General features: G+C 35.1%; 15 protein-coding genes and 3 long non-coding RNA genes across 31 annotated transcripts; 5 read left to right on the top strand and 13 right to left on the bottom strand.

The window, feature by feature from the left end:
- Positions 1–14,935: 14,935 nt before the first annotated feature.
- Positions 14,936–17,471, bottom strand: LOC113741132 (premnaspirodiene oxygenase). Its single transcript, XM_027268611.2, has 2 exons — positions 15,766–17,471; positions 14,936–15,677 (listed from the first exon to the last, which is right to left on the bottom strand). The coding sequence occupies exons 1-2, from the start codon at positions 15,997–15,999 to the stop codon at positions 15,057–15,059; spliced, it is 855 nt and encodes a 284-aa protein (XP_027124412.2). The 5' UTR covers positions 16,000–17,471; the 3' UTR covers positions 14,936–15,056.
- Positions 17,472–23,538: 6,067 nt separating this feature from the next.
- On the bottom strand, positions 23,539–33,467 carry LOC113741131 (4-hydroxybenzoate geranyltransferase 2-like). Its single transcript, XM_027268610.2, has 8 exons — positions 32,916–33,467; positions 28,729–28,850; positions 27,603–27,672; positions 26,063–26,212; positions 25,800–25,935; positions 25,206–25,302; positions 24,315–24,386; positions 23,539–23,804 (listed from the first exon to the last, which is right to left on the bottom strand). The coding sequence occupies exons 1-7, from the start codon at positions 33,462–33,464 to the stop codon at positions 24,317–24,319; spliced, it is 1,194 nt and encodes a 397-aa protein (XP_027124411.1). The 5' UTR covers positions 33,465–33,467; the 3' UTR covers positions 23,539–23,804; positions 24,315–24,316.
- A 2,644-nt stretch (positions 33,468–36,111) lies between these two features.
- Positions 36,112–36,798, top strand: LOC140005680 (secreted RxLR effector protein 161-like). Its single transcript, XM_072046705.1, has one exon. The coding sequence runs from the start codon at positions 36,112–36,114 to the stop codon at positions 36,796–36,798; it is 687 nt and encodes a 228-aa protein (XP_071902806.1).
- Positions 36,799–43,397: 6,599 nt separating this feature from the next.
- Positions 43,398–46,143, top strand: LOC113741130 (monomethylxanthine methyltransferase 2-like). Its single transcript, XM_027268609.1, has 4 exons — positions 43,398–43,472; positions 44,272–44,676; positions 44,823–45,083; positions 45,781–46,143. The coding sequence occupies exons 1-4, from the start codon at positions 43,398–43,400 to the stop codon at positions 46,141–46,143; spliced, it is 1,104 nt and encodes a 367-aa protein (XP_027124410.1).
- Positions 46,144–49,289: 3,146 nt separating this feature from the next.
- LOC140005809 (uncharacterized) lies at positions 49,290–53,736 on the bottom strand. Of its 2 annotated transcripts, XR_011813376.1 has the most exons (3): positions 53,364–53,728; positions 49,704–49,799; positions 49,290–49,630 (listed from the first exon to the last, which is right to left on the bottom strand). It is a non-coding gene; the product is annotated as an uncharacterized lncRNA (long non-coding RNA). The 2 variants fall into 2 exon arrangements; XR_011813375.1 differs by lacking the exon at positions 49,704–49,799 and having other exon boundaries at positions 53,364–53,736.
- Positions 53,737–56,642: 2,906 nt separating this feature from the next.
- Positions 56,643–58,630, bottom strand: LOC140006151 (uncharacterized). Its single transcript, XR_011813793.1, has 2 exons — positions 57,080–58,630; positions 56,643–56,955 (listed from the first exon to the last, which is right to left on the bottom strand). It is a non-coding gene; the product is annotated as an uncharacterized lncRNA (long non-coding RNA).
- Positions 58,631–59,547: 917 nt separating this feature from the next.
- Positions 59,548–92,216, bottom strand: LOC113740566 (uncharacterized). Of its 9 annotated transcripts, none has more exons than XR_011813787.1 (4): positions 91,937–92,216; positions 81,602–90,157; positions 61,163–61,270; positions 59,548–60,075 (listed from the first exon to the last, which is right to left on the bottom strand). XR_011813787.1 is itself a non-coding variant. In XM_027268111.2 (3 exons), the coding sequence occupies exons 1-3, from the start codon at positions 91,970–91,972 to the stop codon at positions 67,715–67,717; spliced, it is 558 nt and encodes a 185-aa protein (XP_027123912.2). In that variant the 5' UTR covers positions 91,973–92,216; the 3' UTR covers positions 65,071–67,714. The 9 variants fall into 9 exon arrangements, 1 of the variants encoding a protein (XP_027123912.2); XR_011813788.1 differs by having other exon boundaries at positions 81,602–81,676; XR_011813789.1 differs by having other exon boundaries at positions 81,602–81,671.
- Positions 92,217–93,285: 1,069 nt separating this feature from the next.
- On the top strand, positions 93,286–99,256 carry LOC113741388 (uncharacterized). The gene is made up of 2 exons (XM_027268906.2): positions 93,286–94,170; positions 98,403–99,256. The coding sequence occupies exons 1-2, from the start codon at positions 93,506–93,508 to the stop codon at positions 98,845–98,847; spliced, it is 1,110 nt and encodes a 369-aa protein (XP_027124707.1). The 5' UTR covers positions 93,286–93,505; the 3' UTR covers positions 98,848–99,256.
- On the bottom strand, positions 96,809–100,032 carry LOC113741390 (uncharacterized). Its single transcript, XR_003460615.2, has 2 exons — positions 99,311–100,032; positions 96,809–97,936 (listed from the first exon to the last, which is right to left on the bottom strand). It is a non-coding gene; the product is annotated as an uncharacterized lncRNA (long non-coding RNA).
- Positions 100,033–115,665: 15,633 nt separating this feature from the next.
- Positions 115,666–122,946, top strand: LOC113742206 (plasma membrane ATPase 1-like). Its single transcript, XM_027269976.2, has 21 exons — positions 115,666–116,089; positions 116,214–116,333; positions 116,561–116,659; positions 116,746–116,883; positions 116,973–117,107; positions 117,202–117,381; positions 117,483–117,689; positions 117,776–117,895; positions 117,993–118,112; positions 118,195–118,317; positions 118,397–118,501; positions 118,654–118,798; positions 119,310–119,474; positions 119,591–119,829; positions 119,970–120,002; positions 120,180–120,261; positions 120,657–120,817; positions 121,428–121,613; positions 121,701–121,883; positions 121,976–122,154; positions 122,589–122,946. Exons 1-21 carry the CDS (start codon positions 116,036–116,038, stop codon positions 122,683–122,685), a joined length of 2,871 nt encoding a protein of 956 aa, XP_027125777.1. The 5' UTR covers positions 115,666–116,035; the 3' UTR covers positions 122,686–122,946.
- Positions 122,947–123,440: 494 nt separating this feature from the next.
- On the bottom strand, positions 123,441–126,371 carry LOC113742207 (protein NRT1/ PTR FAMILY 2.11-like). Its single transcript, XM_027269977.2, has 4 exons — positions 126,161–126,371; positions 125,783–126,000; positions 124,969–125,525; positions 123,441–124,451 (listed from the first exon to the last, which is right to left on the bottom strand). Exons 1-4 carry the CDS (start codon positions 126,288–126,290, stop codon positions 123,551–123,553), a joined length of 1,806 nt encoding a protein of 601 aa, XP_027125778.1. The 5' UTR covers positions 126,291–126,371; the 3' UTR covers positions 123,441–123,550.
- A 5,580-nt stretch (positions 126,372–131,951) lies between these two features.
- LOC113741855 (protein NRT1/ PTR FAMILY 2.11-like) lies at positions 131,952–135,881 on the bottom strand. Its single transcript, XM_027269503.2, has 4 exons — positions 135,688–135,881; positions 135,369–135,586; positions 134,659–135,215; positions 131,952–133,193 (listed from the first exon to the last, which is right to left on the bottom strand). The coding sequence occupies exons 1-4, from the start codon at positions 135,761–135,763 to the stop codon at positions 132,290–132,292; spliced, it is 1,755 nt and encodes a 584-aa protein (XP_027125304.1). The 5' UTR covers positions 135,764–135,881; the 3' UTR covers positions 131,952–132,289.
- Positions 135,882–141,186: 5,305 nt separating this feature from the next.
- LOC113741760 (protein NRT1/ PTR FAMILY 2.10-like) lies at positions 141,187–144,075 on the bottom strand. 2 transcript variants are annotated; one of them, XM_027269380.2, is made up of 4 exons: positions 143,601–144,075; positions 143,289–143,506; positions 142,421–142,977; positions 141,187–142,295 (listed from the first exon to the last, which is right to left on the bottom strand). In XM_027269380.2, exons 1-4 carry the CDS (start codon positions 143,680–143,682, stop codon positions 141,395–141,397), a joined length of 1,758 nt encoding a protein of 585 aa, XP_027125181.1. In that variant the 5' UTR covers positions 143,683–144,075; the 3' UTR covers positions 141,187–141,394. The 2 variants fall into 2 exon arrangements, with proteins under 2 accessions (XP_027125181.1, XP_027125182.1); XM_027269381.2 differs by lacking the exon at positions 143,601–144,075 and having other exon boundaries at positions 143,227–143,431.
- A 4,084-nt stretch (positions 144,076–148,159) lies between these two features.
- On the bottom strand, positions 148,160–150,931 carry LOC113741378 (protein NRT1/ PTR FAMILY 2.11-like). Its single transcript, XM_072048034.1, has 4 exons — positions 150,782–150,931; positions 150,038–150,255; positions 149,347–149,912; positions 148,160–149,245 (listed from the first exon to the last, which is right to left on the bottom strand). The coding sequence occupies exons 1-4, from the start codon at positions 150,855–150,857 to the stop codon at positions 148,351–148,353; spliced, it is 1,755 nt and encodes a 584-aa protein (XP_071904135.1). The 5' UTR covers positions 150,858–150,931; the 3' UTR covers positions 148,160–148,350.
- A 17,336-nt stretch (positions 150,932–168,267) lies between these two features.
- LOC113742769 (protein NRT1/ PTR FAMILY 2.11-like) lies at positions 168,268–170,743 on the bottom strand. The gene is made up of 4 exons (XM_072048033.1): positions 170,492–170,743; positions 170,195–170,412; positions 169,463–170,019; positions 168,268–169,362 (listed from the first exon to the last, which is right to left on the bottom strand). The coding sequence occupies exons 1-4, from the start codon at positions 170,598–170,600 to the stop codon at positions 168,456–168,458; spliced, it is 1,791 nt and encodes a 596-aa protein (XP_071904134.1). The 5' UTR covers positions 170,601–170,743; the 3' UTR covers positions 168,268–168,455.
- Positions 170,744–173,736: 2,993 nt separating this feature from the next.
- On the bottom strand, positions 173,737–175,248 carry LOC113741135 (monodehydroascorbate reductase 4, peroxisomal-like). Its single transcript, XM_072046704.1, has 2 exons — positions 174,625–175,248; positions 173,737–173,895 (listed from the first exon to the last, which is right to left on the bottom strand). The coding sequence occupies exons 1-2, from the start codon at positions 175,246–175,248 to the stop codon at positions 173,737–173,739; spliced, it is 783 nt and encodes a 260-aa protein (XP_071902805.1).
- Positions 175,249–180,784: 5,536 nt separating this feature from the next.
- On the top strand, positions 180,785–187,292 carry LOC140006150 (uncharacterized). 3 transcript variants are annotated; one of them, XM_072048031.1, is made up of 4 exons: positions 180,785–182,176; positions 183,110–183,195; positions 184,046–186,199; positions 186,292–187,292. In XM_072048031.1, the coding sequence occupies exons 3-4, from the start codon at positions 184,061–184,063 to the stop codon at positions 187,180–187,182; spliced, it is 3,030 nt and encodes a 1,009-aa protein (XP_071904132.1). In that variant the 5' UTR covers positions 180,785–182,176; positions 183,110–183,195; positions 184,046–184,060; the 3' UTR covers positions 187,183–187,292. The 3 variants fall into 3 exon arrangements, with proteins under 3 accessions (XP_071904132.1, XP_071904133.1, XP_071904131.1); XM_072048032.1 differs by having other exon boundaries at positions 183,107–183,195; positions 184,046–186,100; XM_072048030.1 differs by having other exon boundaries at positions 183,107–183,195.
- Positions 187,293–197,448: 10,156 nt separating this feature from the next.
- LOC113741204 (ent-kaurenoic acid oxidase 1) lies at positions 197,449–202,767 on the bottom strand. Of its 2 annotated transcripts, XM_027268695.2 has the most exons (9): positions 202,479–202,767; positions 200,290–200,614; positions 200,000–200,149; positions 199,600–199,857; positions 199,405–199,482; positions 198,731–198,809; positions 198,510–198,616; positions 198,304–198,422; positions 197,449–197,939 (listed from the first exon to the last, which is right to left on the bottom strand). In XM_027268695.2, exons 1-9 carry the CDS (start codon positions 202,727–202,729, stop codon positions 197,849–197,851), a joined length of 1,458 nt encoding a protein of 485 aa, XP_027124496.1. In that variant the 5' UTR covers positions 202,730–202,767; the 3' UTR covers positions 197,449–197,848. The 2 variants fall into 2 exon arrangements, with proteins under 2 accessions (XP_027124496.1, XP_071904130.1); XM_072048029.1 differs by lacking the exon at positions 198,510–198,616.
- Between the last annotated feature and the right edge of the window lie 35,637 nt (positions 202,768–238,404).

Here is a 238,404-nt window from a genome sequence, read left to right as displayed (position 1 = left end):
TACTAAACCGGCTAGTAATTAACAGTCAAAACTTGCATTATTTGCATCTAAGGCCCAAGTTTTGACCAAACCTTATTATAAATGTTCAATACATTTAATTAATCACTTTTGTAATGTAATGCACAACCATTGATCTTCTCAGTCTTGACCTATCTCAAATTCCAAATTTACCGTCATTTACAGGGTAAATTCTAAGATGTTACTTAATCATTAAGTAAAAAAATTTGATTCCTTGCCTCGCATTATGTTTTGGTAAGGAGCTGGGGGAAAAAAAAAAGGGAAGAAAAAAGAAAAAGAAGATGTCTCAATCAGTGGAGGGCTACATGTAAGCAAGTGGGGTCAATTGACCCCACTTAACTATGGAAAAATTGGTTTTTAGGCTTGGAAAATTTAGAAAGTTTTAAAATTGTATTTTATTTGGCCCACTAAATTTTAACAAATTCTTTAAATAATTGAAAATGGATCCCTTAACAATTGAAAATTCATAATTGTTACCATCATAAGAATTTTGAATTTATATCAAGTTATTTATGGAAGTTATTTCAAGAATAATTCTTCCTAGATTTCCAAAAATAAGGGAAGGGCTTTATTGAGTGGAGTGAAAAACCAATTCTTCAAACCAATTTTTTCAAACTTTAAAGTTTCCAAAAACAAGATTTTTTCAAGTGAATGGTAAATTTTTTTTATCTATAATACGAAATTAAGTTATTATGATTTTTTATTTATGATAGGCTATAGACAAATTTCTTAAAAAAATCCATAGAAGATCAAGTTAACAGTAATTCACAAAATATTTTTTTTAAAAAAATCAAGAGCTTTAGAAATTAGTTTTTAGGCTTGAAAAATTTAGAAAATTTTAAAGTTGTATCTTATTTGACCCCACTAAATTTTAACAAATTCTCTAAACAATTGAAAATTCATAAATGTTACCAGCACAAGAATTTTGAATTTATTTCAAGTTATTTATGGAAGTTATTTCAAGAATAATTCTTCCTAGATTATCAAAAATAAGGGATGGGCTTTATTGAGTGGAGTGAAAAACCAATTCTTCAAACCAATTTCTTAAAAAAAAAAATCTATAGAAGATAAAGTTAACAGTAATTCGTAAAATATTTTTAAAAAAAATCAAGAGCTTTAGTTCCTTATATTGAAAAGATCTATTTATCCAAATTGATAATAAATTAATTTTGCAACATTTTCAGAAGATGAATACTCATATGATACAACTATAATTTGTATGTAATGTTAGTAATTTTTACTTTTATATTTTAATTTTTGCTTTGTAAAAGTTTTAATGTACTGCCAAAAAAATAAGTTTTACTTGACCCCACTTACTCTGTGGTCTTGAATCCGCCCTTGGTCTCAATGATAATTCCCAGCGTTACAAAAGAAAACACACGACTTGTAATTCTTTCCCTTGATCACAGATACTGTTAAAAAACTTTTTAACTTGAGAATTGTTGGGTGGTGATCCTCATATGGAGTCGTACTTACAGTCCTTTTGAGTAGAGGTTTGTTCAGCTTGTTTGTAGACTTCTAAATCTTCTAATCTATTTACATGGTTGGCAAACCAAAACATTTGTATACAGTTTTAGGTAAACATGCGACCTCAGGAATGTTTTCCTGTGGATTAATGTGTTTCAGTGAAGGAATATTTTTCCTGCATCAAATCGGATGTCTTGTATTTGGACTGTTTAGTTATGTGGCAATACAAATATCCACAGTTTGACTGATGGAACATTTGAAACTCAAAATCTTTTTATCTATAAGCAAAAAAATTCTCAAAATTGAAATTCCAAAAGAATTCAAGAAATGACGAAAGAAGAGAAGTATGAATTAGAAGAAAAAAAAAAAAGTTTACTCCCTGTCTTAGTTAGTTGACGCTGGTAAGGCTAAAGCAGGCCGCAGCAGTCCGTAACTCACTCTCCATCTCTGATTCCTGTTCTACCGGTTGTGGAAAATCCCGGAACGATGATTCCACGGAGCTGGACATAAATTGAAATTTTTGGAAATGAGTAGCTAGTATTTTACAGGAGAGATGTCAAGTGCTAATCAAGAAGAATTCAAGTGTGTGTGTGTATATATATATACCTGGATTCACAGGCCTCCTTGGTTTCAACATATGATTGTCTGTCGTCCACCACTGCATTGAAGGGCGGCATGTCTTCATAGTCCGGATCAAAAACTTTGATCTCTGGTTGAATCCCAAAAACCTGATTTGAATTGGCAATAACTTCAGGTTGATTACCTACTACTGAATTAACGTTATTTCTTATCAAATCACAATAAGGGTCGGGGGGGCGTATTGGTATAGACGGGCTCCGATCCAAGTAAAGGTTTAGCCACATGATCATTGGAGTCACGGTGTCGAACACCCTCGTCATCATCAGCATAATTTTCATTTGCCAGAAAATAATCCATCGTAAAAGGCATTTCATAATCATGCATACTGCCAGCAGAATGGTGCTGGAAAAACGGCAGAGCATCGATAGATTGAGTGGTGCTGCAACTGTTATTGATCATGCCGCCCGAGTGGAGTAACTGAGGCTGATGAGAAGAAGAATAATCCGAAGAAGAACAGCCCAACTGTTGTTGATTATTGGGAATCTGTTCGCGATAGGCAGCAAGTTGTGCATAAACATAGTGAAGTTCTTCCGTGGCTAATCGTAATTGTTCACGAAGGTGGTGGACGATCCCTGCACAGCCGTGAACAGGGTATCTTTCCCTCATATCTGACTCGTATTTAATAGATTTCATGGCTTCTTCCTGCTGTTCAAGAGTGCTTAACTGCTCGAGTATCTTCACAATCTTGGACACCCCAAAGAGCCGATGCGCATTTTGAAAGGACTTGTGTTGATTGGCAGGAAAATATGGAGCAAGAACGCAGTCTGATGAGCACTTTCTCCTCTGATATTTGCATGCAGCGCAGGCAGGGCTGGTGCCACCTTTTACGGTCATCTTGGTAGTAGTAGGTACTGATCAGAAAACTTGATTATATTATGTGGCCAATTTTGACGAGAGAATGGTAGCAGTGGTGGACTGGAAAGAGACGGGCTGGTTCCCTTATTAGTTCTTGAACGGTTGCAACTGCAAAACACGTGTAAATTTGTGAATTCAGAAGACGACCAAGTAAACTCTTTGATTCCGATACTGAAGGAAGAGTATTTGTTTGAACTTAGGGTCTGACTTGAATCTCTTCTGAATCTTTTCAGAGATTTGGTTGTTAATAAACAAAAACCTATCTGCCGAAAATTGTTGCAATTTACTTAATTTTAATCAGCGGATTTACTACAGCTGGATGTTAATTAATCACTTCAGGTGTTGCCACTCGAAGTATATATATTCATCTTGACAAGATATATAAATATCATTTTTACCATCTATACTTACTATATATATATACACACATAATGCCCGAGGAAGGGATTTGGGGTTAATATTGGGGTTAATACTTTATGAACTTTCTTTTTTGTCCTTATAAAAAATTACTTTTACTTTAACTGCCTATAACTACTCATAACTATTTTTACCATTTATAAGTATATATTTTCAACATAACTAACCCTAAATATTACAAAACTACTAATATAAAATTATTTTATAAAAAGTATTTAAAAGATTAAAGTTTGCTTCAGTAATAAAACTTTTATTTAATAAATATGATCATAAATATTATGTATTTTTTGATTGCGCACAAATTGGATGGGCATTGAGCACTAGTCTGTATAAATTATCAATAAAAATTTAGATTAATCTTATATAAATTGTCAGTGTGTACACTATTACCATCAGATATATGATACACGTGTAAAATTAAATTTGAAATTCAAAATTTACTCATGTGCCATCTATCCAACCATGATAGCGTATATTATATTTTGACCGTATATATAAAATTTACTCTAAAAAATTTATTAAGAGATAAGAATCAAGCGTTAAAATCCAGTTTTCTCAAACTTCAAGAAAGTTTAAAGATGTGAACTCTTTTTTTTTTTGGGTAATTACAAACAATCATTTTTGACTTTTTTTTGGGGTCAAATTTGATGTTAGATGAATTATTGGATAGTAATTATTTTTTTAATGTTTTCCATAATACATTTCATCTTTTATGTTCATTTGATTTAAAAAAAAATTATTGTCTTTTTCATACTTGACAATTTCAAGCTAATTAAATCATAGGTTCTATTTTTTTTTTTTTTATGAAAAGATAGATTGGAAAAATTGTACAATTTAGCTCATTAATCATTTAGTTTTAGATATTTATCAAACATTATAGATAGGTACAATATTCGTATTCAACCATTCATATATTTTTTTGGCACTTAAAATTCAACGGATCAATTATTTCAATATTCAGATGTCAGAATATAGATTCAGTTTTATCAAACAACACCTCATTTAGATTTGGGAATATATTGATACAATATTTCGAGTGTACAAGATAATGCCCCGAGCCCACAGGCTCGCATAAATAACTTTTGAGCGAAGCCATGAGTTTAAAATGATTAACTCAATTTATTAAATAATCGGAGCTAGATTCCTGTATCATTCATTTCCTTTGGAATCTCACATATATCCAACCTCATTTAAGGACTCTGCAATTAGTTCCACAGGTTTTAGAGGTAGGCCTCATCGAATGTAACATTTAATCCCACACATAGTATTTAATTCTTTATACTCTCTTGCGTAGTCAGAACCATAACACCACTTGACCCTAACCTCATTTGCATAAAGACCTTTTGCCTTGATACCAATGATAATGCTCCGAGTCTACGGGTTGCTTTGAACGAAATCACAAGTTGAAATGGTTAATCCAAATTGCTAAGTAAATCGCAAGCCTAGATTCTTATATAGTAGTAGGTTTCAAAAGTTCACAACATCCAACAACGCTGTAAACAACTTTGGAACTATATTATCTCATCCCACAATACTGGTAGTGGGGCGGTAAGGTAACTGAAAGCGATTAGGACAGTTAAGATTGAGGCTCTTGAATCCTAACTTATTTGATCTATGGAAGACCATGCCACGACTGCGTGGTAATTGAAGATTTCAGACGTGAGTTTTGGTATATTTATTCGTAATCTTCAAAACTTTTTATCCACAATTTTTGGAACGTTGGCTTTGTTGCATCATTACGATTTTTGTATTCCACAAAAAGTTTTGGTTCTCATTGGACTCTTTTCAAAGCTAAAACCAAAGCATTTGGCTGAAGTTTGGTTGGGTTTCCTAAATTTGATCTCTCTCAAGTTAATAGCATTTGTAATCCATCCTCGCTAGGCATCCATCAGACAAGGGTTGATTGCGACGAGCCTTTGTTACCGTACCACCATTTTGTATTTTGCCCTCTAAATTATCCACTTTAGCACTTTGTTACGTTATCTCATCATTAATTTTTGGCACAATTTTTTAAAATCAATTGAAACGCAATGAACTTTTTATACTCTTTTTGAATATTTGTTTGAACTTTGGTTCTGAACTGAATCTTTCCAGAGATTTTGGTTGTTAATAAACAAAATCTTAATTTTCTGAAAATTGTTACACGTAATTAGCGGATTTACTCCAACTATTTTATCTTATTTGTCAAATCTACCTTTATTTGTTAACTCCAATTAAACTACAATCAAATGATTTTTTATTTCTCCTCTTTACTCTCTCCATTTAATGACTTTAATCCTTCTGCTCTATACTCTTCACATATTTTCTTCTTCTAACTACCATCTTTCTACTTCGTCCTAATTTTGTCATTTACTCCTCAACATTGCTTCTATTTTTTTTTCTTCCTCTCACTTGGTACCCCTTTTTTTTTTCCTGTTTAGTAAGGTAAATCATATTGATTATTTATTCCTTTGCTTCAATGTTTTTTCTTGAACTGAAAAAACATTGTAAGAGTTGCCCTATATCCGATTGTATGGATATGATCCATACTAACTGCACCTCACAAGTAATATTGTGGAATAACATGTAATATTGCGGGAATAATTTCAGATTGTTATATTGTGTAATATTGTGGAAGACTTGTCATGACCAGCTTAGGAGTCAAAATACATTATAATTAACATTTGTAGGATGTTAATCACTACAGGTGGTTTGCTATTGTTTTTTGTTCACGGCCATGTGAATATCAGTTGCTTATTAGAGCAAATGATACAAGTGGAGCATTACCAAATTTGGTGGGTTCCGTAAGGAAGCACTTAATGCTGTTACTATATTATAGTTTATTTTATCAGTAGGCAGATTTTTATTTTTTTTTGAAAGAAAAAAAATCCAACTTCTCTTGAAGTTTCATCTTTTAATTGTGAGCCTCTTGAACAACTTTTGGATCCTAAATGTAGTCAATTTTAGGTTCTTGTTTCCCTTTCTCGAAAGAAAACCAAAAAATAAATGAAGACTTGTTATGATGACATTTCTCCTATTGAGTCTCGTGTTTCTATGAAATAGATAATATGCCAAGTTTTACCTTAACTGAAGTCCTACTTTAATAAATCGAGTAAAGAACAAAATCATGTGACCTTCTTTGGTTGAATACTTTGATCTCTGGTTGAATCCCAAAAGCCTGATTTGAATGGGCAATAACTTTAGGTTGATTACCTACTACTGAATTAACGTTATTTCTTATAAAATCACAATAAGGGTCGGGCGTATTGGTATAGACGGGCTCCAATCCAAGTAAAGGTTTAGCCACATGATCATTGGAGTTGCGGTGTCAAACACCCTCATCATCATCAGCATCAGCATCATCACCATAATTTTCATTTGCCAGAAAATAATCCATCGTAAAAGGCATTTCATAATCATGCATACTGCCAGCAGAATGTTGTTGGAAAAAAGGCAGAACATCGATAGATTGAGTGGTGCTGCAACTGTTATTGATCATGCCACGCGAATGGAGTAACTGAGGCTGATGAGAAGAAGAATAATGCGAAGTCTTTCTTCCTAATCTTTTTGTTCTTGGGATAAATTAAAAAGATTCCAATTTGGTACTAACTAATCCACCCAAACAAAAGGAAACTTCCTCAGGCCTTTGTAGACTAGAAAAAGGTAGGGTAGCCACAGTTCAAGTTTAAATTAGAATCGGACTAGCAATTTGTTGAATTGAATCTAGAACTGGATTTTGGAAACCAGAATTGGAACCATAACCAAAACCAAAGATTCAGGTTCAGGTTTACCAAAAACTTGAATTGAAATTGGAACCAATGGTTTAGAACTATTTCAAACCATCTTAAAAAGTACTTGATATCTAAATCTATTTCGCCAGTTCAGAGTTTAATATTAATAATTAGCACCTAACACTAGTAGCCTTAATCCTAATCCAACAAGTCATTGTTCCATCCCATTGGTAAGCATAGACCTCATAACTGATCCAAGTTTAAGATCAATCTAATCTAATAAAAAATGAGGCATTTTTTTAAAATAAAATTTACATTCTTTTTTTTCCTTGCACATGATAATATGATAAGGTTCTTTCTTTTCTACATTCATTGTCATATTTTCTTAGAATCAATTTCATAAAAAAAAGTGTTTAAACATAATTGAAAGAATCGGAACCGTAATCGGAAGAAACCGGAATAAAATTAGAACCGAAACCGAACCAGAACTAGAGGTTCAAGTATCGCAACTCTAACTATAACCATTCCTATAAAGGCTAGTTTAGGTTCTGCCTTTAGGAAGAACTGGAATCATTAGTTTTTAAATCGGAACTGGCAGTTTTGGATCCGTGGCCATATCTAGAAATAGGTGCTTTAGGTGTGGAGTTAGGATCTTTTCATAGAATTTCTCTCTATTATTCCCTCCATTTATTTATGTCTAATATTTTATAACTCTATAAAATTATTTGATCGTGTTATTATTTTTCTTTTAATCTTTATATCAACATACTAAAAAATAATATTCTTTTGAGAATACTTTGACATTTAATTTACACGAAAAATTTAAATAGTGAAAAATGAGTAAAAATTATACAAAATTTGTAATGATTAATCAAAGAGTAAAACTTAGTCAATTTAATACAAAGTTTTATTCATAGCTAACACAAAGGATGAAATGTATTTTCAAAAAAAAATTTTAAATTAATTTTATTGAAGTGGAATGGAGAGAAATTCTCTCCAATACAATAGAGAGGAGTCTAGAACGTAGATGTGACTTAGCACTCTTTTCCATAGCAGCTAGTGATAATACCACAGCATCTATTTTAATTACCCATGAAATTATTCATGGAACGTGTCATTTCAACCTTTTCAAAATGATCTTAATATTTGATCAGTGAAATGCATAGTTGTCATTTCACAGAGAATCTACTGTAGACCTAAAATTTATGCTGTGCAATACTATTTGCCCTTTAATATAGTTTAGGGACTCTGTGTCGCCTGAAAACTGTTGGGTTTTAGGGACACTACGCAGCGGAAAAATAAAAATTTTTCCCTAAAACCATCCAGGAATCACCCTAGATTTTACGTATGATGTACTAAAGGTAGGGTTTTAGGATTACCTTAATCCAAGCGGCGTCTCCCTGCAGCGTTGTTTGAGGATGGTCAGCCCCTGAGCAGTCCAGTCGTCCTGCCTCTACTGATATCCACGCTAGAGCAACCCTGGATCGTCTCACGAACTATGTACTGAAGAGAAAAAGGTGCTAGCCTTTTTACACTTTTCAATTCTCTCTTTTGTGTGTGTGACAATCACAAAGCCTCGGTTTTTAGTTTCTGTATCTCAGTCCCCAAAAACCCATAGGAAAAAACCTAGAGAGCACTTCATAAGAGAGATATATGATGATGTATATTGATAAGTCTTCTTGTCTGATTCAAAATCAAAACCATCAGACTTCTCATCACACCAGACTCTATCTATCATTATCTGATAGATAAGAGATAACCATTTACTCTTATCTGCTCAAAAAGGTCTGGAATTAATTTTCTTTTAAAATTAAACCCCTATAATACACATAGTTTCAATCCAGGATTAAATCTCTATTGCGTGTGACCCAATAGGTCCCGAATACATTGGTAATAATTATGGTTTAATAATTAGATAAAATAAACGACTTCATTTTATCATAACTTATAATAAATAATTAATCCATAATTATAAATCACGAGCGGTGTCTAGCAACACATCGTGATTGCCCAATTATTCGGAATTAGTCAAGGGAATTTGACCTAACCTTTCCGTGAAAAATTACCGTGTAATTATTATCCTTTCACCAAAGATATCCAATTAGTCAGGAATAAGGAATAAGTGCCAATTCCCTGATGACTAATTAAATTTTCTAGTTCCCGAAATTTACCCTTAATTAGGTTAAATTGAAGACATTCTTCAATTTACCTAATAGTCGACTTTAGCGTTAATTTCTCACTAGTGGCCATCCGGATATCAACTCCTTCTATCAGAGTGGTAAATCCTATCTTGATCACCCATTTTCTTTACGTGCTTCACACTACATCCAACTTCTACACTTTAAGGTACTCACGAAGAGTAACAAGTAAATAGAGTCAAAATGTAGCTATTCACACTCAAGATACTATGGTGATATCAAGTCGTAGGATCACTTACACAATTTTTCACTAGAGATTCACTATTGGCACTAGATAGATATCCTAACGGGATCTCTAAACGGATCACTCCAATGCATTTGTACTTTTCAAATCATCTACACATTAGCCTAAGTATCTTCATACCATAGTTGATGAGAACAACCACTAATTACATTAATTAGAGGCTAACTGTGTACTAGTTTTACCGTACTAAAAATGTCCTATTTCATTAGTACAAAAACTAGGGAATTTTAATAATATTACTATAAATGTGATTGATATCTCATAGTCACCAACTCTTGTGACTATCATCACATTAGTAATATTATAAGGACTTTATCGGTTGTATCTAATATTTAACAGATAAATAAGAAGTTATTAAAATACAAAACATATATTAAGGAATGTATAAAATAAAAACAAATACATTGTTTTAGGGCATACATTCCAACAAAAACATCAAAATAATGCTTTATTTCTCAACAATCTTGATAGCTTTAAGCAAGAAAGAGGCTCAGAATTTGGATAATTGCAGGAAAATTTTGAGATAGAAGTCTCGTGGACAAAAGGGACAAAAAATTGGAAAACCTCCTTCTAAGGTAAAGTTTTGGTGCTAAACTGAGGGTGTTTTTAAACAACAAAGCAAAGAATTGCCAGTATTTAACTAGCAAAGCTTTGTTTTACTTGCATCTAAGACTTCAAGTTTTGGCCAAACTATAATATATGTTCAATGCATTTAATTAATTGCTTTTATGACTAGTTTGGGATTTTAGGAAAGAAAAGAAAAGAACAAAAATCTTAAAGTTAGAAAAGAATAGGAAAGATTGTAATATCTTCCCATGTTATATGGGAGTTTTGGAGAAGAAAGGAAATGAGGTAACTTTCCTTTGTTTGGAAATGGAGAAAGTGAAAAGAAAAGATTCAATTTTACATAAAGGTCCTTAAATCTTAAGATTACCTGAAAATTCTATTAGGTTATATAGTTATATTGTAATCTTTTACGGGTAAAAGTGGTATATGATATAATTCATTTAACCCACTTCATTTTCTCACGTTTTCCACCCGATTTTGGGCAGAAAGTTTTTCTGACTTGGAAGGGATTTGATATCCTTTCGTTTCTTTTCAATTCTTTCTTATCCAAAGTCACAAACGTGAAAAAGATCAACTTTCCTTCGTAATCTTTTCCTTTCTCACCAAATCTGCTCTTCCAAATGAGCTATTAGGGAAATGGTTGGGTTGAATGATAAGATAAGAGGGATTGTAAATAAGAGTTCATGGGTTCAATTCCTCTTATTTATCCAAAAAAAAAAAAATTTTGTTATGTGGTACACAACGATCGATCTTTCAGTCTTGACGTAAGCGTACCTGGATAAAACTACGGAAGCATACCTGGATTCATATTGACAAACTGATATTTTAATTTTTAAAGATATTGGGGTGGCCTTACAGGTCAACATGTATTTGCCAATCCTTGAGAGAACTCTTTAGTATTTCTCTGATATCTTTTCAGACGATGAGATATCAAGGAAAAGCTATTTTGTGGTACTAGAAAATACGACAAATAGACTGATACGTGTGACTTGGGGACCATAACTCTATTTATAGTTAACATTCTTGTTACCCTTTGGAACCCTATTTCAGCCCATCATAGAAATAGGATCTCTTAAATCTCTACACATTAAAAGTCTACACCCTATTAGATACATTAATCCCAAACCATATTTGATCACTTTAATTGGGCTTAATCTTATTTGACAGTTTTCAACCCATAATTATTCACATATAAGTCCAACGTTGAATTAAGAGTCCAACGTTGGATTAGTCCCTTAAGTACTTTTGCTTAGCCTGTTCTAGATTTCTAAAGCATAATAATGTATTTTCGTGTGGATTTTGTCTGTTCTTTGGTTGCTTATATATATACACACACACAGAGATACAGTTTTATGTAAACATGCTATCTTAGGAATATTTTTTTTCCAGGGGATTAATGTAGTTAAAGAATAGTTTTCACGCATGAAATGGAAGTACTGTTGATTTTGTCACCTCGTATTTGGTCTATTTAGTTATATGGAGGGGTTGGATTTTGCTTTTTCTGGGTGTTGTGTGGAGGGAAGGATCCGTCGGCTACCCTATGCAACCATTTGGTACTCCTGTAGACGGGCACTTCGGAGTTCTGATACAATAGTTTGAGGTAGCATATAATAGTGCAATTTGCTAAGAACCAAGAAAGGACATTTTCCAGCAATACAAATGTACGGAATGACAAAAGATCTAGCAGTATCAGCAGCTAATCCTATACAGACTCTAACATATGAAACTCTCTCAGTTTGCTTGTTAGTGTAAAGTGGTTTCCCAAGAAAACTCGCAAGTTTGCTCAATCCTCCTTCCATATAATAGTGCAATTTAAGATGAAGAAATGTCACCCACAGAGGAACCCTAGCCAAATCCTCTTTGTATAAATCCATCACCAGACTCTAGGGTTTAAGGAACAACATCTTAGTAGCTATTGACCATGGAGATTGCTCCAGAGCCTTAATTAATTTTGCTATCTCCATCCTTAAAGTTGAACACATAAACACCATTCTTCAACAAATGTACATCACCCCTCCAAATTCACTCCATCTTGAATCCACAAATTTGTGTATTACAGAAAAAGGAAGAGTATCCAACTATGAACCCTACTATGGCATTCTTCCACTTCTCCACTGTAGATGCCACATTATTCGATTTCACCGGCATCGGGCAATTGTCCCGAGGAGGTAGAAATTTCAGACCCATACAGCCATATGTAGCTCGAGTAACCTATGCCTAGGATTTTACCCGCAATTCTGCTCGATTACTACCCTCAGCCATAGATGAACTAGCACCTTCAGATAAGAGGTAAAAATTCCAACTCATTGACCGTAATTGACTCGTGACATTATTAATACGTCATAAATACTTTTATATTTATTAATTATCTAAAATATTAAAAATTTGTAAATAATTCACTCTCATGCTATAAATGTTCACTTCAATATCTTTTAACCATTTGAAATTCAAAAGTAGCTTTCATTAAATAAAAAGTAAAGAAGTTATACAAAGCATTTTTTCTAAAATTTTAACTCATTATATACATATTAGTTTATAAAAAAAGGAATTAAAGAAATTAAAGGTAATTAAAAAACATAAGATACATTAAAGAGTTACTAATAACCGAGCTTACTATTACTTTATGCATACCAAATTTTAGTAACTCATTTATTGTTAATATTGTTATCATCATCATCATTGTCATTCAATTTAAACTCTAATAGACTATATATAAAAATAAATCTTAATCCAACATGAATTGGATTCTAAGGAGAAATAAACGGCAGTCTATTTCAATTTTGTCAATATAATATTCTACCTCCAATAGTATTGTAGAGTGAATGATATATTTGACAATAAAGGGATGACTATAAGATAAAACAAATAGGTATTTTTATATTTTGTGCCATAAAAAGATGAACAAACAAAATATGGCATACCTTTTTTTAATCTTTTTTGTTCTTTTTATCAATAAAATTTATCATCTTGAGTATACAAATGTATTTAAGTGATCAAGCAAAAAGAAAAAGAAACTTTCTTTTGTTTATTTTGGTTAAAATTTTTTTTATTCTTGTTGGATTATTGTTTATTTTTATATACTAGTATTTTTTATTTATTTCATTTTAGATTGAATCATAATAATGAGGACAGTAATAATAACAATAAGTGAAGCTAATAAAATTTTGTCAATATAAGATAATATTAAGCTTCTTATTTTATGGATAGTAGCTCTTCATTCTTTTTAGTTTAGGTAAACTGTTTGAGTGATATGTTGTTATTGTTTGTTAGTTAAATTATTAAACTGTTGTATAATTGAAAAAACTATTAAAAGGGACTAATAAACCACATTTTTTAATCTAAATGATGAAAATAGACATCAATTTAGATATTTTTGTCGAATGAATTTCAAATCCATCATAATCTTAGATATTTCTCGATCAATTTACCTATTGCAGTAAGAACTGCCTTGATGGGGAATAGATAGGTTGGATGGTACGAAAAAAAGAAGAGATAGTGTAATTAAGAGATCTCGAATTATACTTTAAAAAATGTTATAAAAAAACTGCTTTGGTCTATTTATTAATGTGCCAGTTGGAAGTCAATTAGCTACAAGTTTTAGCTTGTTTGGTGACTCTGCAGTCGTTTTGTGTTCAATGTTCAAGCTGTAATGCAATTGTGGTTTTGTGTAAATTACACATAACTCCCTATAGTTTTACCTATTGGCACATGTCTTCTCTAATGTTTCAAAATATCCATTTTATGCTCATATAGTTTCAAGAAGAGTGAAAATTTGATGAAAAATAGCCTATGTAACTTCGTTCATTGAAATATCAGTACTACCCTTACTTAAATACTAAATCGAACAATGACCTAACCATCATGTATTAAAAATAGGAAGATTATGTGGATAAAAACGAAAATTACAGGGGGTGATCATAGGGATTAAATAGATATTATAATTCCATCACATGTACTTTTGAAGCTCTTCTAGTTCAATCAAAGTAACCAATGGTACATTTCGTTTATTTGTTACTTTACATAAACTACAGGAAAGTTATATAGTTATTTTGAAACCTTAAAAGGATCATCTGGCATTGTATAAAATCACATGTGGATTTATATGTAATTTACCCTTAAATTTATCATATTCCAGTAGATGTTTACAACCACCCTCAAATGCATAGTAGAGGTGATTTTGATCTTTAGCAATAACATTGGAACAAATTGTTAGAATTATTTTCAGATTTGGGTTTCCACTGATTATATTTGTTTTGTTAAAATGGGTTAAATGAAAACCAATAAAACTCTCTAATAGCATGATCCACTACATATGGGGCCTAGTCATATCTTAGTCATATATTTGATGTGATAGTAAAGTATAGAACCTGTAATTCATATTAGGATTATTTAAATGAGAGGTCCTACCATAGTTATAAAAGGTTAGGTCTCTCTCAACAATAGCATCATTTTGTTAGACCAGTTTACCCTATCATATAGAACTTGGAGAGAGACGAAGTCACCTATGTCAGACACACATCACAATGTGTCAACCAAGCTTCTTGTGCATCTCTCAATCTCTTGTTTAATCTTTGAAGAATGATAAGCATTTTATCTTATAATTGTATTCAAATATCTAATATTGAGTTATTGGAAAATCCTACACAAATCTCCAAGCAATTTGGACAAACAAAATAACTTTTAAAGGAGTTTTGAATTTTGATACCGAGGAGGTTCTGAGTTCAAATTTTCCTTATCTCTCTTTACTTCTCAATTTTCCTTTCTCTCTCATCATTTCTTAAGCCCCATCATTCTTTTATTTTAAAAATTAAAATAAAAAGTACCCACTAAGTAGCTTATCCATCTGAATCATTTTTCTCGATAAGGTTGGTCAGCAAGGTACAACATTTAGAAACCTAGTACTCCTTCGAGACTGCAGCTTATTGTTGGTACTGATTAGTGTCATCGGTCACTGGAAGGACCATATGGTGTTGCAATCAAGAATAAATTATTTTTCCTTTGAACGGTTAATCTCTCGGATTCTTCCATGTCTAGATCAGCCGGCTCCATTCCATCAGGTAACTTCCAGTCAAAATGGTAAAGCAAATGGGCTAATGGAAGCTCCATATTGGCTAGACCAAATGTTATCCCGGGGCACATTCTCCTTCCTAACCCGAACAGGAAATATCCATGTTGAGATCCAAAGTAATCAATTGATTTATGATCGAACCGCTCTGGTTTAAAGTTCTCAGCATCATCCCAGTATTCAGGGTCTCTCCCAATTGCCCAAGCATTAACTATTATTTGGGTATTGTCGGGTATTGTATATCCACTGGCCACTAGATTTTCCATGCTTAATCTTGGGATTATAGGAGTAGGTGGGTGAAGCCTTAAAGTTTCATGTATGACCATTTTGAGGTACTTCAACTTTTCCATATCGGCCTTCTCGATTGTCCTTTTTCCCTCACAGATTTGTCTTACTTCGTCTTGTGCCTTTGCCATTAGGTTTGGTTGCCTCATCAATTCTGACATGGCCCACTGGACTATTACTGATGAATTATCAGTTCCGGCATTGAAAATATCCTGGAGCAGATAATTTAACAAGTGCTTCGAACTTAGCCAAAAACGGAGTTACATAAGCAAAAGATGATGATCTATTCATTATACTTACTAGAAGGAGAGCTTTGATGTTTCTAGTTGTGATTGGAACTTGGAAGTTGCCACTTTCCTGCAGTCGAAGCAGAACATCAATAATATCTTCATCTCCCGACTCAGCATTCCCCACTTTCCCATTTTCGCGGTTGGCTTGATGCTGTTTGATGACGTCGTCCAGAATATCATCCATTTCATGGTGCATCATTTTCCATTTCCGTTTCTTGTGCATCCCTGATAGGCCCAGAAACATGGTACGATTTTGGCCTACCCCTGTCTTGGGCTCGGGTACTTTGTGTCTTACAATCTACCTTTCTTTTTCTCTGTTTCGCAAGCATCCAAGGCCCGTATGGTCTGGCCTCTGGCACCGCCCACACCTCCTTCCGGTGATCTCCCCCAGCCTCAGGGCCCTTCTCTGTTCCCTTCACACCGCCCACATAGGAATTCATGTGGTAGGCGGCAGCAATATGACCATGGTGGCTACAATCGAAGCAGATCTCATCCAAGCCTTTATATTCTATAGCTTGTAAATCTTTATTCACCCAGATGAAAGGTATTAGTAGTTTTTTCAGATCCACTTCCACACAAATCCTTGCATATTTGTCTCTAGCTACCTCCAACGTCTGGCAGTCCACTTTGACTGCCTTGCCCCAACACATTACCAATTTTCATAAGGAAATCTTCAACATAATATTCAATCGGTAACCCCGGCAACCTGACCCAAGCTAGAGTAGTCTTTATGTTTGTTTCTGCTGGTCGAAAATCTGGCTTCCATTTGCTTACGGTTACATAGTTCCCCTGGAACATCCATGGTCCTCTCTCCAAAACCTTATGATAGTCCTCTTTCTTCAAGAACTTGGAGAGGAAGCAACCATTTTCCAGATCTATTATCTCAAAATGCTGATCTAGGCTCCATATCTCTCTCAACTTCGTTTCTAGAACTCGTAATTGACTTTCCATCCTAGCATTTTGACCACCAGGCTCTTCCTCCAAGGTTTCCAAAAATCAGAGATCTCCTCCTTCCTGGGCTTCACTCTAGGGAAATTCGAGGCTGCAATTTCTGCCTCCTTTGCTAGATCCTCTTCTTCCTCCAGACTTTCATCAGCAGCTTCCATGTCCTCTTCAGAACCATCATAAAAATCATTCTTACTTGGTTTCTCCTTGAGGGCTTATGCGAATGACTTTCCTGACTAGGGCAATATAGGAGGAAAGGGAGATGGGATGTGACGGCCTTCCCCCTTTTTCTAATCTAGGGCTCGAATTGGGAATAAATTCCTCAGAAGATTGATGCTTGAACTTCTTTGGTTCACATCGGACGCTGCCTTCAATAAGCCTCGTGGCGGGTTCTCTTGACTAATCTGGGTTGCTCAACTCTTCGATCCATCGATTTCCAAGGTTGTTTTCATCGGAAACTAGTTGGGAACGTTGCTGGCATTAGACGGCACTCATTCTCTTCTAGTGTTACTTTTACCGCTCTGAGAAACCAAATCCGTATTAAAAGCCAGCATGATGTGGCTTCAAAAAATCTTTCTTGGATAACGATTACTCAAAATCATGCCAATAGATAATTAATACTAGCAAGTATGTATTGGTTATCTTTCTTGAAGATTCTATCGTCCCTGTGAGTAAAAATGGAATCATTGTAAAAATTTTAGTCTAGCCCCAAAATTCAAGTGAAGAAACAGAGGATATTTTTTTAGAAAATTTTTGTTTTGAGTCACATATGACTTGTACGACAGATACAAATTAAACAATAGTTCTTCTATAATTAAATGATGGTCCACCTCCTAAATGAGTAACGGGGTTTCCAAGAAAAAAGTCGAACCAAATTTTCTATGGAAAAAGGTTTTTCCAATTCAAAAGATTCATGCCAAACATAAGAATGAAATTAACAAGTCGGAAAGGTCTTCCATTTGAATCGGTTCTTTGTGTAATGTTTTCAAATATTGAGACGCTGGGAGAGGCGTTTTTCATCTTACTAGACAAGGCGAAGGCCCCGAGAAATTAGGCTTAAGCCTCACGAATTTTGAAAATTTTAATTAATAAAAACACATAATATAGTGATTTTATATCTAAATATTGCACCAGTTATAAAATTTATATTATAAGGTGAATTATTTAATTAATTTAATAATCACTTTAATAATTTAATGAGTTATTGTACATGTTTTGCAGTAGATACAGTCTTATTAAGTAGACATAATTTGGTTGCAACTGTAGGCTGCATGTATTATAATGAGCTCGAATAATAGTTTTCCTCATTCAGCTTTCAGAAACCGAAGGTCATTGCAATGGTTTGATAGCATGTAAACTTGAGAAGTCACTTCTATTAACTAATAAGTGTGCCTGTGCCTGACGTTCTAGGACACTCAACTAATGTCTTTTGCATGGATGTCTAGTTGTGGATTGATCTCTTCAAGGTCTAGATATTAGATAAGACCTCAGATTTATTTTTTGACAAGTGCCTTTGTCTATTGTAATATAGAAGAAGTGAGAGCTAAGAGTCGTCTAGGGAGAGTTTAAGTTGGGGAGTGAGCAGATGGTATGATCACTTTAGGTAGCTCAAAGCTCTGGTTGGTTTTGTTGCTTATTAATATTTGAATTTTATATCCTTAGCTACTTTGCTTGTTTGTTGCCCTATGAACTTACATATTACCATCCTATGGGTTGGAATTTTGCTTGCTTTGTACTAGTTAGTTTCTCATAATTCCTCATTTGAAACAAGCTTAATTCTATTCTTCTTTAGTTAAAGAAAATAATATCAAAATGGAGATAAAGTTTTTCGACCTGATAAAATGGATACTACATATGAATAGTAGTGTTCTGACATTTATTAAAGCTATAGCTTGAAGGTCTCAATGGTGTGCCCTGGAAATATCTGACTAAGGCTTCCAAAGAAGGAATCTAGGGATGGGTTGAGTTGAATGAGCTGTTTTGTGTAGCAAGATAAAGCAAAAGAGGGAGAAAAGGGATTTGTTTTTAAGTACTTCAAGCAATTTGACCCATGGAAACTCTTTGTGGTATCACTTAAGGGAAATTGCAGAGCCACTCACCGCTAGACAATTACAAGCCTCCAAGATTTAGGGGTTTAAGTCATTAATAGTGATGTTAAGGACCTGTGAATGGAATTTTAGTAAATATTTGGCTGAATAGAATTTATTTTGTAATATCATGAATTGGACCAGGTGGCTTGTTATTGATTCTCTCATGCTTATTTATTCTCCTGACTCCTCATGTTCTTATTTGCTGGTGGAATGTGTGTGTCTATTTACGTAGAACATAAGTGTAGTGGAACGAGGTTCCAATTAGGGATGGCAATGGGGGCGGGTGCCCGCGGGTGCCCGCCCCGCGGGGGGCTCACGGGGCGAGGGTTGGGGCGGGGGGTGGGGCGGGGGCGGGGGGGAATTTTTTCCCCCCGCTTAGAAACGGGGCGGGGGGCGGGGGTATACTCCCCCGCCCCATCCCCCGCCCCGCCACCCGCAAAAAAAAAAAAAAAAAAATAAAAAAAATATATATATATATATATATATATATATATATATATATATATATATATATATATATATATAAATGACTTTATATTATATGTAAGTTAATTAGTTACAACTCTTGAGATTACTCTCACACTCTCCATGCTAGCTATTTTAGAGATTAAATGGTCGGGCATTGAGTTACAGGACTGGTGGAGGAATGAACAATTTTGGTTGATTGGAGGGACTAGTGCCCACTTGGCTGCCGTGCTCCAGGGACTACTAAAAGTGATTGCCGGATATGAAATTTCCTTCACTTTAACTTCAAAGTCAGCTGGTGATGACGAGGAGGATGAGTTTGCAGATCTCTACATTGTTAAGTGGACGTCTCTCATGATTCCGCCGATAACGATTATGATGGTCAACTTCATTGCAATAGCAGTTGGAATTAGCCGGACAATATATAGTGTTATACCTCAATGGAGCCGCCTGTTAGGGGGAGTTTTCTTCAGTTTCTGGGTTCTAGCACATCTGTACCCTTTTGCCAAGGGGCTCATGGGCAGAAGAGGAAGGACGCCTACTATTGTTTTTGTTTGGTCAGGACTCGTAGCCATAATCATATCTCTTCTTTGGGTTTCAATTAATCCTCCAGATGCCACCAACCAGATAGGAGGTTCATTTCAGTTCGCCTGAGTAGTGATTTTAGTTTTGTGGTCAAATTGAGTCCCAAACTTGATAGGAGAATTTTTTTTTATTCTTTAGATTAATCTCCCTATGCAGCAATCTCAAGAGTTGTTACCCTTATTATATATAAATTTTATTAACCCCGCGGGTGCCCCCGCGGGGGAAGCGGGGCAAGGCGGGGCGGGGCGGGGCGGGGCGGGGGGAGCGGGAGGCGGGGGACGGGGGGAACTAATAGGCAACGGGGCGGGGGACGGGGGAGGGGTCCCCCGCCCCAACCCCGCCCCGTTGCCATCCCTAGTTCCAATAGGACCTATTCATGGAATTTATTTATAAGTGTACTAGAACTTGAGTTTCTAAGAGATAGACCTAGTTTCTTTTGCATGGATGCCCGGGCGTCAGATTTATATTTTAAGGATTGGATGAAATTTCAATCTTTATTTTTGATTAGTACCTTTGTTTAAAGGAATAGTGAACTACTGAATCCTGGTGAGAGCAAAGAAGGCATTCAATTTTCTTCCAAGGATGGGTTAGGTAGGCCCATGAAAAACTGGTACAATTGCTGTAGGTGTAGGACTGAATCTTGACTTAATCTTGTTAGGATCCAGGTGCAGAATAAACAACTATTGAGATATCAAGTGCACAATAATTTAATGGTAAACAAACCACAAACATGAAAGATAAATGACATACAATATTTAATGTGGTTTGGTTCCACCATTGAGCTTACGTCCATGGAGAGAAACCCGTTCTTTATTATGAGAGGAAAATCCTATACAAGAATATAACTTGAACCCAAACTTAACTCTTGTATACTATTTCTCATTTCCCAAGAATCCTCTCTCACTACCCCATGTATAAGGTTACATGTCACCTTTAGTGTGCCTTTGTGTGTCACCTGTGTAGTATGCCAATCTATCTATTTATAGGGAACATTATAAGGCCAAAACCTAAATAACAATAGAAAACCAATTCTAATTTCTAAACTTGTACAAAATAGGAAATAACTTCTAATTCTAAACTAAATAGAATATTTCTTGACTATTATTTCAAGTAACTAAAACTAATTAGAAAATTAGTTACTTCCATATAAAACAAGAAACCTATATAAAAGAAATTAAACTAATTTCCTAACAAATCTCTACCTTGGCGAAAATTTCTTTCATCAACTATTTGTTTTCAACTACCAAATAATATGGTACCGAACTATACACCTGAATCAATACAGTCTTGACACTAAATTGATTCAATCGGCAAATGAACATGTGTAGTTACCCCGAGTCCAACCTCCAGTTGACTTGCGAGAAGGTGTCTCGATTCACCATCTCCTTTTGCAGGATTTCTTCTCACTACCACTTTCAATCGGGAATCTCCTTCTGTGAGATCTAACTCTAACCATTTAGGCAACCAAATGGTAAAATTACCATACTTCTTCCCATCCTCAGGACTGTCTCGTCATGTGTGATTTTCAAGACTCCACCTAAAATGAAAAATACGTAATTGTCAAAGTCTTCTAGCGCATGGAAATTAGATCTCTTTGTTTCTTTGGGACACGTGTCACACCACCAAAAGAATATAACCAAAATCTAAAATTCACCGGGATGAAATATCAACCGTTAGAGGTGTGAGAAAGTCTCCACCAATTCATGTCCAAAATCAACATTGGACTCCACCTTTTCTTGACCCTTAAATCACCTGACTAGATTCACCATTAAATATCTTCATACTTTTCGCGTACCCATCCTTTACCATCAATACTTTTTGTCAACCCATTGAAAATAAGGATATCACTCATTAAATTGTTCAATTGGTAACAACCACCAACCCACTTAATTTCAATAGTTAACCAAGATCTAACCATGAACAACAAATCTCTTGATCCAACCATTCAGTTTGTTGGGATCTAAGTGCTTGTGAGCAGTCCAGTCTCGCAACCAAACTATGATACCACTTGTTAGGATTCAGGCGCAGAATAAACAACTATTGAGATATCAAGTGCACAACAATGTAATGGTAAACAAACTACAAGCATGAAAGATAAATGACACACAATATTTAACATGATTCGACTCTACTATTGAGCCTACGTCCACAGAGAGAAATCCCTTCTTTATTATGAGAGGAAATCTCTATATAAGAATACAATTTGAATTCAAACCCAACCCTTGTATACCATCTTTTATCTCCCAAGGAGAAACATTTCGAGAGAGTCTACCAAAAAACTTAATATATAAATCAGGAACCCAATTCTGATCCAAAAACTTAAGCTATTAGGTCTTAGTCCCTTACTTACATATTAACCGTTCTTTCTCCATCTCTCGAACCAATGTAGAGTACAACCCTTTACTCATGAATCTAACAAATCTTTTCCTTCATGAGTAACCCCTACATTAAATCCAAATTTACAAACCTTTTTTCGAGCCCACTTTAATACTCAATGCAAGCCTACCTTTATCACCAATGTCACCTCTTCTCCCAAACATGAACCCACTCTTTTTCAACATCCAAACTGTGTTCTGGACCCCTGCCAACTCTTGGCTCTATCTTCCACCAACTGGACCCCCTGCCAAACCGATGACACACTTGGTCCAACCGGAGCCAAACTCTTTAGCACTTTGGTCCACTACTAAGAAGAGAATTTTCATCGGTTCAATTCCAAGAAGAATTCACTTGCTCATGAGTAATCCAGTCTCACAACCTGAAGTTCTGATACCAATTTGATAGGGGAGAAACACTTCGAAAGAGTCCACTAAAGAACCAATATGTAAGTTAGGAACACAACTCTGACCCAAAAGCTTAAGCTATTAGGTCTTAGATCCTTACCTACATATTAACCGCTCTTTTTCTATCTCCCGGATCAATGTGGGATACAATCCTTTACTCATGTACCTAACAAATCTTGGGAAAAAAGACATTTCACACTGATCTAGATTCTGAAATATGGATAACCTACACCTGGAATTGACCGGCCTGAGTTGTGGATTGACTTTATTTTGGTTCCGTAAACTAGGTTGCCATATGATTGTCGAAGAGAATTTTGAGTGAGACCTTTAGATTTGGCACTAATAAGGTGATAATCTAGAATCTGAAGTGATTTGGGTCAACTTGAGTATTGTCACATTGTCACAAGGGTTGACATATGCAGATTGAATTGATTTTAGACTGTAGTGATAGGATTCATCAATGCGAGGTATGTGTTTTGAAATGGATCAATGTTGCTTAGTAAGCTTTTAATTTCCTTCCATTATTTGGGGCACTTCATGTAGCAATTTTTAAATTGTGTTAGTAACTACCATATAAATAAATAAATACAAAAAAAACCTCACCAAATAATTTCTAGTGCATGTTTAACCTGCTATTAAGGTAGTGATTTAATTTCAAATGCACGTTTAACATACCATTAGATTATAGATGTGTAATTTCTAGTTCATGTTAACCTGCTATTAGGATAGTAATGTAAATCAAATCGTATAACCCCAACCCCTTAGGTGAATTTTAGGTGATATTTTTGTATTTTTGGATAAGTAAGAAGATTTAAACTCAAGACCTCTTACTTATGACCCCTCTCATCTTACGACCCAATCTAACCCTCTCCGGATTTTAAGTGAATTTGTTTTGTTACATTAATGTAAACATCTATCAAAAAATAATCTCACTTTGACTTTATTTGATGGCAAACAATGTCAACGGAAAATTATCAGATAATGGGAAAGCAAATCTCTTAAGAAAATCCGCTAAGAGTAATTGATATACAAAAATATCAAACAATTATGCCATAAATTATTCTAGGTACAAAGACGCTATGGTGCATTACTTGAGGTTTCACCAGCCTTCTCCCTCGGACTACTGGGCACCAATTAGTCATTTCCAATTCTCCCGATATTAATTAGTTTCAATTGTTATTTGCCTGCAAAATCAAATGGTGCCACAAAAAAAATTAGTGAAATTCAAAAAGCTAGCCATTGTCACTTCTGCCGTCCCTAGAGTAAGATTAAACCTTGTAAATCTCCCTTGTGCTATGGTAAATTTGTATTTTCTCTGCCCGCAAAATCAAATAGTGCATAGGAAAAATTAGTGAAATTTAAGGGCTAGACATTGTCAGATTTGCCGTGCAAAAAGTTAGATAAAATAAACCTTGTGAAAAGGAAACCAACAGAAAAAGAAGTTCAAACCAAAAAAAAAAAAAAAAAAACAGAGAGAGAGAGAGAGAGAGAGAGAGAGAGAGAGAGAGAAGAAGTTCAACACGTTTGGAAACCATTATTTGAAAAAAAAAACTCCTCCTTATTTGTTGAATACATTTTTCAACCATCTTTTTATTCGATATAAATCACATCGATCAGCAAAAATGTTATTGTGAATAAAAGATAAAAAAAAAGCAGAGAATAATTGCAATAATGTATTTGATGGTTGTACGTACCTCTATGAGAAGAGTCTTCCACATAAGATCGCACCAAAGACAATAGCACCAAACCATATATTTGATACAAATCTGTAGAGTGCCAAGAAACATATTATAAAGATACATTTGATGGAGTGTGGCGTGTCTCTAGCACTTGTTTCTGGAAATGATTAAGGTTCCATTTGGTTGGAAGCAATACATTTATACCAAAAAGTACTTTAGATGAAGAATCAGAGTTGTTCAAAGGATTTTGTAATTATTTCCTTTGTTTATTTTTATTTCAACAATTATAAGATCTATGATTAACATATGATAATAGGGAAATCAAATGATATACCTAAATCAATACACAAGCCTTGGTCTAATGGAATGAAACGAGTGCATTGGTCAGATAATAGCATCATAGTTGAAACACTAATTGTAAAAATGCAAACAATTATGCTTCTATATATGTACAATGCTATGGGCAGCAAGCCTGCCAAACTAGAACTCCAACACTTCCATATACAATGGTAGGAAAGCACTTATACCTTTTTTCTCATATGCTGGGGAATTCCAGTTTTTAAAACAAAATGTTCCATGCCAAGGGATATTTGAGCATATGTCTATAATCCATAAGCACTACCAAGAATAGGTTAAAGGATATTGAAATTAATACAACTAAATTTCCTGCCCCTCCAAAAGTACAAACTTATCCTCCTTGAACCTTAGTAAAACTAACGTTGCTGCTTATCAACAACAACACTGTGTTGATATGTTCTATGCAGCCGAAAGAGAGAATAATGTGTTGAAGATGCATATTCCTTTGCCAAGGAGGATGAGCCCAGTATAATTTGCTGAGGGCAATAATTACGCAAAAAACAAATAAGCAGAGAATTCGAACTTTATTTTCATGACATAAATACTCACTTTCTGGAGCAATCAGCAGGATTTGATAAGTCAACATCCCAAATTTGCCAAGCAAGATGACCAGAAGCAGCGGCCAACAATCCATAGAATGGCCATCCTGCCACACTTGAAATTAAATAGGGAAATGGAACAGAAAAATATGAATGAAGAAAAATGGAGAATTCGAGTAATTCTATCTAATGTTGTCTTTGGGATACCATCTGTGATCTAATAACATCAAGGTTAGCAATTATAATATGTATTATGCAGGAAATAGTGGAATTCTCAGAGACAAAAATAGCTTGTGAAAACAGGGAGAGATGTTTAAGGCTAGTTTTTGTATTGTACAAGTAGTTTAGGCAAACGACGGCGAGAATGAACACCATGTGCATAAACAAGTCAGGGTTACATCCATTGCTTCGCTTTATTGATCCATCAATCAGAATCTCCCAAAAAAAAACAAACAAAACAAAAAAGAAACAGGTGTCATTTGAGCTAATCTAGGTAATTATGCTTATAGAGAGTTTTCTTGAAATATTAATTATAGTTATAAATTTGAAGAACGGTTATATTAAAGAATTCTCGGGTAAAGACAGAATAAGTAGAAGTAAATACCAATATTAGCATTAAATCCCGTTAGAGCAAGACTAGCAATGGATGCCGCTGCAAAACCAGAAATCCATAGTTTTGTTGAATCACCAAATAGCAAAGCTGTAGACTTGATGCCCACCTTCACATCATCTTCTTTGTCCTGCAGCAATCATGTTGGAGAATCCCTCTTATTTGGTTAGCGAAAGCAGAAAAAAGTTCCACGTTAATTTTTCTTCTCATAGTTCGTAAATGGATAGAATACCAAATTAGAAGAAGAATCCCTCTACCTGATGTGCATATATTGTATCAAATCCCAGAGTCCAAAAGAAGAAGGCAAGGACGAGTGGGAAGACAATAGTAGGATCAAGACTTCCTTTAACAGCAGCCCATGAGTATGCTGCGCCCCAACTGATCGTCAGACCCAGGTAGGCTTGAGGCTGCAGCAAAATATTTGCATGTTGGAAATGAGGCTAAGTATGAATTTAGACTTGCATGTTGGAATTAAGGCTAAGTATGACAAAAGTTCATCGGGATGAGGTTAGAAAGTCATGGGAATAGTATATGATAAAGAGTTAATTACAAAATGCTCCCATGAAGGTTGGACTTACTTGCACTTTGCCCCCCGAAATCCTAATAATTTGCGCTTTCCACAGAGAAGAATATTCCATTTTGACTGTTAAAATGTTTGGACAATCCTACCCTTCGAATAACCTCAACTTCTTTTGCTTCCATAAATATTAAGAACCTTTTTATTTTTATTAATTATTTATATATTTTTTCTATTTTTAGCTATAAAAATTTTTCCTCTCTCTTATAGGGCAAATATTTTATTTTATTTTCAATTTTTATGTATATATTAACTTTTTTTTCTCATCAAATTGTTTTCCTAGAATTTATTCTATCACTATTTGAAATTTATCAATTCTTTACTTAGACATGAAATTTTTTACTTATCAAATTTTGGTCTCTCTCTCTCTCAATACCACAAGTCTTTTCATTTTTTTATTTATTTGGATATTAAGTTTTTCTCTCCTAAAAAACTTCCTTCCTTTTAGACTGAGCACTTTTAAGTTTCATGAATTTCATTTATATAACAAAATTCTCTCATCAATTTTTTTCCTCATAGTTTTACTATGACTATGTTTAATTTTCGTAACTTTTATTTAGCTATTAAAAATTTCTCTTATCAAATTTTTTTCTTCCTTTCAAACTATAAATGTTTGTATTTTTCATTATCTTTATTTACATATTAATCTTTTACTTGCATTTTGTACCTAATTCTTTTTTTTACAAAGTTTTTCACTCGGAAAGTTCTTTCCATCCTTTATATATAGAAGTCTTTTCATTTTTCTTGAACATTACATATATATTAGGTTTGTCAATTGTCAATATATTTCTCATTCATTTTCTACTTTAAGTCTTTTCAATTTTCATAATTTTATTTTTATTTCATCTATCTATGCTACTATATGTCTTTCATTCATCATGCAATTAGGATTGTCAATGGCATGGGGTTGACTCAAGTTCAGCCTGTTTGACCCGAATTGAGCTTTATGTATTGTTAGGATGAACAAAGTTTGGACCTAAATATTAGACTTAATTTAATTGTGAACTGAGTTTGGATTTTAGTAGGCTCTAGGCCAGGGTAATTACTTATATAAATATGTGTTTTATATACAAATTAATGTGAAAAATTTAATAGTTGTATACTATAATGTACACAAATTATATGTGAACTATCACATATAACTAGAACTTAAGATAATAAAAGTGTACAGGATTACAAGGCAGCAAAAGTGTAGGAGCCATAGATTATAGATATCATACCCAATATGTTATTCTCTTCATGAGCGGGTAAGTAAAGATCCACGGCAAAGATGAAACCCATAATAGACGGCTGCATATAAATAAAAGAGACAAATTTAAAACTAAAATTTGAAGATGCATCACCAAACTGAAAATAAATAAATGAAGGAAAAAAAAAAGACTTAAATACTTAGAGAAGCATCGTGTACACTTCGATTTAGTATTTTAGCAACAACAAACTAAAATTCTGACTTATGAAATACTAAATTTGGAAAAGGATATAATTATTAACTCAATAAGGTTCAGACACATTCCATTTGCTATGGTTATTCACAGCACAGCCCAGTTTATGTTTTTTCCCCATCTAAACACAAAAGATAAAGATATGAGAAAAACTTTGTCGAATTCCTCTCATATATGGAGAGGTTATTTAGTAGTCCAAATATCAAACCTGATTAGGGTGTGGTTGCAAATATAATTAACCTAACACGATAAGTATTAGACAGCTGTTATTGCTGAAGGTGGCGATTTGCACATTTATAAGTTGATACCTGCAAATATCCTATGAACTTGACGAATGGTTCAATTGAGAATGTTAATAGAAATGTGCAAGTAATAAGGAGGCTTATTAAGCATGAAGAATGAAAAATGAATTAAGCAAAATTTGTGTTTACGAGTTCATTGTACTGAAATTAAAATTTGAATGAGACTCATTGAACGTATTAACAATTGTTTTTCACAGTTTGAAAAGAATATATTATTTAGAAGATAAACTCAACTGGACTTAGTTGGAGAATTCATGACAGCTTAGATGAACGCAAGTTCGATGTCGAGTGAACATTTGGCAAAGCAAAGCAGTAATTAGCTTCTGAGTTAAATGTTATGAGGTGATTTTGCACTCCTTTGAATGCCTAAAAGCCTCCATATTCCCTTTTTTATTTGAAGTTTTTGAGCTATCTGTGTCTATCAAAAACTTTCAAAGTCTACTATTTTTGAGCCTCACCTGATCTTAGTTCAATTCATTTAACCTTTAGAGCTTCGGTAAATTCACATTATATATTGAGGATGTTTGTGATCTATGATTGTACATCCACATCCACAAATTAATGTGACTAGGATAGGAGAGCAAAGCAAAGGTGGCACAAACCTTAGTTTGTTTACTGCGAAAAGAACACCATAACCGAGTAGCAATTGAATGGCAAGGAAAAGAAGTGCTTGAAATCCCGCTATTGCGCCAGAGGCAAGCGGCCTTCCTTTGGTTCGCTCAACCTGGTGGAACAAATACTAGTCTTTATCATATTACAAAATACAAATAACTACACCCCTTACTCAGCTCTATGTTTCTTTTGGGGAGGGGGCGACAAAGTTAATAAATGTAAGGTATTTAAAAGGCTTACAAAGTGTTTTCACTATAAAACCTTGGCCATGATACAATTTTTCACTAAACCTTGTGAGAGAATCATGAGTTCGGATCTGGTCTATTTTATGTGATCCATGCTCAAATATATATCCAAATCAAAATCCTAATCAAACCTATATCCTTTTTTAAACCTATATCTATATATGAGAAACTTTGGAGGAGGTTTAAACACATGCAAACTTAAATGTTAAATATAAATAAAAAGTTAAAAGCAAATACAGTTATTTGACAATAGTTCATGCTTTGAGTTTATAATAAGGGTGGGACTAAATCCATATCTCTTCAGTCTAAATCTGCACCCCTAACATTAAGATGACAATAAAGTCCATAGGAGTTTGATTAAAAAAAATTTTCAATATAAAAACTTGTCTTTCATATAACAAGATATGTTTAAAAAATTAATTATAAATTTTAATTAATTGAAATTGTTTGATACCATCATCCTAATTATTGATCCTCTAGTGTTTTCTAAAATTATACTTCAATCAACTTTGAAATGCAACGTGCCAAAAAGGTAAAAATATTTCATTAACACAATTAAGAAAAATCTCGCATCTCCTCTTGCATGATAAAAAAGAGATAAAAGCATTCTCTCCACCAAATAAGAGAGGAAAACAAATAAATGCCATCAAAGTGAATAAAAAAATGTCAGAAATTTTAAGACCATTCATAATGATGTAAAATTTAAATCCAAATTAGCAGCATCTATTTTCACAAAGAAAAGGTTAGTTTTTTTTTTTTATTGAAAAAGTATCTACCAAGTCCCATAAATGCTATGGACTTTTTGGTCAACTCGATTAGAAGGGTGTGAATTTAGATTGTGAAGGTGTGGATTATAATTATTGCACTCAACAATCTTGGATGGTGATTGTGTTGTTTGGCAATGGTAATTGGACTGTATTTTTGTTACGTTTGTCTTTATAGTTATTAAATTTAACTTTTAATTGCATATTAAGAAATACTCATATGTACTCATTAAGTATCTAAATCCATGAGGGTCCGATTCTGAATTTTTTTTTTTGGTCCGAAACCATCAAAGTCTGAATTTTGGTACAAGCAGTGATAAATTTAGTGGGTCATTGGCATGCCTAGGCAAGGGGTCTCCCTTGGGCAATGACCAAAGGGAAAATATTGAAATTAAATATCCTTTACAATAAAGTTAAGGATAAACAGCCATTACTCCTTTTTCTTTTGTGCTTCTAACTTTATTGACTAATCTATTAACCAAAAAAAATATATATATATATTAACCAAATAGTGCCAAGTGCTGACTTAAGTTCTGAATTTGTCTAAGTTTAATTCCTCGATGGTGCATTAGCTAGGGGTGGGCGCAGGTCGAGTACTCATCCACCATTTGGCTGATCCGACTCATATCTTGCGGGTTAATTATTTTCTGATTCTTACCGGCCCCACATATCAGTGAGTACTCGATTATAAGGTATCCGCTGAGATAGGGTCGGGTCAATGGGTACCCGTTCCGCTCCACTTATCATTTAATTTTTTTAAAAAGTGATTTATACTAATTTAATTTTATATTTTGTACATTTATTTAAGATTTAATAAAGATTTTTGTCTCAAAAAAAGTCTCCCACCAAGAAACAAGCATGTGAAGAGAATACAATATAAAGAAAAAAATTAAAAGAATTCAAAATCAATAAAAATTTGAAATATATGTTCCACATTAATTAAAATCTTTTCTATAATAAACTATAGTTTCTCATATTTATAATACAATTTGTTCAATGAAATTACTTATTTATCTCTAAATTATTATTTTGTAGTATTATATATAAAAATTAAATAAAAAATATATATTTATATGCGGGGGTATCGGGTACCCTCGGATTTTTAATTATGTGATTCTAACTTGCTTCGCATTTTAACAGGTACCCGACCTTCTTTTGATTCGATCAAATAATACAAATCGGGTATTCTAATTTTTGGATCGGATCGGATCAGATCGGATATGATTGGTTTTCGAGTTAGCGGATAATTTTGTCCAACCCTAGCATTAGTTGCCCCTGCACTTCGAGATTGATGTAGTCAGAAGACAAGGATATTTAATTCTAGTGAAAAATGTATACCACTTGCATCCACCATGGTGGACTAGGTTTAATATTTTTTCTTAGGAATACTTTCAGAAACCTGAAAATTACACATACCTCCCCTAGAACATAGGTTTGGATTTCACCTTGATGATGTAAGACCAAAAAAGTATATGAATGCCCAAAATTGCCCTCATCTAAATTTCTTTAATATGAATAATCATTCAAAATTTTTAAAAGTCAAGAATACACTTGTATACTACCAAAATTTTGAGTTTTATTGCTTAGCCAATGTCTTGATGTTTTTCAGCCACATGGTTTTCTACATCCACCTAAGTTTTCAAACTCTTATCACATTTTCTTCTTCTAAACAAACTCTTTGTTTTGGATGCCAAAATCCACCGTCGTAATTCTTACCTTCATAATCTTTATCTCTCTATAGGTTTCTTTCATATATTGCCAACCAAACCGTTAGTAATAAAACTCACAATCCTTACCTTTTTCCCACTCAAACAGCCAAGTTCTCAGTCACCAAAATTCTTCTAACCTCTACTCTCAACATTTGGGTTGGTTATCCTAAATTAGCCCACATTTTTTCCTCTAAATTGACACGATTTTGTTGAGAACAAGTTTGATGTCTATTAAGAGAAACCAAGTAAAACATCCACAAAGTGCAAGTTTGGGGTAGTAATTTTAGTACAGTCTATCAAATTATACTTTCCCGTAATCCAGTAGCTTTTTTATACTCAATGACATGAACAATTGGGTTGTTGGCAGTGATGATTGCTTTGATCATCAACAACAACAATAGCATGACAATAGGATTAGAGAGATAAAGGCTTTTCATGGGTTTTCTATGTGAAAATTTTAGATTTCCACTTTTAATGGGTTTTTTGTTTGAAACTTTTAGATTTTCATTCTATTTCAATTCATGGATAGAATTACCAATGTTGTAATGAATAGGGTAGCAAAATAGAAAAGAGTTACAAGTTTAGGATTAGCATTTAGGAGATTGGGAATTCAAGAGACACTTTGAGAAGGGTGGTGGAGATGGTGATGGCAGGTTGACGATAAAGAAGGAGACATCTACCTTGATTAGCATATCTGAGTAATAGAAGGTTACAATTTAATGATCATAGTTGAAACGGTTTGGCCACAATATATGGCTTGGTCAAGAAGAATTATTTTTTTTTTCATTTCCCTTTTTTTTGTTATCATTTCCCTTTTTTTATCAATGGCTTATCTTTTAAAAAATTATGAAGGTTATTATAGTCATTGTCTATCATCAAAGAATATAAGTGTAATATTAAAAATCTCAAGGGAACTCAGTAAAATCGTCAGAAACCTTAGGGGAGATTTTTGAAATTATCCTTTTTTCTTACCCAACTTATTACCCCAAATATTACATTAAGAAAAATTAATAATAAATAAATGAACTGTTATCTTTATTAATTAATGAAAATTCCCTTATCTTTTACAGATCCCAGTCATAACTCCCCATCTAATTGAAGTGTCGTGTAAGGCACATGATTAAAAACGTTCAAGGTAACCCATATTTAGGCTATCAATTTTGAATTGAATAAAAAAAAAAAGAAAAGCTTGAAAGAAATTTTCAATTGAACGATTTAGATCTAGACGAGCTGAAGTGCGTAGATTTGAAACATGAATTGTGCTTTGCGAAAATGAGAGATCCTCAGTTAGAACTTAGAACCCTTCTACTTATGCTAAAAAAAAAGATGCCTTATGGCCCTTGATTCGTTTGACAACGTCAACTTTACACATATCCCAACCCAAAAAAAAAAAAAAGAACAAAACAAAGTACAAACAAATAAAATAGAGTCAAGTAATCAAATGAAAAGAAATCATCACCTGCGAATCGAAATCCTTATCAAAGTAATCGTTGATGTTGCATGCAATATTTCTTGACATGAAAGAGACCAAGAAAAAGAATGCTAACATCTTCAGATCAGGAAGCGTGCCGGCATTCGCCGTGAATGCAAGCGACCACATACATGGCCATGCAAATAAAAACGTCCCAGCTGGCTTGTCCAAGCGGACTAGGTAGGCGTAAGGCCGAGCTTGTTCAGGAAAAATTGCTTCAATCCAAGAAGAAGGAACGGGTTGTCCTCCTTCGCCTCGCTCTAATGACTTCGCTGAGGCTGAAAAATGCGGGTCTCGGATAGGTAAGTTGGAGCAGCCTCTGCCAAGGAATTTTATATGTTTAACAACCGAACAACGGCGGAAGGTGGCTGAGCTGTTTTCCAGTACTGTGTAAGGGCTGATTTTGGAGTTTGATTTGACTGGTTTCAGGGAGGATTTGGGGAGATCAGCTAAGGAGGGGCGACGTTGATGGTTCAAGCCGGAGATGAAATGAACACCACTGTGAGAGGAAGCCATAAGCTTGGATGCTTGGGCCATTTTCTTCCCGCTTGGAGTCGAGCTTGTGTTGTGACTGCTTACCATATATACTGTCATCAAATAAATATATAAATAAATACGAATAATCTAGCTACATAAAAGTTGGCTACCTGTGAACTTACATGGACTAACAGTCTGTAATTTTTTTATTATTGTTATTATTTTTGAAACAGTTAGATAGACTCGGCCAACGATGAATCAACACATTAAGGTCTTGTTCTCAATTGGTTTTCAAGGCTTGATTTTAAAATTATTTTTATTTTATTGGCCATAAATTGAACCAAATTGATGAGAATTGGTCATCACATACCGCCGCCCCCCCCCCCCACCCCATCTCATCATTCAATAAAAAAGAAGGATAAGTTGGAGTATTCCATTAGCACGCACACACAAGACTGAGAGGAAGTCAACTTGCAAAGAGATGAATGTGTTTTCTCCAAGAACAGAGGCTAAGAGGGACAGGAGAAGATGCACTGAGAGAGCAACCAGAGATGAAGACTGTTTTGCCGACGTCAGGCCGTGAACAAGTAGGCTGCCAAAACCCAATTTTATTTTATTTTTAGACGATAACTATTGTATAACCTATTTATCCTAAATTAGAGGGGAGAGGAGCCTAAAGAGGCTTTTTGTGGTAGGAACTAATAGGTGCACAGACCTACTATTGCTATAATTTTAAACTTTACTATTACGACAAATTGACTCTCCTAAGTTTAGAGTCCTGAGTCCGTCACTGCTTAATTAAGGGATGAATATCATGGCTACTCCTCTTTCATCTAACTCAAATACCAACTAAATTTCACAAATTTGTTAGAAATTATCTTGAGAAATACTTGAACACTACAATCTAACAAATCCGCACAAACAATACAAATATATGCATGAATTAAAGGTCACAACCCGAACGTACATGAGGCCCTTTTTTTCAAATGATAGGGTGTTAATTGTTAGCAATTTTATTGTTAATTTTTTCCTTTTTTCATGCCAAATATTATTTTAATTGTTAACATATACTTATATTTGGCATCTGGACTCAATTTCAGGAAGTGGAGCAGAAAAGAGAGATCTTCTTACAACAAATAATCCACACGTGGGAAGTTTCTAAAGAAAATACAAGCTAGGTTCCACGGGTGTATTTGTACTGAAATTGATGATTATAGTGGACTCCTCTGTTTTGATAATTGCAGAGGAATTGATGATTGTGCTGGAATTAATTGGGATGATGTTTTCTTTCATTATCTAACGGGGACCACGTAGAAAGTTTGTCCTTATTGTGGGAGATATACTCATTAACCAAGATGTTGGCTTTGATGATTGTAACTATTCCATTTGCATTTGCTTCCTACGTAACTAGTTCTCATATAGAACTAGTGCAGAGGACATTAGATGATGTTTAGCTCTCTACGGGAGAGAATAGAGGAGTTCTTCCTTTCCTTGTTTGTAGTGTGCAACTTTGGTTCAAAGAGTCTACGGAGACTCAAGTTTCTTTCTAAATTCTTAGTTAGTTATTTATGTCTTTGATTCCAACTAAATTACGTGGGAATTTTCTTATGAGGCGTGGCTAATTTTCTCCTCTAGTCAAGGATCAACGTGAAGACGCAGTCCCAAATATCTGTGAGATCTAATTAATTTTACGTGTTCCTTAATTTGTTAATATTTGCATGTTTTCTATTTTAATTTCCATGGGATTATTTTGTTAATTGGATATCAAGGGCCCGATGTGCAATTTGACTTATTAATTTCCTGTCAAATTAATCAATTAAATCCGTAATTGTTTAATTGGTTAATATAAGTGGCAACTAGTATTTGCACATACTAGGGGAACATGCAATCTGATTTAAATAACCCTCGTAGCGTGTTATTAATTTGGGTTAGGCTTTTCTAGTTTTTAAAGCAATTAGGAAATTAATTCCTATGGTCGTACCTAGGAGTATTTCCTGGTTAGGGGTAATCAACGGTCGTACCTTGGTTATCAATAAATTAAGGAAAAGCTGATCGTTAGAGATTATCGGCGACTATAACTAGCCTATTAATTAAATTAAATGAACCCCTGTGGATCAATGATCGGATGAATGGACTGTGTCTGCGTAGTTGTATCCTTAGCTAGAATTTATTTATCATTTATTTAATTGCTATTTACAATTGTATTAATTAATTAATTATTTTTGGTTAAATTATTTAATTATTTTTAGTTAAATTGTTTAATTATTTTTAGTTTATTTCTGATAAAAATCCCCCGTATCCCGAACTTGAAAAGAATCGAATTTTTCCCAATCCCTGTGGATTTGACCATACTCACTACTATACACAGAAAATTTATTTTTCTCGAGTAGGTATTTATTATTGCACAGGCTCGACACCTGTCATCAAACTAAAAAAGGAACATGGTAGTGCTCAAACAAAGGATTGTACCAGGCAACTAATCTTAGATCCAAAAACAGATTTGTACTTGCATGCACTCTAAATCTTAGATCTAGTTTTTGACGTATCTATGACGTCATTTCTGATTTGACCCGAATCGGTTGGACCCATTGACCTCTAATTCTGAGCTTCACCGACTCGCTTCTCGGTTCGAGTTTCAAAGCATAATAGGGACTCGGTACTGAGTACCTTGTGAATTCGGAGATTCTTTATTGAGCAACGACAAGAGATGGATAGCATTCCGTATGCTTCACTTGTTGGAAGCCTTATGTATGCTCAGGTCTGTACCAGACCTGATATTGCTTTCATAGTTGGAATGCTAGGTAGGTATCAAAGTAATCCTGGAAAGGATCACTGGAAAGCTGCCAAAAGAGTTTTGAGATATCTGCAAGGGACCAAGGACTACAGACTTACATACAAACAGTCTGATTATTTAGAGGTAGTTGGATATTCTGATTCGGATTTTGCTGGATCTGTGGACTCAAGCAAATCTACTTCGGGGTACATTTTCCTTCTTGCTGGAGGAGCAGCATCTTGGAGAAGTATAAAACAAACAATTGTTGCATCATCCACAATGGAAGCAGAATTCATTGCTTGCTATGAGACTACATCACAGGCTTTATGGTTGAAGAACTTCATATCTGGCCTAAAAGTGATAGATTCAATAAGTAGGCTACTGAAGATCTTTTGTGACAACTCTGCTGCTGTGTTCTTTGCTAAGAACAACAAGAGTGGAAGTCGAAGTAAGCATATCGACATCAAGTTCTTAATGGTCAGAGATCATGTTAAAAAACAAGAAGTAATCATTGAGCACATTAATACTGAATTAATAATTGCTGATCCTATGACTAAAGGACTGTCAGCAAAAGTCTTTCAGGATCATGCAACTCATATGGGACTCAGTAGCTCGTGCTAGATTATTTCTATTTTCTTGACTATTTGTGTCTAGACATTTGTTATTAATGTTTGCACGCATTAAAATTGATACATGTATAAAGAAGTGATCTTTTGATCCATAAAGTTGGACCCTGAGTAACTTATATGAAGTTATTCATAAAGTTCTTTTAAAGCACTTAATTAGGAAGTATAATATATTGTAATACATGGAAGGAAGTGTTCGCAATAAGAACATAACCGCCATGATTCGAATATTATCATTTCCTAATTAAGCAACTGCTCATAACTGTCGAGCCTATTGAGTGACAATAAAGACTTATGGCCACTTAAGCATCTAGTCACTCAAGGTTATCTGACTATGGCATGTGGGTCAAGTGGGAGAATGTAAGACTTACCTCCTTTAGAGGCAAATTATGACCCACATGATTGATTGATATTCTAATTAATTGATTGACAATTAATTGGTATCTCCCATTAGGCAATGATTGGTGATTGGTATCCTAATTAATTGATTGACATCTTGTCAATAATTAATTAGTATATTCCATTTGTTAGTGATTGATTGATATCTATTATTAATTGATAACTTATTCAATCAGTTAATCAATCAAATCAATCAATTAGTCAGAAAATATTAATTTCAGTTATGGATTTTGGCAAGAGTTCCTTGATGGAAGGAAATCCTAGGGATTTTTGTATTTGCTAGTAAGGGTCCCTAGCCTAGCCTATAAATAGCCTGTGGCATTCCATCAATTATACACTTTTTGGTTAGGCATAGGCTAGAAGATCCCTACTCTAAATTCTCCTTCTACTTTTCTCTTCTTCTACACATCTACATAGTCTCTTTGTCTACACAGACAAGAACAAAGTAAGAAGACAAGAAGTTGCAAAGATCAATCTCTGTTCAACAACAATGGCTGGAGGTAAATCATTTAAATTTCCGCTGCCTAGTACAAGTTATTTGTACTTATTTGAATTAACAGATAATTCATCAGTAACAGTCCAATGGGCCATGTCAGAATCGATGAGGCAACCAAACCTAATGGCAAAGGCACAAGACGAAGTAAGACAAATCTGTGAGGGAAAAAAGACAATCGAGGAGGCCGATGTGGTAGGACCTCTCATTTAAATAATCTTAATATGAATTACAGGTTCTATACTTTACATATCACACCATAGATGACTAAGATATAACTAAGCCCCATATGTAGTGGATCATACTATTGGAGAGTTTTATTGGTTTTCATTTAACCCATTTTAACAAAACAAATATAATCAGTGGAAACCCAAATTTGAAAATAATTCTAACAATTTGTTCCAATGTTATCGTTAAAGATCAAAATCTCCTCTACTATGCATTCGAGGGTGGTTGTAAACATCTATTGGAGTATGATAAATTTAAGGATAAATTACATATAACTCCACATGTGATTTTGCACAATGCTGGATGATCCTTTTAAGGTTTCAAAATAACTATATAACTTTCCTATTATTTGTGTAAAGTAGCAAATAGACGGAATGTGCCATTGGTTACTGCAATTGAACTAGAAGGGCTTCAAAAGTACGTGTGATGGAGTTATAATATCTATTTAATCCCTTTGATCACCATGTGTAATTTTCGTATTTATCCACATAATCTTCCTATTTTTAATGCATGATGGTTAGGTCGTTGTTCGATTTAGTATTTTAAATAAGGACAATACTGATATTTCAATGAACGGAGTTACATAGGCTATTTTTCATCAAATTTTCACTCTACTTGAAACTATAGGAGCATAAAATGAATATTTTGAGACATTAAGGAAGACATGTGCTAATAGGTAAAACTATAGGGAGTTATGTGTAATTTACCTAAAGCCACAGTTGCATTACAGCCTCTACATTGAACACAAAATGACTGCAGAGTCACCAAACAAGCTAAAACTTGTAGCTGATCGGCCACCACAGATCCAATACAAGGTAATTGACTTCCAACTAGGGGTGGCATAGGCGGGGGATCCTTCCCCCATCCCTCGCCCCGTTGTCAAATAACTCCCCCCATCCCCCGCCCCATCCCCTGTCCCTTGCCCCCCACCCCGCCCCGGCCCCGTTTCTCCCGCGGTCCCCCGCGGGGGAAGAAATCAACTTATCATAAATGTTCATTTACAATAATACAATTGTAAACACTGTTAAATAAGATTAAAAAGCTGTCAAGATGGAAATAAAGTATAACAAGTCAAGTTACATTCTGTGCGGAGGAAGGGAACCGATCGAAATAAAAAAGGGTTAGGAGCAAAACAGGTTGGAATTGGATAGCTTAGTCTTGGGAGGGTGGCGTTAGAAACAAATCAACAATAGTTCAAGAAATTTCTTCAGTTGTTGCGGCGGCCGTTGACACTGATTAGCGTCGTACTTGTAAGTAAGGATGCAACTTTGAAAAATTTAGGATTGTATTATTTATATATATATATTATTGTATATAGGGGACGGGCCAAGGGATGGGGCGGGTGTATGTTTCCCCACCCCCCGCCCCGTTTTAAGGTGGGGGGAAATATTTTGCCCCCGCCCCATTTCTACCCCTGCGGTGCAGGTGCCCGCACCCCCATTGCCATCCTTACTTCCAACTGGCACATTAATAAATAGACCAAAGTAGTTTTTTTTTATAACATTTTTTAAAGTATAAGTGGGAGGTCTCAGATTCAAAACCTCTTACTTACACTTTCCCTTCTTCTTCCATACCATCCAATCTATCTATTTCCCACCAAAAAATATCTAAGATTATGATGGATTTGAAATTCATTTGACAGAAATATCTAAATTGATGTCTATTTTCATCATTCAGATTAAAAATGTGGTTTATTAGTCCCTTTTAATATTTTTTTCAATTATACAATAGTTTAAAATTTTAACTAACAAAGAATAACAACATATCGTTCTAACAGTTTACCTAAACTAAGAAAAATGAAGAGTTACTATCCATAAAATAAGAAGCTTATTATTATCTTATATTAACAAAAATTTTTTAGCATCACTTATTGTTGTTATTACTTATTACTGTCCTCATTATTATGATTCAATCTAAAATGAAATAAATAAAAAATAGAATATACAAACAAACAATAATCCAACAGGAATAAGAAAAATTTTTAACCAAAATAAACAAAAGAAAGTTTCTTTTTCTTTTTGCTTGATCACTTAAATACATTTGTATACTCAAGATGAAAAATTTTATTGATAAAAAGATGAAAAAAGATTTTAAAAAAAAGTATCCCATATTTTGTTTGTTCATCTTTTTATGGCACAAAATATAAAAATACCTATTTATTTTATCTTATTGTCATCTCTTTATTGTCAAATATATCCTTTACTCTACAATACTATTGGAGGTAGAATATTATATTGACAAAATCGAAACAGACTGTTATTTTTTTTTTCCTTAGAATCCAATTCGTGTTGCATTAAGATTTATTTTTATATATAGTCTATTAGAGTTTAAATTGAATGACAATGATGATGATGATGACAATATTAACAATAAATAAGTTACTAAAATTTGGTAAGCATAAAGTAATATTAAGCTCGGTTATTTGTGACTCTTTAATGTATCTTATGTTTTTTAATTACCTTTAATTTCTTTAATACCTTTTTTATAAACTAATATGTATATAATTAGTTAAAATTTTAGAAAAAATGCTTTGTATAACTCCTTTACTTTTTATTTAATGAAGGTTAGTTTTGAATTTCAAATGGTTAAAAGATATTGAAGTGAACATTTATAGCATGAGAGTGAATTATTTACAATTTTTTTAATATTTTAGATAATTAATAAATATAAAAGTATTTATGACGTATTAATATTGTCATGAGTTAATTATGATCAGCCCAACGGTTAGACTAGTGACTTTTGACTTAGTCATTTTTTTGGGTCAAGGAACGATTTGAGTTTCAAAACCTTGGTTCATTGTCTACATGACTTCCTATTTTTAAGACTTCGGTAAATGTATTTGGTTAGCAAAATTGTAAACTATCTACTTTATTTGGAATGATGTCTTTTAAGCGATATTCTTTTTGACAAGCAGACAAAATGCAAGTAATACCTAGGACAACTCCTTGTCAAAGTCAATTGTGGGCTTGGAAGCCAATCTCCGAAATGAAGGCTTCGTAACATATAAAATTTGTTAGTTGAAGTGGTAAGGTAAAGTCTCAACTTTAAAAAGACCTCAAAAGCTTGGACTGATTTTAAAATTTCTACTTAAAATTGGATTATATATGTCATTGACCCGTGATTCAAGTCATCTTCTTTCACGTAATAGGCCTCGGTAGCGGCTTCAAATCCTCTATTCCCAAAGTAGTATCTGTTTCCTTTGTCCCTTATTTATACAGCTGTCACGTGTCTTTAATCTTTTGTTAACCCAAACTCAAATAAATTTTAGATTAAATAACTATTTCTTGCAAACAAGTGAATTTTGGAATAACTAAAATTTAATTATAAACAAGAAAATATTACCTGTGACAATTGCGTTGAGCACAACATACATTGGCTATTTGGTTCCCATATGTTTAAACCATCTCTACTACCAGTAGGACCTTCATGCACATGCTTAAAAATAAAAAATATAAATGAATAATTATATCATCAAGACTCAAAAAAAATTATATCAGCATAATATCTAATTAAAAGCTTGCTTTTCATGCAAACAAACCCATGGTTTATTTGAGTTTGGGTTAACAAAAGATTAGAAACACGTGACAGCTGTATAAATAAGGGACAGAGGGGACAGAGACTACTTTGGGGACAGAGGATTTGAAGCCGACTTCTCCAAACTTGTAGGCTACCTTTAGGCGCGGCCACGAGGAACTGGCTAAAAATTTTCATTAAAATACTTTTTACTCTTTTGCTAGCCAAATTCCTATAATTAGTACCAATTGTCAAATTTAAATAAAATCCATCAAATAATGTAATATTTGACAAATATCAAGGGAAAATATTCACAAATTTAATATCAATTACACACCCTATCAGTGAAGGATGAAAAAATTTATTCAGCAAAATGTGATAAATATTTTGAACGCATTTCCGTATAAAATTTGTCCCAAATATAATATTTTTCTCAATTTAGTGCCTAACATATAAAATATGTTCCACTTTAGTCCCTAGAACCTGAATTTGTCTAACTTAGTATAATATTGTATCACTTTCATCAATGAGTATACTTAAATGAGATAAAATTTATATTTTAAGAATTAAAGTTTTTATGTAAAATGTAGGGACCAAAGTGAAAATTCAAATATAGTTAAAAGGTGCAAAGAGAAAATTCAAATATAGTTGAAAGATGTAAAGTGAAATTAACCCCTTGGGTTTGAGTATGCTAGATATTGTGCTTTCAATAAATCTTTAATAATTTAAAAATACTCAAGTAAAATATTACTCCCTCCGTCCCAATATTAGAGACGTTTATAGGGAATGCAACTTTTTATGTACAGTGGTATCATTATTGACAGCCAAGCCTTTGTTCCAAATTTACCCCGTCGCAAGTACAATGGTCAGCTGCACTTTGTGTTTTCATGGAGTAATGATTTCGTGGGTCCCATCTTAACCAAAAGCATCCCTTTGTATGTTAGAGACACGCACTATTATTGGCCTTATAAAGTGAGAGTTAGTCTCACGTACTCCTCTAGCTTCTCCAAATGGATAATAAATAGCAAGTCCCACCAAATTTATTTGGATTTTCTAGCACATGCACTATGAGGGCAAGGACGGAATGTTAGAAGGAAAATAGTGTAGCGTGACTCTAATTTTGGGACAATGAAAAAGGTGAAACATGACATTAACAATGGGACGGAGGGAGTACTATTTTTTCATAATTAGTTTGTCTCAATTTAGTCCCTAACATATAAAATATGTTCCACTTTAGTCCCTAGAATATGAATTTGTCTAACTTAGTTTAATATTTTATCACTTTCATCAATGAGTGTACTTAAATGAGATAAAATTTATATTTTAGGAATTAAAGTTTTTATGTAAAATGTAGGGGCCAAAGTGAAAATTCAAATATAGTTAAAAGGTGCAAAGCGGAAATTCAAATATAGTTGTCAAATGCAAAGTGAAATTAACCCCTTGGAGTTGAGTATGCTAGATATTGTGGTTTCAATAAATCTTTAATAATTTAAAAATACTCAAGTAAAATATTACTACTTTTTTCATTATTGGTTTGTTGTCATCAATATTTAGAAGACAACATTAGTAGTAGAGTTTTCAATCTCATATATTTGTTCTCTTTTGTGTACTTGGAATCTCTTTTGTAGTTGTGGAGTTTAAGGAACTGTGGTATATCGGCGATTAAGTAGTTATGCTTTCATGATATATATGTTTATTAATTAATAGTTAATTTGAAGGGTAAAATTGAAATCACAAAAAGTGACGCTAAATTGTTTACACTAAACCATACTTCTACTATTATTGTAGGGATACTACTAAACAAGGGCCTAGAGAATTCCAAACCAAAATTGCCAACTGGTAAAATATTAATCGAAAAGTCGGTTTTGACTTCTACAATGAATATATGAATATAAATATACAAATAACTACATCAGATGTACGTACATTTTCATTGAAACTAGACGTTCTACTCAGGAGCAATGGAAGTGCAACGTGTTCTGCACATGAACAAAGGGGACGACGATGCAAGCTATGCCAAAAATTCATCAGGGCAAGTAAGTAACCACCATCTGTTGTCCATTTATATAGATTTCTCTCTATAATTCCAAGGCTTAATTAATGGGTTCTTTTGGATAAGGGCATATGGGTGGATATGGATCCCAAGCCTGTTTGCACAAGTTTTTGATAGCAAATTGACTGAACTTTTACTGATCCATCTAGTGGAAATTCTAGAATTGTAATAGATATGTAGAATTGTAATAGATATGTAAATCGTTCTGCAAAACGATTGATTCGGGGGCAGGCTTCTGAAACCAAGGTCTTTGCGTTTGCAGAATGTAAGCTTATTGTGCTTACATTCTAAATTGCGCGGACATCCGAGTTCACTGAGATCTTGGATTCTTCGGCAATAAGAACATTATACTATTTGTGCTTGGTGTTGCGGGGGCACATGCAGTTTCGCCTCACACCATTGGCATTTCTTGGATATATGATTCTAGGATATTGCTAAAGGAATCAGCAAGTGCCAAAGTTTAACTAAGAAAATTAGCATAAGTTTTGCCAGCTATGGTTCTGCCTGCAAAAGAGTTAAATGATCGGCTTTCTTTTCCTGGCATTTGTCCAGCTCGCATTCACAATGCTAGATGCCTCTACCACAGACGACGCTTTTGCAGAATGCACATCAAATCCATCATAATATCAGATAATCATGTTTACCTTGCTTCAATGATATTGTTTTCTCATTCAGATTTTTTTCTATTACTAATGGACTTCAAATTCTTTCCTCAAATCTGCTTTGTTTTCATACTATATGTTTTGCTTCTTTTTTTCCCCCTCTTATCATTTTCTTTCCAGAAGTTGGTGATAATGAAGGTGAAGCATTTTCTTGTACAAAGCATAGAGAAGTTGTTTCACTCTTACCCAAGTGCAAAGTGCATAAGAATAGCAGATCTGGGATGCTCTTCGGGACCTAACGCCTTGGTGCCAGCGGAGAATATGATAGAAAGTATTCACAAAGTTTATCATAAATTGGGACATAAACCGCCTTCAATTGAAGTTTTCTTGAATGACCTCGAGGGCAATGATTTTAACAACGTTTTCAGGTCATTAAGCAAGTTTTATGATAAACTTGAAAAAAATGGAAGCAAACGCGGATCATGTTTTGTTGCAGCTACGCCTGGTTCTTTCTACGGCAGACTTTTCCCAGATCATTCCACCCATTTTATACACTCTTCTTATTCAATCCATTGGTTGTCTCAGGTTAGTAATTCTGTAATCTTTTTGCCCACATTAGGTACATTCAATACCTATGTGATTCAAAAGGGCTTCATTTTTGAGGAAGCTTAAAACCAAGAAAACAAGAAAAACAAGAAATAGCATATTAAACAGACAGATATTGGCTGCAGGTTCCTAGGGAATTGGAAGTTGAATCAGGAAGGGGATCGAACAAACGCAATATTTGCTATACTGTCACAAGTCCGCCCGGTGTGCACGAGGCATTCTTGGATCAATTTAGAAAAGATTTTACATTGTTTTTGAGGATGCGCTCTACGGAGATGGTTCCTCAGGGACATTTATTTTTCACTCTTCAAGGAAAGATGGATGAGAATGACAGTTTTGATCACTGGGTGTCCGTTGGGATGACTCTGAACGACATGGTAATGCAGGTAGGTGTTTCTCTTCGTGTTACCACTGGAGTAAACTATCAAGAGTTTTGGGATGAAGTATTTTGCAAAAAATAAATAAAATAAAATACACCACTATTCTATTTAGAAGACTTTATGAATAATCTAATCCCCCAACAGTATGGAGAAATGGGTGAAAGGGATGCCTTTCTGAGTAATTAATAAAAATTTGAGTTATTAATGGTAAATGACAAATTTTTCCTTCATGTACAATGTATAAAGACATAACTCATATGCATAATTTTAATTTGAATTCTAAATTTTGTAAATGTGACATGCATCTAAACTGTTTTAATATATATATATTGTAGGTGTAGAAAAATTTCTAGATTACACAAAGTTAATTGTTTGCTTTCAATAGGGAAAAAAAAAAAAAAAACCTCTTTCACAAAATTTCCTCAAAAGTAGCAAGTTGCAAAGTTCCTATCAATCTAAAGCAAACATCATGCCAAGTGTGCAAAACTCAATCACCTCAAATGACAATGGAAATTATTGTCACTAGTTGATGTGTTAAAAAGTTTTCCAACCCCAATTAGTTTCATATTAGATTTTTAACTGATATGCCAGTGCTCAATTAATTTAACTAGCTCTGGCTCTATGAATAATGGAATTGTGACAGGAGCCTTAAATTCTTCTTTCGCACCACTTCTTTTCTTTTTTCTTTCGTTGTCTGATCCAGGGAATGATAGAAGAAGCAAATTTAGATGCGTTCAACATTCCATTTTACGGACCATCAATGGAGGAACTAAGGAGCATAATTGAGAATGAAAATAGCTTCAACATTTTGAGTCTTGAGACATTTAAGTTGCACTGGGACGATTTCTACATGGAGGTTTTTAAGAAGAAACCGGAAGATAATTACATCAGGGGGGAGTATGTGGCTGCGAGCTTAAGAGCCATACTGGAACCTATCCTAACCAGTCACTTCGGCGACGCTATCATGGATGAATTTTTTCGCAGGTTAGCAAAGAAATTATCTGAACATCTGGAGGTAGGAAAGGGTTATGTTGATAATTTGGTCGTTTCCCTTGGAAAAAAGTGATACGATCGTTAAACTACAGAAAGTGATACCGGAACCCATGGCTCCTCAAATGTCTTCATGAATCAGACAGATGAATTGAAACGAGAATTCGTCTTCATGTGGATTTTTATAGCTTCGTCTCGAACCTTTTATTTTATGGGTCTCCACTCCCGGGCTTGTTATTTTGTTTTATCAACTTCTTGTAAGACTTGCCTCCTTTAGAGACACTTGTGGCTCACATCATTATTTCTAATTGGGTAAAATATAGTAAACCCTCCTGTGGTTACGGAAATGGATATGAAACCTCTTCATTGTTTAGAAACACCCACTTAACCCCCTTGTACTTTGAATTTATTTAGATTTTACCTGCTAACCGGCTGAGAAGCTAGCGAGTGACACTGACGTGACCTAATGGTCGCTGGTGATTGAAAGAGACTTATTTATGAAATAAGATACTAGTTTTCATTCTAATTTTGCCCTCCATGTCCTTTACAAATGAAACCCACCATAGTTGTAGTTTTGCAAATGAAAAAATTGGGCAGAGAGATGCAAAACTAAGACAAAAATTTGTAAGAGTGTAGCACAACTTTGGAGGGGGAAAAAAAAGCTTTATTCAAGGGAGAAGCCGAAAATGTCAAGCTCCCAAAACTTTGGCAGTGGATCGAGGGACCTAAGTTACCAGAACCAATGATGTTTCTGCAAGAATAAAGCAAAGATCAAGGTAGTGGAATCTGAGAACCATCAAAATGTATGTTGTATTTTATATGTGAAAATGGTGCTTGTTCATTTTGGGCATGGTGCAGCCCAATTAGTAGAGAGGAAGGCACTAATGAATCATCCTGCCAAAGTCCATACGTGGAAAAGGTTTCACCAACTGGACCTGCAACGGTGGAAAGATTTTTCACATCTAAGCAAGGAATGGAAAGTAACAACTATAACATCATTATGAGGTTACAGTTGAAAATTCATAATGTCAAAGCAATGATGGGGCTGATGAAGATGATGATGATGGTGTATGTAGTTGTATCTCTTTTGTCACTAATTGTTATATGTATGAGATGAATGTTGGGGACAAATTGTAGTGTAAAAGTATTGTAGCAGAATCTGGAGTTGGGACAAATTGTAGTGTAAAAAATGTGTAGAAAATGAGGGAGTTGGGCACGATAGAAGATTTTGTCATGTCCAATATGTTGCCACATATTGCATGTAATGAAGTACACATTCAGGTTTCAATTAAGAAGAACGAATGAAGCTGCTTTTGTTGCAGGACATTGAAAAAATACATCACAAAAAACTTAAAAGACCCGAGATTTCACTGCAATGAACTTGTTAAATTAAGACATCTTCAGCAAAGATATGACCAGCAATACTGCCATCCACAACCATAAAAACATGGCATATTGCCACAACCATACCACAGTGGTATCAGTATGCCATAACATGGCAAAAAAAATTTAATTTTCTAATTTCAATAAATATTACAATCCAATCCCAAAAAGGTTCACCAGTAATACTGCCACAAATGCCACAACAAGGCAGCATCTTGCCACATCCATACCATAATGGTATCAGTCAACAAAAGCATAGCAAAAAATCTGAGTTTTCTAATTAACATAAGCAGTATATTCAACCAACAAAGGGGAGATAACTGCAGTTCATTTTCCTGGTCTCTTAGAACCACAATGTCGCAGGCTTGACATCCTTGCAACTGGTTGCTTCCTCTTTGAGGATCTATTTTGCTGGCTTTCTTGGTTGGTACCACTTATAGGCTGAATTCATTCCTGCATTTAAGTCCTCATGGTTAGTATGTAAGTAGAGCACAACACCCAAAAATAGGCAATTAAGAACTAGTACTTGTGAAAGAGTAGTAGCAGTAGTACTTGAGACACTAGCATGAGCTACAAAAGCTACGGATGTTGCATTTGAAACTGCTGGACCAACTTTAGATGCCTATAGTTCAAATCGAAATGAATGAGTGTATAAGTAGCAACAAAACAAACTAAAGAATTGATTTGGTTTTGAAATGTTACATTACTTCGTAAAGTTTGGACTTAGCGTGAATTGTTGATTTGCAGATTCTTATGTTATGTCCAGATTTCAAACACCTTCACCAGTTAACTGCAAGACCCTTCCTACTTGCTTTCTACTAATTTGTAGACTCATTTGGACCCTTATTCCTCTGCTTCTTTGGCCTACCAGTCTGTTTTTTCATCAATGGTGGGTTCAAATATTGCATTTTGCTATCCACCCAAGACTGTTTCGAAGAAATAGGACCAATTGTGAAGTTGTAGGCCGTAAATATGCTTCAGCATGTCCTCTCGTTTGGTTACCAATCTTTATATTAATCTCCTCCAAATCCACTACAGCATTGTTATTATTGGCTCATTGACGAGCGCGGGATACACATATACAATTTGTTCATCCACAATCAAGTTTTACATTTATAAATTCTAAATATCCCACACGCGATTTTTCGTAAGTATACTAGTCGAGAGCGAGTATAGGGTATTCAGAGTCGATCCCACAGAGAAGATTTTCAATTACCGGTGATTTTCGAACTCCTTTATTATCTAAACTATCATAAACATAAAAATAATGAAAATAACACTAGAAAACTCCTAGAGATATGAAATTTCTTACTACTCTTGCAAATGAGATTACCGGTTAAGTGAATGCTATTATCTTGACTAGTTATGGCGTAATTTCCTAATGTATGTGAAATCTACTCTCGTAATGAATCAACTATACTTGTAACTAAACCATACCTACTCTCGGGATTATGAAATTAACTACAACTTCATTTCTTCTATAAAATTACATGAAACAAATCACTAAACCCACAAAGGTGCTCATCTACTCTCGTGAGTGAACTCCCTAGGTTTATCACTTCTTTGAACTAGTGCTAAATTTCAATTCTTATTGCAAACTTAACACCTTAAAATTATCACAATTAATGGCCGGTTAATCATGATTAGAAAAGCAAAAGTGATAAATAATTTGGTCAAAATAATATCATCAAATCACCAAATAAAGATCACAAACAAGATATAGAACTTGTCAAATTAAGTCATCTTCAGCAAAGATATGACCCTCAATACTGCTATCCACGACCATTAAAACGTGGCATATTGCCACAACCATACCACAATGGTATCAATTTGTCATAACATGGCCAAAAAATTTAGTTTTCTAATTTTAATAAATATTACAATCCAATCTCAAAAAGATTCACTAGTAATACTGTCACAAAAGCCACAACAAGGCAGCATATTGCCACATCCATACCATAATTGTATCAATCAACAAAAACATAGCCAAAAATCTGAGTTTTCTAGTTAACATAAGCAGTATATTCAACCAACAAAAGGGAAATAACTGCAGTTCATTTTCTTGGTCTCTTGGAACCACAATGTCGCAGCCTTGACATCCTTGCAGATGGTTGCTTCCTCTTTAAGGATCTACTTTGCTAGCTTTCATGGTTGGTACCACTTATAGACTGAATTGGTTCCTGCATATAAGCCCTCATGATTAGTATGTAAGTAGATCGTAGCATCTAAAAATAGACAATTAAGAACTAATACCTGCGAAAGAGTAGTATTAGTAGTACTGGAGACACTAGCTTGAGTTATAGAAGCTATGGATTTTGCATTTGAAACTATTGGACCGACTTCAGGTGCCTAAAGTTCAAATCGAAATGAATGAGTGTATAAGTAGCAACAAAACAAACTAAAGAATTGATTTGGTTTTAGAATGTTACATTCCTTTGTAAAGTTTGGACTTAGGGTGAATTGCTGATTTGCAGGTTCTTATGTTATGTCCAGATTTCAAACACCTCCGGCAGTAAACTGCAAGACCCTTCCTACTTGTTTTTTGCTGATTTGCAAACTTTTTTGGACTCTTCTTTCTCTGTTTCTTTGGCCTTCTAGGCTGTTTTTTCTCAATGGTGGGTTCAAATATTGCATTTTGTTATCCATCCAAGACTGTTTCGAAGGAGTAGGATTAATTGTGAAGTTGTAGGGCTTTAAATATGCTTCCCTATGATAACAAACATCAATATATTGCTCGAATTCAAACTTTCTACTCTGAATGCAGGCAACCGCATGCATGCATGGAATGCCACTAAGTTGAAAATGACCACAGGTACATGTTTTCATCTTCAAATTGACAACATTTGTCCTTCCATAACCATCAACTTCCAAATTCCCATTTCCTCCATAAACCGCAATACAATTTCTTGCCTTTATCTTTAGTTTCTCTAACTTCTCATGAATTTTTGGATATAAAGTGCCACCATGTTTCAGCATGCCCTCTTGTTTGGTTACCAACCTTTGCATTAATCTCTTTCGAATCCACTCCAACATTATTATTATTGGCTCACCTCTGGCTTTTAGAATGTAATTATTTCATGATTCGCTCATGTTGCATGTGTCACTCCTACAAGCTATACTAAAGTGGGCTCTGAACCATAGTTTTGGAGGCAACTGTTTGAACCATCCTATAGCTGTTAGCTTGTCACCTTCCTGTGGGTCAGTCCTTTCAAGATTTGCTCGGGCAGTTTCATACTCCGACATACTTGCTGCTACAGCAACTTCCCAAAACATGTCTCTAAGGTCATCATTCTTGAATCTTTGTTTGAAGTTGTCGAACATATGTTTCAGGCAGAATATGTGCTCTGATTCAGGGAACAACTCAATTGCATGGACAAGACCCTTTTGCCTATCCGAAATGAAAGTGTAAGCCACTCCTTTATTTCCTCTTCCAATTTGGGTGATTAATTCCCGCAAAAATCAACTCTAGTTGTCGTAGTTCTCTACCTCCGCAACATCAAAAGAAATAGGGAACATATTTTCATTGGCATCCATACCCAGGGCTGTAAGTAACTGAACTCCAAAGGAATTCTTCAGGAAGCAACCATCTAGTCCTATTATAGGTCTGCATCCTTCTAGGAAACCATTTTTTAGAGCACCTAATTCATAATATATCCTCTAAAATGTAACCCTTTCCTCAATATTTCACCTATCAATTTGTAATGAAATATCACTCTTAGGATTGGATTTTTTTACAATAGCTACATAATTCTAAAGTCTGTGGTATTGCTCCATGTCATTTCCCCTCAGTGCCTTTAATGCTTTCTGCTTTGTCCTGGCAGCTTTTTTCTGACTAATATCTATCATAAACAGTTTTCTTGTCTCATTCACTATGCCAGGAATATTGCACCCAAGATCATCCCTCACCTTGACTTGAAATTTATTACTTAGATATGTTGAAGTGACATATCTATTGCTGTAATCCCTACCACAATGGTCTCTCCCTTAAGAGTTTTGATCATAAATATCTTTGTTCTCTAGATTCTACTTGCATAAATTCTCCAACTGCACCCCTTTGCACATTTAGTTGTGATTCGAGAGCCTTCATTTTTGATGTGTTTGTGCTCATATCCTTCCCTAATTTCTTATTCCAACAAAGCCTCTCTAAATTTATAGAAACTAGTAAATTTATGGCCAACCTTTAGTTCAAAGTGCTCTTTCTTAAACTCTTCCTCCGTATTGAAGTAATTGTAACCAGAGATGATTTCATCATCAGATCTTATCCCTTTGTCAAACATGTTTTCATCATCCTCTATTGGCTCATTCCAGTCCTCTTCCTGCTCATTGGCACGGCAGCTATCATCCACACTTGATGTTGGTTGACTCCCCAGTTCATGGGTCTGTTTCTTTGCTTTTTTTTTTATTGCGATTGCTAAAGTTTGTTTTTTGGATTGGGCCTGCTGATTTTCTTCTTGTTGATCTAAATCAGCTTGTTTTCTAGCTTTTGCTTGCTAATTTTCTTGTTGCTACTCTGAACCAACTCCAACAGAATTTGCAGATCCTAGATTTATAGATGCCTGTGTTGATCCTTGATCATTTAAACCTACAAATATGTCATCATCTTCAGGCCGTTCTAGTGCTTCTCTTAGCTAGTCAAGGAAGATCTGAATAATCTGGTTTGACATCATCTTCTTCTCCACCTTCATGAACTATTTTTTCTCCCTAAAATTAGTTGTTTCTTCTGTTAGATCTCTCTCAGCTGTTGTTTCTTCTGCTGAATTCCTTGTGGGAGACTACTGGACCTATGTGGATGTATCAACTTTTTCTTTCTCTTTAAATAACCGTCTGACTGACTTTCTTGCACTTAACTTTACTCTTTGCCACTTAGCTTATTTATCATTTGTTGTCTTCTTTTTCTTGGACTTGTTAGTTGCATCATATATCTCTTCTCTATGTGGTCCCACAAAAGTTAGATCCGACTCCATTTGTGATGACCCTTCATCACGAATTCCCTTTCCTGTAGAGTGAGTGTGTGGAATGTCATTATTGTTCTCATTCCCAATTACTAAAAGGTCAATGTTTTCACTGCCTTTAACAGCTGAGGATGAACTAATTTCAGCATGCCAATTGTCATGATATGGAAGTGCAAGTAGGCCATCACAAGCCATTCTCTTGTATAGTAATTTTTCATCCGGAGACACAACTTCAATGGGATTAGGCCCCTTCTCAGCATATATGTGCATTTCTGGAAGCCCCTCATAACATGTTGTCAATAACTCGATGTCGACATCATCCTCAATGCTAACAACACCAACATCAAGGTCATGAAAGAGGATAGAGTACCAAAAATTCATATTTGTTATGCCGCGCTCCATTGTGTCATAAATTTTTTGAAACTCAAATGGAGATAATTCATCATGGCACCATTAACAAAATACCCTCATATGTTCGCCAGTGTATCTAATTCTCGGTTTTCATTTGAAATATTCACCATAATGCATGTGTATGTCTATGGTCTTAAATGGATTATCTCCCATTCTTATACACCTAAACCAAAGTAATAGAGATTAATTTATTAATTTCATTTTCAGATGTATCGAAAAGGACATGCAATATTTCATACACTTTCGGTTTCAAAAAAATACAGTCAACATTAACACACTTATCTAGAAGGATAAAAAACATAATCAATACCAGTATAGATCACAATAGTCCTGATTACTTCAAAAAGACCCATTCTTTTCTATTTTTTTTTGCGTATTTAGCAATTTTTAAAAAAAATTTCCAACAAAGATTGTCAGAAAAACTTCTAACTAAGCCAAAATTGACACTTCTTTTACCAAGTTTCAAAATATCCCCAACAATTTACTACGAAAACACCTGCCATCAAACCAATCAACTTCTTTGAAATTTAGGATTCAAATTTGAGATTACCTCGTTAATCGTTATGTTCGATGCGTAGCAACCCTCGACCGATCTGCACAGAAACGTCTTTTTCATCTGCGAGCTACACACGAAAATCCCGTTGTTTATCTGTGCCATGGAAGGCGATGCTGATTGCAGCGAAACTTGACTGTAGGTTTAGGGTTTCTCTCTCTACACATAAAGTGCCGCTCAAGATCTGCTAATTGCATCTATATCTTTTCAGATATTATAAATGAGGGTATTTTTAGTACTTTATATTGTTACTGGCTTCCCTATTGGTTAGCAGGTAAAATTCAAACAAGTCCAAAGCACAATGGGGTTAAGTGGGTATTTCTAAACAATGAGGGGGTTTCGTGTCAATTTTTCTAACCAGAATGGGGGTTTTTTGTATTTCACCCTTTCTAATTTATTGGTATTCTAGTTAACCAGCAGAAATGAAACTATACCTGAATTAGAAAATATGATACACAATAATCAATTGGATTATATGAAATAAGAGATAATTAATCATTGAGGTGAAGAATAAAAAATTTGCTTAATCAAACTTTTCAGCTGCATGATTAAGAAAGAAAGTATTATTAGTCAACATAAAACAAATCATTCAAATAGATAAGCAATTCACTTATTGATGTTAATTGTGCATTAAAAACATCAAACATCAGTTATTGATGGAAGTCTCTTCTGAGACAGACGTCATACAAACTTCCAAGACTCTGAAATATGAAACATTTAAAACGGAATGGCGTCATAAAGCTATCCAAAACAGCTAGAACAGAGTAAAGGACCATAAAGCCAATTGTATTCGTCGCGGCCAGTTAGTCCATCAAGGACAAAAGTGAAATCCAGAGGTCATATGGGAGTAAATTCCCACAAAGAGGTATTTTTTAATTTAACTTCCCAAAGGGTGGTGATTTTTTAGCTTCTTCCCAAAGGATGAAAAACGTATCCAAGAAATGCGTTTTTTCACATAAAAACGCATTCTTCAAATGCGTTATTTTAACAAAAAAATAAACCAAGTAGTTGAAAAAAAATAACGCATTTGAAGAATGCGTTTTTATGTGAAAAAACGCATTTCTTGGATACGTTTTTCATCCTTTGGGAAGAAGTTAAAAAATCACCACCCTTTGAGAAGTTAAATTAAAAAGTCCCTCTTTTTGGGAATTTACTCGGTCATATGGTCAACGAAAAAGGCGGCAGCCAATTCCAGCCAAACATATGTGCCAGTGCAGCAACCCATGAGCATAAAATGCGTGCGAAATGACGAAGATATCCACAAACAATTGCTGTTGATAGGGGACGAAATTCACTGTTCATTCTTACGATTCGCACACTTGTGTATACTAGTTAATTTGGGTCTCGCGTGAGGCGCGAGGTTGCCCAGATATAATAATTGGTATGTTTTCAAAAGGGTCATGATAAATTGAAAATACAGTATTGCTGCAGTTGAACACATCAAAGTTAAAAAAAAATAGTGATTATCTAGGCTAATAGTAAACTGTTATATTTACATATATAAGAATCTTTCTACATATGTTTTCACACTAAAACTTTATGATTCAACAATATTAATCATCGTAGTTTTTCATGATATTTGTTATTAGCGTTGAGCTAATAAGCAAAAAAAAATTTTATAAGGGAAAAAAATTGATACAAAACAGGCTTAAAAATCGAAATTTTTATAAGCAAAAAAGACAAAAATATGAAATCATAATTCATCTTCTTTTGAATATTCAGTTTAACAATATATGGGAAAATAAAGAAAATTCAAAAAATAAATCATAAAAGTCTGTGATAGTGGAGGAGGTTCTATTTGGGAAGTGACATTGGTAACAAGGTTGTAGATAGCAAGCAGTCATCACTTACCGTCAGTGTTTGAGTTGCACCCCCAATTTTTTTTTGTTTCCTTTTGTTATTGTATGGAGAAGACAATTCAGACTGTTTAAACAAAAATAATTTAACCTTATAGATAACTATATGGAAAAGATTCAGATATCTTGGAAGCAGAAATTGTGCAGAAATAATCTATCCATTGTAGCAGGAACACAAAAAGATATGCTAAGTAGTATAAACTCACTCATTTGAAGGCAGGCTCCATAGCACCGCTAAATTGGAAGTCAAACTATTTCATAAATGATAATACAGCAGGTGTGTCTACAAGAGTTAGACCGAACCAAAAGACCATAAAGCCAACTCTATTTCTTTTGGCTAATTACTCCCTATGTTTTCAGAACCGGACCGGATATCGACTCGGCCGAGGTCAGGGGTCAGGGGTCGATAGGGGTCGAACCGGATGACGTCATAAATAAAAATTATTTAAAAATTAAATTATTGTATGCTCCCTCCGTCCCGAAATAATTGTCGCACTTCGGGAGTTGTGTTTATTTTCAACAGTGTCTGGATTTCAAACGATTTTGGTGTAACTTCCAGCAATGCCCCTATCCGGTTTCTATGGAGCAGCGTAACTTATTGACTATTAGAATGATAATGGAGTGCTGACAGACCTGTGGGACCCATGTTTCAAACAATGTCTCAGCCGCTTTTTTGGAATGTTCTTTGCACGACCATTGTTTCCATTTGCTGTGAAACTCACGCATATCAAGTGCAATCCTTGTAATTTTTTGGGGCCCATCAAAATCTTAAAAGAATCTGGTATATTTAAGGGCATGAGATGGAAATGGGGGAAAGTTTTTATTGCCAATTGTGGTAAGTGACATTAATTTTGGGACAGACCAAAAAGGAAAGTATGACACTATCAATGGGACGGAGGGAGTATAAAATATCCAATAACATATTGATATTAATAAAGGTATATTTATATATATTTGATGTTTCAAATATATTTAACAAGAAAATACAAAGAAATTAGAACAATCAAGTAACAATTTATATTATTTAATAAACATTAACAAGTTTAGAATTAAAATTATGGATTTAATTGAAAAATAACATCAAATTTTAGGACAATATTTATAAAGTATGAAATATTTGAGTATATTAATAAGTTTTCACAATTTAGGGGGTCAAAACATAATATTTAAAAAGTTTGAACTTTTTTTACAAAATCTCCTGTTGGACCGGTTTTTCCAGTTCTGTACCGGTCAAACCCGATTTTTGACCGGAGTTGACCGGGTTTTAAATCTCCCGGTTCTGATGACCAACTCGGACCGGACACTTGGCCGGTTCCCGGTCGGACCGGCCGGTCCGGTCCGAGTTTGAAAACACAGATTACTCCATCGAGGGTAAAAGTGAAATCCAAGGGTAGCATGGTCAGGAAAAAAAATCAACGTATTGCAGCCAGAAATACGTGCAACCCATTAGGGGACGAAATGACCAAACAATCCACACACTAATGGTGTTGATAGGGGACGAAAGTACTGTTCCTAACTCCATTCCCTCTTTTATTCTCTTAGGATTGGTAAGGTAAGATTTGATGGGAGTATATATACATATGGTAAGCAGTCACAAGACAAGCTCGACTCCAAACCGGAAGAAAATGGCCCAAGCTTCCAAGCTTATGGCTTCCTCTCACAGTAGTGTTCATTTCATCTCCAGCTTGAACCATCAACGTCGCCCCTCCTTAGCTGATCTCCCCAAATCCTTCCTGAAACCAGTCAAATCAAACTCCAAAATCAGCCCTTGCACAATACTGGAAAATAGCTCAGCCAGCTTCCGCCGTTCTTCGGTTGAACATATCAAATTCCTTGGCAGAGGCTGCTGCCACTTACCTATCCGAGATCCACATTTTTCAGCCTCAGCAAAGTCCTTAGAGCGAGGCGAAGGAGGACAACCCGTTCCTCCTTGGATTGAAGCAATTTTTCCTGAACAAGCTCGGCCTTACGCCCACCTAGTCCGCTTGGACAAGCCAGTTGGGACGTTTTTATTTGCATGGCCATGTATTTGGTCGCTTGCATTCACGGCGAATGCCGGCACGCTTCCTGATCTGAAGATGTTAGCATTTTTTTTCTTCGTCTCTTTCATGTCAAGAAATATTGCATGCACCATCAACGATTACTTTGATAAGGATTTCGATTCGCAGGTGATGATTTCTTTTCATTTGATTATTTGTCTTTTTTCTTTCTTTTTTTTTTTGGGGGTTGGGATATGTGTAATATTGACGTTCTTAAACGGATCAAGGGACACAGGTATTTTCTTTTAGCATAAGTAGAAGGATTCTAATTCAAGATCTCTTATTTTCACAAATCACAATTTATATTTGAAATCTGTGCACTTCAGCTCGTCTAGATCTGATCAAAGTCATTCAATTGAAAATTTCTTTCAAGCTTTCTTTCTTCTTTTTTTTTTCCAATTCAAAATTGACGTTTCTAATCATGTGCCCTACATGACACTCCAATTACATGGGGAGTTAAGATTGGGATCTGTAAAAGATAAAGGAATTGTCATTAATAAATATAGAGTGCCGATAATGTACAGTTCATTTATTTATTATTACTTTTTCTTAACGTAATATTTGGGATAATAAGCATGGGTAAGAAAAAATTGCGGTTGTTAGCTTTTTCCTTGTTATTCTTTTTTGGGGTCTTAATCTATCTTTTATGGATTAATAAAGAAAAAACCCCTTTAGATTTGACAAAGCAAATGAGCTTTAACTGCTAGACTGACAAAAGGCCAAAATTAATATCGCACTCTAAATGTTCAAATGTTAGCTGCATAGATATACAAATTGTATCATGGTCAAGATAAATTTTAAAGTAAATCTTATATAGACTGACAGTATTATTCCATTAGGTTGAGCGAACCAAGGGAAGGCCGCTTGCCTCCGGCGCAATAGCGGGATTTCAAGCACTTCTTTTCCTTGCCATTCAATTGCTACTCGGTTATGGTGTTCTTTTCGCAGTAAACAAACTAAGGTTTGTGCCACCTTTACCTTGCTCTCCTATCCTAATCACATTAATTTGTGTCCCTTACTACCTACCTTCGTTCCACACCAAAATTGCAATTTTGAGTTCGTCCCAAACTTAACTCTTTAGGATTTATTACATTTACCTCCTCTAAAGTCTGACTAAATTATCCCTATCTGACGAAATTAGAGTGATGGCATCCAAATTGACCTAACAGGAGTAGTAAAATGATGAAACTATCCTCTGAAAAAACATATTAATTTACCACCCTTTAAGATTTGTAAAAATTACAAAAAGGACCGTGTAATTTGACCAGAATTCAATTTAAACCTTTTGAATAGACAACTATCTATAAGAAAAGCCCTTAATGTCATACAAGAAAATATGACAACCGAATGAAAAGAAAACAATCAGTTGCTAACTATTGAGGAATGATATATAAAAAGAGAATTTTTTTTTTTAAAAAAAAACCTCATTTTCTTTCTCTTTTCCTGTTTACTGCTAATTTCGATCGCTAACGCACTCTCCTAGATCACTTCCTCCACACAATAATCATCTGTTACATTCAAATCTATAATTCAGTATGAGACCAAAAAAAAAAAAATTAGCTAGACTTTATGATTTATTATCCATATATTTTCTTGATAAAAGCATTAATGCTTCTAACACAAATTAACACTAGCAAGGCATTTGATAAACATTTTGCCATTCAAGAGATTTAACTGTAATTTGGTAAAACCACAAGCTAAACTTTGTAATTTGACTGTATGTTAGTGGAGGTAAATATAATTAATCCAAAACTCTATGTCAAATTAGCCAACTTCACTTGAGTCAAGGTTTTACACTCTCACAAGCCTCACTTTCGCACATTGTTTGGTTGAATATAAGAAAATGATGGTACTCTGGAAGTGTGGTGTACAATCATAGATCACAAACATCCTCAATAATGCTAATTTACAACCGCAGCTCTAAAGATTCAATGAATGAAAATAAGATTGGATGAGGCTCAAAGAGAGAGGACTTTGAAGGTTTTTGACATACACCAGATAGCTCAAAAACTTCAAATCAAAAAATATGGAGGCTTTTAGGCATTCGAAGGAGTGGAAAATCACCTCATAGCATTCAACTCAAAAGCTAAGTACTGTTACAAACAGAAAAACAGCAAAGAGTAGGAGTGCTTTGCTTTGCCAAGTGTTCACTCAACATCGACCTTGCGTTCATCTAAGCAGTCATGAATTCTCCGCCTTAAGTCCAGTTGAGTTTATCTTCTAAATAATATATTCTTTTCAAACGACTTCAACTGTGAAAAACAATTGTTAAGTATTTATGTCATTTTTCCCTTCATTTATTTATTTTCAGTTTGCCGTGGAATAGGGAATGGGGGGAAGTTGATTTTTCCCTTCAATTGATTTTTAAATTTGTCTCTTTTATTTATATGCAGCCGTCTATTATGGGTTTCATCTTTGCCGTGGATCTTTACTTACCCGCTCATGAAGAGAATAACATATTGGGTATGATATCTATAATCTATGGCTCCTACACTTTTGCTGCCTTGTAATCATGTACACTTTTATTATCTTAAGTTCTAGTTATATGAGATAGTTCACATATAATTTGTGTGCATTATAGTATACTACTACTAAATTATACACATTAATTTGTATATAAAACACATATTTATATAAATAATTACCCTGGACTAGGCTCTAACTGGGTTGAGCCTACTGAAATCCAAACTCAGTTCACAATTAAATTAAGTCTAATATTTAGGTCCAAACTTTGTCCATCTTAATAATACATAAAGCTCAATTCGGGTCAAATGGGCTGAACATGACTCAACCCCGTTCCATTGACAATCCTATCTGCATGATGAATGAAAGACATATAGTGGTACAGATAGATGAAATAAAAAATAAAATCAGGAAAATTGAAAAGACTTAAAGTATAAAATGAATGAGAAATATATTGACGACCTTGGTTGGAAGTCAAGTATTGGGCTGAACATGAGTCAAGTATTATATCTATATATAAAGGATGGAAAGAATTTTATGAGTGAAAAACTTAGTAAAAACAAATTAAAAAAAGAAATAGGTACAAAATGCAAGTAAAAGATTAATATGTAAATAAAGGTAATGAAAATTACTGACACTTATAATTTGAAAGGAAGAAAAAAATTTTGATGAGAGAAAGTTTTAATATCTAAATAAAAGCTACGAAAATTAAACATACTCATAGTAAAACTATGAGGAAAAAAATTAATGAGAGAAATTTGTTATGTAAATGAAATTCATGAAAATTGAAAGTACTCAGTCTAAAAGGAAGGAAAATTTTTTAGGAGAGAAAACTTAATATCCAAATAAATAAAAAATGAAAAGACTTGTGGTATTGAGAGAAAAGACCAAAATTTGATAAGTAAAAAATTTCATATCTAAATAAATAATTGATAAAATTCAAATAGTGACAGTATAAATTCTAGGAAAAAAATTTGATGAGAAAAAATAGTTAATATATATATATATATATATATAAATTGAAAACAATAAAATATTTGTCCTATACAAGAGAGGAAAAATTTTGATAGTTAAAAATAGAAAAAAAATATAAAAAATTAATAAAAATAAAAAGGCTCTTAATATTTATAGAAGCAAAAGAATTTGAGATTATTCGAAGGGTAGGATTGTCCAAAACTTTTAACAGTCAAAATGGAATATTCATCTAGGTGGAAAGTGCATATTATTCGGATTTAGGGGGGCAAAGTGCAAGTAAGTCCAACCTTCATTGGGGCATCTTGTAATTAACTCTTTATCAGATACTATTCCCATGAATTTCTAACCTCATCCCGATGAACTTTTTTCATACTTAATTAGCCTTAATTCCAACATGCAAATCTAAATTCATACTTAGCCTCATTTCCAACATGCAACTATATTACTGCAGCCTCAAGCCTACCTGGGTCTGACAGTCAGTTGGGGAGCAGTATACTCATGGGCTGCTGTTAAAGGAAGTCTTGATCCTGCTATCGTCTTCCCACTCGTCCTTGCCTTCATCTTTTGGACTCTGGAAGTTGATACAATATATGCACATCAGGTAGAGCGATTCTTCTGCTAATTTGGTATTCTATCCATTTTACGAACTATGAAAAAAACTGTGGATTTCTGGTTTTGCAGCGGCATCCATTGCTAGTTTTGCTCTAACCGGATTTAATGCTAACATTGGTATTTACTTCTACTTATTCCGTCTTTACCCGAGAATTCTTTAATATAACCGTTCTTAAATTTATAACTATAATTAATACTTCAAGAAAACTCTCTATAAACTTAATTACCCAGATTAGCTCAATGACACCTTTCTGTTTTTGGGAGATTCTGATTTATGGACCAATAAAGCGAAGCAATGGATGTAACCCTGACTTGTTTATGCACATGGTGTTCATTCTCGCCGTCGTTTGCCTAAACTACTTGTACCATACAAAAACTAGCCTTAAACATTTCTCTCCCTGTTTTCACAAGCTATTTTTGTCTCTGAGAATTCCACTATTTCCTGCATAATACATATTATAATTGTTAACCTTGATACTATTAGATCACAGATGGTATCCCAAAGACAACATAAAGATGGAATTACTCGAATTCTCCAGTTTTCTTCATTCATATTTTTCTGTTCCATTTCCCTATTTAATTTCAAGTGTGACAGGATTGCCATTCTATGGATTACTGGCAGCTGCTTCTGGTCATCTTGCTTGGCAAATTTGGGATGTTGACTTATCAAATCCTGCTGATTGCTCCAGGAAGTGAGTACTATTTATGTCATGAAAATAAAGTTTGAATTCTCTGCTTATTTGTTTTTTTGCGTAATTATTGCCCTCAGCAAATTATACTGGGCTCATCCTCCTTGGCAAAGGAATATGCATCTTCAACACATTATTCTATCTTTCGGCTGCATAGAACATATCAACACAGTGTTTTTGTTGATAAGCAGCAACGTTAGTTTTACTAAGGTTCAAGGAGGATAAGTTTGTACTTTTGGAGGGGCAGGAAATTTAGTTGTATTAATTTCAATATCCTTTAACCTATTCTTGGTAGTGCTTATGGATTAGGGCTTGAAGGTGAATCCAACAAGTTTCCTGCAAAAGACATATGCTCAAATATCCCTTGGCATGGAACATTTTGTTTTAAAAACTGAAATTCCCCACCATTGTTCTAGCATTGTATATAGAACCATTGTTTGCATTTTTACAGTTAATGTTTCAACTATGATGCTATTATCTGACCAATGCACTCGTTCATTCCATTAGACCAAGGCTTGTGTGTTTATTTAGGTATATCATTTGATTTCCCTATTATCATATGTTAATCATAGATCTTAGGATTGTTGAAATAAAAATAAACAAGGAAATAATTACAAAATCCTTTGAACAACTCTGATTCTTCACCTAAAGTACTTTTTGGTATAAATGTATTGCTTCCAACCAAATGAAACCTTAATCATTTCCAGAAACAAGTGCTAGAGACACGCCACACTCCATCAAAAGTCTACGCTTGCCACATATATGTGATAAATAAATAAAATGTATCTTTATAATATGTTAATTAAGTTTGTTATTCTTTTGGCACTCTACAGATTTGTATCAAATATATGGTTTGGTGCTATTGTCTTTGGTGCGATCTTATGTGGAAGACTCTTCTCATAGAGGTACGTACAACCATCAAATACATTATTGCAATTATTCTCTGCTTTTTTTTTTTTGTTGTTTTATTCACAATAGCATTTTTGGTGATCGATGTGTAATAAAAAGATAGTTGAAAAATGTATTTAACAAATAAGGAGTTTTTTTTTTCAAATAATGGTTTCCAAACATGTTGAACTTCTTCTCTCTCTCTCCCTCTCTCTGTTTTTTTTTTTTTTTTTTGGTTTGAACTTCTTTTTCTGTTGGTTTTCCTTTTCACAAGGTTTATTTTATCTAACTTTTTGCACGGCAAATCTGACAATGTCTAGCCCTTAAATTTCACTAATTTTTCCTATGCACTATTTGATTTTGCAGGCAGAGAAAATACAAATTTACCATAGCACAAGGGAGATTTACAAGGTTTAATCTTACTCTTGGGACGGCAGAAGTGACAATGGCTAGCTTTTTGAATTTCACTAATTTTTTTTGTGGCACCATTTGATTTTGCAGGCAAATAACAATTGAAACTAATTAATATCGGGAGAATTGGAAATGATTAATTGGTGCCCAGTAGTCCGAGGGAGAAGGCTGGTGAAACCTCAAGCAATGCACCATAGCGTCTTTGTACCTAGAATAATTTATGGCATAATTGTTTGATATTTTTGTATATCAATTACTCTTAGCGGATTTTCTTAAGAGATTTGCTTTCCCATTATCTGATAATTTTCCGTTGACATTGTTTGCCATCAAATAAAGTCAAAGTGAGATTATCTTTTGATAGATGTTTACATTAATGTAACAAAACAAATTCACTTAAAATCCGGGGAGGGTTAGATTGGGTCACAAGGTAAGAGGGGTCATAAGTAAGAGGTTTTGAGTTTAAATCTTCTCACTTATCAAAAAAAACGAAAATATCACCTAAAATTCACCTAAGGGGTTGGGGTTGTACGATTTGATTTACATCACTATCCTAATAGCAGGTTAAACATGAACTAGAAATTACACATCTATAATCTAATGGTATGTTAAACGTGCATTTGAAATTATATCACTACCTTAATAGCAGGATAAACATGTACTAGAAATTATAGATCTACAATTTGGCAGATCTATAATTTGGCGGGTTAAATATCCACTAGCAATTACATCACTGTCCTAATGACAGATTAAACATGCACTCGAAATTACAGATGTACAATGTATTTGTTAACAAGAAATTTATAGAAATTTCATAATTATCTTCTAATAGATAAATCACTACAGCTCCCTTCTATGTGTATGTTGCAATCGCTAGATATTGTATGTAAAAAATTATTAACAAATTTGAAAAATATAAAAAATTTCATAATGGTCTTCTATAGATAAATCACTGAAGCTTCCTCTCGTGCATGTTGTAATCGCCAAATCTGCTAATCAACGGTTTTAAGTTATAATAATAATGATGAAGTTTGATACGAGTGTTTCATGTGTATGCCCAATCTTTGGACTAATCGTATGTTGCCTAAAACTTTTTTTCAATCTGATGCCACTGAATACCTAAATCACACTAAAAAAAAAAAAGAAAAATCTTAGAAAGGTGAAAGTCTCAATCCTTTTTTTATTTTAATTTTATTTGGGTAAGAAAATACTCAATCCCTGGAATCATTATAACACCAAAACGTAGAACATAGAAAAGGTGGCTTTGAGATTTAGTCGGCGAGTTCCAAATGTAACAAGCATCCTCTCGGAGTTAGCAAAGTACATATCATTCGCCTGTTGATCCCTAATGAAGTTATACACGACACAACAAACAATAACTACATTTATCTGTGTTGTCATCATGTAGTTCGGAACGACTCTCCTTAAAATGGCAAATCTCCTTTTAAGGACACCGAAACTTCGCTCTAAGACATTCCGTAGTGCAGAGTGTCGGTAATTAAAAAGTTCTTTCGTAATTGCAAATCTCCCTCTCCTACGACCACTAACATCTGCTTGGCGTTCCCTATATGGTGGGTAAGAAATTGGGCAAATTTCGATACGCGGAGTCAACCAAATAATATTTTCCTATGACAATTAAAAGATACAATCGAATTATTTGCATTTTGTACTTTTTTACTATTTTTCAAATTATTCAATGTCCGTACGATTTGATAAACAATAAAAGATGATTTTGGCCCAGATTTTTCAATTGAAAAAGGCAAAACAAATAATATAAGGGTTAAATCAAATCACTGCCAAAAAGAAAGTGAAAAAATAAATAATTAGATTTCCTAAGGATTGGGATAAAAGTATACAATTGAGGTCTTAATTTACGTGAAGTGAGGGATTACAAATTATACATATAGGAGGCACGGGGAAGTGATTTGGGCCTGTCAAAGCCCCATCCAAGACTCGGGCATCATGTGCACTTCCTTCCCATCCGGCATACACATATACAAATCGCATATCATTTTTGCATACAGTTAAAACATTTTACGATTGTACACCGTGGCTATTAGTGTATGCCACTTGCTGTCCTCTTGGGACAGAAACAGGTATATGTGTCCCATCAATAGCCCCGACGCAGTCCTTCAAAAAGAAACTATTAAATGGATGAGGTATAAACCAATATATGAATGATACGTGCTCTAAGTACACTATTAATATGGCTTAAAAATAATCCACTAATTTCATATACTAACGCCAAACAAGGAAAAACTAAAAATCTACCACCATATTTTCCTATGTACAACACTTTTTGCCACTTTTGATAGCCCTGGTATGAATTCTTATGGTGAAGTGTGCTCTTGTTGGAAGGCGGGACAACACCTGCATTCACGTTAATTAGATGAAATTTGAAAAGAAAAAGATTTATATCCTAAAGCAATTTTGATATCACTGTACTTCAAACCAAGGATAAAACCTCCTGTCGTTCAGAATTTTCAGATGAATTTCGTCCTGCCATCTTGGAGTAATGATGAATTGTGCGAATGTGTATAGGCCCCGAATAATTTCGTGAATATTGCGATGCACTGTCTCCGTCGAATGGTTAAATCGATCAGCAATCATGTGCATTCTCATGTTGTGGCTCATCATGACCAATGTCATCGCAAGTGCCTCCTGTATTGTAACCCGTTTCTGATGATTTTGGGGAACAAATCCACATTCGGCCAAAAGCTGGCACAATCTCATGAAAGAATCAACATTTAACCTTGTTGCATCCATAATTCGGGTATGGTGGCCTGACATCAATTCTTCAACCCAGTGTCGTCCTGATAATGTCGACGTCCTGCATGGTACCTTATAGATTGGACCTCCGTATGGTTCTGCATGTGGTCCAAATAATAGCGCACCACCAGCAGCAAATACAAGATCAGCTTCGTCCGAAAACGAGCTCGTCCCCTAGACATCACCAAATGCGTTCATTTGGATTTTTTCCACCAAAACAGAGTTAGAATGGTGCTTTCTCCGACTAGATTTGCTAAATGAGAGTTGTATGGTTAAATGCGATCACATGCTCTCTTTCCTTTTATACTATCTATATGTCCGTGTGAAATCTACAAATTTTTTGCATCCTTTTAAAGACCATGACCCTTCGCAAGACAACTTTACTTTTTCATGGGTCCTTGGAAGTGTTCACGTGAATAATAGTATGCAGTTATTACCATTATTACTAGCTAGCATGAGTCGTCTTTGGATTCCATTACGAATGACCTGTAAGCAGTTTTTGCCTCTCCATGTGCGCTTCCATTCATTCCCATTTTATTTGTATGCTTACGATAACGTCCATTGAGAAGGCTGTATGAGAGGTAAAATCTCATAAAAAGAAATATGGAGGGAGCGATATTTTTCCGAATCACGCGGTACGTGTCTGAGCACGCCAATACTTGCCAATTTGAAAGATTACGAATATAGGGTGCATGTGCATAAAGGTGTTATGAGGTCTGTATAGCATCAGGTTACTGCTTTTGCTGTATACTATAGTTGTATATCTAACACTTTTTAAGGGAATGCACTTTTGTAAGGGAAACCCACTTTGCCGCAATCAATCTACTTTCTACTGAATTTTTTTTTACTTTTATGTAGAAACTACTTGGCATAATAAATAGAAAGTTTGGATGTGTAGAAAATTACTATATTACTTTCTACTACTTCCTAATCCAAGGATCGCTGGATTTTTTACTATTTCTACTAAGCAATCAATCTATTAATTGGAACTATTTCTTATTCTTTGTATCTAGACTTTTGTCAACTCAATTTCCTAATTTTTAGAGGTCTGGACCGTCCTGTCCTTCACTAGACCTGCATCATGTAAAATAAGGCCACAACAACAAAAGAATGCAAATCAAATCTCGTGGCATCCATATAGTCCTTCAAAAAAAATTGCAACTAAAAGAATGCAATTAAAAACCTGCAAGTTTAACCATAATATAGATATCTATTAGAATCAATTCCTCCAAACAAGTGAATCTTCAAGCCAAACCAAACAGGGCTGTCCAAATAACTGCGGAATAAGAAACTCAACATCGACAAATTATCCAAACACGTTTATGCAAAGCAGTAGATTTATAATCACATTCAAGGAACTAAAAGTCCCAACTCAAATCCCAACTGCATGGTACTTGCACTCAAATAACTGCATAAGCCGAGCAGTCTATCGTCCCAAAGTAGTTGCCCCGAAACTCCCATTAAAATCCCAAGTCTCGACTACTTTCCATCGAGTCCCCTCTGAGGGGCAATCTCCAAAGAGGGTTCAACCAATACTCTTGAAGATCGTGACTGAGACTCAGGAAAGTCTTCCGCCACTTGTCGTCTTGGAGTGCCAAAACTGCAGCGAGCTTCCTCCCTTTGTCCAGCAATTTGAACAATTCCACGACCTAGGCTGCCATATCCACATCAAATTTCTCCTTTTCAGATTCTCGGCAACCCTTGATATGTAGTTCAGAATTCGCTAGGGTGGAGAGCAAGTTGGCACACTCGACGATTGGATTGTCCGTACTTCTACTTGACTTGTTTCCCCGGAATCTAGTTGGGAGCGAGGTCGTGGCCCCCTGACTGCTCGAACCTCGCTTCACTCCTACAATTGGAGCTTCTTCGTTGAAACCGGCATCCTGGCCGGCGTTGTACATTTCATCACCAAAGGGCGAAGAGAAAATCTGCTTACGACTGTGCCCAACTCGCTTGCGTGGATTGTAAATTAAGGGCGGTACTGAAGAGGCTGGAGCTTGACTTCCTGTGGCGGTTTCTCCTTCTAAGACCTTGGACAGGTTTGCATATTTGTCGACGCATTGGCAATATCTGAAGTGTCTATAATCCTGGTTCTCCTGTTTGAAAGGCAAAACAAGAAAGGTGAAACATGAAAGTATTCACATCTGATGTAAAGGGTTTGTGCAAGGACAAAGGTAAAAAAAGAGACAGCAAGGTTCCCTTGTTGGACAATAGATTAACATTTATGCACTTCCCTTCTCCGGAGGACAGAATGTCAATTGCACCTAAAAAATCCAGCCCCCCCCCAATGTGCACGCATACAGCTAACCACTAATATATAGTAAATGGAGCAGAAATTAAGAACAATTGGCAGATTAGGTGACCATCTGTATGTCAAAGACGCATGGACAGGACTTATTTTGACTACTGTTCGGATAACAATCTGTTAAGGTTTTATACGAATAAACAATTAATCGTATATGCAGTCTTACATATACTGCACAACATCAAGGAACAGGAAAAGGATATCACCAAGTAGTGAATGATGTCAATCAGATATAGCAAAGTTAAATGGCTGGAACTGAATTAAAGTTAATGGAAAAAATACCATTTGTAAATTGTTCCATTGAGACTCTTTAGCCAAGAAGCACCTCTTATTCTCGTCCCAACCAAACGTCGAGTGGAAAAGGAGTGGGGAGTGAAATCCAAACATTGCATCAGATGCCAATTGGTGCTGCGCACTTGAATTCGACTTAGGGGAAGTAGTATGCATGGACTATGTACCATTCTAAATATGCGCGGTTGAAGAAGATTTAGCGTGCCTTTGCCAAGTTAAAGGGTATGCGACAAACTTTCGAAACTGGTATTGGTTGGGACGAGAATAGGAGGTGCTTCTTCACTGAAGAGTCTCAATAGAACAATTTGCAAATGGTATTTTTTCCATTAACTTTAATTTAGTTCTAGCCATTTAACTTTGCTATATCTGATTGCCATCATTCACTACTTGATGATGTCCTTTTCCTGTTTCTTGAGGCTGTACAGTATATGGAAGACTGCATGTACGATTAATTATTTATTCGTATAAAGACTTAATAGATTGTTATCCGAACAGTAGTCAAAATAAGTCCTGTCCATGCGTCTTTGACATACAGATAGTCATCTAACCTGCCAATTGTTCTTAATTTCTGTTCCATTTACTATATGCTGGTGGTTAGCTGTATGTGTGCACATTGGGGGGCTGAATTTTTTAGGTGCAATTGACATTTTGTCTTCCGGGGAAGGGAAGTGCATAAATGTTAATCTATTGTCCAACAAGGGAACCTTGCTGTCTCTTTTTTTAACTTTGTCTTTGCATAAACCTTTTACATCAGATGTGAATACTCTCATGTTTCACCTTCCTTGTTTTGCCTTTCAAACAGGAGAACCAGGATTATAGGCACTTCAGATATTGCCAATGCGTTGACAAATATGCAATCCTGTCCGAACTCTTAGAAGGAGAAACCGCCACAGGGAGTCAAGCTCAAGCCTCTTCAGTACCGCCCTCAATTTACATCCACGCAAGCGAGCTGGGCACAATCGTGGGCATATTTTCTCTTCACCCTTTGGTGATGAAATATACAACGCCTGCCAGGATGCCAGTTTCAACGAAGAAGCTTCAATTGTAGGAGTGAAGCGAGGTTCGAGCAGTCAGGAGGCCATGATCTCACTCCCAACTGGATCCCGGGGAAGCAAGTCAAGTAGAAGTACGGACAATCCATTCGTTGAGTGTGCCAACTCGCTCTCTACCCTAACGAATTCTGAACTACATATCAAGGGTCGCCGAGAATCTGAAAAGGAAAAATTTGATGTGGATATGGCAGCTCAGGTCGTGGAATCGTTCGAATCGCTGGACAAAAGGAGGAAGTTCGCTGCAGTTTTGGCACTCCAGGACGACAAGTGGCCGAAGACTTTCCTGAGTCTCAGTCGCGATCTTCAAGAGTATTGGTTGAACCCTCTTTGGAGATTGCCCCTCAGAGGACACCCGATGGAAAGTAGTCGAAACTTGGAATTTTAATGGGAGTTTCAAGGCAACTACTTTGGGACTATAGACTGCTCGGCCTATGCAATTATTTGAGTGAAAATACCATGCAATTGGGATTTGAGTTGGGACTTTTAGTTCCTTGAATGTGATTTTAAATCTACTGCCTTGCATAAACTTGTTTGGATAATTTGTCGATGTTGAGTTTCTTATTCTGCAGTTATTTGGACAGCCCTGTTTGGTTTAAAACTTTGGCTTGGAGATTCACTTGTTTGGAGGAATTGATTCTAATAGATATATATTATGGTTAAACTTGCAGATTTTTAATTGCATTCTTTTAGTTGCAATTTTTTTTGAAGGACTATACGGATGCCACGAGATTTGATTTGCATTCTTTTATTGTTGTGGCCTTATTTTATATGATGCAGGTCTAATGAAGGACAGGACGGTCCAGACATAAATTGAGTTGACAAAAGTCTAGATACAAATAATAAGAAATAGTTCCAATTAGTAGATTGATTGCTTAGTAGAAATAGTAGAAAGTCCAGCGATGGATACTTAAATTAGGAAGTAGTACAAATACTAGAAATTAGTAGAAAGTAATATAGTAGCTTTCTACACATCCAGATTTTCTAGTTATTATGTCAAGTAGTTTCTACACAAAAGTCAAAAAAAATCTAGTAGAAAGTAGATTGACTGCGGCAAAGTGAGTTTCCCTTACAAAAGTGCATTTCCTTAATAAGTGTTAGATATACAACTATAATAGACAGCAAAAGCAATAACCTGATGCTATATAGACCTCAAAACACCTTTATGCACATGCACCCTATATTCATAATCTTTCAAATTGGCAAAGTATTGACGTGCTCAAACACGTACCGCGTGATTTGAAAAAATATCGCTCCCTCCATATTTCTTTTTATGAGATTTGACGTCTCATACAGTCTTCTCAATGGACGTTATCGTAAGCATACAAATAAAATGGGAATGAATGGAAGCGCGCATGGAGAGACAAAAGCTGCTTACAGGTCATTCGTAATGGAATCCAAAGACGACTCATGTGAGCTAGTAATAATGGAAATAACTGCACACTATTATTCACGCGAACACCTCCAAGGACATATGAAAAAGTAAAATCTTGCGAAGGGTCATGGCCTTTAAAAGGATGCAAAAAATTTGTAGATTTTCCAGGGACATACAGATAGCATAAAAGGAAAGAGAGCATGTGAGCGCATTTAACCATACAGCTCTCATTTAGCAAATCTAGTCGAAGAAAGCACCATTCTAACTCTGTTTTGGTGAAAAAAATCCAAATGAGCGCATTTGGTGATGTGCAGGGAACAAACTCGTCTTCAGACGAATATGATCTTCTATTTGCTGCTGGTGGTGCGCTATTATTTGGATCACATGCAGAACCATACAAAAGCTCAATCCAGAAGGTACCATGCAGGACGTCGACATTATCAGGACGACACTGGATTGAAGAATTGAAGTCAGGCCACCATACCCGAATTATGAATGCAACAAGGTTAAATGTTGATTCTTTCATGAGATTGTGCCAACTTTTGACCGAACGTGGATTTGTTCCCCAAAATCATCAGAAATGTGTTACAATACAGGAGGCACTTGCGATGACATTAGTCATGATGAGCCACAACATGAGAATGCACATGATTGCTGATCGATTTAACCATTCGACGGAGACAGTGCATCACAATATTCATGAAGTTATTCGGAGCCTATGCACATTCGCGCAATTCATCATTACTCCAAGACGGCAGGACGAAATTCATTCGAAAATTATGAACGATAGGAGGTTTTATCCTTGGTTTGAAGTACGGTGATATCAAAATTGCTTTCGAATATAAATCTTTTTCTTTTCAAATTTCATCTAATTAACGTGAATACAGGTGTTGTCTCGCCTTCCAACAAGAGCACACTTCACCATAGGAATTCATACAGGGCTATTAAAAGTGGCAAAAAGCGTTGTGCATAGGAAAATATGGTGACAGATTTTTAGTTTTTCCTTTTTTGGCGTTAGTATATGAAATTAGTGGATTATTTTTAGGCCATATTAATAGTGTACTTAGAACACGTGTCATTCATATACTAGTTTATACCTCATCCATTTAATAGTTTCTTTTTGAAGGACTGCGTCGAGGTTATTGATAGGACACATATACCTGCTTTTGTCCCAAGAGAACAGCAAGTGGCATGCACTAATAGACGCGGTGTACAATCGCAAAATATTTTAGTTGTATGCAACAATGATATGCGATTTGTATATATGTATGCCGGATGGGAGCGAAGTGCACATGATGCTCGAGTCTTGGATGGAATTTTGACCAGCCCAAATCACTTCCCCGTGCCTCCTACAAGTATAATTTGTAATTCACCCCTTCACGTAAATTAAGGCCTCAATTGTATATTTTTATCCCAATCCTTAGAAAATCTAATTATTTATCTTTTCACTTTCTTTTCCACAGTGATTTGATTTAGCCCTTATATTATTTGTTTTGTCTTTTCCAATTGAAAAATCTGGGACATTGAATAATTTGAAAAATAGTAAAAAAGTACAAAATGCAACTAATTCGATCGTATCTTCTAATTGTCATAGAAAAATATTATTTAGTTGACTCCGCGTATCGAAACTTGCCCAATTTCTTACCACTATATAGGGGACGCCAAGTGGATGTTAGTGGTCGCAGGAGAGGGAGATTTGCAATTGCGAAATAACTTTTTAATTACCGACACTCTGTACTACGGAATGTCACAGAGCGAAATTTCGATGTCCTTAAAAGGATATTTGGCATTTTAAGGGAAGCCGCTCTGAACTACATGATGACAACACAGATAAATGTAGTTATTTCTTGTTGTGTCGTGCATAACTTCATTAGGGATCAACAACCAAATGATATGTACTTTGCTAACCCGTACGAGGGGGATCCAGATATTCATGGTGCAATTCCTCCATATCCCGAGATACAGCTATTGCATTCTCCTCCTGAAGCTGTTCAGCAATGGATTGCCATGAAAGATACAATGGTGACACATATTTTCAATACCTATAGAAATACGCGAAATCGTGCACGAAGCAGTGATTTGCTATTCGCTAGAGGCTCGAAGAGTTACAAGAATCACTGTCATATTTGTGATGTCCAAATATATTTCTCGTTCTTAATAATATGGTTGTTGCCTTTCGTTATAATCGAAACATTAATGTCATGTGGTATTTGTACCATAACTCTTGAGTTTTTAGTGCTAGTCACTTGACAAGCTGGAATAAAAAAACCTGGGGTTTATCCTGTCCTAAGATTTAACCGTACTTATAATTGGTTGGGTTTTTAAAAAAATCGAAACCCAAAATTTTTTTTGGGTAAAATACATTAAACCCCCTTGTGGTTTGGGTTATTGTTATAAAACCTCCTCATTGTTTAAAAACCCCCATATAAACTTCTTGTGCTTTGGACTTCTTTAGAAAATGGATGAAAATCATCCAAATTGACGAAAAAACGTAAAATTCCAATGCTGACCCCGTTTTCAAAATGTACCAATAGTTAATTTAGGATTTAGATGTTATTTTACTAAATTTCTTAATTCATTTGAGAACAAAAGGTAAATTAAGGGGCTAAATTGAAATTTTAAAAAGATTTCATCTTTTCCAAACAGTCATCTTCTCCAACTTGCCTTTCACGCTGCAAACACTGATGGCTTTTCCATTGTCATCATCTCTAGGTTCAACCATCAATCATTTATACCAGGCCTCTTTTTTTTTTTTTTTGCATTTTTCTTCCTTTTCCTTTTCTTTTCTTCCTTCATACTAAAATGGATCAGATCAAATTAATATCAACGCCAAGAATCTCAATACTAAATTAAGCAGAAACCGCTCAAATTAAAGTCAACTTGTATTAGATTTGGGCAATAAGAAATCAAAATTCAACTAAAACTCGCAAAATTTCTTCATGAAAACCCACTTCGCATGTTCATATAAACTTTGCCGGCAGTGGCTTCGCTGAAAGCTCCGGGAACACCTTGGTGGGCAATATGGAGCTTCAAGCCATGCATCGGAGTTGGAGAGACGTCTGCAATGATGAGTGGCTTGGGCAGATTGTCTATCGAAATGAGATCTAGACTGGCCTTGTGGTCGTTGACGGACTTGGCGATGCGACCCATACCAGGAAATCTAAGCAGTAGTGCCGATGGCAACAGCGGCGAAGCGAAATTGGTGGTGGCGGTGGATGAGAACGAAGGGGAAAGGGATCACCTGAAGGCTATGAGATGGTGGTGTCTCTGGCTTCAAGAATCGAGTGAATTGTATGTTTAAGGGAGATTTTGAGTTGGTGAGAGAAATTCAAGTCCGATTTGAGAGGGTTTATCAAAGGTAATGGAGCTTTGGGTTTCTACTTGTAGTTGCACCAGAAGGGAAAGGAGAAAAAATGAAAAAAAAGGAAGAAAAGAAGGAGGAAGGAAAGAAGAAAAAAAGAAAAGTAAGATTAACAAAGGTTGGTGTTGATTTTGCTTCAGTTTTTTCTTCTGTTTTTCTATTCCAGATAGTTCAGAAGAAAGAAAAAAAAAGAAAGAACAAGGAAAAAAAGAAAAGAAAAGAAAAGAAAATGTAAAATTATCACATTACCCTTGATGTATTGTTATCACACTCGCTTGTCAAGCGTGTGTAATTCACTTTCTGTCAATTTGGATGATTTCCATCCATTTTCCAAAGAAGTCCAAAGCACAAGGAGTTTATTTGAGAGTTTTTAAACAATGAGGAGGCTTTATGATAATAACCCAAATCATAAGGGGGTTTAATGTATTTTACCCAATTTTTTTTTGCAAATGTGGAAAATGTTGTCGACGCTCTCGGGCATGTTATATGGAAGGAATACCGATAACTAATTCGCTTCCCATACACCCCAATTCATCAGGTGCCAACGAGTGAATAAGAGTCCTTTTGATCAAACTGCGGGACCCGCGCACTATAATTAGCCCATACACCCCAATTCATCAAGTGTCAATGAGTGAATAAGAATCCTTTCAATCCCTGCCTCCCACAAATTTGCCACAATTTGTGAGGTCAGGGGTTCAATCCCTACCTCCCACAAATTTGCCACAATTTGTGGCGGTCTTAATTGACCTTCATCGATGGAGTCTGTACTCACATCGAACCCCCTCCCCTTCCCCTTAAACTATGCTAGATTAGATTATAGGACATCTATCGTTTCGACAAAAAAAAAAGAATAAGAATCCTTTCACTCAAACTGTGGGACCCGCGCACTATATTTAGCAAAGGAAGTGAAATCTACCACCTTCCTGACAAAAGTCACGTAATCATTCCTTTCTCATTACACCAATCCGCCAGAATTCAAATTGCAAACATCTAGCACAAAACCATATTCAGATATGGTAAATCATACAACTCAAATTTTCAATCCAAATCATCTAAACTTTTCCTATCCAAACAAACCCATTATTATTTATGCTTGATTCTGCTTCTCTTCCTTGTTTAAAAAGTGATGCAGTTATATCTCCTTCAATAGTGTTTATTCTAATTTCTTGTAATGGGGGCTGAGTAGCTGTAACTACTTGATTATCTTTCAAATTCCATTTTTTATATAAATTAGTTTGCAAATTTATTTGAGATTTTTCATATATATTCAGCCCTATTTTTGAGGTATAAAACAACAACCATGTGAAGAAAGGAAAATTAAATTTTCTTTGTTTTAATTCATTTTTCCATTCTTTTTTCAAATTTTTTCTACATAAAGGTGATAACTGAGCAAACCAAATCCTTTTATTTGTATTTTCTTCATCTTCAAAATCTTCTTGTAAATATTTATAATTAATTTTAAAATTAGCTTTATTTATAACATTTATCTCTCCTTTCATTTGTGAATGTGTTGGTGAATAATCAGACTGATTTTGATGTATTACTTCAGGTACTGGGGTTTTGAACTTAAATGTTAAATTATTTTCAATAGGGGATACAAATTCAATAGAATTAGAACAAGATTGTCTAGCTGGCATCCACGAAAAATTTGAAAAAGTTCACGGTCTTTCTCTATAAGAAGGAAATTTTATGATTACTTTTCCATCCAGCTCCTCTATTATTTGTTATGCTTATGTTCTTTCTAGGTTTCTTGGAACTTGTGGATTTTGTATTTGAAATTTAGTAGGCACTGTGATTTCATTCTATTTTAATCTTTTAGGGTTGGAGTCATTACAAATTTTGGATTTAATTGTGATAACAAAGGTCTATAATACATTCTATAAATTATAGCAAAATTTTTACTTCTTAACTAATATAAGTGACTTGTCAGGTCTACATGCAAATAAAACATTCTGCGACCTCCTGTTTCTGAACAAAACCGTTGTATGCATAGCCTACAGTTATAAAACTATTATGCCTATGTATTCAGATTGCTATATACTACGGAAAATGTACGAGGTGTCGGAATACTAGAGAAGCAACCAAAAGCTGCCATACGTAACCAAGAATATTAGAATATAAATTCTACTCGAGGTAGAAAAATTCTACGAATTTCATGAATATCTCCTTGACATCAATAATAACGACTCAACCACCTAATATGTAGACAATTTTAACTATGTTCATAAGGTGAATGGTTCTGCAATTGCCCTAAGGTGATAACCTTAAAGAAACTTTCCAGGTCAAGTTGCCAAGCTAAGTACTTGAAAACAGATTCCAAACATAGATATTAATGACTACACCAGACATTGTTAGGAGAATAAAGCTCACTAAGCAAAATTGAGCCATCCTAAACACATTTGCTATAGATCAATGCTACAACCACAGTCTAAAATCAATTCAATCTTCATATCGGACATCTTTCAATGTCAACCCTCGCGACATTGAGCCAATGCACACTAGACCATAATTACTTTGGAATCTGGATACTCATCTTAGTAGTGCCAAATCTAAACACTTCTCTCACTCAAAATTCTCTTCAACAATCATATGGTGACCCAGTCTATGGAACAAAAATAAAGTTAATCCACAACTCAGGCCGGCCACTCCCAAGTATAGATTATCTTTATTTAAGAATCCAATAAAGTGCACAATGTCTTATTCCCCAAGATTTAGTTTAGATCTACTCCTAGATGTTATGCTTCCATGGTCTGATGACACCAACTTATCACTCCCAGACATGCCTACAAAAGTAATTAGTGTCTCACAGAAGCTTTAGCGCTACTACACTTATTAGCTAATATAAGTGATTTGTCTAGTTACATGCTAATAAACCATTGCGTGATCTTCTGTTTGTGAAAGGTAAACAAGCAAAACCATTGTTAATTAATTCAAACTCACTAGATTATGCACAGACTACATTTGTAAAACTACCAAGGCTTACACATAAACACCACCATCTACTACAGAACATGTATGAGGAGTCTAAATAAGAGAGAAACATCCAAAAGCTGCCAGGTGCATCATAGAATGCTAGAATATATTCTATTCTAGGTAGCAAAATACTACAAATTTCATGGATATGTCCTTGACATCACTAATAATGACTCAACCCCCTAAAATGTAGACAATTTTAACTATGTTCTTAAGGTGAATGATTCTAAAATTGCCCCTACGTTGATAACCTTAAAGAAACTTTCCAGGTCAAACCACTTGAATTGAACAAGGAAGGCAGGGGGAGGGGGGGTTGGAGCCCGACAACCTTCAAGAAACTTTCCAGGTCAAACCACTAAGCTAAGTACTTGAAAGAAAATTCTTATAAATATTAATGACTACAGCAGACATTGTTAGGAAAATAACCCTTACTAAGCAAAATTGATCCATCCTAAAACACATCTACCAAAGATCAGCTCCACAACCATATTCTAAAATCAACTCAAGCTTCATGTCGGACATCTTTTATACGTCAAACCCTTGCGACAATGCGAAAATACACAGTAGACCATAATTACTTCAGAATCTGGATATTCATCTTAGTAGTGCCAAATCTATACACCTCTCTCACTCAAAAATTTCTTCAACAATCACATGGAGACCCACTCTATGGAACCAAAATAAAGTTAGGAAAATTCTTAGGCCGGCCGCTCCCAGGTGTAGATTATCCTTATCTTAGAATCCAACACAGTGCACAATGTCTCATATCCCAAGATTCAGTCAAGATCCAGTCCTCAATGTCATGCTTTTCATATTCTGAGACTAATCCTAGCTTGAGCTACCTAAAGTAATTATACCAATTTCTCATGTCCCCAACCTAACCTGTCCTTGGACGACAAATGAAATGCCTTCTTTGCTCTCACTAGGACTCAGTAGTTCAGTATTCCTCTAAAGATTGAAACGTACTTGTCAAAAATAAAGATTGAAATTTTATCCAATCATCAAAAGATCAACCTAATACCCAGGCATCCATGCAAAAGAAACTACGTGTGTCTCTTAGAAGGTCAAGTTCTACTACTCTTATAAACTAACTAATAAAAGTGACTAGTTAAGTTTGCCTGCAAATAAAACCTGTGTTTCTGAAAGGCAAATGAGCAAAACCTTTAATAGACTTGATAAAGTTATTGACAGCCTTCAATTTCAACTACTTAATAAAACTGATATCTGCTACAAAATATGCAGGAGGCTTAATTCAACATTTCATACAAACACACATGGGATAAGAAAGATTTTGTAAATCTCACCTTCCTTGAACTTTCCCTAGCTCTACGACCTCCCCCTTCAATCTGTCCATCTCTCTCTCACACACACATACACAAACACAAACACACACACTGACACACTCCACCAGCAAACACGAACATTAGACTGGAGAACAAATAAGCATGACAGAAGCAATGAAAAGCTGCTAGGTTCAATCCATAACCTTAAAAACTAAATTCTTTCAAAGCAAAAGAATCTCTAAAAATTCCATGGATAGGTCCTTAAAATCATTAATAATGAGGTTACTGCTAAATCTTCAAAGTTTACGACCATGATTTTCATGTAAGTGGTTCTACAATTTCCCTTAGACTGATTTTGTGAATCTCACCTTCCTTGAACTTTCCCTAGCTCTAGGACCTCCCCCCTCAAGCTGTCCATATCTCTCTCTCACACACATACACAAACGCAAACACACACACTAACACACACTCCACCAGCAAACAAGAATATTAGACTGGAAAAACAAATAAGCATGACAGAAGCAATGAAAAGCTGCTAGGTTCAATCCATAACATTAAAAACTAAATTCTTTATAAAGCAAAAGAATTTCTAAAAAATCCATGGATAGGTCCTTAAAATCATTAATAATGAGGTTACTTCTAAATCTTCAAAGTTTACGACCATGATTTTCAGGTAAGTGGTTCTACAATTTCCCTTAAACTGATACCTTAAAGACTTCCAGGTCAACTGCTTAGTGAAGTACTTGAAAGTAAATCCCTTGTCTCCCTCTTTTACTTTTGTCTTTCCACACAACACAGCTCACTCAACTCACCCTATGCCTGGATTCCTACTTCAGAAGCCTCACTCAAATCATCCAGGGCACTCCATCGAGATCTTCAAGTTATAGCTTAAATAAATATCAGAAAACCAGTATTTGTTCGTAGAATCCATTTTATCAGGTCAAAAACCTTAACTCCTTTTTTCTAGTATTTTCTTTAACTAAAGAAGACAAAACTAGGTTTGTGTCAAATGGGAAGGAAACACAAGAAACTAATTAGTACAAAGCATGGATGATTCCCACTCATGGCATAGTATTTTGTAAGTCCAAAGGAAACACCAAAAAAAAAAAAGCACAGTAGTTTAAAATATAAGATTCAAATATTAATAATCAACAAAGCGGACGATAGAACTCTACACTTCTACAACACTTTTATACAATATGTCATCAAAAGTATAGCAACAAATGGAGAAATAAAAAAATTCAAAAACAAAAATGTAATGCATAAACAGATTACACATTTGAACTAGTACTTCAATCTTAAAGAAACTATAAAGCTTTAACAACAAACAAACAAAAAAAAAAGCACTTAAGAGGAGTAAATTGGTTCATCATACATCAAATCCTTTTTTCGGTGATAAAATTAGTTCAAAACTCACAAACGTCATATTGTTTGATAAATAGACCTTTTACCCTTTGAGACTTACAAAAAAAACACTCATAAGAGTAGATAAAATAAGCCATCCAAGAGTAAATGGTATATCCTTCAAACAATTCGTGTGAAAAAAATACTTGATGTATGATGGACTGATTTATTCCTCTAAGTACTTTCTTTCTCTTTTTTTCTATTGGCAAGGCTTAATAGTTTTTTGAGATTGAAGTACGAATTCAGATGTGTAATCTGGTCATATATTATATTTTTGTTTTTGAATTTCATCATTTCTTTATTTCTTGCTGTAGTTTTGATGAAAGAGTGTTTAAAATTGTAATAGAAATATAGAACTGGTTTTGTGGTTTATGAGTTTTTGACTTTTCCATCCTAAGGTATTTTGCTCATTAGTTTTCATTAAGTACTTACAAAACACCGTGCCATGATTGGAAATCTTACAACGCTTTGTATAAGCTATACTTGTTTTTTCTTGTCATGCACTTCATAGTAGCTCAACATAAAAATAGCCCCTTTCTAACAGTCTGAATCTCTCCTTGCCAGATTCAGTTTTTCGTTTCCCTTTGGTAGACTGCTTAGTTATTCTTAAGAACATTGTGAGGAAAGTTACACACAATGGTAAAGTGAGTAAATGGTGTTAGCTCATTAAATAAATGAATATTAATTCCCAATGCAGCACTGTCCCTTATTCCAACATTCATTAACTTTTGGTTTGTTTTGATTTGCAAACCAAACACAGTATTATCTAGTCAATCATAATGAAATATTTTCACTTGTTATCTCACTTAGAACCTTACAGCAAAATTCTGATGACCAAGCATGAAGCTACAATCATTTTTCTAGAGTATTTTGGATGCTTCTTCAAACACACAGGCACACCTAAAAGCTCAATATCTCGGCTAAACTAAATTTCGGCCAGCCTTAGATTTTCAGCTTTTAATACCAAGCATCATGATTACAGAGTCTTATCATCAACACTGATTCTCTTGTTTATGGAGTCTTGAGTTACCAAGCATCATGACCTCTTAATAATCTGTATGAAACAACCAATCATCATCATTAACATGCTGTTCAACCTACAAGTTATTTCTTTTTTGCAACAAGGTAGAGCTTCTACCCTAAGGCCTTACTTACATCGAGGAACTATCATTCTATATCAACTTCTGCACCTTTGGTCAAGAAGACAGAAATTTCAGCAAGTAAAGTTTACAAAAGGAAAACTGGAAGAGAAAAGAGAGAGAGACATCTTTCAAACAGAAAGAATGATCACAGAGACATTTTCTCAAATAACTCACCACTAAGTCCAGAACCAACCCAGACAGCACGCGATCAAGAGCAAAAATAAAAGATTAACAACAGAAGCAAAAACAACTCAATATTCGACAATATCCAGCAAGAAATTCACCCAAAAAGAAAAAAGCAAGAAACAAATTAAAAGAAACCTTGACAAAGTAAGAGAAAAATAGAAATTAACCTGACAAAAATTGAGCTTTTTTCTTCGACTCCTCATCTCAACCACTTCTTCTTCATACGGCTCCCAAATTCTCCTCTCCCACATCAGAAAAGACAATTTTCTTTATTAGTTCATAGAAGAAAAATGAGAATAGATATGGCTGGGATGCATTTAAATAGTAGTAGTAGGAATGAGTTTAGGTGGTGGCACATAACAGATAGTTTTCATTTCTGCACACTGCTTCTCAAGAATCTTTGGAATCTTCGTCTTAAACTCCCTAGCTCTAGGACTCCCCTCTGAAATTATTCATCCCTTTCTCTCTCTCTCACCAGCAAAATGTTCTTACTTATACTAGGAACAAGGACTCTATATAAGAAATAAGTATGAGAGAAAGCAACCAAAAGCAGCCAGGTCCAACCGATAATGTCTAAAAATATATTCTATTGTAGGCACAAACTTTCTTAAAAATTCCATAAATGTCGTTAACCACCAACAACTTTGGAAGATCTCAAGTATGTTTTTGGAGCGAGTAATTATGTAATTTTCCTCAAGTTGATAGTCTCAAAGACACTTTCTAGGTCAAACAGCTCACTAAGATAGATGAAAACAAATTCCAAATACAGATTTTATTAACTTCTCAGACATTTTATATATCCTTGACATAACTAATAATGACTCAACCCCCTAAAATGTGGATGAATTCAACTATGTTCTCGAGAGAATGATTCTGCTATTGCCCTTAAGCTGATAACCTTAAAGAAACTTCCAGGCAAATATATAACCAATTATCCTTAGTACTTGAAAACAGATTCCAGGCAAAGATATCAACGACTACCCCAGTTAATGGAAGGAGAATAAAAGCTTATTAAACAACATTGATTCATCCTAAAACAAACCTACCAAAGATCAGCCGTACAACAACCACATTCTAAAATGAATTCAATCTTCATATTGGATATCCTTTCAATGTCAACCCTTGAGACAATGCACCAATACACACTAGACCAAAATTACTTCAGAATCTGGATATTTATCTTAGGAGTGCCAAATTTATACACCTCTCTCACTCAAAATTATCCTCAAAATTCATATGGTGACCCACTCTATGGAACCAAAACAAAGTTAATCCACAACTCAGGCCAGCTGATCCCAAGTATAGATTATCTTTACTTAAGTACATAAAGTCTTATTCCCCAAGATTTAGTTTAGATCCACTCCTAGATGTCATGTTTCCATAGACTGATGACACAAGCTTCTCACTCCCAATTTTACCCCTCCTTAGATGACTCTTAGCTCTCACTACTACTCAATAGTTCAATATTCCTCTATACCAATGCAATTGTCAAAAGATAAATTGAAGTCATATCTAATAAATAGACCATGAAAATATCAGTCCATGACCAGACAGCGGGGCAAAAGAAATCAGTGTTTCTCATAGAAGTTCAAATGCTACTACACTTATTAGCTAATATAAGTGACTTGTCCAGTTAATAAACCGTTCTGTGACCTTCTATCTCTGAAAGGTAAACGGGCAAAACCATTGCTAATTGATTAGAGCTCAATAGATAATGCACAGCCTACAGTTGTAAAACAACTATCTCTGTGTATTAATATTTCTTGCTATCTACTACTAAGCATGTACGAGGAGTCTGAATACAAGAGAAGCAACAAAAAGCTGCCAAGTGTAACCAAGAATGCTAGAATATAAATTCTATCCTAGGTAAAAAAATACTACTAATTAGTCTTTACATCACTAATAAAGACTCAACCACCTAAAATAATTTTAACTCTGTTCCAAAGGTGAATGATTCTGCAGTTGCCCCTAAGCTAATAACTTTCAAGAAACTTTCGATGTCAAACCACTAAGCTAATTACTTGAAAACAGATTCAAAACATAGATATTAATGGCTACACCAGGCAATAGAAGGAGCATAAAGTTTACTAAGCAAAATTGATCCATCCTAAAACACATCTACCATAGATCACTCCTACAACCACATTCTAAAATCAATTCAATCTTCATATCAAACATCTTTTTAATGTCAACCCTTGTGTTAGACCATAACTACTTTAGAATCTGGATATTCATCTTAGTATTGCCAAATCTATACATCTCTCTTACTCAAAATTCTCTTCAACAATCATATGGTGACCCAGTCTATAGAACCAAAATAAAAATAATCCACAACTGAGGCCGGCCGCTCCCAAGTATAGATTACCTTATTTAGGAATCCAACAAAGTGCACAATGTCCTGTTGCCCAAGATTTAATTCAGATCCAGTCCTAGATGTCCTGTTTCCATAGTCTGATGACACCAACTTATCACTCCCAATTTTACTCATCCTTAGACGACTCTTAGCTCTCACTACTACTCGCTAGTTTGACATTCCTCCATAAAAAGGCATAATTAGTGTCCCACAGAAGCTCAACCGGTACAAGACTTATTAGCTAATACATGTGACTAGTCAAGTTTACAAGCTAATAAACCATTCCTTGACCTTCTATTTCTGAATTGCAAACTAGCAAAACCATTGTTAATTAATTGATCATTAGGTTACATGCACAGCCTACAGTTGCAAAACCATTATGTCTACGTATAAAGACTGCAATCTATTATAGATGATGTACTGAATATGAGAGAAGCAACCAAAAGCCACCATGTTAACCAAGAATGCTAAAATATAAACTCTATCCAAGGTAGATTAGTACTACAAATTTCATGAATATATCCTTGGCATACACCAATAACAACTCAACCCCCTAAAATGTGAACAATTTTAACTACGTCCTTGAGGTGAATGATTCTGCAATTGCCCCTAAGTTGATAGCATTCAAGAAACCTTCCAGTTCAAATTGCTAAGCTGTGTACTTGAAGACAGATTCCAAACATAGATATTATAACATAGATATTATGGACTACACCAGAGAGTGGAAGGACAATAAAAGCTTACCAAGCAAAATCGATCCATCCTAAAACACATCAACCATAGATCAATCCTACAACCACATACCAAAATTAATTCAAACTTCAGATCAGATATCTTTTCAACGTCAACACTTGCGACAATGAACCAGTACACACTAAACCATAATTACTTACAAATCTGAATTTCCATCTTAGCAGTGCCAAATCCATACACCTCTCTCACTCAAAATTCCCTTCAAACATCATATGGCGACCCAGTATATGGAACCAAAATAAACTTAATTCACAACTCAAGCCGGCCACTTTCAAGTATAGATTATCTTTATTTAGGAAGCCAACAAAGTGCACAATGTCTTATTCCCCAAGATTTAATTCAGATCCAGTCCTGGATGTCATGTTTCCATAGTTTGATGACACCAGCTAATAACTCCCAATTTTACTCATCCTTAGACAGCTCTTAGCTCTCATTACTACTCACCAGTTCGATTTTCCTTTATACAAAGGCACGAATCTAATAATTAGAGCATGAAAAGATCAATCCTTAACCAGACATGTCTGCAAAAGTAATAAGTGTCTCACAGAAGCATAAGCACTACTACACTTATTACCGAATACATGGACTTGTCTAGTTACATGCTAATAAACCATTGCGTGATCTTCTGTTTGTCAAAGGTAAATGAGCAAAACCATTGTTAGTTAGTTGGAGCTCACTAGATTATGCACAGCCTACAGTTGTAAAACTATCATGTCTACATATAAACACGTATATCCACTCCAGAACTTCTACAAGTCTAAATAAGAGAGAAGCATCCAAAAACTGCCAGGTGTAACCAAGAATGCTCAAATATAAATTCCATCCTAGGTAGAAAATACTACGAATTTCATGAATATGTTCTTGACATCACCTATAATGACTTGATCCACAAAAATGAAACAATTTTAACTATGTACTTAAGGTGAATAATTCTTCAATTGCCTCTAAGCTGATAACCGTAAAGAAACTTTCCAGGTCAAACTGCTAAGCTAAGTACTTGAAAACAGATTCCAAACATAGATATTAATGACTAAACCAGACAATGGAAGGAAAATAAAGCTTACTAAGCAAAATTGATCCAACCCAAAACATATCTATCAAAGATCAGCCATACTACAACCACATTCTAAAATCAATTCAATCTTCATGTCGGACAACTTTTCAATGACCCTTGCGACAATGTGCCAATACACACTAGACCATAATTACTTCAGAATCAAGATATTCATCTTAGTAGTGCCAAATCTATACACACCTCTCACTTAAAATCTCTTCAACAATCATGTGGCAACACACTCTATGGAACCAAAATAAAGTTGATCCACGACTCAAGCCGACCGTTACCAGGTGTAGATTGTCCTTATGTTAGAATCCAACACAGTGCACTATGTCATATATCCCAACATTTAGTCAAGATCCAGCCCCCAATTTCATGCTTTCCACAGTTTGAAACCAATCCTAGCTTGAGCTACCTAAAGTAATTATACCAATTTCTCATGCCTCAAACCTAACCTGTCTTTGGATGACAAATTAAATGCTTTTGCTTTCACTAGGACTCAGTAGTTCAGTATTCCTCTTACAAAAGGCACTTGTCAAAAACAAAGATTGAAACATTATCCAATCATCAAAAGATCAACCCAACACCCAGGCATCCATGCAAAAGAAACTAGGTGCATCTCTTAGAAGGTCCAGTTCTACTACACTTATAAACTAACTAATAAAAGTGACTAGATAAGTTTACATGCAAATAAAACTTTTGTGTTTCTGAAAGGCAAATGAGCAAAACCTTTAATAGTGGTGATAGAGTTATGGACAGCCTACAATTGCAACTACTTTATTAAAAACTGATATCTGCTTCAAAATATGCAGGAGGCTTAATTCAACATTTCATACAAATACACAAGGATAAGAAAGATCTTGTGAATCTCACCTTCCTGAAACTTTCCCTAGCTCTACGACCTCCGCCCCACAATCTGCCCATCTCTCTCTCCCTCCCTCCCTCCCTCTCTCTCTCTCTCTCTCTCTCTCTCTCTCTCTCTCGCTCACATTCACAAACAGAAAGACACACACTCCACCAGCAAACAAGAACATTATACTGGAGAACAAATAAGCATGACAAAAGAAATGAAAAGCTGCCAGGTCCAATCCACTGCCCATCTCTCTCTCTCTCTCTCTCTCACACACACACACACACAAACAGAAAGACACACACTCCATCAGCAAACAAGAACATTAGACTGGAGAACAAATAAGCATGACAAAAGAAATGAAAAGCTGCCAGGTCCAATCCATAATATTAAAAACTAAATTCTCTATAAAGCAAAAAAATTTCTAAAAATTCCATGAATAGGTCCTTAACATCATTAATAATGAGGTTAACCCCTAAAGGTTCAAAGTTTTCAACCATGACTTTTTCAGGCAAGTGGTTCTACAATTTCCCTTAGACTGATACCTTAAATACTTTCCAGGTCAAATTGCTAAGCGAAGTACCTCAAAGCAAAAAATCCCTCTTCTCCTCCTTTCACTTTTATATTCCCACACAAAACAGCTCACTCAACTCACCCCATGCTTGGATTCCTACTTTGGAAGCCTCACTCAAATCATCCAGGGCACTCCATTGAGACCTTCAAGTTATAGCTTTAATAAATATCAGAAAACTAGTATTTGCTCGTAGTATCAATTTTATCAGGTCAAAACCCTTGACTCCTTTTTTTCTAGTATTTTCTTTAGCTAAAGAAAAAAAATTAGGTTTGTGCCACATGAGGAGGAAATACGAGAAACTAATGAGTACAAAGCATGGATGATTCCCACTCATGGCATGGTATTTTGTAAGTTAAAAGGGAACACAAAAAAAAAGATCACAGTAGTTTCAAATATAAATTTCAAACATTAATAATCAGCAAAGCGGAGGATAGAACTCTGCAATTCTACAACAATTTTACACAATATGAAATCAAAAGTATAGCAAGAAATGGAGAAATAAAAAAATTCAAAAACAAAAATGCAATGCAAAAACAGATTACACATTGGAATTCGCACTTCAATCTCAAAGAAACCATAAAGCTTAACAACAAAAAACAAACTACTTAAAAGCAGTAAATCAGTTCATCATGCAGTAAGTATTTTGTTCCTTGATAAAGTTGGTTCACAAACTCCCAAATATCATATTGTTTGAAAAATAGATCTTTTGCCCCTTTGAGGCTTACAAAAAAAACACTCATAAGAGTAGATAAAATAAGCCATCCAAGAGTAAATGGTATATCCTTCAAACAATACAGTGCTTGTGAGTTGTGAACCAACTTTATCAAGGAACAAAATACTTAATGCATGACGAACTGATTCTAAGTACTTTTGTTTTTAATTGGTAAGGCTTTATAGTTCCTTTAGATTGAAGTACGAATTCAGATGTGTAATTCTGGATTTATATTGTAATTTTGTTTTTGAATTTCATCATTTCTCCATTTCATGCTATAGGTTTGATGAAAGATTATTTAAAATTGTAATATAAATGTAGAATTCTGTGCCTGGTTTTCTGGTTTATGAGTATTTGACTTTTCTGTCCTAAGATACTTTGCTCATTAGTTTTCATTAAGAGCTTACCAAACACTATGCCATGATTGGAAATCTTACAATGCTTTGTATGAGCTATACTTGTTTTTTTCTTGTCATGCACTTCATAGTGCCTCAACATAAAATGTTTCTGACAATCTTAATTTCTACTAGCCAGATTTAGTTTTTTTGTTTCCCTTTAGTATACTGCTTAATTATTCTTAAAAACATTATGAGGAGTAGTTATTAGAACATAAATCAAATATCACTAGCCATCCTATGTAAAGTGAGTAAAAGTTATTAGCTTACTAAATAAATATTAATTCCCAATGCAACGCTGTCCCTTATTCCATCATTCATTAGCATTTGGTTTGTTTTGATATGCAAGCCAAAGTCAGTATTACCTAGTCAATCATAATGAAATCTTTTACTTGTTATCTCACTTAGAACCTTAGAGCAAATTCAGCATAAAAAATTCTGAAGACCCAGCAAGAAGCTACAATAATTATTCTAGTGTCTTATGGATGCTTCTTAAAACACACAGGCACACCCAAAAGCTCAATATTTCATCTAAACTAAACTTCCGCCAGCCTTAGATTTTCAGCTTTTCTAAGGTGAATGATTCTGCAATTGCCCCTAAGCTAATAACCATAAAGAAACTTTCCAGGTCAAACCGCTAAGCTAAGTACTTGAAAACAAATTCCAAGCATAGATATTAATGACTATGCCAAACAATGGAAGGAAAATAAAGCTTACTAAGCAAAAATTGATCCATCGTAAAACACATCTACCAAAGATCAGCACTACAACCACATTCTAAAATCAATTCAATCTTCATGTTGGACATCTTTTCGATATTGGCCCTTGCAACAATGCGCCAATACACACTAAACCATAATTACTTCAGAATCTGGATATTCATCTTAGTAGTGCCAAATCTATACACTTCTCTCACTCAAAGTTCTCTTCTACAATCATATGGTGACCCACTCTATGGAACCAAAATAAAGTTAATCCACAACTCAGGCCGGCCGCTCCCAGGTGTAGATTATCCTTATCTTAGAATCCAGCACAGTGCACATTGTCTTATATCCCAAGATTCAGTCAAGATCTAGTCCTCAATGTCATGCTTTCCGTAGTCTGAGACTAACCTCTCCTTGGATGACAAATTAAATGCCTTCTTTGCTTTCACTAGGATGCAGTAGTTCAGTATTCCTCTTACGAAAGGCACTTGTCCAAAATAAAGATTGAAACGTTATCCAATCATCAAAAGATCAACCCAACACCCAGGCATCCATGCAAAAGAAACTAGATGTATCCCTTAGACGGTCCAGTTCTACTACACTTACAAACTAACTAATAAAAGTGACTGGTTAAGTTTACATGCAAAAAAAAACCTTTGTGTGTCTGAAAGGCAAATGAGCAAAACCTTTAATAGAGGAGATACAGTTATGGACAGCCTACAATTGCAACTACTTATTAAAAACTGATATCTGCTATAAAATATGCAGGAGGCTTAATTCAACATTTCATACAAATACACAAGGATAAGAAAGATTTTGTGAATCTCACCTTCCTGAAACTTTCCCTAGCTCTAGGACCTCCCCCCACAATCTGCCCATCTCTCTCTCTCTCTCTCTCTCATACACAAAAAGAAAGACACACACACATAGACTCCACCAGCAAACAAGAACATTAGACTGGAGAACAAACACGCATGACAAAAGCAATGAAAAGCTGCCAGGTTCAATCCATAATATTAAAAACTAAATTCTCTATAAAGAAAAAAATTTTCTAAAAATTCCATGAATAGGTCCTTAACATCATTATTAATGAGGGTTAACCCCTAAATGTTCGAAGTTTACAACAACAATTTTTTCAGGTAGGTGGTTCTGCAATTTCCCTTAGACTGACACCTTAAAGAGTTTCCAGGTTGAACTGCTTAGCAAAGTACCAGAAAGCAAATCCCTCTTCTCCCTCTTTTACTTTTATATTCCCACACAAAACAGCTCACTTGTATTCTGACTTTTGATGCTACACTCTAATCATCCAGGCACTCCATTGAGACCTTCAAGTTATAGCTTTAATAAATATCAGAAAACTAGTATTTGTTTGTAGTATCCATTTTATCAGGTCAAAAACCTCAACTCCTTTTTTTCTATTATTTTCTTTAACTAAAGAAGACAAAACTTGGTTTGTGTCAAATGAGGAGGAAATACAAGAAAATAATTAGTACTAAGCATGAATGATTCTCACTCATGGAATAGTATTTTGTAAGTTCAAAGGAAAAAAAAAAAAGCACAGTAATTTAAAATATAAAATTCAAATATTAATAATCAACAAAGGTGAGGTTAGAACTCTACAACAATTTTACACAATATATCATCAAAAGTATAGCAAGAAATGGAGAAACAAAAAATTCAAAGACAAAAACGCAATGCATAAACAGATTACACTTTGGAATTCGAACTTCAATCTCAAAGAAACCATAAAGCTTTAACAACAAAAAACAAACTACTTAAAAGCAGTAAAGCAGTTCATCATGCATTAAGTATTTTGTTCCTTGATAAAGTTGGTTCACAACTCACAAACATCATATTGTTTGAAAAATAGATCTTTTGCCCCTTTAAGGCTTACAAAAAAAAACACTCATAAGAGCAGATAAAATAAGCCATCCAAAGAGTAAATGGTATATCCTTCAAACAACACAAGTGTTCGTGAGTTGTGAACCAACTTTGTCAACGAACAAAATACTTAATGCATGATGAACTGATTTATTCCTCTAAGTACTTTTGTTTTTAATTGGTAAGGCTTTATAGTTTCTTTCAGATTGAAGTATGAATTCAGATGTGTAATCTGGTTATATATTGTATTTTTGTTTTTGAATTTCTTTATTTCTCTATTTCTTGCTGTAATTTTGATGAAAGATTATTTAAAATTGTAATAGAAATATAGAATTCAAAGCCTGGTTTTTTGGTTTATGAGTTTTAGACTTTTCAATCCTAGGGTACTTTGCTCGTTAGTTTTCATCAGGAACTTACCAAACACTATGCTATGATTGGAAATCTTACAATGCTTTGCATGAGTTATACTTGTTTTTTCTTGTCATGTACTTCATAGTACCTCAACATAAAAGGAACCCCTTTCGGACAGTCCTAATTTGTCCTTGCCAAATTCAGTTTTTGTCTCTCTAGTATACTGCTTAATTATTTTTAAGAACATTGTGAGGCAAGTTATTAGGACATTAATCTAATATTGCTAGCCATCATATGTAAAATTAGTAAAAGGTGTTAGCTTACTAAATAAATGAATATTAATTCCCATGCAACGCTGTCCCTTATTCCAACATTCATTTATTTTTGGTTTGTTTTGATTTGCAAGCCAAAGTCTTGAGTTACTACATGGACACTTAATTCCCCTGTTCAATTAATGTGCTTTCCAACATAGAAGTTATTTCTTCTTTTTTTTTTTGGCAACAAGGGAAAGCTTCTGCACTAACATGGAGGAACTGTCTGAACTTCTGCTCCTTTGGTCAAGAAGACGGAAATTTCAGCAAGTCAAATTTACAAAAGAACGAAAACTGAAAAAAGAAGAAGAAGAAGAAGAGATAGACATCTTTCAAACAGAGGAACGATCACAGAGACATTTTCTCAAACAACTCGGCTATAAGTCTAGAACCAACACAGACAGCACATGATCGAAAGCAAAATTTGAAGATTAACAACAAAAGCAAAAATAATTCAATATTCAATAATTCCCAGCAAGAAATTCACCGAAAAAATAAAAAGCAAGAAACAAAGTGAAAGAAAGAAACGGTAACAAAGTAAGAGAAAAATAGAAAACTAACCTGACAAAAATTTAGCTTTTTTCTTATTCTCCTCATCTCAGCGGCTTCTTCTACCTAGGGCTCCCAAATTCTCCTCTCTCACATCAGAAAATACCAACTTTTTTTCGTTCACGGAAGAAAAATGGGGATAGGTATGGCTGGGATCCATTTAAATAGTAGTAGTAGGAATGAGTTCTGGCGGTGGCCCGTAACGGATGGTTTCCGAATTCCGCGCGCTCCTTCTCAAGAAGAGTGGCGGCACCAACGGTAAAAAATTTTTTTTTTTTTTTTTTAAAACCAACGGTAAAATTATATCCGAATTTAGTACTGGAATAGGAGTGAAATTTCTAAATTGTGTCCTGCTGATATTTATTATAATTTGAGGAAAATCCCTCAGGTTTGAAGAAATTATACGTACACCCCCTATTTCAAGCGTCTTGTGTACCCTGAAATAAACTCTTCTTTTTGTATAGTTTAGATGAAAAAATAAAAATTCTTTTGCCAACTAAAACAAACCAAAAAAAAGCTTAATTCTTTTACCTGCCACTATATCTCCTTTTTTTTATAGGACCTCAATTTTTTCTCCCTTTTTTGAAAAGATTAAGATTTCAACGCGATAATTTAACTCTTGATTCCTTGCACTTTCTGAATATTATTTTTTTTTTTGAATTTGATTAAGTAACTTATCTCTTTGTTATCATTTTTTCAAAAGAAAACAGGCCTAATAATAAGTCAATGCCTCTTAAATCTCCCAAATAGATTGAGAAGCAAAATTATAAAGAATTGATGACTAGACATTTAAGTAGTCACTTCTAAAGAGAAACTAAATTAATCCCATCAAAATTTTTTAATTTGATTTGGTGTCATAAGAAGTCTATTAAAATTACTCAAATATCTTAGCTAATGAAGAAAAATTTATAATCGCTAGTTTATTCTAAAAGAATGACATTGATACTCATATATTAATGATCCACTAACCAAATAAATTTTTTTGTTGTTTGTCAATCCCGAACATTAATTTATATGTAAAATAAAGTTTATCAATTTCAACGACTATCAGTCTATAACATTCGGGAGAGAATTGTATTGGGTGATAAGTTAGAAAAAATTGTAAATAAGAGATGTTGGATTTATAATCTCTTACTTTTAACCAAAAAAAAAAACTATAATGTTCAATAAAATTTTGTTCAATACTTTATATATGATGTCAATTTAACAAATATCTGTTCAAAATTTCAATTTTATGTTTAAAAAAAAAACGAATCAAATTTTGTTATAATATTCAAATTTGATTAAGAAGTTAAATCAAACTTAAATAAACAATTACGCGTACATAATAAGAAATCCAAACACTTACCAAAGTTTGCATAGAAATTCCCTAAAAACCAACCTAAAGAGACGAGAGACATTCCATTGAAATTTGCTGAAGGGTAAAAACCACCGCAAAAAAAACGGTGACATACTTCGCATCCCCGCCAAAGCCCCCACTTTCCACCGAATCCACCACCTCTTTCTCCGCCATCTTCTTCTTCTTCTTCTTCAAAGCTTCATAAAATCCCAGTAAAAAAAGAAAGGAAAGAAATCCCAGAAATGGGGGTGGATTATTACAATATATTGAAGGTAAATCGCAATGCAAGCGACGAGGATTTGAAGAAAGCGTACAGGCGATTAGCAATGATATGGCATCCCGACAAGAACCCTACCAGCAACAAGCAAGAAGCCGAGGCCAAATTCAAGCAAATTTCCGAAGCTTACGATGTTTTAAGCGACCCCCAGAAGCGGCAGATCTATGATCTTTACGGTGAAGAAGCCCTCAAATCCGGTCAAGTTCCTCCGCCGCCTCGTGGCAGTGGGCTCTATGCTAATAGGCCCCACCACCACCACCATAACCAGCAGCAGCATCCCAACCCGTCTTTCCGGTTTAATCCTCGGGATGCTGATGACATATATGCTGAACTGTTTGGGAATGAGACGAATGCTGGTGGTGGCGGTGGCGGTGGGAGTAGTAGCGGGAGGAGCGGTGGGGCTGGGAGGGAAAATGCTAGTAATAATGGGTATTTCTTTAGGAGTACTACAATGGGTGGCAGCAGCAGCAGCGGGGCTGGAAATGCTGGTGGCGGAGTGGGGACTTCTGGAGGTGGTGGGATGAGGAAGGAGGCCCCGGTGGAGACTGTTTTGATGTGTAGTTTGGAGGAGTTGTACAAAGGGTCTGTCAAAAAGCTGAAGATATCGAGGAGGATAATCGATCGGGCAGGGTACGTATACCTCAAGTTTATGTATTTTCTAGACAATACCGTGTCTCGGTTTTGCTTTGTCCAGTTGCATATTGAAAGATTCTGACTTTCTTGCATTTGACATTTTTGTGTTTTATGTATGTGGAAAGCTGAGTAAAGGTCATTTCTTGAAGATTGAAAGACAGAGTTTTAACTTAGGAATGTATATTGGCGTGATACCTGTAGTGATAGTTTTAGTGAACTTGGATTAGGAAAGAGTTTATAGATTGAAGGTTGGTTAAAAGCTTCAATTTCAAGGTATGCATGAATGAAATCATGCTATTCCACATTCTACATGTGGGTAATTGCAGAGATATTTGATGCATTAAGGATTCCTGGTTCTTTTAGTGATTCTTGATGACTAAAATAGTTGCAGAGCGTATTAAATCCTATAGTAGACTGTTAAATACCGTGAATATATCTATGACCAATTCTCTGTTTAAAGATGTTCTTAAGTTGGTGGAGTATTGTTAGAAAAAATGTGTAACCCTAAGTGCTTTTCAGATTTGTCAAGATCAGTATCTTTTCATATGTAATTGTTGTGGACTTCTTTAAATATTATGCAAATGAATGAAGTGCGTAGTGGACGTGAGATTGAAGAAATGTAGCCTATCATGATTATTTACGCTCTTATATAGGAAACCGACCGGTTAATAAAACCTTGTACCGGTTAATAAAACCCACCATCTTTCTTGTTCATTTAGTGTATAGTTGACATATTGGCTCTGTCTTAGGGACATTTATTGTCGGGCTGTTTGCTTGGATTTATGGGGGCAGCCATTTAGTACCTGCTGTAATGATTGCCATAAAAATTAGTTTAGTGAACTACACTGCCACATCTCTTGAAATCAAACAGCTCAAAGTGAAGAATGAGGAAAACCACTGTTTACATGGGCTTCTTTTCATTCCATTTTGGACTCCTATGCGTCCCCCCTCCCTTTTATTCACACATAGCTAACCTCAAAATCTAGAAGAAGAAAAAGAAAATGCTTGAACTGTATTCTAGCAAAGTTGCTTTTTTTTCACCTTTCTAATTTTTTATCTAAACCAGATTGGAGTATCCACTGATAAGACGCTAAAGAAGATCGGCAATTTTCCCTAAGTAAATGGCTGTTTCTCATGCGAATATCTTTTGCTTCTTTGTTGGCCAAACTTGTTTTCTGAAGTACCCCATCGAGGTTATATTGCATGATGTTTGTTAAAAATCTCTTTCTGGAAAATCTAGCAGCTTTTGTCGTGCTTCTGATTTGTTAATCTGGTAAATCATTTCCCCCTTCCCTTTTTTCTTGGTCTTTATCCTTCTTCATTTGCTAAACATTTTATTGGAACGTCTCCACTATCTCTTTTCTCCTTATTAGCATCTCAATATTGAATCTGATAAATCCAACAAGGTTTCTATACTAGTTCAGAATAATGACTTTTGAAGATCAGTTTGTTGTGTTTTATTCAGTGAGAATGAAAAAAGGGTAATAGAGTAATCTACCACTTGTAGCTTTTGGAGATCTCTGAAAGTGCTTCTCTAATTGGCTTCTGAACAAAGACAACTGATAAGTGCTTGAATTCTTAAAATCCAAAGAATATATGTGGAATACAGTCTTTACAACCAAGATCTCTTCTGCTTTAGCCTCTGCCCACCCCACCAGGCTTTTTGCTTTAATTATAGTTGACAGATGCAATATTTAAAGATGAAGTATGATATCAAACTGAGATTGGAGAAAAAGTTTAGGTTTTGTAATGTTTGTCTTCCATAGAAAATGTATAGCAGCTGGCCAGAATTAAGGGGTTTTTTTTTTTCCTTTGGTTGCATTCCATAGAAATTTGCATCCGTATAGCTTGCTGAAAAGTTTCTTTGCATAATCTACCTAAAATAGGTTTATGGGATGGTTTTGACATTTATTTGTGGGACAAAATGTCTTTCACAACGAAATGAAGAATAGGAAGAATCATGATTGCGGTGTATCTTCTTACTTATTCGTCATAGTTTATTTTCCTGTAAGTTGGTCAAGAGTGACCAAAGATCATGTGGTTACTATTGCGATGCTGAATAATGTCTTAATTACAAACTTAGTAGGGTGATCTTAGGTCCCTGACAAAGGAGGAGAAAGATAATACTCTTGAAACCTTTCTTTTCGAATGTCTAAGAAATGTCTAGCACAGAAGGTTTGCTAAAGATGTTATGCTTCAGATAGTTGATAACCAAATTGTGATGTGGGAGGATGGAGCTTAGGATTTATAATGATACAAATGTAAAAGATGTTAGGGTGTCTTTTCTTTTTCTAGATTTTTTTCATTCTACATGGTAGCAGCTAGTTCAGTGGCATCTATCTACCTTGAAAAGCTTCATTTCTACTGAAACTATGTTTAACCCTTACAAACGGAAGGATATACTGCATTCTTTGAATGCCATCTGAGCTTATTTCTGGTGGGATAAAAAAGCGAGAAACTGTCTGAGGATATAATGTGCATGACCCCATTGCACTATCATGCACTTGTTCACATTTAAGTTCGTACACCCAAGCTTTTTCTGGAAAGTCTGTAGAAATACCACTTAATGCAGGAATTAATTCCGGTGTATTGACTTTAGACCACATATCATTAGTTCAAGTTGGTAAAAAAAGAGTAGAACTAGTATAGTTTGTAAGTACATTGGATGACAAATGTGCGGTGGACAATGAGCTTTATTGTAAGTATCACAATTACATTAATTGTAACATCTACGACATTTGAAAATATGGAACTATAATGGGATAAGATTGAAAGTCCAGATGACCACAAGAAATAGGAGCGCCAATCAACTAATGCCACCAAAAACACAAATACAAGGGAAAACAACATTTTTCTGAGGCGTTAATGATGACACTTTACTGCTATATATTCTTTTGTAATGTAAGTTGCTAAAGAAGTAATTTCTAAATGAAAATAACTGTCAGTTGAGTTGCTTGCCTTACTGACAATGAGACATTGTAACTTCTCACACTAGTCATGCTATCAACTGAGTATCACTTGTGTCAACAAACATGTGGATGCAAGACATCTTTCTTTCCCTTGAATGATGCCCTGGAGCATGAAATTGGCTAAAGATCTTACATTTAGTTCTGTAAATATTGCTTGGAAAACTACATGATGCTGTAATTCTGTACTCCGTGATATTTGTGTTCCTTTTCATGAGCTGCCCAATGCTGTTGTTCTTTTTCCAATGCCAGATGTTGCTGCCATAGTCTCAGTTAAAATATAGTCAGTCTCCTGCCAAACAGAAAAAACAAATTCACGTAACCACCCTGGATAATAGTGGAACCTCCTATTTCACGCCTTTCTCACCTAAATTGCTCATCCCATATCAATCTCTCTGCTCAGACACCCCCTCATGGTTCACCTTTCTCCCCTGGATCAGACATTCTCATCATGCTCCCTGCCCCACTGAATCCCTCCCGCTTCCCACTTCTAAGAAGGTTCCAGCTCATTTCCTTCCTGTCTTTGCTTACTTCACCAGCTGTTCTGGTCACCTATCCATTCTTACCCTGCTCAATCTATCCCCTCACCCCCCCCCCCAACCAACAACTCCCTGCACCACTATGCTCCTGCTCTTCATGGAACTCTTTCGACAGACCACCTCCATGCGCCACTGTATCCCCTGCCTCTGTTCCTCCTCTCACTGTGCTTCTCTCAGACGTGCCATGCCCCCGCCTCAATCCTTCTCTATTCTTGCACAACTATCTTTACCTCTGGCTTCTTGCATGTTGATTAATTTCTGGAAATGGTTTCATATAACAGAATACCAAAATAAAAATATTTTGAAGGGACCACTTCTCTTAGGACCATGTATAACAGTTACCATACTAGTAAGTGACTTAAAATGGAAAAACATTGAAATCATCTTCTATTTTTGTTCTGAAGAAACAAACACAAAATGCTCATCACCAAATGCTTTTAGATATATTTCATGTAGTTAAAAGTGGCGTTGTATGTTAAATTTTCATTGTTCGGGAACTCAAACCATTATTGATGAAACAGATCAACACCACTTTACCCTTTGATGTGCCTAATCCATAGCACTACAGAGGCACATTGTTTTGGGGAAAGCTTTGTCTGCAGTTGGAATAATATTTGCCAGTCATAGCTTGTCATAATTTTGAACATCGCATTGGTTGAATTCTTTCCTGGATGATCATTGTTCTGCTTTTATGTATCTTGATATGCACATAATTTGTCTGCAGTAAGTTTCGAAATCTGGAGGAGATCTTGACTGTTGATATAAAGCCTGGTTGGAAGAAGGGAACAAAAATAACTTTCCCTGAGAAGGGTAACCAGGAACCTGGTGTCATTCCAGCAGATCTTGTTTTTGTGGTTGATGAAAAGCCTCATTCTATTTATGTGAGGGATGGTAATGATCTAGTCGTTAATCAGGAGATAACTCTTCTGGAGTCCCTCACGGGAAAGAATCTGGAATTGACAACACTGGATGGTAGGAATCTCTTGATTCCGTTAACTGAGATCGTGAAACCAGGCTATGAGGTGACTATCCCTGATGAAGGGATGCCAATCTCAAAGGATCCTAGGAAGAAGGGAAATCTGAGGATCAAGATTGATGTTAAGTATCCATCAAGACTTTCAGATGCACAGAAAGCTGAATTGAGGAGAGTTTTGGGGCCCAGCTCATGACAACCCCTTTGCTTGCAAGCTTCAGGGATGACCAGATTAACACAGGTAGATAAGACAGTTGTGGGATGTACATAGAGTACAAATATTCACTTGAGGTGTGTGAATAGTAGGAAGAAAGCCTTATAGGGTGGATGGCAGGGTTACTGCCTTTTTGGGTTGTGTCATTAGATAATCAGTATTATTTTGTTCTTTGGCTGGAGCAGAATGGGACTGCTAATGTTTTTTAAGTGGGGGTCAGATGCTCTTAGAGAGAGAGAGAGAGAGAGATAAATTTATGGTCTATGAACATATTTAGACGAAGCGATACATGCTACATTTATATAAATTGTTCTTGTATCAATTGTGAATTTTCACATTGATTGGAAGATTGATGATATTTGTATAAACATCATCTAATCCTTTTTAAGCATGCAAGGTGCAAGACATACTTCCACAGATTTTATCTTTTCAGCAAATGACTTACTGATAAGGTTGTACGACATTGTCACGCCAACATGATTCCCGGCAGTGATACAATTGTACTGGATTCAATATTTTCTGTTGGATGATTTGTCCTGTGTTGAAGCTTCTTCAGCTGCAGGCCACCCAACAATCCTGTTGGTATTATGTGGCAATGAGCTCCTCCTATGGCCTGTGATAGACTGGAGTCTGGATGTCTTTGAATTAAATTACTGGGAATGCCCTGATGTGGGGAGTAAATATATCAAGTTTAAAGAACCTCATGAGTTTTTACATCATTTGGCTTTTGTAAGCTGTTGCAGTCAGGCCATTAACAGGACCAACTCATTTGGTGCCCGGGTTTTCTTGTAGCAGTCTTGTTTTAGCAGTTTTGAAAGACAAGAAGACCATTGTCAAATTTCTCTCTTGTATGGATTGGTTACAGCTTCATCCATATCCATAAACCTTGTGACCACCCAAGTATTCAAGTCACAATGATGATTTGGGCGGCTACAAGGAGTTGGCTTCGATCGTGTAAATATGTCAAGCAACCGAGCAGATAAGGCGCCAGGCAATTCTGAGCAAGTTTTGAAAACGCTGATATTGGACTATATTTTGTGTGCCGTAAACCTTTAACCTTGGCCTAACTTTTGTTCACCCTATTTGTTTGAGTGGTCTTTACAGTTGTTAGTTAGTTCATAATCTCTTGCGTTCAGTCATCTCAGAGTTTGCCTCCACGCATGAGAGAAAGGGCAACCTGTTAGGCAAAAAAGGCTCCAACAAGTCCAAGTCAAATACCACTAACAGCGTTTGGCCACACAAGAATCCCTGCATCAGCATCCACGAACTAATTTTTGTTTGTTGCTGTCTACTTTTGCCTTCAAGAAGGATGTATGTAGCAACAGATTGAGCTTCCACTAGCAGCAGAAAAGTTGGTGTCCAACAGGTACAGAAAAAGAGCAGCTGAGTCGGGTAAGGAAAAAGAAAGTAGCACTAGTGGATTTCCGTGATCTTGTGCTACACTTCCACTATCAGCTGTGAACCTAATCCTGTTAGGCAGCAGGAATGTGGCTCAAAGGAAAAATGGGAACCAGTAATTCCTTGTAGCTCTAGAATTCCCCCTGACAATAGTAGTATCTTTGACAATTGGATCACCATGCGTAAGAAGAAAACCAAAAAAAAAAAAGGGAATCCTGAGATAAATTTTGATTTATAACAACTTCGAATATGCTCATTAGTTAATTATTGTGCGGTCGTTATTTGGATTTTTCTTACGAGTGCCTAGTGACAGTTTTTTTTTTGTTTTTTGTTTGGTACCCAGAAGATTAAAACTTCACCCATCGATGAAACGTTTAGTCCAATCATAAAAGGCTTAAGGTAAAATATATTAGAACTCGACTTCCGGGCATTTAATAGGGTTTTAAAATAATAATATGCCACTTCACATCAACCATATGCTAATTTTAGATTATTTCCGTAAAAATACTAGTGCACAGCTTCTGTAAATGGTTAGAAGTTCTATTTTTGTACAGATTAAGGAATTAATAATCTAGGGCTCCATTTGGCAAGTGAATTTTTTCAATGTTTATCTAAAACTTTACTGTAACTTACTGTTGAAATTTTTAAAAAAAAATTTTGAAGTGGGTTTTTTTTTTTGAATATTTTGAAATGTATAGTTTAAAATTTTTGAGAAGTTTTTTGAGGTTACTATATAGTTAAAGTTTTTAAAAAATTTGTAGCAGACAAACTTGGCAAAAAAACTTGTCTGCAAACAAGGCCCTAGTTCTGCCTTCAATTGAAATCTTCGTCATATGGAATGCCTTCAATTGAAAGTGATAATTAAATTCCTATATTTCCCTTTTTATAAGAAGATGCAAGATCTCTGAGAGACAGAATTAGACCATCAGAAGCTTGTACCTAAAATCTTCCTGATACTTGATTTGTTTGCTTCCTTTTGTGTAAAGATGGATGGCCAAGCTTTTGGCCACTCACTGAGATTTTATGGAATGAATTAGTAACCATCATAAATTGGAGAGAGCATTCATGAGATGGGTTGGTGACATTATCTATAGAGACATGTGGAACTCTTTGCAGGCATTCATTTCATAGTCATCCGGCCATGTGAGATCTCCCAGCCGCAGGATTGTCATCTTTTTACCCAATATTATTGGATCAGAACCCATTCAATAACACAGACAAATTAACTTTGTCCAAGCTACTTAGATTTTTTTCATGTGATGTCCCCAACAAAAGTAAAGTATTGTAAAACTGGCCTTCTGTAATTACAACAACGACAAAATGTTTTAACTCACTTTCATCCCATTACAGAGTTTATAATTGTTACTCTCAAGGGCATTAAAACCCTCGGTAAATTTTGATATCCATAAAAAGCTTGTTTGATAATCCAATTCATCACTTCAATTTAATGGATTCAGATCTTAATATATTCAAATGTGTTTGATATTCAAAAATAGAACATATGAATCAATTAAGTGGTACTGAATTTATTAAGCAAAGCTTGCTCAAAAAATGAGTGACAATGTGATATACACTCAAATATATCAAATTTAAGGTGCATTTAATAAAATTGGAGATGGGATTTAAAGCGTGAGAGGGGAGATGAGGGTAGGTGAACCCAAGTTACAAGATTGGTTGCAACATATCTAGATTCTTCTCTACTTTATTTCAATGCTTCATCGTTCAATGACGTGGAAGTTGTGGTGTCCTCCTTTTCTTTTCAATTTTTTTCTTGAAGAAAGTTCATCATGTTATTGTTACAAGTAGATTGGAGAAGTTATTCTACAATAGCAACCATAAGAGTTAAAATTTAAATTCTTAAATTTGTTGAAGACAAGACATTTAACTTCAAACTCGAGGGAGGGATGGATTGGAAGAGGGAATGCAAATGAAGGAGGTTCTGAATTCGAATTCTCTCACTTACACTTAAAAAAAAAAAAAAAAACCTTCAAACCTTATCGAAAAGATCAATTAAAAAAGAGTCCAGACATTCACTTTCGTTTTATGATTTACAACTAATATTGTTCGAGTCGAATCCATCCCTTGCCTAATTGCCTTGAATCCTTTTTCTTCATAGCAAATAGGGCTACTTGGCCCCCTGAGGCTAGAGTGGGTGGTTGTAGCCCAATTGGGTGAAAGCCTCTGCAAGCGTTCGAATCCCGGGTAAACATTGATCGGATGATGCTGGGCAGCCTCTCTCTCGATCCGCAGTGAGATTAGTTGGAGTCGTCAGGTATTACCAGTCCCAGCCCCAGATACCCAGTCTGAATACAAAAAAAAAAAAAATTGGGCTACTTGGCTTCATGACAAAACATAAGGCGTAATCTTTCCGAAAGTGTCGATTAAAAGTCAAAAAGATTTCGACATCCAAATTTCAAAAGGGCTGCAGTCACCTCCAAAACAAAAGTAAAACAGTTAACTCAAAAAAGGCTGCAGTTAAAAAAACTGCAATAATTCGATTGGTAGCATTTGATAGAAAAGCTGCACAGTTCATTTGCTTTTCAATTTTTTTTAACAATATAAGAAAAAAGGTTAATATACAAATGGTTTGTCTAGGGCATACGTTAAAATATATTTTCAGGTGTTATATTTTTACAAATATAAGATTAATTAGAAAAAGTAAATAAATATAAATGAGGGTATGTAAAATTAAATGAGAAAAGTATATAAATAAAAGAGAGAATAATAATTGTTAGTATGTATATATATATATATATATATATATATGGTAGGTTATGTAAATATTAATGGTATTACCCTTTAGAAAAACTCTAATAAAAATCCTTCCCACTAAAAATAACTCAAGGTCCTCCTTTGAATTGGATCCATTCGCTCCTATGGCATTTGATCCTTTCCGATGAGGTACAATCAATACAAAATTAAGCCCAATTTCTCTCTAAATTGTTCATGTGAGCATACATGACACTGTGTAAAAGACTAAATTAGCCCTAAAAAATTTAGATTGACTGCACTTCAACACATCCTGGAGTCTAATAAATTAATACACATACATGATACAACTTTGGATATAAATTCCAAAAATAAAAAAGAAAAGCTAGAAGATTGAATACACGCGGGTTTCCTCATCTCTTCCACCCATAGATGGAATCCCTATAATATTTTTTTTTTCCTTCAAAAGAATGAAATCCTTGAAACTATGATTTGTTCTACATATATATATATATATATATATATATATATATATATATATATATATATATTTTGTACACACAATTGTTGTTTGTAATGCATTCTTTAGACTCGAGGGTATAGTTTTTGGGGGTAATTTAGTGAGATATTTGTAAATCTTATACCAGCATTTTAGTGAGATATTGGGCTTACTATGTAAGCCGATTGTACGTGATTGGGAAAATAAGTCTAATCAAATTGAACACCCTAGTGTTCAAGATTGTTTCACTATTTTAATGAATTTAAAATTTTATTTAAATTTGACTTGTTTATTTGTTGAACCGAATTTAAACAATCTTTTTATTGAGTTTGACTATTATCAAACATAAAACATTGTTTAATCTTAACTTAACTAATTAACGAACTAAGATTGAATAAATTTTTATCAAGCTAAACTCAATTCGAGGATCAAATAAATTGACTATCTTTTAGGCCTACCAATTCCACATGATAAGTAATGTAACGATGGTTGAGACAAGTCATCCCACTTTGAGTAAGAAATGCCCCACACGATGAGAATCGCCCATCAATCTCACCATCAACATCTCTTCCTTGCAATATGATATGCCCCACAAGATGCAAATCTCTCATCAAACTTACCATCAATATGATTAATATACGGGTTTGATTTCAACAGTAATTATTTTACTCAAACAAAAGCACGTATACGGCAACCACAAGGTGATGATCCATTCATGGCACATGAGATAAACAAATAAGCCAAGTGGAATTCGGAATGAGATCCCCGGCAGTCACTGGTGCAGTTGAAGGTGGGAGATGAAGTGCTTTGAAATTGAATGGAGGAGATTAAATGTAGATACCAATTTTAATATATAAAAAATATTCATTATTTTTTTCATTTTATTGTGTTAGTGTCCATATTTTTCATATTAATGTCCATATTAGTCGTGCTATTGTCTATATTGTACCGTGCAGTTGATACTGACGATGACAGAAGCTTATATGTGGAGAATGGAGATAGTTTAGGATTACAGGTTCAACAACAAACTATCGTGATTGATATGGTTCTGTTTGGGCCTGCCGAAATGTTAGATAACAATTAAGTTGTGACCTGCCAAATTGAATCACATCAACTATAGCTCAAACACAGCAAATTAGAATTGGTAGACTCTCAAATCCCTCCAGCAAGATTCATCCCTTTAAGTAGGTCAAGTCTTATCAAAGCTGTAAGGTCGCAATGCGCATAGTTTTTGTTTTTGGACCACTCTTTAGTAGCTAGAGGATTTCGACATGAACTCTTCTGCTTTTCGGTAAGAAAAGGAGTTCACTTGCATAATACAACCTAAGGTTCAATTAAAATTGACAATGTCCACACCTATTTTTTGTTATGATTACAAACCACAGGGCAAAAGATAGTTCAACGGCCACGGTCCTTAAAATTCTTCCAAATCAGTAATGACAAAGTTAAAATCCGTCCACCCCAGTCTTTCTTAAAATTGGCTCTAATTATTCCATAGTTATTAAATCCGGCCCGACCTGGCGGTTCAACCGGTCAATCCGGCGAATCGTCCATGAAACCAGGCCGGTTTTGTAATTGAATCGTTTGTGCAAGAGAACCGTTGACTTTTCAAGGGATCGACGGTTCAACCGACCAACTCGGTTGAACCGGACGATTTTCTAAGGAACCCGATTTTGGGTAAAAAATGTTTAGCAAATGTTGCGGTGCTGATCCGAATCTCAGATGCCAAATATAAGGGTTAAGCGCGCTTACCGCTAATCCATCAGCTCATTTGGTGCTTGTTTGCCCTTCTATATTATATATTAGAGTTTTACTCTTATTTTGTTTGGAATTTTTTAATAAAATTTTATTATTCCCTAAATTCTATAAATTATGAAATGGATTTAAAAAATAACATATTACACAATTTATTTTAAAGACAAATATTATTCTTAATAACCTTTTGCACTTAAAATTTGTAAATAAACTAGATAATTACACTTCGATAAAATTTTATACTTGAAGTTTGGTGGAATACTAATTAAATTTAGGTTTTGTTAATTCTTATTAGAATTAATGATTCTATAATAAATTGGACTAATTGAGTATTTACTATAACACAGTTTATTATAGTTTCAACCATATAAAAAATTATAAAACATAATATTTAAATATATGTAGTGACCTACCGGTTGGACCACTCACCCACCAATTGAACCAGTAACCCGTCCACCTACCTCTTTCACCGGGTTCCTCTCCGGGTTGGGTTTAATAACTATGAATTATTCTCTTGCACTAGTATACGTGAGTATCAAAAAGGCATTAATTTAGTGGCTAAAATTGAGACCCCCGAATCTAAAGATCTTGAGTTTAAATCCATTTACTCTCTTTTCATTTTTTAAATCTTACCCCTCCCCCACTAAAAAATAAAAGTAAATCATTAAATTAAATATAGGGTCTGTTTAGCGAGTTCTCATAAGGCACCCGTTAAAATATATTTCAGACGTAATATTTTTAAAAATGTAAGATTAATTAAAAAAAAAGTAAATGAATACAAGAGAAGATAGGTAAGATTAAATAGAAAAATTATATAAATGCAACTGAGGGTCATAATTGCTAGTATGCGTATATATATGATAGGTTAGATGAATGTCAGATATGTTAACGAGTATCCAATGAGCACCTGTTAAAAAAACCCTTAAATATATACGTGGAAATGGTAAACTTTTATAAATGGTAAGAATCTGGGTAGAGCTACAGCAACGAAGAGACACATTTGTGCAATTACAAGCGGCAATTTAATTAGTATCTCAGGCAGGTCAATCTTATGCTCTCTTAGATTCCCTAAAACATAAGGTTAAAAAGTTACACGCATCGACCAAAAACCTGCTGGCCCTTCAATTCCGTGTAACTTATCTAGCAATAAAAGTTTTACGGCTATTAAAGTTTTACGTATCCCATCTCCCAAGTTTGTTTCGACCACATTTTGACTGCATCAAGTTCATGAAAAGAAAATGAGCACTTTTATTAGTTTTGCACAAAGTCACAAGATCATAATTGGATGATCTTGATGTTTACAACTAATAAATTCTGAATTTCCAATGTTCGCAATGACACACCTAGCAAGATTCATTGCACAAGAATCCACTAGGGAGAGTTCTCTATGCAACTACAAAACCCCATAATTTTAAAATGCTGTTGTGTTTGGATTGCATTTTTCGTCATTTTTCATGAAAAAATTACTGTAGCGATTTGATATATGTAAGGGAAAAAGGTGATAGGGAAATGTGATTACGAAAAACGATAATATTTTTCGACGGAAACAAGCAATCCAAACAAGGCGAAATTTTTTTTAGATGCTTAACATTAAAAGTAAAAGGACAACCATCCTCAATATTTCAGCGTTTTCATTATAGTTTTCTCGGTATAATGTCTAACTATTTCTGAAACGTGACAGCAAACATGTTCAAGTTCAACTTATATCTATTTATAAAGGCAGAAAGAAACAGAGATTACATTTTTCCTCTATTTAAAAAAATTAGCGATTGAAATCTCAGTTTTGCCCTTGAATTAGTAGGCATATGAAAAGGGCATGCTTTTTTTTTTTAAAAAAAAAAAAAAGAAACATCCTTTAAGAAGTAACGAAGAATGACCACAGTACAACTTCCAAATTATCAAAGATTCTTAGATAATTTCATTCAGAATATTAGCGAATGAAATGAGATAAGAAAATTTTGTTAGGGACTACTTGAGCAATTCAGGCTGCATGTGTGTTGAATAGCTAGCCCCCATAAACATGTCTTATTAGGAACGGAACGGGGTGGTGTGTTACGGCCGAAGTACGGATGGTACGTTGGATGATGTTGGGGAAAGAGACAGATGCCATGTGAAGTGATTTAAGCAAATTTGTTTGTTTGTTTGTTTGGGGGTTTCTGCTTCTGCTTTGTGGCTAAGAAGTCCGCCTCAATACCTGTGCCGGGTTTAGCTCTACCTGCCCTTCTTCCCCATATATCCTTCATTCCCCACTCTACCCCTCTACTATTTTTTTTTCACATCTAATAATTCTATTTTTTTCACATCTAATAATTCTATCCATTGAGTAAAAAAATAAAATAAAATAGGGATACATGATGCCTTATTGCTTATTGGCATATTAAACCTCTCAGTGTAAAATGTTGGTGGAGGGTGTGTATGATAGTGGCAGAGCCAGGAGCCTATGATAATGGGGGCAATAAATTAATCACTTAGATAAATAATAATACGTAGTTTAAGTTTTAATTGTTGTTATACGAAAGTAACATTAGACAGAGCTTAAATTAAGCTTGTTATCATTAGTTTCACAATTCTTTAAATTCCTATTTATTGAAATTGTATTCTTTGTTTACTTTTCAAATAGGGTACTGTAAATTGTACTTATTTTGATGCGGTCAATATGAGAGAAAATGAAAATTTCACAAATTTTAGGGTATGAAAATGCGAGACAAATTGAAAAATTGAAGAAACTCGTAAGCATAATTTTTTAAATTTTTTTATTGGTATACGGCATCAAAAATTTTACTTGGGCACTCGATAAAAACAGTGTAATATTCGAAGTCATGCTATAAATAAATAGACATTTAGCGTCTTTTTAGAGGCGTGTACAACATGTTTAAGCATATGATTGTTCTTAGCCACAACTATTTTTTTTTTTTTTAGGATAAAACGAAGTTTTCATTCATTCAAATCATAGATTACAGCTTTGATCTAGCCACAACCATTTCAAATACTTCATGTAAAACATCGTCAGTCAGCCGGCCAAAGTCCAAGTATTTGTCATTTCGTTTCGTTTCCATTTTTTTGTCTCAAGAGCTAAAATTTAAAAGGAGTTATAGTAGTAACATTTAAGCTTAAAGGATGCAACTTGTGAACCTAACTGGTTTTCAGCTGTTTACCCCCTGTCATAGTCTTCATTATGAAAGTTTAATAATTAGAGTAGTTGAGGTGGTAAATTAAGTCCTAATATATAGAAAATGGCAGTGGCTCCCTTTTTCTACACTTGTTTGTATACAACAAATCCAGGTGTGTTTGGATTGCCATATTATCCCAAATAATATTTCGCTTGCATCATAAACACATTTTTCAATTCACTTTTTTATATTTTCAATTACTTTTTATCTCACATACATCACATTACAAAAAATGCTACAGTAACTATTCCAAATAATATTTCAAATAATACTTCTATTTCAAGTAATTATTCCCAAAATTGTTTCAAGTAATTGTTGATTGTTTCAAAATTGCTATTTCTAATGAGATGAGACATTTGAATTAATGCATACATATGCAACCCTATGTTCGCATTGCATATGGGCTGCATCAGCTGAAATGCATAATGGATTGATTGATTGATTGATTTCTTTTCCATTAAGGGCCTATTCTCGTGTGCCTTTACTTTTTAAAGTAATTGAAGAAGTGATTGCAAAAGGTCTAATAAATGCAAAAGTTATTTTACCAAAAGCTCCTCGAATGTTTTTTTTTTCCTTTAAACTTTTTTTTTGGGTCTCAGTTTAACAAGAAAAACAAATTCCCACATTATAAGATAAAAGGAAACCAAAACACACAAAGAAAAGCTTTCATCTTCAAAAAAAAAAAGAAGTTAAAATTAGCTTCTTTTCAGAGATCAAAGAAAAGGGTCAAATTATTTCTTTTCAATTAATTTGTTGAACTAAAAATTAAAAAAAAACATTTTCTTGAACTACTAGGTAGGAAAAAGCTTCAGGGCTGGTAAACTAATTGTGTTTGCATATGTATTTCGTTTTCATTCAACAATTTTTGATTGTCATCAATGGAGTGATAGGTAGAGCAATATATTCATATGAGAATTACGTATTCCTAACACTTGGGAATTGAATGAGTCATAGTATTACTTTGCTGCCATCGTTAAGTCCAAAAGAGAAACAAGAAACGAAAGAAAGAAGATTCATGCATGTGCAGCATTGCCATAATCAGCAGTCCTCCTAATTAGCTTTAGACCATTTTTTAACTTGTTAAGGGAAAGATACGAGAAATTAATGGACGAAGCTGCAAATGCAAGGAAAAAAAAATAAACAGGAAAAACCAAAGAGACAGAGACCAATTAAAACCATCAAGACTATTATACACATACGCACTTGATTGACCTAACAACCAAAAAAAAGGTCCACTGATAGGTCACATCCAATTTTTTGTTGAGCACGACATCAGAAAATGTGAACGCCATCGCCTACCAACATGCATACCACTTATTTCATCAAGCAAATCACGTTCACAAACTTCAGAGAGATATTTGAAGATAATGGAAGATTGGAAGGTACGAGCAAAAAACTTGCAACCCTGGAGGAACACTCCACGTTGCCAATTGGCAGAGAATTTTCAAAACCTTTTTTTTTTCTTTTTAAATTTGGCAATCTTTTTGTAAACTTGGACAACAACCATCTCCTAACATGAAGATATTTTTTTTCTTTTTATTCTTAAATACTCAAGAACATTCCTCACATATAGAAAGGGTAAATTTTTATACATTGTTAACGTATATAGGTACATGTTACACGTGTAAATTTTGATGTTTAAACTTAAATTTAGACGATGTGGTATGCATTTGCATCTGTTAGTTAAAGTATGCACTGACAATATATAAAAAATTAATCCATATAAAAAGGCAAAAAAAGATATTAGCTTAAACTCTACCTATTTAGATTTGCAAAATCATTTACTCCATTTAATTAGTTGACCATTTTGTCAGAAAGAGATGTAATCTGTAAACATCACCTCTTTTTTTTTTAACACATTTGGTGTTTAATAAATTATATATACTATAGTGTGTATCAAAATCATGGTCTTAAATCAACCTATAAAATCTTTGTTAATTATATTTACCCGGTATTAGGTCTTAGCGTTCAGTAGATCAGGCCTCCTACGTACGTTGTGGGCAAGATATCTGCCTAAAAAATTCAATAGATTCAGAAAAAATAAAAGAATGAATCCATTGATTTTGCACGAATAACTAAATGTATACTACTATAAAGTAAGCAAAAAAAAAAATAATATATTGCCGAAGTTGGTGGCTTTGTGTGGAAAGGATAAGATATTCTCCTAATTCCTAAGCATGGTTTCTAATTCCCATGTTTGACTAGTAGTGGCAGTATTGACATTAATCGATATTTCTCGACTGTAGCAAAAGCCAGTGAGGATAAGACTTGTTGGTAAGATGATGAATATATAATGGTTTGCATGAACGCCTATTATGATAGTTCTTGAAAAAGGAGTTTAAATGAAGATCATTTATTCATTTGTATGTACCAAAGGGTCAAAGAGTGTTCGTCCTTTGTTTTCAATTAATACTTTATTTTCTTTTTTTTTTTAGGTTGAAAAAAGAAAAAAAAATTACTATTTTGAAAACAAGAGAATAACACTGACTTTTATTTTGGATGTATTCACGTTTAAAGTAATTAAGCTACAAATGCAATTACTCTATAAATTTAGGGGGACAATATAACGGAAGAAAGAAAATTTTAAAATTTTAGGGAGTGCAAGTGTAAGATAAAATTAAAAATTCTTAAAAATTCTTGCAATTTAATTCTATCTCTACTCCCTCAGCTTCTTAGAAAGGAAGATAATATGGCACAATTTAATTCTATCTCTTCTTCCCCACTCCTTTATTTTTATATTCATCTTGAAAAAATTCTAAACAAAACTCTTTACGAGAGCAAACCCTAGACTAGTATGCACGTACTCATAATAGATGAAAGTTTTTCGTTCATGATCATGCAAAATTCCATCAAACCAAGAAAAATATATTATCATGCACTTAAAACACATACGCTATGGAGTAAGAATTGTACATACTAGTTCATACAGAATCTTCTTCTTTTTCTTCTTCTTCGGCAAGTCCATCGCAAAATCTTATTCCGTGCTCATTGTTTTTTAATCACATCCACATATGTAAATGAGATGTATGCTAGTGAAACTTTTGCTTCACATTATATGGAGGGTGGCTTCTGAAATGAGACTCCTAAAATATTATTGTTGTCTCAAACAACTTAATGTGAGGCTTATTGTCCCAATAATATGGGAACGAGTAATTGAAAGTACTTTTTTTTTTTTTTTTCCGAAAATGATAATTGTAGGATATCCTAATCTATCATACACTAACTGACTGAACTACCACCGGATCAAACGAATGCACCACATACCCTCTTGAATTTTTTGAAACAAATCTACATTTTAATGTGGCAATTGAACCCTTGCCTCCCATCCCACTAAGCCTTAAAGGCTTGATGGTGGTTACCAACCCAAAGGCTGGTGGTTAGTAATTGAAGGTACTAGATCTGTAAAAATTGTACAAAAATGAAGTTTTTTTTGTCGCGCAATCTCTGTTTCTCCATTTTTTTTTTTTTGGCTAAAAAAGTTTAGATGATTTCGCCTCTCACAATTAGTGACTCATGTCCTTTCATATGCGCGGACAAATCCTAATGATTTATTCCATTACTTGACAAATAAAAACAGATGCTTATACATCAATTTCCTTTATTCCAAACTATGCCTTTCACCATAAACAAAAGGTACCAATATGCAGTCTGGAAAAGGAATCTTATAAAAGATTATGAAGGAGGGACCAAAAACAAAGGAGCCAAAAAAAAGAAAGATGATAAAGCCTAAATGTTTCTTTTAAAAGGTACGAAAGGATGGAAATCAACATCACGGAGCGACCTTAAAGATTTTGCGTTCAATTCAGAATCAGAATAATGAAAGTGTCAACAGCAGCTTTCACTTTCTTGGCCTCAGTCACCAATGGATTTCTACAACTTGGCCGAATTATATGATACTGCCACCGTTGTTTAATCATACTTGGGAAATGGAATACGTACAACAAGGCAAATATAAAAGTCCGAATTGACAAAGTAGATGGACAAAGGAAAGCTGAGTTTGAGCCTTTGAGGAAAGCAAAGTCGTTCACCCAACCCTGCAACATTTTCTTATTGTGTAAAATAAAAGTTGAATCAATTGCAAGCCAGGTGGCCAACCTCCCATGCTTTCTTTTTTTTTTTTTTTTTGGGTTGAATCAATTCAAAGGTAGCTTCGCTTGCTCAAAAGAAAAAGAATGGAAAATTGAATTTGGGATAGTGGATTATTTGAAATATTATTTGGAATAATTACTGTAACATCTATTGTAATGTGATGTATGTGAAATAAAAAGATGATTGAAAAAATAAAAAAAAAATGCATTGAAAGCAGTGTTTATTATACAAGCAAATAATTTTTGGTCAAATAGGTATTATCCAAACACATAGAAATGTTTTTCTTTAAGATAGCCCAATATTCCTTGCTTTCTCTCCTGCACATTTCTTGTCTGTCTTTCTTTTTTGTTGGCTCCTTTGTTGTAAGTGCTTTTTAACTGTTTGAAATAGCATAAGTTTTTTTTTTTTTTAAGAGCATATTTATGCGTGAATGATTATACCACGTTTGGAAAGCTTGTAGATTCCAAAAGCTAAACTTCATGTTTAACATAATAATTATTTTTTACCAAAATTTCCAATCCAATTGTTAGTAACAGAAAACTAATGAACATAAATTTTGTTAAACGTAATTCAGTAACTATTAGAATCCATGCTCTGTACCTTTTAGCCCAGCCCCCCTCCCCCCTTCTCTTATTGCAAATTACTCATAGGTGACAAGCTAATGTCTAAATTTTCCCATCTCATATCGTGGATAAAAATATTTGACATATCAAAACTAATATCCGCACTGGTGATTAAAAACTTAGAATATGAGAGGTGATGCTAATAGTAAACATTGAAGCATGAAAGCTTTTCACCTAATAAATAAAATTATTTTCCGAGGATTTGTTACATGGAAAATTAAGTGCCCCTACAGGAATTTTTTATTTGTTGGTGGTGAGAAACACCTTTTTTTTTTTAAAAAAAAAAAAAAGCCTCTCCTCAAAAACACAATCTGTTTATTTACATGTAATATTTTTGTGCAAAACTTTTAATCGTATTTAGGAAAAAATTTGATATAATATAGGTATATATTATATTTCATACTATATTCGTCCCGTATTTTACTAACTATGTCCGAAGCATAGTTAATGATCATTTTGCATTATTTTCCTAAATACCATAGTAGTCTCAATTATAAAGTCTTTAATTTTAGTAAACTACAAAGTTCAACATAGTTTAAGTTGTGAAACTTTGCCTAAAGACTAATGAACAAGTATAAAATTAATGGACAATTTCAAACAGCAAAGACACAAAAACTTTACTCAAAACTATTCAACAATCCCCACTCACACAACAAGAACTAATTAGGTTGAATAATTACCTAAACAAAGTATGGTTCTATATGGCCTCACATTTTGGTACTAGCATAGAAATTTCTCCAAGCTATTGTTGCTTGCAATGATCTTATCTAATCCATGATATCTACAAAATTATTGTTATTAGAATTTTTCTCTTTTATTAGTAGTATAATATAATTTAGGACCGATGTAAGAATAAAAAACAATAAGTTAATTGAAGAGACGAAATAGGAAGAGTTATATGTACACATTAGGACATACATAATGGGGTAGGTGTGACAATTTTGACACCACTTAATCCTAACACATCTTTTGTGGAACTTGGTCAAGATTTTACGAGTTTGAGTTTAAATAAAAAAAAAAAAATTGCATAGATTAATAATAAACAAGTCAACAGTTGACCCTTTTAACTCTTTTAACCCGATTATTATGACATCTATTAAGTGGTCATTTATTTTATAACTTTTTGGAATTTTTGGCTTGTATCTGGTTGTTTTGGATATTGGTATTTAATATTTTATAACTTAAAGCATTTTGTAAATTTGATATCTTGATTATGTCATTTATTGATGTGGTCAATCATTTAATATCTTGTTAGGATCTTTGATTTGTAATCATTTGTTTTGGAAGGTTGGTGATTAACATGCATTGTAGAATCTAAAATTATTGTTGTTTACATAGTTTTCTCAATACATGAGTGACAAAAGGAAAAGAAAAAAAAAACTTGCCTTGTTTATCAAATAAGTTAAAACAACCCGTATACATTTTGGATTGTTTTAAGATGAGCTATAAAAATTTCAAATCGATCGCGAGTCAAGATATCTGACACGAATAATTAAACAGAATGTGTTGAATTAACAGATTACCTATAGTACTTGGTCCCCGAGTCGACCTATGGACCCGTGACCTGATTTTCACTCCTATAGAGAGGTAATTTCGTACTCGACACTATTTTTAGGTGTTAATAATGTCATTTTATTAAACAGAACAGAAGAAAAGAGCGGTCTGGAGTACGGCTTGTTTACAAAAAAAAATGTATTTTTTTAACTACTAAAAGCATTTCTATGATAGTAAATAATAACTCATTTTTCGTAACTTAAGTAGTCTAATTTTGATATTTTTAAAACTTTTTTTTTAAAAGTACTTCTGTTAAATGTGCTTCTTTTTAAGCCACAATAATGCCAAACGGGACTTAACCCGGTCAATTATTTGTTTGGTAATGATTGATATGAGAAGAAAAAAGATTTACTCCTACATCAGTTGGTCTCCTTCAAGACTGCCAGTCAAACAAGTTGATAATTATCATTTGTTATTATTTTCTGCTGTAATTTGAGTCAAAGAAGCTGCAACAACAGATTGACTGCTGTGACTCTTTTCCAACCCCAAGAGATAAATTACTGCAGAAAGGAAAGATTCAGGCAATAAAATTTTTTGTGACTTTTCTTGATAATCCAATGAAACAAAATAAATTGCTCTAGGGGCCCATCTGCATTTAATGCTTCTTGGCCTTTTTGCTTCTGACATACCCCCCAAGAAAAAACAAAAATTATCTCTTCTATATCCTGCAGTAATAAAAATTCAAAGCTAAAAATTTACCAAAATTACAATTGGTTCATGCACTTTTTTCTTTTTTTTTTTTAACATTTGCCCTTTTCATTTAGCAAGTAGCTGGACTGGGTACTTTGTGGGTCCCACTTTTAAAAACAAATTTTTAATATATTTCATAAATACATCATCATCATCTCAACTCTTCTTCTGTACTGACTCCTGTTGTCTTGTGTGGTCACAGCCGTTTCAGAAATGTTATAAGATGGTCTTTTTTTTTTTTTTTTTTTTTAACTACTCCTGTAAATTACTCCTACAATTAAAAAAAAATGCTTTTTGTAAATTAAAATAAAAAGAGAGAAATGGGAAAACACGAAAGGCAATGAACTTTTTAACTGTTACAACTCCAACCTCTTTTCAGCGGTTCAAGTTCTTGTAGATTTGGTGTTGGTGGGTAGTTCTCATTTTGGCCTATAATTCCATTTCTTTCTCTTCAAAATCCGATCTTTGTCACTGGGTTCAATCTTGTTTTTCCTGTCTTAAAGTTTGTGTGCTGGCTTCACTCTCAACCATCCATCCAACCATGGTGGTTCGCTGATTACTGGGTTCTGATCTGAAGCCTGATTTCTAGAGAGAAAGAAGAAGGAAAAGAAAAAAAAGAAAAAGAAAAAGAAAGAAAGAGCTCAGGTTGATAGCAAAAGAGAAAGTGAGTTGAACTAGTGAAGATGGCTGACAAGCCTGAAGTCCTCGAAGCTGTAGTGAAGGAGACAGTTGATTTGGTAATGGATCTGCGAACTCAAGAAAGCAAGCTTTTTCCTTTTTGGTTTTTTTGTTTTGGCTGTTGCCCTGATTTTTCTCATTCGGGTTTTTGATGGGAAAATTTTTCGTATGTGGGAACTGCAGGAAAACATTCCTATCGAAGAAGTTTTTGAGAATCTGAGATGTACCAAGGAGGGTCTTACTGCTGACGGTGCTCAAGAAAGATTGGCCATTTTTGGCTACAACAAGCTAGAGGAGAAGAAGGTACTCATTTTCAAGTTACCTTCATTTTTTTTGTTCTTTACAAGTTTCTGAATTTATCCCCTTTTTAAGTAGTACCAGTACAATTTAATTCTCACTTTGTCATCTCATGTATGTTGCAGTTATTAGTATTCCGCTTTTGAATGTTGTTTGAATTGGACTTGTGTTTTGGTCTGTAATAGCTATTGATCAATGTGTCCTGATGTTGGATTGTAAAATCTGGATTGTAGGAGAGCAAATTGTTGAAGTACTTGGGTTTTATGTGGAACCCTCTTTCATGGGTCATGGAAGCTGCGGCTATTATGGCAATTGCACTTGCCAATGGAGGGGTGAGAGCTTGTCTTTTGAGGTTGGAATTGCTTGGCTTTTGTTCTGCTTCTTGAGCTCTTTTTGAGCTCCGTGTCATGTGTTGCAGGGGAAGCCTCCGGATTGGCAAGATTTTGTGGGTATTATTACTTTGCTTCTGATCAACTCCACAATCAGTTTCATTGAGGAGAACAATGCTGGCAATGCAGCAGCTGCTCTCATGGCTCGTCTTGCTCCAAAAGCCAAGGTATTTGATCTAATTTTCTGACATTAAATTCATGCACCTATGTCTAGACATTGAGTTATGTTGGTCTGAATCTCATTGTTTTTGTTAAGGTTCTTAGAGATGGAAGGTGGAGCGAGGAAGATGCTGCAGTTCTTGTGCCCGGGGATATAATCAGTATAAAACTTGGTGATATCATTCCTGCTGATTCTCGCTTGCTCGACGGAGATCCTTTGAAAATTGACCAGGTTGGTATCCTGTTTTGGTTGCTCCTTCTATTTCCAAGTCATCACTTTTGCAGCTCTGCTCGAGGTACTGAAAGTACAATTGTGGAATTTGCAGTCGGCTCTGACTGGTGAGTCACTTCCTGTAACAAAAGGACCTGGAGATGGTATATACTCTGGTTCCACGTGCAAGCAAGGAGAAATTGAAGCAGTAGTGATTGCAACTGGTGTTCACACCTTCTTTGGGAAGGCAGCTCATCTTGTAGACTCCACTAATCAAGTGGGCCACTTTCAAAAGGCAAGTATATGGGCTGTTTATATGCATTTTTGACAATGCATATCCTTTTGAATTTTGTTTGTTTCACATTTTGTCTCATTTTCCCTGGTCATCTTACTTAGGTTTTGACTGCTATTGGGAATTTTTGCATTTGTTCTATCGCCATTGGGATGATAATCGAGATTGTTGTTATGTATCCAATTCAACATCGGCGATATCGTCCTGGGATAGACAATCTTCTTGTGCTTCTCATAGGTGGAATTCCAATTGCCATGCCCACTGTTCTCTCCGTGACAATGGCTATTGGGTCTCACCGTTTAGCTCAACAGGTTTGTTTGTTGGTTTCCTTGTACTTTGTGATCAATGGTGGTTCTTAAAGTTTTGCATTTATGACAAAACATTTCTATTCTGACAGGGAGCTATAACAAAGAGAATGACAGCTATAGAAGAGATGGCTGGGATGGATGTGCTCTGCAGTGACAAGACAGGAACTTTGACATTGAACAAGCTTACTGTTGACAAGAATCTTATTGAGGTTAGTGAGGGGGAAGTAGTTCTTAAATCATACATGCTCTTTTTACACCATAGGTTTGTTCAACGTATGGTTTTCCTAATTCTGATCCTATCTTCAGGTTTTTGCCAAAGGCATTGATGCAGATACTGTTGTTCTGATGGCTGCTCGGGCATCTAGAACAGAAAATCAGGATGCGATAGATGCTGCTATAGTTGGCATGCTGGCTGATCCAAAGGAGGTATGTTGCTTTTGTAGTAGGAATGTTTATACAACTATCTTTCTTACTATTCTGAATTGGCTTTCAAAATGTCCATTAACAGGCTCGTGCTGGCATTCAAGAAATACACTTCCTTCCTTTTAATCCAACTGATAAGAGGACAGCGTTAACTTATTTTGACAGTCAAGGCAAAATGCACAGGGTCAGCAAAGGTGCACCAGAGCAGGTAACAGTCTTCTGGCTTTTCTGTTAACTAGTATTCAGTTAATAGCGTATGCTAATATGTAGTATAAAATGGATGTTAGATTCTTAATCTTTCACACAACAAGTCGGATATAGAGCGTAGGGTTCATGCGGTGATTGATAAGTTTGCAGAGCGAGGTTTGCGGTCACTTGCTGTAGCATACCAGGTAAATTGGCTCAGATATAATCCATTTTGATCACCGCATTTCTGATTTTCTGTTCATATTGCCTGTGTAGCAAAACTGATTTGTGTTGCCTCTTTAGAATCTTGTCTAAATTGTACTTTTCTTTTTTTTTTTTCCTGCTTTGCATTGTGTAGGAAGTTCCAGAGGGAAGAAAAGAGAGCCCTGGAGGCCCTTGGCAATTTATTGGTCTCATGCCTCTTTTTGACCCACCCAGACATGATAGTGCAGAAACAATAAGGAGAGCTCTGAATCTTGGAGTCAATGTTAAAATGATTACAGGTGCATTGCACAATATGCCTTTAAGCACCAATTGCTTTACATGTAATATGTTGCAAATGTTTTGGTGAATGGCATATATAGAAGTTATAGGGAGGTTTACTATGGGATCTCGCTGAAGTGAATACTGAGACTAAACTATCTTGTATGAACAATTGTATTGCTGTATGAATAGCTAGAACTTACCTGGTAAACTTTAAACAACTCCAAGAACATGATATTACAGCTTCCCCCAGCCTCTGTATTTTAGAAAGGCACCCTATGAACTGGCAAAAGTGAGTCTTTGGTGGTCATTGGTTTGAGAAGATGGAAATAATCTAAAGTTTAGGCAGCCATTGCCCTTCCAAATAATGCATTCTTACGAGAAAAAATGACATGTTGCATAAGTATCTATAACATAAGATTCTTCCTGGCTGCTTGTACATTTTTGCTTTGAACAGCCTACCATCATTGTCTGCACCAGTTTTTTTGTCGTGAAGTCCAGTGTTTAATTGGTTGACTCTTGTATTACCAGGTGATCAGCTGGCAATAGGTAAAGAAACTGGGCGACGGTTGGGAATGGGAACAAACATGTATCCTTCATCTGCTTTGTTGGGTCAGGACAAGGATGAGTCTATCGCTGCTTTACCCATTGACGAACTGATTGAAAAAGCTGATGGATTTGCTGGTGTATTCCCTGGTAGGTTCTGATGTAGTTTTTGATGGTTGGAATTGCGTATCCTGGCCTTCTAGATCTTTTATATAGTATTATATTTTCTTGCTTTCCTTGCTATATTCACCGGACATTTTGTTCAGAACACAAATACGAGATTGTAAAGCGCTTGCAAGCCAGGAAACATATTTGTGGAATGACTGGTGATGGGGTCAATGATGCTCCTGCTCTGAAGAAGGCTGACATTGGAATTGCTGTCGCCGATGCAACTGATGCAGCTCGTAGTGCTTCAGATATTGTCCTTACAGAACCTGGGCTTAGTGTTATCATTAGTGCTGTTTTGACCAGTCGGGCCATCTTTCAGAGAATGAAAAATTATACGGTACTGCACCAAAGAGGATAATTTTGATGTCTTGGTTATTGGTGTTTGGTTAACTATTGCTGTCTTGCCAGAGTTCATGTGCCCTTTCCTAAAGGCTGTTTGCATAGACTTTAACTGATTACACTGTTCAATGTTCGCAGATTTATGCAGTTTCTATCACTATACGTATTGTGGTAAGTTATAGTACTTCTTTGTTCTTGTAAGTTTGTGCTCATATTCTCGTTTTCTTTATCCTTGGCAGATGCTTGCTGATCTTTCATCTGTTAACAATTATATGTCATTGGCACTTCTGCACTTCTGCTTTTGTTTGACTTTTATTCGACAGTTTCTGATTTTCTTGAACATTGCAGCTTGGGTTTATGTTGCTGGCATTGATATGGAAGTTTGACTTTCCACCTTTCATGGTGCTTATTATTGCAATCCTTAATGATGGTTAGTTCATAAAACTGCTCTTCACCCAAACACCTCCCCTGTCTGGCTTTGTTGCTTGATGTACACACAGTAATAAGTCAACCAAAATAAATGCATCAGAGAATAGGGCAAACCTTTTTCTGTAGAAGAGAATAGGGCATACCATCTTCTGTAGTATGGTACAGAAGTATGGTACAGAAGCTTTCCAGAAATAACCTCAATATTTTACTGGATTTTAAATTGATGATATTGCCTAACCTGCAAGCATTAGTTCTTCATTTTCCTCATAGCATCTTTTAAGCAGTGTCATATATTACCAGAGGAAGGGTATTTGTGATTGATGAAGCTAAATTGTGCTAGAGGTCCCATAGGATGGCATCCGTCCTTTCTATAACGATCAACTTGTGGTATTTCAGGCACTATTATGACGATATCGAAGGATAGGGTGAAACCATCTCCACAACCAGATAGCTGGAAACTGGCTGAGATTTTTGCAACTGGAATTATTCTTGGAAGTTATTTGGCTCTGATGACAGTTATATTCTTTTGGGTGGCCTATAAAACAGATTTCTTCCCTGTAAGCAGACCTGTACTACAGAAACTGATGGTTTACATTTTTCATTGCAAAGCTACAACTTTTGGATTACTTTTCTTGTTTGAAATTTTAGTTTTGATCTACAAGTGTCAAAAGCGCTGCACTACGTGTGGATTTGCTCCTTGGATTTAAAATGTATCAATCTATGATTGAAGTGCTTGCTTTCAACAATTTTTTCCTCTGTTAAGCTGATTTCTGAAATAGCTGATTATTGAAAAGCTTTTGAAAACCCTAAAAGCATGTGTTTGTCTTGCCTGTTTTGAAAGCTAACATCTGTTTCCAAAAGTACCTCAAGCGAAAGGCTGAAGCCAAAATCTGTTTCAAACACCTGAAGAAGTTTTAGCTTAAGAGAAGCTATAATCTGTTTCCAAAAGTACCTCAAGCGAAAGGCTGAAGCCAAAATGAGTTTCAAACACCTGAAAAGGTTTTACCTTAAAAGAAGCTATAATCAGCTGTTTTAATGCGCTTGAGAACAAGCCGGGGGACTGATTTTTACTGCTAGATGTCATGACTTAGGCTTGTTACTTCCCCACCAATTATGGATTTTTGTGCTACTTTATAACTGAAGTAACTCGCATTGGTCTTTTACCAGAGAACTTTTGGGGTGTCAACACTTGAGAAAAGAGCTCATGATGACTTTCGAAAGCTTGCATCGGCAATATATCTGCAAGTAAGCACTATCAGTCAGGCGCTGATATTTGTGACAAGATCTCGAAGTTGGTCATATGTTGAACGTCCTGGTTTGTTCCTTGTGGTGGCTTTTGTGATTGCTCAGCTGGTAAGCCAGGCCTGATCTTTGTATTAGAGTTCCTTTTAGCAAGACTATTGGCTGTATTAAAATTCTTTTTCTATTTAATGCAAATAGGTTGCAACTCTCATTGCGGTATATGCAAATTGGAGCTTTGCTGCCATTGAAGGAATTGGATGGGGTTGGGCTGGAGTTATTTGGCTATACAATCTCATATTCTATATCCCACTTGACTTCATAAAGTTCTTCACCCGCTATGCCCTAAGTGGGAGGGCCTGGGATCTTGTTCTTGAACAAAGGGTACAGATAATAATGCCACAGCATATTTGATCATATCTGTCATGAATAGCTTATTTTATACATATATTTTTAATGTTTTCCCTGTTCTGCAGATTGCTTTTACAAGACAAAAAGACTTTGGAAAGGAGCAACGCGAGCTCAAGTGGGCACATGCACAGAGAACACTTCATGGGCTGCAAGTACCAGACACTAAATTGTTTAGTGAGGCTACTAATTTCACAGAACTCAATCAGCTGGCTGAGGAAGCCAAAAGGAGAGCTGAAATTGCAAGGTAGAGATTGATCATAGCAATAAGTGATATCAGTTTCGTGCTTAGAGTTGTGTTTCTCTTATTATCTTTTGGAACTCCTATGGAATAGCATAATTCTTTATAATCTATATAACGATAGATAAAAATAGTTTCTTTATATTGTGCGTTTGCATAACGATGTTCTATGGTTGACCTAGTATTAAGTCCAATACATTCTTGGAACTTTTTTACTGACTTAGTCTGTTGGTTTTGTTTCATTCATTTTATTATTGCATGAGCAAGTTTTACATCATTGGAACCTCAAATGTCCATATTGGTGTTCTTGTCGTTCTTTTCTCATAGCCTTTGTTTAATCAGGCCAAGACATCCATGGATTTAAGCTCGTGCATTTTTTGGGTGGTTGATTTTCCTAACATATATTTGTTTTCCTGATTCTTTGTTGTCTTCATTTTCAGGTTAAGAGAACTACACACCCTCAAAGGTCATGTCGAATCAGTGGTGAGATTGAAGGGTCTTGACATTGATACCATTCAACAAGCCTATACCGTCTGAGGAGATATACGACTACTGCTGCTGCTGCTGGGTGCAACGTGTGCTGAGAGTAAAAATTAACCCATAATCCACACTTAGATGTGAGTTCCCTTTGATACAGAGAGTTCAAAGTGGACTGTGATTGTTGTTTTCCAGCACATTTGCTAGAATAACATTTTTAATTTTATACCTTCCCAGGCGTTCTCTGGAACCCGAAGTGGGATAAATCAACGCTTGTTATGCCATAGCGTATTGTCTATATCCATCAAGTTTTTGTTCTCATGGTTCTGTCTCTTTTTAGCTTGACTTTTGCGTCTTGCTGTTGAGTTGTGAATTTTTTTCCGTCGAGCATAGGAAACTACTCTAAAAAATTTTTCATCTAAGTGTATTTTCCACGAAGTGATTCTCTATTTGCTGTTGTTGTCGCCGTATTCCGTATGTCACTTGGTCGTTTTGCCTTGCCGCAGGCGCAACAACTGACTAGTGACAAGCATTGCGTTTGGTCATAATTCAGGGTTTCGTAGTTTGGATGATATCTTTGAATGGATAAGTTGGCTTTTTCGCAAATGGCATAGGCGAGTTATGACTTGCGAACCTCCTTTGCTATGTAGCTGTTGAATTTCAGTAAAATTGAATTGTAAACCATAGAATGTGGAATTTGAGCTGATGCTTTCCCTTTTTTGTATCATATTATTCTCCTAATCTAAGTGTATTTATCCAAAGACAAGATCTTGCTTGACCAAGGAGACTGTATCAGGTGGTAGTGTACTCGGTGGTAGAGAAAGAAACTGGAAGTTTTAGATCTTTATGAACTTCCAATCTGTAGAGAACTGCTCTTGTTTAATGTTCAATATCAGTTTCAAGAGGACTGACTTATTGATCCATCTTAAACTACAGCTTTTTCTGACTTTTTAGTTTCCATTTCCACAGCTACAGCAGTGCTACCCTCACCCTTGTACCTATACCACTTGGCACAAGCTACAAAGTAGCAAACATTTAAGACCGCGAGAGCAGTGATGAGGAAATAGAAGTAGTCTAGTCTCCCGTTGTTTAAATCTTCTGGCAACCAATTTCCAGAGCGAGAACCTTCAGTTGTGTGATGCACTATTGATAGCAAAAAACTATTCACATAACTTGAAGCAGCCATGCCACAGAAGAAGAGTGATCCTGCAAAGCTTCTCATGTTTTCTGGGAACTGCTTGTAGTAGAATTCCACTTGGCCAATGGCAGCAAATGCGTCAGCAAGTCCTGCTAGAGAGAGCTGAGGAACCAACCACAAGGCATTCATGGAAGAAACCGCCCCCCTTGGAGAATGAACTCCTAGCGTTGGCCTTGTCAGAGCCAATGTCCTCCTCCGATCTTCAATGAAGGCAGCGATGAGTGATGAAATGACGACAAGGAAAAATCCAATGCCTATTCTTTGAAGGATTGTTATGCCCCCTTCTTTTCCTGTGAGCCTTCGGAGGAACGGGACAACGAACCGATCATATATGGGTACCCAGAGGGTGAGGCTTAACATGGAAAAGATAGTGTAGGTTGAAGCAGGGATTTGGAAGCTGCTTTTGCCTAGATGTCTATTAGATTGAAGTGCCTGGAAAACTACATATTGCTGCTGTTGAATGATTGCAACATGGTATATTATAGCTGCAGCCCATATAGGAATTACTCTGAACACACATTTTGCTTCTTCCACTTGCTGAATACTACAAAGCCTCCAAGGATTCGCAGCTGTTCCATCCGATTTGATCTCATCTTCTGGAGTTATAATTGCAGCTTTGTCAAGAAATCTGAAAACAGCAAAAGTTTATTTAGGATTATAAAAGTAATTGCAAGTGTATGGAGAATCTTGTCGGCTTTCATCCATCTAGAAAATTTGAAAATAGCTTTTAGATGCCGGAGTCCACATCCATCCATTCACTTGTTTGCCAAATACATGCTCTTGATGAAGGCTGCTTTGTCCAGGCATGTACTACTAGTTTTGCTTTAGTGACGTGCGGAATTTTTGTTCACACTCTTGATGCAGACGGTTCGGTCGAGTGCGTATTAGTATCTGGATTTTTTGTGATGTGTGAAAAATCATTCACACTCTTGATGCAGACAATTCTTTTGAGTGTGTATTTTACTAATTTGGTCTCATTGCTACGTGGAATTTTTTGCCAATAGGATTAGAAGTTAGTCCTCTAACTTCCATACAACTATCTTGGCGAACTCAAGTAAATGCAGCTGCTTTTAACTTCAATGCAAGCAGGTTAACTTGACATATACTCAAACAAAGATGCCATTAAAGATCAATCAAACTGTTACCTGAACTGGTGCGTGTACGAAAGCTTAGAGTTGATGGATTTAGGAGGTGTATAACTGAAAAGGGACACCCATGGTTGCTCCGGTAGCTTTAGCTGCCTCTTCTTGACTGCAACCACTATGACTTGGAATATACTTGTCAAGGGACTTCCCTCAGGCTTCACAATTACGTATATTTTTGTACCGACGAAGAAGAGAAAACATGACACCAACATAAAAATAGCTGGAATTGCTAATCCTATTGACCAACTCACATCAGATTGTATATAAACAACTAGCGTTACTGATACCATCTGGGCAAAGGTTATGGTGAAGAAGTACCAGTTGAAGAAACTGTTGATACCCCTTTTTCCAGATTCAGTATTAGGATTGAATTGGTCAGCTCCAAAAGCCAAATTGCATGGCCTAATGCCACCAGCCCCTATTATCATGAGGGCAAATCCACCTAGCAAAACAGCTAACTGCCCTGCAGTTGGCCCAATGCAATGGCTTTCTTCTGATCCACAGTGGGGAGGATGCAGCTTCTTCACTGCTGCTGTTAATGATATCAGAAGCAGCCCCTTGACCAAAAAATGTAGCACAATTTAGTAGATGAAACACAATAATCAGAGCATTATCTTCTCATATTCATCTCGCAATTTGAACTCAAAAAGAATAAATCATTAGCGTTATCGAATCTAGTTTGTTTCCTTGTCCAAGAACAAGGGTTCAATTCAACACTTATGTATTCCTTTAGTGCAACATTGTAAAGCTCAACAGAAGAGAACATTTATAGAGGAAGTTCATAGGAAGATTATTTGCTAGTTATTGGTAGTACCAGAAATGAGGCAATTGAAGCAAATCCCAGTGTCTTGTAACGACCGAAGTAAGTGTCACAAAGGAAAGCTCCAATTAAGGTAGCAAAGTTGGTGGTACCATTGAAAACATTGATGAGAGTTGTAGCTGTAATATGTTTCAGGTTGAAAACTGAGGTGAGATAAACCAACAGGTTGGACAAAGTTCCTATAGCTCCAAGCTTCTCAAAGGTCTCATTCCCTGAAAAAAAAAAAATCCAAATCAGTACAGAAAAAATGCAAAAGATGCTACACAATTGAAACTGCAAGTTCTTGGGATGAGCCCAAAACCCCCCCAAAAAAAAGGGGGTTCCTGGAATCATAACCAATTGATAAATTAGGTATCTTTTCTCTCATCAAACCTATGATATAGGGCATGGCCTTGATTCCTCTGTAGTTAATCTCAGGCTCATCTACTTCTTCCACAGCAGCAGTTTTCTCATTCTTTTCCATGCTCACTTTCTGGTTCCTCTCCATAATTTTCTCACTCATTCAACTAATGTGTTTGCTTACATGTTTTTATGCCTTGATGAGTGGGACATGATGACAGAATTGAGAGACTACCAGTCACATGTATTAACTACGGATGACCCAACTAAAAGTGTGTGCCACCAACTCAACTGCATTTCAAACTTTGCATCTTTTCTGCCAATCCCATACTGACACATGCTTCTTTATTTCACTATTTTGGTCCAGCCTTTTTCTGCAACTGGCTGGTATTTGTTCACACCAGCTAAATTGTGATCCTGCTGGACCACAATTTCAGTCGGTAATAATTGTCGATTCTTAATTTCTTTTTTTTTTTAATAGTCACTTGTCTATCCTATTCTTACTTTAACATATTCTGAAGGAAAGGATTCAATTGAGCTATTAAAAATTTAACCGGATTGAACCATTATCGAAACGAGCATATAATGGCAAGTGATAGAAGATAGGATTTGAATCTTAACCTCTCACCCAGCCAAACCTAGGCATTTGGACTGTTGGTTGTCGAATGTCGATTGTCGTTAATAATTGTGGTTTCTTTGGCGAGTAAGAGAAAGGTCTATGGTACAGCCCATTAGTTCACACTTCACAACCGGTCTTTAGTCTAAGAAGGTATGCTAGTTTTACACGGGGTCCCTATATTTTCCAAACGACCACTCGTACAAGTTTGTAGTAAAATCACTTGACTTTGATCTTGACGTGGAGAAGTCTAATTTCCATCCTACTTCGCAACCATTAATGCATGTTCTTGACCGTGTAGTGTCTGTGTCTTACGTGAAATTGGTATTTATGTTGTCATACTTTTATCTCTCTCTCCCTCTCTCTCTTTAATATTTTCCTAAGCCTGTAATTATGATATTGATTTTGGTAAACTAAAAACAAAAGTCAGTCATAATCAGTGTTGTTAGACTCGGATTGGACTGATTGGTTCGACCAATTCGATTGTGAATCAGCCTTTTTTTTGAGTTGGTTTGTAGCACAAAATTGCTTTGGTAAACAATCAATCAAAACCGTCAAAAACCGGCTAAACTAGTCACTCGTTTCAACTGATTGACCAGGTCCTCAAACTTTTCTTTCTTGTTTTTCTCAAATATAATTTGAATTACCTAAATTGTAACACTTTCATTTATTAATAGGAATAAGAAAACGCCACCCACTTATTCCTTCCCTGAATGATCTCTAAATCAAGATGTTTTTTACCCTATCATCTTATCAATTTAGCATCTGTGATTCCAACTTGCATTAATTTGTTTAAATTATGTTTTTCAAGTAGTTTTGGAGGACAGACATATTTTAGCCATGAATTTATATTTTTTTATATAATTATTAGATGTATATTTGATTGTAAGTCTAATATTTCTGGAACATTTTGTATGATTGGCCGAATATAACCAAATTTCAATATTTCTGAAACTTATAAAAATATAAAATAATTATGACATCATACTGATGTCAGCGAGTTTTTGAGAAATAGTCCGACTGATCCGACCAGTTGACCCCTAATCCAATAGTTTAGCTGAATCACTATCTAGTCCGAGTCTAACAACATTGGTCATGATGATGTGCATTTTAGTCTTGTTCTTGCACTTATATTTTTTCTTTAATTTTTGATAGAAAAAACAATAGTTATATTAAGGTAATTATTCGGTCACGATGACATGAGATACATTGTCTGGAAAATTAGACCACCAAATTGCAAAATCTAAAACATATTTTGCACGTTTAGCTAACTCACGTGCCACTCTAATATTACTACTTTTCCTAGTCCAAACAAACCGAGACAAATGGAACGATCTAAATGTCATTATCTAATGATGAAAACATGCTTATGAACATGTTTCGTTAGTCGCAAAACACATTGTATACCACTTTGACTGCATATTGGAGGGAAATATTTATTGTCCATTGTTTCCCCTCCAGTTGTGTGTTCATGATGAATGACATGTTAGTGTGACCTTTTGCATGGAAGGATGATAAAAAAAAAAAAAAAGATATCTAGGATTAAAGTGTGATTCGACTAATTTAAGGATCAAAATTACTTAAACAAGGGTACGTTAAAAAAAAATAACAATAATAATAACACAAGAAAAAAATCGAAGGATCATTTTTTTTTTTTGGTGCTAAAATTTGGACCATATCTAGATTTGGATCATAGCTTCTCAAACTTGAGTTGGATCTAGTGATGATTCAACCTACTTTGTCATCTATTTCTCATGTCACCAATTAGGAGTTCTACAAGAAAAAAATTGCGAGCAAGCAATTAAGTTTGTGGTTTCTGTTTGGCACTTTTCTTGATTTTTCTGTAAACTCACGTTTCCATTAGATAAACTTTTCCCTGCAAAACAACAAAATCTCCATATCTCGAGATAGCAAGTAAGACAATGAACGTAAGCATCTTAGTGTTTTAACAATTTCACCATCTCAGATATCCCTTTCACAGCTGTGCCCTTATGACTACTGATCACTCTTGACCGGTTGCCATTTTCACACAGCTATTAAAATCTGAAAATTTCTTCTGAAAGATTCATGAATGCGTCCAGATTGCCATTTTCACACAATGAAAGTAATCATCTTATATTTGCTAATACATGTTGGTTCTATCTTGTCTGAATTCTTAAATCTTGACATTTTAAATGAAATAATTTTGTCTTAAATAATTTAATTTTGTTCAATTCGAACGGAAGACTTAACCAATCTGCCTACTAATACAAGGCAAAGGGGTTAAAACCTGAATTCTGCGTCTATAACTGGAGAAAAGGGTAATGAATTTACTGGAGAATAAAGTGGGTTGGCCTTAGGCTCTTAGCTTACCCCAACAAGAAAAAAAGAAAAAGAAAAAAAAGAATTTGTGGTCTTGTGCAAAAGAATAAATAAACAGCATTATATATGCGATATAGATAGCCCAATTAGACCAATCCAAAAATGACGAAGGGCAACGAGAAGGGTTTCGTGTCGGATTGGATGTTCTTTTGTTGGGACATTTGTGGTCTTGAGATTTTTTTGGGGGTTCTATAAATGCTAGTCATGCTCAAGAAGGATACAGACAGGGGCATGGACCGCTATTAGTGATAATCGTTCAAAACAGTGTGATATTTTTTAAAGAAGTTATAACTACATTTTAACCGTTTGTATATGTTTACAAAAAAAAGGTGTAACATTCTATCATTATTCATATGGATTCTATGTATAATAATTATGTATTTATTATTAATTATGTATCTGTTATAAAGTTTTACAAAATAATTCACGTAGAGTTACAACGTATTCAAAAAGTATTATATTAGTGTTTCGGGTACGAAAATGCATCCCTCCTTGCAAGACATCAAGTATTTGAGTAGGTTTGTAAAAGAATCATGCCAACTCACAAGTTGGTCTGATGAATAGTTAGACATCATTTGATAGCGAGTCAACTTTGAGCAGCTTAACCAAACATTCAAGTTGAACTTGAGTGCAAATATTTGCTGCGCTGATAGTTATCACAGAGCACTACCTATTTTACCCATTTTTAAAATATATTGTGTATAGTACTAACTTTATGATTTGAGCTTAATAAATTTTAATCAAATTCCTAAATTAAGTTAAAACTCGATTCCACTCTGCTCGTTTGGTTGAAACTTGAATACTTATTAGTAACGCGGAAAGTATGTTAAAAAGAGTTTGAAAAATGATTATAGTCTTGATTCCACATTTGACATGAACCTACTTCCAAAAATGCTTTAGGAAACTAGAAATGTTTTGAGATGGAGTGCGACAAATTATGACATGAATAGTAGTGGAAAGTTAGCTGGCTCCATGATACATCTTCCTCCAAGACAAACCATCTGCTATTTCCCCAAGGGAAACCACGGTTTCATCATATAATTTTTGGTAAGGCTCATAGCCTCATACCATATAGGCCTAACGGACCAAGTGAATTTGGCTAACTGTATGCTATAATTTCTACCTAATCCACAGCAAATGATATGTTAACTGAGTTGTCCGCACAGATAAAGTTTTAATTTCTATTCATAAATGTCAATTTTCAAATACGCTAAACACACTTATTTACTTAAAAATTTGTGGTCGAGAGACTAAAGTAGACTACATACCATATTAGTGTTTGAATAAACAACACATATACCAAGCAAATTAACAGCCATCGATACCTTTAAACACTTAATAACAATTCTCGTCTTCTTACAAGTCACAAGGGTGACATCGATCCCGAAGTGCAAGGTTTTGATTTGCTTACTAGTGTGGTGTATAAACCAAGTTAGTGGAAGGGAGCAAATTGTAATTAAATTTGTCAATTAGGGTGTGATAGTTAATTTACAAACAAAGGACTTGCTTGTTACAATAGCATAGTTGAGAGGGCCAAATTAAATTTTTCACTAGAATATGGACGTAGATGATACTTGCATCCCATTGTTCCGACTTCAAATTATTTTTTTCGGCAACGATAACATTTGTATAACTTAATCCAGCGTAATTGTGACAATACACAAAGTATACTAGTGTGTGGATCCCTCTAAGCCTTTATTTATTTATTTATTTTTTTGCATCAATTTGGTGGCCAAACATTATGAATGCACCAACTCAGGTGAGTGTAAATGGTGGTCCTAATTTTAGTGCGGATATTGAAGTCGACTTGCAGATACATTCAATGAAGTATGAACTTTGGTGATACGCTCATTTAAGCCTGTTTGTACAAATCCAGTGGATTCATTTTTAATCTGTATCATGTACTGTACTAACCAAGTTAGGAGAATTTAATTTGGGATCAAGCTTTAGCAAGTTGAGCTTTAGCTTCGGCTTATTCACTTGATGGGAGCTTTGGCTCATTTTGTGAAGATTGCACAATTTTAGGCCGCAATGGATTTTTTGTCCCTCTCCTTGTTCTATTATCTGTCTCACTTTTTATTATATTACTATTGCTTCTTCATAAACATTATATTTTAATTTTTTTTTGTTTCCTTAAAATCCAATAACTATTACTAAATAATACACAAAATTTGACAAACTCAAAAAATCAAAATACACAAAAAATGAGGTTTTTTAAATGAATTTTCTGCTATATTTTTTGATTTTGTATTATATATTACTTTTTTGAGATGTTTATATTTATTTTTTACTGTGTTAGTAGTTATTTGATAATAAGACCAAAAATGATGTTTATAGAAGGAAAATAGCAATATAACAAAAAGTGGAGTAGAGAGTGGAAATAGGAAGTGGAACAAAAGATCTGTATTAATTTTAGGCTGCTATCGCAAATTGGCATTTGTATTCACTTTGTATGAAATATGATTTTTTTTTGTGTGCATTTACCACAACATTAAATACAAAAGTGAGTACAATTGCACTTGGAAGTATAGCTAAAACTTTCTAATTGAAGTAGATAGAGTTTAATTTTTTTTGAGCTGAATTGGAGAGCTTTAGATTTTTGTCAAGCTCAAGCTGAAGCATATTTAGATACTTAATGACTACACCAAGACATTTAATCTACAAGAAAATTCATTTCATAGATAATCCATAAAGGGGAAAAAAAACTGAAAGGACTTTTGTAGCAGAAAAACCATTCCACCATCCCCTTCACAATCTTTTAACAGAATTTATCGAACCAAAACTCAAAGAACATTTTTGCAGTAGAGAAAATCATTCAATCAACTTTACATGCGAGCAAGCCTTACCTTATTCGCCCTGTAATACAGATTTCACAGATATTGCTTCTCAAGTATAGAGACATGGAAGGTCCCAATCGATGCGGGTATTTAACAAGGCTTATTGGAATAATGAATTACTGCAACACATTCTTCTTTATTTCAGGCTGTTGAAAGTAAAACACAGCTCAAATGACATTTGAGCCAGAAAAAATGGCTCCGACTAGTTGCCTAAAAATTGCATTCCAGAAAGACCAGTACTAAAAAAATGTTGTGGCAAATGTAAAATCCCTTTCCCATTTCCCCATTACTGATCCAGGTTGGAGGTGCAAATACTTTATCATCTGCCTGCTCAAGTTCTTTAATTTCTCAAACAACAGCCTTTTCTTCAGATTGCACTACTTTCTCCATGGCCACCTCAGGGGTGGTGTCTGTTTCTTTGTATTTGTAATACTTGGCGCAGACCAGAAAGTAGATCAAATTCAGGAGCTCCAGCACAGCTATAAAGTAATAGAAGTAATCCAACTTTCCCATATTGAGATCTTCCGCTAACCAGCTTTCTCCATTGCTTCTACTTGATATGCTTTGGACTATTGATGATAATAAACTACTTAAATAACTCGATCCTGCAATCCCAACAAATACAAATGCCATGGCAATACTCCTCATGTTTTCAGGGCATTGCTGGTAGAAAAATTCATTTTCGCCAACGATCGTAAATGCCTCAGTCAGCCCTGAAAAAGCCAATTGTGGAGTTAGCCAAAAACCTGACATTGAAGAAATGGCACCTTTTCGAGGTTCAATCCCTAGTGTTGGCTTAGTAAGGGCAATCGTTCGTCGCTTATTTTCAACCAAGCCTGATACAACCATGGTTAAAATGGACAATGCCATGCCAATTCCCATTCTTTGCAGGATTGTGAGGCCACCTTCATGTCCTGTGCGTTTCCTCAGCCATGGAACCACGATTCTATCCCAAATTGGTATCCAGATTGTAAGGCTTAACATCGCGATTACGATGTAAGAAGCTGCAGGGATCTTGAACTTGCTTTTGCCAAACCGCCTGTCTGCTTGAAGGGCCTGAAATACAGCGTAGTTTTGCTGTTGGACCACAGAAACAAAGTAGATGATGCCTGCAATCCAAACTGGGATCACTCTTAACAAGCACTTCACTTCCTCAACTTGTTGAATATCGCAAAGTCTCCATGGATTGGCAGCTGATCCATCTGGGTTTATTTGATCTTCAGATGTTATGATTGCAGCTTTGTTGAGAAATCTGAATGCAAAACCATCTTGCTTGTTAATGCAAAACATTTAGCTACTGATTAAGCCAAGATATTGGTTCGTCCGTAAAGTAAATGCATAGTTGTTCTGTAAACTCTGATGTTTCACCTCGAAATGCATTAACGTTTGATAAAAAACTGAAGTTTGAAAATTGAAATCTGAAATATAAATTCATTAAATTATTGAATTGTTAAATATTAAATCAAATACATTTGGGTGTACATCACATTCAGTAATAACTGAATACCATATCACTTATTTTTTGGAACAAGTTTTGCTTAGGAAATTCAATGCCACTTAATTAATTCAGATATTCAATTTTTGGTTATCAAATGCATCTGAACATATTAAGTTATGAATCCATTAAATTTAAGTGCTGGATTGAATTATCAAACATGGCCTGAGATTATCAGGCATTAAACAAAATTTTATGAAATTCTCCAAAAGAATTTGTGAAGCAATGGACTAAACAATTGTGGGCAATCATTATTAAATTCACAATTTCAATTCAATTTAATCTGCCCAAGGAAACTTGGAAACTGCAGTATTTAGTGATTACTTTGAGAACTACCTGGCATGTTTGTGAAAGATATTAAGGGCCTTTTAGAGTGATTTGCTCGGATTTGATCATGTATCAAAAGAGATTTGAATCAGTGCTTTTTACTTTTGGTGGACAAAACTAGTAAACTTGAGCACAAGTTCAACCAAAAAAGAAAAAGGAAAAAGATATATAAGAATGACAAATTATAATTTGCTAAAAGTTTGAGGTCCATTGTGCTCATTTATCGAAAATAAGATAGGTGTTAGGCAGGTCCATCTTGAAATAATTAATTCTCCTTTAGACTTTGCAGCAATTTACTATTATCCTTTTGGAGCAACTGATGAAATTAAATATTAGTTCTATCGACAGGGACAGGAGAAAAGATGGTATTTCTTCGTGATTCTGGAAAATTGTCTATTTTCCATACCAGCTCAAGAGTTTCCTCTTCTGAACCAAACAATAAAAGCAGAGCAGTATGAATTTTTAGTTAATTGCATACTGCCCCTGTTGAACTATCAATAACTGGCTCTTTGCCCCAAAACTATTAATAGGTACAATTTCAATTTAATTTATATTAATTACTGCTTGCAATGTGCACAAATCACATTTGTTTATTTTTTCAAATCGGACTGAAGGGAAGGGCAATGGAAGGGATTTCATGGTAAAAAAAGAAAGGATTGAGAATTGTAACCAAGACATGATATTGAAAAGGGGCAAAGAGAATAGAGGTGGGCCTATTTTGGGAACTTTGATTGCTTATAAAGGCTAAAATCATTATATCATTTTTTTAAAAAAAAATAAATAAATTTTGGGTTTATATTATATACACTAATTTGATAGTACTAGTAGTACTAACCAGCAGCATGTGATATGAGTTGTAGAATATGAAAAAAAAAATGTTAGAGTCCATTATTACCTGAACTGATCTGTATAAGCAAGCCTTGCATTGATGGAACTTGCGGTAGAGAAACTTCTATAAAGGGACTGCTTAGGTTCCATCGGCAGCTGTAATTTCCTTTTCCTCATTGCAGCAACTACAACTCGAGCTACACTGACCAATGGACTTCCCTCCGGCAAAACGATAACATAAATTCTTGTGCCCAAGAAGAAGAGTGCACAAGACAGGAACATGAGAAACGTTGGAATCCCTAATCCAATAGACCAGCTCATGTTGGATTGAACGTAGACTATGATTGTGAGTGACACCATCATGGCGAAAGTGTAGGTCAAATAATACCAGTTGAAGAAACTATTGATCCCTCTTCTCCCAAACTCTGTTTTGGGATTGAACTGATCAGCTCCAAAGGCTAAATTACATGGTCTAATGCCGCTAGCCCCTATTACTAGCAGTGCAAAACCGCCCAACAAAAATGCCATCTGCCATTGTGTTGGACTGGCGCATATGCTGCCATCGCCGCATGCAGGGGGGTGCAGATTGTGGATTGCAGCTGTTAGCGTAAGTATCAACATGCCCTGCAGAAGAGCAGAAGAGGGTACTCAGAATTGAAATGATCATGTCCTTCAAAATGATCCAAGAATTACAAGAAGCTTTAATTAAAACCCGAACTCGATCTAGCTGTGGAGAAAAATGCTATTTAGATGAGTAATCAATGGACTAATGCTTACCAAGAAAGAAGAAACTGAAGCAAACCCCAGCATGTTGTAGCGGCCGAAATAAGTATCACAAAGGAAAGCTCCAACCAAAGTACCAAAGTTGCAAGTGCCATTGAAGATGTTGATGATATTGGTGGCAGTGATGGTCTTCATGTGGAAAACAGAAGTCAAATAAATCAAGAGATTGGATGAGGTTCCAATGGTTCCAAGCTTCTCAAAAGTTTCATTTCCTGCATACAAAATTCATCCCGTGGTTAGGTTATCCAAAGTACGCCAAGACATACACTTATCTATGTGCAGAAATAGTACAAGAAGCATCAAATTTACCAACCTATGACAAAGGGCATAGCTTTAATTCCTCTATATTTGGGCTCTGGTCTTGTGGCCTTTTGCTCATGATTCTTCATGGTTTCTGCTTCAAGATGAGTCCTTTCCTCCAAACAAAACAAAATTTTTTTTTCCCCTTTGCTATCTTAAGAACTGAAGTGCATGTTATGATGACGCAAATAGTCAGAAGATAGATTAAAGAAGTTGTACTGCATGTTGCTGGGACCTTTACGTGCATTATTTATGGGCCGAAATCCCTCCAAATCAAATCAAGTCAGAAAATTTTCAACTTTTCTCTTGGCAGGCAGGCTGGGTGGAGTTTGACATTTGCGACGTTGTGTATGGTGTACAAAATCTTAGGTGTGGCGTGTGGGCATGAGTATCAACTTGGACTAACATTGGAATTGTCAACCCGGTTAAATTGACTTGTATACATCTGTTTTTCCATTGATGATAGTAGCAACGTGTAAATAATTGATTCGCATAAAATTTTCTTATATACATGTCAGTTAAACATATTTCTTGATGTATCAAAGTATATCTAATTCTTGATGGACCAATTATTGGCTCCTGTTCTAATGCCATTATTGTTTACAATTTTGTTTATCATGATAGAATTGGTTTGCAGATTGAATTCAATATGAAAATCAACATTTTCAAGTTGCTCTGCCTGGACATAGTTATTGTTCTCTTTTATACACTAATACTGATTTGACATGGCCACCATAATGGATCGACCAAACAGAGTAAATGCAATGCTTACCTTACGAGTTACGATGCGTTATGGAGATGGACAGATGTTCAGGTGTAGTAGCAGGGATCATTTAGGAGATCGGATGATCAAGTTCAATACAATTTTGATTTATACTTTTGTTATATATACCTGGGTTAAAAACAAAAAAGCCCCCTGAAGTATACATAATATACAGAAAAGCCCTTCTTGGTTCCAAAATATACAAACGACACCTCATGTTTTGAACTAAATTGTAAACTAACAGAATTCGTTAAACTTAACGAAAATGATGGTTTCGATTGTTAAACTTACCGGATTCAATTAAGTTTTCCGTTAAATATACCGGATTCCGTTAAGTTTAAAGAATTCTGTGAGTTTACAATTTAGTTCAAAACATGAGGTGTCGTTTTGTATGTTTTGAAACCACGGAGAGTTTTTCTGTGTATCAGGTATACCATAAACGTCTTTTTGATGTTTAACCCTAAATACTTTATTGACTTCCATTTTACATTATGGTTCAGGCCATAAAAATTGGCAATGTTTATTGTTCCTTTTCGAAATCCAAGAAGGGTTAGTAGAATTATTGTTGATGGTTCAATCAATTACTTCTTTGAAATGTTTGTTAATGATTTTATTAAAAATATGGTCCAGATCCATTTTTTCCTCAATGATTTTATTCTTTTCTTTCAATAGATACCGAGTTCAAAATGAAATTCATAAAACGTCTAGTAATTAAAACGATAAGATATAAGAACAAAATGATTATTTTAGATTGATTGATGCCTGATCAGCATTAATTAACTGAAGTTGTAAATAATGTTAATTACTTTAAAAGTAAAACTAAATAGGGAAAATGGCAATACAGAAGCCAATAAAAAATGGGGAGGGGGGGATTTTTTGATACTAAGTTATCATATTAACAAGATTGCTTTAATCAATTAATGCCTAAGGTTGATTACACTTGTGGTTGGTAATTAATTTAGAAAAATGATTACTCAACTTTAATCAGTTATTGATGCATGTTCATTCTTTTGAATTTTGGTTGATTAATCTATTTGCTATGTTTTATTATTCCTGGTGAAGTTCCCACATGGCAATTAATTTGATACAAAACATTTTGGAAAAGCATATTCTAATATTTTATTTTATTGCCATATATGGACTCCAATTCAGCTAGATGGAAGATGAATATGTTTAACTTCTCTTCGTTCTTATTTTTCTACATTAAATTTGACTAAAATTAAAAGAGTAAAAAATGACTAATTTAATATTAATCATGCTCCTCAAGAATTAGAGGTCCTAGGTTCAAAAAATAATCCCATATAGTGGGATGCTCTATCAAAAACTAGTCTTTAGACGACGTCGTGGGACGTCGTTTTGAGAAGACAAGGTGGGGGGTTCCACCATTTCAGCCACTTCCCTTGGAGACAATGGTTGAAAAACTTTCTACTTCATTTTCACCTTGAAATTTGCTGCCACTAAATATGCATAAGCGAGTGGATAATTTTTCTAACAGTGGCTTGCTTGCTCTAAAGAGTTTGAATATGTATGACAAATAATTAAAATTTTTATTTAATTTCATGTGTTATACATATAAACCTGCTTATAAAATGAAATCTTTACAATCTCCGCATAGAAAAAACTAACTCCAATTCCCCTATTAGGAAAAAAAAATTAATAAAAAAACTAATTAGGCTTAAAAATATATATATAAACCTACTTATACAACGAAATCTTTATGATCTCCGCGTTGAAAAAACTAACTATAATTCCCCTGTTAGAAAAAAATTTAATAAAAAAAATTACTTAGCCTTTTTTTTTTTTTAAAAAAAAAACTATAGCCAAGTAATCAAAATGCAAATGAAAACCCTAATACGTTTAGTCCACAAGAATTCTTGTTCTTAGCAAGCTGCGGAGGTAACTCTTATACAATTCATGTGTATCCAAATAGATATAAGATTTTTCATATTGCCGTAGTGTGTCTTTTGTGCTTTTAGTCAAATAGCATAGTCAAAGTTTACAACTCAAATTTTCTTCCGATTGTGTCATTAAGAGCAGCTTTTGAAATTCTAATATTGTCGTTATGCAGAATAAATTATCACAGTATCAGAAGGAATTTCCCATATCTTTTAAAATTTCACCAATCAAATTCAGACTCGTAAGCTCAGGCAAGCATTTTTTTTTTAAAATATTGTTCTGTTTTTAGGTGTCATTAAATGTTTGATTTTTTCAATAAATTTATGGAAAATGCAACTTTTCAACTTCATATTGGCTATGAAAGTGAATGACATAGACATATATGCGCTTTTGATACGTATTCTGTTAGCACATCAGTTCGTTCAACATTCCAGTGATTACATGAGCTTTGCACTATGTCAATAACTAATCCTAATGATGAAGAAATGGTTTGAACCTTAAACACCACCCAACATGTATGTGGATGATCATATTAAAGTTTTAAAATAGAACCATCTTTCTTATTGATATGCTTATCTTGCCAAGATTGAAAGATGAATCAAACTATTCGATTTGATACTCCATCGAATTCGCTTTGACAAGAGCTCGTTCGAACCCGATTCATGAATTAATTAAATCAAACTTGAACAGCTTTTTGTGTTTGTAAAATTTTAAGTTTGACTCCAACTTGATTTGATTAGAACAAATTAGAATTCATAAGTTAAAAAAAAAAAACTCGAGTTACTCGAGTTCGACTCAGTAAAAACTTGTTTGAATTTGGTTTGGTAAATAGACAAGTCAAGTTTAAACAGAATTCTAAATTTGTTAATATAATCAAACAAGTTTGAACACTAAAGTATTTGGATTGATTAGATTCCTTGAGAGTCCTATATCTCGTAATCATAGACATAATAAAATAATAATAAAAAAAGATCTTTTCCAAAAATCTTTAGGAAAGATTCTGTTCTGCAAACCATGAGAGCTGGTTATAAAATAAGAAATTCAAACTAAGGTCGGCAGGTATTATGGCTCCATTGATATCTGGTTGACTTGCTTTCCATTCCCAGTACCTATTGATAGAGATTATGGTCCATTGCCACTATGTGATTCAACGCAACTTTTTCTTTCTTCTTGGCTTAAAGCATCTGGTGGGTTCGTCTCTGTATACCTTTGGGAGTTATGAATGATCACGGCAACGATAGAATGATGTGTCGTCAGTCAGCGGGTGGTAGGCATCCGTTTAATTCGATGGTATTCAATCCCTCCGCATGTCCTCAGGCCTTTTCAAATCCTCCCTCAACGTTGACTTGTTATGAGAAATGGGTAGAGGAATATGGGAAATAATAGACAAGCGGGAGCAGTCAATTTGTAAAATTTTTGTAGGCAGAAAGAGGAAGCTTTAGAAAATTCCCATACACTACATTTTTCCCAAAAAAGTTGGAATGAAAGATGATAATAATAGCGTCAGTCAAACATCATCCTATACGAATCTGAAATTCCAATGAAGATGAGAAAGGTATTATAGGATTTTCCAACCCTCGCTCTTTTTTTTTTTTTTTTTTTGAATTGTTATATATTTTCCCTTTCTTGCATAATCTCCCAAACTAGGCCTAATTTATAACTCCGTTGACTACTTCTATAAAGCCTTTTTTTTTATTTTATAGTTTTTCCCCTCATTTCTGTAATTGATAAAAATGACAATTCTTTTCTTTCATGTTTAAATAGGCAAAGCTGTTTCTAATTGCAAAAGGAAAAAGTGATTGAAAACAAGTCACTAAATTTTTCGCTTAAAGAAAAGCTATTCAACTGATTTTAAGCAATTGCAAACAATCCTATATCTATATTTGGACGAAAATGTTAATTGAATAATCTTTTGACCAAAAATACAATATGGGTTACTTTCTTTTTTTTTTTTTTTTAAATGCCCATATCTGGTACCTTGGATAGTACGGCAAGTATAGGTAGGTGGCTCTGAATATTTTTTGTTCTAGATTTACTCGTTTAGAATGTGAAGCTCATATTCATGCTATATGAAGGTTAAACTAAAGTTAAAGAAAGGAGAAGAAAGAACGAAGAGGACAATAAACCACAAGAAAAGTAAAAAAAAAAAAATGAAAAAGTCTATCCAATTAATAACACTTACTGCTCTGCATGGATTGTGGAGTTTTTCGTAAATTTGTTTTCGTTTTCAGAGGGTACAGTAACATATTCTAAAAACACCTCAAAAAAATATTTCAAATACACACAATCTCTACAATATCAATCAAAAGGGGTGGTTAAAGTGTTGATCAACAAAATTGTGGGGGGCAAATTGAGAAAATTTATAAATGCAGGGAATTGAGTGCAATTCACCCAAAATTGAGTAAAGTTGCTATATAACTTAATTCATTTCATACTGCACTTTGGCTCATTTTTTTCAACTCCAATAATGACTTTTGTTGAATTAATGAAACCTAATCCCAGATTAACCTCCAAAAGCCGGCAACTCGTGAAGGCAATTCAGGGATTTAACTACTCAACCCAAACCCCTCGCAGAACCGATGTGGGACTACTAAACTAGGACTGTAGAGCACTTTGGCTCATTAAACATGCTTGAATTGAGCATAGTCTCAACTTCTTTAGGATGTGCAAATATTAAAACTTGTATACTATATCTTCATGATATTATATATCTATCCATTGACGCATAATGCAGTTAAACTAATAATTGGAAAAATAAATCTCCAATTCAGGTGAATATTTTCAAATTTGTATGCAATATAATCCTTCCATAAGTATAATTGCACATAAAAAAAACCTTAAAGTATGCAGTGATTGGAATGTCAAGGCTCATTATATTGTAGCACTCATGTTGAATAAGCTATGACCTCATGTACACATTGCAATTGAAATTACTACTCAATTTTCACATGTTAAAATTCAAGCCAAAAGATAAATGGCTCTGATTCAAGCCAAATGATTAGTTTGCCTTCTCCCAATCATGAATGAAAACTGGATCCATGTATAAAATCATTTACAAATCTCAAACAATATCTTTCTCTTCAGACTGCAATTTCACCATGGCCACCTCAGAAACGTCCTCTGCCTCTTTGTACTTGTACCACCTCGCACAGACTAGAAAATAAATCAAATTCAAGAACTGCAAAATTCCTATCAAGTAATAATAGTAATCCAATCTTCCCTTGTTGAGATCTTCAGCTAACCAGCTTTCTCCATGACTCCTGCCTGTTATGCTTTGAATAATTGATGATATCAAACTACTCAAATAACTCGCTACTGCAGTGCCAACAAATATGAAAGCCATCCCAATGCTCCTCATGTTCTCAGGGAATTGCTTGTAGAAAAATTCATTTTCTCCTATGATGGCGAATCCTTCTGAAATCCCAGACAAAACCAATGGCAGAGATAGCCATAAACCTGACATGGAAGAAATGGCACCTTTTTTCGGTTCAAAGCCGATTGTTGGCTTAGAGAGGGCGATGCTTCTTCTTTTGCTTTCCACCAAGCCTGAAACGATCATAGTCACAACAGAAAATGCAAATCCAATTCCAATTCTTTGCAGGATTGTTAGGCCATCTTCTTTTCCAGTAACCCTCCTCAGCCATGGAACTATTAATCTGTCGTAAATCGGGACCCAGATCGTGAGGGCTAGCATGGCTACAACGATGTAAGAAGCTGCAGGAATCTTGAATTCGCTGGTGCCAAAACGTCTGTCTGCTTGAAGGGCTTCAAAAACAACATAGTTCTGGATTTGAACTACTGAAATGAAGTAGACGATGCATGCTACCCATATGGGAATTACTCTCAATATGCATTTAACTCGCTCCACTTGCTGAATGTTGCAGAGTCTCCATGGATTTGCTGGTGATCCATCCGAATTTATTTCGTCTTCAGGGGTTATGATTGCAGCTTTGTCGAGAAATCTGATGTGACAAAAAGTGATCTTTATTGTTAACTGCACGAGAATTTTACTCTTTTGGACTGAACAATTGACCATTGTCCTTGAGAGAGAAATTTTTTCTGCACAAAGTTTATATATCATGATTACCTGAACTGGTCCGTATAAGGAAGCCTTGAATTGATAGAACTGGCAGTAGAAAAACTGTTAAAAAGAGACACCTTAGGATCGTCTGGCTGCTTCAATTTCCTTTTCTTGATTGCAGCAACTACAACTTGAGCCACACTAGACATTGGACTTCCCTCTGGCAACACACAGACATATATCCTCGTACCCAAGAAGAAGAGTGCACACGACAAAAACATCAAAAATGCTGGAATGGCGAATCCAATCGACCAGCTCACATTCGATTGAATATAAACTATTATTGTTAGAGACACCATCATGGCAAAAGTATAGGTCAAATAGTACCAATTGAAGAAACTGGTGATCCCCCTTCTCCCTGATTCTGTATTTGGATTGAATTGATCAGCTCCAAAGGCCAAATTGCATGGCCTTATCCCGCTAGCCCCTACCACTAGGAGCAGCAGACAACTTATCAGAAATATCATCTGTCCCGGTGATGGACCAGCACATCTGCTTCCTTCGCCGCACACCGGAGGGTGCAGCTCGGAGACTGCTGCCGTTAGTGTAAGCATAAGCATTCCCTGCACCACAAGGGTCATTAACAAAAAATCATCAATATTCTTACTTACTACATACTCTAATATTAGGATCAAAAAAATTCTTTTCAGAACATGAAGTTGTACTCTTAAGCATGGTAAAAAGGTCTAAATTTATACTAACTGTTAAGGAAATTTTTTTTTTCCTCAGAGCAGGGGGATGGGTGGGATTTAAGAAGTGGGGAGGGGAAAGAGAGATTTAAACCTAAAACTTTCAAATTCTGAGATCTTAACCTTAATCACTAGGCCACGGTCTCCTCAGCTGTAACTGTTAAGAATAATGCTCGGTTGCTCACCAAGAAAGAGGAAACTGAAGCAAAGCCCAGCATGTTGTAGCGACCGAAGTAAGTGTCACAAAGGAAAGCTCCAACCAGAGTACCTAAGTTGCAAGTGCCATTGAAGATGTTGATGACATTGGTGGCAGTGATGGTCTTCATATGGAAAACAGAAGTCAGATAAACCAAGAGATTGGATGAGGATCCAATTGTTCCAAGCTTCTCAAAAGCCTCATTTCCTGCATGGTAGAATATTGTTAAAACTCTCATGCTTCTACTACCCAACAAATGCAATTATTTATATCAGAACGATTAAGCATCAAATTGATGTACCTACGACAAAGGGCATAGCCTTGATTCCTTGATAATTTGGCTCATGCTTTGTGTCTTTCTGTTTCTGCGCATGATTCTTCATTGCTCTCAGCTCTAAAGGCAGTTGCTTGATTTCAAGTTTATGTATGTTTCTCAATAGTGTGTATACAGACCGAGCATACAAGCTAGTAAGGGGAATGGTCAACTAAAGTATTTATGAACTTGTACCAGAAACTGGTTTCTTCATCCTAGAAGTACCCTATTTAAGGAGATCATAGCCTCAATTGCTCATGCGTTTAGAAAACATGTTTTAGAAAAATTTAAACACATTCTCTGATTACCTTTTTACCTCACATACATATTCTTCTATAAAACTGCTTAATAATTTTATTCCTTGAAACACCCTAGAAGGCAACCATCCAAATTTAAGAGTTTATTTATGATAACAGTATGGAGCAATATCTTTTTGCTCTATGTTGTTTAGTTATTTTCCCATAAATCATTTCATGGATTCTTCTATATTCAATGCAGGCCGGTTAGGACAGTCAACTTGCCAACTTCAAACTATCGGTAGCCTCCTCCAGCCTCTTCCTACCATTTTGATGTCTCAATAGGATATTTGTCCCTTTTTTTTTGTGTGGATGTCTGGTAAAGTCTTTGGACTGAAATTACATTACTCAAATGGGGGTATCCAATCGGTGGAAAAACATCTGTCCACGAAAGCATCAATCATTGAGACTCTACTGAGAATGGACATCAATATCAATAGAACAAACTAATCAATTAATTAATGGTTGAGGTGATTATCTTGTCCTAAATATATAAATAAATGAATAAGAAGACATAGAGATTCTTGGACGGTTGCTCTTTCCAAGGATAAATTCGAGTTTGGCTACCATGACTCACGAGGACATGAAACCCTGTTTCATGGGGTACCACGTGGTATTGTTTTGCTAGGTCTGAGATGCAACGTTCATTACGTCTAACACACCAGAGAACATCTTTACCTCTTTGGTCGGTAACTTGCTAGTGCTATCCCAAAAAAAAAAAAAAAAAAAAAAAAATCTTTTTCCTATATTTGATGCCGACATTGGTTTCCGAGACGTGTTATATTTGTTGTCTACCTTCTTTCAGCAAGTAAAATGTAAACATTATTTTGATTTAATTTGACACACGCAAGTGTGCAAGGTATATTATTGTCATCAAATCTTCTCATTCTGGCCGTAAAGCCTCGTCATTTTTACCGTTAATTGGAAAACCTTATCCATGAAAATGAGATACGAGTGCCAATTCATGTAAGCTAAGTGGTTTTTTTTTTTTTTTTTTTCCTGACGGAGAGGATATCCGGATCAATTCTTACGGGGTCCGACTAATCCCACTCCGACCTGGAGAGGAGGCCCCACTCCACTCGAGCACGGTAGCAAGGGGGCTCGAACCCTAGTTGCCCAGGTAAGTCCACCATACCCTAAAGAGGGGGAGCGGACCGCTCGAGCTAACCGTTGGGAGCAGCTAAGTGGTTTCATGCCGATCGAATTTGCGGTTTTATGGCAACTTTAAGAAGGCATATTTCTCGAGCATGGGACTGCTTCCATGAGGTCTTTTTTTTGTTAATCTTTTTGTCTAAATTTGGCCCTTGTTTGTTAACCTTTTTATCTAAGTTTCAATAGTTTGCTTTAGATATTCACAATATTGTAGATTCATTTGTGAACTTTCATCAACACATGTTTAAAGTACCCCTTCCCTTCATGTAGATGTATCCCGGAAATTGATGCCTGGAGGCAAGCTTTCAAAAGAGGTTTGATCATTTCTGATGGAATGGTTGACTATAAATGAACGAATGGTTGGCGGACTTTCGTATGAAAATCAACAGTACAATGGTGGATATTCCGAATATGAATTGGAAGAATTTAGTGAATTAGACTAGGACCCTTTTCCAAAAGTTGTTCTTCTGGCCTATTTTTGGAAGCATGAAATGGGGACCAAGGATAAATAAAGGAAATTAGTCACTTGACTCTTTACGATTTTCCTCCAACCTTTTCTGTCCACCTCTCCCAACCACACAAACACCCCACACCTCCCCCCCCCACCCCCCCAAAACAAATAAAAAAAAAAAGAGAGAGATAGAGAAAGAAGAATATTGTTTGAATTGCAAAACTTGAAGTTTTATCGTGTAAAATTAGAGAAGGTCCCCTCATCTTTCAATTTTCTTTCATGCCATGCCAAATTGTAGGGAAGGCACAACACAATGGCTTCATGCTCCGTACACTGACACACTATCATTATTAGATTTATGACATGTATACAAAAATTGAATTTTAAATTCAAGATCTAAATAATTGTCATTCATTCAACGCTGATAGTGTATATATTATTAGTATAGGAAATATTAATCTTTTTTTTTTCATATTTTGCCTAAACTATGTTGGCGTGTGTCTCAAAGTCCACGCTGTGTCTCAGCTAGCGTTGTATTGGAGGAGCAGAAAAAAATATTTCTTCATGATGGGATTTAAATCTTAGGCATTATGCTATTAAAGCTCTTACTTTTGGTTCAAAATTACCACGTGAACAAATACTCGTGCTACATGTTTGATGGGAGATTGAGAAAAAAGAGTGACAGTAAAATATTGAATAAACTAGTTTCTTTATTTGCATGGGAACTTTTTTGTGTTCTATAATTTTTATTTTTTTACACAAAAATTAATATAAAAAGAACTCAAAATGCTATTTCACAAAATTTAATGTACTAATGGTAAGACAAACATTAAAGTTAAACATATTAAAAATGGTTAATTTATAACAACTTAACAATTAATACTATGTATGAACAGTGCTGGGCACTAACAGGAAGCAAGAAACAAGAAGAAAAGAAAAGTTTTGGAGGGATACTTTTAATTTCTGTTGTTTGGGAGAAACCGTGGGAAAGAAAATAAAAGAATTGGACAGATTTCTTTCCCTCCCAATGCCAAAATGTTTTCTGCCCTAATTTATGGCCAGATTTGGATGGAAATTTGAACAAAGCTTTGTATAATTTTTTCAAAATACCAACTTTGTCCTTTATAAAATTTTTTTGAATGACTTCTAAACTTTTTTTTTTGTAAAGGGGAATGTTTTAAAATCAAGACCTCCTACTTATAATCTCTCTCGTCTTATCACCTATGACCCAACCCAACCCTTCCCAAAAAAAAGACAAAATTAAAATCATAAACTCCCAAAATCACAAAATCATCCCCAAAATCGTCTAATTTCTTCTACAAATTTTCAAACAACATTAAAACTTTGCGCTTCTTTTCTCCCATAATTTAAGATTTATCTTGTTTTCTTTTCTATCCTCAACTCCCAAACTAGCCATAAAAGAACGAACATTATAAATACTCTCATATATGATACATGCAAGGGTAAAGGACTTTTGATTCACTCTCTCTCCACACTTACATTGAGCTTGCTTTCTCTCTCTAAAATCTCTAACTTTTCTGTGGAACATCATCCTACATAGATAAGTGCAGTGCCAAAAAGTGCTTGTGACATCCCACATTGGCGCACGCTTGAACTTTTTACAACCATATTAGATGGAGTCCGTAAGGCCGGGCAGTCTCAATAGTTTCTGACACAGTTATATAATTCCACAAATTTCGTTAAAATATCATACAAACTTTTTGGTCAAAAGTTAAAATATCATACAATTGACTTAATATAATATACACTGATTTTAGTTTTATTAAACAGGTCATATTCGACCAATAGTATGGCACTCTAATCAGGAAAGTAGTTTGTCTATACATTATTGTTCTATTTGATTCCAGCATCTTCCACCTCATTAGATACCAACCTGATTTGATGTTTAGTTTTTTATTGCGCATAGCTGTATTATTTATTGGATCATATATATAATCTTTACTCAGTAACTAGAACAGTATTATTATGATTGATAATATATACACTGATAGCGTAAACATTATCACTATTGAATGTATGACAATTAATTTAAATTTAAAGTTGAAATCTAAATTTTACAAATGTTTCGTACCTTTAGTGGTAACAATCTATATGCTGTCAGTATATGTAAGATTAACTTTTATTATTACAGGGGTTTATGCACCAAATAAGGTGAGGTCCAATGTGATAAATTTCTTGTTCAAAAGTATTGTAATTCAGAGGTTGGTGACAATTTTAAAGCATTAATAATTTATCCACTTTGCATTTTTTTTAATGTGCTTATTTTGTCACCTAATGGAAAAAACTTATTATAATTACTTGTTTTAGAAAGAGGCTTCGATACAGAACATATACTTGTTGGCCATGAACAAGGAACATCATGTCACTGGTAATTAACCTTAATATTGTGCTGTCAATGTTGTCACTCGACAAAATTTCTCCTCTTTGGTGCTGTGAAGTATCAATTATTTTGGAACGATTAATTTTACTGCTCGTGATTTTTGAGAAATCAAGAAGGAAAATGGCCTCACTAGGAGATGCACATCATCTGCTGCAGTTCTTTATTTTCTGGCTAAATTAGTAGAATCCTAAAGGAACCAAGCCAAGGATATATGCAGAAAATTAAGACAACGAGATGCACTCAAAGCTTTGAGTGGACATAACTAAGAAAAGTTAATTCTGCTCTTAATTTCTTCTTTGAAACAGTAAATCTTCACTAAACTTATGCAATTCTTATTCAACTGACTAAACTTACGTACAACTGACTGAAGCCTTAGTCCTGGTTCCCATAGCCCGTGAGGCATTCCATGCTTGAAGAAAAAATATTATGGCATTTTCATCAGACTGCAGGAATTTGTTCATGTTGATTATTATGGTTCATTTCTAGGGTCATCACACCAGGATTGCTGTCTGATCCTTTGTACTTGTACCACTTTGCACAAATAAGAAAATAGACAAAGTTAAACATTTCTAGAGCTGCAATCGAGTAATAGAAGTAATCCAATCTCCCCTTGTTAAGATCATCTCCCAACCATTCTGTTGTCCTGTGAATCACTGATGAAAAGAAGCTACTCAAATAGCTGGACCCTGCGAAGCCCACAAACAAGAATGCTAAAGCAAAGCTCCTCATATTTTCAGGGAATTGCTTGTAGAAAAGTTCATTTTGACCAATCAGGGCGAATGCTTCAGAAAGTCCTGATAGTGCAACTTGAGGAATTAACCACATTGCTGACATTGAAGAAATTGCACCTTTGCCAGGAACTGATCCCAGTGTTGGTTCTGTGAGAGCTATGATCCTCCTTCTGTCCTCAATGAAGCCTGAAATGAGCAAGGCAAAAACAGATATTATCAGGCCTATTCCGACTTTCCGGAGGAGCGTCAATCCATCTTCTTTCCCTGTTAGTCTTCTGAGCCATGGAACTAAAATCCTGTCATATATGGGTAGCCAAATTGTAATGGTCAACATAGCAAAGATGATGTATGAAGCAGCTGGGATGTGGAAATTGCTCTTTCCTAGGCGTCTATCAGATTGAAGGGCTTGGAAGACTGCATAGTTCTGTTGTTGGACCACAGAAACATAGTAGATTAATCCAGCAGCCCATATGGGAATTAGTCGTACTACACATTTTACTTCTTCAACTTGCTGGATACTGCAAAGTTTCCATGGATCTGCTGCTGATCCATCTGCTTTGATCGAGTCATTTGATGTTATAACAGCTGCTTTGTTTAAAAACCTGAACATGACCACCACTTATTATTGGAAGACAATTACAGGTGCAAACAATACATACAAAATGAATTCAGAATACTGATGTGATTCTTGCAAGCATAGTACCTGAATTGCTTGGTGTAAGCGATTCTAGAGTTTATGGAATTGGAAGGAACATGGTTGAAAAGTGAGATCCACGGTTGCTTTGGCAACTCAACTTGTCTCTTCTTGAATGCAGCTACAATAACTTGTGAAATGCTAGTTAAAGGACTCCCTATTGGTATCACTTGCACATATATTCTTGTTCCCGCAAAGAAAACCGCACAGGATAAGAACATAAGAATTGTTGGAATAGCCAACCCTAGCGACCAGCTCACATTGGATTGCACGTAAACAATCGTGGTCAATGAAATCATGACTGCAAATGTATAAGTGCAATAATACCAGTTGAAAAAGCTGCTAATTCCTCTTTTCCCTGACTCTGTATTAGGATTAAATTGGTCAGCCCCAAATGGCAAATTACAAGGCCTAATGCCAGAAGCACCCACAACTAGTAATCCAAAGCCACTTAACAGAAATGCCATTTGCCAAGGTGTTGGACCGAAGCATCTGCCTGCCTCTTCACCTCCACTTCCACATTGAGGCGGATGCAGCTTTGAAATGGCTGCTGTTAGAGTTAACACAAGCATACCCTGCAATGAGAACTCGAAAGATACCAAGAATTAGATTTGCATTCAACTATTACTAATTAGATGAATGAAGTTGAGTTTGAACCAGTGATATGACCAAGAAGATATAGCACTGCAAATTTTCATACCAAAAAGGAGGATACTGAAGCAAATCCCAAGGTTTTGTAACGACCAAAGTAAGTATCAGACAGGAAGGCTCCAAGCAAGGTACCGAAATTGCAAGTTCCATTGAAGACGTTGATGATATTCGTCGCCGTAATGGACTTCAGATTGAAAACACTTGTCAGGTAAACCAAGAGGTTTGCTGAGGTACCGATTGTTCCCAGTTTCTCAAAGGTTTCGTTCCCTGCAAAATTTTCATTACAACAATGTTATTCCTGAATAAGAAGCATGACTCCTTTTCAGGCCCTTATGGAAAGAGTTGCAGTCTTTGACTGAGGCAAAAACGCTGATTAACAGCCTTCCTATTTCTTATAGCCAGTAAATATTGGAGGCACTCTGGTGGCTAGCCCTCCATTTGAAAGCCTCCTCTGTTTTCTAGAATACGATCTTCTGTTTGTCCCATAATTTTACTCTAAGTCCAGACAACAAATTGTGATTATTCAGTATGCAACAAATTGGTCGTATTCACGGTCTCTGGCTGACTGCTTGTTCTTTCAGCATTCAGTTGTCAGAAAAAGCGTTTTCTGTTGGGAACTAGTTGTTTTTCTGCTTAAAACTCGTAACATTTTACAGAAATTCAAGAATGACTGGGATGAGGTGATTAACAGGGATGAGATGATTATCATTTTACAGAAACTATGTTTATCATGAAGATTACTTAATGAAAGAAACATAACCTTTTGTATCAGCATGTGTGTGTAGAAACATACCTATGACAAAAGGCATAGCCTTGATTCCTCTATAGTTGGGTCCATTACTAGTAGCCTGGTTCTCAGTCTTCTCCATTGCCACTTTCCAGACAAAATTTTTATCCGTCTGTCAAAATTTTCCCTTTGATCATTGAACTAACTTGCATGGTTTTAGGATTTATATAGGAAATTCTACAAGCTACAATAAAAAGGGGAAGGCAACTTTTTCAAGAACGTGGGCAGACATCATTGAGGTGGGATCAAATTCCTTGTGCATCACAAAAGGCGTATCTTTTGCTTATGGCACTATGTGCGATATACAAATTTCTTCACTTTTTATCTGATAGATGAACTCTTGAATTTGAAGGAACTCATTCGGTCCTCTTGTCATTGGCATGTAATGGTAAATAACACTCGAAATTCCCAGCCATAAATGGTGTGTGCTCTCTCCTTTGTCTTCATCCTTACGCAAACTTTAGACAGTTCGTCGTACTTGTTGCAGAATCCAATTGATAAGCAAGAATAACATATGCAATGACAAGTCTAACCACATCATCTTTGAAGTTTATATGAAATTTCTTTGATGCAATATAAAGCAATCTTTCTTTTTTTTTTTTGATACAAAAGCAATCTTCAGCCAAAGAAGTAACCTAGGAAGTCTAACATCATCTTTTTAATACTTGTCTCAAAATATAGGGCGTAAAAGTCGGCAATATGGGCATCTTTGTGCAAATTAGAGCCTTCTTGCTTGAAATCGACCAGCCAGCGGATTATGTAGTTGTTAGAAAGTCGCACATTATTTTTTGATGGGAGTTTTTTTTTTTTTTTTTTTGTCGACACAGGGGTGTCCGGATCAATTTTTACGGGCCCGACTAATCCCCTGCGGCCCAGGCCCGGCGCCCCAATCCGACCCTAGCACGATAAGTGCGCGGAGGAATCTAGTAGAACAGAGACTCGATCTTGGGACCAAGGGGTCACCAGTGGAAGGTGCTACCGCTGGACCATTCACGCGGGGGCTTTTGACGGGAGTCAATATGTTAATATACTGAACATTGGCTAATAAAACAGCGAATATTTTTGCTCATATAAGAAAAATTTGAAGAGATTGAGACAGAGAATAATGTAGAGTGGTTTGACTTGACAGTTCACTCCTGTCTTTCACAATTCTCAAATTAATGGATTGTATTGGTCAAGTGTGGAGGCTGCTTTCCACTGTGGCGAAGCTGTCTCTCATAATTGGATTTTGCAATTTCTGCCCAAACCTAGAGAAGACCCAAAAGCAACAATTTATTTATAATTCAATTTTACAACTCAAACTAGATTACCCACCTTCCATAAAAATCTACTTTAAATTTGCTGATCAACTAGATTACCCTCAATACCTATAGAATAACAAAACAAATAGAATAGAAGAGGCAATTGATAATACTACTAAAAATTGAAGTTTGAAATATGAAAAATAAAATTAAGTGTTGAAGTCTTACATTACTGAATTCATAAAGTCAAAACTGTCTCGTAATCAGTTGTATGCGAACACTGAATTCAAACATTTAATTCCATTTACATTACATAATTTTATACTAATACTACGTTTCATATTATATTAGATTAGTTTTTAAATACGAATTTTTTAACACTAATAGACTCTATATTAATATAGCAAGTGTGTTTGTTTGTGTGTGTGTGATTGTGAGAGAGAGAACAAAAGAGAAATTATCACCTGAATTAGTTGTGAGCTCGTGCAATTAGGGATGGCAATGGGGCGAATTTGGGGCGAGGGAGGCACCCTATTGCCAAAAAACTCTCCCCCGCCCCTACCCCTGCCTCCGCTCTATTCCTCACCCCACTCCCCCAATGGGTGTCAGCGAGTGACAATTTGATTTGATTTTATTTTTCTAAATTGAGATGAACTTATTCCACCTTGAAAGAGTGAAACATAACCTAACTCCCAAACCCCTCTCCAATAGCTCAAGGCTAAATTCGATGAACAAAACAGAAAAGAGAGCTAAAAAGTCGGAAAAGGAAAAAATGGACAAGAAATATGTTAAGAAAGCACAAGAAAATTAGAAAGCTTAATTAGATTGTATAAATGACCCTTGGGAATGCTCATGCAGGCCACAAATATGCCTATGCCAAATTTGAACTATGAATTTGGAGTTTCTAAGTCAATGTCTAAACACCTCTATTTCACAATCTGATTCTTTACAATGACGGTTATTTTTGAAAAATCAAGAAACATGCTGAAAAAAAATGTCAAACCTTCATTCTAATATAACATAGAACAAAATAAAACAAAAAATAGAGATAACCAACATCCTAAGTAATAGGCACGTACACAGTGGCGGAGCTAGGAATTGCAATTAGGGGGAGCGAGTCTCTGTTATTTGGACCAAGTTCAAATAACTTTCAAACATTATTGTTTGGGTCCTTGAGAAGGGGGCAAAGTGAAAATTTTTATCAATATTTTGGGGGGGGGGGGGCAAAACAATATAATAAAATTTTTTTTACTTAGAAATTTTTTTTATAACAATTGGAGGGGGGGCAAAGTGAAATTTTTTATCAATATTTCGGGGAGCAAAACAATATAATAAAATTTTTTTTACTTAGAAATTTTTTTTTTTAACAATTGGAGGGGGGGCGGTTGCCCCCCCTTCCCTCCGCCCCTGCACGTACACAACTAATTAATATTTTAGGTTTACTATTATTAGATTATGTATTAGATTATATTTATTTGTATTAATATATTTAAGCAGGGGACAGGACAGGGATGAGACGGGGGTATCATCCCCTATCCCTGCCCCATTTAAAGTTGGGGGAGGGAGGGGGAGGGGGGAGAAAAATCACTCCACCCCACCCACTCCCCCGCCCCATTACTCTGCCCGTGGTGTCAACCCTACATGCAATACAGAAAGTCAAGTAAAATAATTATAATCTGCATATTTTTACAGATGTTATTATAAAAAAGACACAAAGAAAACCAATCATGTAGCAGGTTTTTGTAATGCCACAAATTTGCACTTAACCTTATTGTTATCCACATCCAACACCACAGGGACTTTTTATGCGAAATGACAAGCATCTGATATATCATAATCCAGTTGCGCCACGATTTGTTCTGGAGATTGAGGCTTGTGACCCTCTAAGTAGGGTTGTTAATTAGGCATTCTAAGCTGGACTTTGACAAGCCTAAGTTTGATTCACAAAAATGTAGAAGCTCAATTTGTTAGACTCTTACTCGACTCACAAAATATTGAAACTTGGAGCCGAGTTTGGGTTTGATCCAAACTCATAAGTAATCCATAATTATATAATATACAATCTATGTTATTAGATAATTATATATGATTTATAAAGTATATATTTTATAAAGCACGCACAATTATATAATATATGATTTATAAAGTATATTATAAAATATAATTAAATATATTATCTATAAAGTATATAATATATTATCGATAAAGTATATTATATGTAAAGTATATACTAATATATTATCTATTATATAATTTATTTTTTATGTGTAAAATTGTTCAAGCCGAGCTTTTGTCTGACTAAAACCTACTTTTTTTCAACAGCCTGAATCAGACTTTTGTTGTTTTATAAACCTAATCCCAGAATTAACCTCAAAAGCCGGCAACTCTTGAGGCAATCCCAGGGACTTATATCCCAACCCAAACCCAACCCCAACCCCGATGTGGGACAAATGTACCTATAGGGGGGACCTGCTGCTAAGTGGGATACTACCACCCAAGATTGCCTCAAGAGTCAAACTCAATCTGACTAAAACCTACTAAGGGTCAAACTCAATTGACAACTACGTCGGATGGGTCCCAGCTATGTCCAGTCCGTAACGTGAAATGCTCAAGTCTAATTTTTCGTCAAGCGGGCTGAGACCGGCCCGACATGGAGTAATTGACAGTCCTACCCTTAAGAAGCATATTTTCTTCACCAACTTTTCAGTTTTCAGTTCTGCACTACGTATTTCCCTAGAAGCTTTTGGTACTCTCTACATAAAATTTTAATTTCACGGGTATTTCATCTCCTGAACTAAAACATCTAGGAAAATCAATAAATAAATAAATATATATATATATATATAGAGTTGATTGACTGAGAGTAATTTTAGCATTTAAATAAAATTCGCTGTGACAGGAAGATAATTAATCTAATAGTATCGTTTGCTCAAAACCAATCCTAACATTTTAAAATTAAAGTAAGGATTTGGGGTGACAACGAAATTTTTTTTTTTTTATGGCAACACACAAATATTAAACTAGGTGCAATTATGTAAGGATGTTTGTTACGTAGCCAGCTCATTATATTCGTTAACTTTCCATTATTCTTAATTTGTGTGCATCTGTGGCTTAACTAATTAATTGAAGTACGTGGAATACACTCGAATGCTGTGTGAAAAGTTGTGAAAGTGTTGCGGAAGATGCTGTAAAAGTACTCACAACCTCAAAGGATAATAAAGGTACTCAGAACTGCCAGCTAAGTGCCAAAAATGAATATATATATATATATATACATACATATATATATTCTTATACCATATAAAAGCACTTTTCAATAAAATCAAACTTTGGTGTGGCCTGTATCAGCTTTAGGGCTGAATTATAAATCAAACTTTTCGATACTCGATTTATTATATAGAAGATTTGAAAATATTGTGGAGTTCTCTCTCTTTCTCTTTTTTTTTTTTTGCCATTAAGTTGTTGGAGCTGAGGCTTCGCTTGATAAAATTCAAATTTGAAATTTGAAATTATTAAGTTATTCAATTATTAAGTATTAAATCTAATATATTTGAGTGTATCTCACATTTAGTGATAAGTAAATAACTTATCACTTATTTTTGTGAGCAAGTTTTGTTTAGAAAATTCAGTGCCACTTAATTAATTCAAATGTTCAATTTTTAGTTATTAAACACATCTGAACATTTTAAGATTTGAATCCATTAAATTTAAGCATTGAATTTGGTTATCAAATAGGACCTTAGTCTCAAGTCATGTTTGCAAACCTAGAAGTAATCAACTAGTTGGGGAGGGTTGTTCGGTAGTAAAAAAGGAAGAATTGCAAATAAGAGAATCTGAGTTCAAAATGTTTCCCTTACAATGAAAAAAATGAAAAAAAAACTAGTCGAAAACAAACTGGATTAAGGACATTAAACAAAAAAGATAAACAAAGAATCATCTAATGTGCTAATTCTTTGCAATTTGAATTCCGCTATTGCATATGTCAAAAGGTACTCTTTGATTAGAAGTAAAAACTTCACCCTAAAGACAACCAGTTTCTCTTTTTTGGGATGTTTCTATATAGTAGTTTCTTTTATGTGTGCCTATTGGCAAGATACCAGCTTTGCACAACAAAATTTCGATGGTTATCTCCAGCAAAAATCTTTTAAACGTCAAGTCTTTGGAAATTTTTAGTAACATCGACCAAGTTGGAGTTAGCAATTTTCAGGAAACTTTCAGGAAAATGCCGCCTTGACCATTCCAAATCCAAGGGCATCACTGGTACATTAGGGCAGGAGCAAAATTTACGTACTTTTTGCAATGGATTTTATGTACAACCAATTACTTGAATTTAAGTATCTTCGATTGGGAATTTAAGTATCCGTTGAAATCAATTTCTTATTTAGATATGTATTTTTCCGCGTTAGGCAGATAGTTAATTACTTCTCATATATGCTAGACATTATATTGAAACCGACTAAATATTTTAGAGTTAATCTTATATACATTGATAGCGTATACACTATCAAGTTGGATGGATGACACATATATAAAATTTAAATTTTAAATTCAAAAATCAAATTAGTTGTGATACATCTAATGATGATAATATATATACTGTCAGTGTAAAGAAAACTAATTCAATAATTTAATGTGTTCAATTTGGAATGAAAAGTTTATCATACGTTGTCGCATTATGCATCAAAGGTATTTCTTGAATAAATAACTATTATGTTTAGTTAACATAGAGGGATACATATATCTTAAAAACAACGACAATTTCATTACAGTTTTTTGTTTTAACCTTTCATTGCCTCCTTATACCTTTCCTACTCTCGAATTATTAGATTCAGAATTCGAACTCTGAATCTGAGAGTGGAGAATTCCACTATGATTAATGGTAGCTGACAAAGTTATAATTGGTGATAATCTATTACACATTAAGTTAATATGCAATCGAAGTCTTTGCAATCGCTGTTAAGTGCAGATCATATCGAGAGGCACATACTGTCAAATGTCTTCTAAATTTCACGTAACCGTCATATGAGTTACTTTACATAACAAATGCAAGTGCACTTTCCATTACAATCCGTACAACATTGGGTCTTAAGTTGTTCAAGCTGTACAATTACAATTGGTAAAACTGAAGTTTGAAAACTAAAATTTTAAATCTGAATCTGTTAAGTTACTAAATTGTTAAATATTAAATTTAATACATTTGAGTGTATATTACATTAAATTATAAGTGAATAACTTATTACTTTATTTTTTTTTTTGGAGCAAGATTTGCCTAAAAACTTCACTGCCACTCAATTAATCTAGATTTTCTATTTTTTGTTATCAAATACATTTAAACATATCAAGATCTGAATTCATTAAATTTAAGTGTTAAATTAAATTATCAAACAGGTGGCCTAACACTTTTAGTTTGCTTGGTTTCCATTAATTTTGCTTTTTGTATGTGTTTTTTCATTTTATCTTCTTTTCCTGATTCTGGTTTACTAAATGAATATTTATTGGGTTTTTGAACCTAATTAGGGTTTAGGGTTTAGGGTTTAGGGTTTAGGGCTAGAGGGGATTAAGTTTAGGTGATTTATTGAATTCATTAGAGTGGTAGTTATGCCGTTTGCAATAGTTGCCACATGGAAGAAATTCATGAGTCAGTTTTTCTCCCCTTCTAATTAACAAAGGGGTATTTTAGGGTTTTTGAGGACCAATCCAACATATTGGGTCTATATTGTTATTGAAATCCTAATGATAGGGGAGGTAGGTGTAATTTTTTAAACTAGAGGGGAACTACCTACAATAATCAGAAATCTCAGAGGAGGTTTTTGAAATTATCCCTATTTTCTATTCAACTAAACGTATGCGCATTTACCTATAAGGCTTTAAAGTGGATGAAATTTCTCCTCGCAAGCCAAAGTTATTGAGTTACATGGAGAAACTACCCAACGTGCAATCAATGTGGATATATATATATATATATATATATATATTGCATTCAAGTCACAATTTAAATTTTACAAAGGAAAAGGAAAATTAGAAAGAAGGGTTTAAGAGTTGGATTAGGGATATTTTATGATTACTTGACTCCCTGTGAACTTGAGTTAGGCCAATGGAAATTTCAACCGGTTTTGACTGGCTTCTTGAATATCGTGACTTACTTTGGGTGCGTTGTGTGGGGCCACGGTATATCTCCTTGATTTGATGTGTGGGCTCGGGTCCAAAGTGGCTCGAGTGGGTCCAAAGTGGATCGAGTCGAGGCACGTTCCGGATCACCAAAAAAAAAATAAAAATTTAATCCTTCTATTCTCACAATTTTGACAGCCCACCTTTGCCACCTCAAAACTTCCTATGTAAATCAACTATGGCACTTGAAGTTTGCACTCAACCTAATTCTCAGCTTAAATTTTTTTTTTGCCTAAATTCAGCATCTGAATTGACCAATGTTACTATCCAAACTCAATCCAAATGGCTACAATCTTGTTGATGCTAAAATAACCTAACCCACAAAAAATACCAACATAGAGTAACGAAAAACAACACTGGAGATCACGTTCCATGCCTCTAGACAAATCTCATTGCAATTTTTATATCCCAAAATTCTTTTTGCACAATTAGCATAAGCGTAACCTTCCTCAATCCATGTTCCTTTTTTAGCCATCACTTTTATTTTCTTGTCTGTACTCTGTATCACCACCATCCTTTTCATTTTCATTTAGTTTGACAACAAATCTATTTCGGTAACTTTCGTTTAGCAATTTCAATTCAAAAATACTTACAAAAAAAAGGAAAATAAAAAAGAGAAAGTATCTATTTGGATGGTTGTGTAAATGGTGGTTATGAAAAAGAGTAGATTAATTACGAGATGCAAGAAAGAGAAGATAGGAGAGAGATTTAGAGGGAGAGTTTAAAAGTTTGTTATGTGTGGCAGCCATAGCGTTAGAATGAACGATTAATTGTAGTTTTAGGGTTTTTTTGTAGGAATTATCTATAAGTGAAGGATATTATAGTCATTTTACTGCATGAAGGGAGGTTAGTGTAATTATTCAAAGCTGAAGGGAGGTGAGTGAAATTGTCAAAAATCTCAGAGAAGGTTTCTGAAATTATCCCTAGAAAATATCCCTAGCAACTTTGTTTGAATTGCCATTTTTTTAAAAAAAAATTTACTTTTTTTTTATAAACACATTTTTGAATTACGCTTTTATTTAACATATATCAAATCATTACATTACATTTTTTCTATAAAAACTCTTGAAAATAGTAATCAAATCACTATGATACCTTATGCTTGAGTTATGTGACACATTCTCCTTCTGATAGGGTGCAAAATTGTTATTCAATTTATAATTATTTTTCTCTTAATTTTAGCCAAATATTATTTTAGTTGATAGATTCTACTTATATTTGGTTAATTGTATTAAGTGTAGGGAATTATGTTAGATGTGATGAAAAGAAGCTATTTTTCAGCATTCTAAGAGTTACTTTGATGGTGATACGTTCGGAGCCAGTTTCCAAGTCCGAGTCGAACTCAGGGCAATTTTTGAAGGAAGATTTTAAAGACCTTAATTTTCATTATTAGTTCTAGTATTGGATTAGGGAACTTGGAATATTATCTTAGTGGTTACCTTTTTCTATTTAGGAAACATGCGGTGTTATTGGTAGTAGAGATCAAATAGGAAACAAAAAGAAAAAGCAAAAGACGGACCGTTTGATTAATAGTTCTACCAGCTACAATTTCGGGTGTGACTCTTTGAAGTACAACACACGGCCATCACTTGCTTTGGCTCTTCTCCTAGCCTTTTCATTAGTTTTAGAGGAAAAATCATACGCAATTGTTGTCAATAGAGTCCTACGGATTTCCCTTGAGGATGTGTAGCTAAATCTTCTTTTCTAGTCAAGAGTTAACTTGAAGACGTGGTTCCAAATATTTATGAGATCGAATTATTTTTATTTATTTCTTTTAATCATTGGTATTCGTGCGTTTTCTGATTTAATTTCTTATGATTGTTTTGTTATTTGAATATCAATGGTCTGATATCCGAATTAATCTAATAATCTACTACCAAATTAACCGGTTAAATCCATAATTATTTGATTGGTTAATACTAGTGGCGACTAGTGTGATTGGTCCTATGTTAGGGAAACGTATTATCTAATTTAAAAAAAATGGGAAAAATGCACTTTTCATCTCCAATGTTTAAGGCGTTAACCAATTTCATCCCTAAAGTTTCATTCCAAACATATTTCATCCTCATAGTTTTATAATTTTGATCAATTTTGTCCCTAAAGTTTTTGTAGAACACATTTTATCCTCATAGTTTCATAATTTCTACCAATTGAGGACAATTAAATGATTGTTAACCAATTTGTACATAATATCATCACATGTCTCATTAGTAATTGTATTATTAATACTTAATTCAGTTATTGATTAAATTATAAAAATAACAAGTGTTTTGGATAGGAGACTATCTCTCTGTTTTTTAAAATTATGATATGATGTATTTGAGATAAAACAAATATATTGAAAGATAAATAGATGTTTGAAAAACATGTAACTGATGCAACTGTTGGTGCAAAATACACAGCAATAAAACAAAGTTTTGCAAATAAATGACAATCCAAACAATTTTTTCTTTCACATTAATATTTTTTTCCAATTAGTTGTAATGGGGTTGTTCGACATTTTTTTCCAAGTGGCTATAGTGAGGTTGTTTGTTTTCCACGACTTCCTTTTCTTTGGATCTTCTTGTTCGATTGTGATTAAGACGAAAATAATGGTGGCTGAAAATTTCTTAGGTTTTTTTTGATTCTAAAACGAGAAAGTGAATTAAGAAAAGATTTTTAACCGTTTGGTTAATCCAGTGTTTTTTTTTTACTAATGGGCATGCTGTGATCAAATGACGATATTCTATTTAAAATCCTTGACAATCCATCAATTGTCCTCAATTAGCCAAATCTATTAAACTATGAGGATGAAATGTGTTCGTGTGAAACTTTAAGAATGAAATTAGTCAAAATTATAAAATTACAAGGATGAAATATGTTTTGCATGAAACTTTAGGGACGAAATTGGTTAATACCTTAAACATTAGGGATGAAAAATGCATTTTTTCCTAAAAAAACCTCGTAGCGCGTTTGTTGGTTAGGGTTGGACTTTTCTAATTCTTAATGCAATCGAGAAATTAAATCCCATGGTCGTACCTAGGGTTATTTCTTGGTTAGGAAAATAGTTAACGGTCGTACCTTGATTATTGAAAAAGTACGGAAAATTTGGTTGTTTATTGCATGTATGGCAACTATAACTAATTTATTAATGAGTAATTGAATTATCTTTGTATCGATGATCAGTTGAATAGATCGTGTATGAAAAGTTACATTTTTTGCTAGAGTTGTATCTATTGTTGATTTATTCATATTTATTTTTGTGCATTGCTTTGATTTAGTTAATTATTTATTTTATATTTTTATAAAATCCCCCATATGTTGAACTCAAGGAGAAACAAATTTTTTCAGTCCCTGTAGATTTGACCCTACTTATCACTATATACAAAATTTATATTTTATTTAAGCAGGTATTTATTATTGTACAGGCTTGACACCTATTAATTTTTGGCGTTGTTGTTGGGGAGTGGTGTTTGATTAATTTATTTCTTTTTGAGTTCATCTTATTTTTTCTCTTATTTTTTCACTAGGTTATAGCTGCTAACACTCAATATTTTGATGATAGACTGGATTTTATTCCTAAGAGAGGTATGAGACTTGTGTCTTTTTTAATGATCAACATTTAGATTCACTGAACTCTCTTATAGAAAAAATGGTTGTTGCAACTTGTGAAATTTATTATGCCACGGATCATTCAAGCGTTATGTGCCTTGAATTTCAAGATTGCCCGAATACCTCAATTAATAAATTTGAAGATTTTTCACCCCAATCTCAAATGTGGTATGACCCTTATTCAAATGGGTATGATCAAGGATGGTGGGACAACTCCAATTTTAATTATGCAACAGAGCCAATTGATTTTCAACATTAATATCAACAGCAAGAGTCTCAAGAACTATCATCCATGTCAGGTATGTCTCTTGAAAAAATGATGAAATTACTAAGTGCTAATACATATCGATTTGAACAGGAGACACAAATGAGAAATAGAGGGACTGAGGATGGAATGCGTCAACAACCATTATCTATATCAGATATGTCTATTGAAGAAATGATATATCATTTTTGACAGGAGACACAAAGGATGATTAGGGAGGGAGGATGGAAGACATGAATTGGCATCTATAATGAGCAAATTGATTTTTTCAATTTGTGAAGAATTTCTCTTACAGACCATCATCGACTTTAAGAAAGATGAGAGTGCAATTATCTTGACAAGTGATATGGAACTGCAAGAGTCTCGAGAAGAAGGATCTAAAAATGCAGTTGAAAAGGGAGTTGAAGTGCAAGAAATGAGACTTCAATATCAAATTGCTCAAATGAATGAATCCAGTGAACAATCTCTAAATATGGTGATATCCCCTCCATTCCCTAGCCAACATTCTCTTAACTCTTATTCTGTAATTTCTGTTAGTGAAATTGATTTTGTTATATTGGAAGATTTTGAGTTTCATGATAGAAATAATTAGGAATTGCTGTAGTCAAATATTTTGAACCAGTAAGTGCTCGTGATGACGGAGTTGGTGAAGAATTAAGGCCATTACTTGTTTGTTTGGCGCCATCAACTAGTCCATATAAGACCGTAACTCATATGCTCAAGAATTACGCTATTTACATAGAGGATAAAACATTGAAACGAGTTACAAGATTTTATCCTCCGTGAACAAATATAACAATGTCTGGCCAAACACATTAGAAAGGCACTTAGTGGGAGGTAACCCAATTCAATTTTTAGTTTTTCTTATTATTAGTTTCATTATATTTATCTTAGATTTTTCAAATTTACTGTGTTTAATCTTCATTTTTGATGTTTTCTTAGTTAGAAGACTTCCTCCCAACAGGACCCGCCCGCATCTTGAGGGCACGTGATAATGCGCTAATTCTCCATTCCACCATCAGAACCGTTTGGACCAACATGACATGTCCACGCTTACTTGTCTGGAGAGTTCATATTTCGATTTTGGAACAGACTTAACAACATGACGCGCCCGCACCTAGAGGGCACGTGGTAACTAGTAATGCACCAATTTCACCATCAGAAGGGTTTCTACTAACAGAACGTGCCCACGTCTTATTCTAGAGAAGGGTAAAAAAAACAAAAATATTATTTTCATTTTCCTTCTCTTTTCCTTTTCTTTCTTTCTTTTCTTTTTTTCTCTTTTCTTTCTTTCTTTCTTCCTTCCTCTCATTTTTCTTTCTTTCTCCCCTATTTCTTTCACAGCCGCCTAACTGTCGCCCTCATTTTCGCTGTCCATTGCTGGTTACCGTTTACAGGCCACCACCGCCATCCATCGCTACCCTTGTTTGGTTCCACCGATTCTAGTGCTGCTGCCATCCGTTACTCGAGCTCGCAACCACCACTGCCAGCTGCTTAAACGCCGACCAAAGTTGCTCGTCCATTTATCGTCCAGTACCGCCAACACCATCCATTCCTTGCTAGCCATTCGCTGTCACTTCACGCTGTCCTTTCCACCCATAGCTGTCCACGATCCTCCTCAATTATCGGAAAAGTTTCATTGTCCCTTTTGTTTCGTATTCTATTCTTTATTTTTTACATTGGGGACAATGTAAGGTTAGATGTGGGGAGAGTAGTATATTGGTAGTATATTGAAAAAATATAAGTGTAGGCATTTTTGTTGAATTTTTTTGTTTGACTTTGTCGACTTTTATCCAATTTTTGCCACATCTTGTGTATCTTTGTGGACTTCCTGATCAACAATGACTAGATGTTTCAAATTTTTCTATTGCCAAGATTTTTTTAGTCTAATGGGTCAAGTATGAAATGGTTAGATTTAAGGGTGTTTCTCTGGAGAATGTTTGAGATTTTGTGACTTTTACACTTTTTGGTTAACTTTTCTATGTATTGTAAATATTTGTCTAGCATTTTTCATGTAAATTAGTTCAACTATTAATCGAATTAGTTCTCCATATTAGGGAACGGGCTTGTGTGGTCTTTAATTTTATTTTGGTACTTACACACTAAATAATGTTTGGTTATACTCCGCTAGTTATCGTTGCCCAACAACCGAGAGTCTTCACCAAAAATGTTGACTTCGCATCAAATAATGGTGATAATCATGAATATATGGTCTTTAAGAGATAAGAGTTGAGTAACCGGCCTCCTTCATTTGGTAGATATTGGAGTTCGCGTCAAAAGATTTGAATGATTGAGAACTAACCTTTTCCCTTGAAAAAAAGGAGGGAATAAAAAAGAAGAAGAAGAAAAAAGAGTTCAAGTGTGGGGATATTAAAAAGAGCTCAAGTGTGGGGATATAAAAAAAAGTGATGAGCTAGCAGAAAAAAAAAGATATGTGCAAGTATGTGGTTGATTATGTTAGCCTACTGATCCGGGGGTTTTAATGTTGAGATTTTACTTCATAGTTGAACCATATGCTGACAAATGTTGGTTGAATATTTTATATTCTTAGATTAGTTAATCAACAGTTAGAAGAGTCCTGAATTTTAAAAACTAACTAGAGAGATATTTCTTGAAAATTAGCCAATAATGCTTGACATGTGTTTTAATTATACTTCGGCAATAGATTATTTGAGCAATAGCCATTGTTTGAACTCAATTGCTTGATTAGTTGTTCTCACGCTTAAGGACAAGCATGGTTTAAGTGTAAGGAGAATTAATAGGGTACAAAATTGTTATTCAATTTATAATTATTTTTCTCTTAATTTTAGCCAAATATTATTTTAATTGATAGATTCTACTTATATTTGGTTAATTGTGCAAATTATAGGAAATTATGTGAGACATGATTAAAAGGAACAATTTTTCAGCATTCTAAGAGTTACTTTGATGGTGACGCATTCATAGCCGATTTCCAAGTCCGAGTTGAACTCAGGGCAATTTCGAAGGTAAATTTTGAAGATTTCAATTTTCATTATTAGTTCTAGTATTGGATTAGGGAACTTGGAATATTATCTTAGTAGTTACCCATTTCTATTTAGGAAACATGCGATGTTGTTGGTAGTAGAGACCGAATAGGAAACAAAAAGAAAAAGCAAAGGACGGACCATTTGATTAATAGTTCGGCCAGCAACAATTTCGGGTGTAATTGTTTGAAGTACAGCACACGGCCGTCATTTGCTTTGGCTCTTCTCCTGGCCATTTCGTTAGTTTTAGAGGAAAAACCATACGCAATTGTTATCAATGGAGTCCTGCACATTTCCCTTGAGGATGGGTAGCTGAATCTTCTTTTCTAGTCAAGAATTAACTTGAAGATGCGGTTCCAAACATCTGTGAAATCAAATTATTTTTATTTATTTCTTTTATTCATTGGTATTCGTGCATTTTTTGGTTTAACTTTTTATGATTGTTTTGTTATTTGAATGTCACAAATTAGATATTCGAATTAACCTAATAAACTATTGTCAAATTAATCGTAATTGTTTGATTGGTTAATACCAGTGACGATTAGCGTGATTGGTTTCATATTAGGGAAACATATGATCTAAGTTAAGCAAACTCTTGTAGCATGTTTGTAGGTTAGAATTTGATTTTTTTAATTCTTAATGCAATTGGAAAATTAAATCCTACGGTCGTATTTAGGATTATTTCTTGGTTAGAGAAATAATTAATGATCGTACCTTGACTATCAAAAAAATAAGGAAAAGTTAGTTGTTTATCGCGTGTACGGCAACTATAACTAATCTATTAATGAATAATTGAATTATCTTTGCATCATTGATCAGTTGAATGGACTGTGTCTGAAAAGTTGCACCTTTGACTAGAGTCGTATCTATTGTTGATTTATTCATATTTATTTTCGTGTGTTGTTTTGATTTAGTTAATTATTTATTTTTATATTTTTATAAAATCTTCCTTACGTTGAACTCGAGGAGAAACAAATTTTCCCAATTCCTGTAAATTCGACCTTGATTATCATTATATACAAAATTTATATTTTATTTGATCAAATATTTCTTATTGTACAAACTCGATACCTGTTACCTTCCGCCGTCTGAAGGATATATCGTGTGGTTTACGTACAAAGATCTTCGCCACTGGTTGTGAGTAGGTACACAGAACAAAGTCAAATGCAGTGGCTTTAATATTTGTTGGTACTCTATCTTCTAGATTAAATGTCACTTGATACAATAATGTTATTTGTTAGTCAAAAAGGCGTTCCTGAGTTAGCATGAATTCTAGGTGGACCTTTTAATGTTTGTTTTTCCTAGTCAAAGTTCGGAACGACAAGCTTTTGTTATGCACTTCAAAAGATCTTTTAAGGACAGCATTATCTAGAAGATATCGATACGAGTTATCAATTAAGCAATGTAACATGGAATTAAAAATCCAAATGATCTTCAGAAGGTCTTCTTCAAGTGCAAACCCTTGTGACACCAACAAAATGGCTTGGTAAAAAATGTAATGTCATGTCGAAGTTGTAGTATTAGATAATGATCAATTCCACTTTGCACATTTTATAACTGTACCTATATTTCTATTTTGATCTTCAAACTTTAAAATGAGAGACTTTAATCCCTATTTCAGTAAAATTATTGACGGAAATGAGAGAGATTTTATCTTTAAGTCAGCCAAATTTTATACCTCGAAAACTAAAATAGAATCGAATTTATACTTTAGGAAGTAAAGTGAGATAGATTTTAGAAAAACTTGAAGCTGATTTTGAAATAGGGATTAGATCAGGAATGCATCAGGAATTAAGTTTCTTGTTTAATGTGTGTATACTTGTATAGTGCTAGTATAGTATAGTGTTATACTGGTGAGTCTGATTTCATTTGTAAAGCTTCTTTCTGATCATTAATGAAAAAATAATGCATATTGGTTTTTGAAAAAAAGTGAGATATATTTTATATTTTAGAGATGAGAGTAGAACAGACATTATATTTTAGAAACCAAAAAATCCCATTTTTGAAGTTTGAGAACTAAAGTCAAAAGTTGAAGAGTGCTGAGTGGGAAGGGGAAAAGAAACCACAAACTGAAACGGGGCTGTAGAAAGAATGGATTTTGCTCACAAACTTTTAGCCTACCATGCCAGCAGGATACCAGGCCGATTTGTTGGGAAGGTTAGATATTTTTCGGGCCATCAGGATCTACCTTCAATAATCGTGTAACTGTGACACGGTCTGCATGAATCCGTGCACCTGACCAATCAAGACATGCACTACCCTGAAAAGTTTTTGTATGAAAAATCAGGACCGGTAGTAGAAGTAATAGTCGACCTGTGACAATTGGAGGTTAGTCCTTGGATTCATTCAATCTTTTTTTTTTTTTACAATTTTTTTAAAATTTTCAGAAGAGGATCAGTAGTTCCTATATTCATTCATTTCCTATTTATGCTTCCAAAATTCTTGGGATTTAACTTTTAAGGGTTCATCTCTTTAGATATTACTCTTGTAAGATCTTTGTTGAATCAAAATTTGGAGTTACCAGAAAAACAAGCATCGACTTGTTATAGATTCAATCATAGACAAAGAACAAATATGCATATCTTGTGCTTGGTTAGGTCACTTTTTCGCATCAACATGGCTAATATTTAAGTGCAAAACCTACCAACAAATTTTTTTTGGTGACAAGTTATGATAAAGATCGATATGATAAAATAATATACGATCGATATGTTTTTTTTTTTTTTTTTTGCTTACACTAGACTTGTTCGTTTTATATTGAAAGAGATGAAGATCGGTACAATTCTTCCAAAATATATACATAAAGTCATAAACAGTTATTTAATATTTGCCTCAATATTTTAAATAAAATTCATAGATGACTTGTATTGTTTGCATTAAAACTTCTAAAAAGTGTAAATTTAAGTTGGATAAAAAAAAAGGGAAGTTGGATGGAACCCATCCCTAATATTTTCACCAGTTTTAAATCTACACCCAAAGACTTAAAATGTAAGATTGATGTCTACATGGACACATTAGACATGGTGTATCCATCTTTATAGGAGACAATTCAAGAAAACCACAGGAATCACTATTTACCAGAATTTCAGAGCCTGTTCCAGCTGAGAGTTGTGAATGGATTGCTACCCTAGAAGCAGAGGCAACATTTGAAAAACATTAAGCTACAGAAATTGACTACCCTTTTGATTCCCAACCCCCCCCCCCCCCCCCCCACTACTCCCCTTTCGAAAAAAAAAAATGAGACTATTCTTACTACATTAGCCATTCTGTCCCCTCTTAAACCCTTGTTTTTTTTTTTAATTATTATTATTGTTAAACTGTTGTGTTTGGGTGGGAACATGGGGAGGAGTAGGTAACTGCTTCTTGGTCCTGCCTCTTGAGACCACTTCAATCAGATTGCAGAAATTGGATTATACCATATGTGCTCTGGAGCTTAAATCTTCCATGGCAACATCACCGTTATTGCTCTTGCCTTGTGTTCCTCTGTACTTGTACCACTTAGCACAAATTAGAAAGTATCCTAAATTGAGAACTTCCAAAGCAGTAACCAGGTAATAGAAGTAATCCAATCTTCCCTTGTTGAGATCTTCAGCCAACCAGTCTATTCCGGATGCATTTCTGGTCCCTTTGTGGACTATTGATATCATGAAGCTGCTCAAATAACTACACATTGCAATTCCACAAAACAAGAATGACCCTCCAAAACTTCTCATGCTCTCGGGGAACTGCTTATAGAAAAATTCAACTTCAGCAATGACGGTAAATGCTTCTGAAAGCCCTGCTAGAGCCATTTGAGGGGCTAACCAAAAGGCACTCAAGGAAGAAATGTCGCCTTTTTGAGCTACGACTCCTATGGTTGGCTTAGTAAGAGCCACCGTTCTTCTCCAGTTTTCCACTAGAGCAGATACCACCATGGTAGCCACTGCAATTACCATGCCAACACCCATCTTTTGGAGGACAGTTATACCGGCTTCTTTCTTGGTGATTTTACGAAGATACGGGACAATGATCCTATCATATATTGGAATCCATGCTGTCAGGCTCAACATCTGAAAAATTGTGTAAGATGCTGCTGGGATTTTGAAGCGGGTATTTCCAAGGCGTCTATCAGCTTGGATGGCCTGGAAAACCCCATAAGTCTGCATCAAGTTCAGAACTATAGAGTATATAATTCCTGCAATCCATATGGGAACCACTCTGATTATGCATTTCACTTCTTCCACCTGCTGGATGCTGCAAAGCCTCCATGGATTGTGTGCTGAACCATCCGCGTTGATATGATCTTCAGGGGTTATGATCGCTGCTTTGTTCAGGAACCTGAATTAGTATTTCCACTCAATTAGTTTTAGTTTGAAACTATACTTCAAGTGTTACATATAAAAGATTGATCAGAATTTGAAAGTCTTAAAGTCGATACCCGAACTGATCTGTGTAAGGAAGCTTAGAGTTGATTGAATTTGGAGATATGAAATCAAAGAGAGAATCCGGTGGCTGATCTAGCAAAGCCAATTTCCTTTTTTTCCTTGCAGCAACAATTACTTGTACCACACTAGTCAAGGGACTACCCTGTGGCAGTACCATCACATATATTCTCGTACCCACGAAGAAGAAAGTGCAGGATAAGAACATCATGAATGCAGGGATTGCCAATCCGATAGCCCAACTGATATTGGATTGCACGTAGACAATGATTGTCAAGGATACCATCACGGCAAATGTAAAGGTGAAATAATACCAATTGAAGAAACTATTGGTTCCCCTTCTACCGGACTCTGTATTGGGATTAAACTGGTCTGCACCAAAGGCCAAATTACATGGTCTTATGCCACTAGCTCCAATCACTAGGAATCCGAATCCACTCAACAGGAAAGCTAGTTGCCCTGCTGTTGGTCCAACACATTTGCTGCTGTCTGTTCCGCAAGGAGAGGGATGCAACTGAGGAATCGCTGCAGTTAGCGTCAATATGAGCATTCCCTGTGTTTCAAAAAGGGGAAACAAAACCAAGGATCAGATTCTAGTTCTCCAACAAATTATCTTCAATCAGGTTCTTATTTGCATTCAGGTATAAAATCAAAACATTTCTTAAAGAACCGAAAATTTTCTTTGCTAGCTAGTTGGGAAACACTAAGATCAATGGTAGAAATTTTACCAAGACAGAAGCCACTGAAGCAAAGCCTATAGTGTTGTATCGGCCGAAGTAAGTGTCCGAGAAGAAAGCTCCAATCAAGGTTCCAAAATTGCAGGTACCATTGAAGATGTTAATGAGATTTGTTGCACTAATAGTACTCATGTTAAAGACAGTCGTCAGATACACCAACAGATTGGATATAGTTCCGACTGTTCCCAGCTTCTCGAACGTTTCATTTCCTGCAGAGCTCACATGTTTAATACCGTAGCTGACAAAGTTAACAAAATTCTATGTACAAGTCACATATAAATTTGTTACCTATGATGAAAGGCATAGCTTTGATTCCTCTGTACTTGACTTCATCCTTCTTGACACCAGTATCATTCTCCTTCAACTTAGTATCATCCATTGGTGATTTGATTCCCATTTTTTTTTTTTTTGGAATCTGTCTTTTAAATGTACTAAAAATTCGGCGTTCTTTTGCTTTCCAAACTCTATAATGGTCAGAGCAATTATGAAGCTAGGAAGGGAGCTATAACTTCCTGGAGCTTCACAATCTCTTTGGAGGTAACCTTCTAACCGGAGAGTTATATAAATATATGTGGAATCACTATCACATTATGTGTCAGCAGACGTCCTAATTACGATGTGGACAAGCACATAAATTTTGAACGCCCAACATCTTGGGGTGTCCAATTTCGATGTTTCCAGCCTGATAATTGGTTGGGGACAAAAATCATCTCTCTTTCATTGTTAAATGAAAATGCACATGCATGCATATGTAGATATGGCTGTATGAGCTATACCTTATTTAATGGTCTCTTTAGGTGTTTGCCATAATTGTAGAAACATCTTCTTTTGACTTTTAGACTTACATTTAAGTGTTTGTAAAATCTTTACGATTAATAGTTCGAGCTTGAGTTGTATATCTTAAGAAGATGTGACTTTCTATCTTAAAAGAAGCATTAAAGAGATTAATCTATTCTATACTGACTACATATTGGACCTGCTAATACATGCAATCTTAGTGTAGAAAAAATTTACCAAATCTTTAACCTAATTTATACTCCCTCCGTCCTATTCATTTGGTTATGTTTGGGGAATCCAACTTTTTAAGAATAGTGGTTTGATTATGATGTTTGTGCTTCTCTTTCCAATTTTACCCCCTCAAATTCAAATTTTAAATTTGAATGTATGATTAAAAAGAAGGGTTATATTAGAAAGAGAGTGTAAAAGTTGCTTTGACTTTTCTAACATGACAAAATGAATGGGACATCCCCAAATGGAAAGTATAACCAAATGAATGGGACACGGAGGGAGTAACTTTAATTCATTTTGTTCTTATTGAACAAGGATCTATATTCGATCAAAGGTTAAACTAATTAATAATATCGGGTTGTTTGGATTAGCTGTTTTTTAGGGTGTTTTTGAAAAAAATTTATTGCAGCAGTAGTAAAAATTTTTTGAAATATTTGATATATTGTATGGATGAGATGTTTTTGGAATTATGTGTATTATTGTAGCATTGTATTTGAAAAACTTATTTTTGAAAAAATGGCCAATCCAAACAGAGCTGAGATCTAAATTTTTTGGAAAACTTATTTAATTTTGAGGATTGTTTTCATCTAAATAATAAACCGTGATGAAGCATGATATGTTTTTTTAAAGCCGAAGATCAATAATGTGATTCTTCCAAAATATACGGGTATAGGTCCAAAATTTATTTGCCTACACATCTTAAACTAAAGGGACAATTTTAGAAACCTCCCTTGAGATTTCTAACTATTTCACTTGCTTTCCTCCAGATTCTAAAAATTACACTAACCTTCCTTAAGGTTTATTATCTTATAACATTTAGGTCCAACCAACAATTAAAAAGTGATACTAGGAGAGAGAAGATAATATGATTCCACCATTATCTCTGATCTACTAAATTATTTAATTAATCTAATTCCAATCTAAACATTAAAGAAAATACTAAAATTTGCTATTTATCATCAGAGATTCAATCACATATGGCATCAAAAATAGTATATCATTATATATATTTCACTTAATATAAGATTCATATTGTTCTTTTTAGTTACAAACTCATTGTCAAACATGATCAACAACAAATAATCAAAAAATATGTAATCAAAATATTACAAAGAGCGACCTTTAATACCATAAAAATCTCAACAACTAATTTAAATATGTTGACAAGAATATTTATGATGTTAAAGTTTGTTCTCTATAATATTTTGGTTGTAAATTTTTTGATTATTTGTTATTGACCAAGTTTGACAATGGATATGTAACTGAGAAGAGTAATTTGGATCTTATATTAAATAATATAAAATGATACGCTATTTTTAATACTATATGTGATTTGATCCCTAATGATACACATTAAATTTTAGTGTTTTTCTTTAATGTGTGGGTTGGTATTAAATTAATTAAAGTAGATGAGGGGTTTGATGGAATCATATTATCATCTCTCTCCTAATATCACTTTTTAATTATTGATGGACCTAAATGTTGCAAAATAATTAATCTTACAGGAGGTTTGTATAATTTTGAAAACCTGGAGGGAGACAAGTGAAATAGTCAGAAACCTCAAAGGAGGTTTCTGAAATTATCTCTAAACAAAATTCTTGAAGTTGGAGCCCTGTCCACCTCTGACGATTTCATGCAAAAATTAAATATGCGATAATTCAATTACAAAAAAAAAAAAAAAACACTATAAATTAAGTCAAGGATTCCTCGAGCAACAACCTTTGGCCTATGTCAAGCAAACTATTTATTATGTGTTTGAATAAAAATAAAATGAGATTCTTATCAGGAAAACCTGCTGTTCCCATCACTGTCATAATGCCGGGGCGGATCAGAATATCTTCACTAAACGCAAGTATTTCTTCTACAATGATAACTTAAATCATTGGAGCCGTTTCCTCACGAGTCAAAAGTTCAGTTTCGTGTTCACATCCGTTCCACTGACTAGCTTGACAATGTGTGTTCATTTTCTACTATAACACCAGTCGACATGTCATTTTACAAAGAAATAATGGAGCAGATGACGAGCCATTAATGGGATCAAACAGACGTGTGGTATTTTCAAACATCAAGTGGCATTTCTTACATATTTCACTGCATACTTCAAACATAGGTAACACAAGTATATATAATATAATTCAGAATCTTCCTATTCCACCAAACCAAATTATTTTGTTCAAAACCAACAAGCAAACAATCATCTTCCTTTTTACAATGGTTGTAACTACATCGTAAGATAACATGTGCCTAGACATCTTATTTTTGCAGAATATCACAGAAAGGAAAATTTCTTGTTTAATCAGCTCGAAGATTGAACTTCTATAATATGGATTTTTTTTTGTGGTGGGGGGGGGGGACCTAACAGTACAAATTAGTAGTCTAAGAAAAATAAGCTTTTTCTAGGTTTTATTAGGTTTCTAACAGAAGCAAATCAAAATTTCCTAGATAAAGATATCGTGATGAATGATGAACATCTTTTTTTTTTAACCCGGAACATGCCCTGACCGGAGCCCTTAGGACCCGAGTCGTCACACCAAATCGGAGGGAAGCCGACAACACCATACAGCTTTCCCGGGCGAGTCAGGATGTGCGATGCAGTGGGCACGAATCGAACCCTGGTCAGTGAGGAAACCAGCAACATAAGGCCGACCCCTCAACCGCTGCGCCATATGCCCCGGGGGCAACACCTTTTTTTTTTGTTCCGAAAAATGCATAATTACGAGAAAAGAGATGGTGGTAATTAGAAAAATACTCACTTCAGTCTTGGCTGAAACCTCTGTTTTCAAACTCGGACCGGACCGGCCGGTCCGAGTCACATTAAAAAACCGGAAATTTAAAACCCGGTCAAAGCCGGTCAAAAACCGGGTTTGACCGGGAAAAAACCGGTTTTTCCGGTTCAACAGTAATTTTTTTTAAAAAAATTCAAACTTTTTAATATTATGTTTTGACCGCCTAAATTGTTAAAACTTATTGATATACCTCAAATATTTGATACTTTATAAATATTGTCCTAAAATTTGATGTTATTTTTCAATTAAATTCATAATTTTAATTCTAAACTTGTTAATATTTATTAAATAATATAAATTGCTACTTGATTGTTCTAATTTCTTTGTATTTTCTTGTTAAATATATTTAAAACATCAAATATATATGGATATACCTTTATTAATATTAATATATTATTAGATATTATATTTTTAATTTTTTAATTTTTAAATAATTTTTATTTATGACGTCATCCGGTTCGACCCCTATCTAGGGGTGAGCATCGAATTCGAATTCGGTAATTCGGTAGGTTGAAATCGGTAATTTTCGGTAAATGGTGTTGAGATATTTCGACCTAATTCGTATTCGAATTACCAAATTTCGAATTCGAATTCAATTCGGATTGAATTCGGTAAACACAAATTGACCGAATTGTCCGAATTCCTGAAGCAATCGCAGCCTGTTTTGCTTCGTCGCCTCCTGCCATACCAGTATGCAAAGGTTGCTACTGATGCAGCCACAATCACACCCGCAGTTGCGTACCAAGCGTGTAATGGTTTCTCGATGACGAGATTAGAACTGCCAGCAACAAGAGGAGGTGATGATGATGATGGTTTCTGGCTTGCTGTCAAAGCAAATCCCAGTCCCTGCCTCTCAAGCTCACCCAGGTCTTCAATTGCCGGTTTAAGCCTCGTGGCCTTGGCTATAGCTTCGTACTGCTCTTTGGTTCCACCCTCCAGAAAAGAACCAACAAGATGACCCTTATTAATCCAATAAGCCCCAAAAGTCTTTCCCGAGAAATCCCCAAAATGAATTACTTCCCCTGCGTTGTCTCCATAAAACTGCCAAGACAATGTGAAGACGCGGGAGTAGAAGAATGGCAGGTAGTCGAATTCACCCGTCTTTTCTGGCTCCATGATAGCAGCAACAGCATGCCTTGCTGACTTCCTCGCAGAATCTACATGCTCAAGTCTGCGTGTTTCAGCAAACATTTTTACTAGAAAAGCGGCAACATCCCCAACTGCATAGACTGAAGTGTTGCTCGATTGCATCTTCCCATTCACCTTAATCCCACCTTTCTCGAATTCCGAAATTAATTCGAATTCGGTATATCCGAATTCAAAAACTATAAAACCGTTTTCGAACCTAATTCGATTTTAACTAGTACTATATCCCCGATTTACCGACCGAATTACCGAATTACCAAATTCGATTTACCAAATTGAAATCGATTTCGGTCGGTAAATCGGTATTTACCGTAATTGCTCACCCCTACCCCTATCGACCCCCGGTCGAACCCATTGACCCCTGACCCCTGACCTCAGCCGAGTCGCTATCCGGTCCGGTTCTGAAAACATAGGCTGAAACAAAGCTACCAGGAAACTATCTGATATAGTAATAAGAGTGAAACCCAATTCCGGTGTTGGTGCGCACTTAATACTGTGTAAATATCTGCTGCCCACACAGATCAGCATTTCGTGAATCAGTAGGACTCATACATCGCAGCAAATTAGCAAGTGGTAGACGATAAGGACAGTATGGTCAAAAAGATAACAAAAGAATTCACGTTACGGTTAAATATTACTTTGCACCCTATGAACGTATTCCGATTCCCACTTTGGTCCCTATACTTCAGAGTGAGACAATTTAGTCCTTAACTTTATATAATATGTTTTAAAAATTAACATGGGACAAATTTCATATTTTAGAGATTAAAGTTTGATAGATTTTATTTAAGTGGGCTAGATTACTTTAGGGACTAATTTGTCCCACTTTTAAGTTTATGGACAGATGTAAGAATTCGGGTATAATGGAAGGATATAAAATCACATTAACCATAAACTTGAAGGTTTTTTTTTCTGTTCCTTTTTAATTTTTTTTTCTTTGGGAGAACTAGAGATGTACTTTATTCCTTATTGGAGGAGGGGTGAGTTGAGTGGTTCGGGAGAGATAGTGTAAATGAGAGGTTTCGAATTCAAACCCTTCTACTTACACGAACAAAAAATACTTTATGAATTCCATATTCTATAGGAGGCACTTGCTTCTTTTTGTAGGCTTAAGCCATAACAGATAGTTGGAACTAAACATGTCAATAGGTAGAATCTATGTTAGGTTTTTTTGATTCAAATTCATACTCATTAACTTTAGTTAGACTCAAACCCTTATGGGTCTGAAAAGCAAACTCAGATCTAGACCCTCATGAATTTGAGTATCCAATGGGTGTCCGTGGATATTTTTTTGAACATACAATAAAGAATTTAAGTGAAAATATTTTAAAAATATATAGAGTTAAAAAATAATATGAATATTATCCAATTTTTGTTTTCAAATAATAAAATTAACATTCAAGAAGTTGAATGCAATATAAAGGTAGGATTAAGTGGTGTTTTGTTAGGTTAAGAGCGTATCCTTTAATCTAATAGTCATAAAGTCTTACTTTGTTTGATCTAATGACCATAGAATATTAGATTAATTTACAAATTTAGTGATACGCACACAAACATGAGTTTGGATAGATTTTGATTTAGACTTGAATTTGGGTTTGGATCGATTACTCTCTTATAGGTCCGGATCTGATTAAGAAAATTGCAAACAGTTACAGATATTACTTAAATTTGATTTTTTCTTCTTTATTCACGTGCATAGACTTGGACTATGTTGAGCAGTCAAAGAAGAATATGAGGATAAGTTTCTATTAACTTTTTGTCCTTGACTTTTTCCGATACCCAGTTATGAGTGTAAAGAATATTCTGAACTTATCCTTATCCACTCATGAATTCATACTAGTAGCAGATTGCACCCAATTATTTCAAAAACATTCTTACTACTTACGTTTATGCTAATGCCAAATGATAACCTTTAAGCTAATAGAATTAACCAATGCGACTTTGTTCCATCCATCAGGAGAAACTATAGCGTGATTATGTAGTTCTCTCTTGGAATTCTTTCTTAGTATGCTCTGGTAACACCACATGATAAGAAGTCATAATAATTTTAAGAAAAAGAGAATAACATTTAATATAATTACGTAGTACTGCATAACTGCAGCAGATGCTGGAGTGCTACTGCGTGTAACATTAGAATATTCAGATTTAGAATGCCGGTGATCAGGGCCCTTGTTAAGTCACATTGTCTCCCAATTATTTGTATGCAACCAATTGTCTAGCTAGTCTGTGTACAATCAATGATTTTAAATTTCTTCTACAAGATAACAAAATTTATATGACTGAGAATATACAATTCTTATTCTATTTCATGTAATTTTTAAATACACTTATTCAAGCCAGTAGTAACACATCCTCTCTTTTTTTGTTTTATATTTTTGTTAAAAAATGTGCAAGAAGAAGAAGGAGGAGGAGGAGGAGGATTTCATATCACAAATGTTGACATATTTTAAATCAAACATATTTAGAATCTTAATAGTTTTAAAAATTGATTTATTATTTGGTAACTATATAGATTTGGTATCATAGTTGATTTAGAAAAAAGAGTTGAGTCATGTTTTGATATTATAATTAAAATAGGATTTGTGGTTATATTTCTCTATTTAAAGACTTGGAGTTTTAAATTTGTAGTTGAGGAAAATTAGTGAATTGAAGCAAAATATTTTGTTTCCTCCCATGCGTTTCTTATTTGTAAGATTTTAGTGTTACTTCCACTGCGTGATCTTTTATACTAACAAGTGGTATCAAAACCTTAAGTTCAAGAGTTTGATCTTGAAGTATCTATGGTGCATGAAGGGTGTGCAGAATTTTTGATAGAGAAACCTGTGCCAAGGGTACAGAGATTGTGATAAAGTACTCGTATATTGAAAAATTGGACAACGAGAGTTGGTCTTGGAGTAGTCATTCTTTGATTGGAATTAGGAAAAAATGGCCCTAATTGAATAGAGGTCTAAAAAAAGTCCAAGGGACTCTATTAAGATTGTTAAAATTGTATAGTGATCAAAGGAAAAAGGTCCTATCAGATCGTCGATTATTATAGTGTTGTTTGATCAAATTTGAAGCCAAGGAAACCAAGAAATTCAAGCAGAGAAGAAAAATTTTGTGAATGTACGTAAATTGCTTTGAATTGCCATGGAGAGAGAATTTGTTAATGGTGGAAATTATTACCATAAAGAAGATTATGAATAGTATGATTTATTAGTTGAAAGTTATGCTGATTGTTAATCAAGGAAATATGGTGGCTCTAATTGCGAATAGGTCAATATGGATGACTTTTTTGATCGAGGAGAATTAGCAGCAAAATTGTATGCAGATAGTCCACTTCCACATGCAAATATGCAGATAGGAATCAGCTACAAATTGGAGTTTCACTTGAGTTATACTGCTACAGTGCTTGCAAAAGCGATTGAAACTCGTAATGGCATTGGAGATGACAAAATTAAGAGTTGGTTTAAAGGAAGCATTTTTGAAATATTTTAACTAAGCATATTTAGGATCTTAATAGTTTTAGAAATTGATTTGTTATTTGATAACTATATTAAATTTGTTGTCACAGTTGGTTTAGGAAATAGAGTTGAGTCATATTTTGATATTATAATTAGAATAAGATTTGTGATTATATTTCTCTATTTAAGGACTTGAAGTCCTAAGTTTGTAGTTAAGGGAAATTAGTAAATTGAAACAGAATATTTTGTTTTCTCCTATGCCTTTCTTATTTGTAAGATTTTTAATGTTATTTCCGCTACGTGACTTTTGTACTAACAACAAAGAAAAAGAAAAAGAATATTCTTACAGTGTTCTCACGGCACGGCATGATATCACAAAAAAAAAAAAAAAAGACAAAGCCATGAGAATTGTGAAATCCTAGTGTAGACTAGGGCTCTTAAAAATTGGGAAGTGTCTAAAGCTCGGAATTTCGATCAAGGTATATTTATTCATTGATCCTGTATAGATAAGGAGTAGAGAGTGTAATGTATAACCTTTTTTTGTGCTTTTTCCCTGGCTAGAAAATGGATTTTGGTTTCTTACCAAGGTGTACAAATTTCTTGAATATCAACAAAAAAGTTATGTTTACGTATAAAAAAAAAAAGGAGAGAAAGTCTATGGCTATTTGTGTTATGAAAAGGACTTATATATATATATATACTTGACAGACCTTTTCAGAGAGATTTGGCTGGGCCATTTTGCGATTTTATGATGTGAACACTAATATTAAATAATTAAATGCGGAGAATATAACATGATCATCATTGAATAAGTTCACAAAATTTTCCATTTTCCTGTAGAATAATATTGGGAAAATGACCAATTTAATCCTCAAACTGTTTTACTTAAATCAATTTCATCCTTCATTTTTTATTTAGATGTTTTTAGTCCTTCAACTTAAATTTAGTAGCCAATTTCATTCTTTTGTGGCGGTACTACTTTTTGACACAAAAATCACCACCAAATTAAGGGCAATATAGGAACTGCAAGTTAAAGGTCAAAACAAAAAATCAGAAAAATGCTAAGGAGTAAAGCTGAAAACATTTCATCTTCTTCAATCAGCACGAAAGGGTGTTTCCTACAATTTCGGCGTAGAAAACAATTGATTTGATGATGGCGTCAAGCACTTGGAACTTCGAGTCTTCAACACCGATAGCAGGAGGATTTGTTTGACTTGATTTGGATTTGGATTTGAGGAAGAAAGCTCTTGAGGGAATTTGACAAAGTTTCTCCGAATGTTAGGGATTTTTTTCTCTATCTTTGCCTTGAGGGAAGACCTCTATTTATAGCCAAAATATGTAGGCTAGGTCTTCAAGAAAACCCTCAGAATCTTCCTGCATTTTGGATCACTTGTTACTCAAGAAATCCATTTAACTTGGGCTTAAATAATGGGCCAACCCAAATAGTCCATTGTGAATTAATAAATCAATTAATTCACTCTAACTTAAATGGACACTATGAATTTAATTTGATTTAATAGCCCATATAATATTGGCCCAATTTACCGGTCCAAAACATAATGGACTTCTATAATTTAATTTAATTTAATCAAGATCAATTTAATAAATCTCGACTAAATAAATTAAATAAATTTTCTTTGTCTACAAATGCCCCCACTTCAAGACTCAATTGGGACTTGCTTGTCAAGGATTGAAATAGAGACTTGAAGTACTTGTTTTTTTTTTTTTTTGTTTAATATAAGGAGGCTGATTTCCCTTGAATCACGTGTGGTCTACACCAAGGTGCAATGCGTAGGATCATTACCCAAGTGATTACAATGAAACTGTTGCTTGCAATTAGTCTCGTGCATTTGGGAAACTTCTATGACCATTGCACCGCCCAACATCTAATAATCAAAGCATGGCTATCACTTTGTTCGGTGGAATACTTATCATGAAACTTCCACTTTCGAGAGCCGAGACGTGGTGCAAAGATTAGGAAATGTCTTCACACTTCGGCACTCAAAATTATATGCGGCAGACTTGCTAAATCAAAGATAATTTCCAATTCGCATCTCGGCTAATTGGAAGTTACTCGAATTTGGCAGCTTCCAAGTTCATGATCTTGTTATAACCAGCCTTTGCAAATTCCAGACGGCCATCGGTTTCTTTTTTTTTTTTTTTTTTTTTTTTTTTTTTTTTTTTTTTTTTTTTTTGCAACCTGGCACCAGCTCGATTTGAAGGAGCAAAACCCATTGAATTTTATATTTCCAAATGCTATGAGAAACTGGTCACAAATATTTGGAACCTTCTTAACTTAGGTAACCGCCAACCAAACATGTTAACTCTCACCACCTTGTATGAGGTTTCAAACCAGGAAACAAAATTGATGGTTGCCGAATCTTATTCGCAAGCAAATTGGCATTGATTTCTTAAACTTGATTTAAAGAAGTGCCATTGCCGAAACTTGTAGCTTCCAAATTGGAATTGATTTCTCAAACTTGATTTAAAGAAGTACTACTGCCGAAACTTGTAGCTTCCAATTGATTCATGTATAGAATCATACTGCCGTGGCTTCAATGCTTTAAAGAGACAGGAGCCCATTTTCCCTTTTGACTTGCAATTGATTCCAAGAGAATTAGAAACATACCACCTTCGATTATTTCCAAATTGAGCATTGCCGAATTCATTGAGCACTTGCAATGAATTGGTAATTGGGCAAGTGCCTGCTGAATTGAGTACTGCCGAATGCATTCGGAATTGAACAAACTTCATTGAGCACTGCCAAATCCATTGAGCACTTGCAATGAATTAGCTAATTGCCAAAACCAACTATTGGACGGTGTAGAAGGTAGGTGATTTCTTTCCTTCTGACCTTTACTTTCACGTACCAATCAAAATAGGTCCACCGCCCAGAATCACACACCATGGGAGCAAATCGACAATTGCTAAAATCAACTTGTAAACCATTGGAAACTATCAACCGAATGACTTTTGGAAACTGAACCCAAGATGCTAAAATTGTAGTTGTATCATCGAAGTGGTTTGGTAATTATCAAACCAATGGTATTGTCTGCAAGATGGCTTCATTGATTTTTAGAATTCCAGATGTCCCAAGAGACAAATCGCGGACCTTTAGGCAAACGAGCTTCCGAGCAATTGTTCAATCAAACCCCTATTGCTTCACTTTCCAAACCCCTCAAGCGTCAAGCAAGATACTGAAACCAGAAAGTGCTAAGACCAACTCATGGCCTAAACGAGTTTTTCGGCAACACGGCACTTCCCAAATTTCACCAGCTTCCTCAATTGAATGAGAAACTGACTTCCTCTTTTCTAGCGTATATGAGTTTTATATACAGAGGTAGAGCTGCCCGAAGCTATACCGAAAATTTTTTCCAGCTTTCGTGAAGAATTACAACTTGCGAAGCTCTCAAGCTTGTGAGGTTTTCTAGCTTTCGTCTTGATACTATTCCAATCGCACCAAAATTTTCCAGCCTTCTTGGTGAATTACAATTTGCGAAGCCTTCTAGCTTGTGCAGTTTTCCAGCTTTCACTCAGACCGAAATTTTCCAGCTTTCTTGGGGAATTACAATTTGTGAACTTCACCCCAGGTAACTCGCAATCTCATCTGGAAACTCTCTTACTAAGAAATTCGATTTTCTCACGTTTGTCATTGCTGGAATTTTAATTTTCGTGCACCCTATATTGCTGAAAAATTGCATGTGTTGCTTGTTCAATTGACCCAATGAGACTTAGTGCACATAGGGACTGCCTGGCTTTGATTCATGCTTGACCCCCTGTCTCAAGTCAATTTCGGACTTCATTGTCACTTTGCATGTGAATTGGCATCATATGAAGATACGAAATTTATAAGCACCAATTCCGTTTCTTTTTACTTTTTTTTTTTTTTTTTTTTTTTGTACTGCCGGATGAAACCTGGCTCACCATAAGATCGTATGAAAGCTCTTGCTTTCATTGAGAATCAAGTCTTTCCCGAACCTTGAATTCTCGAAATTTGCATGGTATGACCCTTTATTCTGGTTATTCACCAAATTGGGGCCAATGAATCACTTCACAATAGCATAACCACCTGTATTCATGATTTTTTTTTTTTTTTTTTTTTTTTAAAAACGATAAACCTTGCTGGACCCATCAAGTTGAACATGACAAAACCCATCTCGCGGCACATTCACATTGTTTTCACCAATACCATAGGGTGAGGCTGCTTGCCAGATGATTACTTCATGCCATTATTTAGCTAATAAGTGTCCCTATTCCAAGACCATTCAAGCTTTCTTCGTTGTCTTACATGCAAGACATCTTTCCTTGTTTCAGGCCACAATATGTAGAGCTAGGCCAAGTCCACGGTCCCCTCTTGTTTTAATATAATTCCATGCTGATTCAACTGGTAGCTAGCACGAAGTGCTCGCCAACACGTGCCACGCATCACAACTTTCTTTTGCATGTCACTTTTTGCGAAGCCAGGCAAAATTTTCATTGCTTGACGAATTTTTTTTTTTTTTTTTTTATTTTATTTGCAGCAGACGTTGACATTTCTGCTAGAGCAAATTGTTGTTCCAATTGTGTCCACAATTTTAGGACCATAGCTCTTGGAGTTCAAAAAACTAAGGTAATTCACATACCTTATGGCTTTTATTTCTTGTCAATGCCAATTTTTTTTTTTTTTTTTTTTTTTTTTGTGATATGAAAGAAGGATCCCCGACACATCCTGTATGGTGGACATTTAATTTGAAGAAGGCGCAACCGCAAACTCCCACGAGAGCCATATTATGGCTTGAGGAGTACACCAAGGAGGTGCGACCAAGAAATTTGAAGAAGGTGCAACCGCAAACTCCCACGAGAGCCATATTATGGCTTGAGGAGTACACCAAGGAGGTGCGACCAATATTTGAAGAAGGTGCAACCGCAAACTCCCACGAGAGCCATATTATGGCTTGAGGAGTACATGAACGAGGTGCGACCAATATTTGAAGAAGGCGCAACCGCAAACTCCCACGAGAGCCATATTATGGCTTGAGGAGTACATGAAGGAGGTGCGACCAATATTTGAAGAAGGCGCAACCGCAAACTCCCACGAGAGCCATATTATGGCTTGAGGAGTACACCAAGGAGGTGCGACCAATATTTGAAGAAGGTGCAACCGCAAACTCCCACGAGAGCCATATTATGGCTTGAGGAGTACATGAAGGAGGTGCGACCAATATTTGAAGAAGGCGCAACCGCAAACTCCCACGAGAGCCATATTATGGCTTGAGGAGTACACCAAGGAGGTGCGACCAATATTTGAAGAAGGTGCAACCGCAAACTCCCACGAGAGCCATATTATGGCTTGAGGAGTACATGAAGAATAAGACACGACTACCCACTTCAATAAAACTCACCCAAAAATTCAAGAAGCTTTTACTATCTTCGACCATGCCATTTTAACCAAACTTTCTTTTTCCTTCCTTTTGCTGCAGGTTAATCTTGATGCAATGGTGGTGTTCAAGGAAGTCGCTTTTTCAAACGAAAAGTATCTCCTTATCACTGACAGCGATGGTGACTCCGGTGACAAAGGAACGAAATTATTAGTGCATCCCCCTATACAAGGAAGTTACTCAGGTAAGTGGCCTTCTCACCAGTACCCAGAGTTAAAGAATTGGTCACTCGACCTTCCTCAAGATGATGGCACGAAGGTTCACTCCTTGAAATCCCTTATTCATCATAAGGAGCCAAGGACAACTCCTTTTCAGACCCTTGGCAGGCGGATCATAGATGGAGATGCACATTGGGGTCCTTCCTTGAGACTCAGTGGTGCATTCAGTTACATCGAGAATTATTGGGAGTGGTTGGAGGATATTCTCGGCAGGAACAAACAAGAACTCCGTGAAAATTGCTTGTTTGATGCCTTATATGCTTCGCTTTTCACATATGATAGGAACCTCCATGTACTTAGAGCATTCTGCGAGGCGTGGTGTCCGGACACTAATACCTTGCATACATCTGTTGGAGAACTGTCTCTTTCACTTTGGGACTTGCACAAGTTGGGGGGACTTCCAATCATCGGGGGTATCTATGAAGAGGTAATCCCATGCGCGGAGGAGCTAACTGGGGTTAATGAAAAGAAATTAAGGCATATTCCACAAAGTTGTGAGTATCTGTTCGCAGCCTTACATCATCTCCAACGTGGGGAATCCAACAAAGCTGGAGTTTCTGCTGACCAGTGGATTAATTTCTGGTTTAAAGGCAAAACCAGGTACTCAAAGCCAAAGCAGAGAAGGATAAAGAGGGCATCTCGTGCTCAAGCAACCCAAAATCCGGATGGCGAAATTGGACAACCGCGCAAATTTTCAAGTCAAGACAATGGTGTATTTAATACCATAGGAGTTAAACTTCACTTGCGAGAAGAGAGTTATCTTGCAGCATTTATATCTTGCTGGCTCTGTGTCTTTGTTTTACCAGATGAGGACCCCCACTATATTAGACCATCAACTTTCAAAATGGCTAGTATGATGGCTGCCGGTCGTAAGACTTGCCTTGCTGTTCCTGTCCTGCTAAGCATATACCGTGGGCTTGATAAAATTTCAAACTCAGCTACCCCAGGATGTGCACGTGCGGCTTTTCCGGTGCACTACGTATATGCTTGGTTAGCGAGTTATTTCTCTACCCATTATTCGACTCCAAATACCATGCCTGGACCTACCATGACCAACTATTCTGGAGAGGGTGGCGCACGATACTTTGATGAAAATAGTGCTCGCGACCTCATTCATCAGGGAGATAAAGTAACTTGGGGAATCACTTCTCTTGTGAAGAATCGCAATGAACTCTTTATTGACGATGGCAAACTAGCAAATCTCGAACTAAGTTATTTTGTAAGCGCCTGCTCAAATTACTTAGTTTTGCATGCTGAAGGGGATTTCCTTGTTGAGCCATATAGTCCATATAGATTCGCGCGACAATTCGGGTTTTATCAAGTTCCTCCACAGGAACTCGGGGCAGATGTGCGTTCCACAAATTATGACTTGAGTCGAATACTCTGGCGCACTGCTATTCGTAGTAAAACAGAGTCAAAGATACTTTTTCCTAGCTATCCCTTGAATGCTAGCAAGCACACATCTTCAGGCTTTCAAACATGGTGGTCTACGGTACATGATGATTACCTCCTCAAAGGGCGTGATACTTTGATTAAGAGTATCCAATCAAGTGGGGAGCAGAAGAGGTCAAAAGGGAAGGAACTTGCAAATCTGAACAATCTCTCCAAGGTTGACAACAGTCTTGAGATGAAGCAAAAGACTGTGAGAAACGAGAAGGAAATTTTGAAGAGTTCAAACAACAAGGTTGCTACCCTTGAGGACCTTACCCCTAATGAACAATTTTCGAAGGGTACTTCAGTTCGTCTTCCCTCAAAAATTGTGAAAGCCATTGATCATGATTCTTGCAATTCACATGAGGAGAAGAGGAGCGAGCCTTTTGATGAGGAGGATGAGCAATCCACTAGCACGGACCAGCATTGGAAGCGCAAGAAGTCCAAGGTAATGACTTTCCCTTTGGATGATATTGGTTTAGATCCTAAGGAACTCTTTAAAGACATTCCGGATATATCTGTGCCTGGTATAAGCCGTGTCAATATTGTAAGGACCCCCCTTGCCTTCTTTAATTTAGCATTTGAAATCTACTTGTCAATTTCATATTCATGATTTGTCTCATAACGTTTTCCTTACAGTTGGATGATCAAGACTTGATCTTCATTGATGATGGAGAACCAAGTCAAATATCGGTTGAAGGACCTACTGCATTTGAACTTTTGGCCAAACAAGTGATCAGTTCTACCCAACAAATGGGTGCTAGTGAGAATTCCAAAAAGGCAGTAGAGGATGGAAATGTGATTCAGCAAATCACGCCACAGAAGGTGGAACATATGACTCCATCGGCCCAAAAGAAACTCAAAATTTTCGATCCACCATCGTGGCCAAGGGCACCTCGAGTATCTGAATTTTGCCCCCAAAATGTGATCTCAACATGCCGTCGAGACTATATCCAAATGTTGTGGAATAACTTGAGGGTGATGATATCTCAAACAGCCTTAGAGCGCATGCCTGCACTTGAAATGAAAGCCAACGAAATCATAGAGGAAATGCAAAGCTTCAATGCCGCGGATATCTCAAATTTGCAAGGCCTTTTAAAGGCTTTCTTTGCAAATGCAGCTCGTTACGTTGCAGTGAAATCTTCTCTCTCAAATAAAATTCCAGCTGAATCATATGATGAGTTGCTTTCTACGGCTACCCAACATCTTAGAGACGCTCAGAGTAAGGAGAGACAACAGGCAGAGAAGATCTCAACACACATGTTGAAGCTTAAGGAGATTGATCGCGAGGAAGTAGAGTTGAGGAAGCGACTTGAGTTCTTGGATACTCACAGGAAGGAGACGCTTTCACTGCTACGAGAAGAGCAAGATGATCTTACCCGAGTGCAAGGCGTGATGGTCGACTTACAAAATGAAGTTCGAAAGATCGAGAATTCCCCGCCCCTACTTGCTGAGGAGAGTCAAACTTTGGACAAGATGCAAGCGTTACTTGAAAGCAACCAAAAGGAGCTGTCGTTATTTGAATTCTAGAAATAGTTGCAATCTTTTACTTTGTTTCAAATTTCATCTTTTGTTACCTGCTCAAAGCGTGTAGCTATGTGCATAAACATTTCATAATGAAACTTGCTCTCTCTTTTTCACATTCTTGCAGACGTCCTCGTCTTTATTTGCTTTTTCGATAGCCACCATTTTAGACTATCAATTGTAGTATGAACAATTCTATCTTTGCATAATTTTGATCACACTTGAAAAGATAATTATCCAAATAATTTGGTAATCTGAATAATACACTTTCAAGTATATGTCACAAAATAATTCGAATTGTCTTAAAGATGAACGCTCCTTTTTTTTTTTATCAAAAGAATCATCCGGACAAAGGATTTAGTTTTATATAATTGTAACTGAACTTAGAAGTTGCCCTCTAAGCTGCCTACGTATCCCAACAGGGAATCAAGTCACACGTAGTTCCTACCATTCACAGTTTAAACTCTTGCGGGTCAGGAGTATCCATTTGTTTACCACCTTAGATTTGGTGGAGTGTTTCAGCAGTTTAACCACGTGCTACACTATTGGTGGTTGTTATCCACAGTTTTAGCTCATGCGGGTCTGGAGCAACAGGCAGTTTAGACTCATGCGTCGTGGAGTAGTTTACTTTTTTTTTTTTTTTTATGGCATGTATAACTTCACGAATTTTCCATTTATAGGACCAACTTTCACGCCATCTTTGTCCACTAATTTGTACGCACCATTCGTGTAGACTTCTCGAACAATGTACGGCCCATCCCATTTAGAGACGAATTTGTCTTTAGTGCGATGAGTCATAACTATTGGCCTTCGAACGGCAAGTACCATGTCCCCGACTTGAAAGGAGCGACGTCGAACTTTCTTATTAAAAGCTCTAGAGAGACGGGCTTGATAGCACTCCAGATTTTGTTGGGCCTCCAATCTCTTTTCATCCAAAGCTTCCAACTCTTCAAGGCGCAGGCGAACATTTTCTTCCTCCGTGAGCCCTTCTTGGATAGCAATTCTCAAAGAAGGAATTTGTTGCTCAAGGGGCAGAACAGCTTCTACACCATAGACCAAGGCATATGGTGTGGCTTGCGTCGGAGTTCGGTATGTGGTGCGATAGGCCCAAAGAGTTTCGCCTATCCTTTCGTGCCAATCCTTCTTTGACTTTGCCACCACTTTCTTCAACAAGTTACATAAAGTTTTGTTGAATGCCTCTGCGAGACCATTGGCGGGGGCATTATACATGGAGGACTTTCGTTGCTTGAGATTAAATTTCTCACATAACTTATCCATCAAGCCATTGGAGAAGGATTTTCCATTATCAGTGATAATGTACCGGGGAACTCCATAACGGTAAATAATATTCACACGAATAAAATTCACCACATCTTCCTTTCTAACTTGTTTGAGCGGTATGGCTTCAGCCCACTTAGAAAAGTAGTCGGTCGCAGCCAATATATATAAGTGTTGACCGGACGACTTTGGTAATGGCCCCACAACATCAAGGCCCCAAGCATCAAAAGGCCAAGAAGCAACGGTCGGGTGTAACGGCTCGGGTGGTTGATGAATGTAATTTGCATGAAACTGGCAAGCTTGACATTTTTGAGCATATTCTATGCAATCTTTGACCATAGTAGGCCAATAGTAGCCCATCCTTTTAATCCGAAAATGTAACTTGGGACCGGATTGATGTGCTCCACATATTCCAGAATGTGCCTCGTGCATCGCCTGATATGCCTCGTCTTCGCTCAGACAGCGCAACAGTACACCTTCAAATGATCTTCGGTACAGCGTGTCCTTGTACAAGATAAAACGAGGGGCTCGACGACGAATGTCAGTTCTTCTACGTTGCTCCTCAGGTAATTTTTGATACTTGAGATAATCAACGAGGGGTTGTCTCCAATCTTCTTTGTCAATTTCATAGGTTGAGACCACATGAGCGTTGCCTCCTTCAATATTTTCATCATCAATCAGTGATGGAACTACCCACTTTCGGCACACACGGACTTGTATCTCATGATCCGGCATGGTAAGTGAAGAGGCTAGCGCAGCTAATGCATCAGCTTGCTTATTTTCCCTTCTAGGAACATGCTTAATACTTGCACCTCCAAGCCGCCTCATTAGTTGCGTTGCATATTTGTGATACGGAATTAACTCGGACTTTTTGACTTCATAACTTCCCAAGAGTTGGTTAACCACTAATTGAGAGTCACCATAGATTTGAATGTCCAACTGTTCCATATCAACAGCTATTTCAAGTCCGAGTATGAGAGCTTGGTACTCAGCGACATTGTTTGAACAATGATGACTTAGAGTAAAGGAATATAGCAATATCCCTCCATCAGGAGTCACGAATACAATCCCTGCTCCAGCTCCATGACGATGAGCCGCACCATCAAAATACATCTTCCATGGTGGACGAATCTCGATAAGGAGTACATCCTCATCCGGTAAGTCATCACTTAGTTCCCATTCAGCAGGTATCGGGTGATCAGCAAGAAAATCTGCCAGAACTTGTCCCTTCACAGCTTTTTGAGGCACATAAATAATTTCAAACTGTTGTAGTTGAAGATACCATCTAGCTAGACGGTCGGACAACACTGGTCTACTCATCACATATTTTATGGGATTCGCCCTGGAAATGAGCCTCACACTATGCGCTTGAAAGTAGTGCTTTAACTTCTGTATTGCAAAAATAAGGGCTAAGCACAACTTTTCAATTGGCGAGTAATTTAGTTCGTTGGGGGTCATCATTCTGCTTAAATAATAAAGGGCAACCTCCTTTCCTTCATTATTTTCTTGAGCGAGCAATGCCCCCATCGATCGTTCTTGGGCAGCAATATAAAGGAGTAAGGGCTTTCCATGAATAGGTGCAGCCAACACAGGTGCTTTCATAAGATAAGACTTAATGCTATTGAATGCATTACTACATGTCTCATCCCATTGAAATGGCACATCTTTCTTCATCAAGCGACTAAATGGCTGACACCTTCCTGCTAAATTTGAGATAAATCTCCGCAGATAAGCTAATCGCCCTTGAAGACTTTTCAATTCATGAATGTCACGAGGTTCAGGCATCCTCAATATAGCATCAATTTTGGCCTGATCAATTTCAATACCTCGATGGCGAACCACAAAACCAAGAAATTTCCCCGACGTGACTCCAAATGCACACTTGAGAGGGTTCATTTTGAGTTGATACCTTCTCAATCGATCAAATACTTGTCTCAAGTCCTCCAAGTGATTACTTCTTTTCTTTGATTTTACAACTAAATCATCCACATAACACTCGATATTCTTATGAAGCATGTCGTCAAAGATACTTTGCATTGCTCTTTGATATGTGGCACCCGCATTTTTGAGACCAAAGGGCATCACTTTATAACAATAAATACCCTTAGGAGTACGAAATGCAGTGAGCTCCTCATCCTCCGGTGCCAATCGAATTTGATTATATCCAGAAGAGCCATCCATAAATGACAGAACTTCATGCCCAGTAGTTGCATCAATCATGAGTTCAGTGATCGGTAAAGGAAAGTCATCTTTGGGACAAGCATTGTTAACATCCCTGAAATCGACACAGATGCGGATTTGTCCATTTTTCTTTCGCACAGGCACGATACTCGAAATCCATGTGGGATATTTAACTTCACGAATAAACCCGGCTTCAATGAGTTTATTGACTTCCATTTCGATCAACGGAATCAAATCAGGTCTAAATCGCCGTTGTGCTTGTTTCACAGGTCGAACTCCCTTTTTAACAGCCAAATGGTGGACGGCCACTTTTGGATTTAAACCCGGCATTTCTTTATAAGTCCATGCAAAAACATCTTGATACTCCCGCAAGAGTTCAACATATGCCTTCTCTTCGTCAGGACTCAGTGAAGCACTTATGTATATTGGACGCGGGTCCTCTGAAGTACCAAGATTGATCTCCTTTAGATCATCCACAGTAGCCTTAACACCTTCCTCCAATTCAGGTGGAGCGTCTTCAGCATCTTCTTCTTCTTCAGGCGAGTCACCGTCAATTATGGTTATATGGTTGCATGAAGCAACACTCTCTTCATCATCCTCTTTTGGTCTTGTGTACACCACGGTATACTCCCTGACCCTCAATTCAGTCCCACACTTTATTACAAGGTCTGTGCATCTTCTCATTCTCGAAGGAATGATACTGCCAAATTTATGAGGACAATCAGAAGGTTCTTCAAGACTTTGCAATGACTTTGCCATTTTTCCTTTACTCTTATGAGAGTTTTGAGATTTTTATCTTTTTTGTGGTCCTAATCTCTTAAAAACAGATACCCGTGGAATTTTATTTTCCTTTTCGTGAAAAGCTTGAGATTTACCAACTATTTGAGAAGACTCATCCTCTATAGCAATATATTGGCTACTAACTCTATTGATCTTGATGCGGATTGGTGTAGGAGAGGAGTAGCCAAGGCCAAATTTGGGATTTTCAACGGCGTATCCTTTTTCCTTCAACATCTTTTGGGTAGGATTCAACCCATGAATCATGTCACTGGTAGATTGACGGGATGGAACATTTAACACCGCAGATTCTTTGAGATCGTATCCAGCCTTAGCGAGAAGCTTATAAGCGATAGGATCAAAACCTTCTTTAGTTCTTGACTTTGGTATGGTCTCTTGTTCAACTTCAGATTCTTTGGTTAAAAAGTTAGACCTTTTAAGTTGAGAAGATGACGCCTTTTTTGTATCAAGATGAGCTACCGGAAGAGTCAAATCTTTTAGAGTTTCATGCTGAATTGCAGGTGACTGTCCCTGTTCCATTCTTGATTTGGGAGGGCAGCGAAAGACAACTGATTCATTGTTTGGCAATGAAACATCAGTTTCTTCATGAACTTCCTCTTTTGATTTCGAAGTCATCACTTTCTCCCCTTTTGCATTTGGAGATTCGGGGTTCTGAATTTTATCCCCAGATAGAGGTTGTTCAGTTTTATCCTTCGCAATGTGCCTTTTGATGTAAAATTTGGCATCGGCGATATATGCTTCCGCCTCAGTGAAAGGATTATCATCAGCTTTCACACTTCTTGCCACCCCGTTTTGACAGTACTTGAAGCATTGATGAAGAGTTGAAGGTACAACTCCATTTTCATGAATCCAGGGCCTTCCCAACAATACATTGTATGTTGTTTTAGCATCTATCACATACAATAGTGCTCTGGACGTCATGTCATCAATGATTATCTCCAAATTTAGTGACCCAAGAGCTCTTTGCCCTCCTTGATTGAAGCCTTGAATCATCAGTCGGCTATTGGAGAGTTCATCAACCGGGATACCAAGCTCCTTCAGAGTTTTTAAAGGGAGAATATTGACTGCGGAACCTCCATCTATCAACATTCTATTCACTTTTTGCTCTTTTGCATAACCAGTCACAAACAAAGGACGGTTATGCGGCGTTGACCCAAGCAACAAGTCTTCACTAGTAAAAGTGATACTTGTGACGTTCACCTCTTCATTGCTGGTAGACACACGACCTTCTTCATTGCCGGTGGGCGCACGGGCCATCTCACAGAGAGATTCGCAAGTATTATCTTTTTGTTCCTCGATATGATCTACTTGCGTTGTGTGACTTGCGACCACATCAACATCAAAGAATTCCTTTGGCAAAAACTCTTTTAAAGTAATAGGAGTTCGCGACTTTTGCTTGAAGATTCGGCCTCCTTGAAGATTATGATAATCATTAGTTTTCTTTACGTCATTCTCTTTCCCCTTCCAAATCACCATACTTCTTGTTAAGACCTTGCTCGCCCTACTAGATGGACAAGACTTCCGCCTCCTTTTTTGCGTGACTAGAGTCCATCCTTCATCATCCACATCAGACTGTAGCGCCTTTTCATCTTCATATACATGTTCCTGAAGAGTTGAAGGAGCACCTTCTTGTTTGATTTCTATAGGATCAAGTGATCCAAATTGAATTATTGGCAATACAGGCACCATGACCCTTTTATCCTCCACGGACTGCAGGGAACCAATGGACGTTTGATTCACACTCGCCTTGTCTTCTTCAAGGAGAATTTTTCCCTGTCTTGCCAACTCCATTACTTTGTCTTTGAAGACAAAGCATTTTTGAATGGGATGCCCGACCAATCGGTGATACTTACAGTAATTTGGATCGTCAGTGTCCCTGGCCTCATCAGGTCGCTTCATCTCAGGAAGCGTGATCAAGTTTATACCTAACAGATCGTCGAACATACCAGGGACATCAGAATCAAGGAAAGGGTACTCCTTATCCTGCATCTCCTTGAGAGTTGGTTTCCTCTTTCCTTGTTCTTGATGTGCATTGATCTTGCTATCTTCTCTCCTGGCAGTTTTGGGAACAACCTTAAAGGGCGTTACACTTGTAGCCATAGCCTCCTTTTTTTCATTTTTAAATGGTGGCTTGCCCCCTTTCCTCGCTTCTTGTCTCTCTTTGGCCTTGTAAGGGTCAGGAACTGGCGGTTCTTGTCCATCAAGATTAATCTCCAACTTATGGGCTTTTGTGGACAGTTCATCAAATGTTCCTGGTTGTACACCTTGTAAGATGTATCTGAGTCCCCAGTGCATACCTTGAATGCACATCTCGATCGCGGAAGATTCAGAAATTCGATCTTTGCAATTTAAGCTTAGATTCCTCCAACGGTCGATAAAATCAATGACAGGTTCACTCTTCCATTGACGTGTATTAGAGAGTTCAGTCATGCTGACAGTTCTCTTTGTGCTATAGAAGCGACTAAGGAATTCATGCTCTAACTGCTCCCAACTGTCAATGGTTCCAGACTCAAGATCCGTGTACCAATCAAAAGCATTACCCTTCAGCGAGCGAACAAACTGTTTAACGAGCAAGTCACCATCAGTGCCCGCATTGTTACAAGTTTCCACGAAGTGTGCTACATGTTGCTTAGGATTGCCCTTACCATCAAATTGTTGAAATTTTGGAGGTTGATACCCCACAGGCATTTTCAAACTTTCCACTCTAGCGGTGTAAGGTTTGGTGTAACCGCTGTATGGCTTGGCGCTTCCGCCCATCTTATCCTTGATTGTACCTTCGATAAATTCCTTCAGATTGTCAACATGAATGGTGCCATCAGGGGAGATTGAAAATTCCTTCGCGGCTTGTGACTTCGCATCCTCTTTCTCCTTCTCCCTTGATGACGAGTCCCCTTCATCTTGCACTTTGAATTTCTGTTTGGACATGCTAAGGCTATTTTCGCCTATATTTTCCACCATATCCATTAATTTGACTTTTGGCTAGATTCGAGATCTGGTCTTCCACAGTTGTGGTATTGGTCATCATGACGGGCATCACCACAGAGGCAGCCGAATCACTTGGGCTACCAATGGATTCATCATGGGCTCCTTTCTTGTTAGGAAGCATTTCGAGATTTGCTTCTTCAGTCACAACGTTCGCCTTAGCCTTCTCTGCTAACTCCTTGGCCTTACTCCTTGTCAGAGGTGCAGTATACTGCGTCCCTTGAGTGGTTGAGACATCAGCAACTAAGCCTTCAAGAGAAAAGTTCACCTTCTTGAACTCCATCGAATTTTGAAACTGGTAAGTTGTTGGAAGAAAAGAGATGAGAGGCAGAGATTGTCCCACTGGGCGTGCCAGAAATTTGTAAGCACAAATTTTGTTGCCTGAAATAAAAGACAAGAAAACTTGCACAAATATCAAATTTATTAAATCAAATAATAAGCGGGTTACAATCTCTGAAAGTTCTTGAATCAAAGAAATTAATCCCCTGATTCTTTTCTTCGAATAGCTTCAATTGAAGGGGCGAAAAGACTTGTTCTCCAATCGAAAGGGTGTTTCCTACAATTTCGGCGTAGAAAACAATTGATTTGATGATGGCGTCAAGCACTTGGAACTTCGAGTCTTCAACACCGATAGCAGGAGGATTTGTTTGACTTGATTTGGATTTGGATTTGAGGAAGAAAGCTCTTGAGGGAATTTGACAGAGTTTCTCCGAATGTTAGGGATTTTTTTCTCTATCTTTGCCTTGAGGGAAGACCTCTATTTATAGCCAAAATATGTAGGCTAGGTCTTCAAGAAAACCCTCAGAATCTTCCTGCATTTTGGATCACTTGTTACTCAAGAAATCCATTTAACTTGGGCTTAAATAATGGGCCAACCCAAATAGTCCATTGTGAATTAATAAATCAATTAATTCACTCTAACTTAAATGGACACTATGAATTTAATTTGATTTAATAGCCCATATAATATTGGCCCAATTTACCGGTCCAAAACATAATGGACTTCTATAATTTAATTTAATTTAATCAAGATCAATTTAATAAATCTCGACTAAATAAATTAAATAAATTTTCTTTGTCTACAAAAATTTCTTAAAAGAAACTCGTAAAAATCAAGTTGATGGTAGTTCGTAGATTATTTAAAAGTTTCAATTACTTACATTGAAAAAATTGTTTTAACAAAATTGATAATGCATTGATTTTGCAACATTTTTAGAAGATGAGTACTTTTAAGATACAATTATGAACGTTTTGAAGATCTATTATTTTTAGTGCATGTTTAACTTACCATTAAAACGGAGATGTAAATCAAATTATGCAGGACAATTTTCTACAATATATTAATGAAACTTGCTTTATATATAGATATATATATATAATTTTGATATTTGCTTTGTAAAAGTTTAATGTGCTGCCAAAAAAAAAGGGTTTACTGTACTAAAATTTGACCCCACTTACTGTGGGGTCTTGGCTTCACCTCTGATATTAACGGACATTCAAGTAAAACCAATTGGCTCATCAGTTTTGAGGGATAATCCATCTAAATCCATTTAAAAAGGTTATGAGAAAACCCACCATTTTTCAGTAGTACTAAATGTTTATTATGATGCTGAGTGAATCTCCCATCTCGCAGTAAGCGATTAAGAAAAAAAAAAAAACTTGACAAATAAAAGAAAAACTTTGACATAAAAACCCAGAACTCAGAAGACTGCCCTCGTCTCCAGTTTCAAGCTTTGAAGTCGAATTAAAACGTTTTAAACGAAACAAAGACAGGATGAGTAATTTTTAAAAAAAAAAATAAAGAAAAGAAAAGAAAAGTGCTTTACATAAACTTGATTGCTGCCATAGCACCGTCGTGTGCAGAAAGATGCCCGTTGGCAATGGCCAACGAAGTTGTGCAGAATAACAGTGACGGTAATGAGAGGCCAATGTGGCCTCAGCAGCAGCAGCAGCCAATGTGGCGGAGGAGCTGAAACTTTTCCAAGACATCGTTCACACTCCTCCCGCTCACGCGGACAAAGATTTCTTCTCAATCAGCCTTTTACAACTTTTTACAAGCTTTATCTATTTTCTTTTTCCATTTTTTCTGTTTTTATTCTTCTTAGTTATCAAAACTCATTCTATTAAATTAGTAGTGTCAATGTAAGCTGCGTGTTAGTTAAAGGAATTAGATGTGTGTTAGTTAAATGGATAATTAGACATTCATGTCCATTTGGATCCAATTCACATATAACCATTTATTATATGGATTTGAGCGGATTGGACCATTTAATCTATGGTCCATTTATATAAAATCAATTATGATCTATATATTCATTTTGTCACCTCTAGTTTGGTTCATCTTTTAACTCTATTTTGATAAAAAAAAAAACGTGAAGAGAAAAAAAGGAGATATCATAGCTCATACTTGGGATAAGTCGTCTTTGCCATGACATGTTAACCATGCATCCATTTTTTTTTTCCCCATGCTTAATTAATGATGCCATAATATTATTGATTGGCAGTTGGTTTTCTTCGACTATAGTTATGAGAGTTGGAACACGGATAATGACTTAAGTTTATACTTTTCAAGGATAATGAGTGTTTGATTAGGCTCTCATATTTTGGAGGCGACAATGTAGAGATATTTGTTACGCCGGACTTGATTTACAAACAATGGTTTGAATAACTCTAAACAAAGCAAGATACTCGTGTCTAAACCTTCTATACTTGTATTTTTCTTATTCAATTAATTTTTATTCTTCATATTTATTTTTTTGTGCTGCTAGAGCAACAATTTTAATTAGGAAATAGTTTAGAGATTTAGTGTTGCTATGTTTTAAATCTACTGCAACATTGTATCGACTGTATTATGCCTTTTTTAGTGATAGGCAATTCAAACCAGAAAGCTATGCCAGTTGGAATCGATCATAAACTAATGTAAACCCATGTATGCAGCAGTATAACTTAAGTATGAAGGAATGAATGGCTACATTATTTGACTCAATCATGCACCAGTTATCTATGATGGAGGAAATGATAAGGCACATTGAAGACGCTAAAAGGGATATTACATTAGCTAAAATGCCTTAAGCATAGCAGTAGTAGATCCACATATCCATTAAAAGCAACTTGGCGCACATATGTCCTCAAACTCTTGTTGTCTAAACACTTGTACCAATAATTTTCTAACTAAACATTTACTTTGGACAATCAACTTAACAAACTTATTACATAGATATACCATAAATTAGATGAATAAGTTTCAAACTTGTTACCAGTAGTTATTACACTATGATTTTGCTAGATCAACAGAAAATGTACCGAAAAAGAAAAAAGAAAGAAGAAGAAAAGGGCCTGCAAACGTGATGACTTCTTAAAAGAGACTTATTAAGGCTGAAAACTCCAAACAAGATCATGAAGCACAAAATAGAACAGCGGGCTTCTTTTGCTATTAGGTTCTGCTTATGTTAATCTCAACCCCATCAATTGGTCTTGGATGTGGGAGATAACTCATTTCTGCATCTTCATTGACTAGTTCCCACCTGAAAATTTGTTCATAAGTATATGAATATGATATAAGCAAACAAAGTTACACTATTGTGAGACTTTATTTTCTTAATAAATAATAATTCCTGGATTTTGAATTTACGCTTTTCTCTTTCTCCTTTGGAAAGAAAGAAAAAGTTGGTGTTCTCAAAAAAAAAAAAAGATTAATCTTTCATACACCTTCAGTGTATATACTGACGGATTTGGATGTATATTGGTTTATTTCAATTTCAATATGAATACCAAATTTTGTATATGGAGCATGTATCTAAATTTGTTAATAGATACACAAGTAGTGAATAAAAGATTTGACTCCAAAAAAAAAAAAAAAAAGGGTACAGTGACACTTAGAAATTTCACCTGTATCCTACAACCAGATGGTGGATAAAAATAGCAACCTGCATTCGAGCAAGCATATTTCCTGGACAAATCTTTGAACCCCCACCGAAGACCAAGAATGTCCCAGGCTTTGGTTGTTCCTGATCAAGGAAATATCTAACAGTTGATCAATGTTTAACCCAAAATTCGTCTTCTCAATACAAGTGCAAATAAATATTTGTGCTTACGTTCCATCTATCTGGATTGAAACACAATGGATCTTCAAAATTTTTTGGATCTGTATGAATGTATCGTAGCCAGCAGATTACTTTCCATCCTTTAGGTATTTTGTATCCTATAAGAAAGAGTTTCAACAGTTTTTAAGCAGAGGAAGACGAGCTACATCCCTCCTACATGCGCATCCTAAGTACTTCTATTCTATATACTAAAAGAAATGGAGTGCTTTTACCTCTGTACTCAACATCCCTCTTAGCTGTCCTGAAAACAAATGCTGATACATTGGCTAGTCTTATTGTTTCTTCCACAACCTGCTTGTAAATATGAGTAAATTAAGACAATGAAGCAATAATACACAAGAAAATGCATAGGAATACGTACAGTAACTATCTGCCTATGAATGCTTAGCCACATAATTCTTTATGTGGTATCAAACAAAAATAAAGTACCATGTCAAGCAACTGATGGTATATATAAATTTTGACTATATGATAAAGGGATAAGTTGGATCTATAAAATATGTTCCTATAAAACAAGATGCATAATCGCCACCATCTGCATCCTCCACAAATGATGAGATTTTCAAGAAGGCACACGACTACTATATTACTGTAAATGTTTTTTTATTTCTTTTTTCTATTTGGTGTTCTTAAGGAACTAGCTAAGCACAAAAAAAAAAAAAAAAGAAGTTTGGGGGCCAGTATTAAACCTTTAAAATTACTAATCATTCCCTTAATTGCAACACTTTTCAACAAAATTTACTCTTCTACATTTTAAAAAAAAATGTAGACCTACTTCTTAGTCTGTTACCTTAGAGGACACCAAATAGACGAACCTTTAACAAATTAATAATAGTATTAGCATTTCCTAACTAATCTCTGTCATATAATCTTGGTGCACATATACCTTGTTTGTGTACTGCAATTTCAAAATGCCATCACGTGTTATGAAATCACCATTTGTACCAACATTTATGTGCTCCTCCTACAGTTGATTCGATTTAGAGTCATGAAAAAGGAAACATATATAAATGTAATCAAGAACAAGTAAAGAAGTTTATCTTTGGTTGCCATCTAGCTAGAGTTTGGAAGTTACTTATACCCGTAGCTTTTTGAGTACATTAGGGTACTTGGCGAGATAATACAAAATCCACATAATTGAAAGTGAAGTGGATTCGTAGCCAGCAATTATTAGGCCCACAATGTTATCAAGCACCTCTTCATCTTGTAATTGGTGACCATCGTCATCTTTTAGGTTCAAGAGTTGGTCCAACAAATCAAACTCAGCTCTTGCAGCATTGCCTTCAAACTTTCTCTTATTTATCTCCTTGGTCAAAATTGTCATGACTTTCTTCCGACACTGTGGAATGGAAAATTTGTGATTAGTCATTGGAATTCAAGTATAGCTCATACAAGAATTGGAACTCTAGAAATTAAAAACTTCCCATAAAGGGAATTTACTCATTTTTGTACTATTTTAGCTTAAGAGTGAATTTGCTAGCCTGGAGGGCGTGATGATAAGCAGTCCCTGGAATTTTAATTGGTTGACTTCTAACTCCTTTGATCATACCCGCAAATAGCTGATCAAGTGTATCCAAATGGCGTCCTGGCTCGAACCCGCAAAAGTACTTCCCAATATTTTCAAAAGTAACCTTCAAGGACAATGAAAAAATAATGAAAAATAAGGAAAATGATGGCCTAGACAGATTTCATGAAAGTTGAAATTAGTATGATAACTTGTATCAAGAAAATTTTATATAGATCTAGATTTTTTATACGTATATTAGTCTACCTTCTTAGCTTCTTGCAATGCTACAATTCTCCCTTTCTCTGACCATAGTCGAAGGGCTGCAACTATTCTTGGTTGGACCATAATGGCTATCTTGCGGAGAGCATCAGGTTGATTAATGATCTTCACAACTAAGCCTCTAATCCTTGCATGTGATGATCCTTGAAGGAAAAGGAGGGAATTGTTGCCTATAATTTGAGTGGCAGGCCATCCCATGCCAAAGTTTGCATCCGATTGAAGGATGAATTTGTTAGCTGATGGAGAGGATGCAATTATAGAGGGTGAACCAAAGAGATGGCTCTTGTATAATCCTTCTCCATCACCATATCTGATTTAAATGATTAATTCGGAAGCACCATGTTAGTTCTAATTAGTTTTATTCTACAGCTGATGAAGTCAATTTGTAGCTTTTTTTTTTTTTTTTTTTGGGAAAGCTTATTGTTTAACAATTTGTAACCAACAAGTCAAAATACTGTGCTAGGTAGAAGAAATGTCAATTCACCTCCCACTTAATCGACAACTTGTGGATTTGACATGAGCACACGGTGACAACATCAATTTCTCAAAATAGGTTAGGCAACATCAATTTTGACAAAATGAATATAGTTTGTTTAATCAATTCTCTTGGCACCAATAACTCAAATATATTTTTGGGGCATAAAATAATTATGATCTTCATCTATTCAAACGCTAAAACTTATTCAATTCATTATTTCGGAACATGTTAGAGCATAATAATTAAATCCGGCCTAGTCCTCAGCCTGGTAAGTAGATCGGTTCAAGGGTTTAATCACAAGTTAATTGGTTGAACTAGTGGGTCATAATATAATGAAATAATATAATTGTTAAGAAAATATAATTATTGAACTGGTGATTAAATCCATTAAGCTTCGGTGTTCACCAATTGAAGCGACGGGTTAATGACTTCTCAATAGAAATCTTTATTATCCTCTCCAACTATCAATCCAACCTAGTTAAATAGCCAGTTCACCGGATTAGCTGCTTGAACTGCTTAGACAGACCGGGTTCGATAACTTTGTTTTAGAGTGGCATGACATCACCTTTACCTGCCTATTTGTAGGCAAAATTACAGCAGTAGCTCCCATCAAATTTATAAGTTATCCTGTCCTAGTCCTTCACATTTATTGTTGATTTGATTAGAAATTTATGATTGTAGAGAGTTTTCAAGCATGCTAAATGACATGTTGAGTGAAAATCTTTACCACAAAACACCATCAGCTAATGAAGTTGAGGGCTTGGGGGGCTTGGGGTCTAGTTAGGTCTTAGCAGCGGGGCAACCTGTGGGGTTTCTATCCCACATCGCTTGGGGGGGGTTTGGGTGTTGGGTTTATAAGTCTCCTCAGTACCCTCACTAGTTACCATGGCTTTTGAGGTGTACTGTGGATTTAGGTTTGTAAAGTCAATAGTCAAGTTTCTTGAAGTTGACAAAAATAATGAAGTTGAGGGCAGTATGAATTTTTATGCGATTTGATTAGACTGCAATGTTGCAATTTCTGGTAAACTTTTAGCTCCAATTCCTAGTCTCCATTACTTTTTCGAGTGAAAATGTTTACAATAAAGCACCATCAGCTGATAAAGTTGAAGAATTCGGGATTTTTATGTGATTTAATTAGACTGCATATAAACTCTTCTTTTATACTGTATTAAGGGAAGAAACGTGTCATGACCTGAAAACTTAAGAAAAATGCTATTGTTTATGAAATGTTTTAGGAGAAATATGTTTTCTTGCAGAAAATAATCCATCCATCAATACATGTCTACAACATTCACCTTTCTGGGTTTGAAAATATTGAGGATAATTTTAAACCATGCTCTTCAATTAAAATGAATATCATAGATCCATCATAATATTAGTTGTTAGCTATTATTGTAGCATTCGTTTCATATTCCAAATTTCATTTACACTACAAGAATTTGATAGTGAGATTGATCCTTTTTTAAGTTCAATTCATCAAAAGACACATAACTAACATGTGGAGCACCTGCACTTGAACAAGTAAACTTGCGATTGTCTACAAGATGTTGCAGAAATTGCTACAGCCAAATGCCATGAACCTGGGCCAATGGCTGCCGTGTATGTAGCAATAAGTTGGACAATTGTGCAACTTATGTTACTAGTAATAAAATGGAACAAGAAAGGAATAAAACTCAAGCACAGAGAAAAACCTTACTTGTCTCTTTTATTGTTAATGAAGTCATCAGGCCGACGAATAACCTTAAAATACCAAAGAAAATGAAGCATTTCTCCGAAAAATGGAATCCCCATGTGGCCAGGAGGAAGCTTCATCGTGGTTCTGCCTCTCAAACGCTGGAAAGTAACCGGTAGAGCAAATCGAAAATAATTCCACCACCACAACCCCCACCCTAGTAGTGTTATGATTCCCACCACATTTGCTATCCACATCCCTAAGGCTATTTCCATCTTTGTGAGTTGAGGCTCTAATAGTTCATGTGATGTGGTTCTCCCAGGTGGCATATGACCAGGTTTAAATACACTTACTTGCGATGCAATCATTTGTATTTTATACCCAACATATTATTCTTTCAAGTAATAGTACAAGAGGACAAATCTAAACTGTACTTATTCAACTGGGAAAAAATCTATACCGCACTTATTTGGGGCTATGGCAATTTGTGTGGTTGCCGCAGCAACCATGTATGGCGTTGTCATTTTCACCAAAGGAAGTGGTGAGAGTCAAAGTTGGTGAGCTCTCCAAGAGTGCCACTACCGTGGTTAAAAAATTGACAGTCACTCCTCCTATTGTCCACATTAATAAAATTGTTGTGAATGTGGGCCATTCTTGGTATAAGTATGGCTAGGTAGTCTCAGTATGATTAGAATTAGAAGCATAATTAGATCGATTATGTGGGAGGCCGAAAATTATTTTTATCATCTATAATTTCATTGAATATTTGAATGTGTTGCAATTTGCATGATATTATTTACTTTCCATGTTTGCTTGTTTCATGTGATTAGATGACTTGAATGCACCCTCAATTAGTGTAAGATATCTTGTTCAACCACAAAATATTTTGACTAAAAATTTTGACTAAAAAAAATGGCAACATTTTGACCAGACTGAAATTTGCATAAGCGCGTATAAAAAAGACCTTCAAACTTGTAATTTAGAAACAAGGATATGAAATTTGACTCAAATGCTAAAATTTGGTCATGTTTCAAACCTATCTTATATTCAAACTGCAGGAAGAAAAGCCTGTCACGTAGTTGGAAATAAAACAGTGGACGTTATCAGTTCTTTAAGTTACCTGTCTCTTTAAATTACCTGCCTTCTTCTTATTTACTTCTCAGTTCTCACGATACAATTGAATTCCATGGCAGAAGTTTCCACTTTGGTTACGATTGAATAAATTTCTTTCCTCCAAAATTTTCATCTTTAGTCCACACTTTCCCTCTTTCCTTCCTCATCAATCGGTTGCTACCACATGCAAATACAACAAAAGGGTTAGCGACGGTGATTGCCAAAGAGCATATGAAAGTAGCAGAGGCTAGACCATCATGTTCTCTTGAATTATCTGCCCACACATATACTGTGTAAATATCTGTCCACATAGATCAGCATTTCGTGAATCAGTAGGACTCATACATCGCAGCAAATTAGCAAGTGGTGGACGATAAGGACAGTATGGTCAAAAAGATAACAAAAGAATTCACGTTACCGTTAAATATTACTTTGCACCCTGTGAACATATTCAGATTCCCACTTTGGTCTCTATACTTCAGAGTGAGACAATTTAGTCCTTAACTTTATAAAATATGTTTTGCTTAAATAAAATTGTTGTTGGAAATGTGATAGATTTTATGTTTTAAAAATTAAAGTGGGACAAATTTCATATTTTAGAGATTAAAGTTTGATAGATTTTATTTAAGTGGGCTTGATTACTTTAGGAACTAATTTTTCCCGCTTTTAAGTTTATGCATAGATGTGAGAATTTGGGTATAATGGAAGGATATAAAATCAAATTAACCATAAACTTTAGTTTTTTTTTTTGTTCGTTTTTCATTTTTTCCTTTGGGAGAACAAGAAATATACTTTATTCCTTATTGGGGAAGGGTTGAGTTGGGTAGTTCGGAGGAGATGGTGTAAATGAGAGGTTTCGAATTCAAACCCTCCGACTTACATGAACAATAAAGTATTAGTGTAAATGAGAGATTTTGAATTCAAACTCTCCTACTTACACGAACAAAAAATACTTTATTCCTTGTCATAACATGTCTAACAAATTCCATATTCTATAGGAGGCACTTGCTTCTCTTTGTAGGCTTAAGCTATAACAGATAGTTGGAGCTAGACATATCAATAGGTAGAATCTATGTTAGATCTTTTTTATCCAAATTCAGACTCGTTAATTTTAGTTAGATCCAAACCCTTATGGGTCTAAAAAGCAAACTTAGATCCAGTCCCTCATGAATTTGGATATCCAATGGGTATCCGTGGATTTTTTTTGAACATACAACAAAGAATTTAAGTGAAAATATTTTAAAAATATATAGAGTTCAAAAATAATATGAATATTATCCAATTTTTGTTTTCAAATAATAAAATTAACATTCAAGAAGTTGAATGCAATATAAAGGTAGGATTAAGTGATGTTTTGTTAGGTTAAGAGAGTATCCTTTAATCTAATGGTGATAAAGTCTTACTGTGTTTGATCTAATGACCATAGAATATTAGATTAATTTACAAATTTAGTGATACACACACAGTCATGGCTTTGGATAGATTCTGATTTAGACTTGGATTTGGGTTTGGATCTGATTAAGAAGATTGCAAACAGTTCCGGATATTACTTAAATTTGATTTTTTCGTCTTTATTCACGTGCATAGACTTGGACCATGTTGAGCAGTCGAAGAAGAATATGAGGATATTAACTTTTTGTCCTTGACTTTTTCCGATACCCAGTTTTGAGTGTAAAGAATATTCTGAACTTATCCTTATCCACTCATGAATTCATACTAGTAGCAGATTGCACCCAATTATTTCAAAAACATTCTTACTACTTACGTTTATGCTAATGCCAAATGATAACCTTAAAGCTAATAAAATTAACCAATGATGCTGATAACACCTAGGGATGGCAATGGTGCCCGCGACACCCGCGCCGCGGGGGGCTAATGGGGAGGGGGTTGGGGCGGGGGTGGGGGGAACTTTTTTCCCCCCGCTTAGAAACGGGGCGGGGGGCGGGGGAGTGTACCCCAGCCCCATCCCCCGCCCCGCCACCCGCTTTAAAAAAATAAATATATAAACTATATATGTATATAATTTAATTAATTACAAACTTATGATAATGATATTATTAGTTATATGTATTATATAATGTCTATTAGTATATATAATATAATTGATATTATTAATTATACTAATAATTATATATGTGTACTAATACAAATTATTAATTGGTTATACTAAATTTACTAATACATTTATACTAAATCCTTAATTACACTTAATACAATAACTTTTTTTCTTAAAAAAAGCACAAGCACAATAATGAATTAGTGATTGTATTTGTGCCAAAAGTGAAAACTTAACTATTTTAGTTATATTTATTTCATCATGTTAGATTGTATTCAAATAATTTTTATTTGATTGTTTTTATAAGTTTCAATTGTAAAATTACAATGAATAATAATTTGATGATGTGTTGATATCTTAGTACTTGATCATTTGCTAAAATTTAACTATAATAAAATTATATAACAAATTTTTATTAAGGCGGGGCGGGGACGGGACGGGGGGAGCGGGGGACGGGAGAAGCGGGGGACAGGGGTGGGGCAGGGCGGGGGGAGTTTGCAGGCAGCGGGGCGGGGAATGGGGGAGGGGTCCCATGCCCCAACCCCGCCCCGTTGCCATCCCTAATAACACCACATGATATCACCCAAAAAAAAAACAAAAGAAGTCATAATAATTTTAAGAAAAAAGGAATCACATTTAATATAATTACGTAGTACTGCATAACTGCAGCAGATGCTGGAGTGCTACTGCGTGTGACATTTGAGCATTCAGATTTAGAATGCCCGTGATCAGGGCCCTTGTTAAGTCACATTGTCTCCCAATTATTTGTATGCCTCCCAATTATTTGTATGTAACCAATTGTCCAGCTAGTCTGTGTACAATCAATGATTTTAAATTTCTTCAACAAGATGACAAAATTTATATGACTGAGAATATACAATTCTTATTCTATTTCATGTAACTTTTGAATACACTTGTTCAAGCCAGTAGTTACACATCCTCTCTTTTTTTGTTTTATATTTTTGTTAAAAAATGTGCAAGAAGAAGAAGGAGGAGGAGGAGGAGGATTTCATATCACAAATGTTGACATATTTTAAATCAAACATATTTAGAATCTTAATAGTTTTAAAAATTGATTTATTATTTGGTAACTACATTAGATTTGGTGTCATAGTTGATTTAGAAAATAGAGTTGAGTCATGTTTTGATATTATAATTAGAATAGAATTTGTGGTTATATTTCTCTGTTTAAAGACTTGGAGTTTTAAATTTGTAGTTGAGGAAAATTAGTGAATTGAAGCAAAATATTTTGTTTCCTCCCATGCCTTTCTTATTTATAAGATTTTAGTGTTGCTTCCACTGCGTGATCTTTTATCCTAACAAGTGGTATCAAAACCTTAAGTTCACGAGTTTGATCTTGAAGTATCTATGGTGCATGAAGGGTGTGCAGAATTTGTGATAGAGAAACTTGTGCCAAGGGTACAGAGATTGTGATAAAGTACTCGTATATTGAAAAATTGGACCACAAGAGTTGGTCTTGGAGTAGTCATTCATTGATTGGAATTAGAAAAAAATGGCCCTAATTGAATAGAGGTCTAAAAAAAGTCCAGAGGGACTCTATTAAGATTGTTGGTATTGTATAGTGATCAAAGGAAAAAGGTCCAGCCAGATCGTTGATTATTACAGTGCTGTTTGATCAAATCTGATGCCAAGGAAACCAAGAAATTCAAGCAGAGAAGAAAAATTTTGTGAATGTACGTAAATTGTTTTGAATTGCCATGGAGAGAGAATTTGTTATTGGTGGAAATTATTACCATAAAGAAGATTATGAATAGTATGATTTATTAGTTGAAAGTTATGCGGATTGTTAATCAAGGAAATATGGTGGCTCTAATTGCGAATAGGTCAATATGGATGACTTTTTTGATCGAGGAGAATTAGCAGCAAAATTGTATGCAGATAGTCCACTTCCACATGCAAATATGCAGATAGGAATCAGCTACAAATTGGAGTTTCACTTGAGTTATACTGCTACAGTGGTTGCAAAAGCGATTGAAACTCGTAATGGCATTGGAGATAACAAAATCAAGAGTTTGGTTTAAAGGAAGCATTTTTGAAATATTTTAACAAAGCATATTTAGAATCTTAATAGTTTTATAAATTGATTTGTTATTTGATAACTGTATTAAATTTGGTGTCACAGTTGGTTTAGGTTATAGAGTTGAGTCATATTTTGATATTATAATTAGAATAGGATTTGGGGTTATATTTCTCTTTTTAAGGATTTGGAGTCCTAAGTTTGTAGTTAAGGGAAATTAGTAAATTGAAACAGAATATTTTGTTTTCTCCTGTGCCTTTCTTATTTGTAAGATTTTTAATGTTATTTTCGCTACGTGACTTTTGTACTAACAACAAAGAAAAAGAAAAAGATGTTCTCACGGCACGGCATGATATCACAAAAAAAAAAAAAAAAAAGCCATGAGAATTGTGAAATCCTAGTGTAGACTAGGGCTCTTAAAAATTGGGAAGTGTCTAAAGCTCGGAATTTCGATCAAGGTATTTTTATTCATTGATCCTGTATAGATAAGGAGTAGAGAGTTGTGTATAACCTTTTTTGTGTTTTTTCCCTGGCTAGAAAATGGATTTTGGTTTCTTACCAAGGTGTACAATTTCTTGAATATCAACAAAAAAGCTATGTTTACGTAAAAAAAGAAAAAAGGAGAGAAAGTCTATGGCTATTTGTGTTATGAAAAGGACTTCATATATATATATTTTACTTGACAGACCTTTTCAGAGAGATTTGGCTGGGCCATTTTGCGATTTTATGATGTGAACACTAATATTAAATAATTAAATGCGGAGAATATAACATGATCATCATTGAATAAGTTCACAAAATTTTCCATTTTCCTGTAGAATAATATTGGGAAAATGACCAATTTAATCCTCAAACTGTTTTACTTAAATCAATTTCATCCTTCATTTTTTATTTAGATGTTTTTAGTCCTTCAACTTAAATTTAGTAGCCAATTTCATTCTTTTGTGGCGGTACTACTTTTTGACACAAAAATCACCACCAAATTAAGGGCAATATAGGAACTGCAAGTTAAAGGTCAAAACAAAAAATCAGAAAAATGCTAAGGAGTAAAGCTGAAAACATTTCATCTTCTTCAATAAGCAGCTGCATCTCTAATTCTTCTTCCTCGGTTAGCTCCTGCCAAACTTCCAATCACCATATGTCTTTTTTTTTTCTTAAAAAGAAACCTTCATTAACATTGTTTTTGTACATCATCATGTGTCTTGTAATTTTAGTTTACAATTAAGACTTATCAACATATAAAATTTTCTTGATAAACTCAAGAAAAGTATTCAAATTAGTAAATGGATTAGCTGTTTTCTAAGCATTCCCTTGTCGATAGCTACCTCATCATCGTTGCATCAAAGCTTGGAAAATAACTTCCTTAAATCATCATTTTAAATTGCATTTTCACTTTGAACTTTAGGCTTACAATTCAGACTTTTTCTTCGACCTCTTTACATCCTTATCCATCCCCTCCTGCTGCATAGCCCCTATCGACAATTTAACTCTAATGCCAGTAGTAGACTTTGCTGGGGAAATGAGACTTGACGAGTGAGTTTGTATTGGGGTTCCAAAAAATAAAATGAATTAGCAGTTTTGAGTCAGGTTTTGGGGATTTGGGTTTGGAATTCCACTGGTGGGCTAGCTTTTGCAGTTTTGTGGGGGCTTCAGCATCAGCCAGAGGTGGAGAAGAAGAACAATTTGGTTTATTGCACCTTTTGTTTTACTCCCCAAATTAATGGAGAATTGGTTTTCTCCCCAATGTAACAAAAAATATTTTGCATTCATTGTTTTAAAAATGATCCCTATTTCGTAATTCCTATATTGCCTTAATTGATGGTGACTTTTGTGCCGAAAAGAGTTTTACTGGCGGCAACACTGCAAAAGGATGAAATTGGTTACTAATTTTAGTTAAAGGACTAAAATTACCTAAATAAAAGAGGAAGGATCAAATCGCCTTAAGTTAAAAAGTTGAAGGAATAAATTGGCCATTTTTCCAATAATATTTAGCATAATTTCTAAGACTGCATTACTTCAGTAAGTGCTTTTTGACATTTGAATATTCAGAGATTGCATGCCCACGATCATCATTCTCGGATCATGTCCCCTGTAGTCCATATTTTCTCCATACGCTGTTGGTGATGTTTACAGATCAAAACAATTATCAAACGTAAGTAATCTGTTTACAGTCAAATATTTCTGGTTTATTCAACAAGATGACAAAATTTATATGACTTGGGAGTATACAATCCGTAAGTAATCTGTTTACAGTCAAATATTTCTGGTTTATTCCACAAGATGACAAAATTTATATGACTTGGGAGTATACAATCCCTGTTATTTTCCGTGGAACATCATGCGTAGATTTTTTTATCCGGTATCATAAAATTTTTTTTCTTTTGGTTAGGGATGTAAACGAGCCTAATTGAACTGAACACCTTAGTGTTTAAAATTGTTTGATTATTTTAACGAATTTAAAATTTTTTCAAATTAGCTTGTTTAGTTGCCGAACTGAATTTGAATGAGATTTTTATCAAATTTGAGCATTATCGAACATAAAATACTATTCAAATTTAGATTGATTAGTTGACGAACCAAATTCGAATAAGCCTTTACCAAATCGAACTCCCTTCAAGCATTAACCAGTTTGATTTAGAAGTGGCAGCTTCAATTCATATCCATTTAACCATACATATCCACCTCACTTAAATGTTTTGGATCATTAAACAAATCTAGATGGATATTAACCAGTGGTGGAGCCACATGAAAGTAAGTGGAATCAATTGATCCACTTAACTTTGAAAAAGTTAACTTTTAGGCTTAGGAAATTTAGAAAATTTTAATATTGCATCTTATTTGACCCCACTAAATTTTAACAAATTTTCTTTTCTATATATATTGACCCTAAATAATTGAAAATTCATAAATTTTGCCATCACAAGAATTTTGAATTTGTTTCAAGTTATTTATGAAAGTTATTTCAAGAATAAATTCTTCTAAAGTTTTTAAAAACAAGGGATGACCTTTCTTGAGTGGAGTGGAAAAACTAGTTCTTTCAAACTTCAAAGTTTCCATTCTTAAAAGAAACTCGTAAAAATCAAGTTGATGGTAGTTCATAGATTATTTAAAAGTTTCAATTACTTACATTGAAAAAGTTGTTTTAACAAAATTGATAATGCATTGATTTTGCAACATTTTTCAGAAGATGAGTACTTGTAAGGTACAATTATGAACGTTTTGAAGATCTATTATTTTTAGTGCATGCTTAACTTACCATTAAAACGGAGATGTGCTTTGTAAAAGTTTTAATGTACTGCCAAAAAAAAGGGTTTACTGTACTAAAATTTGACCCCATATCAGAGGGTTTCGCCTCTGATATTAACGGACATTCAAGAAAAACCAATTGGCTCAACAATTTTAACGGATAATCCACATAATCCATCTAAATCCATTTAAAAAGGTAATGAGAAAACCCACCATTTTTCAGTAGTACTAAATGTTTATTATGACGCTGAGTGAATCTCCCACCTCGCAGTAAGTGATTAAGAAAAAAAAAACTTGACAAATAAAAGAAAAAATTTGACATAAAAACCCAGATCTCAGAAGACTGCCCTCGTCTCCAGTTTCAAACTTTGAAGTCGAATTAAAGTGTTTTAAACGAAACAAAGAGAGGATGAGTAATTTTTTTTTAAAAAAAGAAAAGAAAAGAAAAGTGCTTTACATAAACTTGATTGCTGCCATAACAGTGACGGTAATGAGAGGCAGCAACTTAGCAACTCAGCAGCAGCCAATGTGGCGGAGGAGCTGAAACTTTTCCAAGACATCGTTCACATTCTTCCCAGTCACGCGGACAAAGATTTCTTCTCAATCAGCCTTTTACAACTTTTTACATGCTTTATTTATTTTCTTTGTCCATTTTTTCTGTTTTTATTCTTCTTAGTTATCAAAACACATTCTATTAACTTAGTAGTGTCAATGTAAGCTGCGTGTTAGTTAAAGCAATTAGATGTGTGTTAGTTAAATGGAGTTTAAATGAATAATTAGACATTTGGATCCAATTCACATATAACCATTTATTATATGGATTTGAGCGGATTGGACCATTTAATCTATGGTCCATTGATATAAAATCAATTATGATCTATATATTTATTTTGTCACCTCTAGTTTGGTTCATCTTTCAACTCAATTTTAATTAAAAAAAAAAAGCTTGAAGGAGACATGTAAACCATGCATCCATTTTTTTCCCCATGCTTAATTAATGATGGCGTAATATTATTGATTGGCAGTTGATTTTCTTCGACTATAGTTATGAGAGTAGGGAACACGTAGATATTCATGCAAATACATGCGTAGTGGATTTGACATAAGTTTATACTTTTCAAGGATGATGAGTGTTTGATTAGGCTCTCATATTTTGGAGGTAACAATTTAGAGATATTTGTTATACCGGCCGGGCTTGATTTACAAACAAAGGTTTGAATAACTCTAAACAAAGCAAGATACTCGTGTCTAAACCTTCTATACTTGTATTTTTCTTATTCAATTAATTTTTATTCTTCATATTTATTTTTTTGTGCTACTAGAGCAACAATTTTACTTAGGATATAGTTTAGAGATTTAGTGTTGTTATGTTTTATGCAATTCATTGCCTTTTCTAGCAGTATGAAATTCTCCTAAATTAAAATTGTAAGCTCTTAAATTAAAAGTTGCATATACTATACAGGATCTCCAAAATATGAGATTACAAGAGTTTCTACAGCTTACCACTGCAATTTCTTTAGTAGTAGTTTTGGACAATATCTTTTTAAGTTATTGTTGCCTTTTAATACCACAAAAAACGAAGATCAACTAAAAGATTGGATCAGATTCAAAGTTGTCAAAAAATGAAAGGTCACCAATTCAACATTTAGTAAGAATAGTAACTAGGGTCAATATTTATAGTTTATATTTTTGTATTTTTACTCATTAAATATAAAAAAAGAAGAAAAAGAAGAGAAAAAGAAAAAATAATTATAAATTTCATTCCTTGTATATGCATACCCAATAAAGGAATTTTATTAAAATGGCAAAGCAAATATTATCATTTTAGGTGGACAAAGGAGGTAGGTGTAATTTTTAAAATCTTAAGAGAGTTCAATGAAATTGTTAGAAATCTCAAGAGAGGTTTCTAAAATGATCCCTATTTCTAATTGATAAAGTGTCTCCAGCTTTTTTGATATATTTTCTAGTAATTATTTTTTCGTTAAAAAATAGAGATGAATTTTGTATCAATCAACGACATACCTTTTGTTGTTATGTTTTTAAACACTAGTTTTGAGTTAGATGCATTTTGATGATAGATTTGATCCAACGATGAATACTGGTAAAACTTATTGGTTCGATTTGTTCACTAACCAAATAATTAATTACTTTAACTTTGAATAAAATTGGCCCACAAAGTCAACCTCAAAAAAAAAAAGTTGCCAATGCCAAGCTTGCCATGGCAGCAAGAGGAGGAAGCTACCGTAATTACCTCTCTTTAATTATGTAGCGGGAAAGGGACCTTTTTTTTTTTTGTGATCGGTGAAAAATATGTGCATGATTATAGGTGGCAAACCAACCCACTTAACTAAATTTACCCATACCTGCCCATAAAATGAATAGATGGGTATGGGTATCTTAAATTTTTGTATATGGGTATAAATGGGTTACCCAATAATACCCATTTAATAAATTGATATTATTGGATAACCCATCAAATCCAATTAACCCATTTATAATTCTCTTCCCCCATCCATTTTTTTTTCAGATTTTTCATTTTACCATGAAAGTTAACTACTTTTGTTTCATTATTATTATTATTTATTTATTTTATTATTTTATTTTATTTTCTCTTAGTTTGTTAACTTGCTCATTTTTCAGCATTACCAATTTATGATAAGTTTTAGCCTCTTTTCTTATCTTTCTAAAATGCAATTTTAAATTATATATGGAAAAAATGTTAGGGGTTCAAAATTTTTTTGGATTAAGTTTTTATATTAACTTTTATAGTACTTAGTTCAAATTTTTATATTCTTATTATTCAATTATTAAATAATATATAATTTTGTGACATAGAGTATAAATGAAAAAAAATTGGTAATTAGGCTTATTGAGTATTATAAGTAAATATTTAAAACTAATGATGGGTACAAAGAGCGGTATAAATTGATAACTTAGTTTGCACAAATGAATTTAAATGAGATTATAAAAAATTAAAATAAATGGGTAATTGGGTTACCCAATTCATTTTTTAATTTATCCATTTATACCCATCTAATTAAATGGGTATAAATGGGTTGATTCTGATAGGGTGTTAATTGCTGGTTATTTTATTGTTAATTTTCCCCTTTATCCTTGCCAAATATTGTTTTAATTATTAATATTTACTTATATTTGGTATTTGACTCAATTTCAGGAAGTGAAACAGAAAACTACAAAAATGAGGGACTTTTTGGAGATAATTAGGATTTCAAACAATCGGGCCCACATGGTACTACAAAGAGATTGCATTTCCTTTGCTGATTAGGAGATTGGAGTCCTACGGGCAATAGGAAACTAAAGCAAGGAATTCGATAGAGTCCCACTTTTGGGTTGATTCTCAATTTCAGCAGGGGACCACAGGGATAAGAAGCTTTAGTCATTGTTGGCTTTAAAAATGAGACAAACATACATAGAACTCTTATCAATCAATAGTTTTAGCTTAGTTTTTAGCATAGTTTAGTTTTATTCTTTCCTTTGATGGCCTGGACCTCAATTAAATTACTTGAAGATTTTCTCATGAGGCGTGGCTAAATTTGTCTAGTCAAGAACAACGGAGGATTTGGTTCTACTAAATTTGTGAGATCGAAGTAGTTTTTATTTATTCCCATTATTCACTGGTATTTGTCTATCTTCTGCTTTATGTTCATATGGTTGTTTTATTATTCGATTATCCAGGGCCCGGATTCTAGATTAATTCAATAACCTGAAGCCAATTAGGGTAGTTAAATCCGTAATTGTTTAATTATTCTAAACTGGTGGCAACTGGCATGATTGGATTTGTGTCAGGGAGATAGACAGGCTAACTTAAAGAGACCCTCGTAGCGTGTTGATTGGTTAGAATTAGGCTTTTCTAATTATTCATGCAATTAGGGAATTGAACTTCTATGGTCGTACTTAGGGTTATTTCCTGATTAGAGAAATAGTCAACGGTCGTACCTTGGCTATCGACAAATTGAGGAAGAGTTGGTTGTTTATCGCGTGTATGACAACTATAACTAATTTATCAGATAGTAACTGGAATAATCCTTGCATCTGTGATCGAATTAAGTGAACCATCTCTGAAGTTGTCTCTTGGCTAGAGTTCGTCCATTATTATTTTTATTGTGATAATTAGTTATTTGAGTTGTAGTTATTTTATTTTAATTAATTTATTCCAAGTAATTTAGTTACTATCATTTTCAAACCCCCCATATCTGGAATTTGAGAAGAAATTAAATTATCTCCAGTCCCTGTGGATTCGACCCTGCTTACCGCTATATACAGAATTTGTATTTTATTTAAGCAGGTATTTATTATTGCACAGGTTTGACGCCTGTCAGATTCACTTATACCCATTACCCATTTTACACAACCCAAACCCGCCCAAATCATCCATTTTGACACCTGTATGCATGATTATTAATTCACTTATTTATCCATTGACTTTTAAAGAATCTATATTAGGTTAATGTTAGGATATGAGAAAATTGTTTGCGAGAATTTATGAATTAAGACCAAGCTCCTGATAATTTGACTATATAGTTCAGTCAATCTTATCCAAGCTTTTCACATTTTACTTCACAAGCACTCCAATTCGTGAGTCCAAGAAGACTATAAATTTTATAAAATTAAAGAGGTTTTTTTTTTAACGGTTATTCAGTAGATACTTTTAGTACACTTAAATAACACCTAATCTAATATGTAAATATACATACTAACAATTATTATTCTCTCTCATAAAATTGTATTTATATACTTTCACTTATTGACTTTATTTTTTTTTTCAAAAATTTAACACTTCAACGACATCTTAAAGGTAAACTAAAAGTAGAAGAGTAGTTGCATTTCATGCACTATATGTCAGTGTTGTTAAACCTGAATTGGATTAGTCGGTCGACCGATCCAACCATGAACTACCCTCTTTGTTGAGATGATTTGTAGCATAAAACCGATTTGGTCCAAATGTAGTCAAAACCTTCAAAAAACTAGTTAAACCAATGACCTGGTTCGACAAGTTGACCTGGTTCTCAAACTTTTCTTTCTTGTTTTTTCTGAACATAATTTGAATTACCTAAATTGTAAAATTTTCACTTATTAATAGAAATAAGAAGCTGCCACCCACTTAGTATTAACACGAAAATCACTCGTTTCCCTAAATGATCTTTAATCAAGAAGTTTTCATTTCTATCATTTTATTAATTTAGCATTAGTGATCCTAACTTGCATTAATTTGTCTTCATTTAGTTTTTCAAGTAGTTTTGGAAAATTGACATATTTTAGCCGTGCATTTACATTTTTATATATAAATTTTAGGTGTATATTTGATTGCAAGTCTAATATTTTTGGAACATGTTATATGGTTGGTTGAATATAGCCAAGAACTTAATTTTAATATTTTTGAAACTTATAAAAATATAAAATAATTATAATATAAAGTTGATGCTAGCAAATTTTTTAGAACAGTCCGATCGATCCGACCAGTTGATCTCTAATTCAATAGTTTAATCAAGTCACTATCCGATCCGAATTTGACAACATTGCTATAGGTTTTAGTGGAAAGTGGATGTAACCGTCATCTTAGGAAACATGAAACAAGAGTAAAGAACAATGTGATGTCAAAAATTGAAGGAAAAAGAGACGGTTTCAACCACTAATTAATCAGCAGCAGTTACATATTGGTGACGGTTACAGCAAGTCATATATAAAAGGAATAGGAAAGAAGAAAACAAAAGGATATCCGACTCAAGTGAAGTCTAGGATTTTCTTTTTTTTTTTGCCACAAGCCCAAAGGGCTGGTGGTGTAGAATGTCAAGGGTTTAATACTTGCCTCCTACCAATTTATCACTATATGTGGCTGCCTTCAGTGGCTTCTCTGATGTTGATTCTGTGAGGACCCAGATTTTATTTTCTTACTTTTATATTATTTTAATGGCTTAATTAATTATTTATTCACCCATTTACTCCGAATAATTTATTTCATTCATTTTAAAACTCATTTGTATGCAAAAATATCTCTTTTATATTTTTAAAACGTTCCGTTCATGAATTTAATTTTTCTACGGCTCGTTTAGCGAGAAATAGCAAATACATGTTTTTCGAGGCAATATTCGATCCGAGAGTGCAATGATCTTGGAGATTTGAGGACTCAGGTTTTCATTCTTAATTTAGTCATTTTATAAGTTATCTGCCATAGAGTTAGTTAATTATATTTTAGTGGCGTGAATTACCCTTAAATTTTGCTTTATCGTGCGCGAATTGGAAGTTCGCGTAAATCAAGCCTGAACGGTTAACTGGAGATTTTAAAAATTTATTTTAGACTAATAAGAGTGAATAATTATAGTATTAATAGAATTTCATTGGAGGTTTAGTGCATAAGTGTAACAAACAAAAGAGAAAACGATGGTACGATACCCGCGCGTGACACTATTAAGAGTTGACTTTTTGGCCAACACTTATGGCTACTATTCCATTCTTTCTCCCCAAGTTTTAGCATACAAACCTCTCTCATCTCTCTCCACTTTTCGGCCAGCAGCCCCAAGGAAGAAGAAGGAAAGAAAACTCCATCCAATCTTGTACCATTTCACCTCTAAATCTTCACTCAACTCACATACCACTTGGAGAGTAACTTTAGTTTGGAGAAAGGCTTCATCTTGTGGGTTTTCTTGGGAGAATTTTGGTCCAAAATTTCTGGTTTCTTCCAAAGCTAAGAGGTAGTCTTCATCAACCTTGAACCTTTCCATTTTCTTCAAAGATTGGAGCTTTATTTGCAAGGGTTTGAACCCTAAGCATGGATTAGGCTAGCGGACTTGAGGTGTTTAATTTCTTACTTTAAATGTTAGGCTAACGGTCTTGTGGTGATCTCTAGGTAGCTGCCTTGAGGTGTAATTGCTTGAATATGATTGTTATGTGTGTAGATGAAAAGATTATGGTGAGAAATGAAGGAAAGACCAAAAGAAAATTGCGCAGGAATGCTGGCCGAATTTGTCCTGTTATTGCCTTGCTTATATTTCGAAATTTTGATGCTCAAATGATTGTAAAACTGATGTATGTATGTTGTATATGGTGTGTAGAAAGTTTCTACCCAAAATCATTTGAATTGGTTGAGCAAAATTTGAGATTTCGAAAATTGAAGAAACCTGGAAAACTTGTTCAGGCAGTCTGAACAGTACCAGTTTGATCAAACATAAGTCTTTGTACAAAAATCAAAATTGAGTGCCGTTTGTGGCATTTGAAACTAGACATTTGTAACTTTCCAAGGTATAAAATGCACTTTCTAGTTCGAAATGAGTGAGCCGTAGTGATTCGGCAAAGTTGCTATCCTGTTCTGATGGTGTATCCGAGAGAAAGGTAGAAGCTGCATTTTGTGGCTCTATTTTCTCTCACTTATGAATTGATTTTGAAAATGATTTGTTCTGATGAAATGTAGCCTTATGATTCTAGTTTCAAACTCCAGCAACCATTCTCAATTCCAAGTTGTATTGAGTGAAATATGGTTCAATTTCCAAACTGCGGCAAAGCTGGAAAACCCTTCCTTTTGCTGGCCGACTGGTTTAGTTGTTTGTGAGATGTTTTATTTCAAAATTTTGATGTCAAACCACTATCAATTGCTTATGAAATGTTTCTTGGACCTTGATTTCACAAATAAATCAAAATGAGACTGATTTCATGGTGCAAAGTGTTTGAAAAAGGAAAAGAAAACAAAAAGATAGATTTGCTTTAAGAATTTCCTAAATTTTGGTAGTTTTGTTAACTACATTCCCGTACGAGTTTTTACGTAAAATTTGATAGAGGAGTAGTTCTCATATGGAAGTTGAATTGTACCAAGTTTAGTGTTATTCTAAGACGATTTTGATACCCAAATGATGTCCCAAAATTTACTTTTAAATCTGAAAAATTCACTATTTAGTAGTAGAAATTTACCGACTTTGAACTGCTATATCTTGATACTCAAGACTCTGAATTTAGTTCCGTTTATCATGTTTGGAACTTTTGTTGTGTTATGAATTTCAGAGGCTAGTGTACTTTCTGTGAATTTTGCCGAATATTCAAAGTTTGCCGAAAAATATGACCGAAACTGTCTTGTATGCTCAAGTCAGCCATTTTGAACTGAAATTTGAATGTCTTCCGTTTAGAATCTTAGAAAAGTGTCTTCTAAGAACTTTTAGTATTCTGAACCAAGATTCCAACAGTATAATGTTTTCCAATTTTGGACCTACTGAGTGCAAATTCTGATTTTTCTAAATTTGACGCACAAAATTGAAAATTTCCAACTTGTTGGGAAATGATTTTTTGGAAACTCTGCCCTATCCTTTGATATTGATTGACCGTTTTAAACTTGATTTCCTGAAGAAAATCAGTTTTCTTTGTGTTTTTAAACACCACTTTTGAGTCTCGATTTATGAGTAATTAAGACTCTCTTTCATGACATTTTCTTAGTATTGTACAAGTGTACAATCTTCCTTGTTAACAAGGGGTTTATAAGCGATAGTGTGTGATAGTCAATTACTATTTGCTCAGGTGCTCAAGGGGACCTTCAAGAGCATCTCGAAGCGGACGCCTAAATGCTTGTTTGAGCACTTACTCCCTTACTTTGATTGGTGAGTGTCAAGTGCATGTTAAATGCTTATGTGATTGAAATGTGAATTGTACAAATATTATACATGATACGTAAACTTGTCGAGATGAGTATGTACTTTATCGCGCTCGTTCTCTTTTAAGTGATATTATAATTGAATTGTGCTATGTGAATTAATATTCGAATTGTATGAAGTGAATTGTTATGTGAATTAAGTGAAGTGTTTTTATTGCAGATCATATTTGTGTTGTGATGTCGAGTAGAGTGAACCTCCTCGACTTATGTGTATACTCGTAGGGACGCCCTCGTCCTCTCTTTCTTTTCATTATGCGATACTTGTTACATGAATACACATGATCGGTAATTGTTCATAAACATGTTTAACTCGTAAACCTTGAGCCGATGCATGTATCACACTAATTTGGGTGGGAGGTGCCTCTCATATCGTCTCAGTGCTATAATCGGTTCCCTGAGTGATAGCATATACCACACCAATTTGGGTGGGAGGTATCTCTCATGTCGATTCAAAACCCTAAACAAATAATCGATTCTCTGAGCGAAAGCATGTACCATACCGATTCGGGTGGGAGGTACCTCTCATGTCGACTGAGTATCATAAATAATTGTAATCGGTTCCCTGAGCGATAGTATGTATCACACCAATTTGGGTGGGAGGTACCTCTCATGTCGACTCAGAACCATAATCAAAGTATAAGTCGATTGGAGCGATGTCTCATCGACCATTGAGCGATAGTATGTACCACACCGATTCGGGTGGAAGGTACCTCTCAAGTCGACTCAGAACCATAAACGTATAATCGATTCCCTGAGCGATAGCATGTACCATATCAATTCGGGTAGGAGGTACCTCTCATGTCGATTCAGAACCATAATCAAAGTATAAGTCGATTGAAACGATGTCTCATCAACCACTTATTTCTCTGAGCGGTAGCATGTACCACACCGATTCGGGTGAGAGGTACCTCTCATGTCGACTCAGAATCATAAATAGAGTAAGTGAAGTTCTACAGAATTAAATACCTACCCGATTGACGAAATATCATCACGTGGAGGTATTGGATCGAATTTGGGCAAAATAATTGGAAATTAGCTCCTGAGAGCTCCTGTATCTTACTCAAGTGCGTTTAATTGTTAATCGGGAATTACTTGAATGTTATAGTTTTATTTCTCGTACAAGTGTTTGTTACTTGAACTATGTGTTTGCATGTTTTCTTGGCCTCACTGAGCGTTAGCTCATCCCATTAGCTTTATTTTCCTTAACAGGAGCTCGGAATGGAAAGAATTTTGGAGAGCCGGTTTGACTACTTTTGCTTAGTATTTTGGATTGTATTCGATTAGACAACTTCGAGTGATTGAAAATTTTGGGGAAAGTGATGTACTTTTGAGAACTTGTGTTGTAAGATTTGAATATTTATTTAAGGAAGCGACTTTTCTTCGTTTCGACTTTTATTATTCAGTTGTTATCCTTAAGTTTGAATTAAATTGTATCGAGTCCTGCTGAGAGTTGGGCAGGTGGTCTGCCGAACCCTTTGGTTCGCCTTAGGGGGAGGTGGGATCGTCACAGATTCAACTCCCATTGGCTCCCCCTTCTCCTAAATTAAGATAGATTAACTTACAAAAATGTTACCGTTGTAAAAAAAAAAAAAACGGAAGTGAAGTCTAGGTTTTGAGTCACTTTAGGTTGATGTCAGTCCCGAATTTTAGATTAAAGAATGTTCCCTTCCATTTTATGTAACTTGAACCTTTTCCTACATATACGTGACGCAATTTCCGTGTCCACCCAAAACACTCGATGCATAGGACAAGGAACATTTAGTACTAATTACTAGAGTTCCAACAGAATCATCAAAGCCGCTGGACACCGCTTCCAAATTTATGCTTTCTTCTGTCTGTTTTTCGGACTTCAACAGTTGTCACAACAATCTGCAAAGAATTATATGGACTTATCTGTACAAAATTGAAAGTTGTAATTGCATTAATCACTTACCCATATTGGCTTGTGTGCTTTGTGTACTCTAATCCAAGGCTTAAAGAGTTTTATAAAAGGGATAATTTCAGAAATCTCTGTTAGGTTTCTGATAGTTTCACTTATCTCTCTTAAAGTTTTAAAATATCGTTTGCCTCCCCTATTTTTAAATTTTTGTAACATTCTCGACCTAATTCAAATTATATGATTAAAATACTATGTTTAGGTTGGGAAGGACAAAATTAATTTCATTTCAAAGTTGCCCTTTTGTTGTGGTCCCTTAGTTGAACTGACAAATCAATTTAAAAGCCTTTGACATTTGACAACTTGATAGATGTATTTTTTTAGTTAAAAAAATTATAGGTTTGGGGTTGAGAGATCCTTTAGCAAATATTATCTATAATTTGAAGACAAAATTTAAAATTGACAAATTATAAATAATTTCAAAAGAATATAAAAACTATTTAAAATATTGTAAAGATGAAGAAATAACCTTTTTCATCTTCTAAACATCTCAAATAAGATTTTAAATGTAATTAAAAAATTTTCTCTTTTCTAAATTTTTTAAGTCTAAACTTCGAATCTGTTAAGTTACTAAATTGTTATGTATTAAATCTAATATATTTGAGTATATACCAAATTAAATGATAAGTGAATAGCTTATCACTTGGATGGCCTAGAAGCAGTTGACTCAGGAGAAGAAGAAAGGAGGCCTAGACTTCAAAGAAATACAGAGCTTTTAATAGAGCCTTGCTGCCAAACAGATATGGAGAATTATCAGGAATCCAAATCAGTTGTCTAGCAAGGTTCTGAAAGCAATGTATTTTCCAAATAGCAGCATACAAGAATGTAAAGTGACAAAGAATGCTTCCTTGTTCTAGCAGAGTATAATGAGCAGTAGTGAAGATCTATGATGGGAAGTGAGGAGGAGAATAGACAATGGAAGAAAGACTAGAATCTAGGAAGACCAATGGCTACCCAACAACCACCAAGGGAAGCCAAAGATGATTAAACCAGCAAACGGGCAGATTGATAAAGTGGTTGACATGATAGTGGATTACAGATGGAACAGACCTCTCATCTGTAAGATGTTTTGCAAGGAGGATGCTGACAACATACTGAAAGTTCCAATTAGCATCACAAGAAGAGAAGATAGTAGATTCTGGTTAGGAAACCAGACTGGAGAATACACAGTGCAATCAGGATACAAACATGCAATGGAAAGGAGAGAGGTTGAAACAAGAAAGATAGAAAGGAAAGCTGAACCTAGCTGCAATTCAATAAACCAGCATGTGTGGAAGGTGTTATGAAACTTAAACATCAACCACAAGATTAAATTGTTCATCTGGAAAGGACTAAGAGAAGCAGTTCCTGTCAAGGAGCTGATATGGAGACGGGCAAAAGCAGGAGATCGAATATGCTCAGGCTGTGGTGAGGAGATGGAAACACTTGAACATATGCTGCTAAACTGCAGGAAAGTTAGAGGCATTTGGAAACTAGCTCCAATACAATGGGATGTAATTGGAAACCTAACAGGAAATTTCAAAAACTGGTGGACAGTTGTAACTGAAGCTAGATGAAGAGCCCAAGGAACTGACCACATAAGCCTCACGGCCTATACCTTGTGGCAAATTTGGAAGAGTAGGAATGAGAAGGAATTCAACAACAAGATACAAGATCCAGCTGCAGTTGTTAACAAAGCCTACACTGCCTGGAGGGAATTTAACAATGCAATAGAGGAAGCTAGGAGTTGTAGCATAGGTAGAACATCAATGCCTCAGCAACAAAGCAACCAAGATGAAATGCAAAATGCAGAAGCTACACCAGGAGGAAAACATCTTAAGATTTCTGTGAACTGGGACAAGGAAAGGATAGCTGTTGGATGTGGTATTGTGGCAAAGGATGAAAGGATGCACGACTAACTGTTGGATATGGTATTGTGGCAAAGGATGAAAGGATGCAGGACCTAATGGGATGGGCAATGAGAGAAAGAGCAATTGGAAATCAACTTCAACATTTTGCTGAAGGGATCAAACTAGCACTAGTCAAAGCAGCAAAACAGGGATGGAGACTAATAAACATTGGAGTTCCTGAAAAAAATTGCTACAGCAAATCCAACAGGAAAAGTCAATAGATGGATGGACAACTATAGTGATATAGGATATCAAAGAGCTGAGTAGTCTATTTTACAAATGCTCATTTTGCCTAGAAGTAGTAAATAGGACTGATCTAAGTGTTCAATTTAGTGCTCAAACATTGAGCAATCATCAAGATGCAGAATGGGTCAAGTTTTGCCTAAAAACTTCACTACCACTCAATTAATCTAGATTTTCTATTTTTTGTTATCAAATGTATCTAAACATGTTAAGATCTGAATCCATTAAATTTAAGTGTTGAATTAAATTATCAAACATGTGGTCCAACATTTTTAGTTTGTTGGGTTAAGAACAAAAAAATTCCCTGTGGTATATCTAATACAGAAAAAACCTCCCGTGATTTCAAAACATACAAAACGATACCTCATGTTTTGAACTAAATTGTTAACTAACAGAATTCGTTAAAGTTAACGAAATTGACGGTCTTGGCAGTTAAACTTACCGGATTCCGTTAAATTTACCGTTAAATTTACCAGATTTCATTAAGTTTTCTGTTAAGTTTACCGAATTCCATTAAATATAACGAATTCTATTAGTTTACAATTTAATTCAAAATATGATATGTCATTTTGTATGTTTTGAAATCACGGGGGCTTTTTTGTGTATTAGATATATCACAGGGGGCTTTTTTGTTTTTAACCCTAATTTGTTTGGTTTCCATTCATTTTGCTTTTTTTTTTTTGGTAACCCAGACCATGCCCCGACTTGAACCCTTAGGACCCGAGCCGGTAACTCCATTCATTTTGCTTTTTGTATGTGTTTTTTCATTTTATCTTCTTTTCCTGATTCGGGTTTACTAAACGAATATTTAAGAAGGCAGTCAAAACTGGTTGATCTTTCCATTGGCCTAACTCAAGTTCATAGGGATTCAAGTAATCATAAAAATATCCCTAATCAAACTCTTAAACCCTTCTTTCTAATTTTCCTTTTCCTTTGTAAAATTTAAATGGTGACTTGAACTTATATATATATATATATATATATATATCTACAGTGATTGCACATTGGATAGGTTCTCCATGTTAGGAATCGCAATGAGGTGGGTGGCAGGGCCCTTGCCCCGCCCTCTGTCCCATGCTTCCCCCGCGGGGGCACCTGAGAGGGTTAATAAAAATTTGTCATTTAATTTCATTGTAGTCAAATTTTAGCAAATAATTAAGTACTAAAATATTTATACATTATCAAATTATTATCCATTGTAATTTCACAATTGAAACTCATAAAAACAATCAAACAAAAATTATTTGAATACAATCCAACATGATGAAACAAATATAGTTAAAATAGTCAAGTTTTCACTTTTGAAATAAAATTAAGTACTAAAATATCAATACATTATCAAATCATTATCCTTTATAATTTCACAAGTGAAACTCATAAAAATAATCAAACAAAAATTATTTGAATACAATCCAACATGATGAAACAAATAGAGCTAAAGTAATCAATTTTTCACTCTTGAATTAAATACAATCACAGAGTCATTATTATATTTTTTTGAGAAAAAATGTGTTATTGTGTTAAGTGTAATTAGGAATTTAGTATAAATGTATTAGTAAATTTAGTATAAGTAATTAATAATTTCAATTAATAGACATGTATAATTATTAGTATAATTGATAATATCAATTATATTACATATACCAATATATATTATATAATACTTATAACTTATAATATCATTATTATAAGTTTGTAATTAATTAAATTAAATATTATATATATACATATAAATATATATATATATACATATTCGAACAGGTGGCGAGGCGGGGGATCGGGTGGGGGTATATTTTGTTTGAATGAATCCCTAGCAACTTTGTTTGAATTGTCATTTTTTCTCAAAAATTTTTTATACTTTTTATAAACACTTTTTTCAATTACGTTTTTATTTAACATATTTCAAATTATTACAGAACCTTTTTCTGCAAAAACTCTCGAAAATTGCAATCAAATCGCTATAATACATATGCGACCGGTCACTTGAGCTGTGTGAGACATTCTCCTTCTGCCATCTGAAGAATACATCGTATGGTTTACTTACAAAGAAGACGAAATCAATTGTCTGTGGTGTATTGTCAGGTGCCGAACCTGTGCAACAATAATTATCTACTCAAGAAAATTACAAATTTTGTATATAGCATTGAGTAGGGTCGAATCCACAGGGATTGGGGATAATTTGTTTCTTCCAGAGTCCGAAGTATGGGGGATTTTTGGAGAATATAAAATAATTAATTAACTAACTAATGAAACTACTAATAGAATTAAACAAGAATTAATCAATAGCCAATACGACTCTAGCCAAAGGTGCAACTTTTCAGACACGGTCCATTCAACTGAGCATCGATGCAAAAATAATTCAATTACTCATTACCAGATTGGTTATAGCCATCAACAACCTCTGATAACCAACTTTTCCTTACTTTATCGATAGTCAAGGTACGACTGTTGACTATTTCTCCAACTAAGAAACAACCCTAGATACGACCGTAGGATTTAATTCCTCGATTGCATTAATAATTAGAAAAGTCCAACTCTAACCAACAAACACGCAACGAGGATTTGTTTAAATTAGATCATACGTTTTCCTAACATGAAACCTATCACGCTAGTCGCCACTTGTATTAGCCAATTGAACAATTACGAATTCAATCAATTAATATGACAGTAGATTATTAGGTTAATTTGAATATCGGACCCTTGACATTCAAATAACAAATTAATTATAAGCAATTAAACCAGAAAACGTACGAATACCAATGAATAACAGAAATAAGTAGAATAATTCGATCTCACTGATATTTGAAACCGCGTCTTCAAATTAACCATTGACTAGAAAAAGGAGTTAGTTCATTTTCATGAAGGAAATCCCATGCAAAATTGCAGAAGTAATCGTCGAAGACAAAGCTCTGTTCCCCCCGTCCTAACAGAAGAGACGGCAAAGAAGAAAGCCAAGAAAAAGCAAAACGAGGCCCGCCCCACAAGAATGAAAACTGTCCTATCTAAAAACAATGACTCACGCATCCCTACGTGGTCCCCTGTCGGATAAGGAGCAAAACAAACAAAAACAAAACGGTTCCAGCACTCCCACTGCCGAAGTTCCCTCCTAATTCCTTTCCTATTGCTAGTAGACTCCTAGTACAAGGCCACTCTTCATCAGCAAAAAAGTAGGAAATTCGTTTGTATCACCCCACGGAGCTCGGCTTGTATTTTTTTTTTAGAAACTCCCCACGCGTGGAGAATTTATCCTCCGCAGATCCCTCTTTTTAATACTTTTCAGTTTCATTTTCTGTAGATAGGCCCAAATACCAAATATAAGTATATGTTAACAATTAAAACAATATTTGGCAAGGACAAGGAGGAAAATTAACAATAAAATTACTAACAATTAACACCCTATCAATTTTCCTCACACCTAAATCATGCTTGTTTTCAAGCATTTTGAAACTCAGAAGCACAATTAAGATAGCAACGGTTATGTAGTGATCTACACTAACACAAGCATCCCGCATTCTTGACAATGTCGCCAACGTTAGAACATATCGAACAGGTGGTTATCCGAAGAATATGAGCAGTAATACTCATCATTTTCAAGAAAATGTATATATACTAGGAACGCTCAAATCAACATCACGGAATAGCATTACCATAGGCTTGCACATTTATCATATCTCCACCACTCAAAAGTGAACTAAATGCACAAATCAAAGGGACTTTAATAGAGTTGTAATGGGGTTAAGGTAAAAGGCGGGATATGAAATTAAAGATAGGGTGCAATGTATCAAGAGAATGTCCTATATTCACTATATAACCACAACGCTTTACCGGAGAAATTTCACAAGTAAGGCGTTTCCATTTGCTATTCCCACTGTGCAAATGCCAGAACTCTCTTTTTTTTTTATGAAAGGAAACGTCTTGCAAGACGTGGGCACGCCCAGTAAGTCAGAGTCTTCTGTTCACTAGCTTATTGACCATTTTCCTCTTTCTTTTTTCTCTTTTTTTTCTTCTTCTTTTTTTCTCTTTTCTTTCGATCTCAGATGCACAGAAACAGCACCATACAACTTCTATTCTAACAATACTTGCGACCCTAGATTTATTTGCCTTGCATAAATAATGAAATTCAGACATCTCTTAACGACACAAGGTTGAACAAGAAAGTCTAAAAAGGTCCTGAGTTATCAAACACAGCTAACAAATAAAGGAGAAGGATAAAAACTCAAATTGATTCACTATTGAAAAATAAAATAAAGGCATGGTTTGTAGAAAACTAAAGAAGATTAAATCTTAAATACCCTTATCATTTCAAATGCATCCAGTTCAACAAAATGTGGTCTCGACATGTATAAAATAACAAGTTCTAGAATGCAAATACCATGTGTGATACCCTCTCAACAACACAAACGAAGCAAACAAGAATAATATGCTCGTGCATGGCTCAAAAGCTCCCAAAAGTTTCGAGAATGGGTCAAGTCCAGCATATTCAACATTCAATGATATTGCCAACGAAAAACAAAATGCATAGCTAGCATATATGACCACATATCCGTGCACCCTGATTGTGCAATCCATCATAGCAACATGCTCTAGCAGTTAACAAATATAGAACTAACGAAATCAACTAACTACACTTTTTTTTCATTTTTCTCTTCTTTTTTCATTTTTTTTGTTTTGTGTTTTTTTTAAAGAAATAATGGAAGCCATCCCCCCCACACTTAAAACCTACATTGTCCTCAATGTAGTAAAGACAAATAAAGTGTAAGGATAAAAAGGGGCGAAACTTCCCTGACTACCGAGAGGATGCAGCGTGACACTAAGACGAAGGAGGATGAGGCAGTTGGAATCCAATATGAGTAAAGAAAGTTGCCTGATGAGCTATGCGAGGAGGAGAGAGAGAGAGTCGCGAGCGGTGGTGGTGCAAGGTGGAGAGCGGCAGCGAACAGGAGGGGCGAGACCTTGGGAAATAAGACAAAAGAAATTGAAAAGAGACTAGAAAAGACCAGACAAGACAAGATAAAATAATAAAAAAAAAAGAACAGTAGAAAAGTAGGGTTAGACAGGGTCCTGGTCACGTTTGACATTCGTTGTCGCCAAGATTGGAAGGCATGGGCACGCCTTGGAGGCTATAGTCTTCTGACCATCGCGTCCCAATAATGTCCAAAAGAGATTCTTTCAAAGCGTGGGCACACCTTGGAACTGATACTCCCTAATTTGCACAGCGCTCTTGGCGTACCCTTGTAAGGCTTGGGCACGCCTTGAAAATTTCAGTCTTCTGATCATCCAATTTTTTTACAAATGCCCATGTGCGCCGAATACAAGGCGCGGGCACGCCTTGTAATATGAAGTCTTCTGCCCATGAATTTTTTTGCTCCCAACCCAGAATAAAACTGCACAGAAACACCCATGACTGACAATACAGGTTGTTTGTCAATAGGAACTTAAACCCACTAATCTTAAACACAAATATGAAATAAAACACAATTAAAATTCTTGGATTGCCTTCCAAGTAGCGCCTTTCTTTAACGTCTTTGACTAGACATTACCCTGTTTATTCACGGAGGATAAAATCGTGTAACTCGTTTCAGTGTTTCATTTTATATGTAATCCTGGTATCCCTCGTAAATAGAGTAATTCTTAAACACACGAGTTACGATTTTTCATGGATTAGTAGATGGCGCCAAACAAGTCAACAAGAATCTTAATTCTTCACTCACTCCTCTATCACGAGCACTTATTGGTTTGAGATATTTTGCTATCGTGATTCTTAACTTATTCTTGTCATGAAACTCAAAATCGTCTGGAATAATAAATTCAATCTCACCAATAGGAATTAAAGAATAAAAGTTAGAAGAATATTGATTAAGAAATGGAGGAGATGTCACCGCATTTGGAAATTATTCATTGGATTTATTCGCTTGAACCATTTGATATTGAGGTCTCATTTCTTGCACTTCAATTCCCTTTTCAACTGCATCTTTAGATTTTTCTTCTTGAGACTCTTGCAGTTCCATGTCATTTGTCAAGATAATTGTATTCTCATCTTCTTTAAGGTCATTGATGGTTTGTGAGGGCAATTTTTCATATATTGGAGAAATCAATTCACTAATTGTAGATGCCAATTCACGCCTTCCTTTTTCCATCTCTTTAATCATCCTTTGTGTTTCCTGTTGAAATTAATGTGTCTCCTGTTGAAATAGATATGTGTTAGTAGCTAGTGATTCAATTATTTCTTCAAGAGACATACCTAATGTAGATGACGTTTCTTGAGACTCTTGTTGTTGAAAATTCATTGGCCTGGTCGCATAATTAAAATTGGAATCATCCCACAATCCTTGATCATACCCGTTTGAATAAGGGTCATACCACGTTTGATATTGAGATGAAAAATTTTTAAAAATATCTATTGGAGCACTTAGACCATCTTAAAATGCAGGGCATACATCAGTTGAATGATTTGAGATAAAATAAGTTTCACAATTTGCAACAACCCATTGATCATTAGAAAAAAATGAGTCTCATAACCCATTCTAGAAATAAAATTCAGTTTATCATCAAAATACGGAATGTTAGCAGTCATAAACTATATATATATAAAAAAGAGAAAAATAAAAAAAAAATCAAAACAAGATGAATTCAAAAATAAACAAATTAATCAGGCACCAGTCCCCGACAATGGCGTAAAAAATTGACAGATGCCGAACCTGTGCAACAATAATTATCTACTCAAGAAAATTACAAATTTTGTATATAGCATTGAGTAGGGTCGAATCCACAGGAATTGGGGATAATTTGTTTCTTCCAGAATCCGAAGTATGGGAGATTTTTGGAGAATATAAAATAATTAATTAACTAACTAATGAAACTACTAATAGAATTAAACAAGAATTAATCAATAGCCAATACGACTCTAGTCAAAGGTGCAACTTTTCAGACGCGGTCCATTCAACTGATCATCGATGCAAAAATAATTCAATTACTCATTACCAGATTGGTTATAGCCATCAACAAGCTCTGATAACCAACTTTTCCTTACTTTATCGATAGCCAAGGTACGACCGTTGACTATTTCTCCAACCAAGAAACAACCCTAAGTACGACCGTAGGATTTAATTTCTCGATTGCATTAATAATTAGAAAAGTCCAACTCTAACCAACAAACACGCTACGTGAATTTGTTTAAATTAGATCATACATTTTCCTAACATGAAACCAATCACGCTAGTCGCCACTTGTATTAGCCAATTGAACAATTACGAATTCAATCAATTAATATGATAGCAGATTATTAGGTTAATTTGAATATCGGACCCTTGACATTCAAATAACAAAATAATTATAAGCAATTAAACCAAAAAACGTACGAATACCAATGAATAACAGAAATAAGTAAAATAATTCGATCTCACTGATATTTGAAACCGCGTCTTCAAATTAACCCTTGACTAGAAAAAGGAGTTAGTTCATCTTCATGGAGGAAATCCCATGCAAAATTGCAGAAGTAATCGTCGAAGACAAAGCTCTTTTCCCCCCGTCCTAACAGAAGAGACGGCAAAGAAAAAAACCAAGAAAAAGCAAAACGAATCCCGCCCCACAAGAATGAAAACTGTCCTATCTAAAAACAATGACTCACGCATCCCTATGTGGTCCCCTGCCGAATAAGGAGCAAAAACAAACAAAAACAAAAAGGTTCCAACACTCCCACTGCTAAAGTTCCCTCCTAATTCCTTTCCTATTGCTAGTAGACTCCTAGTACAAGGCCACTCTTCATCAGTAAAAAAGTAGGAAATCCGTTTGTATCACCCCGCGGAGCCAGGCTTGTATTTTCTTTTGGAAACTCCCCACGCGTGGAGAATTTGTTCTCCGCAGATCCCTCTTTTTAACACTTTTCAGTTCCACTTCCTGTAGATAGGCCCAAATACCAAATATAAGTATATGTTAACAATTAAAACAATATTTGGCAAGGATAAGGAGAGAAATTAATAATAAAATTACTAACAATTAATACCCTATCACGTATGCTAGTACTAAATATCTTCCCCACTAGTTGTGTAGGTGCACACAACCATAAGTCAAATACACTGGCTTTAATATTTGTTGGTACTCTAATCTTCTAGATTACATGTCACTTGATACAATAATGTTAGTATTTGTTAGTCAAAAAGGCGTTCCTGAGGCAGCTTGAATTCTAGGTGGACATTTTAACGTTTGTTTTCCCTAGTCAAAGTTCAGAACGACAAGCTTTTGTTATGCTCTTCAAAAAAAAAACTTTTAAAGTCAGCATTATCTAGAAGATATCAATCGCGTTGTCAATTGAACAATGCACCATGAAATTAAAAAAAAAAACCAAATAATCTTCAGAAGGTCTTGTTTAAGTGCAAAACCCTTGTGACACCAACAAAATGGCTTGGTAAAAAGTGAAATGTCATGTCAAAGTTGTAGTATTAGATAGATCATTTCCACTTTGCACATTTTATAACTGTACCTAAATTTCTATTTTGATCTTTAAACTTTAAAATGAGATATTTTAATTCCTATTTCAATAAAATTATTGACGGAAGTGAGAGAGATTTTATATTTAAGTGAGACAAATCAATAGGGATTAGATCAGGAATGCCTCAGGAATTAAGTTTCTTGCTTAATGTGTGTATACTCGTATAGTGCCAGTATAGTATAGTGTTATACTGGTGAGTCTGATGTATTAGGAATTTCTTTCTTTTGTAAAGCTTCTTTCTGATCATTAATGAAAAAATAATGCATAGGCATTTTAAAAAAAAAAAAGAGATATATTTTATATTTTAGAGACGAAAGTAGGACAGCCATTATATTTTAGGAACCAAAATATCCCATTTTGATGTTTGAGAACTAAAGTCAAAAGTTGAAGAGTGCTTAGTGGGAAGGGGGGAAAAAAACCACAAACTGAAACGTGGCTTTAGAAAGAATGGATTATGGAAGTACCAAGTTTTCCTTTGACGATGTGTGGTTAACTTGTTAGGCCCACAAACTTTTAGCCTACCGATTGGTTGAAGGCTGATTTGTTGGCAAAGTTAGATACTTTTTGGGCCAGTAAGATCCAATCTTCAATAAGCGTGTAATTGTGGCACAGTCTACACGAATCCGTGCACCTGACCAATCAAGACATGCACTACCGGTGGTAGAAGCGATAGTCGACCCGTGACAATTGGAGGTTAGTCCTTTTTTTTTACAATTTTTTTTTTATTTTTAGAAGAGGATCAGTAGTGATTCTAGTTCCTATATTCATTTATTTCCTATTTATGTGATAGGGTATTAATTGTTACTTATTTTATTATTAATTTCCCCTTTGTCCTTGCCAAATAGTATTTTAAATTGTTGATATATACTTATATTTGGTATTTGGACCTATCTACAGGAAAGGGATTTGAAAAGTACTAAAAAAGAGGGACCTGCTGAAGGAAATTGCCCCACACGTAAAAGAGTCCAAAAAGCCTCACAAAACTGGCCTGCATGAAGCTACAGACGGATGGCATTTCCTTTTTGCTGATTAGGAGTTGAAGTCTTTGAGGAGCAAGAGGAAACAAAAAGAGAAAAATTCTGCTGGAGCTTACTTGTGGGAATTGGACTCTCAATTTGTGCGGGGACCACGGAGAGAAGAAAGGCATTAGCCATGTGAATTGAAAGGAAACAAACGTGCAGAGGGTTGTTTTTGTTCCTTATTCGTGGGGACCACTGGATAGATAGCTTTAGTCATTTCCTTTGGGTTATATAAGGACAATCGTAAGAAAGGCTACGGAGAGTTTTTTAGCATAGTTTAGTTTTATTCTTTCCTGGTTCCTTTGATGGCCTGGATCTCAGTTAAATTACGTAGAGATTTTCTCATGAGGCGTGGCTAAGTTTTTCATGTAGTCGAAGGTTAACTTGAAAACTCGATTCCAAATATCTGTGAAATCGAATTAATTTTATTTATTTCTTTTATTCATTGGTATTTGTACGTTTCCTGATTTAATTGCTTATGTTTGTTATGTTATTTGAATGTCAAGAGCCCGATATTCGAATTAACCTGATGATCTAATGCCAAATTAATTAATTGAATCCGTAATTGTTCAATTAATTAATACCAGTGGTGACTAGCGTGATTGGTTTCATGTTAGGAAAACGTATGATCTAATTTAAACAAACCCTCGTAGCATGTTTGTTGGTTAGGGTTGGGCTTTTCTAATTATTAATACAATCGAGTTTAAATCCTACAGTCGTACCTAGGGTTATTTCTTGGTTAGAGAAATAGTTAACGGTCGTACCTTAGCTATCGAGAAATTAAGGAAATACTGGTTGTTCATCGCGTGTATGACAACTATAATCAATCTATTAATGAGTAATTGAATTATCTTTGTATCGATGATCAGTTTAATGGACCGTGTCTGAAATGTTGCACCTTTGACTAGAGTCGTATTGGTTATTGATTATTTCATATTTATTTCTTTTAGTTGTTTCATTAGTTAATTAATTAGTAATTTTATATTTTCCAAAAATCCCCCATGCACTGAACTTTAGAAGAAACGAATTATCTCCAATCCCTGTGGATTCGACCCTACTCACCGCTATATACAAAATCTGTATTTTTCTCGAGTAGATAATTATTATTGCACAGGCTCGACATCCTGTCAATTTTTTGCGCCGTTGCCGAGAATTGGTGCCATATTAATTTGTTTCTTTTTGAGTTCATCTTGTTTTTATTTCTCTCTTTTTTTATATATAGTTATGGCTGCTAACATTCAGTATTTTGATGATAGACTGGACTTTATTTCTGAATGGGGTTATGAGACTTGTGTTTTTCCTAATGATCAATGGATTGGTGCAAATTGTGGAACTTATTTTGTCTCAAGTTATTCAACCGACATATGCCCTGCACTTCAAGATAACCTAAGTGCTCTAATTGATACTTTTGGAGATTTTTCACCTCAATATCAAATGTGGTATGACTCTTATTCAAACGGGTATGATCAAGGATGGTGGGATGATTCCAATTTTAATTATGCGACCAGACCAATGGGTTCTCAACAGCAAGAGTCTCAACAATAATCATCCATGTCAGGTATGTCTCTTCAGGAAATGATTGAATTATTCGCTACTAATACATATCGATTTCATCAGGAGACACAAGCAAGCATCAGTAACCTGGCGGATCAAATGCATCAATTGACATCGAGGATAACGCGATTAGTTTCTCACCTTGAAGAATTGCCCTCACAGACCAACATCAACCTTGAGGAAGATGAGAGTGCAATTATCCCACAAAATGACATGGAACTGCAAGAGTTTCAAGAAAACGGATCTAGAGATGCAGTTGAAAAGGAAGTTGAAGTGCAAGAAATGAGACCCCAGTATCAACTCATCCAAATGAATGAATCCAGTAAACAATTTTCGAATGCGGTGACATCTCTTCCATTCCTTAATCAATATCCTTCTGACTCTTATTTTTCAATTCCTGTTAATGAAATTGACTTTATTATACCAGAAAATTTTGAATTTCATGACAGGAATAAATTAAGAATAGTGATGGCAAGATATCTTGGACCAATAAATGCACATGAGAGGGGAGTGAATGGAGAATGCAAATTATCATCGACTTGTTTGGCGTTATTTACTAGTCCATGGAAGCCCGTAACTCGTGTGCTCAAGGATTATTTTATTTACGATGACTATCAGGATTACATTGAGGATGACACACTAAAAGGAGCCACAAGATTCTATCCTCCCTGAACAAACATGACAATGTCTACCCAAAGATATTAAAGAAAAGCACTCTTTTGGGAGGCAACCCAAATATTGATTTTATTATTTTTAGTTGTTCATTTCTTTCGTTTTGTCGTTTCCTCGTTGGGTAGTATCAATATTAATATTTTCCTCCACTGTGACCAGGTTTTGCAATGTTGGCGTGCCCACGCGGTGTTTGTGTCTCCTGAGGTCAGTGGATATTTTGTAATCTTGGCGTGCCCGCGCGATATTTGTTTCTCCCGAGATCAGTGGACGTTTACCAATCTTAGCGTGTCTGCGCGGTGTTTGGCGACCAAAAAACTTTTAATAATAATAATAATAAAATTTATAATAAAAAGAAAAAAAAAATTAAATTCAAAAAAAAATTTTCAAATTTGGACAATTTATGTTCGAATAATTTTTGAAAAAATATACATGAAGAAAAAAAAACCAAAAAAAAAAGAAGGGGGAAAACAAAAGACACAAAAAAAAAATCTATTTTATTTTCCCTTTTCTCTTTTCTTTTTTTTTCTTCTTTTCTTCTTTCTTTCCTTCTTTTCTATCTTTCTTTCTTTCTTCCTTCTTCCCTGCTGCTTTCCCTTTCTCTCCTTTTGCTTTCTTCTTCGCCTGACATCCCTAGCGCGCCACCTGAAGTTCGCCGCTGCCGCCACCCCCAAGCTCCACTTTGCCGCACCACCATCTCGCCACTCTCTCGACCAACTACCGTGGCAGCCGCTGCTCCCCTGCCCACGGCCGTCCACCCACAGCGCGCTGAGTTCCTCTGCCGCCGCTGCTCCCCCTGTGCCGCACGATCAGCCTCACGGACGCCGCTGCCTCCATCGGCAACCAGGCCTCCATCTCCCTCGCGCGTCTCTACCAGCCGCGCCATCGTCCTCGCACGTCTCTTCCTCCCTCGCCACTCCACCAATCGCAGCCCACAGCCACCGACAGCCGAACGCCGCCCCCAGCTCTCCTTCGCACGCTGGCCGCCGTTGCTGCTGTCCGCCACCTCCTTGCCGTGCGTTACCACCTGTCAAAAGTGACAGGTGGAGGTATTAATTTTCTACCCTTGTTTTGGTATTTTCCCTGCACTTTCAAGTGTTGGGTTTTGTGCTTTTTCGTGGGTTTCTTGAGGGATAAAGCAGGAGCTGAATTGGCATTTTCTAGGTTCAATTTTAAGGGTGAAATTACGTTTACTTGCTGCTTCGTTAGGGGTCGTTTCTGGCATCGATTACATTGTTGAGCTTTCATTTGGTTTTGCCTACTTGAGGCCTCTATTTTCATCTGTGGGAATCATATTTGAGTTGGCAATTTGATTTAGTTTGTCCCTGTGCATTCACCAGTGGTACTGGCGATAGTAGCTGTTTTAACTTTTGTTAGTTCCGTGCACCATTGGTTGCGCTTTCTAAGAGGTTCTTGTGGCTGATTTACTTTTGCTCTGATTAAATTTTTGTTGTGCACCAGTGGTCTGGTTGGGGTAGTATAACTACATTTGTTGATACTTGGTTCTAATTGGTGGGCTACTTGATTGCAAACTGCCAAATATTTTGATCTAGTTGTAGTCCAAATTTTGAACTACTTTTGCTGGTTGTGTCGGTTTCTTGGGTCATTTGCTACTTTTGGTAGGTTTCATTAGGTGTTTGTCTGTCCAATTGGAGACAGTTGTTGAGATTTTGGGTGGCATTGTGTCCCGGTGCTGAAATTTGTTCTTTTGATTAACTAGTGGCACCACTCTCATTTCGTTAGACTTGTTGTTTTGGTGCATTGTTGGGAGCTGTGCTCTGGTATTGTGGGGTACTTTCTGCGTCTGTTTGTTGAATTGGAAGGCTACTGTGTCCCTTCCTTTGCTTATTGCTGATCGATTGTGCCTAATTGACTTGCTTGGAGTACATTGGTTGGGGTACATCTTTGGAGCATTTGTTGCACTTTTGGACTGCATTGATTTTGAAATTGACTACATTGGGACCGCAAGTGCTTATTGATTTCCATTGCTATAAGTGTTGGGGTATTTGTATGTCCTCTGGGTAGTTGAATTGTGCATTTTATTCGTTGGGTTGGCTTTAAAATTGTTATTGTTTTGAACTTTCGGCTTCCATTATTTGTTAGCAATTGTAGTCTCTTGTTGCTTAGAGTGATATCTAGAGTCCATGGTGAAGCCACGAATAGCACCAGCTCCAGATGCGAGTTGATCCACAATTTCCACCTGAACCGCCCCTATTTTGATGATTTCAGGGAAGTACCGTTGCCCCTCTCCTTCCTTCTGCTTTTACATTATCACATTAAGGGTAATGTGTGAATTAGGTGTGGGGGGGGATCGTTGTGATGCTAGTATTTTTGTTTTTAGTTTCTAGGGGCTTTTCCTTTATTTTTAGTTAGTTTTTGCCTATATTTCATTTATTTTCTTTTCTTTTTCTTTCTAGTGATCAGTTTTATATGAATACTAAGTTTTGATGCTGGATTGTTGTCTCTAATTTTGCTATTGCCAAGTTTTAGTAATAAAAGGGTATCAAGTTGATGTGGTTGAGTTCAAGAACATCTCTTTGGTGAATATCAATAATTGCTTAACTTTTCCAATTTTTTGTTAACTTTTCTAGGTATAGGGAATGATTGTTGGCATTTTTCATATGAATTGGTTCAGTTATTAATTTTAGTTCTCCATGTTTAGAAATTTGAGGCTGACTGCTGTGTTTCTTGTGTTGTTTTTAGATATCGTGCTATATGGTTGTAAATAAGAGTTGACTGTACTCCGCTAGTGGTTACTACTGAGTAACCGGGGATTTTCATTTAAAGTGTCGATTCTCGCGTCAAAAGGTAGTAGTTACTATGAGTGCGTGGTCCCGTAGCGATTGGAGCTGAGTAACCGGGCTCCTCCATCTGGCAAATGTTGGAGTTCGCGTCAAAAGGCTCTAAGGGCTATAGACCAAGTCTTTTGTTACTAAAAAAAACAAAAAAAATAAAAAAAACAAAAAACAGAAGCAAAAAAAAAAAAAAGAAGTAAAGTAAAGATTGTGTTAGTATGTGAATAAGTCAGCTTGCCGGTTTGTGATCTTAA

Source organism: Coffea arabica, chromosome 4e (assembly GCF_036785885.1).
Source record: "Coffea arabica cultivar ET-39 chromosome 4e, Coffea Arabica ET-39 HiFi, whole genome shotgun sequence".
In the NCBI taxonomy this organism is placed as follows: Eukaryota; Viridiplantae; Streptophyta; class Magnoliopsida; order Gentianales; family Rubiaceae; genus Coffea; species Coffea arabica.
Note: the sequence above shows the minus strand (reverse complement) of the source record. Positions and strands in the feature narration are given on the sequence as shown.

What these genes read in the sequence shown, in the direction of transcription:
- LOC113741132 (XM_027268611.2), bottom strand. Translation starts at nt 15,999, where the DNA reads ATGTTTCTGGGCCTATCAGGGATGCACAAGAAACGGAAATGGAAAATG. An exon ending in ACATCAAAGCTCTCCTTCTA is followed by an intron (nt 15,678 to 15,765) that starts GTAAGTATAATG and finishes TATCTGCTCCAG; the next exon opens with GATATTTTCAATGCCGGAAC.
- LOC113741131 (XM_027268610.2), bottom strand. Translation starts at nt 33,464, where the DNA reads ATGGCCCAAGCATCCAAGCTTATGGCTTCCTCTCACAGTGGTGTTCAT. An exon ending in TGAAGAGAATAACATATTGG is followed by an intron (nt 26,213 to 27,602) that starts GTATGATATCTA and finishes ATTTTGCTGCAG; the next exon opens with CCTCAAGCCTACCTGGGTCT. An exon ending in CCTGCTGATTGCTCCAGAAA is followed by an intron (nt 24,387 to 25,205) that starts GTGAGTATTTAT and finishes GGCACTCTACAG; the next exon opens with ATTTGTATCAAATATATGGT.
- LOC140005680 (XM_072046705.1), top strand. Translation starts at nt 36,112, where the DNA reads ATGGATAGCATTCCGTATGCTTCACTTGTTGGAAGCCTTATGTATGCT.
- LOC113741130 (XM_027268609.1), top strand. Translation starts at nt 43,398, where the DNA reads ATGGAAGTGCAACGTGTTCTGCACATGAACAAAGGGGACGACGATGCA. An exon ending in CCAAAAATTCATCAGGGCAA is followed by an intron (nt 43,473 to 44,271) that starts GTAAGTAACCAC and finishes TTTTCTTTCCAG; the next exon opens with AAGTTGGTGATAATGAAGGT. An exon ending in CAATCCATTGGTTGTCTCAG is followed by an intron (nt 44,677 to 44,822) that starts GTTAGTAATTCT and finishes TATTGGCTGCAG; the next exon opens with GTTCCTAGGGAATTGGAAGT.
- LOC113740566 (XM_027268111.2), bottom strand. Translation starts at nt 91,972, where the DNA reads ATGAGGAGAATAAGAAAAAAGCTAAATTTTTGTCAG. An exon ending in AAAAGCTAAATTTTTGTCAG is followed by an intron (nt 81,677 to 91,936) that starts GTTAGTTTTCTA and finishes CTGATGTGGGAG; the next exon opens with AGGAGAATTTGGGAGCCGTA. An exon ending in AAAAGCTCAATTTTTGTCAG is followed by an intron (nt 68,162 to 81,601) that starts GTTAATTTCTAT and finishes CCTTTCAAACAG; the next exon opens with GAGAACCAGGATTATAGACA.
- LOC113741388 (XM_027268906.2), top strand. Translation starts at nt 93,506, where the DNA reads ATGGGGGTGGATTATTACAATATATTGAAGGTAAATCGCAATGCAAGC. An exon ending in AGGATAATCGATCGGGCAGG is followed by an intron (nt 94,171 to 98,402) that starts GTACGTATACCT and finishes ATTTGTCTGCAG; the next exon opens with TAAGTTTCGAAATCTGGAGG.
- LOC113742206 (XM_027269976.2), top strand. Translation starts at nt 116,036, where the DNA reads ATGGCTGACAAGCCTGAAGTCCTCGAAGCTGTAGTGAAGGAGACAGTT. An exon ending in AAGTGGGCCACTTTCAAAAG is followed by an intron (nt 117,382 to 117,482) that starts GCAAGTATATGG and finishes CATCTTACTTAG; the next exon opens with GTTTTGACTGCTATTGGGAA. An exon ending in AGAGAATGAAAAATTATACG is followed by an intron (nt 119,830 to 119,969) that starts GTACTGCACCAA and finishes CAATGTTCGCAG; the next exon opens with ATTTATGCAGTTTCTATCAC.
- LOC113742207 (XM_027269977.2), bottom strand. Translation starts at nt 126,290, where the DNA reads ATGAGTGAGAAAATTATGGAGAGGAACCAGAAAGTGAGCATGGAAAAG. An exon ending in GGCCATGCCCTATATCATAG is followed by an intron (nt 126,001 to 126,160) that starts GTTTGATGAGAG and finishes TTTTTTTTTCAG; the next exon opens with GGAATGAGACCTTTGAGAAG. An exon ending in CTTCAATTGCCTCATTTCTG is followed by an intron (nt 125,526 to 125,782) that starts GTACTACCAATA and finishes TTTTTGGTCAAG; the next exon opens with GGGCTGCTTCTGATATCATT.
- LOC113741855 (XM_027269503.2), bottom strand. Translation starts at nt 135,763, where the DNA reads ATGAAGAATCATGAGCAAAAGGCCACAAGACCAGAGCCCAAATATAGA. An exon ending in AGCTATGCCCTTTGTCATAG is followed by an intron (nt 135,587 to 135,687) that starts GTTGGTAAATTT and finishes TTTTGTATGCAG; the next exon opens with GAAATGAAACTTTTGAGAAG. An exon ending in GCTTATACAGATCAGTTCAG is followed by an intron (nt 133,194 to 134,658) that starts GTAATAATGGAC and finishes TTTTGCATTCAG; the next exon opens with ATTTCTCAACAAAGCTGCAA.
- LOC113741760 (XM_027269380.2), bottom strand. Translation starts at nt 143,682, where the DNA reads ATGAAGAATCATGCGCAGAAACAGAAAGACACAAAGCATGAGCCAAAT. An exon ending in CTTCAGTTTCCTCTTTCTTG is followed by an intron (nt 142,978 to 143,288) that starts GTGAGCAACCGA and finishes CTTGTGGTGCAG; the next exon opens with GGAATGCTTATGCTTACACT. An exon ending in CCTTATACGGACCAGTTCAG is followed by an intron (nt 142,296 to 142,420) that starts GTAATCATGATA and finishes TTGTCACATCAG; the next exon opens with ATTTCTCGACAAAGCTGCAA.
- LOC113741378 (XM_072048034.1), bottom strand. Translation starts at nt 150,857, where the DNA reads ATGGAGAAGACTGAGAACCAGGCTACTAGTAATGGACCCAACTATAGA. An exon ending in CTTCAGTATCCTCCTTTTTG is followed by an intron (nt 149,913 to 150,037) that starts GTATGAAAATTT and finishes TTCTCATTGCAG; the next exon opens with GGTATGCTTGTGTTAACTCT. An exon ending in GCTTACACCAAGCAATTCAG is followed by an intron (nt 149,246 to 149,346) that starts GTACTATGCTTG and finishes GGTCATGTTCAG; the next exon opens with GTTTTTAAACAAAGCAGCTG.
- LOC113742769 (XM_072048033.1), bottom strand. Translation starts at nt 170,600, where the DNA reads ATGGGAATCAAATCACCAATGGATGATACTAAGTTGAAGGAGAATGAT. An exon ending in AGCTATGCCTTTCATCATAG is followed by an intron (nt 170,413 to 170,491) that starts GTAACAAATTTA and finishes TGAGCTCTGCAG; the next exon opens with GAAATGAAACGTTCGAGAAG. An exon ending in CTTCAGTGGCTTCTGTCTTG is followed by an intron (nt 170,020 to 170,194) that starts GTAAAATTTCTA and finishes TTTGAAACACAG; the next exon opens with GGAATGCTCATATTGACGCT.
- LOC113741135 (XM_072046704.1), bottom strand. Translation starts at nt 175,248, where the DNA reads ATGCAATCGAGCAACACTTCAGTCTATGCAGTTGGGGATGTTGCCGCT. An exon ending in TCAGGAATTCGGACAATTCG is followed by an intron (nt 173,896 to 174,624) that starts GTCAATTTGTGT and finishes CAAAAAAAAAAG; the next exon opens with GTGTTGCCCCCGGGGCATAT.
- LOC140006150 (XM_072048031.1), top strand. Translation starts at nt 184,061, where the DNA reads ATGGTGGTGTTCAAGGAAGTCGCTTTTTCAAACGAAAAGTATCTCCTT. An exon ending in GTATAAGCCGTGTCAATATT is followed by an intron (nt 186,200 to 186,291) that starts GTAAGGACCCCC and finishes TTTTCCTTACAG; the next exon opens with TTGGATGATCAAGACTTGAT.
- LOC113741204 (XM_027268695.2), bottom strand. Translation starts at nt 202,729, where the DNA reads ATGGAAATAGCCTTAGGGATGTGGATAGCAAATGTGGTGGGAATCATA. An exon ending in ATTAACAATAAAAGAGACAA is followed by an intron (nt 200,615 to 202,478) that starts GTAAGGTTTTTC and finishes CATTTAAATCAG; the next exon opens with ATATGGTGATGGAGAAGGAT. An exon ending in CATCTGGTTGTAGGATACAG is followed by an intron (nt 197,940 to 198,303) that starts GTGAAATTTCTA and finishes ACAAATTTTCAG; the next exon opens with GTGGGAACTAGTCAATGAAG.